This window comes from Sciurus vulgaris, assembly GCF_902686455.1.
Source record: "Sciurus vulgaris genome assembly, chromosome: 3".
NCBI classification, from domain to species: domain Eukaryota; kingdom Metazoa; phylum Chordata; class Mammalia; order Rodentia; family Sciuridae; genus Sciurus; species Sciurus vulgaris.
Genome location: NC_136463.1, coordinates 24,637,916 through 24,921,188, shown reverse-complemented (window position 1 = coordinate 24,921,188; position 283,273 = coordinate 24,637,916). Strand labels below are relative to the sequence as shown.

The 283,273-nt window shown below is 49.2% G+C and overlaps 5 protein-coding genes and 1 long non-coding RNA gene across 37 annotated transcripts; 4 read left to right on the top strand and 2 right to left on the bottom strand.

Moving 5' to 3' along the window:
* Positions 1–26,591: 26,591 nt before the first annotated feature.
* MRPL45 (mitochondrial ribosomal protein L45) lies at positions 26,592–48,234 on the top strand. The gene is made up of 8 exons (XM_079134751.1): positions 26,592–26,724; positions 27,826–28,003; positions 28,421–28,538; positions 32,301–32,399; positions 45,077–45,125; positions 46,502–46,651; positions 47,333–47,506; positions 47,802–48,234. Exons 1-8 carry the CDS (start codon positions 26,659–26,661, stop codon positions 47,886–47,888), a joined length of 921 nt encoding a protein of 306 aa, XP_078990877.1. The 5' UTR covers positions 26,592–26,658; the 3' UTR covers positions 47,889–48,234.
* Positions 48,235–49,881: 1,647 nt separating this feature from the next.
* Positions 49,882–67,608, bottom strand: GPR179 (G protein-coupled receptor 179; the record flags this gene model as incomplete). The annotated part of the gene is made up of 11 exons (XM_079130342.1): positions 49,882–57,280; positions 58,868–59,014; positions 59,565–59,670; positions 60,295–60,433; positions 60,574–60,812; positions 61,123–61,232; positions 61,592–61,660; positions 62,480–62,715; positions 63,091–63,178; positions 65,275–65,383; positions 66,836–67,608. The coding sequence occupies 11 exons, from the start codon at positions 67,606–67,608 to the stop codon at positions 52,256–52,258; spliced, it is 7,041 nt and encodes a 2,346-aa protein (XP_078986468.1). The 3' UTR covers positions 49,882–52,255.
* A 6,631-nt stretch (positions 67,609–74,239) lies between these two features.
* SOCS7 (suppressor of cytokine signaling 7) lies at positions 74,240–117,194 on the top strand. Of its 3 annotated transcripts, XM_079134737.1 has the most exons (10): positions 74,240–75,650; positions 83,697–83,761; positions 86,545–86,649; positions 87,105–87,206; positions 88,050–88,180; positions 88,729–88,897; positions 91,459–91,587; positions 106,725–106,860; positions 107,214–107,364; positions 111,490–117,194. In XM_079134737.1, the coding sequence occupies exons 1-9, from the start codon at positions 74,680–74,682 to the stop codon at positions 107,332–107,334; spliced, it is 1,929 nt and encodes a 642-aa protein (XP_078990863.1). In that variant the 5' UTR covers positions 74,240–74,679; the 3' UTR covers positions 107,335–107,364; positions 111,490–117,194. The 3 variants fall into 3 exon arrangements, with proteins under 3 accessions (XP_078990863.1, XP_078990862.1, XP_078990864.1); XM_079134736.1 differs by lacking the exon at positions 87,105–87,206 and having other exon boundaries at positions 74,514–75,650; XM_079134738.1 differs by lacking the exons at positions 86,545–86,649; positions 87,105–87,206 and having other exon boundaries at positions 74,514–75,650.
* An 18,497-nt stretch (positions 117,195–135,691) lies between these two features.
* Positions 135,692–210,229, top strand: ARHGAP23 (Rho GTPase activating protein 23). 7 transcript variants are annotated; one of them, XM_079134717.1, is made up of 24 exons: positions 135,692–135,842; positions 160,356–160,517; positions 163,303–163,336; positions 164,577–164,672; positions 164,846–164,924; positions 165,050–165,104; positions 168,052–169,216; positions 170,981–171,136; positions 171,330–171,441; positions 171,577–171,634; positions 173,114–173,257; positions 178,962–179,030; positions 180,276–180,337; positions 180,571–180,701; positions 181,188–181,309; positions 181,647–181,802; positions 186,150–186,228; positions 189,516–189,589; positions 189,864–189,953; positions 190,582–190,707; positions 197,541–197,582; positions 198,049–198,145; positions 200,115–200,149; positions 207,815–210,229. In XM_079134717.1, the coding sequence occupies exons 1-24, from the start codon at positions 135,780–135,782 to the stop codon at positions 208,835–208,837; spliced, it is 4,230 nt and encodes a 1,409-aa protein (XP_078990843.1). In that variant the 5' UTR covers positions 135,692–135,779; the 3' UTR covers positions 208,838–210,229. The 7 variants fall into 7 exon arrangements, with proteins under 7 accessions (XP_078990843.1, XP_078990841.1, XP_078990840.1 ...); XM_079134715.1 differs by having other exon boundaries at positions 178,710–179,030; positions 200,118–200,149; XM_079134714.1 differs by having other exon boundaries at positions 178,710–179,030.
* Positions 210,230–215,401: 5,172 nt separating this feature from the next.
* On the bottom strand, positions 215,402–281,665 carry SRCIN1 (SRC kinase signaling inhibitor 1). 24 transcript variants are annotated; one of them, XM_079133388.1, is made up of 23 exons: positions 278,780–279,047; positions 270,324–270,386; positions 255,805–256,106; positions 252,732–252,830; positions 246,271–246,294; positions 242,564–242,759; positions 241,744–241,942; positions 241,239–241,332; positions 239,843–240,708; positions 238,816–238,908; positions 238,529–238,572; positions 238,043–238,230; positions 236,834–237,009; positions 232,206–232,336; positions 231,952–232,099; positions 231,408–231,654; positions 230,667–230,901; positions 229,016–229,170; positions 228,525–228,677; positions 227,806–227,928; positions 224,717–225,289; positions 223,717–223,863; positions 215,402–218,842 (listed from the first exon to the last, which is right to left on the bottom strand). In XM_079133388.1, exons 1-23 carry the CDS (start codon positions 278,901–278,903, stop codon positions 218,708–218,710), a joined length of 4,515 nt encoding a protein of 1,504 aa, XP_078989514.1. In that variant the 5' UTR covers positions 278,904–279,047; the 3' UTR covers positions 215,402–218,707. The 24 variants fall into 24 exon arrangements, with proteins under 24 accessions (XP_078989514.1, XP_078989499.1, XP_078989504.1 ...); XM_079133372.1 differs by lacking the exon at positions 215,402–218,842 and adding an exon at positions 218,851–219,116; XM_079133373.1 differs by lacking the exon at positions 224,717–225,289 and having other exon boundaries at positions 278,780–279,046.
* LOC306657411 lies at positions 273,856–278,765 on the top strand. Its single transcript, XR_013762787.1, has 3 exons — positions 273,856–275,532; positions 277,547–277,694; positions 277,795–278,765. It is a non-coding gene; the product is annotated as an uncharacterized lncRNA (long non-coding RNA).
* Positions 281,666–283,273: the final 1,608 nt, after the last annotated feature.

Here is a 283,273-nt window from a genome sequence, read left to right as displayed (position 1 = left end):
AAGCTCCACCCCATTTTATTTTTTCCATTAATTAGAACAGTGGGTTCTATCCACGTTGGTTTCAGATTTGAATTTTACAAATTGTAGTCCTGAAAACAGACATTTCATCATTCTCCTAAACAAGGAATTCAAGTAACAAAATCTTCAAGGTCTTTGTTTTCCATAGTTTCTCTCCCCCTTCATGGTAAAGGGGCAGAGAAAAATAGTATGCTATGTTACAAACCCTAGGATTCATCCTGTACACTCTGAGGATAGTCCAAGTAAGTTGGAAATGAGTTCCTTTTTCTTTTTTCTTTTTTTTTTTTTTTTTAATTTTTTATTTTTTTATTTTGGGTGCTTCAAATAAAAGGGAAGAGGAAACTGACACAGGACAGCTACAGTTGCAGCAGTTTTCCCAAAGTTAACTGCAAAGCAAAGACTAAAGCCACAATGAGAAGGATTTCTGACTCCCAACCTTATCCCCTTTCCAAATATCCTTGCTGTCCTAGGTAACTGACAGAGGACAAGTTTTGAAATATTAGGGGACCATCCTGGATTTTACAGAATGATCCTGATTGTTAATGTTCTCCATTGATATTATAAGCCATGTTAATATCTTAGAAATTCCAATATTCTGGCATTTGACTTGAAGGAAAATGGAAGAAAAAAAAAAAAAGGATTGTATATCTGAGAATCAAGGCAAAGAGGGCACATGATAGCTGGTGTCAAGGCTAGGTAACAGGAAGGAGACAGAAAGATCTGATTGCTACAATAACCAGGCAGCTCACATGAGGGTAACAGAATCCTGTCCTTCAGAGCATCAGCTGATGCTGAAAAGAGTGCTCTCTCCATGAGTGCTTAAACCAGCCTCACAGCCATGTTGCTGTTTTCAAACCACCTCTGAATGATACTCCTGTCTCCATCAGGCAGGCTTCACCCTGGAAATCTGCCATAATATGACGAGCCCTATACAGCCAAATAATGGGGCAATCCTTTAGTGAAAGAGGTGAGGGTAACTTCATTAGAACAAAATATTTTCATTCAGCATTTTTGAAGACCTCGAACTGTTTCACAAAATTGAGTCTGCTCTTTCCTCACCAGTTATAGCAAACTTAGCAAGAGAATGTCTCTGGGTTCATAAATTCATCTGGTTAAGCCTAAACTCTTAGCCCCTGCACAAATAAACCCTAGAGATCCAAATGAAGTGTATTCTTTTTTTGGTTCCATCATTCCATTACTACTCTGAATAAATAAAAATACATTTACATGTTTTTTCACAGTGTAAAGGAGAAAGAAAGGAAATTCACGGAACAATAACAACAAAAAGATTCAATTCTCCTTTCACCATGATCAATGGTAACCTCATAATATAATTCCTTATAGTAAGCCTAAAGGCACATTCTCATCACTCAGGTTAGGGCCCCTATTGTACAGAGTAATGAGAGCGTTAGGTCAAGTTACTCTCCTGAGTACTAGGGTTGGCAGATAAAATAGAGGATTCCTACTTAAACTTGAATTTCACACAAACAGCGAATAACTTTAAGCCGGGCATGGTAGTGCATGCCCGTAATCCCAGCAGCTCAGGAAGCAGAGGCAGAAGGACCTCGATTCAAAGCTGGCCTCAGTGCAGACAATATAGCCCATCCTGTAGGGCGCTTGCTTTGCAAATGGAAAGATTGCGATTCAAATCCCCAGCACAGCACGATTGGGGGTGAGGGGACAAGACAAAGCAAGTCTCAGCAATTTTATCAAGACCCAAAGCAATTCAGCAAAACTCTGTCTCTAAATAAAATATTAAAAAGGGCTGGGGATGTGGCTCAGTAGTTAAGCGCCCCTGACTCCAACCCCTGGTACCAAAAAACACTGAGTAGTTTTTAGTATGTCTCAAATATTTTGTAAGATATGATGATACTAAAAATATACCATAAGCTAGGGGCATTAAATAAATATTTATTGTTAATCAGAAATTCAAATTTAATTGGGAATCCTGTATTTTTACTTGCTAAATCTGTCAAGCCTGCTAGTATGCTACTTTCAGATTTTAAAGATTGCAGCCAATGGTTTTGAATTGTTTGATTTTATAAAAGGGAATTTTAAAATAGCCTTGTGCATTTGCAGAACTCTTTTTCTTGAGAGTTGATTGGCATTCTGTCATGTTCAATTTTTCAGGCTGTGAAACCCATAAAAGGATTCTCTGAATCTCTTCTGATTATCTTATAACACAGGGTATTCACTTTTGTGGAAAACAACATAGGTTAATGTCACTAGCTCCATAAAAATCAATTTGTCTCTTCAAATATTTCAAATACTTAAATGCTATTTCTGAGACTAAATACCCATGTTCAGAATAGGGAGGTGATTGTGCCATATTTTATAAGAAATTACTTTGAGAGTGATATTGGCAAGATTATGTCAGGTAGCAGCCAAGGGCTGATATACCACACTGGCAAACCAATGATGATTTTTTTATCTGAAAATGATGCAGGCAGAAATTCTAAACCTGATTCTACTGCTCCTGTAAATATCAAAGCTTAAGAATTTTAATGGGGAAGGGGGGGAAACACTGTGCATAGAGAATATTCATTGAATTTTAATCAAAAAGTATCCCAATAGAATGTCACATTTTACCATAACCCAGATGAATGAAATCTTTTTCATTATCATTAATAATTTGGTTATTCTGAAAATATCATCTCCTTTTCACTTGTTCATTAAACATTTATTGAGCACCTATCATATGCCATATACATGTATGCATATACATGTTGCATGCATGTATACATATACACATATGCATGGTATGTGTACTTTCAATGTTTTTCATAGTACATAATATCATATTCATCATAATATGAATGTTCCCCCCCACACAAACACTCCTTCATTTGTCTATTCATTTTTAGTGTTCTGTTGTTGTTGTTGAAAATAATTTTTCAACTTTAAGAAAATCCAAATTTTGTATATTTTCTTTTATAATCAGTGCTTTTCGTGTCCTGCCAAAAACCTGTGCCTCCCCCAAAATTAAAAAGATATTCTGTATTTTGCTCTAGAAACTGTATGGTTCTTTACTACTCACTTTTAAAAATAAAGGTTATTGCGAGGGGTTTCTGCTTAAAAATATTACTTAATCAACATATAGAATTCAGAAAATTTAACTGAGTGTTCAGAAAAAAAATAATCAGTAATTCCAGAAATATCATAATTAACATTTGTTATATAGCCTTCCCTATATTTTCTTTTTTTGTTTTTTTTTTGCGGTGCTGGGGATCAAACCCAGGGCCTTAGTGCTTGCAAGGCAAGCACTCTACCAACTGAGCTATCTACCCAGCACCCTTATATTTTCTTTATGCACATGTATATCACACACATGCAGGCACAGAGAGGGGAGGGGAATATGCTGGAAAAATAATCTATTTCACTAAATATATTATTAAATTATTCATGTTATTAAATGTTTTTCAAAATGATTTAATGGCTACCTACATGTGACTCTTTTAACTAAATTCCTGGGTAGGAGTGGTGGTGCACGTCTGTAATCCCAGCTGCTCAGGAAGCTGAGGTAAGACAATCACAAGTTCAAGGCCAGGATGGGCAATTTAGCAAAATAAAATTAAAAGGACTGGGATGCAGCTCAGTAGTAGAGAACTTGCTTAGCATGTGTGAGCCCTGGGTTCAATCCCCAGTACCTAATAATGATAATGATGATGAGAATAATACTTTCCTATTCTTGGCTAGTTAGAGGGCTTATAAAATGTTTTTTTTGTTATAAATATTACTCATATACAACCAAGCTGAAGGGTAGCACAGGCTAAGATTTTAAAGAAGCATCATTCCAGCATTGAGAAAGAGGTTTAAAAAAATACAAAGGAAAAGCCCAGCATGTGGCACTAGCCTGTAATCCCAGTGACTCCCAAGATTTGGCAGGAGGGAGTAACACAAGTTCAAGGCCAGCCTGGGCAACTTAACCAGATCCTGTCTCAAAATAATAAAATTTTAAAAATTAAGATTAAAAAGATGAAAAGGGAAAAGAGAAGGTGTATAAGAGGTAAGAAGAGAAAGTAAGAGGAGAAAAGATGGAGGAGGGACAGGGAAAGGAAAGGAGAAAAGAGAAGAGGAAGGGAAAAAAGGAAAGATAATTTTTTTTTTTTTACAAATTCTTATTTTATTTTATTTTTATTGTAAACAAATGGGATACATGTTGTTTCTTTTGTACATGGAGTAACAGAATACCATTTGCATAATCATACATTTACATAGGGTAATGATGTTTGATTCATTCTTTTATTTTTTCCTTCCCCCCACCCCTCCCACCCCTCTTTTCCCTCTATACAGTCCCTCTTTCCTCCATTCTTACCCCCCACACCCTCCATTATGTGTCATCATCTGTTTATCAGCGAGATCATTCGTCCTTTCGTTTTTTGAGATTGGCTTATCTCACTTAGCATGATATTCTCCAATTTCATCCATTTGCCTGCAAATACCATAATTTTATTATTCTTTATAGCTGAGTAATATTCCATTGTATATATATACTAAAGTTTCTTTATCCATTCATCAATTGAAGGACATATAGGTTGGTTCCACAATCTGCCTATTGTGAATTGAGCAGCTATGAACATTGATGTGGCTGTATCTCTGTAGTGTGCCTTAAGTCCTTTGGGTATAGACCAAGGAGTGGGATAGCTGGGTCAAATGGTGGGTCCATTCCAAGTTTTCTAAGGAATCTCCACACTGCTTTCCAGAGTGGCTGCACTAATTTGCAGCCCCACCAGCAATGTATGAGTGTACCTTTTTCCCCACAGCCTTTCCAAAACCTGTTGTTGCTTATATTCTTGATAATCGCCATTCTAATTGGGGTGAGATGAAATCTTAGGGTAGTTCTGATTTGCATTTCTCTTATTACTAAAGATGTTGAACATTTTTTCATATGTTTGTTGATTGCTTGTAGATCTTCTGTGAAGCGTCTGTTCATATCCTTGGCCCATTTGTTGATTGGGTTATTTTTATTCTTTGTGTAGAGTTTTTTGAGTTCTTTATATATTCTGGAAATTAGTGCTCTATCTGAAGTATGAGTGGCAAAGATATTCTCCCACTCTGTAGGCTCTCTTCGCATTGCTGATAGTTTCCTTTGCTGAGGGAAAGCTATGTAGTTTGAATCTGTCCCAGTTATTGATTCTTGCTTTTATTTCTTGTGCTATGGGAGTCCTGTTATGGAAGTCTGATCCTAAGCCAACAAGTTGAAGATTTGGACCTACTTTTTCTGCAGGGTCTGATTTCAAGGTCTTTGATCCATTTTGAGTTGATTTTTGTGCAGGGTGAGAGATAGGGATTTAGTTTCATTCTCTTGCATATGGATTTCCAGTTTTCCCAGCATCATTTGTTGAAGAGGCTATCTTTTCTCCATTGCATATTTTTGGCACCTTTGTCTAGTATGAGAAAATTGTATTTATTTGAGTTTGTGTCCGTATCCTCTATTCTGTACCATTGATCTACCTGTCTATTTTAGTGCCAATACCATGCCATTTTTGTTACTATTGCTTTGTAGTATAGTTGAAGTTCTGGTATTGCAATACCCCCTGTTTCATTCTTCCTGCTAAGGATTGCTTTAGCTATTCTGGGTTTCTTATTCTTCCAGATGAATTTCATGATTGCTTGCTCTATTTCTGTAAGGTATGTCATTGGGATTTTAATTGGAATTGCATTGAATCTGTATAGCACTTTTGACAATATTAATTCTGCCTATTCAAGAACATGGGAGATCGAAAAGATAAATCTTTACTCCTGTAGAATAAAAACCAACAAATTACATTCATAATGAATAGCTAAACTGTGAGTCCTCTTTTCCCTTCTCCCTCTTTCCTTTGTTTATAATTTAATTTAATTTATTTTATTTTCTTGGTACTGGGGATTGAACAGAAGTACTTTACCACTGAACTACATTCCAGCCCTTTTTATTTTTTGTAAATACCTTTTTCAATATAAATTAAAATAAAGGACTGGGGATATAGCTCAGTTTGTAGAGTGCTTGCCTGTCAAGCACAAGGCCCTAGGTTCAATCCCCAGCACTGCAAAAGAAAAAGAAAGTTGCATTACATTTTATTTAGTACACAACCCCCTCAATTTTACTACTCTAGCAGTAAAACATTCTTCTTGCCTTGTGTGATGAAAAGTTGTGAAAACCTCTATTTACTACATTTTTTTCCTATCATAAAGAACTTATATGAACAAACTTGTATCTGTTCCCCCCACATATGATTGTTGTCTTATACTAAATACCTAGAAGAAAAAACCTAGTAACAGTGTAACTTTTTATTTATTTATTTATTTATTTATTTATTTTTGGTACTGGGGATTGAACCCAGGGGTGCTCTACCACTGAGCTGCGACCCCAGTCTTTCCTTTATTTTTATTTTGAGACAGCATCTCCCTAAGTTGCTGAGGCTCTCACTAAATTGCTCAGGTTGGCCCTCAAACTTTCTATTCTCCTGCCTTAGCCTCCTGAGTCCCTGGAATTACCAAAGTGTATCACTGAGCCTGGTTTAAGTTTCCTTTTTTTTTTTTTGGTACTGGTACCAGGAATTTGAACCCAGAGGCACTCAACCACTGAGCCACATCCCCAACTGTTTTTCATATTTATTTAGAGATAGGGTCTCAATGAATTGCTTAGTGCCTGGCTAAGTTGCTGAGCCTGGCTTTGAACTTGTGATCCTCCTGTCTCAGTCTCCTGAGCAGCGGAAGGTTCTTAATACACATTACCAAACTGACTTCCAGCAATGTACCGATTTACATTCCTCTCAGCAGTATACTTTTCCTTGATACACTGTGTTGTTTCCCTGAGGATCTCTGTGTGAGTATTCCTTGGATTTGGACAGCACTTCTGCTTCTACCGTCATATTCTGTGCATCGTCTTTTCCCACCCTGTCTTTCTCTACGTCCCTCACTTTCTCTTTGTATTTACTCTCTATGTTCATCTTCGGAGAAACTACAAGATAGTCATAAAGCCTAAAAACATAGACTAGAGTTTATTTTTTACAGATTGGACTTCTGTAATTATTTCTTCCAGGATATGTAGGTTTATTCAAAGATAAAACTGAGACAAGGTATCACAAAGATATTTGTAGGGATTAATAGAAATTCCACAATTCCATTTGCATGCACACAAGATTGATACAGCACATTGAACTAAGCATTCCTAACAATATATTGACCACATCTTGAAATATTATTGAACATTCATGCTATAATGCCAATAAGATTTTTATTGTTTATGATCAGCTATGTTTCTAGATTTCATGGGTACTTGTAGTTCATCAGCAGATTTTTTTCTTACCTTTTCCTTCTCTATGGTCCATATTTCTTCATTGATATTCTCTTCCTTAGAACTAACTCATGTTTGGGGGTTGGGGTTGTAAATCAGTGGTAGAGAACTTGCCTAGCATGTATGAGGCACTGGGTTGGGTCCTCAGCACTACATAAAAATAAATTAAAGTATTGTGTTCATATACAACTAAAAAAGAAATTTAAAAACAAAACAAAACAAAAATACGAGCTGGCTCATGTATTTTTGTTTTGTTTTGTTTTGTTTCTGGCTCATGTTTTAAGACTGAGCTTTAAGACAAAACCATAGGCTTCACTGGAGTCTAGTAAGAATCCAAAGTTGTAAAACAGTTAAGTTCTATTTTGGCCCTTTCACATTTGTGTCAACAGCCAGAGTTTCTGTCCCAGTTAAGAGGAGGAAGTTATTCAAGGGAGGCCCCTTAGCAACACCCAGCATCCATTTAAAAATGACATATCAGCCATGGTCTTTTCACTTTTCCAAAGCAGTTTCAGAATTTATTAAAAACAATAAAATAAATCTTTACAGAGGATTTTTTTCCTAAGGACACTAAATATTTCTTTTTCCTTTCTTTCGTTTTCCACAATAGCATCAAGAGACTAACTTCTTATTCTCACTGCAGAAATAAGAAACTGGACATAGATAGGCTGTGAATACCTAAAGCTCACAGAAGTTGCCACAGATCTAAAACCAGAAACTGCATCTCTCTGTGGATTAGGTCTCTTTCCAGGGCTTCCTATCCTGCAAGAAGCTGTCTGGTTAATGTTGAGGATGTGGCTTGCTTATTCATTACTCTTGGAAAATGAACCTCTCTTTTTCTTCCTCCCTAACAAAAAACAAAAACAAAGCAAAACAAAACCAAACCCTCATTTTATTAAATGAGCAAGAAAAAAATTTTAATTCATAGCAGTCTGCCATTTGGAATGGCTCAGGTGTTGGTCAGCCACCTAGAGGCAGGGAAATTACTGTGGTCACTAGTGATTTCAGTGATTTTTTTTCCCCCACCAGCTGTCATCACAATTTCCAGAAAAGCTGCCAAGAAATGTCAGAAATTAGCCACACACACACACACACACACACACACACACACACAATCATGGGTCTTGGAGCTTTTCCCAACTGCTCTTTGCCCTCAGACCTTCCTTCCCTTACCATTCCAGATAAACAGGCAAGGTATTTGACTCATCTACAATTGAAGAACAGGATGATTTTTTTTTTTTTTTTTTTTTTTTTTTTAATTACTGGGGATCAAACCCAGTGCCTCACACAGGCTAGGCAAGCACTCTACTGAGTTACAGGGCCTCAATAACTTGCCACACTGATTCTAACTTGCAATCCTCCTGCCTCATTCTCCCCAGTTGCTGGAATCACAGGTATTCACCACGGCACCCGACTGAATCTGATGCTCTTGAAATTGCCTCCCTCAGCCAGCAATCCTTATTGAGTTCTTTCTTTCCCTGATGGGGGTCCTTTCCTTAAAATTAAAACCCCAGGGATAAACACCTTATCCTGCTTTCTCTTTTCCCTTTCTCTTCCACCTGGCTCTCACTCCAAACAGTACACTCAAGTCTCAAGTTATTCAGACACTTATCACACTTAGGTAACTGGTAATTCAGGTGCTTATCTTCATTTCTAAAACATGTGATCGTTTAGGTTGTACCCCAACACAGCACAGTGTCTGGTCTATTGTTGGGACTCAATAAATGTTTATTGAATAGCCCTTGTCTAACTTAGCCTCCAGCCTCTCCTGAATTTCAGTGCTGCTTAGTTCCAAGGAAAAGGAGATTGAGGAGGCCAACTGCTCCCTTTCTGTCTGGGAAAACACACCCAGAGAGGTTGTACCTCTGCAGAGGTGCCTACTGACTGATGCCCCCCCCCCCCCCAAACAGTGATCACACCTTCTACTTTCTCCTTCACCACAGGCTAAGACAGTCCCAGAATTAATTAATTATTTATTGATTTGCGGTACTGGGGATCAAACCCAGGACCTTGTGCGTGTAAAGAAAGCACTCTACCAACTGAGCTATGTCCCCAGCTCCCAGAACTTTTTTTCTAGCCTGATCCAAACCATTTTACAGGGCAGAGCTAATAATATAACAGGTTGTGGGTGGCTATGGATCAGGGTAGAGACCAGAACCTAAATTGTACTGCGGGGATTACAGTGAAAGTATAGGATTTAATCAGGACCTAAAGACTAATCCAATAAAAGCTTCTGTAGAGATTAAGAGTGCAGTCTCTAAAGATTTGCTGTCACAGAGCTGGTGGTGCAAGTCTGTAATCCCAACAACTCTGGAGGCTGAAGCAAGAGGATTGCAAGTTCGAGGCCAGCCTCAGCAATTTAGCAAAACTCTCTCAAAAATTAAAAATACAAAGAGCTGGGGATATGTACCTCAGTGGTATGGTGCCCCTGATTTCAATCCCCAGTACCACAAACAATAACAATAACAATAACAAATAAAGAACTGCTATCTAGTGGCACACACCTGTAATCCCAGACAGGAGGATCCCAAGTTCAAAGCCCAGCTATGGTGAGGTGCTAAATGACTCAGTGAGACCCTGTCTCTAAATAAAATATAAAATAGGGCTGGCAATCTCAAAAATCCAAAAGACGAATGATCTCACTGATAAGCGGATGATGACACATAATAGGGGGTGAGAGGGGGGCAAGAATGGAGGAAAGAGGGACTGTATGGAGGGAAAAGAGGGGTGGGAGGGGTGGGGGGAAGGAAAAAATAACAGAATGAATCAAACCTCATTACCCTATGTGAATGTATGATTATGCAAATGGTATGCTGTTACTCCATGTACAAAAGAAACAACATGTATCCCATTTGTTTACAATAAAAATAAATTAAAAAAAAAAATAGGGCTGGGATGTGACTCAGTGGTCTAGTGTCCCTGAGTTCAATCCCTAGTACCAAAAAAAAGAAGAAGAAGAAGAAGAAGAAGGAGAAGAAGAAAAGGAACTGCTGTCTAGATTCAAATAGTATTGGTAGAACTTCAACGTTGTGTGAATTTACACAAGCTACTTCTCTATACCTCAGTTTCTTCACTGATCAAACAAGGATGATACTATTTCTAGCCTGATAAGATTGCTGAAAGCATTAAATGGTTAAGATTAATGTGACTAAGGAGGATGGCAGCAAGTTCTATGCGGAGGTATAGATTGTAGGACTGGAGCAGAGTTAGGCCGAAGAGTTTGGAGGCAGCAGAATCTCTTTGTATAATGAAAATTTGGGGTTGAGGGTGGGGGAGAAAGTGAGAGGAGGAGAAATGAGAGAGGGAATAATTAGAAGCAATTTTAATTCTCCACTGTCCCTTTAAAGAACAGACCTATTTAATTTAAATTACTTATTTTGCTAAGATCTAAACCATGACACAAGTAAAATGGTGCAATTCTTTGAGGAGCAATTTTAGGAAGATCTATCAAAATAAAAATGTGCACATCTTTGGACCCTTCAATTCTATTTCCAGGAATTTATTCTACATTATCTACATTAGTATCTGCAATAAATTTATGATTTCTTTGTAATATCAAAAGTATAGAAAGTACCTATGTGTCCATCAGCATAGTATATTTATGTAATGTAATATCATTGAGCCATTAGAAGGGTTGAGGCAGATATGAGAGAGCTATCAGGTCAGGGTAGAGACCCTGAAATTTTATATATATATATATATATATGTAAATTATATTTATACATATAAATGTTATATATGTATATATACATATATGTAAAATAAGTTAAATGCATACTTATTATATATATTTTATATACATATTATATATAGAAATACCAGTTAAGAAAAATACATACAGGACTGGGTTCGTAGCTCAGTGGCAGAGTGCTTGCCTAGCACATGTGAGGCACTGGGTTCAATCCTCAGCACTGCATAAAAATAAACAAATAAAATAAAGGCCTTCTGTCCATCTATAACTATGGGGGGGGGGAGCCAAAAGGGAGCCTGGCACTGTGGTACACACCTGTAATCCCAGTGACTGGAGACTGAGGCAGAAGGATCAAAAGTTCAAGGTCAACCTCAGCAACTTAGTGAGGCCCTAAGCAACTTATCAAGATCCTGTCTCAAAATAAAAAAATAAAAGGGCTGGGGATGTAACTCAGTGATAAGGCAGTCCTGGGTTCAATCCCCCGTACCAAAATGAAATAAAATAAATTAAATAAACAATTGAGAGATTCATTATCTAGGTTCAATCACTAGTACAAAAATTATAATTTTCATTGACAAATAAATAATTGCATATCTTTGTGGGGTACAATGTGGTGTTTTGATGTATGTTTTTAATGTGGTCAAATCATCCTGACAGATGAAATTTAACACAGATAAAGTGAAGACCTACAGTTAAGTTAAAAAAAAAAAAAAACAAACCTCAACTGGGCTCAATGGTGCAAACCTGTAATCTCAGTGACTCAGGAGGCTGAGGCAGGAGGATTGCAAGTGCAAAACCAGCCTCGGCAACTTAGTGAGGCCTGTCTCAAAATAAAAAATAAAAAAAGCTCATTGGTAAAGCACCCCTGGATTCAATCCCAAGCACCCCATGGGGGAAAGAAAAAGGTTGCACAGGAAGGGGCAAGACTGGCTTGATAACATTTTAGTTGAAAAAAGTTTAGGTCACAGTAAACACAGTTTAGTCAGTTTCATGAGAAGACACAATGTTAGATGCAGAGAGATAATCTCGCTGTATTTTGAACTGACTAGTTCTGGTTGTATCAGTTAAGAAAGATATTGAAGTAGGGCTTGGTGGCACATGCCTGTAATCCCAGTGGCTCAGGAGGCAGAGGCAGGAGGATCAAGAGTTCAAAGCCAGCCTCAGCAAAAGCAACTCAGTGAGTCCCTGTCTTTAAATAAAATGTGGGATGTGGCTCAGTGGTTGAGTGTCCCTGACTTCAATCCCTGGTACCAAAAAAAGAAAAAGAAAGAAATTGCTCATATTCAACTGTTTGGATCTAAGAAAAATGGTGATTTCACTTGGTTTGACTTATTAGAAAAGGATGTAGACTCATTTTGTAATGCTGTGGAGGGCAAACAAGAATCATTAGGTGAAAGAGGGAAGCGAATATTATGTCACTATAGAAAGGAATTTGTCACAATTGGATGCTCAAAAGCAGAATGAGCACCAAAACAAAGACCCAGGTTCCCTGTCACTGAGAGAACCCAGACAGAGCTGGGTGATAGTCTGCTGGTGATAGTTTAAAATTTCCCCATTCTTTGGGAGACTCTCCATGGTCCAGCCTGCATCTGCAACCTGTGCAGCTGGATCCCACAGTTTCTCAATTAGTCATCCTGTAAATTCCAATTCATCTCTCCAAACTTGAGTGTGGCTCCACTTGAATTCCCCAAATGATCTGTCATGCTCTCCTTTGCACCACCTTGCACTTTGTGCTCACTTCTGTAGTGGCTCTTACATTCTTTTGCTATCTTTTCTGTACTTATCTCTTTCTTAACAAAAGTGAGCTGGGCGTGGTGGTGCGTGCCTGTAATCCCAGTGGCTCTGGAGGCTGAGGCAGGAGGATGGAAAGTTTAAGGTCAGCCTCAGCAACTTAGCAAGGCCCTAAGAAACTTAGTGAGACCCTGTCTCTAAATAAAATTTAAAGAAGAAAAAAAAAAAAAACAAAAAGCTGGGGATGTGGCTCAGTGGTTAAGTACCCCTGGGTTCAATTCCTGGCACCAAAATAAATAAATGAATAAATAAATATGAGTCACTCGTGGGCCAAAAACATCTCTTGATCTTCATATCCCTGAAGAAGTAATATCTGTCACATGGTAAATGCTCAATAAATATTCATTAAATAAATAAGGTTGGATATTTTTAGTTCACATACGTGCAACATCAAAATGTTATTATGTATAGAGTTTGACTCAAATATTATTGTCCTTACTATGTGTAATGCACATTGATTTTTTTTTTTTTTTTTGGGGGGGAGTGGGGATTGAACCCAGGGCCTCGTGCTTACAAGGCAAGCACTCTACCGACTGAGCTATCTCCCCAGCCCCTGATTTTTTAATTCTATTTTATTTCTAAATATGGAAGTCATGACCTAGGTTCCAAAATTAATTTGGATTCCCATTCTCATTCTGAAAAACACTGAACTGCATGATCCAGAGAGGCATTTGATAATCTTTCTTCCTTCCTTTCTCTCTCTCGCTCTCGCTCTCTCTCTCTCTCTCTCTCTTTTCTTTCTTTCTCTGTGCTGGGGATTTAATATTCTACATATTAAGTATGTGCTCTACCACTGAGCTATATTCCTAACACAGAGTAGGCATTCAAATTAAAGTCATGATCATGGAACCCTTTGAGAAACTAATGGAAACTATGGGCCTTCTTGCCCAAAAGATGCATATATGTACTAAACTGACCTTCAATTTGAGAAGCTCCCTGGATTCACCTGAGTCCTTCTGTGAATCACAGGTTATAAGAAAGTTCCTTCTAATACTGTGATCCTATTTTTTTTCCTGAGAAGTATTAAGAAGTAGTCTAAGAACCCCTAAGAGTCATTCATAGAGATAGCACAGGATTGAAAGGGAGATACACAAAGAATAAAGGTTGGGAAGAAAATTCTGAAGTGGGAGAGGTAGAGTAGATAAATACATGTGAATGATAAAAGAATAGGGGAAGAAGAAAAAGAAAAGAAATCCTGGCAAATGGGTAAGGAGGGAGAGGTGCATCAATGCCAGGCCAGATTCTTAGCCTGGAATCTGATTTTCTTTTCATCCTATGGAGCTTGGGTTCTAGCTCTGAAGTTTTCTTCCTTCTCAATGGCTCACTCTCCTTTCCTCCCCTTTAGGCAGCCCTTATGGAAATTCTGAAACTCTTTTTCTTTCTTCCAGATGGGAAGCTCTGGCAGAAAGAATGTTCTGGCCCATGTGCAATGACTCCATTCTCTCTGCCAAGGGATAAAGCGAAAATCTTGCTTCTTGGAAACCAGCTAATATCTTTTAAGAAAGCATGACCCTAGTGTGGGAGAGGTTGGGACTTTTGAATAAAGGAAAGGTGAGAATATAATTTTCAGCATCCGCTGATACAGGTATTCACAAAGCTATTAGGACCTTCAACACCAACAAATGATTTAAAAATGCACTCTCCTGTCTCCAAGATCTAACTTTAGGATCATAGGCTACTACTTAAGTCTTCTTCAAATTTTAAGTGACTCTAAAGTGGTTTTGACAACCTATCTAGGAAGTAACAGACAAATATCTCACATTTTCCACAGGATGAATGATTAAAGGGTCACATACAAAGCCCAGGAGTACAGTACAATTGATTTCCTATTGAAGTCTCAGGATAAGAACTTTCATAAAGTCCAGAAAACCCAGAATAATTTGGTAGTCTGTAAGTAATAAGGGAAAGAATGGAATTCAGGGTGGTGTTGAGAAACCTGAGTTATGTCCCTAGATAGGCCCCTGACTCACTGTGTGATAATGGCCAGTCACTTCCTGGCTGGATGTTTCAGTCCTTACCTCCCCTCCCCCCTTCCCCTTTCACTATGCAAGTAAAATAAAATCATTAAAAAGAAAATTAAGCATGACTGTTTTTATAAAGTAATCTGGAAAATAGTAAGTCCCTTAATGTGGCAATGTAAGATGATTTTGTTCACTTTATAACCAATGGAAGCTTCTGAGTGGTAAGTGAAATCATGAGGACTATAAACTCTGTTGCTGGGGGTCCTCAAATGGGGATGAAATAAATAGGTGGTCTGCTGCTTTTCTTGTGTCTTCTCTCTGGGGTGACACCATCATATGGCTAAGACAGGGACTTGGAGAGATATTTGGGAGATAACTAAGTAACACCCAAGTAGGCCAGAAAATGAGTCAGGGCTCAAGGACTCGATACCAACCTCTCCCACTCCTGCCAGGAAACCTCTGGGGTGAGACAGGGATGAGAGAAGCCAAGGGGCGGGTCTCCGGGTTGCCTGCCCCAGGGCCGCTGGCTTGTGGTTTCACCCGGGTTTGCCCTGCAGCTGTAACGTGTCTGCTGACACGCAAGCCCTGACACTCTGGCCCTCCCTCTTTCCCAAACCTCTGCTGTGTCTCGAAACCCCAAAAGTGACTGTAGAAGAGATGAGAAGAAAAGGGAAGTGAGTACAGAGCTAGGTGGGGATGTGGCACTTCAGGAAAACACAGGGCAAAAGACGAGAGAGTTTTTTGTGGAGGAGGTGAAGAGGAAGTAGAAACTAAACTCACCTCCACGGAAACCAAGATAAAGAAAGGGCAGAGGAATGACATGGCCAGTTTGCTGTGGATGCTATAACACAACTGAGGGATGACCCCCAATGACCAGCCTGCGTACCTGCAAGACTAGAGAGCAAAAGGGCAAAAGGCCACACTTCTCAATTAAAGGAACTTGACTCCTGGAAATCCATCTGTCATTCTCCACACGGAGATTCTGCCTTTGTGGCAGGCCTTGGAGCTGTCTGTCAGACCGGAAACTGTTTTGGGCAACTATGCTCTGCCAGTCACCTGTTTCGACATATTATTTCACTTAGTGCTTTCAACAGTCCTATGAGGAAAGTTCTGTGATCCCTGTTTCACAGATGGGTACGCTGAGCTGCAGTGGATTTCAGTAATTTGCTCACGGAGTTTGGAAATCATGAAGCAAAGTCTCTGTCAGTTTCCAGAACCACTATGGACTCTATTATAACAAGCTGCCTTTGATTTAAAGTGAAATCAAATCAAAGTGATACAAAAATAGCAGAGACCTCTTATGTCTACCAAGGCATGCTTAGAAGTCTCTCAATCTCAACATAAATACTTTAAAATCCTCGAACTATTGAGTCTGTACAGCCCTTCCTGCAATCTGAGATCCCAGTGCAGCCTTGGTACCCTCTAGTGGAAGTGTCCTGCATTCACATGCCCTCACCCAGTCGCTGGAGAATATCCCAAAAGAATGTCAGGGGGAAGACATGGTTGCATGTCAGGGTCCACGGGGTACAGGAAAGAACCCAGACTAGAGAGAATGTGTGCTTATCACCAGGTTCACAAGGGCCCCCTAAGAGTCATTGTCAGTACATTCATGAGCTCAGGCCTTTGTGCACTATTAATGGAGCTCAATACACAGCCCATGAAACTGTGGGCTTTTAGGGCTCTAGAGAGAGACTTTCTTTTTTCTAATGAGAGGAAATCAGGGATCAGAAATGCAAAGTGACTTGCCCAAAGCCATAGGACAAATCAATGCAAGCAACAGTGGGACTAGATCCCCTGTCTCTGAACTCCCAATCCAAACTCTTTCTACCACATTACACTTCCTTATTTGTTGGTTGACTGAATTTAGTCACAAGTTAAGTGCTTATACTATAAGGACGCGAGACGTGTTGATACAACCAGGGTTTGTTTTTGCATTCATCTGCCCATAATTTGCACACTTTTTATTCTTTCATTCAGCACATTTATTGAGTGCCTATTATTGCTTTTTAAATCCATGGACCCTTTTGCAGGGTACTCCAGCATGTGAGAAGGAGGTTCCTAGATTCCTGGGACCCTATACCCAAAGCCCTCCAGGGCACTCCTGGAGCTTCCTCCCCAAATTCCCAAATGAGGTGTTAGATTTGTCTCCCTCCCCCTGCAGAGGTAATCCCTGAGAATGGAAGTGGGTTAGAAACAGATTACTTTGATCCAAGGGCTTTACTTTCTCCTTCCTAAACATCATGTTGTGTGTGTGGGGGGGGGGGGGGGGGGAAGCAGGGAGTCACAAATAGCCTGAAATTCCCTTTTAGGATTATTGCTTGATTTCGTCAGCTGGGGTGAAAGTGGAGCAAGAAGAGGCAAGGGATTAATTCTAGACCTGGCTTGAGCAGCAGGATGCATGGGCTTCTTTCCCCACTGTGAAGGATGAGCAATATCTCTTCCTAAACATACCTTTACAATAAGGAATCTAGGGCAGGCAGAAAGAGGCAAAGAAAGGCAGAGGCTTTGTCGCCCACAGCAGGGGTGAGTGGAAGAATGGATGAGAAAGAAGGCCAGGTGACATAAGAAAGTTATACAACACAGGAATGAGGATTCACTTCGGGCTTGGAAACTACCAGCATTTTGGTGGTCTGAACTACAACAGCGATAACAACTGCTCATTAGGGGAAGAGAACTAACACACAGGAAATTTCTAGTTCATGTCCCCTTTGGAGCTCTCCTGCTTTAGGGACATGCACTGGGACAGACTCTGGAGGCAGGGATATTCTCTGTGTCCAGCACAATGAGCAGATACACTTATCAGGATTCTGCTAAGCCCCACATATCCCCTCCAAGGCTATCATGATGCTTGGAAGTATTTGGTCATAACTAACCAGAGAGGGACATGTATTAATTCATCTTGCTTTAATGAGTTAATAACAATTATGTGCTGGGCTGGGGAGATAGCTCAGTTGGTAGAGTGCTTGCCTTGCAAGCATAAGGCCCTGGGTTCTGATCCCCAGCACCACAATTTAAAAAAAAAAAAAAAAAAAAAAAAAAATTATGTGAGTTAGGTACTGAATTACCCCCTTTCTACAAACGAGGAAAACAGAGTTAAGATGTAAACTCAAACACTGTATCATTCTTTGTTTTGTTTTGGTACCTGGGTTAGCCACTAAGCCACATCCCCAGCTCCTTTCATTTTTTTATTTTGAGACAGGGTCTTGCTAAGTTGCTTAGAGCCTCACTAAGTTGTTGAGAATGGCTTTGAACTGCCTTAGCCTCAGCTCTAGGCCATTCTTAACCATCATGTGAAAATCACAGATAATTAACTTGGAGTGACAAAGAAGCTCTGCTAACATTGTTAGCTAAAGAGCAGTTGGGAATATTTCTTTTAAGTCCGAATTCTTGTTTCACTTGTGGCACCTAGTCTTGGATAATTGACTTTTTTTTTTTTTTTAATACCAGGGATTGAACCCAGGGGCACTTACCACTGAGCCACATCCCCAGCCCTTTTTATATTTTATTTGGAGACAGGGTCTCCCTTAGTTGTTTAGGATTTCACTAAGTTGCTGATGCTGGCTTTGAATTTATGATCCTCCTGCCTCAGCCTCCTGACTTGCTGGGATTACAGGCTTTCACCACTGCTACCATGATAGGGCACAATTTATTTCTTTTGCTCTTGGTGCTCTCACTTTAGGGAAGAGAAATACAATGTAAACACATAGCATTGAAACAACCTATTGCTTGTTTCAATGTTAGTATAATGCTACTTAGAATCAGATTCTTCCAATTCACAGGAAGAACTTTGCTATTCAAATCAGCTGTGCTTCTCCTAAACTTAAACTTTCTCAGCAAAATTTCAGAAGTTCCAAACTTTGATGTTATCTGCTACTGGGAGGGCAAAAAATTACAAGTATGTGTCACACTGCTTAAGGGAAGTCCTACCCTCTTTGCGCCCCCTTAGAAGTTTCAAAAGAATAAGTGATTCTAGGGACTCCCATGTTGGGAGAAACAGGAAATCAGTTTTGCCTTCTGCTACATCAGAGTTCATCTGGGATTTTCCTTACCCATCTTTTGAATAAATATTTGAGTGTAAACTACGTGCAAGACTGTTCTTTTCCAGGTTGAGCCCCCACCATTTATTTCTTCCTCTAATTGCAGATTTCCCTTCTCTTGCTCTCATCATCAATGCAAGATCTTTTGATTTTGCTTTTTCATAAATGTGAACTACTACGGTGGTTGTAGGATGAAGAAATATTCATTTGGTGTTACTTCCTGAGCAAAGAGCTTCCAGTTATCCTTGTAGTTAATGAGGTAGGAAGATGGTATGAATTTTCCAAAACAGGAGCTAATCAAAAAATGCTCACTAGCCAGCACAGTGGAGCCTGTAATCCCAGTGGCTCAGGAGGCTTAGACAGGAGGATCCAGAGTTCAAAGCCAGCCTCAGTAAAAGTGAGGCGCTAAGCAACTCGGTGAGACCCTGTCTCTAAATAGGACTGGGAATGTGGCTCAGCAGTTGAGGGCCCCTGAGTTAAATCCCTGGTACCCGCCCCCACCCACCCACAAAAACAACAAAAAAAACCACTCGCTTATAATTCATCTTTAGAATAGACTAAATGAGATCTTTCCTCATCTTTCTCTCTTTCCTACTCACTTTCTCTATCCTCCTGGCCTTCACACTTTCTTGCGCGTACCCTTTCTCGTTCCCTTTCTTTTCCTCTCATTTTCTCTCTTACCCTGCAGGAAGATACTCTGTATGCTTAATAAACTCTCTTATGTGATTTCCCGTATCCGGGGTGGTTTTCGTGGGATTTCCTTACATTGGTGCCGGGACTCGGGATGGGTTTTTCCACTGTCTCTTAAGCAAGTGGAACCCCATATGAGCCCCAGTGCCCCCGGACACAGCCCCACCTTCCATTCTGCCCGACACTCTGCTCTGCATCCATCACCAGACTTCAGATTGGTGAGTCTTCTAGGCGGGTTCCCCTAGGCCAGTCTATCTGGGACCCTCGAGGCGGCTGAGGGGTGGGGGTACCCCTGATACCGCTGTTTACCGGTGACGAGTTCTGCTCCTTCTAATGTTGAAGATTGAACACTAGAGAAGCACGCCAAGGCAAGCATATTAAGCAGGTTTTATTTAAAGGTAATAATACAGACTTCTCCCGGCAGGAAGAAGGGGGCCATGGCTGATGTTCTAAGAGTTCCAAGAAGTGAGCGCACCCTACATCTTTTATAGGTTAAAGTCTCTTTTGTTCTCCAGTTCTCTCCCCCCCTTATTTCTCCTTCCTGCCTAGTGACTAGGCCTGGTTTTGCATTAAGTGAGAAGCCATGGGCAGGGGGAGGGCCAGGGTGATTCAGGCAGATAAGGGCCCAGGAGGCACCAATTAGCAGCCCCTTGTTTGCAGTTCTTGATAAAGGCAGGTAAATTTGGTAATCAATGGCCTCCAGATCCTTGACATTCCATTCTTCCAGGGGCAGTCTCTAACTTCCAGAGGCAGATGACTTTATGGCCTCCATTTCCTCGATTTGACCCGATCCCCTATTTCTACACTAACTACCTGTTCCCAATTCTGGCTTCACCCCCAGCCACAACTTTTATAGTTACGGCTGGCCCCTTGGTCTTATCTGCTGGGTGGATTCCTGATTTTATGGTGGAGATCTCTCTCAGGGTTGAGGCTCATCTCGTACTCGCATTCGCACTCGAAAACCCTGATATCAGGTCCTCAACTCTTCTCGGCTTTTGCCTGGCCCCACATTGATGTTTGTATGACGACACCATCTATGTGCCGCCTTCTTGTCTCCAGTCGACTACTCTGTGGCCTCGGGACGCTGGGGCACAGACTCGGCTGTATCAGTCCCCACCATGGAATCTGGGTCCTATAATCTGGCAGATTCAACCCTGGGAACCCTTTGCCTGACCCCCGACTTAAAGCCATCAAAATCCATTTGTGTAATGGCACACAGCTTCCGTGAGCGAGCCGGCAGATGGAAAGGGATCCTTATCTTCCAGTCTCTTCTTTCTTGCTTCTTAGCTCTTCCTGCAGGCTCAGGCGCCTCCAGACCCTGCTTCTCCGTCTTCCCCTGCTCCCCCATGTAATGTAAGCAGCCCCATTCACCACAAGTAGTGGGAGACAATTGTTTGACAATTTTTTGCATCCAAACCTAAATTAATTACTAACCAGGAAAAAGGGTTAAAAGGACCTAAGCATCAAGTTTCTGCTAGAACATTTTAGCCCCTTTCAGATTCAGATCTCAGTCAAGGCTTACACTGAAATGTAAATGGAGGAAGGCAGTGGGAGACCAGTCTCAAACCCAAGGAAAAAAAAGTGTCCATTTTAAATTTCTCCTGGGCTACAACTCAGAATACTTTTCTCCCTTTCACCTTTTCACTCCTTCTTATTTTCTCATGCTTTAATTAATGACCATTATCATTTTTCTTCTAGGACTTTTGTTTTTCTTAAATGCTATATTTTTGAACTCACAATTTTGATCCTACATACCTAGGTTAATGATTTTTTGATCAGTTCTTTTTATCCAACTCTAGAGTTATTTTTGTACATCTGTTACATTGCAATGGAGGTAAATATTACAAGGCCTTTACTTTTGTGTTAAATATAAGCACGCATAAAATTAAAATTTTAAAAATGGATCCAAATATTTTTAATTCACGTGATTTAAAGAGGTTCAATTTAAATTGGGTAAACTAATAGAAGTAAAATGTCTTTAAAATTAACTCACAACTCTCTAGGTGGTCACACTAATAAAATGTTGATGTTTATAAAATGTCTAACATCAATTTTTCTAGGACTTTTCTTCAACAAGAAAGAGACGGCAAATACTTGTCTGACATCTTGTTTTTTTACACTTGTCTGATATCTTTTTTTTTTTTTTTTAACAATAAGATGAGTGAATTAGAGTTGACATGTATGGGATTACTCAAACACAAGCCTTTAAAGCAGAAAATTTATCAAGCTGCTATTCTCCAAATTAAACTTGTCTGTAATGGTAAACCTATCATTTAATGTTTTATTATAGGACCTGTCATCAATAGGGTATATGTAAAATTTGTTTTTTTTTTTAAATTTTTAATTATTTATTTATTTATTTTTTAAAATATGTTAAATGTATTTCTAAAAGTTATTGAAAAAATCTGGTTTATTTAAAGGTTAAACATGAAAGCATTTTGCCACTTTGCCACACAAAAGGAAACTTAAAAGCTCTCTCAGCCTTTCTTTAATTCATGTTTTAGATATAATGTTAAATTGTGTTAACTAATGTTCATATAGACTCAGGAGTCAATATATGTAAACTTCTTAAAATAACATTTAAGAAAGAGTGTAATGAGCAGTAGCAAAAATGGGACAACAGTGACTGAGCCTGGGGTCTCTGATGACCTCATGGCTGTGGCATGCCTGGTGCCTGGGAGTGCTCCTATGCAGGGGTACAAGATGCCTAACTGCTGTGGCAGTACATTGATCTCAGGCACACAGCTCTTGGGCAGGAAGGAATTCTTTTGCTAGATAACCAGTGTTTCATCAGCTCCCTTCTCTGGTTCCTGCCTACCTTACAGTAACTTTGAACAGAGGACTTCCTTAAGAGTTACACAGAGCTCCTAACATTGCACTTTGCAGCTCTGAAAAAAAGTTACGTTAATGTCCTAGTCTCTGTAACTTTCTTGAAAACAAAGAATAATGCTTACATACATATATAAAGATTGCTGACATAATTTTTTTTTCTTTTTTTTTTTTTTTTTTCATCTCAGATCATTTATTCATGCCGCGTAGTAAGTGGTGCTTATGTGAGGGCATGGTGATGCTCTGTGTTCCCATCTAACAAAGTCTGCTTATATTTACAGGCAGACTGATGATTCTCTACTCAAGCAAGCTGGCTAATGATGACCATGAGCAGGTGCAGGACTTGAACCTTTCAAAGCTTTACTTCTTTTATCAGCACTCCTGATTTTATAAACAATGAAGCTCATCAATCCCATTCCTATCCAAATCTCTTGGTAAACCTGGGAATAGTAGGGCTATAGTAGGGCTATAGTAGGGGATCCAGTATTTTCTAATAATGGTTTGAAGCATCTCGGCAGACCCAAGGGCTTGGACCACAGCAGCCCGTGAAGCCACCCTCAAAGGTCCCTGACATAACTCTTTAGATCTGCATTTCCATCAGAGAACAGAGTTCCATCTGATCTCGGCTTAATCTTTAAAATCTGTGTTCATAAACCTTTATTTTCTAATATTCCTTTGTCCCTCACTGAACTTGAGAATTTGGTCATGTTGGTCATAGCAAGAGGAAGCCGCGCCTTACCTGAGATAAGGCTCTGCCTCACAACCCTGCTGCACGTTAGAATGGCTCCAAATCTTTGCTAGGCCTTGTTATAGGAACAACTTCTCAGTTCTTCCACCCCCTGGTGAGGAATTATTGACTTCTGTCATCTTTATGAAGCACCCATCCCCAGATGCCTTTACAACCTGCTCTTCCCAACCGGACTTCTACCATGAACCTCTCAATTGACCAAATTTCTAAAAAGGAAACTCCAAACTGCTTGCCCCACGCTGCCCCCTTCCAGCTCAAAGAAGCTAGATGGGTCATCACCCCCTTTCCCTACAGCAGTGAAGGAGTTCCTAAAATTAGAGGGGTGAATGAAGTCAGAATTGGCAGTTAGTGTAGAAATAGGGGATCAGTCAAATTGAGGAAATGAAGTCCATGAAAACCATCTGCCTTTGGAAGTCTGGAAGGAGAATGGACGTTTTACGTCTCACCTGCAAAACCAGCCCCAGTCACTTAGGCAGGAAGGGGAGAGAAGGCTTCAGAAAGAACTGGAGAGCAAAAGATTTTCTTATAAAAACAGAAATGGGGGAATGTAATGTACAAAGCTGCTCCCCCTGACCTTTCCGGTGCAGCCATTTCCCCGCCTCCCAACCACTTGTCAATCTGTGAACATCCTAGCTAGTTATTGGTTCATCAGTCAGCTTGCAAGTATCCTTCTCCAATATTGGTCCCCTGTTAGCCCGGTGGAATTCAATTGCTTTATTGTAGCTACCCCATCTTTCCTCATCTTTCTCTCTTTCCTACTCACTCTCTCTATCCTCCTGGCTTTCCACTCTCTCTAGTGCACACCCTTTCTCATTCTCTTTCTTTTCCTCTCATTTTCTCTCTTACCCTGCAGGGAGACACTCTGTTTGCTTAATAAACTCCCTTATGTGATAAAAAAAAAAAAAAGAATAGACTAAATGATATTGACTCCCTTTATTATTTCATCCACGCTGATATGGACCAAGTCCACAGTACCTGAGAAAGTGAGCAGAGGGCAGGTAGAAATGATCTGGGATATGCTGGCTACTATATGAGGCCTATGAAGAATTCAACAGTATAGAAGATAACCCCAGGTAGAATATGTGTGTTCTGAATAGTCAATAATCACTCATCCACGGAGGGAGTTTCCTAACTTTGGTGGGTATCCAGTAAAAAATAAATAAATAAATAAAAATACACACACATGTGCACGTGTGTTTTATTTTCTAGGGACTTCAGTGGACAGATAGGAGTCTGTTAAGAAATAATACTTCTCACTGAAATAATATATATTTCACAACATATACAGTACCTAATTTCATGTCACTATTAATATGTCATCTTATAGGCTCGGTGCTATGGCTAGAATTTGTGGAGAAATTCTTACCCTTGAAGATTCTCAGTAGAGTTAAAAAGTTAAGATTTAAAACAATACACAATATATGTATATTGGGCAAGGTGACACATCCCTGTAATCCCATGGACTCGAGGTTAAGGCAAGAGGATCTCAAATTCAAGACCAGCCTGGGCAAAATAAAAATAAAAAAGGTCTGGGGTTGTAGCTCAGTGCTGGAACACCCCTGGGTTCGATCCCTAGCCCCTCTCTCTCTCTCTCTCTCTCTCTCTCTCTCTCTCTCTCTCTCTTTCTCTCTCTCTCACACACACACACACACACACACAATAAAAAACAATGTATGTGATCTCCTTACCCATAAGAATCTCAGTTCCTCTGATAGTTCGTACCACTTTATTTCAACTTTTGTAGCAATTCTCCTCCAGCCTGAAAGCACTTGAATGCACAGACCATAGTTCCCAATTAATTGCAAAATATTATAGATAGGTTCTCAAACATTAATCAACAGAATAAGAACTAATGGGTAAACTGGGCCTGGTGGTACACCCCAGTAATACCAGAAACTCTGGAGGCTGAGGCAGGAGGATCACAAGTTGGAAGTCAGCTTCAGTAATTCTTCTAGATCCTGTCTCAAAATAAAAAATAATAAGGACTGGGGATGTAGCTCTGTGGTAAAGTGCCCCTAGGTTCAATACCCAGTATTAGATATGGAAAATGACAAACCCCCAAAATAGCTAGACATGGGGAAAGGGGAGTGAGAAAAAAGGCATACATTGAGAGAACTGACCCTTTTCCAATACATTCTTTTCAGTGATAAAACAAACCCTGGAGAGGAGGTGTCCATCAAACCTAGAAAGGCTGTCTCTGGGAAGAGGCCAAAGCATTAATCTGTCCCTAAACAAATCCTTTCCAGATACCAACCACTGATTCCAGGCTCTTCATCCTGTCCAGTAAGATAAATCCCAGAGACTGATTGCTGACCCCACACTCCCTTCCATTTTGCCCAGTAAAATAGACTCTAAATTCCTGACTGCCCAAGCTGACGCTCTCATTAATTGACCTCTCAGTATAACCTACATAAGCCCAGTCTCCTCTGTTCAGTGGCTCATTTTTCACCAGGAAAGTGGATCCAGCAGGGTCACCCGATTCCTGCCCACCCTGTTCCTGCATAAAACTTCTTTCCTGAATAAACAGCTGATCTGTGAAGTTTGGTCCAGCCCAGTCTTTTTGTGCTAACACCCAGAACCAAACCAAACCAAACCAAAACTAAAACAAACCAAAACTACAAACAACAACAAACCTAAAGGGTAAGCGTTGAATGTGTTTGCCATTCGGCAACTGGATTTTCTAGGACAATCCCAACACCGTGACTCCTTTAAGAACTGAATGTGAAAAAGTATAACATAGTGGTTAAGAACAGGGATTCTGGAGTTAGACTGCTTGGATTTGAATTTCAGTTCTGCCAGTTTTTAGCTGTCTAACCTTAAATAATTTACTTAAGTCCTCTCTGATTCAACCACATAATGCAAAACAGGAATATTGTTCTTGTTTTGGTGAAGATTTAATTAAAAGATGTAAAACGCTTGCCAGGCAGCTGGTAAGCGTTTTCTAAGTATTAACTATTAATAAATTTGTTAATATTAAGCCTGTGACTCTCCTGAAATGACAAATCAGAAATGTCTTGGGTCAATCCACCTGCCTTTTGCCTTAGTAAACACAAAGGACAATTCTAATTCAACAGTAAGAATTTTCTTCACAGGTAGATAGGGAAAACTCGAGGCTCAGGTTTTAGCATATTGAGGTCAGATCCAGATCCAGAAATTATTCATTTTCGCCCTTTCTGGGATCCAGGCACCTTTAATGTACTCCCAGCTTTGAAGGTAAATACTTGTCTCCTCAGAGCTCTCTGACTTCAGAGGGAACACCTTTTTTATTTTTTTTACCCAACGTAAGTAAGGTGCAGCAATGTGTCAAACACATTAGAATGCAGAAACCCCAAGCTGCTGGACATCTTCGTGCGCAGGCGCAGCTGGCGCTCAAGCGGTCTTCGGTCGGCGCGTGACAGTCGTGCGTTTCGCACTACCCGCAACTGCGCACGCGCGCGGCCGTACGCGACCCTCCCCACCCCCCGCGAGCACGTGCGCGTCCGCGCGGCTCACATTTCGTCAGAGGGCGCGCGCCCTGGAAAATTCCACTCCCGAGCTAGCTCCGCCCTCTGCGCCTTCTCTCCTACCTCACACTTTTCTCGCTGAGCCCCCATCCCGGCTGCCTTTGCGTGAACAAAATGGCAGCTCCCGTGCCTCGGGGGTTGTCTTGCTTATCCAAAGCTTTGGGATGGTGGTCTCGGCAGGTGGGTAGGGACAGGACGGATAGGACGCTAGGGATTGAAGGAGGATAGGATAGAGGGGGATACTTTTTGTGCAGTTGTTCTTGGTGCCGCTGGGCGTTGCGAGCCAGATCAAGGTTGGGGAAAAGTTTGAGGTGGACGAGATCTCTTTAGGTGACTCGGTAACCTGCTAGGGAGATCCTGCACGGGTCCGTAAGGTCAAGTGAATTGCGGGAATTAGGTCCCTTTAGTTTGGATTGGGTCTGTCTGGCGGGACGTGTTAAAGGGAAAAGAAGTGGCGCCCTGGCTGTGTGGGCCCGCTTTTTTTAGATTCTTATGCATAGCCTAGATTGAATAGTTGCTGGAAAGGTGACCTGTATTCCCGGCGACTCCGGAGGCTGAGCCTGGAGGATCCCAAGTTTCGAGACGAGCTCCAGAAATTTAGGGAAGCCCAAAGGAACTTACGGAGACCCTGTCTCAAAGTAAAAAAGGCCTGGAGATGTGATTTGGTAAAGCGACCCTGGGTTCAATCCAATACAAAAAAAAAAAAAAAAAGTAGCTGGAAAGGAGGGAGTCCTTTATTGTCACTGCACCTTCCTGAGCAAATCTCATAATCAGAGTGAGCAGGTCATCTGGCCTTTAAAAGAGTTTATAGTTCATTTGGGAGCTAGAATGACAGAATAAAGTTTCTGGTGAGATTCCTGGTAGAGTGAGCAAATGTAATCTGTGTAAATGTGGAGAAGGTGTCAAGAAGAGAACTTTGCTTATATTTCAATTATAGCGTTCCACTCATGTGGGTATTGGGTTGATATTAAAGTTCCTCATCAGACTGAAAGTTCTTTGAAAGTGGATACTTTGCTTTAATCAACTTTGCATCTGATAGTATTATGGAATGTACTAGAGGAAAGCCTTCAGTAAACAAATGTTGAGTAATGTTAATAAAAGTTGCTAACTGGAGTCTGATAAGAGATGTCCCTAGGTATTAAGGCACTAATGCATTTTCTCCATTATAATTGTTTTATAATTGTTCTGAAACAGTCTTTGGATATAACTTTTCTTTAAGGATTTTTCAGTATAGATTTTTCTCCAGGTTACCTATATTCTAATCTGTCCCTTACATTTCAGTCAGTCCTGGTGACTCAGTCTACAGCTGTAGTTCCAGTAAGAACTAAAAAACGTTTCACACCCCCTACTTATGAACCCAAATTCAAAACAGAAAAGGAGTTTCTAGAACATGCCCGGAAAGCAGGATTGGTTATTCCCCCAGAACGTTTGGAACGTCCCATACATCTGGCCTGTACAGGTGAGGTGCAATATTTCTGGGACCCTGACCCAATCCCCTACTATCAGAGATCTTCTGGAACTTGGAATGACTTGAACTAACATTGATACATTAAATTAACCAGTAAATCAATTCATTCTCAATAATGATTTATTTTATACACATTATATTTCACAAAATGATTTTTGATCTTGTTTTCACGGTATTTCTAGAAAGCAAATGTGAAATTTCTACATTTGGTAGAAATAGAAACAGGCTCTAACAGAAAACTAGTTATTATTTTTTTTTTTTTTTCTGGTATAACATGGTTCCTTGTATGTGGAAGTCTATTTTGATTGGTTTACTTTGTATCCACACTCCTTGCCAATTTTATATGACCAGAAGATGACTTTTTATGATTCTTTTAACACTTTCTTAGTTTTCTTGTCTCCTTTACAGCTGGTATCTTTGATGCTTATGTTCCTCCTGAGGGTGATGCTCGAATGTCATCTCTTTCAAAGGAAGGACTGAAGCAGAGAACTGAGCGATTGAAGAAAAATGCAGCCTCACAATTGTCGTAGGTGTCGGAGACAATTATGGGTCAATATTCAAATAGAAATTTCTTTCTTTCTTTCTTTCTTTCTTTCTTTTTTTTTTGTGGTGCTGGGGATTTGAACCCAGGGACTTGTGCTTAGCAAGGCAAGCACTCTACCAACTGAGCTATATCCCCAACCCAGAAATTTCTTACTTTACTTTATCCCAGAGATGCCTTTTGGGTTAATTGGGTTGAGTAAAACTCTTTTAATAATTTGGCAGGATTGTCTTCCTCTGTTATAGAGTTTGTATTTAATGCAGAATAATGTGGCATTCTGAGTCTTAAGATCTCAGCCTTTCATCACATCATGTAAGGCGTTGATTTCGGAATATGTGAACCCTTTTGTGATCACATATTTAACATTTTTAAATAGAAATAAAGGCAGCGTATTTATTTAAGAAGTACCTTAAAGAGTAAAAACTTCAAAGAGTAAGAAAAGTCAAAGAAGGGTCAAAAACATCTGTTGCAGGGAACTAATTGGGACTTAAGGAGCAGGATCTTGAATTTCTTTCTTAGTTGAAAGGACAAAATCACTTAGTATTTGTCACTCTGAATCTAAATTATAGGTGCTTTGGGATTATGTATAGGTTTATGAGTACAAGTACATTAAGTCAGTGTTAGATTTTCACGTGGCGGTGATAAACACAGATCTTATCATGTCACCTTCTCTGCTTCAAACTCTTGTGGTTCCCCATTAAAAAATCCAGATTTCTTCAGTGATTGGCAAGACTTTTATAATCTGACCCTCGCCTCCTCACTCTCTTTTGTGTATGTGTGTGTTGCTGGGGATTGAACCCAGGGCCTTGTGCATGCGAGGCAAGCACTCTACCAACTGAGCAAAACCCCAGCCCTCCTTGCTTTCTTTTCTATCATCTTTTGCCCCTTGTTCCATTTTTCTCATCCTAAATTTCAGCATTTCTGAACTTATTGCCAATTCCTTAGAGTTCTATGTTGTGCCTCTATCTTTGCACATTTTCTTTCTTTTACCTGAACACCACCCCCTGGAAACAATTCATTCCTTAAGACCCATTTCAAGCGTAGTATCTGCTGTTAGGCCTTCCCTAACTCTTTTTAGTGCTGCCTTTGCTTTAATTGTAACTGCACACACACTTACACTAAATTCTTCTAATAACTGTACTGCTAATATTTGTCTCTTGAACTATGGAGTCCCTGATTATGATAATGAACAAAACACACGTGATTTTTCCATTAAGTTACTATGCTAGGAAGGCAAACAGTCACTAGAAATACTGGTTACATACAATTAAATAATTATAGATAAGCTGAATTATGAGTGCTGTGGGAGCATATGACAGGGAAAGATGACAATCTGGCAGATCAGGGAAGGCTTCCCTGAGGAAATGACATTTTAAAGTTGGGACCTAAAGGATTCTTTGGAGTTAACTGGATGGAGGAGGGTAGCTGGGAATGGCATTCTAGGGAGACAGAACAGTACAAGCAAGGCTCTGTAGTGGAAAAAAAAGTATTTAAAGGGTATTGGTTTTTGCCAAATGCCACTCCATCCCCACCCCATAATGTGGATTGAACCCAGGGATACTACCACTGAGCTTCATCCCTAACCTTTTATTTTATTTTTTTACATTTTTAAATTTTGAGGCAGGTTCTCCCTAGTTGTCCAGTCTAGCTTCAAACTTGATACTCTGCCTCAGCCTCCCAAGTAGCAGGGATTATAGACATGTACCACCAACTGTCAAATGCTTTTTCTGTGTCTATTGAGGTGATAGTATGATACTTGTTTTTATTCTGTCCATATAGTATATTACATTAATTAATGTTCAAATGTCAAGCCAACCTTGCTTCCTGGAATATATTCCACTGGATGATTTTCCTTATTCTTTGAATATAGTAACACATTGGGTTCCCTATTTATATTATTGTCCCTGAAAATGCTGTTGACTTATGAATCATATATTACTTTATGACTTTTTTGTTTCCTACATAATTTTTTTTCCTGAAAAAGTTGTTTTTATTTTGCTCATTTGCTGAACTTATGTAAATCTCCTCTCATTGCATTTTCAACATTAAGTGTTTTATTAATTTCATCCTCTTCAAGAAATCCCTCCTGGAGCCTATCTATTTCAGTCTGGGTTGGTTGCTCTTTAGGCCCCACTGTACATCTTGGGATCTACTTAAGTCATCAGCCTAATATTCCTTTTATTTCTCCTGTGTTGTAGTCCTGTTTCTTGAATCCTTGTCTTTCCCTTTCATGTTTTGTTTTTTTTTTTTTTTTTTGGTTTTGGTTTGGTTTTTTTCACTTTTTTGAGATGGGATCTCTGTTTCCCAGACTGGCCTTGAATTCACCATTCCTTTGCCTCAGCTTCCTGAGTTGCTGGGATTATAGACACATACTACTGCTCCTGGCTAGTGGTTCATTTTTTACTTTGTTGACATATTCTCCAGCAGCTTCCTAAGAAACAGTATATTGGGTGCTGGGATTGTTGCTTAGTGGTGCACTGCTTGCCTAGCACATGTGAGATACTGGGTTCGATCCTCAGCACCACATAAAAATAAATAAAGATACTGTGTCAATCTACAATTAGAATATTTTTTAAAAAGAGAAACAATGCATAGTTAATAAATGAGGTCTTGCAACTATAAAAAATAAATCTTTCTGGACGTGGTGGTGTATGCCTATAATCCCAGCAACTCAGGAGGCTGAGACAGGAGGATTGCAAATTCAAAGCCAGCCTCACCAACTTAGCAAGGCTCTAAGCAACTTACTGAGACCCTGTCTCAATAAAAAGGACTGTAAGGGATGTGGCTTATTGATTAAGTGCCCCTCTGTTCAATCCCCAGTACTCAAAGAAAAAATAAATCATTCTTTTACTCTCCCACTTTATTTATAATTTTCTCAGATATAAAATTCTGGGCTAGATATATATTTTTTCTCAATTAAAAGTACTGTTCTGGAGCTGGGGGTGTAGCTCAGTGTATAGCACTTGCCTAACGTGTGAAGCCCTGGGTTCTCCCAACTACTGGGGGAATTAAAAATACTGCTTCACTTCGCATGCTAGTGCACACCTATAAACCTAGTGACTCAGGAGGCTGAGGCAGGAGGATTGCAAGTTTGAGGCCAGCAACTTAGCAAGATCCTATCTTAAAAAATAAAAGGGCTGTGTAGCTCTGTGGTAGAGCATCCCTGGGTTCAATCGCCAGTACAAAAAGTACCGCTCCATTCTGACTCTTGAAGCTTTGTATGAACCTATTTGATCATCTGTCCTTTCTTCTTTCATTCTTTCTTCCTTTCTTCCTTTCCCTCCCTCCCTCCCTCCCACTTTCTTCCTTCCTTCTTACCTTCTTACCATTCTACCTTCCTTTCCTTGGGATTGAACCAGGGACTCATCTTCTAGTTTCTGGCTTGTTCTTTTTTTTTTTTTTTTTTTTTTTTTAATATATTTATTTATTTTATTTTTTCATGTGGTGCTGAGGATTGAATCCAGTGCCTCACATGTGCAAGGCAAGCACTCTACCACTGAGCTCTGGCTTGTTCTTTATTTCTTAATGCTCATAGGATAATTTTTTTTCAATCCCAGAATTCTAAAATCTCACATTGAGAAGCCTTGAATGATTGATTTGAGAATTTGAGGGTTGAATTTACAGGAATTGACACATTCAAAAATTAATTATTGAATGAGCAGACACTAATGGAGGTTAATGTAAGCTAGGAGTTATGGGAATTGTGTGAAGCCTTCTTTATAATGATTCTCATGCTTAATTTTACAGAATCCGGAAGATAAAAGAATTTGATGCTAATTTTAAAACAAAGGACTTCCCTGAAAAAGCTAAGGATATTTTCATTGAAGCTCACCTTTGTCTAAACAAGTAAGTGAACTCCCTATCTTGTACATGTTTGTTCTCAGTAGCTATTATTCTAGGCAGTTTTTTAGTACATATTTTTTTCCTTTTCCTCCAGATGAAAGTTCTAGAGTGAGGGGCTGGGGTTGTGGCTCATTTGGTAGAGTGCTTGCCTAGCATGTGTGAGGCACTGGGTTTGATTCTTGGCACAATAAATAAATAAGTAAATAAATAGATAATAAAGATCCATTGACAACTAAAAATAAAATGAGTTCTAGAGTAAGACAACTTGCAATGTGGAAAGTAATTAGTGACTCGAGCAATGTTTTGCTTCTCTTCCTGTTTCTACAAGTTTTTACCACTTGGTCTGTCTCAGTTTCACCTGCAAGTGTTGGGACTTCTGAAATGACTTCTGTTTTCACCCCATCTGATTCCTTAAATCATCTTGATCCTTTTTGTTCATTTGTCTTATGTATGTACATTTTCTTTCCTTAGTTATTTTGAATTAGTTTCTTTCGAAAATTTAAAACTTTTTAAATTTTATTCAACCAAGGATATTTTAACTCCTTCCTTCCTTCCTTCCTTCCTTCCTTCCTTCCTTCCTTCCCTCCCTCCCTCCCTCTCTCCCTCCCTCCCTCCTTCCCTCCTTCCCTCCTTCCCTCCTTCTCTCCTTCTCACAGAGTCTTGCTAAGTTGCCCAGGCAGACCTCAAACTTGTAGTCCCTCTTACCATACCATAGCCTTCCAAGTAGCTGGAATTACAGGTATAGACCATCATGCCTGCCAGAACACTTTTTTATTTTATTTTATCTTTGGTACCAGGGATTGAACTCAAAGGCAATCACTTAATCAGTGAGCCACATCCCCAACATTGTTTTGTATTTTATTTAGAGACAGGGTCTCACTGAGTTGCTTAGGGCTTCACTAAGTTGCTGAGGCTGGCTTTGAACTCAGAATCCTCCTGAGCCACTGGGATTATAGGTGTCTGCCACCGTACCCAGGAAGCACTTTAATTTTAATCACTTTCTTATCCCCCTTCCATGTTATTGTGGTCTAATTTTTTAGTTCTGTTTCCTTTTTATTTACTTTCATTTTTTTGTTTACTTCCCCTGCCCAAACCTGAAAGAATGCCTTCCTTCCTTCTTTCATAATTTCTATGAGCATTTTGAAGATGTAATCTTTTGGATATTGCTGTTTCTATTGGAAAATTAGCTATTTTTTCTAGTTGTTTCTCTGAAGCTAGTTTCTTTTTATCTGCTTTTAAGATTGTTTTCTCTCCCTTGGGTATTAAGCAGTTTACTGTGATGTACTTACAGTTGTGTATGTGTGTAATTTTTTTTTTTTTAAGACACATTTTGATTCATTGTACACAAATGGGGTACAACTTTTAATTTCTATGGTTGTACACAATGTAGATTCACACCATTTATGTAATCATACATATATATAGGGTAATACTGTTTCATTCTACTGTTTTTCCCTCCCCACCCCCTCCCACCCCTTTTTCCTCTACACCATTCAAAGTTAGTTCTTTCATTCTTCTCTTCCCCCCATAATCCCCCCTCGTTATATATTGTCATGCACTTATCAGAGAAAACATTCGGCCTTTGGTTTTTTGGGCTTGTCCTATTTCACTTAGTATGATATTTTCCAACTTCATCCATTTACCAGCAAATGCCATAATTTTATTCTTCTTTATGGCTGAGTAATATTCCATTGTGTATATATACCACAGTTTCTTTATCCATTCTTCAGTTGAAGGACATCTAGGTTGGTTCCACAATCTAGCTATTGTGAATTGAGCTGCTATGAACATTGATGTGGCTGCATCACTGTAGTATGCTGATTTTAAGTCCTTTGGGTATAAACCGAGGAGTGGGTTAGCTGGGTCATATGGTGGGTCCATTCCAGGTTTTCTGAGGGATCTCCATACTGCTTTCCAGAGTGACTGCACCAATTTGCAACTCCACCAGCAATGTACGAGTGTGCCTTTTTCCCCACATCCACGCCAACATTTATTATTGCTTGCGTTCTTGATAATAGCCATTGTAATTGGAATTAGATGAAATCTTAGAGTGGTTTTAATTTGCATTTCTCTAGTTACTAGGGATGATGAGCACTTTTTCATATATTTGTTGATCACACCTGTATGTCTTCTTCTGTGAAATGTCTCCCTGTTTCCTTAGCCCATTTATTGATTGGGTTCTTTGTATTTTGGGTGTAAAGTTTTTTAAGTTCTTTATAAACTTTGGAGATGAGTGCTCTGTCTGAAGTGTGTGTGGAAAAGATTTTCTCCCACTCTATAGGCTCTCTTTTCACATTATTGTTCCCTGTGCTGAGAAAAAACTTTTTAGTTTGAATCTGCCCCATTTATTGATTCTTGCTTTTATTTCTTACGCTCTGGGGCTCTTGTTAAGGAAGTCTTGTCCTAAGCCAATGTGATGAAGATTTGGACCTACATTTTCCTCTATTTGGTGAAGAAGGGTCTCAGGTCTAATTCCTAGATCCTTGATCCATTTGGAGTTGAGTTTTGTACAGGGTGAGAGATAGGGGTTTAATTTCATTTTACTGCATGTGGATTTCCAGTTTTCCCAGCACCATTTGTTGAAGAGGCTATCTTTTCTCCATTGTAAGTTTTTGGCACCTTTATTTAGTATGAGGTTACTGTACTTATGTGGGTATGTCTTTATGTCTTCTACCCTGTACCATTGATCTACCTGTCTATTTTGGTGTCAGTACCATGCTGTTTTTGTTACTCTTGCTCTATAGTGGAGTTTAAAGTCTGGTATAGTGATACCTCCTGCATCATTCTTCCTGCCCAGGATTGCTTTGGCTCTTCTGGGTCCTTTGTTCTTCCGGACGAATTCCATGATTGCTTTTTCTGTTTCTATGAGAAATGTCATAGGGATTTTAATTGGAATTGTGTTAAATCTGTATAGCGCCTTTGGAAGTATGGCCATTTTGATAATATTAATTCTGCCTATCCAAGAACATGGGAGATCTTTTCATCTTCTAAGGTCTTCCTCAGTTTCTTTCTTCAGTGTTTTGTAGTTTTCATTGTAGAGATCTTTCACCTCTTTGGTTAGATTGATTCCCATATATTTTATTTTTTTTTGAGGCTATTGCAAATGGAGTTGTTTTCCTCATTTCCCTTTCAGATGTTTCATCACTTACGTATAAAAATGCTTTAGATTTATGCGTGTTGATTTTATATCCTGCTATTTTGCTGAATTCATTTATAAGGTCTAGAAATTTTCTGGAGGAGTTTTTGAATCCTCTAAATAGAGAATCATGTTATTAGTAAATAATGATGGCTTGAGTTCCTCTTTTCCTATTCATATCCCTTTAGTTTCTTTAGTCTGTCTAATTGCTCTGGCTAGTATTTCAAGTACAATGTTGAATAGAAGTGGTGAAAGAGTGCTCCCTGTCTTATTCCCGTTTTTAAAGGGAATGCTTTCAGTTTTTCTCCATTAAGAATGATGTTGGCCATGGGCTTAGCATAAATAGCCTTTACAATGTTCAGGTGTGTTCCTAGTATCCCTATTTTTTTCTAGTGTTTTAAGCATGAAGGAGTGTTGTATTTTGTTGAATGCTTTTTCTGTGTCAGTTGAAATAACCATATGATTCTTATCCTTAAGTCTATTGACATGATGGATTACGTTTATTGATTTACGGATTTTGAACCAACCTTGCATTCCCGGGATGAACCCCACTTGATTGTGGCGCACTATCTTGTTAATGTGTTTTTGGATATGATTTGCCAGTATTTTGTTAAGGATCTTTGAGTCTATATTCATCAAGGATATTGGTCTAAAATTTTCTTTCCTTGATGTGTCTTTGCCTGGTTTGGGTATGAGGGTGGTATTAGCTTCATAGAATGAGTTTGGTAGGGTTCCCTCCTTTTCTATTTCCTGGAATACTTTTAGAAGTTTTGGAATGAGTTCTTTGAAGGTTTTGTAGAACTCAGTGAGAATCCGTCTGGTCCTGGGCTTTTCTTGGTTGGTAGGCTTTTGATGGCTTCTTCTATTTCATTGCTTGATATTGATCTGTTTAAATTGCCTATGTCCTCCTGGTTCAGTTTGGGAGGATCATATGTCTCTAGAAATTTGTTGACATCTTCGGTATTTTCTATTTTGTTGGAATATAGATTTTCAGAGTTATGTATTTGGTGTCTGTTGTGATGTTTCCTTTTTCATCATGAATTTTAGTAATTTGAGTTTTCACTCTTTTTCTCTTTGTTAGTGTGGCTGAGGGTTTGTCTATTTTGTTTTTCAAAGAACCAACTTTTTTTGTCATTTTTTTGAATTATTTCTTTTGTTTCAGTTTCATTGATTTCAGCTCTGATTGTAATTATTTCCCGTCTTCTACTACTTTTGGTGTTGTTCTGTTCTTTTACTAGGGCTTTGAGCTGTAATGTTAGGTCATTTAGTTGTTGACTTTTTATTCTTTTCCTGAATGCGCTCCATACGATGAATTTTCCTCTTAGTACTGCTTTCATGGTGTCCCAAAGATTTTGATATGTTGTGCCATTCTTCTCATTTACCTATAAGGATTTTCTTTATCTACTCCCTGATGTTTTCTGTTATCCATGCTTCATTCATTAACATATTATTTAGTCTCCAGGTGTTGGAGTAATTTCTGTTTTTTATTTTGTCATTGATTTCTAATTTCATTCCATTATTATCTGATAGAACACAAGGCAGTATCTCTATTTTTTTGCATTTACTAAGGGCTGCTTTGTGGCATAACATATGGTCTGTTTTCGAGAAGGTTCCATGTGCTGCTGAGAAGAAAGTGAATTCGCTTGTTGATGGATGTATATGTTCTGTATATGTCTGTTAAGTCTAAGTTATTGATTGTGTTATTGAGTTCTATAGTTTCTTTGTTTAGTTTTTGTTTGGAAGATCTATCCAGTGGTGACAGCGGTGTGTTAAAGTCACTCAGAATTATTGCATTGTGGTCTATTTGATTCCTGGAATTGAGAAGGATTTGTTTGATGTACATGGATGCACTGTTGTTTGAGGCATAAATATTTACGATCATCATGTCTTCCTGATATATGGTTCCCTTAAGCAGTATGAAATGTCCTTTATCCCTTCTGACTAACTTTGGCTTGAAGTCTCCTTTATCTGAAATAGGGATGGAAACCCCCACTTTTTTACTGAGTCCGTATGTGTGGTAGGTTTTTTCCCATCCTTTCACCTTTAGTCTGTGGATGTCTTTTTCTATGAAATGAGTCTCTCTTTTTTTTTTTTTGTGGTACTGGGGATCGAACTCAGGGCCTTGTGCTTGCAAGGCAAGCACTCTACCAGCTGAGCTGTCTCCCTAGCCACTGAGATGAGTCTCTTGAAGGCAGCATATTGTTGGGTCTTTCTTTTTAATCTATTCTGCCAGTCTGTGTCTTCTGATTGATGAGTTTAGGCCTTTAACATTCAGGGTTATTATTGAGATATGATTTGTATTACCAGTCATTTGGGCTTATTTTTGGTTTTTAACTTGACTTGGTTTCTCCTTTTTTTTTTTTTTTTTTTTTTTTTTTTCGGTACTAGGGATTGAACTCAGGGCCTTGTGCTTGCAAGGCAAGCACTCTACCAGCTGAGCTATCTCCCCAGCCCCTGGTTTCTCCTTTAAATGGATTTTCCTTTAAGGTAGTTCCTCCCTTTGCTGACCTACATTGTTGTTTTTCATTTCCTCCTCATGGAATATTTTGTTCAGAATATTCTGTGGCCCAGGCTTTCTATTTGTAAATTCTTTTAACTTTTGTTTATCATGGAAGGATTTTATTTTGTCTTCAAATCTGAAGGTTAGTTTTGCTGGGTATAGAATTCTTGTTTGGCAACCATGTATTTTCAGAGCTTGAAATATGTTGGTCCAGGCCCTTCTAGCTTTTAGAGTCTGGGTTGAGAAATCTGCTGATATCTGTATTGGTTTCCCCCTATATATAATCTGATGCTTTTCTCTCACAGCCTTCAAAATCCTATCTTTATTTTGTATGTTAGGCATTTTCATTATAATGTGCCTTGGTGTGGATCTGTTGTGATTTTGTGCATTTGGTTTTCTGTAAGCCTCTTGTAAATTGATTTTCCATTTTATTCTTCAGGCTTAAGAAATTTTCTGATATTATTTCATTGAATAGGTTGTTCATTCCTTTGGTTTGTATCTTTGTGCCTTCCTCAATCCCAATAGTTCTTAAATTTGGTCTTTTCATGATGTCCCATAGTTCTTGGAGATTCTGTTCATGATTTCTTACCATCTTCTCTGTTTGGGCAACTTTATTTTCAAGATTAAATATTTTGTCTTCATTGTCTGAGGTTCTGTCTTCCGAGTAGTCTAGTCTGTTGGTGATGCTTTCCATTGAGTCTTTTATTTGGTTTATTTCCTTCATTTCAAGGATTTCCATTTGGTTTTTTTTGGAGAATCTCTATCTTTTTGTTGAAATGATCTTTTGCTTTCTGCAGTTGCTCTTTCAGCTGCTTATGGTGTGATCATTCATTGCCTGCATTTGCTCTCTTATCTCATCCTTTGCTTCACAAATCATTTTAATCATGTATAATCTGAAGTCCTTTTCTGACATTTCTTCTATCATACTGTCACTGGATTCTATTAATATAGAATCTACATTTGTTTGGATCATTTTCTTCCCTTGTTTTTTCATGTTGTTCATGTATCTTCCCCTCTAGCAGTACAGATCTGGGGTATTGCAGTTCCCTCCCATAGGCTTATAGCAACCCTATAGGTTTCCAAAATCTTTTCTTTAAGGGGGGAGATCAATATTAGCAGTGCCCTGTTCAGACAGTGTGCAACCTGAAACCAAATAGCTCCTATGAGGACATTAACAATATTGTCATAATAAACAGAATGAGTTCAATTATTATTTTCAGTATAACAAATAGATTTGCGATAAGGTCTACAGTTTCTTTCTTTCTTTCTTTCTTTTTTTTTTTTTTTTTTTCCCCCGTGGTGCTGGGGATTAAACTCAGGGCCTTGTGCTTGCAAGGCAAGCACTCTACTGACTGAGCTATCTCCCCAGCCCAGGTCTACAGTTTCTAATGGAGGACAGAGAGGATGCAGAGGGGTGTAGGATGTAACTGTTAATGGAATAAGAAAAGAATATATAGAAGTTCTAGATCATAGTCAAAAGAAGTTGGTTGTTAGCATGGGCAAAGGGAGAAAGAGACTCTGAGGGAAGAGGTAAACTAAAGGAAAAGAGAGCAAGAAAAGTAAAGAAATAAAAACTTAAAATTTTTGAATAAGGAGAAAAAAGAAAATCTACACTATAACAGACAGTCATGTAGTATTCAAACCTCCCAGTCTTCAGTAGCCTGATGCATGAGAGGTACCTGACAATGAGCTTCCAGTCTCTAGCAGGAGTCTCAGGATGGAATTTGCCCCACCTAAAGATGGGAGATACAACTTCCAGGATTATTTAAGATGGCTGCTCTGGCTTCCAAATGTGTTGGCAAATAGGGGTTGCAGCATGTGGTGTGGGCAGAATTGACTGGAGGTCCTGGAGGTGGGGTGTGGTCAGGCTGGTTGCGGGATCCTAGAGGCAGGGTGCAATCAGTCAGTCTGGGGGTCCTGGTGGTAGGGCGCAGTCAGTTGATGTGAGGGTGCAGAAGCAGGGAGTGATCGGTCGGGGCTGAGGGATCTGGAGATGGGGCTCAGTCAGTCCGGCCAGGGGTCCTACAAGTCCTGGCTGTTGTCTCAAAATGGCGGCAGCCACGTGTAGCCAAACCTGCAGGTACTGCAGTGGTGGACTTCCAGGCAACAGCACCCAGCTGGTACTCCACTGGCGGTCTGTGGTCAGTCTGTGTATCTTTATTCTGGTGTATATTCCTATTGGTTTTTAAATATTGGGGTGCTTTGTCAGTGTTGGAAGATTCTCAGATTATCCCTGCAAAGTTGCTTTTGCTCTACTTTTCATCTCCTTGTGTGATTTTGAATAGACATATGTTTGAGCTTTTTGCTATATGCTAAATGTGTTTTACAAGGCTCTTTTTCATATTTTTCCAGTCACTTTTTCTACTTTTACATCTTAAGCCAGATTATTTCCTGGTCTATCTTTCTGTCCTCTTTTTACTTGTATTTAATTTGCTGTTAAACTTAGCTTGATTTTTCTTTTCCACTTGATTTTCTTTTAAAATCAATGCCCAGTTTCTTTGCTAAAATTTTCCATCCTATCATCTAACTTATTTTATTTTGTTTGATTTTTTTTTTTTTTTTTTTTTTTAAGAGGCAGGGTCTTGATGTGTTGCCCAAGCTAGCCTTGAATTCCTGGATTCAAATGATCCTTCTGCTTCAGCCACTCCCTGTGCTCCCTGCCCCAGGTAGCTAGGATTATAGATGCACACCTCTCTTGTTACCTAACATCTTTTCTTTCTCTCACTCTTTTTTGTTACTGGGGATTGAACCCAGGGGTGCTCTGCCACTAATCTACATTCCCAGCCCTTTTTTTATTTTTAATTTTGAGACAGAGTTTTGCTAAGTTGTTTAGGGCCTCAACCTCCAAAACTTCTGGAATTATAGGCATGTGCCACTGTGCCTGACCCTAATTTCTTTTCTTCTCTTTTCTTTCTTTTTTTTTTTCAAGAATGAAAGGAGTAGGTTTTTTTTCAAGTGAGAAGAGAAGACACAAAAAGAGACAAAACTCCCACAGAGCAAGAGGGGACCTAATAGCAGGTTGCTCCTAAATTCTTAAACATATTAATTACATTTATTTATACATCTCTGGTAATTACACAATCTGTATCTGCTATAGATTAAACAAGTGTTTTCAGTTGTGTGATTTTGATTTGTTTTTGTCTTTTGTATGCCTGCATTTTTCTAAAAAATAGTTTTTTGTATTTTGGTACTGGGGAGTGAGTCCAGGGCCTTGTGCATGCTAAGTACATGCTCTAAACCTGATCTGTATACCCAGCCCTTTTAAATTTTTAAATTTTGAGTTAGGGTTTTGCTCTGTTTCCCATGTTGACCTTGAACTTGGGACCCTCCAGCGTTAACCTCCTCAGTAGCTGGACTTATAGACCTGTACCACCTTACTCAGCCTTTTTTTTGTTGTTGTTGGATGAACCTTTATTTATTTTTATGTTGTGCTGAGAATTGAACCCAGTGCCTCACACATGCTAGGCAAATACTCTATCACTGAGCCACAATCCCAGCCCACTCAGCCCTATTTTTTAGAATCAGAAGATATGCCGGGTACTGTGGTGCACACCTATAATCCCAGCTACTTGGGAGACTGAGGCAGGAGGATCACTGGGGCTCAGGAGTTCTAGACCAGCTTGGACAACATGTATAGCAAAACCCTGTCTCCTAAAAGAAGATGAATAAAAATCAAAGCTATAATTTAAAAAACTATACCTTTAGCTGGGTGTGGTGGCACATACTTATAATTCCATGACTCAGGAGGCTGAGGCAGTAGATCACAAGTTTGAGGGCAGTTTCAGCAACTTAGCAAGGCCCAAAGCAACTTAATGAGACCCTGTATCAAAATAAAAAACAAAAAGGGCTATGGATGTGGCTCAGTAGTTATAAACGCCCCTGGGTTCAATCTATTTGTCTATCTTTGTATTTGTAGTAAAATATACATAATATAAAATTTACCATTTTAACCATGTCAGTGTATATAGTTCAGTGATTGTTGCACCACCATTATCATTATTCATTTCTAGAATTTGCTCATCATCCCAAACAGAAACCTTATGGTCATTAGGCAAAAATTACCCATTTTCCCTTCTCTCCAGCCCTTGTTAACCTCCATTCTGTTTTTTCTCTATGAATTTGCCTATTCAAAGGCTGTTCTGTGAATAATTGTGTCCCTCCTAAAGTTTATATGTTGAATTCTTAACCCCCAAGGTAATGGTATTAGCTTTGGATCCTTAGGGAAGTGATCAAATTATGAAAACAGAGCACTTATGAATGGAATTAAGGCCTTTATAAAAGAGACCTGAGAGGACTTATTTGACCTTTTTGCCCTTTGAGGAGGATTTAGCAAGGAGGCACTATGTATGTGGAATGGGTCTGCACCAGACATTGAATTTGCCAGTACCCTGAACTTGGACTTTCCAGTTTCCAAACTTGAGGAATAAATGTTGTTTATAAGCCCCCCAGTTTCTGGTCTTTTTGTTATAGCATCTCAGATGTGCTAAGACATTTAGGTACCTGACATTGGTAAAATCTTATGGTATTTGTTCTTTTGTAACTGGCTTATTTCACTTAGCATGTCTTCAGAGTTCATCCATATTATAGCATGCGTCAGGCTCTCTAGTCACTGAGACTACAGGTACGCACCCATGCTACAGGTGTTAAACCCAGAGCCTTACCCTGCTAAACACATACTTGACCACTCCTTTTTAATGTGGGCATTTGCAACTCTGAGTTTTCTTCTTAGTATTACTTTTGCTGCATCCCATAGATTTTGGTATGTTGTATTTTTTATTTGTCTCAGGGTATTTTATGATATCCCTTGTCTTCTTTGACCCATCAGTTGTTTAAGAGTGGGCTATTTATTTCTGGATTACTTAATCATCCTTTGTGCTATTATAGTATCAGGTTACATTCTTTCCATTTTGATTTTTGGATCCCTCTTTCTTGCATCTGGGGATTTTCCTTTTTTTCCTATAAATTAGACTTGCCTGTTTAATAATACGTGTGTAGGTGATCCCTGACTTACAATGACTCAACTTAGGATTTTTTTTTTTTTAACTTCATGATGGTGTGAAGATAATTCACATTATTCAAAGCCTTACTTTGAATTTTGAGTTTTGATCTTTCCTGGGTCATCAGTATGCAGTATGATTCTATCTTGTGATGATGGGCAGCTGCGGGGGAAGCATCCATTCAATACTCTGTAGTATACTGTGTTTCCAAGCTACAAGATTTGTTAGGTGTATTAAGTGTGCCTTTGGCTTTAAGTATTTTCAGTTTATGATGGGTTTATCAGGACATGATCTAATCCTAAGTGAAGAATTAGCCCCTCTGCACGCACACGCATGTGTGTGTGTATCATATTTTATCTAACGTTTCTAGATGTTTGTAGTGGGAGTGGTTTCATATTAGCTCAGTCTATTATGTTGCAGAAATGGATATCTTTTATTTTTCAGTGTAAGGTCTGTTCTAAAATTAAGTGACCTCAAGCCAGGCATGATGGTGTGTCTACAGTCTTAACTACTTGGGAGTCTGAGCAGGAAAATCCCAATTTCAAGGCTAGCTCGTGCAACAGAGGCAAGATACAAGACCTTTCCTCAAAATAAATTAAAAAATAAAATAAAATAAAATAAAATGAGACTAAGAGAGCTCAGAGAAAATGAAATTTATTCCTCCTGAAAACTTCTAAGGTAGAATAGTAAATAGGAAGAGTTCATCAGAGGTGCCAGTCATGGTAGTTGTCACGGCAGTTGTCACCACGACTCAATTTAGTTGAGTCCTATGGTGGGAGAAAGGACCTCTGGAATAGAGGTGGAAGAGAAGCAGATAGATGTGTTAGAACTAATCTCTTACCCAGTCTGGGATTAGGAAACAAGATTTTTCAAAGGGGATAAAGAGTTGAACTTCTTACAAATATTAAAGTTTGGCAGAAATGTCTTATGTGTACCTGAAAGAACCTAGCTTGTGGTCATAGGTTTATTTGAGATTCCTCAGTTAGGAATCTATCTGCAGAAGGTGGGGCTTGCTGTTTGTTTTCTTTATTTTTTTATTTTTGTGGTATTTAGGATTGAACCCAGGGACTCTCTACCACTGAGTTACATCCCTAGCCCTTTTGTTATCTTGAGACAGGGTCTTGCTAAGTTTCTGAGGATCTTGTTGAGTTTCTCAGACTGACCTTGAACTTGTGATCCTTCTGCCCTAGCCTTCCAAGTCTCTGGGATTACTAATGTGCACCACCACACCTGGAGGGGATGGTTATTTTTTGAGTAGGTTCAAAAATGAGAGTGTAAGATACAAGGCCAATCCCTTTGGTATTGATGTTGTGTGCGAGGTAAAAAGAGAAAAATTTCTTTTTTTCTGTTTGTGGTACTGGGACTTGATCCCAGGGGTGCTCTACCACTGTGCTACATCCTCACTCCTTTTTTTTTTTTTTTTTTTTTTTTTTAAATATTTTCTTAGTTGTAGATGGACACGATACCTTTATTTTATTTATATATTTTTATGTGGTACTGAAGATTGAACCCAGTACCTCACACATTCTAGGCGAGTGCTCTACCTCTGAGCCACAGCTCCAGCCTCCTCACCCCTTCTTAAACTTTTTCTTTTTTTGAGAAAGGGTATTGCTAAGTTGCTATCCTCCTGCCTCAGCCTCCTGAATCACTGGGATAACAGGTATGCACCACTGTGTCCAGCTTAAGATGAGCTGTTGTTTATTATGTAGCTTGGACTTTGTTGTTCTTACCAGCTTAGAGCAAAAATCAGTTCCCATGTCCCAGGATGGGACCTTACCCATCTAAAGTATGTAAAGTATTTCAGGGAAATTTCTTTCTGCTCTAGAGATTCAAACATAATTTTACTGTGCTATTAGATCTCAAAATTTTCTGGCAAATTACATTATTGTTCATCTTTGTATTCCTAGAATTTAGCATATCATCTGGCTTACAATAGATGTCCAGAAAAATGTAAAAATGAATTGTTTTTCACTTTCAGGTCCGTATTCAACTATAACACAAGGCATCGTAAGAGCAGGTGTCAGTGATATATCTCTTTCTTTCCTAGCTCAGACCATGACCGGCTTCATACCTTGGTAACTGAACACTGTTTTCCGGTAGGTTTTCATCCTTCTTAGAACTGCAGAGTACCTGAAGGGCAGAGCATGGATATCACCTCTGGGTTTTCTTATAAAGGATCAGTTTTTTGTTTTTCTTTTCAATTTATTCATTGTTTTGGTACCAGGAATTGAACCCAGGGGTGCTTAACCACTTCATTGGCACATCCCCACCCCTTTTTTATTGAGACAGAGCCTCGGTGAGTTGCTGAGGCTGGCTTTGAATTTGCAGTCCTCCTGCGACAGCCTCCTAAGCTGCTGAGATTACAGGCATGCTCCGCCTCACCTGGCATGAGGATCAGATTTGAAAGTGTAGAAAAGTTTAAGGCACAAGCTTAAATTCTTTTATTTTTAGCTAAATGATAATGACTTGGTACAGAGTCTGGGAAGGTCCACAGCAAATGAGGAAAGGCAGAGTTCCTCAGCAGATAACACTGAAACCACAGGGTATAGATCCTTAGGTCACAGTAGGCTGTGTGAAGCCACACTTTCACATGTCTTCACTGCAGCAAAGCATTTAAGAAGGGTTCACAGGGCTTATTTGGTAATGGGTCTTAGGTGCTCTTGGGGGCTTTCAAGAATAGGAGCTTTGAGATTCAGTTAGAGGTTCAAGAATAAGAACTTCATTTTCGTCAGGCCCAGTAGTGTACATCTGTAATTCCAGCAGCTTGGGAGGTTCAAGTAGGAGGATCCAAAGTTCTAGGTCAACCTCAGCAACTTAGTGAGGTTCTAAGCAACTCAGTGAGACCCTGTCTCTAAATTAAAAAATAGGGCTGGGGGTATGGCTCAGTGGCCGAGTGCCCCTGAGTTCAATACCTGGTACCAGGAAAAAAAAAAAAAAAAGAATTTCAATTTCTACAAATTCAAATGCAGTTTCTATCTGTAGAACTTCAGTTTCTATCAGTCTCCCCAAGGACAAATAGAGCTAATCTTAGTTTTAGTCTTAAGCTAGTCTTAGTCTTAAGCTAGTCTTAGTCTTAAGCTAGTCTTAGTTGAGCCCATAGGTCCTGGTGCAGTTCCCTGGTGAGCGCTGAGGAGAAACATGCAGGCCACAGAAGTACATGCAGTAATTAATAGATTATGCAAGTGAATGAGAGGAAATATGGCTCATTGGGTATGCTGGCATGGTGCAGAATGCAGTTTTCACTGAAAGGGTCCTTAAGGTAGGTAGGTCTCAGGGTAGGTGATTTAGATGAAAAGAAAGTCATGGTGAGTTTGAGCAGGAGCTTAATCATGACTTGGGGTAAAAAAGGCACAAGAGAGCACTTGGTGGGAAACATTGCCTGTGGGCTGTAGTATTGCAGGAAGTGAGAGCAAGTGTGGCATCCTTGTAGGGAGGGGAAAAACCAGTTGAACTTGTTCTTCTCTGTCCTTAGGACATGGTCTGGGACACCAAGTATAAGACTATCCGCTGGTGCTTCGTGGAATCTTTGGAGCCAGCCCAGGTGGTGCAAGTTCGCTGCTCAAGTATGGTGAACCAGAGCAACGTGTATGGTCAGGTCACTGTACGCATGCACACGCGACAGGTAGAGTCACCAGTGTGCTTTCCTCCCAGTTTCTCTTCACTCTCAGGTTGGGAACCTGCCTCCGAAGTACTTAGCTCAGTACCAAGTACTTAGTTCAGGACTTAAGGTTTTTGGTTTTGTTTTGTTTTTTTTTCTGTAATGCTGGGGGTGGAACCCAGGGTCTCATGTATGCTAAGCAGGGGCTCTACCACTGAGCTGCATGCCCAGCTGAAGTACTGTAAGTTCTAGGGAAAGGTTCGCCATGGTCTTCTTATTGTTGTTGCCCCTTCCAACTGCTAAATGTTAGCCCTACTAAGACATGGTATAAGGACATTCTCTCCCACCCTTCCCAGTGTTAACTCCATTCTGTCCTTCCCCATCAAAGAATCTTTAAGAATAAAGTGTCAGCAGTTGATTTGTCAGTCTTAGATTCAGAATTCTGAGATTTAAAAAAATTTTTTGAATATGTAAAAATTCTTGTTAAGATTATTTCAAGGGACGGGTATTGTGGCTCAGTGATAGAGAACTTGCATAGCATGTATGAGGCACTGGGTTTGATTCTCAGCACCACATAAAAATAAATAAATAAAATAAAGGTATTGTGTCCATCTACAACTAAAAAAAATTTTTTTAAATAATATTTCAAAAATGATTATATGGCAAAAAAACAAAAATCGGTCAGATTTACTTTCATCCTTACAGACTCTAGCGATTTATGATCGGTTTGGGCGATTGATGTATGGACAAGAAGATGTGCCTAAGGATGTCTTGGAGTATATTGTGTTTGAAAAACACCTGGTGAACCCCTATGGGAGCTGGAGAATGCATGGCAAGATCGTTCCCCCATGGGCGCCCCCTAAGCAGCCCATCCTTAAGGTAAGGAAGCTTGCACAATTTAAGAAACCTGAGACAGGGGCTGGGAGTATAGCTCAGTACTTGCCAACCATGTACAAGGCCCTGGGTTTGATCCTCAGCACCACAAAGAAAAAAGAGAACTCAGTCAATAGTTGGGCATCCTAAGTCCTCTTGGGCTCCACCTTAGGAGAGAGGGAAAGATGCAACAGCAGGGAAGAGGAACTCTTTGTTGTAGGGTGAGTAGAGGTAGGGATGAAGACCTTCTGGGTAAGCCATGGTGTTGGCTGGTAGGTAACTCAGCCTACTATTCTTTCAGACGGTGATGATTCCTGGCCCCCAGGTGGAACCATGGGAAAACTGTGAAGAGGCACAAGAAGAGGCCCATAAGTCTCAGCTAGCCTAATGGCAATTTAGGCTTGGAAGTTGTGAAGTCATCCATCCAACTCCATCAGACCACCTGTTTCCTCTTGTCCGGCTTGGATGTTTTCAGCAGACTCACTCTCACAACCATGTCTGATGGCTGGGCCCAGGGGTTGGCCAGTATGCACAGCCATGGACCCTTTTCTTTTTAAAACCAGATGTCTAGCTTCTGAGGCTAGATGAAAGGCAGTATGTTTCAGTGAACAAACATCTGATACATTTTTTTTTTTCCACAGCAGAGACTGTGGGAGCAAACAGGCAACATTCTTTTGTAATCACTGGGCAGGGATCAGAGTTTGAAATAAAATGCTATCAGAGTGTTGGACAAATTTTGGTGTTGTGCTTTGAGTGGTGACACACACCTGTAAACCCAGCAACTTGGGAGGCAAGAAGATTGCAAGTTTAAAGCCAACCTGGGCAACTTAGCAAGACCCTGTCTCAAAACTAAAAATAATGAAAAGGATTGGGGATGTACCTCAATGGTAAAGTACCCCTGGGTTCAGGTTTTGTTTTTGTTTTTGTTTGGTGGATTCTGTACATTTCCCCCAGTTGAGATGGGGAACAGGCCAACCTTCAAGTGGCAGAAGTGGAAGACAAACCTAGTTGTGAGTGATCCGACTTCTGGGAAATCCAGACTTGGGAGAATAATTAGTATTTATAAAATAGGGTATCAGGGCTGGGGCTGTAGCTCAGAGGCAGAGCACTTGTCTGGCCTGTGTGAGAAACTGGGTTTGATCCTTAGCACCACATAGAAATAAATAAAGTCATACTGTGCATCTATAACTACAAAAAATAAAATTTTAATTAAAAATAAAATATCACTTAAGAAGGTCTTTTTCTCATACAATGACTTACTGAATTAGCATTTGTAGTTCATAGAAGAATATAAATCTAAAGAAATAATTAATCCCTCAGCTTTTGGATTGTGTTCTTAATTAGTAGCTGCTTCCTGGTGTGACCCCAGGAAGTTTGGGAGGTGGCAAGGGCACAGAATTGTTAATAATACATTTGGGGAATTCATCAGCAAGACTTGGTTGCCAGATTTCTAGCACCTCCTGGAGATGGCAGCTATTATTTCCAGCCCAGAATTGGGAAGGTGAATGTACCAGAATATGAACCTGTGTCAAATAAGACAGCCCCCACCCCTCCTTTTTCCTTAGGTCCAGTTGGGCTGTTAGGAGAAAGATGTGGGACTTACATGCTGTGTGTCCTGGGTTGTCTGAGTAATAACAAAGTAAACTCACTTTCCCAGCAGTAAGCTTGGCTCATAGTGCTATTGCTTTCATCAGCTCAGGATGGGCTCCTTCTTTAAAATGGGACCTTTAATTGTCATATTTTCTCTTTTTCAAGCATAGAATTTTCTTTTTGGGGGAAGAGGGTACCAGGGACTGATCTCAGGGTCACTCAACCACTGAGCCAGATCCCCAGTGCTATTTGGTATTTTATTTAGAGGCAGGGTCTCACTGAGTTGCTTAGTGCCTTACTTTTAGGGAGACTGGCTTTGAACTCTCGATCCTCCTGCCTCAGCCTCCCAAGCTGCTGGGATTACAGGTGTGCACCACGGTGCCCAACCTAGAATTTTCTTTTTTAAGGAGTCTGTTACTTTTTTTTTTCCCCAGAAATAGGGATCAAACCTAGAGCCTCACACGTATTAGGCCAGCACTCTACATCCCCAGCCTGTCTGTCACTTAAACTAAAAATTAAGCTGTTCTTATCTTGAAAGTACATTCCATAGAAAGTGAAATCAGGTCAAAAATAAATAACCTGACTTTTCGGTCTCTCTGAAACTACCATTTCAGCAAAGCAGCAAACAGACCAAGTCTTGCTGGGCAAAATTGGTGTTTTTCCAACAGCTTTTGAGTGCTGACGATAGAAATAGTTGTATATGCTTAGGGAGGAAACGGCACTGATGGGCTAATACAAAGCAGCCACTCTCATCACATTACTTAGTCTTGACCCGCTTGGCTTAAAATGTACATCACTCTGCAGCATTACTGCCCAAGTGAGGTTTGGTTGCATCCTATTTGCCTGAGCCCTGGATTAAGGCAAAATGAGAAGTGCTTTGAACAGGATCCACAGCTGGGGTGTATGGAGGAAGGGGAGGTAATCCTGGCAGAGGGAAGCAGAAAAACAAAAAAAGCACATTTAGTGGGTAAAAGTTCCATTGATTTCTCTTGAATGTGTAAAAACAGTTTTTCAGATAAGCTGTTTTATTCATAGATCTGTCTTGGGGTGTCTTTAGATAATCCTAAATAGCAACCAAGCAATAACTGCCACCAGGGAACCAGAGGATAAGTGCAATTTTCATTTCCCCTTGGGATCAAATCCAGCTGAGCAAATGGTCCAGATGTGAAGGGTTGACTAGAAGGACCAGGCAGAGACCATCTGCAGTGTCAGTTACATTTCTGGATACTGGTAGAGAATTAGTCAGATGACCTGAAAGTCCTGTAGGCTGCAGTGTTATTACCCTGGGCTTTGGAGCAGGCCCTGTTATATCCTTATCTATCTTGTGTTGAAAAAGAAAATCACCATTATGAATAAGCTGGAGCCAACTGCAGTGGTTGAAAAACAGCATTCTTTATTTTTCCCATGGTTTATTTCAAAAAGTGAATGTGGGGGCAACTTTGCTTTTCCCAGCTAGACCAGACCCAATGGGATTGTTTTGGGGTGCATAGTTGGCAAAGTCCACATTAGCTCAGAAGCTGTAGAGTTAAGCAGTCAGGGCACAGAGCAACAACATACTTCAGTTACTGCCGTGCAAGCCAGGGTAAGTGGGGGTGGGGGGCTCAGTATGGGAACAAGGGCATTTGGCCCCCAAAGAAGAGGAGATTACTCCACTTCTTTGCTCCTTTTTGGAAGTGGAGCACTTTGCTTCTTTTTCTGAGACACCCTATAACTTCTCAGAATCTTTACATGCAGACTCATTGTTTTCCTCCTGGGTATTTGGTCTTGTTTTGTCTTTTCTCCCAAGAATGACATACATACCTGAACTGTCAGAGATTGGGGCTTACTGCTATCTTGAGTGCCATTGCTAGTTGTGCCATGTTAGCCTGCCAGTTTCTACCCGCACCTCACCTCTGCCAATCCCAGGACTTCTTTGTATATTTTTTCTCCTTTCTCACTTTCCTTTGGTACTATCATCCAATGCCAGCACTCTGCTAGCACTGCTTAAGCAAGGGTAGCCTGAGCTCTGACTGTTGAGAGGAGAGAGCTAAGAAAGCAGCCTTTGTCCTAACGCCAGGCCTTTTCTTAGTCCTCTGGCTTCTCATCTGCCCTGGAGATTGCTCTTTCTGAGGGTAGAAGTCATTGGGAGTGCTGGCTGTAAACGACCTCTTTCCTTTGTAAGGCTCCTCTGGGAAGGAGATTGATGTGGCCTCTTGTTCCTGAGCAAGTGATTTGAACAGTTCTTGCATCAGAACTGCAGTTCTCCTTTGGTTCCAGTTACACTGGCAAAAGAGGCATCCTGTTGTGGTGGTGCTGAAAGGCCAGGAGGAGGAGAATGAACCAATGAGATGAGCTCTGAAGATTGGCAAGAGCTGGGTCAGGAAGAGGAGGAGGTCACCCCAAAGAGCTAGCAAGAGGCATACTAAGGATGTCTGCACCTTGCCCAGTGTGGGGAGGACCTGGAGGAATTGCTTTTCCTTCTCTGTTCTCTCTCTGATGTTGCTTTGGATGCCAGAGGTTTGCATGGAAGGCAGAGTACCTGATTGTCTCTACTTCAGCAGTCAGGAAGGCAGGGATAAGAAACAATAAAGAAGAAATGGGAGATTCAGAGTCAAAAGACAAGGTCTTTAAGGCTTTTTAGGCACCTATTTCAAGTCCTTTTAGTTCTCCCCCAGTTTCTCTCTCAACTTGAATTAAGTGTCTTCTGAAGCTGCATACAGTGACTTTATAACCTTATATGATTCCACAGTCCCTGTGTTGCCAATGCCTTGTGTGGTTTTTGTTTCTTCTCAAAAAAAATCACCCTTTTGTAATCTCCAGAGAAGAATTAAGTTTCCCTATTCTGGGCACTGCTGAATTCCTTTCATCACTAACACAAGTGAGTGTCCAGACTCCAGTGGCTTGTGTCAAGTATGTTAGATGAGTGGTTGGAAGGATTCTTTGGAAGTAGAGGGTCCAGCCTTTGTTTGCTCAATCAGGAAGAAAAGTGAAATGCAAAGAATGGCTGGGATTTTCCCTGGGGTCTGAGCTGTACCCTTCTTGTATAGTTGTCTTTTGAATGAGTTGACCTTTGGCCTTCTTAGAAGTAGCCAAGTGTCTTTGATTCAGCTCTTTGGAAACACTAAGATTTAGAAAGGACTTTAGTTTCCGAAGGTTAGATCTGTTTGACCTCACTTGACAGAGCTGTTACTCCCAGTCCCAAGGATAGTCAGAAGGGGTGAGTTCTTCTTGAGCTTCAGAAGCCACTTGTCCTTTGTCTTCAGTTAAGGAAAAAGACCTCTGACCCTCAGGTTCTTGGAGATTTGACTCTGCACCTAAGTAGGTCCTTGGCTCAAGTGCCGAAGGTCCCTGTAGTTCTCTGATACCTCCCAGAGTAAAAGTACTAGCTGGCTTGCTCACCTTGGGGTGGGAGCTCTTGCTTTCTGAAAGGAAGCTGCCCAGAGGTCTGTGAACTAAAAGGCATGATGATTTTTCAGGGGCTATGGGGAAATTTTCTGTCTGAGTTGCTGTTAAAGCCAGGAGACCAGATTCCTCAACTGGGGCTCCAGTTTCCTCCCAAGGGCAGATGTCTGCCATGATGCCCCTTATTTTGTTTCCTTCCGGATCTGTTACTTCCCATTGACATAGTTCTGCTATCCTACTGCCCTTGCTGTTTGCTCTGTGGGGACTGACTTTGGGTTGGTTGATGTCCAGAGCATCTTGCTGTGGGAAGAACTCTCCTGATCCTGTACCTTTCCCAGGGTAGATTGTCTCCTGCTCTCTGTTGGGTGTTGCTGCTGCTTTTGGAAAGTGTCTTTCAGTCCCTCCAGATTCTGCATTCTGAAGGAACACCTCTCCTTGCCCTTGTGGTCCTCTTCTTCCCCCCTGTTCCTGTCCCCCTTCCCCTGCTGCTTTTTCACCTACCTCCCAAGGGCAGATCTCTGCTTTTTTGGCAGAAGGAGCCTCTTCAACTTCCCACGGACATACTTCTGCTACCCTGGCTCCCATGCTGCCTGCTGTCTCAGAATTGCCTTTACTTTTGTCAGAAGCATGTGGAACTGCTTGTGAAGACAGACTCCCCAAATCTTGGATCTCCCCACCCTTCTGCTTCCCAAAGTCAGCTGTCTCTGATGTTTTCTGGACAGTCTCACCTTTGGGCGCTAGTTTTTCTGGGGCTCTTCCCCTTTCTTGAGATTCCCCCTTTCTATCCTGTCTTGATGACCCTTTCTCAGGGATATCCTTAGTTACCTCCCAGGGACAGATCTCAGCCTTGGAGCTGCTGTCAGGTTTATTCACATCTGGGTCAGGAGCATCCCATGGACACACCTCAGCGAGCGTGCTTCCAGCACTGACCAGACTCTGGGAGCTGGCTCTAGGTTGGTCAGGGTGTTGACTGTCTTGCTGGAAGAAAGAACCTGCTAGCACCATGTTCTCCCATGGGCAGATAGATTGTAGTTCATTGCTTGTTCTTCCATCTTCAGTAATGAATTCTGCTTTCAAAGCTTGAGTGTTTTCATGAGTCATGTGTTCTGGCAGGGAGTCTGTCCTCAGGTCCCGCTTCTGTGTTGCTTCATCATTCATTTTCAGGGAATGTCCCTCTGCCATCTGGCTACTAGTGCTGCTGGACAAATCCAAGATCTTGGGGGTCTGAGCAGATGGTTCCCTCAAGTCCTTGTCTTCCCAAGGACAAATAACTTCCTGTTCTTGATGATGTTTTGCCTCCCATTTTGATATGCCTTCTTTAGGGAAAATGAGTGTCTCCTTTTGTAGAGTTTTCTCCTGACCTGCTGGTTTATTCCCCATCTCCTGTTCCAGTCCCTTCCCAGTAGCTTCTTTGTCCACCTCCCAGGGACAGATGTTAGCTTTTGCACTGGTGGAGGCTTCTTCTACTTCCCAGGGACATACCTCAGCTGGCCTGCAGCCCACACGGTCCAGTTCCTGCAGTCGAACTTTTGGTCTGTCACTGTCCAGAGAGTCTGAATGCTGAGAGGAGCCTCCTGGACCCAAGCTCTCCCAGGGACAGACAACTTCCTGCTCCAGTCTTGGACTCTCTGGCTTCTTTGAATCAGTAACAGCTCTCCCCTTGGGTCCAGAATCTGCAGATGTCTTTCCTGTATCATTTGGTGATTTCATAATGGCCTCAGCTTCCAAAGCCCTTTCCTTTCTTGCTCCAGCACCTACTTCCCAGGGACAGATCTTTGTCTTCTCAGCTGTCAGAGTCTCTTCCATGTCCCATGGGCAGATCTCAGCAGCTTTGCTTCTCACACTACCTGGCCTCTGAAAAATGGTTTGGGGTCTCTCTGTGTCTTGAGGACCTGGTTGTAGGGGGAAGCTACTAGGGTCCATACTCTCCCAGGGGCAGACTGCCTCCAGTTTTTCCCATGTTGTAACATCTTGGAGTTCTGCTTTTCCATTCAGTTTCCCCTTGTCCTTTTGAGATTCTCCTTCTTTTGGTGCCTGTCCCAATGTCCAGTCTTCTGTAGTTTCATTTATCTCCGGGGGACAGATTTCTGCTATGGCAGGAGTTGTTCCCTTTTCCTCTGGCTTAAGAACTTCCCATGGACACAAATGCATTGTTTTGTTGTTCCCATTGCTTGGGAGTTGGCCACCAACTTTGGATGAAGAGTTTTCTGGACATGGGCTAGACTGTACAGGGGCTGTGCCCTCCCAGGGGCATACAGACTCCTGCCATTGACTTACTGTCAGCACAGCCTTCACAGTATGCTCCCCCATCTCTCCTGAGCTCCCCTTTCTGAGGACTTTTTTCTGTTCCTGGAGAGATTCTCCTCCTGCCCCCTGACTTGGTGCTTCCTTCCCTGGTAGCTCATCACCTAGCTCCCAGGGACAGATATCTACCTTCCTGTTAGCAGGTGAATCTCCTGCCTCCTGTGGACACACTTCTGTAATACCACTGTCCAGACTTCCTGGGACCTGAAGTGAGACTGCCAAGGGGCCCCGGAAGTCTGTACTCTCCCATGGACAAAGAGACTCCAGATCGCCACCCAGTTTCTGTTCTCTCCAGTAGGCTGCTTTCTTGGGGGCTTTTTGCCTTTCCTGGGGGAGCGCCATCACTTCCTGGGCCCTTTCCCTCTCCCTTTCCCTCTCCTTCTGGGGGTGCATCTCTTCCTTGGCAGTGTCAGGTAAACCAACCTCTGGGTCCATGGCTTCCCCAGGGTCCTTCTCTGCCTTCCTTGTCTCCACATTGCCCACTGCCTCAGACCTGCCCCTGGTTCTGTCAGAGTCCTGAGGGACTGACTGAGGGGACAAACCTCCAGGTTCAGCACTCTCCCAAGGACACACTGCCTCCTGGCCCCTCACCAGCCTCTCTGGCTTTTTCCAAACTACGACTGTCACACTTTTGGACTCTGATTTTTCTGGGGCTTTTTCCCTTTCTTCCTGGGAGTCCTTAAGCTCTTGTATTGCTGCCTTCCTCTCAGGGGCTCCTTCACTAACTTCCCAGGGGCAGATTTCAACCTTGTTGTTACTGTCTAGCTGACATGTTTGTGACTCAGTGACTTCCCAGGGGCATACCTCTGCCACCCTGAGGTCAGCACTGCCTGGGGGCTGGAGGCCAGCTTTCGGCAGTTCTGGCCACTCCATGGGGGCTTCCTTTGCTTGTTCAGCATTTTTGTCCTCAGAAACTTGCCTCAGTGTGGCAAGCCCTGTTTTACCTGTTCTCTCAACTTTCTGCTCCCCTAAACCCTGGGATGTCCTACCTCTGACCTCCTGTTCTGTGCTGCCCTCCTGGTGACAGACTTGGAGAATTCTGCTGGTGTGGGCATTCTGTTGGTTTTGGAGGGACTCTTCATCATCACAGGGGGCAAGGGCAGCCTGCTTACTCACTGCCTTGGGCCGCCCTAGCCTGGGAGATCGGGGGGAAGTCCCCACACCCTCCACTGGAGCCCTGTCCTTCTCCCTTTCTGGACTTTCCTCCCCGTTCTCCTTCTCCCTATAAGTGCTCCGAGAACGGGTCAGAGCTTTGATAACCAGTCCTAGGCTGCGCATGGAGCCCTGCTGCACAGGGGTCTTGAGGCTGTGGGCTTTAGAGATCTTGGGCCTGTCCCCATCCCCATCATCAGCTTCCCCCTGGAGATGCCCTTCCTCTGTGTTCATCTCATGCTCCCCAGCTCCCCTTTTTTCTATTGCAACAGAGAGGGCCCTCCAGAGCCTGGCTGTAGCTAGGACAGGGGAGGGACTTACTCGCTCTGGTCCTGAGGGAACTTCCTGGGCCACATTTTCTTTCTTGACTGGTAATTCTGCATTCTCCCAGGGGCAGATGTAGGTGAGTAAGCTGGGGCTTTGGGGAGATACTGGGACTGGTGCCAGGGCAGGGGCAGGGGCAGGGGTTGGGGCCAGAGCTGGCATCAGAGCTGGAGTCAGAGTGGAGGTGGGAGACAGCATCCTTGGCTCTCCCAGGCAGGCTCCAGACAAGGCCAAGATGGGTGTGGAGACCTGATGCCTGATGGGTGGGTGAGGCAGCCTTCTACCAGCCTCCTCACGAAGCCTCCCAGAGGTGTGAGAGCTGTCCATGCTGCTGCTTTTGGCAGGGGAGGGTGGAGCTGACAGGGGAGCCCCTCGAGGTGGCTCCAGCCTCCTGGCTGATGGTCTTCTAACTGGGCTCATCATGGCTGCCCCAGCCCTCTTTTGCTCCTCTCTTTCCTTTGCCTGCCGGTAGGTCTCCTCCAAATAGGCTTGGCTGGCCACAAGCAGGGCCTTTTCCCTGGAGCCAGCCACAACGCTGAGGGACTTCTGTAGGGAGGTGGGCCGGGTCCTGGGGATCCTCTCTCCCACTGTCAGGTTATGGGCACTGGCAGACCTGTAGCCCAAGGCAGGGGGCCCCTCCACCAACTCCCTGCTCTCCACTTGCTGGGCCTTCTTGGACAGGTTTCTCCTGAGGGAGGGCAGGGAGTCAAGGAGAGGTGGGTCCTGCTCTCTTTGGTGGTCATAGGTGCTGCAAGACTTGGGCAGGGCTGGTGGCCCTTCTGCTTCCTGGAGGCTAGAACTGAGGAGCCGGTGGCGGGAGGAGCCAGGCAGGCTGCTGTGGCCCAAGGAGCCTGAATCCCGGGAGTGTTGCCGGGCCAGGGCCTCAGGGAACTCAGACAGGTACCTGATGAAGGAGCGGCCCAACCCCTGGCGGGAACTGCCACGCTTCTTAGGCAGGTGGGGGTTATTAGCAGTCATTTCCTTGGTCTTGCGGACCTCTAGCTGGGCATAGAGCTTCTTCAACTCCTCCTGAGGGAAGGAACAAGGAGAGCAGAGCTGCCATTGTGCTCAGTAGCAATTGAGATGAACAGACTGAGCAATCCCTGACTGGTCCTTATTTAGACTTCTCTGGGCATCTCTTTTCCATTAAGCTATGACTCTTCCCTGCTTCTAAAACTCTTAAGGTTCACCTTTCCATTCCTGCAAGACCAGTACCAACCTGCTTTGAGCTGGATCCATTAAACATCCAGGGCTCAGTATACCCTCCATTCTCTGGGGTACTGTGGTCTGGTAGGAAATCACCAATAAGGGTGAGCGGAAACAGATTTGAGACTCCTAGCCCATTTGTGCCTTAAGGCTATTTTCTTGACCTCTCTGAGCCTCTGCATCTTCTATAAAGTGATGCGACCTGACTGACCAGTGTTTGCTTCCTTAAGAGGATTATGAGCTTGATGGAACTAGTGCACTGGAAAATGTTTTGTTTAGGTATAAATGATGGAACTGGGGCATTGCACGTCTGTTATGCTCACGATTTCTCCCCAGAGCCAGCACAGGGGGAGCATACTTATGTTCCCAAGTGGGGGGCCGAGTATAGCCTGGTTGTGGCAAAGCATGTCTACCCTCCCTGATATCCCAGTTGGATTGGAGTCTGAGCTCAGTCTTTGCCTGAGAGGAGTCAGAAGGAGTCAGAAAGGGTTAGGAGGACATGGAGAAACAGGCAGAGGCAGTTGAATGAGGAGGGAGTGAAAGAGGTGGAGAATTCTCCTTCGAAAGGCTGTAAACAAGTAAGGTGTAGGTGGGTCTCAGTGGAGTGGAAGGGATGGACAAGATGGCTTGTACAAGATGGATGACTCCTGTACCTTAGGTTTTATAAAACCAGTGAGTCTCCCTGTTTCCTATTCACCAAGCCTCTCCTTATGGTTCCTGTGCCTATAATGATCTCCTTGAGCAGAAAAATAAGAGTAGAATGCTCTTCCAGTGTAAGCCCAGAAAGAACTTTGTTTCTTCAAGATCTGCCAGGTCCAGGACAGGGATCCTGGTGTGGAAATCCTGGTGGCCAGTCTTTGCCTGAACTGCACAGCCCCACAGCTCACCCCTGGGTCACCAACCAGCCTGCTTTGCTGGGGACCAAGGAGTTTCTTAATCTACCTACCATGATGAGGTCAAGAGGGGTTAGGGCTCCACTCAACTGTGCCTCCAACTTGCTGCATGGCCTAGGCCTGGACCTGGATGTAGACCTGGGCCTGGGCCTCCAGGATCTGAGTTATGGGGTCTTTCCACTTGGGTAGTATATAGCACCATTTGAACAGAGTTAGAGGAATCAGTTTTTAGAGTTGTGGAGAAGGGAGAGAGCAGTCTTGAAGAATGGGGAAATTATTGGGAAGGGGACCTGCAGTGTCACACAGCCCAGGGGCAAGGCAACAATGCTGCCTCTGCCCAATCTCCTCGTCCCTTGCCACTGGAGATTGAACCCAAGAGCACTTTACCACTGAGCCATATCCCCAAATATTTTGTATTTTGAGACAGGTGGGATTATAGGCATGTATCACTGCACCCGACCTCTGCCCAGTCCTTAGAGCTGGTATCAAAGAAGTCAGGGAGGTGGGTGGCACCTACCCTGATGTCTCCAGGGTCCAGGCTGCGCTCGCTCCAGGCTGAGGCAATGCTGCTGTTGAGGTAGGAGCCTGAGCACTGCAGGTCCAGTTCATCTTCATACACCTCGTCCAAGATTTCCTCCCGGGGAGGAGCCCCTGACTTCTGGAACTAGCCAGGGTGGTTGTGCATGGGGAAAGAGATCATGCTTATGTAGCTGCTTGTGGAAGGCCAAGGGCACAGCTCACTGTAGCTCCCTGTTGACTCCTACGCTCACCTGCCTTGTGGGGTGCATCTTTACTTGTGTGATTCTGGGGATCTATAGGATTTTACTCCTCCTCATCCTCCCTGCTCTTCTGTAGCTGAGACCATGGCAATCCCACCCTCCTGTCCTGGTAACCCCTATGTCCTTCAGCTCCCCCACCTGCCTCTCTGTAACTACTTCCAAGCAGGTTTTCGGAGGCCACCAGCTTTCCACCTGTGGTTAAAAGGACCCTCTCCAGTCTTAGCACTTATTTCCTTTGCCTAGGAAGGGAAAGCAAGGAATAGCCTCCTCCCTCCACCCATGTCCTTGCAGAGGCCCCCGTCACTCAGAGCTCACTCACTCCCAGCACCTTCTGTCACCCTCGCTCTGACCTGGAAATGGTGCAGTGGTGGCAGATCTACAATGCCCTTATCAAGGGGCTGGGGTCTGCCTCAGGCAGAAGGGAGAAGACCTCACCTTAGGGATGAAGATCAGAGCCAGTGTGGCAGTGACTGTGCTGTGGGTGTGGAAGAAGAAGAGGAGAAGTGTCCAGTCCGGGTGCAGGGAGGGAACCAGCATGAACCTGGGGGCCAGATGGGAGGGTGATGATCTGTAGTACAGGCGGGAGTGACCACCTAGTCTCACCTGGAGGGCTCCTCTCCCCAGCCCAGAGCTCCATGGTTGAGGAAGGTGGCACTCCCAGATAGTGCCACTTCAAGGCTCATGTTAATCCCCACCTCTGAACAAACCCTCCCAGGTTGCTCCAGCTCGCCTTCTCTGACTGCCTAGCGTGCAGTTCAGAATCATGCTCCATGACTTGTCAGGATCACCTTGTGGGTTGATTCTGCCTCCACTACAGGGCCAGGTCCCCATGGGCACACAGCAGGCCTACTGCTCAAATGGCTAAGGAGTGAGGAAGAAGGCAGGGAGAAGTGAGGGTGTGTGGGAAGGTACATATTGGGGGCTGGAGAGGTGGCTTAGGAAGAGAAGAGGAATTAGGAGTGGGACGTACTTCCTCTACTTGTGGACAGGTGCCTCCTCACCTGGGTGAGACATAGGGTGCAGTAGGGGTATGTGTGGGGCTCTTCCTCATCTTGCTATGGCATAGCAGTGTTGCAAGGACGATCATTGGATAGGCCCCCTCACCTGAGAGGGTAGGAGTGGTGTCAGGGTGGGAGGAGCCCCTGGTGAGTGGGCCTGTCCTCACCTGACCATGTGGAATGCAGTAGATAGCAGCAGCTCATTGTGCAGGGCAATGCCCATGTAGCGTGGCTCGTGGAAGGCCGAAGGCACAGCCCTGGTGGCATAGCAGAGGAAGCTGCCCCAGCACAGCAGCAGCATCTCAGCTGTGGGAGAGTGGAAGGGAGAGGGTGGCACCACCTCAGCAGCCTATCTCTGTAGGGCATGCTGGGGAGCTTGGGCCCAGGGTTTGGGCACAGGGCACAAGAGGACCCCAGAGGTATGGAGCTCAGAAGAAGTGACTCACCCACAACCATGATGTAGTCCCAGCGGTCATGGTGACAGAGGTAGAAGTGGCGGCCAGTGAGAGTGCGACCTCGAGTCACCAGAGGTGTGTGCTGGATGCTTCGCTCCAGGACGCTCACTGTCCACATGGCCAGAAAACCCAGCACAAGCAGCAGGAGCAGCCCCAAGCGCTGCAGTAGGTGTCCACTGCTCAGGTGTGGGCCCCGCTGGGCTGTTCGAGACAGAAACAGCTGGAGCACCCTGCAAGAGTTAGGATGCACATGGAAGCTGGGGAGGATTAAGGAGGGCAACCAGAGCCCTGGCCTCTGTTGTTGCTGCCCCCACCACCACCACGCATTTATGTGTCCTGTTCTTTCCATAGTTCACTGACTTCCCCAAGGTTACATGTGGGGGAAGGCAAAGTGATAGGGGAAGGCAAAGTGATAGGGGCAGGCTTGGGGCACAGGGGAGCAGAGCTGGTAAGGGTTTGATTTTGAAAAACTCCATTGCATGAATAAGCTGGGGTGACTTGGGGTGAGCAGTGTGAGAGCAAGGTCTGCCTGAGCCCTACCTATAGAGCTTGAGTATAATGGTCCCATAGACGATGGCAAAACCCAGCAGCCGAACCCAGCGAAGAGCAATGCAGCGGAACACACTGGGCTTGAAGTATAGGATGAAGACCTGATGGGAAGGGAACAAGAAGAGCTGCTCCCCACTGCACATCTGCTCTACTAGGCTCTGTGTGATGCACATGGCTAATCCTCCCAAGAGCCCTGCAATAGAGGCATTGTCATCTTCCTTCTGCAGAGGAGGTAACTTGTCCTAAATCACACAGGAGGTCATGGAGCCTTTTAAAGCCTGGGGCTGGTTGACTCCAGAGCTCACTAGATCAGCCTGCCACTTGTGGGTATGAGTTGGGGTAACCTGAGGTCTCTGAATCCTCCAAGGGCACAGAGGAGGGTTTCTGGGGTTTGGAGGGTGCCAGGTAGGGGCTGTGGAGGATCCTGGGAGGTGGGGCCAGCTGCTGACCACAGACTCACAGGAAAGTAGAGAAGCAGGGATCCAAAAAGGATGATTTCCAGCAGGACAACTCCAGATGCCCGGATCCTCTGTGAGCCCATGGAAAAAGAGAGGCCTGTGAGCAGGGTAGTGGGGGGATGGCGTTGGAGGATTTCAGGCCTGTTTTAGGGGTCACTCTGGACTTAGGGTAAGGCCTCACCCTATAATATTGGCTACACCCTCTGTCCATAGTCACACTTGCACTCCCACCCTACACTCTCAGCTGCACTGGCACTGCTATCCTAGGGCCGAGGTTTCACCTAGCTCCCCTGTAGCCCTGTGCATCCTGCCCAGACCCACCCTAAGCTCAGATCAGAGGTTGCTGGAACTAGAAAGGATCTCCTGCATTTCTCCAAGCTTTGAGTCCTACTGCCCCCTTGTCTAGAATAGAATATCCCTTCTCTGCCCAATAAATACCGAGTTAACCTTCAAGCTTCACTCAAATGTCACATTCTCCAGAAAGTGCTTCCAATGACAACTTTGGCAGGATACCAATCCCTTCTCTAAACTCCCACAGCAACTGACAGCAGTCTTCATCCTTGCCCCTGTCTCACTGTGCTGTCATTTTAGTGCTTCCTCCATTAAATCCGGAGCTCCAGGAGGGTCCCAGTCACTTCCTGTAGTGCCTAGGCAATGATCTGCTTAGTATATATATTCAACAAGTATTTTGAGTGAAGTTCAGAGCCTTCATTTTGCAGGTGAGAAAACAGGTCTAAGGTAGAGGGGTCACTTGCCTAATGCCATAGAGCAAGTTAGATTTAGAATCAAGACTGGCCCATTCTCCCAAGTTCTAGTCTTAAGGGGACCCAGGTCTGCATTTGGAACAGGTAGGATGCGTGTGCAGAAGAGAGAGTCGGGGCCTTCCTTGCCTTGCTCCAGCGGCAGTGGTAGGAGACCAGCATGCTCAGGAAGACAGCCAGCATGCAGCAGGCCTGACAGGCCAGCACTGCTGCCCGCAGTGCCAGGACCTCCTCTGCCAGGCATGGTGTGGCATCCATGCAGCTGGTACAGCCCTCGGGACATGGCTGACACCTCAGCAGCCTCCCCAAGCTGCCTTGTGGGGACCCAAATTGCCCGGTAGTCTGTGTGGCACTTTCCTCTAACCCTGTAAAGAACAAAATAGGAGCAGGGATAGGGGCTTGGCCAGAACATCCTGAGATCCTCACCTTCTATCGTGATGGTCTTCTGCCCTCCTACGGTGTGTGGTCCCAGGGCTATGAGGGAGTAGATACTCTCTGGGGAGGGGAGGGTAACGAACAGGAAGAGGTGGTACCTCTTCATTGGGAAGCCATGTTCAGGCTCATTCTCAGAAAGTAGCTGCCCCCAAACAAACCACCCTACTGACCTCTCCCTCTTTCTCTTGACCTTCTGCTTTCACCCCACAAGTTTCCTCCCAGCGTCCCCAACCTGCCTTTCTTGCTCACATTTCCTTACAACCAGCCTAGCCTGTAAAAGCCTGACTGACCTTCACCATACTTACCCCCCAAACCACTTGCTCCATAGAATCCAGGTCGGCAGTGACAGAGGTAGCGGCCAAGGACAAAGCCCTGATTCTCCAGGGGAACACACTGTGAGGATGACAAATTTGTATGTATATGGGGTCTTCAGGGAAGAGCTGGAGGGTGTATCCAGCTTCCTGTCCAGCGTTTCTAGATCTACACCTGCAGATCCCACCAGAGGCTCTTCCTGAGGAGAGACTTTCTTCTTTCAAACCCCTGCCCTACCCACTAGTGTTGCCCTTTCTCAAAGAGACCCTAAGCAAAGAGAATGGGGTACTTTTGTTTAGTCTGGCAGTGACAGGAGCTTCATAGGTCCTGGGTTGCTAGAGCAAGGTACTGGGGGAAGTGAAAGAAGAGAGCTTTGAGCCCAGCCACACTTGGTGTGCCTCTGTACTGCTTCAAAGGGTCCCCATAGTCCTCCCTCTTTGATGCTCAGGTGAACTGAAAAGGCCCCCCGTGGAGGAGCAGCTTCCTCCATCAGGGGCCATCTGGTTTGGGCACAGGACTGCTTTCCATGGCCTTAATGCCAGCCTAATGCCAGGCTGGTGGGATGCCAAGGCCAGTCCTTTATTTTATCTCCACCCATTGATGTTTGCCCAGCAGGGAACAGAGTCTGGCAGAGGAGATGAGCATGTGGATGAGGTCAGATCTGCAGGGGAGAGTCACTGGGAACAGATATCAGTGGGGCAAAGGAAGGAGTTAACCTTAGGAGATTCTATATATGTGTAGCCCCTGACCTTACCTAGCTGCTTATGAAATTGAGGCCCAGCTTCCCCTGTTGTCTGATCACTGGAACACGCTCTGTTCCTGTTCCAGTCTGCACAGTCATTTACTTCTTTTTTTCTTTTTTTTTTCAGTACTGGGAATTGAACCCAGAGGGATTTACACTGAGCCACCACATCCCCACTTCTTTTTTTTTTTTTTTTTTAATTTGTTTTTAGTTGTAGATAGACACAATACCTTTATTTTATTTATTTTTATGTGATGCTGAGGATTGAACCCAGTGCCTCACACATGCTAGGCAAGCGTTCTACCACTGAGCTACAAACTCAGTCCGCCAGTCCTTTTTATTTTTTATTTTGATACAGGGCCTCACTAACTTCCTTAGAGTCTTGTTTAGTTGCCGAGGCTGACCTTGAACTTGGGATCCTCCTGCCTTAGCCTCCTGAGTCACTGGGATTACTGGTGAGCGCCACCATGCTGGGCCCAGTCTGCACAGAGAAGTGAATGTGGTTGGGTTAAAAAGTGAACTGAGGGGCTGGGGATGTGACTCAGTGGTAGAACGCTTGCCTAGCATGGGTGAGGCACTGGGTTTGATCCTCAGCACCACATTAAAAAAATAAACAAATAACATAAAATTCTTTTAAAAAAAGTGAACTGAGTGCATGCTTAGCACACGACAGGCCCTGGATTCACTTCCTTTTATTCCTAGAATTCTAGCTCCAAACATATGTCCCTGAAGAGCAGTAGGGCCACCTGTGTGTCCAGAGCAACATATACATCCACTCCAGCAGGCTGCAAAGCTCACCTTGGCTTCAGAACAGCTTAGAAACAAGCATGTACTTGGTGTGATGACTTCACTGGCTTCCTGGCCTCCCAGTATTGGGCCAGCAGGTTTGACAGCCAGTGCTGTCCATCATCTTGATGTACCTGTACCTGTCGCTTTGATTCTGCCTGTGTCTGGCTCAGGGTCCATCACCCGCACCAGTCCCACATCTCTTGTCACCCAACCAGTAATTCCATTTATTTTGACAAACACAGATGGAGTATCCTTGTGGCCACGAGGATTCCAGAGCTGGTTAACATGGAGTATGTGATCCGGGGAAAGGAAAGATGATTAATGGAGGCTCAGAAGTGGCTCCGGGGAAGGAACCTGGAGCAATGAGCACCAGAAAGGAGAGCGGTGAGGGAGGCACACTAAGATTTCAAAGGCATACCGGATAGTTCCCTTGGAGGGAAAGGCTGGGAGGTAAAGGGATAGGATGTGAGAGCTCTCACTTTAAAAAAAAAGACTGGCATCTCACTTCTGCCAGTCACTAGGGACTTCCTTGAAGCCCCTAGTGCTTCAATGCTGGGGTGGCTTTGTCACTGCTTCTGGGGGCGGGTGGTGGCAGTGATTGGCAGAGGGCAGGGAGGCAGGACATAGAGGCCCCCCTTATCCTTACCTGGGTGCTGTTGAGATCACACAGGTGTGTATTAGAGAACCAGCCTGGACCACTTGCACACTGATTGATGTCCACGCCCTGGAGGTCTATGTCCATCTGCACCTGCCCCCTAGGGCAGCGAATTGGCAATTAGGCACAGTTGCTGCTGAGAAGCAGGAGGGCACACATGGATTCCATTTCTCCAGTGCTGTGTCCTCTGTGGCAACCACACCCTTCCACTGGGTCGTCTCCCCATTCCTCCACTTTCAACATCCTATCTTTTTATGATTTCTGTCAATGAGTAAAGGGAGGGGGCATGCCAAGGCACGCGGAAGCTGGGGCTTCAATGATCTAGCTGTCTGAAGGGAATCTGCACACTCCCACATTGCATGCACACATATACACATGCAGTGAGGCTGTTCTCCCACCCCCTCTATTCACGCAGTTCTGAACTGATCACAGTGAAAGGAGTGTGGAATGGAGGAGCCCTAAACTGGATTTGCCTGGCCCAGTCTTTCCCCAACCCCTGCTCTGGGCTGAGTGAGGAGAGAGCTGGCAAGGAGCCAGCTGCCTTCCTGCAGAAGAGGGACTCTGCTGAGAACAACGAATGGGGACACTGAGCTAGAAAAGCTACATTGAGGGCTGGGGTTGTGGCTCAGTAGTAGAGTCCTTGCCTAGCATGTGTGAGGCACTGAGTTCGATTCTCAACACCACATATAAATAAATGAATAATGAAAAAAAGTCTATCAACATCTCAAAAAAAAATTTTTTTTTAAAGAAAAGTAACATTGATTGTTGAATGCATTGCAGTGCTGTGTTCATTTGCTTCTCCTTTTCCCAACATGACTCTCAACCCCTTTACTCTAGTTCAGAGAGGAGTGAGTTATTGGGGGAGTATCACAAGCTCCTGGGTCAGGACAGGCAGGACAGTGGAGCTGGCTCAATGTAAGAAAATGGGCTTTGGGAATGTCTCAAACAGAAAGGGTGTTAGTTCCCACTCAAGCAGCAGATTTAACTTCTGGAGTACCCACCCTGGCTCCTTGGAAAAGTCTTGTGTGTGGGTTATCACTGTCACCTAAGCAAAAGCCCTGTCTTGCCTTCTTTATTTTATCTTATTTTATTTTTTATTTCTTTGTGGCATTGGGGATCTAACACAGGGCCTTACACATGCCAGGCAAGCACTTTATCACTGAGCCACATCCCTTGCCCTGTCTCCTGCCTTTTTAATTCACTCCTTTGACCTGAGGGACATATAGATGTGTGCCTACACGTGTATACCTTCCTGTATATGCACAGACTCATAGGCATTCATTCATATGCTCAAGTACATAAATACAAATACCAAGATAAAGAAGTGTAAATGGACTGATTCATACACAGTATGTACACTCACACCTGCGTGCGTTAGCAGATAGTTACAGATTCACAGAGCTGGCTGCAAATACACAGTTGAATGCAAATACACACATCTGTGCCCCCCAGACATACAGATGTTCTTGCCAAATGGCCCATGCATAGCTAGACTAATGCCCCCACTGCCACATACCCACAAATCTATCAGATCCTGTACAAACCCACTTACCTGACCTCTGGACTGAGATCTGGCTTGAGTCCATAGAAGGTGGCTGAGAGTGTGATCAGCCAGCCAGGACGGAGCTGGCCTTCCTGGCATTCCAGGAAGGGAGAAGACAGTCTCACCTGCTGTATGTCCCCCACATACCCATCCCCCTGTGGCCACTTGGGGCTGTTGAGGCTCTTTAGGTCATTGGTCAACACCCGCTTTTGCAGAGCAAGGCTGTCCAGGTCCCCGACCGGGCTCTCTTCCCGCATCCTGTTCCCAGACAAGTCTTGAAGGATGGTCTCCTCCCCGATCCTAGTGGCCTGGAGGGCCAGCTGTAGGTGGCTGGCTCCTGGTGGAGGGTTAAAGGTCAGCAAAGCCCGATAGGCCCTTGGGTCCCCCTCAGCCACGCTGCGAACCAGTGCCTGGTACCACTCCACATCCTCCTCCACACTGGACTCACGGATGTCGTTGGCTTGCAGCAGCATGTTGAGAAAATTGGCAGCCTGGGCAAGAGTACCTGCTGCCCTCTGTAGAACCTGAGGGAGCCCTGGTCTGGCTTCTGCTCCAAAAGCTTCATAGCGCTCAGTGCAATTAGCCCCCAATAGCTGTTGGGCATCTCCAGAGTAAAGAAAAGCCAGAGCTGCCTCAGCCCCCTGTGAGGTCACCCACATGGGCACAGATCCTGGCTTGGCTTGGGAGGATAGTGGGGGAAGAGAACGGAGGGGCCTCAGATCCCCCAGAGCCCAGTTGAAGAGGAAACAGCAACCCAGCAGTCCCCAAGCAAGAGAGGGCATGATCATTGCCCTGGTGCTCATCCTTAGGGCCACTCTCAGGACCCTGGGGGCCAGGCTACCTGGAAATTTAGTTGCTCAGGAGAGTCCAGGCAAAGGCTGGCTGCTTCCAGTTCTCCTCTCCTTTCCTGTCCCTCCCGCCCTCTCCCTCCTACCCCCCCCCCCTCCCCGGCTCTGTCTCGCCTGTTGTCTTCCTTCTAGTCACTAGCGTCATCAGCTGGCTGGCTCCTGGATGTAGGTATGAGGGCCCTGCCCCTCCTCTCTCAGTGTGGCCCCATCTCAAACCCTTTTAATCCTGGCATATCACTCTTTCCTCTTGCTCTGATCCAGTACCCAGGCTCCCCCAACCCCCACCTCACATCTGCTTCAGAGAGAGGTAGGGGGAGGGGAAGGGACCAGTAGTGCTCTCCCTCCCTCCCTTCTCCCTCTGCTCTTTGCTCCATTAGGAGAGATGGGCAAATCCAGGATGGGGAGCCATAGCAACCACGGATGAGCCAGTGCCCCTCTCTCCACCCCTCTGCTCCACTGGACCTCCTGGCAGCAATTGCAACAGGCATGATAAAGGGTCAGGCTGCATCTCCTGGCAGTCTGCTCTGGCTGTCTGCACCCCCCTGACACCATGCTGCTTAACTGGATTTTGAGATTGGGAGTGGTGAGGATAGAAAAGAGAGCCCAATATAACCATAATCAGCCTTCAAACATGCTGTGGCAGTTTATTACATGCTTTTCCTATATATTATCTCAATGAATTCTGTCCCATAACCATGTATGGTAAATAATCTTATCCTCATCTCATAGGTACAGACACTGAGAATCAGAGACCCCCCCCCCCAAGATTACACAACTCATTTTGAATTGAGACTTGAACATGCAATTCTGATTCCCTGACTCTGCCCAATCAAACCACCACCTTCTCCCCAGTACTCTGTCTCAGGGACCATAATAGCACCTCTGACAGAGGAGTAACTGAAGACCCAGAGAATTGAAGGAACTTCCCTAGGAGCACACTGTTGTCCATGACAAAGTTGAGAATGAACAAAGTTTTGTCTTCTTCCACCTTCATTTTATCATCCTCTTTCCTTTTTTTTTTTTTTTTTTTTTTTAAATATTTTTGTTTTAGTTGTAGGTGGACAAAATACCTTGATTTCATTTTTAGGTGGTGCTAAGGATCGAACTCAGGGCCTCATGCATGCTAAGTGAGTGTGCTACCATTGAGTTACAACCCCAGTCTATGCCTTCTTCCTTTCTTCATGAAAATTGTGCTTAGTGTTTCTTGTTCTTCCCAATTTTCTTACACCTCACATCCTGCCCTCTGTTAGACATAATAACTGGCAACCCAGAATCAGGACCATCTGAGGCAGCCTTCTGGGATTGGAAGGGTGAGAATTCTTGGAGGAAGCCATAGATCAGAGCTCCTGCCTCCTGCCACCTGCTCTCTCTTCCATCACCTTTGCATCCCCGATGTGCTTCCTACCTAACCAGGCAACCCGGCACCACTTGCACATGCCCTCTCTTGGCTGCTTCTCTTCTCAATGCCCCACCTTTGACCTTTGATGTCCAAGACCACTGAGTGTATGTAAGAAATGAGGGGTGATGGTTGCTAAAAACTTTCCTCGCTTTATGAGTGACGCTACAAAAAAGTCTGCTGTGGAAACTAAGTGGAGATGGAAGGGGTGTGGAAGAGAAGGGGGCTAGAAGGCAAGCCCCCAGGAGACTATGCTGTCAGAACTACACCTTTCGGCCCATAATCTAGACCTCCTTTTAACAGAAAAGGCAATGAAAATCCTAAAAGAATAGTGACATTTTCAAGGACACCAAGCCAGTTAGTGGCACATCTAGGAACAGAAAGCTGTACTGCACATCCATAGTTCTTTCCTTGGCCTTTCTGATTCTGTGTACTGACAGAGAAAAGGAAGAAGGGGAGCAAGTGACCCATTCCCCTTTTATCTTTTCAGTACTGGAATGCCCAGGGCCTTGTGTAAGCTAATCAAGTGTTCTACCTCTGAGCTACATCTCCAGATGTTTATTTTATTTATTTATTTATTTATTTATTTATTTATTTATTTATTTATTTATTTATTTATTTACTTTTGCAATGCTGGGGATTGAACACAGGGCTTCAAGCATGCCAGGCAAGTGCTCTACCACTTAACCACATTCCCAGGCCCTCCAGATCTTTTTAAATTTTGTTTTTGAGAAAGGGTCTCACTAAGTTGCTAAGCCTGGTCTCAAACTTGAGATCCTTCTGCCTCAGGCTCCTGAGTAGCTGGGATTACAGGAATGCACCATCAAGCTCAGCAACCCATTTTCTTTTTTGGTATTAACAATAGCATTAGTTGAAGGTCAACAAAATATACCTAATGATAAGTTAACACAATTTTTTCCTAAGAAGATTTTTTTGTTTGTTTGTTTTTGTTTTTTTTTGTTTTTTTTGTTTTTGGTACCAGGGATTAAACCCAGGGGTACTTAATCACTGAACCACATCCCCAGTTCTTTTTGTGTTTCATTTATAGACAGGGTCTCACTGAGTTGCTTAGGGCCTCACTAAATTGCTAAGGCTGGCTTTGAACTCTTGATCCTCCTGCCTCAGTCTCCCGAACAGCTGGGTTAACAGGCATGCACTACCATGCCTGGTCTAGGAAGCTAAAATAACAGTTAACATTTGTATAGTGCTTTAGAATTTATAGAGCACCTTTATATGTAAATTTTCATTTAATCCCAAGAGCCCTGTCAAGGATAGATTATGACTGACTTACTTTTACAAATGAAACACAGATTCAGAACTGTTTAATTATTATTATTTTAAAGATAGGATCTTGTTGTGTTGCCTCAGCTGGTCTTAAAACTCCTGGACTCAAGGGATTCTCCTGCTTCAGCCTCCTGAGTAGCTGAAACTACAGGTGCATACCAGCACACTAGCTGTTTAGAGATGCTTGATTATTTGTACTTGGTCATATATCCAAGCGATGGTGCGATCAGGACTAAAACTAGATCAGTCACAAAGTACAGAAGGGCAGGGTCTGTACCTCATTGATCACAGCCCAAAGCCTTGCCCATTGTTGGAATGACTAAATTAACTTCAGAACTTCTTTAGCCCCTCCAGGGGATGTGGCTCAGTGGTAAAGTGCTTGCCTAGCATGTGTGAGGCCCTGAATTCAATCTGTAGGACTGCAAAAAAAAAAAAAAAAAAAAAAAAAAGCATTTAGTTCCTCTAAGTTGTTCTTCATAAGCCTTTTACCTAAGGCTCTACCACTGTAGGGAACACTTTTTGTTTGTTTGTTTGTTTGTTTGTTTGTTTGGGTACTGAGGAATGAACCCAAGAGGGGCACTTTACTACTGAGCTATATCCCCCATGCCCTTTTGTTTGTTTTGAGACAGGGGCTAAGTTGTTCAGGGCCTTACTAAATTGCTGAGGCTAGCCTCGAACTTGTGTTCCTCCTACCTCAGTCTCACAAACTGCTGGAACTATAGGTATGAGTTACCATGCCCAGTATAGGGGCCACTTTTATAGTCCTCAGTGAAAAAGTTATATGTAGACATAAAACCAGCTCAATAAACAGAAATCTAAATCATACAAAGATACACACCCTTCCCTTACAGCTTGATCTCAATGTATTTTACAGGACCTAGGCTACAGGTGTGGACAATTATGGAAACAGGGAAAGGCAGCATTCCTTTGTCCTGCCTTACAAAGGGCGTGTATGTTCTTTTGGACCTCCGCCTTCCTCATGCCATGTGCAATTACAAGGAATGGCTGAGACCAGGAAAGTGACTGGACAGCAGAGGGCGCTGCAGAGCTACAGATCCTGCCTCTATCAACTAATCTCTGGGGTCAGAATGTCCGAGAGACAGGGATAGTAAGGGTCTTCTTAGGCCTCAGGTATTCTGGGTATTCTAGGTATTCAGGTGTTCCAGCAATTTCTCTAGAAACCTGGGTGGCATCTGAGAAGAAGCTGGGGAAAAGGAGGGTAAAGAATAAAATCTTAGGGGTCAGACAGATTATTTTGAATTCCATTGCATCTTATTTCAGAGTGACCTTAGCTAAATAACTTGTTGAGATTGTTTATTTCTTCACATGCAAGGAAGAGTTTTAATTCTGTGTGCTGAATTAGAAATGAATTTGTATCTTCCAGGCATAGTCCTTGGCACTGGAGAGTCCACAAGAGGCAGGAAGCTAATGTGTCTCTGTCCTCATAGAATTTACAGTTTGGGAGGAAAGACCAAAAAAAAAAAAAAAAAAAAAAAAAAAATTTTTTTTTTTTTTGAGACAGGGTCTCACTAAGTTGCCCAGGTTGGCTTTGAACTGGAAATCCTCCTACTTCACCCTCCCAATCCCAAATTGCTGGGATTACTGGCCTGTGCCACTGGGCCTGGCAGGAAGACAAGATTCAAATCACACATGCACCACGAAGTGAAATAATTGCCTGGTCTTTGGGCTCAGAGAAGAGGAAGGGCCCAAGCAGGGGGATTTCCCTGGTGCAGTGAGGAGAGTTTAATCTGAAAGACTGGCAGAAGTTTAACAAAGCACAAAGAGAGGGAAAACTCTTCCAAGAATGGGGAGTAGCGTATACAATGCCCATACATGTGGGAAACTGCCACAGTGCAAGTGGGACTGCAGGGGACAGACAACAGGTGCAGCTTGGTAGGAGATATGACCAGAGAGTGGCAGGTGTGGAGATCACACAGGGCCCTATAGGTCTCCTTAAGGACTTTTGTCTTTAGCCTAAGAACAATGGAAAAACAATTATAACAGAGTAAGAACACACTGCCATTTTGAAAAAGTCTCTGTAGCAGCAGGACTCATCATCAACCTTCCCCCCAACGTGCCTTCCACCTTCTAAAAGTTCTAAAGTTGCTAAAATCTGCTGGTTGATCTTTCCTCTTTGTCCCTTATAAATTTCAATGTCTCCCACAGGGATAATTGCAATGGGTTCCTAACTGCCTCCAAGTCTGACCTCACACAACGAACTTCATCTTGTTTGATCCTCATAACATCCTTACCAAGTAATAAAGCTACAGTCCTTATCTTCATTTTACAGGTGAGAAAACTGAGGTCTAGTGGTGCTATGGAACAGGCCCCTATCAGTTCATGAAAGTCAATTATTAAAAGGCTTGGAAGGGGTTAGGGTTGGGGTTGTGGCTCAATGGTAGAGCACTTGCCTGGTATGTGTGAGGTCTTGGGTTTGATCCTCAGCACCACATAAAAATAAAATAAAGGTATTGTGTCCACCTACAACTAAAACAAAATTAAAAAGTTTGGAATTTTGTAAACATAGCTCTATTAAACATAGCCACTGCTAAAAATTAAGTTATAAATTGGGCATGGTGGTACACACCTGGAATCCCAGTGACTTGGGAGGATGAGGCAGGAGGTTTGCAGGTTTGAGGACAGTCTGGGTGACTTAGCCTCAAATAAAAAGTAAAAAAGGCTGGGGAAATAGTTCAGTGGTAGAGTACCACTGGTTTCAATCGCCAGTGACACACACAAACATACATACAATGGCTGAGGATATAGCTCAGTGGTAGAATGCTTGCCTAGGTTTGATTCAGAAGAAGAACGAAGGAAGAGAGAAATTATACAAACTTGGAAGATTAGGGATGTAACTTAGTAGTAGAGTATTGCCTACTATGTGCAAGGACCTGGCTTTGATCCCCGGCACAACAAAACATAAATACATACATACATACATGATTAAATTATATTAAAAATAAAGGTAATAAATTTTCAAACTCATGACTTCCTAATAATTTTACCTACATTCTTGGTATTATGTTCCTTGTATCTGTATGATTAAACTACCACATAATAAAGATATGTTACATGTCATGTCTTCCTCACTCTGTATCTAGTAAGGTCAGCTGATAGATTGAAACCAACCATGGGCAAGTGCTCCATTTATTGTTTTGTTTATTTACCTAGACTTCAGAAAGTGATGCAGAACATGTTAATAATTCAGATTTAAACTTTATGTGTTAACTCTTTCAGTATTTGAAACTGTTTTCTGATTCAGCAAAGAAGTTACTCTCATCATTGACAATTCAGTCGATTTTCTCTGCTTTTTCACATCCTCTTGTATTAACAGAGGACAATGGCAACCAAGATTCTTGTTGCAGTAAAACAGCTTCGTGACTTGTAACAATTCGGCTACCAAGGTAATAGTGTGGCAAGTGCTTGGGGAATGTTGCCAGTGGCTGAGCTCAAGCCTAACACGGCCTAGAGTTCTATCCCCAGTGGCATGTATGTACGCATACACATGCACACACAAACACAAAGAATTTGGCAAAAATTAGTGGACGCATTCTGTGAAAATCAATTATATAGTTTGTTATTTTATATTGCTATTATTTGTAAATTGTGCGCTACGCATCCTTTATAACAGCAAATTTTGATAAATTTATGCATATATATATATATATATATATATATGTACATACATTATCCTTCTTCTCCCCGAGAACCCGGTTCTTAAAATACTCATCAGTCCACCACTGGATCTAGACACATTATTCATGTAGTCGTTCCATATTTAAATGGATGCCACGAGGGGATACAAAATGCATGAAATGACTCGGCCAAGGTCACACACTGCAAGGGACATAAGCGGAACAAGAATTACAGATACTCTCAAAGCCAGCAACTCTCTCCCAGTACTAGACCCGGGACTCACTCTACGGGGAGGGATGGCCAAGGCCTGGGTGCCCAGGAAGTGAAAAGCGGGGGTCTTAGGTGCAAAAGACAAACGCCGGCAGAAAACCAGCTCACCGCCAATAGCAACTCAGGGCGCGCTCTACGTCACGCGCAGCGGAGGCCGGCCCGAGCACGCCCTGGGGAAAGGGGAGTGGTCCAGCCTTCCGGAAGTGACGCACCTGGGGGCGGTCCTCGGTGGCGGTGGCGCGCGGCCTGGGCTCGCGCTGGGCTCCGCGCGCCCCCCGCCCCCCTCTATGAGGCAGAGGCCGCGGCGGCCGTTAGCACTGTAGCTTCGGGGGCCGCGGCGGGCGGGGCTCCGGTGGGGCCCGACCTAGTCCCCACCCCAGCCCGGCTCCCAGCCGCCCTCCCTCCCCTCCCTCTCCTCAATGCAGGGGGCCGAGCTCCGGGATGGCGAGGCGGCGGCGGCGGCCGCTTCCTACCGTGTCCTGAGCCGCCTCCTGGGCTATGGAGAGGCGGTCCCCGAGCCAGGCCCACCGCCGCCGCCCCCGGGCCATGGTCCCCCGCCGCCACCCTTCCTCGCGCGGCCGGGCCCGCGGGGCTCCCGGCCGCCGCAGCTGATGGTGTTCCGCAACGTGGGTCGGCCGCCTGAGGAGGAGGACGCGGAGGCGGCTTCGGAGCCAGGACCCTCGGAACTGCTGTGTCCCCGGCACCGCTGTGCCCTGGACCCCAAGGCCTTGCCACCGGGCTTGGCGCTTGAGCGGACCTGGGGCCCGGTGGCTGGACTAGAGGCTCAGTTGGCGGCTCTGGGGCTCGGGCAGCCGGCGGGGCCGGGGGTCAAGACAGTCGGTGGTGGTTGCTGCCCATGCCCATGCCCGCCTCAGCTGCCCCCTCCTCAGCCCCAGGCTCCTGCTGCCACCCCGCAGGCCGGGGAGGACCCCACAGAAACGAGCGACGCACTGTTGGTCCTGGAGGGCTTGGAATCGGAGGCCGAGAGCCTGGAGACTAACAGCTGCTCGGAAGAGGAGCTCAGCAGCCCGGGCCGTGGAGGAGGAGGGGGCGGTCGGCTTCTGCTGCAGCCCTCAGGCCCCGAATTACCCCCAGTGCCCTTCCCGCTGCAGGACTTGGTCCCTCCAGGGCGCCTGAGTCGAGGGGAGCAGCAGCTGCAACAACCTCCCCCGCCGCCGCCACCTCCTGGGCCCCTCCGACCGCTCGCCGCCCCTTCTCGGAAGGGCTCCTTCAAAATCCGCCTCAGTCGTCTCTTTCGCACGAAGAGCTGCAACGGTGGCTCCAGCAGTGGGGATGGAACCATCAAGAGGCCTTCTGGAGAGCTGGCTGCTTCAGCTGCGAGTCTGACGGACATGGGAGGCTCAGCGGGCCGGGAGCTGGACCCGGGGAGGTGAGACCAGTTCGGGGACTGACGACAAACTTCCATTTCTTGTCTCGTTTCTCCTTTTTTATACTGCTAACACGATCCTGCCAATTCTTCAGATATGATCTTCATGAGGAGGCAGAGTCTTGGGGCTAAAGGTGGTGACATCTTGTATTAGATCAGAGCTAATTGTGGAAACAGCTGGAAACAGCTTTCACTCAACAGAGTTCACACTGGGTGACACTTCTCAGTTGGTTAGCATCTCTCTGGAGATGATTTGAAACCCACTGCCCACCCCCACCCTGGCCCTGCTATTTTTCATTTCTTCCAAAGTGTCTTTCCACCTTACCCCAGCAGGGAGATTGCTGGAAATATTTGGGCCTTTGGGGCAAAGAAATGGATGGAAATGTTTGGTATTTCGGGCAAAAAGTGTGACCCCTTTACCTTGTTTATTGTCTTGACCATCCTGTTATTCTGTTTACCTGCACCCTACTCTCCTTCACCCTCAAGTATACAAATGACCTAAGGAACTTGTGTAGTTATAGGCCAGCTATCTGTTGGGCATCTGTATTCAATTGTAATGTTTTCCTGATTGTTCTTTTAGATGTACTTGTTATCTAATTCCTACGTACTGACTACTGCCTGTGAAAACAGAAAATAGCTTTGCTCTATCTCTCAAGCCCATCTGAGAGTTTGAATAAGATATAGACATTAGTGTATGAGTTCTAGACTGATTAATGAAAATTCCAGAATTAGGCATTGAGCTTTTTTCTTGCATCTCTAAAAGGTGGACTGATCTTTGACATCTAGCATTAGATCTGTATTACCAATTTAGAAAGCTGTCAACTTTTGTGTCAATGAAATGAGATTTCCCTTGTGATAACTGCTGTTGTGGATTCTTGAAACACATTGGCAGTCACAAATAGGCAGACTAGCTAGGAGTTGTGGCACATGCCTGTGATTTCAGCTACTTGGGAGGCTGAGGCAGGAGGATCACAGGTTCAAAGCCAGCCTCAGCAACTTATTGAGACCCTACCTCAAAATAAAAAATAAAAAGGGTTAGAGGTGTAGTTCAGTGGTAGAGGTCCCCTGGGTTCCATCTCTGATACATGCCCCCCCCCAAAGGAAAAAAAAAGGTATAAAGGTCAGCAGATTGTATAAGTTGATAAGTTGACAACCTTGCTGTGTACCAGAATTACTGGTGGTCTTTTTGAAAAGATCTGTATATATGAAACCCCCAAGATTTTGAATTTTTGTTTTTGTTTTTGCAGTATTGGGGATTGAACCCAGAGGCACTTCACCACTGAACCACTTCTCTGTCCCTTTTTTTGAGACAGGGTCTCACTGAGTTGCCAAAGCTGGCCTTGAAATTGTAGTCCTCTTGCTTCAGCCTAACAGGTAGCTGTTACCACAAGTGTATGCGCCATGCCCAGCAAAAATTTGAATTTTTATTAAACCCCCAGTTGATTCTGGACTGGGAAATATCCCTTGACTTCTCAAAGAAACTAGAATACTCCAGGAGGAAAATGTGAGCTGGATTTGGCTTTCTTGCCCTTTCTGAACAGGTCTGCCATGGGTTTTATTATCTTGGGGATCAGGCCAGACCCAAACTCCTTAAAGAAATCAATGTGGTGCCCCTTTAGGTAGGCCCATATTTCTACATTTGCTTCCCGATGAATTCATTTGCTGGGAGTTTAGGTCTTGAAAAGTGTGTGTCTGCTGAAACAGCTTTTTTGTGTGTGTGTGTGTGGTCACCTCTGCATTTGATGCTCCACTTACCAATAGAGATGAAATTTTCATCAGATGAGGGTGGAGAGTAGGATTGAAGCTATGTGTAAAGACATAGGATAGATTGCTAATTTTCTTGTGGTTTGTCTTGCCTTTGTTCCATATTGACCAGGATTTGGTCTAAGATTTCAGAAACACCAAATATGAGGTGTGGCGTGAAATTAGCTGTTACATCTAATAGATTAGGAAGAGGAAAAGGCATATAACATTATACGGTTTTTTGCCTTTGGAAGCAGAATTTAATGGTCATTGGCTGCTCTGTCACCAACCTTCACACTAAGCACAATACAGATTTCTGCTGCAGAGCAAATTGGGCTGTACATCTGCAAAGAAGCTTAGTTCAGGGCACTGGAGAATTACATTTTTTGGTCCAAAGGCTTTTTCTGATGAATTAGAGAAGAGCTAGGTATTTGTGTCTAAATGTTTGGATGACTGCTGTTTGTAAGGCAGCATGTTGTATAGAGAATGCAAAGGTCTATATTCCCTTTCGACCCCCAACATCATCTGTGAGATGGAGGTTGAATTTGTCTTTTTTTTTAATCTATAAAATGGGAGAGCTATAGCTGTCTTATTCTTGTTCTTACAGGGGTAGAATAAAGACAAGAAAAATCTAGATGGAATATTTTGTGCTTTTTGGAAAAGAAGTAATAAGATTGAATTGGTAAATTTTTTCTGTGCATTGGATTTGCTGCTGCTTGTTAGCTTTTCCACAGCTTACTATGTGCCAGTCTTGTTGGCAGCCTCACAGCTGTGAGAAAATTGGTGAGTCTGGCCAGGGTAGTTGTGATTTCTGTGGATCTGCACCTCCTAAGCAAGTCCGCTATGTTGGGAGGAAGGATGAGTTTGAATTTTTAGCTTATTCTCTTATTTTGATTGGTAGGACATGGAAGCAGTGAGAAATTTCAGTCTTTTGCCAAAGGGTATATGCCTTCTTCCTCATTGTTGATTGAAGTTAATTATGGGCCTCTGCTGTCATTGCTGTATAATTTGGGGCATTTACGGTAACCTCTAGGCATAATTCTCTTCACTCTTAACATCTACCTTTCCCACAGCTATCTATTAGAAAGCACTTCCAATCATCATTTTATAAGGCTTAGCAGTTCTATATTTTAAAACTAACTAAAACTTGACTTCCTTTCAGATGCTTTGGAATCTGCTAAGAGGACCTGACTGGATAATTCTGAGCCTTAAGAGTAGTATGAGTTAGCCTAGAGATTTCCCCTCCCTGCCTATGGTACTAGGGGCATTCTACCATTGAGTTACACCACCATCCTTTTTTTTTTTTTTATTTTTTTTTTTTGAGACAGTCTCACTAAGTTGCAGTTTCAGAGCCTCTCCTTGACCTTATGATGATCCTGCCTCAGTCTCCCAAGTAGCTAGGATTACAGGCATGCACCACTGTACTCTCAGTGAGAACTCTTTTTAAGTGAAGTAAGAAATGGGTCTGCCAACTACTCAGGTTTCTGTTCTTGGGAACTGGGCTAGGCCTTATATACCACACATATGTTGGAATTCAGAGAACTGGGCTTGATGCCTGTGGGCCTCATAATATAGAACTTTGTCCTATTTCAGGAAAACCAGTGGAGTTCCCTTGTCCTGTTCACATATGTTGAGCTGATTGTGTTCTTTTGGATTTGGTGAAAAATAGCATTTGATCTGCCCTTTTTGAATCATCACATAATACACGCTTGGTTGTAATGGATACCTTGTTCACTTTTCAAGATTTTTTTTTTTTTTTTTTTTGGGAGGTGCTGGGAATCGAACCCAGGGCCTTGTGCTTACAAGGCAAGCACTCTACCGACTGAGCAATCTCCCCAGCCCCCTGTCTTTTTTTTTTTTTTTTTAATCATTCAAGGTCTGTCCTTGTAGGCCACTTCTTTTTTTTTTTTTTTTTTAAATATATATATTTTTTAGTTGTAGATGGACACAATACCATTTATTTATTTATTTGTTTGTTTGTTTTATGTGGTGCTGAGGATCGAACCCAGTGCCTCAAAAGTGCTAGGCCAGCATTCTACCACTGAGCCATAACCCTAGCCCTCAAGATTTGTCTTTACCAAGATAACAGTTGGGGCGATTATGGGTAGTCTTCATAGCTGTGAGGTGGAGAAATGGACAACAGGTCTGTGGTAGTTTTCATTTGTCTATTTGTTGGAGAGAAAAATATAGTTCTTTTTTTTTTTTTTTTTTTTTTGTGGTACTGGGGATCGAACCCAGGGCCTCGTGCTTGCAAGGCAAGCACTCTGCTGACTGAGCTATCTCCCCAGCCTGAAAAATATATTTCTGAATAGTGAGGCAAGCTGCCTTGGCCTCTGAGGCCCTGCTGTCATGGACAGACCTATCAATTCAGGAGAAAACTTTCTTATTGTTTCCTTGGGTCTTCAGGTCTAAGGGTGCCTTTTTGAGTCATAGTATGAGAGTTGAAAGATTTTATGTTGTGGTGAGGAAGTTCTGTCTTTATATTTGGGTTTTGGGTCTATTGATCTTTTTAACTATTTTTCCACAAAGTGGTTGTGGTTGGCAACTCTTTTAGAATTGAGCTCCCTGGCTTTAAGAAATATCTGTGTGTTTGAATCTTGTGCCTTTTCACTTAACATTCTCCTGGCCAACATCATTCTTAAGATTTTAGGTGTTGGACTATGCCTCTTGGGATTTTCCTGGAAGTTTCATCTGTAGGTTCTTTAGTTGGTTTATGATGTAGTTTTGGATCTGACCTTGCTGCACAGATGTCTGTGTATTGGAACTAAAAATGAACACATGGTTTTGTGCCTGTAGCACATGAACAGACACTGGCTTATGATGTGTTGGAAATGGCACGGGCTGCCTGACTTGGCGCTGTGTGCTTTAGCAGGGGCAGAGGTACATTGGGACTTCTAAGCTTGGTATTTGGGCATCCAACTTGGAAGTTACTTTAGAAAAGGATATTTGTAAGTCTTAGGGCATCAATAGAGGAACTATGGACAAGAGGGGGTGGGCTTATTATTTCATTGTTTTTATTTTAGGTTTCAAGGAATTCGAAAACTGGCCAATGGTTATATCTGTGTGTTGTCATCCTGTACAGTTTAGTGCTTATAACTCCTTTTATCTCATAAATCTGTTGCAGTACAAATAGTAATTCGCAGGTTGGAAATGGACGGAAGCCTTGTCTCTTTTGCCATCTACAGCACTGGTGGTGACATAGCTCAGACAAAAGACTGCTAGCCTCTAAGAAGACCTTTGCTTTATGCTATCTGCCCCTGTCCTGTCACCAGAGGAATAACCCACCAAATTTTACCCCCAGCCCATGCTACCACTCAAATGTCTCTGCTGCTAAGATTCAAATGGCTCACTGGCAAAGTTACAGTGGCTTAACTTTGTACTCTAATGTTTGTCAAGGTGATCTGGGGAGGAATAAATAACACAGGGATGTAGTATAGAGAATTCGTTTAAAATGTTTATCTAGAGCCACATTATTCATGTTGCTCTGGAAAAAAAACAGGACATCCACTTAGAATGAACTTTCATCTTTCCATGTTTTCTATATACAAAAGAAGGTATAGAAAATATATGTACTTGAGAAGCTTAGCAAATGTGTAGAATGTTATCAGTACCTTTGAAGACCTGAGTGTTGCTTCCTGTTTACATTTTGTTCCTCCCCCAAGTAATTGCCATTCTCAATTTTATGTTAATCATTCCCTTGTTCCCTTGTTTGTTTCTTTTTTTCTTTTTTTTTTAGTAGTCATCTAGATTGGCCTTTTCCTGAGTGACTGCTATTAGAATGCTCTCAGGATCCCTGAGGTAGAAACCACTTTGGATTTTTAGTTAGGCAGCATCTCCCAAAGAATGAAAGAAGCACACATATTTATTATTAGTCTTATTCAGCCTTAGGGACCTTTTACCTCTTAGTTCCAGCTTCAGGGCACCCTTATTTGCCAGGAAAAGAACTATCCTGGTGCTCTCAAATAGCTCTGCCTGGTTTTAGATTCAGATGTTTTTCTAGGTTCTAGAAACTATGATTCTCTTCTTCAGAATGTCGGGGGTGGAAGAGAAGATGATGAGCTGAAGTGAGAAGGCCTCCACAAGATATGTGCATTTGGGTACTGCCGTTCTTCAGTGCTTGGCACTGAAGACTCATCCCCAGCATGGGCAGATGGCAGAGTAATGCAGCTTCCTTTGAAAGGAGGCATACAGCCAAATGGCTGAGGTGTGAACCTTTTGAAAGGCTAGTGCTTTGGGTTTCTACTTGCCTAGTTTAATGTTGTAACCACAAGTTAGGGAAGAAAAGTCAGTTAGGAACCTCTTCAGAAGTTCATGTCCAGTAGAATTAACTTTCCATTGTAGCCCTTGGATTGTTGGCACTAAGCTGCAGTCATTAAAAACTTTTTTAAACAGAGGAGCTATGTGTGGTTGTATAGTTTTTATGTAGCCAGTATCTCCTGTGTGTGTTGTGGGTGAGGTATTCACAATGTGTGTCATTAGACCCTTCACCTCTCAGCAGGAGGTTGCAGAGGGAGTGTGATGACAGGTTCAGGAGAAGGAAACTACCTGTGCTTCAGCTCTTTCTGAGTAAAATCTTCATGATATGATTTTGGAATTCTGAGATGAATAGACATCCATCTTAAATTATAATTGCATAAACATCTCTGAAGTCAGATAATTTTTAAATAGGATTTCATTTTGGATTTTCTTTGCTTTTGCAATTGATTGTTAAAAAGAAATAAGTTCGGGGATATAGCTCAGTTGGTAGAGTGCTTGCCTTGCATGCACAAGGCCCTAAGTTCAATCCCTAGCACCAAAAAAAAAAGAAAAGAAAAGTAAAAGAATTAAGTCTATTTATCCTTTGGGTGAGAATATTTTTGAAAAGTGAGCCTGCAATCAGGCCTGGAGTCAGGCCCTGTAATACCATAATTATAGCTATAACACATGTAGTCATTCAGTCAATCCTGGGTTGGGACTTTTTTCAAGTCTAGTTTATTGAGATATAGTTGTGTGTTGTGGTATCCGCACCCCTCCCCATAGGAATTGTTGAATGTAGGGAGGGCACTCAATCACCGAACCACATCACCAGTCCTTTTTGACTTTTTGAGTCAGGGTCTCAAGAAGTTGCTTAGGGCCTCTTGAAGTTGCTGAGGCTAGCCTTTATTTTGTAATCCTCTTGCCTTAGCCTCTGATCTGCGGATTACAGGTGTGCACCAGTTCTGTTAATTTTGAGAAACTTGTGTCAGTATGTAGCCTGTTTTCCTCACCTCAACAAGATCTTTTCTTGTAGTCAATTCAATCATCCTGAGTTGAGTTTTTTAAATATAGTACATTTCTGACTAGAAAGTCTAGTTGGAGTCTTTGAATTTCTTTCATTTCTTGCTGAAAAGCCAGTTGAAATTAGTAGAAACCAAAGTCACCTTTGGGGTGTAAACTAAAGGAGATTTAGAACCTGGAGTGATGATGCGGGCTTGCAATTTGGTGATTCCAGAGGCTGAGATAGGAGGATTGAAAATTCAAAACCAGCCAGGGCAACTTAGAAAGACCCTGTCTCAAAATAAAATACAAAAAGTGGATGCATCTTAGTGGTAGAGTACTTGCCTGGCATATATGAGACTCTGGATTCAATCCTCTTTACTGCCAAAAAAAAAAAAAAAAAAGGGCAGGGGTGTGATCTGAGTTTTCAGGTGGTCCCTGAAAAAGAAAGAGGAGCTCAGAGAGAAGGGGCTGCCATTGGGTGCTAGGCAGGGAACTGCCCCTGAAGTGACGATCTTGTGAACCTTGGTATTGGCCCACGCCTCAGGGCAATTGTGTAGAATTCAGAGGTCTCTGTGGTTGAAGATTGCAGTGCTTCTGTAGTGTTCTTCTCAGGTCAGAATATGTTCCCTGGCTCCCTTTGGGACCTCCTACTCTTAAATGCAAGCCCAGAGGGAAAGCTGTTGCTGTAAGCTGGCACCTACTCAGGTCTAGAGCTTTGTCTTGGTTCCCAAATGAAAATCAACGCTGTGTCCAACTTACTTCCTCTTGAAATGGACTTGCTAATTACCATTCAAGGTGCTTTACTCTTTGAATGTGCTGGGTTTGGAGTGATCCAGAGGGATTTCTCATTGCTTTGTAGGCTGGTGAATTTGGTAGCCAAATCTACTTATGGAATTGCCTTAATTATTTTACTCTCCTTTACATTTAAGGCTTTTTTAGAAAAGTGTTGCTGACAATGACTAGGTGTGCTTTGTTTTTCACTGCATCTGAAATTGAGTGTAGTAATGATTTAAATGCACTCATGTTCATTTCTCCTCTTTATTCTCTGTGTGCTTTCTTGCCCCTTAGGAAACCCAGGTTGACAAGAACTCAAAGTGCCTTTTCTCCGGTCTCCTTCAGCCCCCTGTTCACAGGTAAGGATGATACCTTTTTCTTCTAATATCTGAAAGCAGGAGTGTTCTGAGACCTGTCAGGAAATACACTTGCAGATGCATCACAGGGGGAGCTTCAGGCATGTCTGCAGTAATTTCCTTCATTCCATGCCCACTGGGTTTGGGATAAGGCTATTTTTATGGTGTGGAATGTATTCTTGACTTTGGATGCTTTAAACTTGGAGGTAAAGTCTGCTTTTTGGTGATTGGGTGGCCTTAGCAGTTAGGCAGTGCTTAATTCAGGGTCATCACAAATAAATTAAATGTAGAAATTATAAATTGATAAGCATAAAAGACTCTCTAGTCATATAATTCCTGTCCCTGCTTCTAAGGGAGTTCATAGATTTTCTAATAAAAATGATCCATAGTATCTGATCTATTTTTAAAGACTTTGGGCAAAGAGGATTACATGAGCTCTTGTCTTACTCATTTTAGGGGTGAGCAATTTTTGCAGCTGTTAAGAGTTCTTCATGTTGTCTAATTTAAGTCTCTCCTCTTGCAGCAGGAGCACAGCTGCTAAAATAGAAAGGCTGTTTGAATGTCCTGCGGGTAATGGGTAGCTGCTGCCTTGTTTTATGGGGAATTTTTTTAGATAGGGAGACCCTCTGTTCCGCTAGTTGGGTGTGAAGCTCCTGATTGAATAAGCTATTATAGCAAAGGTCTTTAACATACCTCAACTCTTAGAAACTGAATATTCTCATTTTAAAAAAGTTTCTTAATTATAATCACTGGTTGTGAATGAGAAGCCTTTTAAAAAAATCCCAACTTCAAATTCTTTTGGATATTATGTCCCTTAAAAAGGTGTTTGGAAGAATTATGATTTGGGATGGATATTTCTGAAAGATGGTAAGCAGACCAGTAGGACCCCCCCATTTGGGTAAACTGTGAGCTGTCAGAACAAGTGAGTTAGTATCTGTGTAGACATCTATTATAGTGGAGAAGGAGGTCTCTGTTCTTACTCCAAGCCTAGAATTGAACAATTGTATACTAAAGCCAGGTGCAGTGCCACACACTTGTAATCCCCGCTACTAGAGAGGCTGAGGCAGGAGGATTGTGAGTTTGGGCCCAGCCTAGGCAACATAGCAAGATCCTGTCTTAAAAAAAAAAAAAAAAAGAAAGAAAGAAAGAAAGAAAAATTTTGTGTATTGTTGGCAATGTGTCTTTCTAGCTACCAATTATTTTCTCCTTAAAGTAAGAAATACACACATTTGTAATTTTAGGTTCAAACACCTAAAATTATGGAATTACATCTTTTATATAAGTGCTACACCTATAACATAGATCTCTCTGACCTGCCAGGAAAGACACTTCTCTGGGCCTGTTACACTGCTCAGGGCAATGAGGCTTTCAGTTACCAAGCTGTGTGATGAGGCTCTACCAGCTTCCTAGAACTTTTCTTCCCCAACCCCTTTAGTACTGGGCATGCAACTCAGGGCCTTGGGCATGCTAGACAATCGCACTAAGCTACACCTCTAGCTCTCTGCTTATCCTTTTGTGTGTGCGTGTGTCTGTGTGTGTGGTATTGGGGATTGAACCCAGGGCCTTGGGCATGAGAGGCAAGCACTCTACCAACTGAGCTATATCCCCAGCCCCTTTTTTTTTTTTTTAATATTTTTAGTTGCAAGATAGACACAAATACCTTTATTTTTTAAATTTATTTTTATGTGGTGCTGAGGATTGAACCCATTGCCTCATACATGCTAGGCAAGTGCTCTACCACTGAGTTACAACCCCAGCCCCCCTCTGCTTATCTTAATGTTCAAGAACTTTGTTAAGCTGAGCACAATGGTGCATACCTATAATCCCATCGGCTGAGGAGCTGAGGCAGGAGGATCGCGAGTTTAAAACCAGCCTTAGCAACTTAGCGAGGCCCTAAGCAACTGGATGAGACCCTCTCTCTAATAAAATATAAAAAAGGGTTGGGAATGTGGCTCAGTGGTTAATCACTGCTGTGTTCAATCCCAAGTACCCCCCCCCCCCCAAAAAAAAAAAAAAAAACACCTTTGTAAAAAAAATTTAGATTCTGAAAACCTGCCTCTTGGCCTTTTAAAGATATCGACCACCTCATTTTTCTCAACCTGAAACATTTAAATACTAACTTAAGGGGCTAATTCAGGCCTGAATGAGAAGAATGTGTTGGAAGTAACATCTCAAGGGTTAAATTAGGAACATTCTGAGTTCTGCTCTGTAGAGAAGACTTCAGAACCTATCCCTGACCATTAACCTGCCTTAGAATATACGCTTCATTTTCTGGTGACTTAGTGGAGAGTGGTTAGGTGGAGTTGGGTGGCAAGGAGTACAGGATATAACATAGAACAAAACTGCATGACATACTGGCAAGTAAGGGAAATCATGAATCACCCTAACCAAGTTCCTACTGGGAAGCTTCCTCTAAGCTTATCTCCGACTTAGTAACTGAGGAAGTAGTTTTAGTGTCATAAATCCACTTTCAAACTCTGTAACCTCAACTATTAGGAAGGAACTGATAAATGCTAGGTTCTCGAATAGGTGAATACTCTGGAAAATCTAGTTATGGAAAGCCATCCAGGCGAATGCTGGAACCTTTATCTGCATGCAGCTAACCCTGCAGTTAAATTGACTAGTTAAATTGACTAGTGTTCTAATGCTTATGAGCATTAGATTTTGAACTTTTTAAGAGCCACGAACCTCTAGTCACCCTTGCTTGCCCTTTTACTTTCATCTGCTTCTGGCCTCAGCTTTGGGCAAGGTGCTTCTGTAACACACTTGCTCCATGAATTCCTCAGGTGAAACAGTGTCGCTTGTGGACGTGGACATTTCTCAGCGGGGCCTGACTTCTCCACACCCTCCAACTCCCCCTCCTCCTCCAAGAAGAAGCCTCAGCCTCCTAGGTATAGTTTCCTCCCCTCTGTGCTATCTTTCCCTAGTGGGAGGGTGAGATTTAGGGCCTTGTTCTTTGTCAGGAGCCAGACGAACTTTTGGGTTTCTGATGATGACCCAATTATTTCATGTCCCTTTTTCAGCACCCCTGTCATCTCCCTAGGCAGTTAAACGGGTGTCTTACCTGCATGCTGCAATATTTACTGTCCATTAATTAGCTTTTCATTTATCTTGCCCTGAATCTACTGCTATTGAACTGCTTTAGAAATATCCTTACTCTCCTGCTTTCTAAGCAGAGCAAACCAAATTAAGGTGATTGTTATCCTCTGTGCAAAAAGATGGGGTAAAGGTCAGGCCAACTTGCCCCAGAGGGCAGCCCAATAATCCTTCTCCCTCTGTTCTGCCTTCACCTCACTCATTCTGTGCTCATTTTTCTGAACCTCTTTGCTTTTGTTCTCTCTTCTAGATGATATCAGTGGGACGCTGCCTACATCCGTCCTTGTGGCTCCGATGGGGTCTTCCCTGCAGTCTTTCCCCCTACCTCCGCCTCCTCCACCCCATGCCCCAGGTTAGCTTAGCTTAGAGACAAGACTTATAAGAATTGAAGGATGGGAGAAATCTATTTATGGAAATAACTATGAGAAAACTTAAATCTTTTCCCCTTTGGCTGGACCAGAACTCCTTGGAAATGAGGCGGAGATCAGTTTTTTCTAACTCGTTTCTGTGTGGAGGTGAATCTGATTTTTCTTAGGAATGAAAGACTGTTGTATTTTTCATCTCTTTGCTACTAAGACTGTTTTGTGATCCTTAGGTAGATATCACATAAGAAATTATATTAATTTCAGGATAGTGAGGAGGTTTAGTATGTTGCTGGTTTTCAAAGTTCTGTGGTTTTTCTAAGCTTTTAGTATTTACTGCAGCCTTGTAAATAAGTACCAAGCATTTAGTAGCCCATACCTGCTTTGCCAACCTCCAGTACCCAAGGAATAAAATGAATGAAATCAGCATTGTTTTCTACTTGCCTGGCAAAATCGTTACTCTTCCTGGGCAAGTAAGCCAGTCACTATTTCCAAGGCTGCTTTACCGGCACTTCACTTCGAGGTGGGAGAAGTTGGAATCGCTCTAGGCTGGTGAAGCCCCTGAAGTAGTCACCTTAGTCAGGTTAGTGAGCAGCTCCCTTACCCCTTTCCTGGGGTTAAATGCCCCCACCCATCCTTCACAGCTTACACAAGCCCACACAGCTTTTTGTTCCAGCCCATCCAGCTCTTTCCCACTGCTTTGGCTTCCACCTTTCCAGCTTAGCTTCTAATGCCTTGCCCCTCTTCAGTTAGCATCTCTTTTTGGGGGGAGGGTCTGTCTATGGGTGGAGCAATGATGGTAAACAAGTGACCCCCACTTTCTTACCCTGCAGATGCATTTCCCCGGGTTGCCCCCATCCGAGCAGCTGAATCCCTACACAGCCAGCCCCCCCAGCACCTCCAGTGTCCTCTCTACCGGCCTGACTCCAGCAGCTTTGCAGCCAGCCTTCGAGAGCTGGAGAAGGTAGGTGGTGCCTGAGGAATGGCAGCCCACCTTTCCTTTCATGTACATGTTCTATGCCAAGACCCTCCTTGATTTTAGAGGAAGAGTAGTTTGCTTGCCTCTGTATTTACAGTGAGAAAATACTGTGCTATTTTTGTTAATTCTACAAGAGATGTAATAAAATTGAATTTGAGGGGGAAAATGTGAACATGATGAAGGAAGGTTGTAGGGAAATGTTCAGTTGTTCAATTTAAAATCCCTTCTCCCGTCCCTTCCCTTCCTACTCTCCCTCCCCTCCCCTCTCCTCCTTCTCCTCCTTTCCCCTTTGCTCCCCACCCCCTTTCCTTTCCTTTCCTTTTGCCTTGGTAAAGGACTTACAGAATTAGTTTTCCATTACTTTGAAGGACTAAAGGTAAAATGAGTCTCATCGCCATTGCTGACACTTGTAGTGATTTTTGCCTACTCAAACGTTTTGGAGACTGGGGGTGTCCTTTAGTAAGTGGATTGTGCTGAAAACATTGACATTTCTCTGTTCTTTAAATCACATGTCTGTTTCTTACCTTTGATAGTGTGGTTGGTATTGGGGACCAATGAATTGGGAAGATGCAGAGATGAAGCTGAAAGGGAAGCCAGATGGTTCTTTCCTGGTACGGGACAGTTCTGATCCTCGTTATATCCTGAGCCTCAGTTTCCGATCACAGGGTATCACCCACCACACTAGAATGGAGCACTACAGAGGTAAGAGGTGCTGATGTTATGAGAGTCTTTTTCCCCCTTTGCCTGTTTCTACCTTTACTACCTGACCTTTTCATAGGAAGGATTTATAGGAATGGAACTAGGAATAGGAGCAGAATTCTTATGGACTTATTCAAAGTTGATATGGGCTCTGGTTTTAGTTACTAGAAGAAATGTTGGAGAGGCGGTAGGAAAGGGAGAAGAAAGGTTCTTCCTTCCATTTATTTATTTATGGCAGTACTGGTACTTGAACCCAGGGCCTTGTACATGCTAGGCAAGCGCTTTACCACTGAACTACATCTCCAGCCCTAAGGTTCCATTTAAAAGTCTCCTCAGCATCTTGTCTCCTAAATAGGAACAAAATTACTGAAGATACTTCTGATTACAGAGCCAGTAAAACTCTTGGTAGAAGTAAGAAATAACCTAGGACCATTATACAAATTCTCCTAAGTTTTATTTATAACTACACTTACCATCCAGAGATCCTGCGATTGTCCTGTTCTGAATTTCTTTGTCTAATAGTGACCTTTGTCTGATAGTCACTTCCTGCCAGACAGCATGGCGATGACAATTTTCTCTTTAGGTCAGGTTTGTAGTTTCTTAGAAAGCATTCATTGGAATGCTTGAAGTTTGTGGGATCCATGTGCTTTAGACTATCTGCTGTCCTCCTAGTGATATGTCTTCCTTTGTGGTCATGTGGTGTTTTGGGTACACAGATTATCTGTGAGCTGACTTGTTAACACAGCTCTCTGGATTGATTTTTGTATTGAGGCAGTCTGTATTTGACTTGGGTCTGAAACTTGTATTTGTCATTGGTGGCATATCTTTTATCAAAATCCTTGCATATGCTACAAATAAAAAAGGAAGTGGCTGTTTAGGTCAGTGTAGCTTTGGCCTTCGTTTCCTCTACCTTAAAGGTATAGGAAGAGAAAAGACCTTCAATCCAAAGACCTGAGAATGAATTGAATAATAGGGAGACTACTGCCTATTTCCTGCTGTTCCTAAAAACCAAAATCAAACAGACAATACCAAAATGCAGGACAAATCATTTCAGAGTGTTTTGTTAAACCTGTTAAAATGAAAATGAATATGTTAAGGGAATGATGAATAAATGCTTAACCTTTAAGTTTCTGGTGAGACACCAGGAATGAGAACTCATGCAAATATTTCTCCCAACTACTTTTTGTTCAAAGAGACTATTTCTTCCTTGAATAAATGGAGTTTTTAATAGTAGTCTTGTAGGCCTTTCAGTTGTCAGTTTGCAGTGGCATATTTGTCTTCATCTTTTAAAGTGATGTAGTAAGAGTAACTAGAGAGACTCAAATCACAGTTCCCTAGTATGAGTAGTATCCTTTATTTGTATGCTTTTTTTGGGTGATTCTTTTGAAATCTAGTGCTTTAGTTTTTGGAGTTTTTCTTTTTGGTGTTATTGAAGTCATGGAAGTTCAGATTCCCTTTGGCCTTTAGAATTCTGACATTCTGACATTTGAGGTGGAAACCTTGTCAGAAGTTGGGGCATAGTTGAGGTTTTGTGTGTGTGTGTGTGTGTGTGTGTGTGTGTGTGTGTGTGTTGCTGGGGTTTGAACCCAGGGCCTTGTGCTTGTGAGGTAAGCACTCTACCAATTGAGCTATATCCCCAGCCCCTAGGGTTTTTTTTTTTTTTAATAATTTTTCAATTATTGATGGACCTTTATTTTTTATTTCATTTATTTACTTATATGCAGTGCTAAGAATTGAACCCAGTGCTTTACACATGTAAGGCAAGTGCTCTACCACTGATCTACAATCCCAGCGCTGGCGCATGGATTTTAAAGAAGGAAAAAACTGTAATCCCAGCAGTTTGGGAGGTTGAGGCAGGAGGATTGTGGTTTCAAAACCTGTCTCAGCAACATAGGGAGGCCTTAAGCAACTTAACAAGACCCTGTCTCAAAATAAAATATAAAAAGGCCTGGGGATGTGGCTCAGTGGTGTTCAATTCCTGGTACCAAAAAAAAGAAGGAAAAAACTTAGATTTTGATTTTCTGTGCTTAACACACACATGAATGAGTGAGACCCGTGAAACAGCTATGCCTGTCTTAGCTAATCTGTGAATGCTTGAAGACTTAGATCCTTTTACAGGGATATCATTTAAACTTGATTGTGCTATTGGTAGTCTTTTCTTATGGTCTTTATAGGACATAAGTGTATTTTATAGACGTGTTCGTGTATATATGTTTATATATGTACACACACTAGCATATAAGTATATATATGTACATATGAATATAGGAAGTCTATGACTTAAGGATTTATGTTCATATTTGACAAGATATTTTTATTATAATATTTTTCTGATTTGAATTTATTATTAATAAAAACCTCGTAAGACCTAATTTATGTCTTATTAACATCTTTCTTCCCATTGATTGTGAGATAAGCAGGAACAGGTGACTTCAGGGACCTTGGACCCAGCTTGCCCACAAACTGTGCCCTCCCAAAAGTGCGAATCAGTGTAAAAATGTTCAAACCTTCCTCTTAGATCTTTTTAAACTAAATTTTGAGGTTTTTACTTTTTAATTTTTCAGGAACCTTCAGCCTGTGGTGTCATCCCAAATTTGAGGATCGCTGTCAATCTGTAGTAGAATTCATTAAGAGAGCCATCATGCATTCCAAGAATGGAAAGTTTCTTTATTTCTTGAGATCCAGGGTTCCAGGTAAGGATATAGTATTGATTATTTAATTTAACATGAGTATAATCCGATATAGTATCAAAATGCCCCGCCTCCCCGCAAGTGTCCCCCCCCCCCCCCAAAACAAAGGCCACACTTACTTGAAGTTTTTTTTTTTCCTGGCTATTATGGCACTTTTCTACACAGTCCAGTGGCTTTGTACTTTAGTGCTGCAATATAACTGAGGAGGAATCTTTGCTTTTTCAACCACCTGAATGAGAAAACTGCTCCAACCTTTGATGCCCAGGCATCATATGAACATTTGACATTCTGAGATGTCTTTTTGTTTCTAATGCAAACATCTTGACACTTACCTGTGAAACAGAGGGTGAGAGCTCTCAGGTCATTTCCACAGGAATGGGGAAGGTAGGATTGAGTGTTCAACAGAAAGGCAGTGGGAGTGTCCAGGAAGCTAGATTCAGTTGCAATCTGTTAGAAGGTATATGCTGTGGTCCTACCTCATTGTGCTAAACTTGCTGTCAAAGAGTAGACATTCTTTGTTATATCTTGTTGTCTCTACCGTTGTTGAAAACGAAGACTTCTCTCCATTTGGTACCATGCTGGTGTGGTTATGTACGCTTTCTGCCCACTTCATTTGTATAATCTCTTTTGGAAGGGAACAGGGGTGATATGGAGGAGTCTGCTTTTATATTATTGGGTAAAGCAAAGTGACAAGCACATTAATGTGAGAAAATTATAGGATACAAACAGAACTTAAAATGAGAACTTCATGTTTTCCCATTGAATCAAATTAAGATTCTTAAACAGGGTGCTAAGAAATTGCTCTAAAAAATAGGAGTTGCCAGGGAGCTTTAGGCAGAACATCAGGAATAGGATGGAGCCAGGTGACAGGAATGTTTTGTATAATCTTGGTGATTTAAATAAGACATGACAAGGTGTGAACTGTTTTAATTCCCACTTCATTTAGTATTTGCCTCAGTGCTGTCAACACAGTCAGGTCTCATGCAGTTGACTTGGTTAAAAGGAAATTTTAGGATGGGTGCAATGGCATGTGCCTGTTGTCCGAATTTAGGAGACTGAGGCAGGAGGGTCACAAATTCAAGGCCATTCTGGGCAACTTAGTGAGACCCTGTCTTAAAAAAATGGACATTGTTTTTTGAAAGACTGGGGATGTAGCTTAGTGTGCCCCTGGGTTCAATCCCCAGTAACACCGCCCCGCCTGCCTGCGCTTGTGCACACACAAAAAGAAGTTAGAATCCTTCTTCACAGGAATTGACTCTGCTAAGCAGTTTTTAAAGTTTGTGGCTTTTGGGGGGGTATTTTTTTAACAAACATTTATTTTGTCATTTAGTGTAAAAAAATAAGTCACATCGCTACCCTCAGAGAGCTCATAGCCTCAAAGGGGGTAAGCAAGAAGACAAAGGCAAGAACACATGTTCAACTCAGAACCAAGCATAACAATGATTGACAAGGTCAGAATAATAAGGTCTGCTTGTGGGAGAACCAGGCAACTCTCAAAAAGAGATATCTCTAATTTCTTACAACAACCTCAAAGTTAGTTAATAGGTCAGTCCATTAAAAAAAAAAAAAAAAAAAAGGCTATTTTTATTTTGCCAATGAGGAAACTGAGGCTGAGGCTCAGAAGTCAAGATACTTATTTTAATAGTGACTTAACTGACCTGGGCCAAAGTACAAAGCCTATGCTTTATTTACCACCACTCTTGTTACCTGAAATGTAGCACTGATTAAATTGAAATTTGAGCTTGCTGATATTTTGGAAACTAATGAAGGTAGGTAGAGTCATGTTTATTAGTACTGATTGCAGTCTGGACCCATTCATTTCACGGTTATGAACTGAACCCCCAACTCTACACAGGAGTCTCAATAAAGAGGGTGTTTGGCACAAAATCTCTGCTGTTGTTAGAGCAAACTCAAAGTACACATGACCTTTGTAGTTGGGAAATCTTCATATATGAAGTGCATGAGGAAAAAAATACCTTCTAAAATATTCACATTTAAGGAAATCAGTTATATCTTCTTTTGTAACCATCATTAAGCTTATAATTACTTGTTCAATGACATGCCTTCCCTATATATCAGGGTTGACATTTTAGGATGGACAATTCTTTGTTGTGTGGAGCTGTCCTGTGCATTGGAGAAAGTTTAGTAGGATAGAATTCCTGGCTTCTACTCATTATGTGCCACTACCATTCCCCCCTCAGTTGTAATAATCAAAAGTATGTCATCATATGTCTCCAGAGGCCAAAATCATCCCCAATTGGGAACCATTGCTATATGCCATAGGGTTAAAAAGGATGAGGTCTGGAGCTAGAACACCTGAGTGACACTCCCCAGCCCTGCTAGTTACTAACTGTGTGATCTTAGGCATGTAACTGAATCTGTCCACCTCAATTTCCTCAGCAGTAAAATGGGGGTAATAATAATACCTGTCTTACAGGATTGCTTTAAGAAATACAAGAGATAATTCATGAAAAATATTTGAGACAATGCCTGATACACAGTAAACACTCCTTTTCTTCATGACTTCTAAGACAGTGGTATCTAGGCCTCTTAGTCCTATAAAGGAGGCACTATTCAGGATGTTTGTGAATGACACTCTAGGTGGCTCCTGGGTTACCTTTGTTGTTGTCTTTTCTCTATTTGATTACCAGGTTCTCCAGGGCAAGAACTATCTTTCCTTTTCTTTGTTATATTTTTGCATACTAGTAAACTCAAATATTTGCTGATGAGATATTAAACATATTCAGAAGAGATTATTTCATGGATTCTTGTCAAAGAAACCAGGACTTCTTTCCTTGGGATTTGTGATCAAGAGTTTTCAGGCTTCTCCTGAGAAGTGATTTATCCTTGTCTTAGAGGCATACAGTATGCCACTGAAAGGCTTCCCTTGCTTGCTCTGGCTACACAACCCCCACTAGCAACTCTCATGAATGTTTGCAAATCAGTCTTACTCTGGGTTTTCCTTCCTTATGCTCATTTGTTTAGTTTGAGAATAGTGTAATAAACCCTGTATGCTTATTATCCAACCTCAACAGCCTTCATTCAGCCCATGACCACTACCCTGTCCACATTATGTGTCTACTCCTCATTGCCTACTAGTATTTTTTGTTAGTTTGCTTTGTTGAAATATAATGTTGAAATGCATAAATCAGTTTTTGGTTTGTTCTTATTATCTTAGAGCAAATCCCAGATATCATCTGCAAATATTTTAGTATGTTTCTCTTAGAGATTATTATTTTTTCAAAATCGTATTTTAGAATATGTGTATATTTATAGAAAAATTACAAAGATTATAAAGGAAAATTATAGAGTTCCCATATACCTCCTTACCCAATTTCTTCTACTAGTAACATTTTACATTACTCACAATTATGTTTGTCACAATTCATGAACTCCTATTAATAAATTATTACTAGTTATATTCAAACTTCCTGTTTACCTAAAGTCCTCCTTTTGTTTCAGAATACAATCCAGGCTACCACTTTATACTCAGTTATCTCTCTTTAGATTTCTTTTGGCTATGACAAGTAGATAATATCTATTTTAAAAGTGTATTCATGGGGACTGGGGTTGTGGCTCAGTGGTAGCGCACTCACCTAGCATGTGTGACGTCCTGAGTTTAATCCTCAGCACCACATAAAAATAAAATAAAGGTATTGTGTCCACCTACAACTTAAAAAAAAAATTATATTCATGAGCTAGGATGAGCTAGGGTTGTGGCTCAGTGGTAGAATGCTTGCCTCCCACGTGTGAGATACTGGTTTGATCCTCAGTACCACATTAAAAAAAATATAAGTAAATAAACAAAACAAGTTCTTGTGTCTATCTACAACTAAAAACTATTTTTAAAAAAAGTATATTCATACTCTGGTTTCTCTTCAGATCATATAAATCTTTTGCCTTTTGCTGAAGATTTCCATGGAGAGGAACAATTCTTGGGGTGGGGGGGCGGGGGGAATAAACAACTGTTCAGCCATGACTGGTGACACATGCCTATAATCCCAGTGACTCAGGAGACTGAGGCAGGAGGATTATAAGTTCAGGTCAACCTTGGCAACTCAGCAAGAATGAGAACCTGTCTTAAAATCAAATGAAAAGGACAGGCTGTAACTCAGTAGTGAAGTACTCCTGGGTTCAATCCCTAGTATTGCCAAAAAGAAAAAGGAAAAAAATATATCCATGATATCATTAGGTGTAAAACCTAATTTTTTTTAAGTTAAAAAGAAAACAATGGTTCTTATTATCCAATATCTGATCTCCCAAGTAGCTGAAACTGTAGCATGTATCACCACAGCCTGCTCTATTATTCATTTATTTATTTTAATTTTTAAAGCTTTTTAAATTAAGTTTTTAATTCATTTTTTAAAAATTTACATTGTTACATTTGGGGAAACAAAAAAGCAAATGAGTATTTTGTGACACATGAAAATTACTTAACATTCAAAACTTCATTTTTGCTGGGCATAGGGGTGCATGCCTATGATCCTAGTGACTTGGGAGGCTTAAGCAGGAAATTGCAAGCTCAAAGCCAGCTTCAGCAACTTTGTGAGACCCTGAGCACATTAGCAAGACACTGTCTCTAAAAAAGGAGTGGGAGGAGTGGGGGGCTGGGGTTGGGGCTCTTGTTAAGCGCTTTGGGCTCGATCCCTGTACCAAAATAATAATTAATTAATTAGTAAAAAGGACGGGTTGTAGCTCAGTGGTAAAGTGTCCCTGGGTTTAATTTCCAGTATCCCCCCCCCCAAAAAATATATACGCTGCTCTTATATTGCATAATTTTACAGAGATGATTTCTCTCATCTGTCATTTGTTTACTGAATTCACATAAAAAAATCAGATAAATGCTTTATTCTTTTTCTTTATTACCAGTTTTCAAGATAATGAACTGATTCTGCATCATCCTTGAAGGTGACCATTTAAAAAAATCGTATGAACATATGAAATTTATATATACTTGATTGGTACAATAGTTTGGATCTGGAGTGTCCTTCAAAGGTCCATGTCTTAAAGGCATGGTCACCAGCCTGTGGCACTATTGGGAGATGGAGAGAGCTTTGGGAAGGAGGTGGGGCCCAGTAGAAGTACTTTAGGTCATTGGAGGCATGCCCTTGAAAAGGGGCATTTGAACCCCAGTCCCTTTCTTTCCTTCTTTGCTCCCTGGATGTCATGAGGTGAGCACCTTCCTGCCATGTGCTTCCACCATGATATACTGCCTCACCACAGGCCCAAGGCACACGCCTAGCAACCGTAGATTGAAATTTGAGCCAAATGACCTTTTTCCCCCTAAAAGTCTTGGCTGAGGCTATGGCTCCAGTGGTAGCATGCTCACCTAGCACACATGAGGCCCTGGGTTCGATCCTCAGCATCACATAAAAAAATAAATTAAAGGTATTGTGTCCACTAAAAAAAAATATATATATATATATATAATTTTTATATATTTATACATTTTTATACATTTTATATATTTTTATACATTTTTATATATATAAGTTGATTATCATTTTTGGGGGGGGGGCAGGTATACTAGGGATTGAACCCAGAGGTATTCTACCACTGAGCTATACCCCTAACCTTTTTTCATTTTTATTTTGAGACAAGGTCTTGCTAAATTGCTGAGGCTGGCCTTGAACTTGTGATCCTTTTGCCTCAGCCTTCTGAGTCACCAGGATTACAGGTGTGTGCCACTGTGCCCAGCTTCAAGTTGATTATCTTACATGTTTTTCCATAGTGACAGATGACTAACACTGTGCGTTTCAACTCTTTTCAATTATGATTATTGAAGCTCAGATTTTCCTCTTTGACCAGTAGAAGCCTTTTCATGTTAGTGTATTTCCTTCCTTTCTTTATTGAGATATAAGTCATAGAATGTAAAATTCATGCATTTTTAATTTTTTCTATTTTATGACAGGGTCTTGTTTTGGGCCTCCTTGCTAAGTTGCTGGTGCTTGCCTCTATCTTATGATCCTCCTGCCTCAACCTTTTGAGTTGCTGGGATTACAGGCATGTATCAGTGCCCAGCTAATTCACCTATTTGAAGTATTTGATTCAGCAGTTTTTTATTATATTCACAGAGTGATGTGATTACCACAATCAATTTTGGAACATTTTTATCATATCGAAATGAAAAACTCATACCATTAGCAGTTATTCCCTATTCTCCCTATCTCCTAGCCTCTGGCAAATATAAATCTGTTTTCTTTCCCTATTATAATTTGACTCTTTGGTACACTTCACATAAATTGAATCATACAATATTTGACCTTTTGTGTTTAGTTTCTTTCACTTAACAATGTTTTCAAGGTTCATCAGTGTTGTAGCATGTGTCAGAACTTAATTCCTTTTAATAATTGAATTATTATGTGATTATAACCATCATGTGTTTATACTGTATGCTGTTTATCTGCCATTAGTTGAAGATATTTGGGTTGAATCTACTTTTTGGCTATTATAAAATAAGGCTTCTGTGAACATTCATGTTTTTGCATGAACATATATCTAGGAGGAAAATTCTGGGTTGTAAGGTAATAACCCCATCATTAATTTTTTAAGAACCTGCCATACTTTTCCAAAACAACTGTACCATTTTGCATTTCCACCAGTTGTGCCTGAGGTTTCCAGTTTCTCCACCTTCTTGCCAGCACTTTTACCATTTTTTAAAAAAATATAGCCATCTTAGTGCATATGAAGTAATACCTCATTATACTTTTGGTTTTCATTTTCCTAATGATACTGATATATTTTCATAAATTTATTGTCTATTTGTATAGCTATTCAAAATATTTGTTCATTTGTATTTTTGAAATTTATGTACTTATTTACTTAAAGAAGAATGCTGAGGATCAAACCCAGGACCTTGAGCATGCTACTAAGCAGACATTCTATCACTGAGGTATATTCCTAGCCACTCACTCTGCTCATTTTAAAATTAAGTTATTTATCTTTATATTATTGAGTTATTAGAGTATTTTATATATTCTCAGTGTAAGTCCCGGTCAAATAAATGATTTGCAAGTATTTCTTCCCATTCTGTCTTTTTATTTTCTATCCTTTAAAAAACAATTTTTTAAAGTGCATTCTTTTTCTAAAAATTCTTTTTTTTTTTTTTTTTTTTTTTTTTTTTTGCGGTGTTAGGGATTGAACCCAGGGCCTGTGCTTACAAGGCAAGCACTCTACCGACTGGGCTATCTCCCCAGCCCTAAAAATTCTTTTTTTAGATGTTGATAGACCTTTATTTTATTCATTTATATATATGTGGTGCTGAGATTTGAACCCAGTGCCTCACACATGCTAAGCAAGCACTGTAGCACTGAGCCATAATCCCAGCCCCAAAAAACAATTTTTTGATTCAGTGAGTTCCTACTTATTATTCTTTTCATGTTGTTATTTGTTATACATTCATCTCTCTGTATCCACAGGTTCTTCATCAGTGAGTGGATTCAGATCAAATATACTTAAAAAAAACTTGATGGGCATGGCAGCACATACCTGTATTCTTAACTACTTAGGAGACTGAGGCAGGAGGATTACAAGTTTGAGGCCAGCCTGGGCAACTTTGCAAGACCCTGTCTTAAAATTTAAAATAAATAAATAAATAAAAAGGACTTAGAATTTAGTCTAGTGGTAGAGAAGAACTGGTTTTAATCACTAGTACCACAAAAAGAAAAAAAAATTTATCTGTTATGAACATGTATAGACATTTTTTCATGTCATTATTCCCTAATCAATTCAGTATAGCAACTATTTAAATGACATTTACATTGTATTAGGTATTCTAAGTAATCTAGTGATGATTACAAGTATGTATGTGTGTGTGTGTGTGTGTGTGTGTGTGTGTATTATATATGTGATTAAAAGTATACAGCAGAAGGATGTGATAGGTTTATGCAAATAGGCCATTTTATGTAAGGAACTTGAGCATTTGCAGATTTGTTGTCCATTAGTGGTCTGACAACCAATTTCCTCTGCATACCAAGGGATGACTATATTTTAAGAGTTTTACCTAAACCCACAGTAATGGGGATTAATGTCCAGATTTTCTTTTAAGATGCCTATAGTTTTAGCTGTTACAGTAAGTCTGTGATCCATCCTGAGTTAATTTTTGTGTATGGTGTGAGGAGGAGATCCACCCTCATTCTTTTTCACGTGAATATAAAGTTGTCCTAGTACCATTTCACCATTTATTGAAAAGACAGTTCTTTCCCCATTGAATTATCTTGGCATTCTTGTTGAAATCAGTTATTGTAAATGCACAGGTTTATTTACAGACTTTCAGTTCTATTCTGTTGAACTGTTTGTCCATCTTTGTGCCACATTGTCTTGATTACAATGGTTTTGTAGTTTTGTTTTTTTTTTTTTTTTTCCTTTTTGGTGCCAGGGATTGAACCCAGAGGGACTTTACCACTGAGCCATATCCCCAACCCTTTTTTTTTTTTTTTTTGTGGTGCTGGGAATTGAACCCAGGGCCTTGTGCTTGCAAGGCAAGCACTTTATCAACTGAGCTATAGCCCCTGCCCTCCCCAACCCTTTTTTATTTTTTATTTTGAGATGAGGTCTTCCTAAGTTGCTTAGAGTCTTGCTAAATTGCTGATTGAACCTATGATCTTCTCCCTTAGCCTCCCGAGTTGCTGGGATTACAGGCATGTACTTTTTTACGTGCGCACTTACTACATGCCCAGCTCTAGCAAGTTTTGAAATTAAGAAGTGTGAGTCCTCCAACATTTTTGGAGATTGTTTTGGCTGTTTTGGGTCCCTTGCATTTCTATATGATATTTAGGATCAGCTTGTTAATTTCTTCAACGCAGCCACCTGAGATTTTGATGGGTTTTGAGCTGAGTCTGTTCATCAATTTGCAGAGTATTGCCATGTTAACAATACCAAATAAATCTTCTGATTTGTGGACATGGGATGTTTTTCTGTTTATTTAAATCTTCTGTAAACTTTTTGAACAATATTTTGTAGTTTTTCATAGGAAAAGTTTTGTACTTCTTCTGTTAAATTTTTCCTAAAATTGCTTCTTGGTCTTTTGGCTAAGATCAAGTGGAAATTTATTCCTAAGTATTGGATCATTTTTATGTTACTATAAGTAGAATTTTCTTAATTTTAATTATTTTTTACTTGTTTATTGCTAGTATATAGACATTTAGTTGCTTTTGTATATTTATCTTATATCCTGCAACCTTGCTAAATTCACTTATTCAGCAATAATTCAGAAATGTCTGAATTATTATATTCAGATATTGGATTTGAAATACTATGTATTTTTCTCTTTTTCTTTCTTTCTTCCAGGGATGCTTTACCATTATGCTACATTCCCGGTCCTTTTTATATTTTGAGACAGTGTCTCAATGAATTGCTCAGGTTGGCTTTGAACTTGTGATTCTCCTACCTCAGCCTCCTAAGTTTCTGGGATTACATGTGTGCACATGTGCCAACACTTGGCTTCTATGGATTTCCTTTTTTTTTTTTTTTTTTTTTTTCCTTTTTTTAAATTGGTTCTTTTATACATGACAATTCATTTTGATATAATTGTACAAACATGGACTATATCTTATTCTAATTAGGACCCCATTGCTATGGATGTACATAATAGTGAGATTCACTATGGTGTATTCATATATGTACACAGGAAAATTATTTTGGATTCATTCCACTGTCTTTCCTTTTCCTGTCCCCTCCTCCTTTCCCTTCATTTCCATTTGTTTAATCTACTGAATATCTCTTCTTCCCCTCTCCTCCCTTATTGTGGATTAGCTTCCACATATCAGCCAAAACATTCAACCTTTGGCTTTTTTTTTTTTTTTTTTTTTTTTTTTTTTTGCGGTGCTGGGGAATTGAACCCAGGGCCTTGTGCTTGCAAGGCAAGCACTCTACCAACTGAGCTATTTCCCCAGCCTCCAACCTTTGGTTTTTTGAGAATGGCTTATTTAATTTACCATGATAGTCTCCAGATCCATCCATTTACTTGCAAATGTCATAGTCATTCTTCTTTATGACTGAATAATACTCCATTATGTATTTCTTTTTAAGATATGAAAATACATGTAGATGTAAAAAGGCCAAAGAGCCCATGAGATTATAGAAGAAAAGTGAGGACTGGGGATACTGCTCAGTTGGTAGAGTGCTCGCCTTGCAAGCGCAAGGCCCCAGGTTCAATCCCCAGTAGCAAAAAAAGAGAATCTTCTACCCTCCCACTGCTGCTCTCATATCCCAGAAATTTGCATTGTCAATAATTCATTACATGTAGGTGTTTGGTTTGATTGGTACTGTGAATTGAATCCTCTGGAAATTTATTACCAAGTTACACTCCCAGACCTTTTTATTTTTCATTTCAAGGTAGGGCCTCACTAAGTTGCTGAAGCTGGCTTCAAACTTGGCATCCTCCTGCCTCAACCTCTCAAATTGCTGAGAATAGAGGCATGTGCCATACTTGGCACATTGCAGTTTTTCTTAAGTTGAAGAATGGAGGGGGGGATATTAATAGTACTTTATTGTTAGTTGAAAACTTATTTGACCCTTGACCTTTTATTTATTTATTTTTTCTTGAAAGATTATATTTATGGTCACCTAGCCTCCCTAATTTATTCTCTTTATGCTTACATTTCTTTTTCTTTTTTTTTTTTTTTTGCAGTACTCGGGATCGAACTCAGGGCCTTGTGCTTGTGAGGCAAGCACTCTACCAGCTGAGCTATCTCCCCAGCCCTTATACTTACATTTCTAAGAAAATTTATTTTCTGTGTTTATAAGAAAAAGAGGACCTAGCCAAGTACAGTGGTGCACACCTGTGATCCCAGATGCTAGGGAGGCTGAGGCAGGAGAATTGCAAATTCAAGACCAGCATCAGCAATTTAGTGAAACCCTACCTCAAAATTAAAAGTAAAAAGAATTGGGAATGTAGCTCAGTGATAGAGTACCCTTGGATTCAATCCCCAGTAATGGGGGCGGGGGAAGGCCCTGATTGTGAAGCAGATGTATTTCCTGATCTGATTCTAGTCTTTAGGGAACAGAAAGATCCTGGGTGTTTGGGGTGCTCACACCTAGAAGACATTTTTTGCCCTTAACCTGGCATTTGTTGGGGAGAAGAGTAAAATATTGACATGACTGGAAAATGGATTTGTGCCAGGACCTCCTGGCAAAGGATCAGAGGAAAGTTTCTCATGACCAGTATTCTACCTCACTCTTATCCTTCAACTACGCTGGTGTCTTATCTTGGATTTCTTTCCAATTCTTTTGATTGTTTGTTTTCTTTTATCATTCCTGCAATTGAAACCAGGGGTACTTTATCACTGAGCTACACCCCAGTCCTTATTTTTTTATTTTGAGATAGGGTCCTCCTAACTTGCCCAGGCTGACCTGGAACCGCAATCCTCCTGCCTTAACCTCCTGAGTCAAGCTGAGATTACAGATGTTTGTTACCATACTTATTTGACCTCTTGGGGAACTTTTAAATACTATGCTTTATAGCTCCTTTATTTGATACATGTCTGGTAGATTTCTTAGCATTTCTAACCTCTTCTTTTAACATGTTCTGAATTTGCTATATTTGGGGGGAAACAGTAAAATGGTCAGATTGACACCAATGAATATCAGCATGTTAACAGGTTTCCAATTGCTATTTGTGAACCTCAAGGTTAAAAATAATACAATTAAATAAGCAAGTATATGTGGTCATTAAAATTCAAGTAGACAGATAATTCTGTTGCTTATTATTCTGATCTCTTTAAACATAAGTCATATAACACTATATTTTTGGGAATAAATTATTAGATATATAAATTAATTTTATCTCTGAAACATCATGCTGAATTTAGCAAAATTATAACCAATCCCCAAAAGCTTTCTGTTTGTCATAGTTTTACTAAAGAATATGTAGCTACCAGTAAGGAAAGAAAAGGATAAATTCAAAGAGGCATTTGAACCCAAGATAATTTTTTTTTTTCTGGTGCTGGGGATTGAACCCAGGGCCTTGTGCTTGCAAGGCAATCACTCCACCAATTGAGCTATATCCCCAGCCCCCCAAGATAATTTTTTAAAACAACTTGAATAATATATTCAAGATAAATTCATGTATGAATATATTTGGAGGGAGGAATACTAGAGATTGGGCACTTTACCACTGAGCTATATTCTCAGCCCTTTTTATTTATTTTTATTTTGAAACAGGGGACCTTGCTAAGTTGCTGAGTCTGGCCTTGAACTTGTGATCCTTCTGCATCAGCCTCGCAGATTGCGGGGATTATAGACATATGCCACCTTACCCGGTCTCTGGTTTTTTTCTTTTAATGGAAAGGACCAACCATGTTGGTATGGGAGGGCTGAAGTGTTTCAAAATAGACTGTAAAGGGTGAGAGTGATCGGGAAGAGACTAGAAGGGGCTGGTCATTCATGAATCAGGGTGCTGTGAGTGTCTTGGACTACTCAACTGTCAGTGGGGTAGGTTCTCTGAGGACACTCCTAGAGAACCCCCTAAAAAGTTTCCCTTGACTGTGGCAGAACCACTGCTAGCTCTTCCTTAGTCAAAACAGGTGTTCAAGGCAGGTCATTTTCATTGGTTCTGTGCCATGAGCAGAGTCTCTAAGCTCAGTGGGCCTCAGTTTCTTCAAAGGTAGAATGGAGTGGTGTTAGCTGTCTTTTTTTTTTTTTTTTTTTGCGGTGCTGGGGATCGAACCCAGGGCGTTGTGCACTCTACCGACTCAGCTATCTCCCCATCTACCCAGCCCCCAAGCTGTCTCTTAAGTATAGATTTGGTTTCTTTTTTTCAGTACTAAGGATTGAATTTAGTGGTGTTCTACCACAGCTACATCCCTAGCCTTTTTTTAATTTTTATTTTTGAAATAAAAAATAAAGGATCTCACTAAGTTCCTGAGGTTGACCTGGAACTCATGACCCTTCTGCCTTAGCCTTCTGAGTCTCTAGGATTACAGGCATGTGCCATCAATCACTCCTATCTTTTAAGTATAGTTTTAAAGATAAGTCTACTTGCTTAGTAACAGTACAGTATGGTTGTTTTTGTTTGTTGAAAATGTCAGTTGTCAGTAACCATGGAAAGGCTTTTGGGAGGCAGTCTGCAAGCTTTTCTTCTTATGCCTATAAATAAAATATATAAATGGTATGAAACTAAGCCCCAGTAATAATGGATATTTTCTTTTCCAAACAGTTGTGTCTACAGAATTTCTTTTGATATAATAATGACTGAGAAAATATTTTTCATTTCTGATTCTTTCTCACAGTAGTTTGCTCGTTTGCCTAGTATCGTCTCTTTGTTTATTAAAACCAAGATATTCTTAGTTACTTTGAACCTGTTTCAGTGACCCTTCCATTCTGGGTGTGTGTGGGTGTGTATCTGTTGTATGGTATGACCCACGGGGGTCTGGGATTCCCCAACACAGTGCCTGCTGGTTAGGGTGTGGTGCCCCCATTGGGCCTGGCTGGTGTCAGTCAGCGGGCACATTTGCACTGAGTAGCACCAACTTGCCCACATTACTGTAGTTGCTGTTCTTTTAAAAGCATCATCCTCCTTTTTTCTCTTTCTGTAACCCATCCTGTTTAGAAGCAGAAAGGGGAGTGCTGATGGGGAATTAAAGGTGGCTAAAACCAATTGTCCTGGCATAAAGTAAATGGTAGAAGTAATAGGCCTGTGAAATTTGATGTCAGTTGTTGCCTTCTACTTCCCAGTCTGTCCACTACCCACAGGAATTAAGTGGGGACCTCTCTTGTCTTAGTCCATTTTCTGTGGCTGTAAAAAAATACCTGAGGCTGTGTATTTCATAAATAAAAGTCTATTTGACTCATTGTTCTGGAGGTTTAAGATCATGGTGTGCATCTCTTTGGCTCTGGTGAAAGCCTCGTGGTAGATGGCATCACAGTAACGTGCCATTACAATGGCAGGAGTGTGTGCAGGAGAGAGATTCAGGGGAGGTGCCTATTCTTTTGTTTTGTTTTTTTTTTTTTTTGGTACCAGTGATAGAACTGAGAGGTACTTAACCACTGAGCCACATCCCTAGCCTCCACCCATCCCCTTTTTTAAAAAAAAAATTTTAACTTTGAGACAGGGTATCTCTAAGTTACCTAGGGCCTCACTAAGTTGCTAAGGCTGACTTTGAACTTGCAATCTTCCTACCTCTGCTTCCTGAGTGGTGGGATCACAGGCATGTGCCACCACACCTGGCAAGGTACCCGTTCTTTTTTTTAATTTTTTTTATACATTGATAGACCTTTATTTTATTCATTTATTTATATGTGGTGCTGAGACTCAAACACAGTGTCTCACACATACTAGGCAAGCGCTCTATCACTGAACCACAACTCCAGCCCCAAGGTACCCGTCCTTAAAGGAACTAATCAAGCCCCAAAGACCTGACCCACTCCTGGGAGACCAATTCCTTCTAAGAGTAGAGTCCCATGATGTAATCATTTTCTATTAGGTCCCTCCTCTTAAAGGCTGTACCACCCTAACATTACCACGGAGGGGCCAAGCTTCTAACACATGACTGTTTGGTGTGGAACAAACCATATTCAAACCATAGCATTTCTGAACAGTCTGAGTCCTCACCAGGGTTCTGTGAGGTAATGCTGAATAAGTATCTGCAATTCTTAGTTGGGAGGATGTTGTTCCTTGCTATTCCCAAGATCATTAGGATTGACACTAGGCCCCAAGAAAAATCTCTAGCTTTACATTATTCACTGGACTATTCTGTGGACCAAGACAGTCAGCTGTTATAACGCAGGGAAGCTGGGTGTGTGCATGTAATCCCAGAGACTTGGGAAGCTGAGGCAGGAAGATGGTAAGTTCTAGGCCAGCTTGGGCAACTTAGGAAGACCATGTCTCAAAATAAAAGATAGAAAGGGCTGGGGATGTAGCTCAGGGTACAGTACCCCTGGGTTCAATCCCCAGTACTTGGGGGATGGGGAATGATACTGGGGAGATCGTGGGCAAGGAGAATAAATCCCTTGAATGTGAAACATGGAAGTGCTGCTTCTGCAAATGGAAATCCATGGCCCTTTTGGAACTGAACTACTTTTGCACAATGCATATATGAACTATAAAGTACCATTTTCCTTCCCTGGATTCTCTTCATAAGGAAGTTGTGGTTAGCTGCATTGTTCCTTCTGAATGTTTGCTTTTGTTTTCATTCTTGAAGGACTGCCACCAACTCCAGTCCAGCTGCTCTATCCAGTGTCCCGATTCAGCAATGTCAAATCCCTCCAGCACCTTTGCAGATTCCGGATCCGACAGCTCGTCCGGATAGATCATATCCCGGATCTCCCACTGCCTAAGTACAATGGGGACATTAGGGTTGGGGCAGGAAGGGGTTGGGGGGGTAAGTTACAAATGTCAGTGACGCCTGCAAGCTGCTTACACCGGCAGATAGTGGCATAAAATATTTGTAGGCATCATCCTTTCACCTTTCCAGTGTCTTAACACCTAATTCTAGAACTATCACACTGTAGCCAAAAGGGAAGAAGGTGTGTATATCAGCCTTCCCTCTGCAGGCCCTATGAAGAGTGCAGTGGGAATGGTAGAGTGAGGGTGTCAGGATGGCCCAGAGGTAGAGTGCTAGCCTAGCATGCATAAGGACATTATGTACCATTAACACTTTGTGGTGTCCCCCACTTGTTTTTTTTAACAGACCTCTGATCTCTTATATCCGAAAGTTCTACTACTATGATCCTCAGGAAGAGGTATACCTGTCTCTAAAGGAAGCGCAGCTCATTTCCAAACAGAAGCAAGAAGTGGAACCCTCCACGTAGCGAGGGGCCCCCTGCTGGTCACCACCAAGGGTAGGGGCTCTCAATGTTCAGCCTATGTGCAGTTACCATGGGCAGTTAACACCTGCCCCTCTCTGGCAGCTCCTCAGGTTATACCCCTGATCTAGGTATCTGCCCATAGAGTTACCAAATCTGATAAATGGCCTCTCCAAGGGGCACATGCCCCATTTGGGGGAAAGGCACACAAACATGAAAGGCTTAAAGAATATTTGCTAAGCAACATGCAAATGAATTACAGAATATAAGTGAGGAGGACACACAGTTGAAGCTAAGCGTGCAGCCTTTTCATACTTGGCCTTACCCGATCTCCTTGCTGTTGCACAAATGATATAAGGTGGGAAACAAAGCAGAAAAACAAAGGGGAAGAAGACTTCATCAAAGGAAATATAAACATGCCTTTTATTGCAGTAGGCATGCACTTCAGCAAGAACTCCACCAAGTCGCACAGCTTAGTATGGGGATGAGGAAAAACATCCTGCTCTTCTATTTGGAGTCTTCTTTGGGCCACTGCAAAGTAAATTGTTGAAGAGAATAAATTAAATTAATTAACTGAGAAATTCAGTTTTCTAAGAGGCTATTCTATCATTGCTACACTGAGTTCTACTCATTTATTTTCTCAAAATGTCTTGAAATACTGGTTTGTGCATGTGAATTTTAATTCATCTTTTAAATTACATTAACATAGACTTTGAAAAGTTAAGGCAAGTAGGGAACAGATTTGCAGGGAGCTGATTCTGGTGGTACTGGCTGAGAGCAAGAGTTCATGTTCTGTTATCTACTTTCAGTTTACAATGTCTTTCCTATTAGTGTGGGGTGTTGTTTCTTTGTGTGTTTGGTACTGGGAATTGAACCCAGAGACATTTTACCACTGAGCTACATCCCCAGCTCTTTTTTATTTTGGTCTTGCTCAGTTGCCAAAGGTCTCACTAAATTGTTAAGATTGGTCTCAGACTCATGATCTTCATGCCTCAGTCTCCCAAGTCACTGACATTACAGGCATGAGCCACCACACTTAGCTTAGGGTATCTTTCTAGCATTTCTAATCTGTGTTTTTCAGTCTCATCCCCCACACAAAACAAACAAAGGGGGAAATCCCACAAGAATAGCTGCCTTAGAGTGAGGAGGGGGTTTTACTTGCTACGCTGTCTCCCAATAGGAGAGTGACAACTGATAGATGTCCCATGGGTTTTCTTTAGCCATGACTGAGCTGAGCCTAGCTGTGTCTCCTCTTGGCTCCAGAAATCCCAGATTTCTTTGTGAGAAAGCATGTGAGCCAGGCTAACAATGATTAACAGGGAGAAAGGATGTCAAGGAGAGACCAAGAAATGGAGACTCATGTGTATCATACATGTACATAGGGTAACGATGTTTGTCTCATTCCACTATCTTTTCTTTCCTCACCCCCTCCCCTCCCCTCCCCTCATTTCCCTCTACACAATCCAGAGTTCCTCCATCTTTCTCTTACCCCCCTTAAGTCCCCCCATTATGTATCATCATACACTTATCAGAGAAAACATTTGGCATTTGGTATGATATTCTCCAGCTCCATCCATTTACCTGCAAATGCCGTAATTGTATACTTCTTTATGGCTGAATAATATTCCAATATATATATATCACAGTTTCTTTATCCATTCATCAACTGAAAGGCTTCTAGGTTGATTCCACAATCTAGCTATTGTGAATTGAAGTGCTATAAACATTGATGTGAGCCTGCAGAGTTTTAAGGAATCCTGGACTCTGCGTACATTCTTTTATCATATTGTGTTAGCTTTCCATCACTGTGACAACATACTTGAGATGAACAACTTAAAAAGTTGGCTCATAGTTTCAGAGGTTTCAGTTCAAGGTCAGCTGACTCCATTGCTTGTGTATGGTAGAGCAAATCTGCTTACCTCATGGTGGCAAGGAAGCAAAAAGAGAAAGGGGTTAGAGTCCCACTATTCCTTTCAAAGCCACACACTCAGTGGCCTAACTTCCTTCGAGGTCCCACCCACCTCCAGTAGTGCCACAGGCTGGTAACCAAAGCTTTTAATACATGACCTGTGGTGTGGGTATCTATTATATACATTTTGTGCCTTGGAAGTAACTCCTGAAACATATCTAGAACAATCTCCCTGTGGCAGATGGCTTTGCAGTCAAGAATGGGATGGGAAAGTAGGGGAGAACTTGGGAATCCACCTGCGTGGCTGCACTACTGAAGGGTAGTAGCACCCTTCAGCAAAATGAACCAATTCTGTTTGTGCTATGCCCTGGGAAGAACCCACATAAATAGGAGCTCATTCAGAGAAAGGCCTCACGGTGATGGAGGACCTAAATTTCATCCTATGGATAGTAAGTAAGGGGACCAGAAATATGACTAACCTAAAGCAAAGAAACCTATGATTAATTAACCTAGAGAAAGAACCTAGTAGGCTGGAATGTAGCCTCGTGGTAGAGATCTTTCCTAGTAGCATGTTCAAAGCTCTGTGTGATCCCCAGCAATGTTTAAAGAAAGAAAGAAAGAACCTATGGTGGGATAGCTAAAAAAAAAAAAAAAAACTTGATGGGTTTTCCTAATGAAGACATAAGTGTATTCTGCATGGCTCTAGGGGTAGGACTAGGACCAAAATGAATATAAGTTGCAAGGAGTCAGAGAAGTCCAAAAATGGAATGGTGTTCTTTTCCTCTAGTTGTCATTCAGGGCTGGGGTTGTAACTCAGTGGTAGAGCACTTGCCTAGCATGTGTGAGGCATTGGATTTGATTCTTAGCACCATATATAAATAAATGAATAAAATAAAGGTCTATCAACGTCTAAATGGATCAGCAGACATCCGTGTTTTTTGTTGGGTACCCAGAGGAACTGGGAATAGAGTGCCAGGTAGGACAGTCAGGGGCCATGTTTTCACTCACTAACATTATAGGGAAAGCCAAGCAGCATACTTGTAAGTAAATTAATAGGTGTGGTGACTATATATGTTCTGAGGAAACTAAAGCTGGTGAAGTTTAGTGGTTAATGTTAGGGTTCTATTTAAGTCTCGTGAGGAGATGACATGTCAGCTGAGGTCTAAATGTCAATAAGGCAGCCATTGTAGGATCTGAGAACAGATCATTCTGGGTAAGAGGACCTATAAGTATAATGGGAATATACTTAATTATAATGCCTGAATTGGGCAAGAATATGGTATGATCAGGTACCAGGTAGAGGATAGCTGTGTCATAAGTGTTGGGGGCAGTCATGTATGGCAAAGATTTAAACTGAACCTACAGGGTCCATTTTTCTGTGCTAAAGAATAAGCATAATGCTATACTTGCTCCAGATTTAGATCCTAGAATCCTTGAAAAAGGGGAAGTAATACTTCCAAAGAGAAGGTATTTAAGGGGTGAAATTTTGCCCTTAGTACTTCTTGTTGGTCAGGCTGATTATAATTTGGGAGTGCTGTTATCTTCAAATTTCATTCCAAGGTGCTTGGAATCAGGATACAGAATAAATAGCAAGAATATCCTTTCTCAAATCACAAGGTAGAAGCTTCAATGGCCTTTGTGATTCTGTCAACTCTCTTTGATAGCCAGAAGCTGCGGAGACATAGAGCTATTTCTAGCCAGGCTTACAAGGGGTTACTTCAGGGCTTAGATTCCTTTTAGCCCCTAGCACAGGTGGGCCTTGGGAAAAGGAGGGGGAAGTGAGCAGGAAAATAAAGGGAAAGAGAATTTAGACAGTGTGGTAGAATATATTTATCAGTTGCTTCAAGATCTGTTTTGGCAACCAAGTCATGGGCTTCTCAGACCCTTTTAATAGCAGCATTGCCACATCTTCAGCCAGATATAATATATAGAGAGAAGCATTTGGCTATCCAGGCTTCATTTTCCTTTTTTTGTTGTTTTTTTATTTTTATTTTTTTGAGACAGTGTCTTGCTATGTTGCCCAGGCTGGTCTTGAACTTCTGGGCTCAAGTGATCTCCCACCTTAGGCCTCCTGAGTAGCTAGGACTACATGCGCAACCATAGGCACTTCCACTCTCCTTTTGAAATGTGCTTTTCCACCTTTAGCAGCTAGTCTAGTCTTTTGTTCCATTTGGATTCTACTATGTTGAACTGGTCTAATTTTTCTTTTTTCTTTCTTTCTTTTTTTTTTTTTTTAACTTTTTTCACCTTAGGCATTTGGTTGCCAAGCTCCAGTTTGAAGAATCAAATGAAGCTACCATGAAAAGAAGAACAAGAAAAAAGGAATAGGAAGGTTTGGGATTCTATGTTCAAAGACTATGGTTTCTCCTGAAGCCCTGGGGCTTGGAAGAAGCACACAACCCCAGAGTCTGAGTAGGGGGCTCCACCGTTCATATACACCCATGGTATCCCAGAACTAGATGAGCTCCTTGGAAAACTGGAAGAAGTCTCAACACTGTTTCTTTTCAGAAGTTTTGTTTTCAATATGTGCATTTCTCAGTATGGAAAACTCACCTTGAAGGCAGCTGGGCTTTGGAAGTGGTGTGAAGGGTGAGCAGGTCCAAAGAAGGGGCAGGGAGGAGAGGAGCACCATTCACATTCACTTGGTGCCAGAGATAGAGTTAGGGTCTTCACCATGGACCTTGCAGAATGGAGGAGAAGCCAGAGAAGTGCAAACAGGATTAGAAGTTTGAAGGAAGGAGAATTTGCTTCTCATTGCCAGCTTCAGTAGGAGCAGAAGAGAAAGAGGGCAGGTAGTCTGGAAAAGAAAATTGTTGGATAAAAACTGGCAAATGGCCTTTGCTGGAGGAAGTAGTGACTCCCCACATCCTTTTCCTTTTTAGGGTTTAGGAACCTAATTTCAGAATTGCCTCTCTTGGAAGTTATGTTTATTTTATTTTACTTAATTCCTTAAGCTCTATGACCTGAAATTAATTAACCCTGTTCTCCTTTCAACCTCCTCAGTCCCTTCCCCTGAGGTATCTGTACATTTCACTCCAGTCATGGGAACATCATTCCTATTGCTTTCACCAGCTGTCAAGGCAGTAGTGTTTCTTATCACCTGAGCAGTTCAGAGCTGCGGTCATGGACTGCTGAGTTTAATGAAGCATGCTTCCTCATGCTTCATGGCAAACTGTATCCTCAGTTTAGGAGTCAGCATTACCTCCATATGTCTGTCAGTGAATGAGAGGGAATGTGGAGGAAGGTGAGAAGCAAAGCTCTTGTGCTCTTCTTAGAAGAAATCTTGAATGTACCAGCCTTAATGGGATTTCCTTAGTTCAGAGGAAGAGAGCATCATATCTTGTGTTTTTAGGTTTATCATTGTGGTGTCACTTCTGGGACGGGAGGTAGCAAGGGCTTCTTCATTTTCCTGCATTCATTCTAGCAACCCAGACATTTTATGAGTCAGTTTCCATTGCCCTCCATTCTTTAGGAAGTCTTGTCAGATGCTAATTCAAGAGTTGCCTGTTTTCTAGGTGGATATGGAAGAGGGAGAAGAAAAACTCAGTACTTTTCAGTGGTCTTTAATTTTTTTGCACCTGACCATTGACAAATTATAAAACATTGTGTGTTTTCCTCAGTTACTCTGGGGAGAGGTTTGCTACTGAGATGTGACTGTTGGGCTATTGGGTCTTTATTACTCTTCTGCAGGAAGTATTCCATGAAACTTGGGTCCCTTGTGTTTATATCTGCCTCAGCTCACAAGATAAATCACATTGTTTGTGGTTTACTGATAGTTTGGGGTGAGGCTCCAGTGTCTTAGTAATTTGTAGGACTGCCTCATCTGGAAGCACTGGCCTTTGACTTTATACCCTGCATAGACTGTCCAGTCTTCCTTCTTGTAGCTGAATGGAGGGGAAACTTGGATCATTACCTGGCTATAAAGAAATGAGCCCACAAAATGAGCTTTGCAGCACAAACCTAGCCCACTTCTGGTATGTCCTGTGGTACGCCTTTTTTCGTTGGCCTCCAGGGAAGTATTACCAACTAAATAAGATTGTGATTCCAGAGGTTGACTAAATTCTAGAGTCTTGCCTCTGGAGGGCAAAGGTCACTCTCCATCTTATAGCAAGGGCCACTCCATTCATTGTAGAACCTGAAGTCTGGGATCCATTGATGTTCTTGAGTGGCTAATATGCAACTACCTGGGATTGTTTTCCCTCATTTCAGCTACTCATTATTTTTAAATTATTAAAATTTTATATTATTAATATTTTTTAAAAATTATAGTGTGTGTGGCTCTGGGCTAGATACTGTGGAAAACATATAAAGTAGAAGACATGATCCTTAGCTTAAGGAAGCTTTCAGGTGACTGCCACATGTGAAAAAATTGGAGAGCAACTCATTGTGGCAGAGAATCAAGGATTGTCTTTAAAGACACTTGGAGTGAGTGAGATCAGGGTAGACCAGATGGTCTGGGAAAGCTCTCTGACAGTGAGACTTTGGGTTGTAGGCGGGGGCAGCACCATGAGAAGAGAAACACATGAACAAAAGCAAGGAAACAGCAATCTGTGTGGCATGTACTGAACAGTGCATAGCTATCCCTCAGAGCAACAGCATTAAAAAAAATCCTATTTTAGTGTAGTGGTCGAGACTGAAACTTCCTAGTTATCAGGTAGGTCTGGAAGCTGAGGGGTTATAATGACGAGGTAGAAGCCAAAGCCAGAAGTCAGCAGGGCACCTACCTGTCCATTACCCAGGACCTCACTATTTACTCTTTGTCAGCTCAGGCCCTGTGAGGGAGGCAGAGCCCCTGTACTCACTATGGTGCTGGGGTTCCCACCAGATAATTCATATACTCAGGTAAAAAATACCAAACCAGCTATGAATGACCCAACCTCACCACCCAACTTCTCTGTCCTCTTGGGGAAAAAGTATTGAACTCTGTCCATGGTCCATCTGTGCTTAGTACAACTCAGACTATAGCCTGATCCTTCTTCAATAGATTGGGCTGCAAAACAAAAGTGCACAAGACAGTCTGCACCATGGGTGGGTATTTGACACCTGTGAGGGTGACCTTGTATAGAGCAAGTTAAGGAAGGTATGAAGGTGGCAGCTGGGGCAAGACAAGCACATGCTGGCTAGAGAATCAGCAGAGCAGAGGAAGCAGGAGCAGGGCTAGTGGCCAGTCCTTGGCCTTCACCCTTTGCCAGTGCTGTACAGTACTAATGGAAATGCACTCTACAGAGGGAACTCATTCCTTTCTGGTCATTGTAAATTAAAGTCACAAACTGGGAAAGACTGTCTTCTAGTGACCCACTGTTAATTTCTAAGTTGTGTGAGGTCAGTATCATCAGGCCCTGCATGTGTGACTTTCACTTATGTGATTGATGTAATCTTCCTCAGGACGGGTATGAGCCAATGTGAGCTAGTGATGACTACTGCTACAATCTGTCGTTACTTGAAATGCATATGCTGTGTTGGGAGCACAGGTGCAAGAGGGTGGGCGCTTTGGTGTTGGGGGCTAGATAGGTGACTGACCCTTACAGAGCTTAGGACCATTGACAATAACCTTGGCCTGGTCTCCCACCTGTGAAGATGAAGTGAATGTAACACCTGCAGTGGGAGCTGTGTATGAGTGTGCCAGCCCAAGGAGAGAAGTTTGGCAGGGAACTGCCTCTGTGGTTCCTTCTGCCTTCTTTCCTAATTTTCACTTGGGCTGATTGTGTAAGGCCATTATTGAGGTTGAGAGCCACATAGAGATGGCTGCACAAACCCTCCAATATATACTCCATAAGGATTGGAGAGTGGTCAGTTCCCAGATCCAGGTGCAAGAGACTGGAACAGAGCTGGGAGTGTCCTGATGAGCCAACCTTTTCAGCCCTCATCCCTGAGCCCCCAGAGGATTATGGCCTGCTAAGCCCCCAAACCCAGAAGGAAATGTGGATAGGAGGAACTTTTTCCCCAGGGTGAGATCTTTCCCTTCCCTGCTTCTCCTCCCTTAGCTTTTAAGCCTGGAGTTTAGAGGACCAGGCTCCAGGATGTAACTCTGTGGCTGTTGGAAGGAGGTCTGCAAGTCTGTGAGTGTGAGTGTGTCTTCATTTGCCCAAGTTTTGTCACCAGTTGAGGTGTTGTGAGCATCTCCACTGGGGGAGCCTGGGATGTTTTCCACTTCTAAGAGAATGACATGCCCCCTGTACATAGGGGAGGAGCTTTTGAATTAGACATTTTCCCTATGGGAATCCTCTTGGTTTGGTTTGTGGGGAGGTGGGGTGGATAAGTAGTTTTTATCTCTGATCGTCAACACAGCTGTTCTTACACTGAATTTGTGCTATTGCATACATGTAGCCATCTTTCTTTTCACTGCAGCAGTGTTTATCAGTAGTTCAAAATGATTTATTTGCTCCTGGGGAGTAAAACCTTTTTTATTAAAAAAGAAAAAAAGAAAAAAAAAAAAAAGAAAAATTTGCCCCACTATGATAGCTTTAGGATTATTGGACCTCAAAGGTCAAGTCTGCACGTCCCTGTGACATTCTGTTTTGGCACTGGAGGCTTCATGCTCAGCACAAAATGACAGGAGGGCTTGAGCAAATGGAAAACAAAGTTTTGAGGGAGTGAAATGGGGTTGAACTACAGAGACAGGCACTGGGGACTCAGGTACTGCAGTTGAACAGAAATAAGTTGCTTTTAAAAATATTGATTCTCTAATCTGTCAGAGAAGGACCTTTTTTTACATGCAAATTTCATGTCATCTTTTTCTCATTGCTTCTTGGCCTTCCTGATAGGTGTCACCTAATTTCTTCCTGTGTCCTTTCTGTCCTTTCTACACCTTCTCCCTTCCCTTCCCACTCTCATCTACCTCCTGGGAAGCCAGTCCTGCATGCTGTGTGTGACATGCCTTCACTCCCATCTCATCTTCAGAGGGTACCTGGAACTGCTCCCTTCCCCTGTCCTACGCCCTCCTCCAGAATGCCAAGGAGCATCAAGGGGCAGGCAAGGCAGCCAGCCATGATGGGAAGACATGAATGTCTGGTTGCAGCTGGACTGTGATCGATCCTAGTTACTCCTGGAGATAGAGTGTAAGGAAAACAGGACACTCTTCATCAGAACCCAGGGTGATCAGGTACTGCCACACAGCTGTGCTCAGAGCTGTGTCCTCAGCTCCCTAACCAGCTCAGGTGGAGCAGGCAGGCTGGTCTGATGACTCCATCCCTGGTGCTCCGTTGAGGGAGAGGCAGGACCAATGCACCGCTCTGGGTAGGCCAGTTGTTGGGGTGCCCAAACTGGTGCTGCCCATGGCACGACCACTGCTGTACATTTTTGGTTGTTTTTAAGAAGCTCAAGACGGGTGTCGTTCTGGGCTCTGGGTTGCCAGTTTTTCACCAGACACCCACTATAACCTCTCTGTCCTCTTAAGCCACCCCTACCCTCCTCCAAGCCAAAGCGTGGCCTGGCTTTTGTCTTCCCATTTGGGTTTCCTCCTTTACTACTCTCCCTTTTTGTGCTTAATTTATTAAAATAGTTGCTGTATAATTTATTTTCATAAACTATAAAAAAATAACTAAATGGTTAAAATAGACTTGCAGGCCAATCTTAAATTGGGTGGGAGGGTTTGAGGGTGGGATGGGGAGAGGGAAAGCTGTTTTGATATAAACAAAACAAATGCACTTTGGGTGTGTTTTGGTATTTTTCTGGGGATAGAGGGGGTGGGTGTTGGGAAGTCCCTGTAGATTAGTTCCAGAATGGGATGTCTGTATATATTGTATTAATAGGCATGTTTGACTCTTGTAAAGGGACATTAGTAGCTGCTGCAGGTCCTGTTTGGAAACCCTATGTACAATTCCCGGTTTTTTGTAAGTGTCAGTGCGGGAGACATTTGACTCTTGTGTTTGTATCTCCTTTTTATGATTGCTGTACCGACCCATGTCTTTTTGGGGAGGGGTGAAAAGAGATTTGAAATAAAAATGTTTAGAAATTATCTCGTTATTTGGGTCTGTGTTTTTCAGTCCCTCACCCACCCCAGGAAATGGCAAGGGTGGGGGCTTCCTATGATGTTAGCTGAGCAGTGTGGAGCTTGTCTGAACTAGAGATGTCAAAAAATTCCTGAGGCTCTTGGTCATTGCTCAAAGCTGACTTCTCTCCTAAGAAGTGCAAGAGAATTCCAGAGAGCTCTTTGGGACCAAGTACCTGTGGCCACCTTGCCTTGGAAGCAGTGACCTGAGCTCTACCCAGGGCAATGTCACATTTATCCACGGAAGTTATCCCTGGCATTCATTGAAGCCGGCAGTCAAAGTTTTTCATAAGTTTAAACTGCATCCCTCCTGCTGTCTTTGTAGCCCACTCCCTCATGGATCTGGCATGTTCCTTGTTTATACCAAAGTGTACTTGGAACCACTCAGATTGCCCATCTTCATTTTCCCACCCAGCCTCCCTTCAAGTTCCCTGCCTACAGGGCCAGTATACCTTGACATATTTTTGGAAATTGCAAGTTCCCTGATGCATTCAAAGCATGCTGAGCAAGATGAAATCCTGTGTGAGAAGTTGTATTTTCATAGAACTTATCAGAAGCCCCAATCACCTCATTCCCAAATCACAGCCCCATGTTAGGATGAAATAGCATCCCGTCAGTTCTGATAGCCCTTACATGATGACAACACTAACTTCTGTTAAAGTTTTCTTCCCTCTCAAAAAAAAAAAAAAAAAAAAAAAAAAGGTGCTTCAGTGAAGTTCAAACAACATTACAAGGGACAATGTTTCATTTGGCATCAGTTCTAGAAATAGCAGCCATTTGGGGCACGTAGTTGATCACAAGGGATCCTTGAAAGCAGCACCTAGACCTAGCAGATGCCATTGGTCAAGAGTACATTAGTGTGCACATTCTTGAAAAAATAAAGATGCTAGTTTACATCATTTCCACTTGGCCTCACTCAAATTAGTACTATTAGGTTTGTTAGGAAAGCTAGGTACTAGTCGGAACTTGGGACATAAAACCCATAGAATGATCATTCTTTTGGAAACGGTGCCCAAAATAAACCTACCCTCTTCTGCCCTCTTCACCTGCCCAACCTGAAACCACCTCCTTTATTTCCTGTGATCCCCATCTATGCCTTCCAACTACCATTTTTCTCTTCCAAATGCACTTCTATCTCATCTCTATAGTTGAGGCTTACGAACATACATAACTTAAAAGCACATGGCAAACAATGTAGATTACCCCCCTCCATCCTATGTTCTCGTGATTGAAGATGAGATGTTCTTAATTGCTTTACCCAGGGGTTCTTAACCACTGAGCCACATCCCCAGCCCTTTTTATATTTCATTTTGAGTCAGAGTCTCACTAAGTTGCTTAGGGCCTCAAAGTTGCTGAGGCTGGCTTTGAACTCAAAATCCTGCCTCCATCTCCTGAGCCGCTGAGATTACATGTGTGCACCACCTAGCCGGGCTAGTGTGAGCATCTTATGTGTACTGATTCTGATGCATATTTGTGCCACATGGTTTTTGAAGACTGACTGCTGTCCCATGATGCTTAGCCAAAGGCACAAGAGTTCATTCCGTCTCAGGAGAGGCTCTAACTGGGTTATCATTGATCCCTAATGGGGCCCTTTCCTGAGGGATTTTCAAGAGGATTTGAGCAGTGTTACTTTACACATGGATCCTTATTGAAGCTGTTCCATTGCCATATCCTTATTTGGGCTTTTTTTTTTTTTTTCTTTCATGGTACAGGGGATTGAACCTGGGGTGCTTAACCTCTGAGCCACATCCTCAGGCCTTTTTATTTTTTATTTAGGAACAGGGTCTCGTTAAGTTGCTTAGGCCTTCGCTAAATTGCTAAGGCCAGCTTTGAACTCATGATCCTCCTTCCTCAGCCTCCCTAGTTGCTAGGATTACAGGCATGCGCCACCATGCTTGCTTACCCAGATAATCTGAGCAATTTCCCAACTGGTCTCTTTACTTCCTGTTTCCCTTTCCAGTCCTTTTAAAAGAACTTGCAAAGTGAAGATGTGCTGTGTCACATCCTCAGGTTAAATCTTCAATATCTTACCTAGAGAAGACCTAAAGAAGAACATGTTACCTCAGTCTACCTTTCAAGGTATTGTTCCTTTCCCTGCCACACATGCTCCAACGTGTGACCTGAAGCCCTCTAGATCATGGCACCCCTTCTAATACTTCCTTCAGATTGTTCTTTCTGTCTGGAGGACCCTTACCTGTCCTCTGCCTGCTTAATTCCTGCTCATCTTTCAAGGCCTTGCACTAGGGTCACTGGAATTTTCACAAGTCATTTCTAGCCAAACGAATGGCTCCTTTCACTTTAAAGCCATATGTACACTACCTGCTTGCTCCGCTGTGACCTCTGGAGGGACAGAGTCTGTGTCCTGTTCATCTCTCTCCTATCTCCAGAGCACAGTTTGAACAGATGTGCCCCACGGGTGGTGAGTTGAGGAAATAGGATCAGCCCTCTTTTCCAGAAATCTTGCTTATTTTCCTTGGTCTCTAGTCAGCCAGTCCTTGAACTTAAGACACAGGACCTAGTTCACACAGGACACTTTATTATAAAGGCGGGATTATTTTAGTTGCAAAATGTCAGTCTTCTGCAGGACTTTCTCAAAAGGTTGAACTCCCTGTGGTTAGAGTAGGAGTGCAAATGATATGAGACAGCCATAACACAAGATGTTCTAGAGGTGGGAGTGGATCACTTCCTCCTGGTGTCACAGATGATAACAGAGCTGTCACTGCCCTTTGGATGGAAGATACTGCTGATCTAGGGTCAGCAGGCTTTGTCCCGTGACCAGAGGTTGTGCCAAACCCCCACTGCTCCCTCCTGAGCTCTCATGTATCAGAAGCCTGGTATATAAAGAGAACTCAGCCCAGGCACCCTTCCTCTTCACATTTTGGGGTCCTTAGCACATCCCATGGGTGTCAAGACCTGGCTAGTCCCTTACGCCTTCTGAGAAATTTGGTTTTATTTTTTGAAAAATATTTTTAGCTGTTGATGGACACAATATCTTTATTTTTTTATGTGGTGCTGAGAATCGAACCCAGTGCCCAACACATGCTAGATGAGTGCTCTACCACTGAGACACAATGCCAGCCCAGAATTTGGTTTTTATCTCTGGGCATTTACTCTGCAGATTGAGAGGTGACAGCACAACTAGAGAACGAGAGAGAAGTTGGTTTACGCTGGGTTCCAGCTGGTGGTGTCGATTTTTGCCACAGAGATAGACATTGCTTTCTTCTGGATGTTGGGGTCGATACGTCTTTGGGATGCTGTATGTAGAAGTCACATGAGCCTGACTTTAGACTTGAACTCCTATTGGAGGGGAAAATGGGCTCTGTGTCTTGCTCACCTCTGTGATGTCCCCTGCCACGTGTCCAGCACTAGGAAGATACCCCATGAGTTTTTGTGCCAGACCAGGAGAGGGGGAGGCAGTGGGGAAAGATCCTCTGAGCTGGAATCACCTTTGGGCCTGAACAGCAGGGTGGGAGTGGGGGGGGGGCAGAGGTCGAATATATTGGATGGAGAACGTACATAGAAATATTTTTCAGCGATGCTGGTGAGGGGAGAACCCCACATTTTAATGCATCGTGAACCCAGAGAAGAAGCAACTGAGTACAGTGTAGTGGTGCCCCATCAGGGTAGGAGCTTTGTGAGCTTGAATCATTTGGCCAACCTTTGCACACCTGCGACACCTTGGCTCTCAGGGGTGGGTGGGAAGAGGAAGGGGTAAGGACAGCAGACAAACGTCTCAGATGCACTCATGGGTCCTCTGCCTCCTCCCGTACCTATGCCTACCTATCAATACTCCTGAGAGGGCCCAGTCCAGGACTGGCCAACTTGACTGGGGGTTCCAGTTCCACTACCAGTTGGTTATGTGATCTTGAGCAGTTCATTGATGCTTTTTTGATTTGTTTCCTCCTCTTTAAAAGGGGGAGAATAATATTAGCACTCCATGTGTAAGCAAGTGAGATAATGCCTGTAAAATGCTCGGTACGTCTTGAGCACTCAATAAACAGCCACAAGCAATAATCCTGCGCGTTGTTATTAGCTGTCTTCTGAAGAGAACGACAGAGAGCTTTCTGCCTTCCCAAAGGCGGGAGGGAGGACACCAAACTTCAGGAGCCGCTCCCCGGAGGCTGCAGAGGGGCGGGCTCCACGAGGAGAGGAGGAGCCCGGGGAGGTCCGGCCAGGTAGGGCGGGCTCTTGGGCGGCGGCGAGTGGGTGGAGCCAATGAGTCCTTGGGCCTCTCCTGCCACCTAGCGGTCCTCTGGGCTAGGCCACCCAGAGGATTTTCAGGTCTGGGTGGTGGGCGAGGCTTGGCTTAAATATTCTTAAACAGCATCCCCGGTCCTCTTCTGCTGTCCCATTACCTGTGCTGCCCCCTGGGGATCCCTGGCTCATCACACATCCTCCACCTGGTCCTGTTATGTGGGACAAGACCCCTCTTTCCAGGTGGAGGAAGAGAGGGAAGCCTTTGTTCTCTGGGTTCCCTGGCAAAGTAGAGAGCTGAGGCAGACCCCCTGCTCCCCCCGCCCCCCCCCCTCCCAGGGATGGTGGGTGCCACCTTCTCTCCACCTGGCTGGCTTGACGACTGATAATGGGATATGTGGGGACCCAGGCTGGCTCGGGTCGGCCTTGGGTTCTATTTAATTCTATCAGTATATACTGTTTTGTGCATGCAATTTCTCTGGAGGACTTTGCCCTTTTGTCTCCAGGACAGAGGAGCAGGGACAGAGACCTGCAACCCAAGGCCTACTGGTGAAGGACCCAGCAGGGGCCTGGGAGACAGCTGTAGTCTGGGTTTCTCATCTGTCCTTCTCCCTGCAGGGAGATGTCACCCCCTGAGGAGGCCGCCTGCAGTGATGTCCTCATTGCATCATGTCACTCCTGCTTCTGAGGTGGCTGTGCCTGTTTGGGGAGGGGTCTGGTCCCTGTGAGAGGCTTTGGAAGGAGGCCAGAAGTCATGAGAAGGAGCCACATGTTGGGCTGTGAATCCAGGGTCAGGCATCCACGCACCTTGGGTCCACCCTGCCACCCGCCAACCTCCCCACCCCAGCACCCACTCTTCCTCTCTCAGCCTGGCAGCCTCAGCTGCACCCGGCCAGGATTGCATCATTGTTGGCTTTGTTCTCAGAGCAGCAGGTGCAGGAGTGGGGCCCGCCGCCTGCTGCCCCCCTTCCCTCTCATTGCCTTCCACTCCCTCCTGGATAATCCTCCTCCTTCCTCCCCTCCCAGACCCATGGCACCCCGGGATTTGTCAGTCTTACCCAGGGCACTCTCTCACCTCCCCAAACAGAGGGAAGGAGGCTGGGAGGCAGGGATGAGAACCAGGCTGGAGACTGCCCTCCATCACTCTCTTCCCCCCAAAGAAACACCTGGTTCAAGCCACGGTATGGCCTCCCAGAACTGGGTGAGAAGGTCAGAAATTGTCACCTGCTGAGCTGAAGCTAATAATAATCAACAGAAGATGAATTAATTCAGCCCTTATGGAAGGCATTTAACTCTGTCGATCATTTATGTGGACCAAGGACTTTCTATCCACATTATTATCATTCCTGCTTCACAGAGAGGAAGCTGGAGCATTGAATACTTGCCTAAGACCTTGCGGCTACCAAGAGGCAGACCTTGGATTTGAATCTTGTGTGACTTAAAGCTTCAGCAAGAAAGTGTTGGAAATTTCAATGGTAACCAGACTTAGACATTTTCTTTTAAAAGGGGGTTTTCCCCAGGCATTCATTAAGAGATAAAAGTATGTTCTTTTTACTTTATCAAGGAGTTAAAATAAGATACACATCAAGTGACATGGGCTGGGCACTGATGCCACTCCTTGTTCCCCACTTCCCTGCCTCTGAGACAGTGCCATTGGGGCAAGTCCTGGCCTATGCCAGTAATAGACAAGCAGTATCTCATTGGGGGTCCAGCCTTTCATAGAGAAGAAGCAATGGGGGTTGCATACATGGACACCAAAGGCAGGTTCAGAGATGATGAATGGTTCCATCTCTTATCTTCATTTTTTTCAAATATTTGAGAAATATTGCTTTAATCCATTAGTACAGTTATTCTTCACATGAAGAGAAAATATATTTGGTCTGTTTTAAGAACTCAAACCCATCCCTTGCCTTTAAAAGAATTCTGCTTGTGAAGTTTCCTGTGGTGGTTCCTAGGGTATGTTGATAAAATGATATTGGGGCTTAGCAGTCTAGCCACCATGGCTTTGGCTAGTAGGAGTCTCGTCCTCAGAACCAGCCAGCATCCATGGGGACAGACTGTCCCTGACCTTGCAAAGCCCATTTCCAGAACTTAGACCTTGCTGAGGCTCAGCATAGGTGGCTACTGTTGCCACCTCCTCTTTGCTTTCACTTCCTAGGCATGGAAAGAGAACCAGAGGGAAGTCAATGGGAAAGAATGGAGCCTGGCTTCCTTAACCAGGGCCCAGCTCTGCCGGGGTCTGGGAGAGGCCAGTTAGGGGAGGAGGGGAGCGACAGACATGCTTGCTGGCTAGCACTCTTCTGTCTGCTGTTTCTTTAGTCCAGAACAGATTTTGTCTGAAGGGACAAAGGGCCCCATTGACCCCATAGCCTTGTGACCCCACCCAAGTCTGCCCTCCCCTCCTCAGGAAGCCAGCAGAGCCCTTGGGGAGCAGACAGGAGGCATAAGGCTGCTTAGAGGGCATGGCAGGGAAGCTCAGAGAGGGCACAGCCAGGAGGGTGGGGAAAATAGGGAGTGCATGGACAGTGCCCCCTGGGTCCCCATCAGGGGTGGCCAAGTGTGAGGGCCTTCGAAGACTCTTGGCTATAGTCCCAGGAGCAAAGCTGCCAATACCTCATGGGGCCACAACATGGGAGGACCTGGGGAGTCCAACTTCAGCCCCAAGATGAGCTTCCGGGAGCTGGGAGCCTCAAGCCCACATTCCTGTCTCCCTGCCTCCAGCATGCCCCCCACACCCAACCTATAAAGCCCCCTTTGTCTGGCCCATTGAGGATCTTAACTCTCCCTGTCTCAGCTTTCCATCCACTTGTCCCTCACCCTCTGGTGGCTGAAGAAGAGGCCAGGGCTTGGTGAGAAGTGAGGCCACCTCCATGCCAGTCTTAACACTGGCCTGGGAGCTCAGTGGTCATCAGGGCTGAAGACTCCACCTCTGCCCTGGGCAGCATGCCTGCCTCTCACATGCTGTTCATGTGATGCCCCTTTCAGTTTGGCCCTGCCCTATCAGGGTCGGGACACAGCAGCAGTGGGCAGTCAGGAACTACACTGTCGGGGGCTGTCAGTGGGACAGGGATGGAGTTTTTTTGGCCACTTCTTTGGGCTTCATCAGAGAGGTGACCCCCACAATCCCAAAGTCAGGTTCCTCTGGGGTGAATCTGGGGGTTTAAATACCCCTTCTCCAGTAGTGGATAAACAGGTCTATGTCCTCTTTCTGCTTGGCACATGACTCCAGCGTGGCACACTGGGTGGGCGACAGGAATCTCTGTCCTTGTTTCCCACCCCCAGTCAAGGGCCTCAGGACACAGTTGAATGTAAGCTGGACCCTGGCAACAAGGAGCAGCCCTCCCCTCCCATCAGCCAGGCAGCTCACAGTGTTTCCCTGTGTTTCAGGCTCTGTGGGTGTGCCTTGCTTCTCCCAGACAACCTCAGAAGTGGCCTATCAGCCTAAGAGACAGTGGGGTCAGCTCTGCCACTAAGCTACTTGGTGACCTTGGGCAAGCCCCTTTCTGGCGCCTATAAAATGAAGGGCGTGGTCCTTCTGGCTCCGATGACTCTCAGGAATGAGGAGAGGGGCTCCCCTTGAAGAGGGTCGTCTCTCCCCTGCCCCCAGGACAGGCACAAGTGTGCAGGCAGCAGGAGCTCTGGATGTATGAGGTCATGTGTGCACTGTGTGTGAGACTGAGCTTGTGTGACCCCAAATGTGTGACTGAGTGACTGTGTGTGAGCGGGCCAGTGTGCTCGCGCGAGCGGGCCAGGCCCCGGGGTGGGGGAGGGGGCGGGCGCAGGGGCGGGGCCTGCGAATGGGGCGGGGCCGGGAGGGGGCTCTGGCTGCTGACACCAGGCGCTCCTCGCGCTTGGTCGCTGGTGCAGCTGCCCCTCCAGGGCGCATGGAGGGGACGCTGCCCCCTGCGCCCCCAGGGGCCAGCGCGGCGACGACGGCATAGTCGGGCGCAGGATGGAGCAGGTCAGCGCGCGTGGGGTGTGGGTGTCTGTCTGAGAGCAGAGGGCTGCGGGTGTCGTGACCGGGTGAGGGTGGGCGCGCGGACAGCAAGGGGACCCTGCCACACGGGAGGGGTTAGGGCGCGGGAGCTCTGGGTGGGGCCGGTGTGACACAGAGCTAGTGAACACACGCGCGCGCGCGCGAGCACACACACACACACACACACACACACACACACACAGGTGTGTATTCCCCCATCGTTGACACGCAGGATGGCACGCGCGAAGGGCGCACTCTCTACCCCCTTTCCAGAAAGAGAGCATCCACATTTAGAAGCCCCCATTCCCGTTCGGGAAGGTCCCAGCCTCTGCGCTCTGAACCTAGGCTTGTGGCGGGTGGAGGTTCTGCAGAATGAAGGGTGACACCGGGTGGGGGATGGCTCCCTGCCATACAACTGTGCTGCCCTCCAGGCCCCCAGTGAGACCTCAAGATACAACTGCCCCTCCCCCTGCACGTCAAGGGGCTTCTCCCAGCCAGGCTCCCTCCTTCCCAGTTACGGCAGCTGCAGCAGCTGCTGCCACCATTTCACGGCAGTGAGAAGATGGGGTGGGCTAGCTCTTCACATGCGCCCCAAATACAGAACTGCAGTCCCAGCCAGGAGGGGGCTGCCTTTCTTTCACTCAGGAACTAACAGTGCAGAGCTGGGTGTAGTGGCCCCCCAGTCAGAGTTCTCATCTCCGAAGACAAGCCCAGACAGCCCCCATGTTGGGGGGGACTCTATCTTGGCCTACAACCCCCTGCTCTAGAAGGGGCAGCAGCTGACAGGGGGCGGAGTGACCAGGCTGCTCCTGGGGCCTTGCTCTCTTCCCAGTCTGGACTTGGGTTAGGTCTTGGGGTGGAGTCTGGAGTGATGAAATGGGTTTTTCTGTTACTAGGTGTGCCTTTAAGTGCTGAGCAAACCCACGACCCCCTCCTTTCCTCGCCCCAAGCTTTTTGAGGGCTGCTCAGCCTAAACTAGTGGCCTGGGTCCCTGGGCTCTGAGACCCCCTCCCCGCCAGAGCTCAGGCCTCCTACACTGTGGCAGAGGGGTTTGTGCATAGGTTCATGGTAAGGAGTCAGGGAATGGGGTGATCCTAAACTCTGGGGTCTTGGAGAGAGGCACCAGGGAGGCACAAATGTTCTGGGCATCTTCCTTGAGTTGAGTGAGATGGTTGGGGTGGGGTTGTGGGCTGCTCTAGTCTCCAAGTCTGTTTGGCATCTTGGTCATTAATTTAAATGGTCAGTGGCAGCTCCTTGGAATACTAGACCTGGCAGGGGGAGGGGGACTCAGTTGCTCATTTTCTGTTGTTGCCATTACTGAGTGGAGCACACAAAAGCAAGGAGGTGGAGAGTGCCAAATGCCTTAGTAAATAAAATTATTTATTATAAAATAATTAATTTTATGTTATGTGACTTTCACCTAAATTAAGGGTGGGGGGGAGGCCTAGGGGCCACCACTACTTCCTGTCTCCTATAGGTCAAGTGGCCCATGTGCCCCATCATTAGCCTTTACCAGCCTTCCCTACCTGTCCTGGCAGTCAATCTCTTCTCTTTCCCAGAGGACTGACCAGCCGGAGAGGAGAGTCAGGACATCCAGCTCCTGTCTTGGCTCTATCAAGAGTCTCTGGAAGATCACGCAAAGTGGTGCAGGCCTATAATCCCAGGGATCCAGGGGGCTGAGGAAGGAAGATGGCAAGTGTGAGGCCAGCCTGGGCAATTTAACAAGACCCTGTCTCAATTAAAATTAAATTAAATTAAGTTAAGTTAAATTTAATTTAAAAAACACAAGGCTGGGGATGTAGCTCAGTGGTAGAGCATCCCTGGATTTAATCCCTAGTACTGCCAAAAAAAAAAAAAAAAAAAAAAAGAGTCACCAAGAGGCCTTGGATATGCATCCACTTTCCAGACTGCTGTGAAATCCCTGCCATCTGTGAAACCCTGCCAACTATGCCTAGGTTCTTTTTTTCCCCTAGTACTAGGGATTTAACCTGGGAGTACTTTACCACTAAGCTATATCCCCAGCCCTTCTTATTTGTTTATTTTGCAACAGGGTCTAAGTTGCTGAGGGCCTCACTAAATTGCTGAGACTGATCTTGAACTTGTGATCTTCCTGCCTCAGCCTCCGTAGTGGCTGGGATTATAGGTGTGTGCCACTATACCTGACTTCCTGTATATAAATTTTACTTTGACTTAAAAATAGCAAGAATTTTGATCATCTACACTCATGGGCATGTATAGATGAGCTAAGGTGATGGGAGATGACTAAAATGACAGACACGATTCCAGAGCAAATCACACACAGCGGGCCTCCATTTAGTCTGTGTCCAGGGATTCAATCAACTGCAGATTGAAAATATTAGAAAAAAATTGTGTCTGTACTGAACATTAGACTTTTTTTCTCATATTTTTAATATTTTAAAACTTTTTTTAGTTGTAGATGGACATAATACCTTTATTTTATTTATATGAAATGCTGAGAATTGAACCCAGCGCCTCACACTTGCTAGGCAAGTGCTCTACCACTGATCTATAACCCCAGCCCTCATTATATCTTTTTTTAAAAATATTTTTTAGTTGCAGATGGACACAATACCTTTATTTTATTTATTTTTATGTGGTGCTGAGGATTGAACTCAGTGCCTCATGCATGTTAAGCAAGCGTTCTACCACTGAGCCACAACCACAGCCTTTATTATATCTTAAACAATACAATATAATAGTTATTCACACAGTATTTACATTTATTAGGTTTTATTTATTTATTTAGGTATTGGGGATTGAACCCAGGGATGTTTTATCACTGAGCTACATCTCCAGACTTTTTTACTTTTTATTTTGAGACAGGATCTCAAGTTGCTTAAGGCCTCGCTAAATATCTGAGGCTGGCCTTAGATTTGTGATTCTCTTTGCAGCTTCCTAAATTGATGAGATTATGGGTATGTGACACCCCACCCTGTATTAGGTTTTGTAAATACTCTAGAGATGATTTAAAGTACATGGGAGAAAGCTGGGTATGGTGGAGCACATCTATGATCACTAGAGGCTCAAGAGGCTGAGGCAAGAGGATTGTGAGTTCAAAGCCAGCCTCAGCAACTTAGTGAGGCCCTAAGCAACTCTGTGAGACCCTGTCTCTAAATAAAATATTTTAAAAAGGGGTGGGGATGTGACTCAGTGGTTAAGCGCCCCTGAGTTCAATCCCTGGAACAAATAAAAATATGCAGAAGGATGTGCAGATTATTTGCAATACTACATATGCCTTTTTTTTTTTTTTTTTTTTTCCATGGATTGAACCCAAGGGCACTTAACCACTGAGTCACATTCCCAGGCCTTTTTATTTTTTCTTTTGAAACAGGGTCTATCTAGCTAAGTTGCTTAGGGCCTTGCTAAATTGCTGTGACTGGCTTTGAACTTTTGATTCTCCTGCCTCAGGCTCCTGAGGAGCCACTGGAATTACAGGCATGCACCACCACACCAGGCTTTCTCTGGATTCTTTCTAGATGTCCTCGGACAACTCTGAGCACAGTAACCCAACCTGCCCCCAGCCTGTCCCCTGAACTATGAGGCCTTGCAGGTGCCAACTCTGATGACCTGCAGTTTAGAGGTGCCAGGCCCCTTTGCTTAAGGCCTTAGAGAACGCCAGCCCTGCTAGCTGCTGGTGCTTTCTGATTGCGGGAAACATGGCATGTAAGGGGTGCTTTGGAAATCAGAACTGCTTTTCACTGCACTGAGGAAGCTCCTATTTTAAGTTTCCCATGTGCTGGGTCTTCTTGTAAAGCAAAGAATCCTTTTATAGTGCAAGAGCCCTCCCTGGTGTGTCTGTATGGTATGTGTGGCTTTTGGCATGTAGGGTTTCCTGAAAGGGGGGCATGCCTGGAATCTCTCATGGGGGCTGGAGTTGCCGGTGGAGTGGGCACTGGGGTGGAGGGGCTCCCCCATGGTTGGCCCTACCCCTCTTTTCTCCCTATCCAACTCCCATCACTCTGCCCAGGGCTGGCTCAGGGCCAGAGAGAGGAGAGGGGAGCAGCTGCTGGGGATTTCCAGAGCTTCCAGGGGGAGGTGGGGGCCTCTCCTGTCCTGCTTCCTCCCCTCCCCTTCTCTTCCTCTCTTTCCTTCCTCCATGTCCCCCTCTCCTCTCCTGTCCTATATTCTCCCCTCTCTTCCCCCATCCAGAGGGGCAAAATGGATAATGAAACAAACCCGTCCTGTGTGCAGTGATGTTTGGGGACTAGGCAGAGTCTGGGGGGCCAGTAGCAGAAGCAGGAAGAATGAGAGTCCTCACTTAGAGCTATAAAATCCAGCATCCTGGAACTGGAAGGGACTATCTAGCCTTACGTCTCCTAGAGGTAGAAAGAGTGAAGACAACATCAGACTTCGCTTGAGTCCTGAATCCTACCTGGGAGATCCTAGATAAGTTACTTAACCTCTCTGAACTTGTTTCCTCATTTACACAGTGGGGCCAATGATACCCACCTTCCAGTGCTATCATGGGGACTAAATGAAATATGTTTGGAAAGATGGTGACATGAAGTAGGTGGCAGTAGGTGCTCCACATGTTTCAATTCCTTTCCTCTCCATCTTGGTGTTTCTCAGCTTCTGCCAGGGGATGTCATGGTCCTTATAGGTCATCATTTAGCTTTGCATATACATGTTTGTCCAAGCAGTCCTTACCACTGGGGCTTCAGTGACCAGTGGCACATAGGAGCCTGCAGAGATGCAGTCCAAGGCCTCCTCCTCTCCCCACACCATGACATAATTTCCCAAAGATGAGTCTCCTGAGGGACAGCCATTCCCAAGTGGCAGGGGTGGGGCATCTCTCATTTGCCTTCTGCCCTGACACAGGACCTGGCTGGGTGTGGCTCCCTTCCCCAGCTGCCAGCCCAACGAAGTGGCAACCTCTTGCTCCCACCCCAACTCAACTATCCAGAGGTGGCTGGGCTGGGGGATCCCAGAAATTTGGCAGGTTCCAGTGCCCTTTTGCCCCAACCTTCCAGGAGTCTCTAGCATCCTTCCCTAAGGGGTGTTCAGGTAGGATTCCTCTCATGGGACTCTTCAGGGATAAGAGTGGCAGCAGGGATAAGAGTGGGTACTAGCATTATCCTGAGTGGACCATTGCCCCACCCAGCACCATTAAGGGTGCTCAATGAAGACCAGTTGATGGGAGGCTTGGGGCTGTGCCAATTGGAGGCCTTCATCAAGATCTAGGTCTAACACTGTCTGTCTTCCAAGGTCCTTGCCTTCTCCCCTGGTTACTGGAGGCTCGCTCCCTCTTGTTTTGCTTAAGCCTATACATGCGCCACCATTAAAGCATCATCCCTACTATTCCCAGAGTAGTGGCTTATTGAGGGCAGGCATATCGCCTGATTCATCAAACTGTCTCCACCACCCCACACAGGAATTTGCATATAGCAGATGCTCAATAAGTGCCTTTTGACTTGATTGAACTGCATCCCACCTGCTTTGGAGATGCAAATTGGAGAAGGGGTAGTGTTGCCTTTGGCAGACAGCAGAGGATCCAGAACAGCTCTTCCCTCTAGTCTTGTCCTCCTCTTTTTCTCCACCAGGGGATGCTCTCTGTCCTTTGGTGGAAGGACCTGTGCTGTGGCCAGATTCATGGCCCTGTAACACACATTTCACACATTATAGACAGTTCCTGACTTATGGTGGCTTTACTTTATCACTTTTGGACTTTACAATGGTGAGAAGGCAATACAAATTCAGCGAGAGCCATACTTTGAATTTTGAATTTTGACATTCCAGGGCTGGTGGTATGTGATCCCAAGCACCTCCGCCGTTGCAATGGCAAACCGTCCGTACTGTGCTGGGTTGCATCGGTTAGGGATATTAAATGCATTTGTGACTTATGATATTTTCAACTCATGATGGGTTTATGGGGAGGCTGCAAAACTCCATTCGGAAGTGGAGGAGCACGTGTCTTGTTCTTCCCTTCAGCTCCCAGAGCAAATCGAGTCCAAATGTGAGCTTCAAATCAGAGGCAGGCTGAGAAGGCCCAGTTATTTCCATCTCACAGGGGGTAAAACTAAAGATTCAGAGAATGTACTTGTCCTCAAACCCAGATAGCTACCTGGTGGGCAGCATGGGGACTTTGGACTCTCGTTCCAGAGCTCTTTTGATGATACAGTAGACCCTTTACCAGTTCCTAGGACAGGTGTCATCCTGACAATGGCTTTGGCCGGGGGACCCCCTAACCTCTACCATGCTGTCCTTTGGGCCTCTGTCTTGCCCACTCCTCCTCCTGTGTTCTCAGGCTGTTACCTAGGCACCTGCTTCTCAATGTGCCTTGCTTGTGACTGATCTGTGCTCTGAGCTGCCCCTTCCTGCTTTTTTAGTCAGCTTGTTCCCTGCTGTGACTGAAAGATCTGACCAGAACAATTTTAAAGGAAGAAAAGTTTACTCGAGGGCTCAGTTTCAGAGGTCTTAGTCCACAGAGGCTGGCTCCATTCCTCGGGGCTCGAGGCGAGGCAGAACATCACAGTGAAGAGTGTGGCAGAGGGAAGCAGCTCGCATCATCAGAAAGCAGAGAGAGAGAGAGAGAGAGAGAGAGAGAGAGAGAGAGAGAGAGAGAGAGAGAGAGAGAGAGAGATTCCACTCTCCAGATAGAAAATATATACCCCAAAGCCATGCCTAATCCCAATCTCCTCCAACCACACCCTAACATCAGGGATTAATTCACTAATTGGATTAAGACTCTGACAACCCAATCATTTCTCCTCTGAACCTTCTTACATTGTCTCACACGTGAGCTTTTAGGGGACACCTCACATCCAAACCATAACATTGCTCCCTCTCTCACTGGGCCTGTTCTCCTTCTTCAACCCAGTGGCTCTTCCTTGTCTCAGTCTGACCTCCACCCCCACCGACCCACTGAAGGTGCCCTCTCTGCCCAGCACTTGACTGGCTGCCTGCTTTCCCTGGGTCTTTTTCAGTGCCTCCTCCTTTTCTTTGTGTCCCTACAGGGCTGGTGCTCCTCTGGGCACTGTCCCATAGCTGGTCTACTCACTCTTTGCTCCCTCTGGAACTGAGCCACAGCCCTGGTCTCAGAGACCCCCAGACATCCACAGCTAAGCCTCTAGCTCAAGCCTGTCTTCCCTTCAGCGTTTTAAATTGCCAGTCCCTACTCCACTGGCAACTTAGCCTGCAGGTTAAGGGTGTGGACTTGGAGTCGAAATGCCTGGGTCCAAATCCTGTGTGGACCTGCATTCTCTGGACATCAGTTTCCTTACCCATAAAACAATATCTATTTCATAGGCGTTTGAAAGGTTTAATTGCAATAATGCATATAAGGATTCATCCCAGCACCTGGCCAGTTCCCTCTCCCTGGGAACAGCCTAGACAACTGGTGTACCTGGTATTATAAACCTTGAAGTTTTTCTAGACGCTTCCCTCTCCTTCTTCCTACCCAATGGTTCACCAAGTCCCAGAAGCATTTGATATTTGTTGCTCCTTGCTCTGGTAAATCCCCTGCGCCCTCCCCAATCTCCTTGCTGGCTGCTCTCTGTTCTTGTCCCTGTTACATGCCAGAGGGGACCTGGCACATCTCTGCTTAAAGTCTCTGCCCAAACCAGGCTAGACTCTAAGTGCCTAGGCCTAGTCACTCCTTCCTCACATCCCGCCTATTTCCTTCCTCATCTCTCTACACTTCCTGCCCACGGACCCCACTGGAGCCTCCCTGCTTTTGTCTGTGATAACATACCTGCTCCCTGGAGCGCCTTTCTGCCTGTTCCCCACCCCACCCCTGACCCATCCATGAAGCTCCAAGGAGCTCAAAGCACTTCCCTGGGGCAGTGCTCTGCTTTTCCAGCCTTCCACCACTCCTCAGGATCTCACTATAGAGTGGCGATTTGGGAATACCAGGCTTCAGCTAGGGAAAGAGCCTAGCCTTGCCCCCACGTCCCCAGGGGCAGCTGCCCTGCCCTCCTCACTCCCCACTCCCTCCCAAAAGCACTGGTGAATGAAGGAGGGTTATCAGGCTGGGGTAGGAATTTGGAAAGAGGGGGAGTATAAGGAGGGTTGTTGGCGAGGACATGTTCCACCTTATGTTGGGCTTTATTGTCCCAAACCCCAGAGAAAGTGTACAAGAGGAAAAAAGTGGGTTTGGGAGTGGATGGTAGGATACAAGGAGTGTGACACAGAGTCAGGAGGATGGGGAGCCACCATAGACAGGAAGAGCAGGACAAGAGGGCCAGGAGAAGGTGGATGGGAAGGGCCTGGGCAGGATGGGGGTGCAGGTCAAGGTGCAGGAAGAGGTGGGAAGGGCAGCAGGGTGGGGGAGAGTCAGTTTCTGGGAAGTGGGAGGGGGTGGGGGGCATGTGTAGTGCATTGTGAGGGAGGAACTGGACTGCCGGTCAGCGTGAGCTCATTTCCTCTCATCGACTCCTGCAGGGTCTGAGGCATCAGGCTCTGGAAAAAGTGAGCCAGGGGCCCTCCGGGGCTCCCCTCCCTGGCCCCACAACTCACAACATCAGCTGAGTCTGGCTTTCTGATGCCAACGCTCCCCCTTACAGGGACAACCCTTTGTTCCCACTGGAAAGGGCCCCTGCATCCAGGTGGTAGCACACCTTGGTCTATTGGAGCTACAGGACAGAAAAAGGCAGGAACAGGGACTGGGCTGGAGATGAAGCAAGAAGATTCAAGCAGTATGACAGATTGCAGTTAGCTAGCAGGAAGAACTTTCTAGAAGTAGGAGATACTTCTGGCTGCACATGACCTTGATGAAAAGGGGTGGAGAAGGAAGAAGAGTCATTAATTGCTCCTCCATCATTAGAAAAGAAAATTCTTTTCTGCTGACTGCAGAAGACTTAAATAAAACATCTGATTTAAAAACCAGTCAGTATCTCCTTCTTCAAGCTCAAGAGAGGAGGATGGCCTAACTGGCGTCTGTCCAACACCCACCCACCCCTGAGTTCCAGACCCTGATGGAGGGGGAAAGGATGGGGCTTGGGGCTGATCAGACTTTAAAACTGCAAGAAAGTGGGGGCTGGGGTTGAGGCTCAGTGGTAGAGCACTTGCCTAACATACGCGAGGCACTGGGTTCAATCCTTAGCACCACATAAAAATAAATAAAATAAAGGTATTGTGTCCAGCTACAACTAAAAAATATATTTAAAAAAAAACTGCAATAAAGCATGAGGTCAGTGTAGGCTGTAGGAGGCAAGAATGGGGGAAAGTGGGAGTTAGATAGCAGAAAGAACTTTCCAGCATAATGAAGGATGAGGGGCTGTCCCTCCCTGGACTGTCTGGGAATGAGCTGAAGGGGTCCTGTTGGGGGGAGGGGAGAGCTGACTCAGACCCCCAGGGGATCTCTCTCTCTCTCTCTCTCTCCCTCTCTTTTGGTACCAGGGATTGAACTCAGGGGCACTCGACCACTAAGCCACATCCCCAGCCCTTTTAATTTTTTTTATTTAGAGACAGGGTCTAGCGAAGTTGCTTAGGACCTCGCTGAGTTGTTAGGCTGGCTTTGAACTGATGATCCTCCTTCCTCAGTCTCCCGAGCTGCTGGGATTACAGGCGTGGGCCACCGCTCCTGAGCGTCTTTGCTCAGCTCAGAGCGAAGCCAGAAAGCATGAGTTTGCTCTCAGGATCGCCAGCAGAGCAAGTCTATGGGCAGTCCAGAGCCCAGAGCCACAGGACTTGAGACGGGCCACTTAGAAGGGTTGCTGCACCTGCCACACCCTCTCTTTCAGCTTCCCGTCCCCAACCACTGTGGGGTCCTAGTTGGGACTCTGCCTGGGAAAGGGACCTTCCCTAGATCGAGGGGCATAACCCCCAAATGCACCATAACAGCTCTTGTGCCTCAACTTCGAGTTCCTAGAGTGAATGTTCCCTAAACTCTTTCCCTCTCTCAGAGCCAGCGTCGCCTCATCTTTGTCTCTGACTTTTGAGGCCTCTCTCAACTGTCTTACCATTCGTGCTTTCTGGGTCTCGGGATCTCTCGCTGGCCATCTTCTGACGCCGATTTCTCTCTGCTTCCCCCTCCCTCCCTCCCTCTGCCTGTACTAGTTCTAGGTTCAGTGCCCTTGTCCTCTTTCCTGGGTCCGGATCGCCATCTATCTAGGCCGGTCCCCTGGAGGCCGCACTAGCTGCCTCCCTGGGACCACCTCTCTGGGCCAGGCCGCGTCCGGCCTCTGGCTCCGCCGCCCGCGCAGACCTCGGCTCAACCCGCTTTACCCTTTTGAGGCCGGCGGGGGGGGCCGGGGGGAGGCCGCGGGTGCGCCCCGTCGAGAGCGCGGGTGGTGGAGGGGAGGAGCGAGAGGGAGGGCTGGGGGGGGGGGGACCCCACTCGGCCCCGCCCCGGCCCCGCCCCTCCCGGGTCCCTGCCCGCGCCCCCAGCAGTGCCCCGGCCGCAGAGCCGCCGCTGCCACCCGATGAATGGAGTCGCCTTCTGCCTGGTCGGGATCCCGCCGCGCCCGGAGCCCCGGCCCCCCCAGGTGAGGGCGCTGGGCCACGGGAGGGGGCGCGGCCGGGCGCGGCCAGGGAGCAGTGGCTGGGCCGGGGTCGCTGCGCCCCCGCTGAGCGGGCACCGCCTGGAGCGCACAGTGCGGGCACCACGGGCACCGCTGCGGGAACTCCGGCTGGTGCGGGCTGGGGAGGGGGCTGGAGGGAGAGTTGCCCAGGGCAGAGGGGCACGGACGAGGAAGCTAGGCAGCAGGCTGGACGGGCCCCGGGCTGCCAGGGCAGGGGCCACCGACCCGGGTGGTGGTGCCAGGCCTCCTGTGGCCGGGCAGCGGGGGCGGGAGGCCCGCGCCTTTTGTCCAGGTTTTTCAGGCGGGGCGCCTGCCGCCGTTTCCTCTGCCCGAGTTTTCGTTTTCCGTTGGCGAGGCCCCGGCACAGCTGGAGGGAGAGGGAGTGGGGGAGGGGGTTCCCGGAGCGGGACGTCCTTGGCCGCGGAGGCGGGACACCCCCTCTCTGCGCCACTCTCGCTCCCTGCGGAGTCGAACCGCACGACGGGCTGCCAGGCTGGGGTTTGTGGAAAGAGACATAGGCCCGGGACTCCCAGTCCCGGAGGCCGGCTGCCCTCTTCTCTGCTCCCACCAGCTGGCTGTGGGTGGGTCTGGGCGCGGGGTGCCAGGGGCATTACTCAGCGCTGGGTTGCTTTGCTTGGGTTCTTTCATCTGCCAGCTGCTGAGGCTAGGGAAGGGCCAGCAGGGGCCTCCGGCCCCCATCCCCCGTGTCAGGGCCAGTCCCCGACCTCTGAGCCTGGCTGCCAGTCCTACTGAAGCATCCCAGCACACACCACCGCATCCCAAGTTGAAGGGCTGAACGTTGTAGGACAGCAGTTTTTCTGAGCTTGGAAAAGAAGTTTCTTGGGGTCCAGGTTGGGTCCAGTCAGGGCTGAGACCTTTTCCTCTTTTGACAGGGCTGAAGGGCTTTAGGGACCCTCTTCTCCAGTCCTCCCCAGGTGTTGGCCCTGGAAAATGGTGCTTTGTGAACTCTGTGTCTCCCCTGTGTTCTAGAGCTGTATGTGTTCAAGTTCTCACTCCATCTGCATCTCTCTTTCCCGTCACTCCAGCCAAAGTGTATTTCCTAATTATAAACTTGAAATTCAGGATGGACAGGGGGCGGGGGTGGAGGTCATTAAGCATGAGTCCCTCAGATTCTCCCCCCACCAACAACACATACTTCATCTCTATCTCCTTATGTCTCCACCCCCACTGAGCCCAACTGGGGGTGGATGGCTTTTGATCCCACATGGTTCTCCCTTCTGCCAGGCAACAGCCCCTTTCTCAAAAGTGACCAGCTCTCACAGAGATGTGTTCATCAGTGTGTGATTTGAATCTTGATTATATAACTAGTCATTTCACCTCTAAACATGGCCTAAAGGCCCCGGGCCCTGGCTGCTTCTCCGGCTTGCCCACAGTGTGGTTGAGTTCACCCCAAGGTGGCTGGGAATGCCACAGTCCATGTCCAAGGCTCTGCCCTCTCCTTGTGAATAATGGGTGCAGTAGATCCCTTATGTTGAATGTTGAATTCAAGGGCCCTGTGACTGGGCAGAGTAGGTGTTAGTGTCCCATTTTACAGAGAGGGCCTGAGCCGACACCGACACTGCTTGGGCTAGAACCCAAGTTTCCTGATGCAGTCAGGGCACAAGATGACACCTGAGAGGAGAAATATTAGGACTGTGGCTTTGGGATTTCATCTGAGATGGGGCAGGCTTTTGTGAGTCCAGCTCAAGCAGAGGGGCACTGGACCTGGAAAACAGGCCTTATATGTGACCTGTGTGTACACAGACTGGTGTGGGCCTTCTGTGTCCCCTTACTCAGGCCAACTCTGAACTTCGGGGGAAGAGGTACAGCATTGTTGATATAGGTGGGAGTGGGGATGAGGGCAGGTGCTGGTTACAGAGTAGGGCAGTGCAGGAGAGGACAGGGGATGGTTCCATTCCTCATTGCAGGGATGCTTAGGACTTAACTGGGCGCGGTGGCACACACCTGTAATCCCAGTGGCTTGGGAGGCTGAGGCAGGAGGATCAAAAATTCGATGCCAACCTCAACTACTTAGTGAGACCCTAAGCATCTCAGTGAGACCCTGTCTCTAAATAAAATACAAAATAGGGCTGTGGATATGGTTCAGTGGTCTAGTGCCTCTGAGTTCAATACCCAGTACCCCCTCCCCTCCCAAAAAAGGACTTCTTGTGTAAAGTTAAAAGAGAGACTACACAGCAGGAGACTAACTTACAGTGCGATGGATTGCAGTTAGATAGTTGGGAGAACTTCCAGGGAGAGCTTTGTGAGCCACGCTTCAGGGAAGTTTCCTCTCATGTAGTGGGCCAGATGAATTTGTGTGATGTTGGATCCCAATGTAGAAATCCAGATATATTCTGCATGCAGATATATTCAAATGAGCATGTCCATTAGTACCTGGAAAAATGTGTTTTAAAAAAGGGGAGTTGCTTTAATCATATAGCTGATAGCTAAGACAGAGAGAGCAATTACTGTGGAACAGGATTTGTACAGATTGGCTCATTTAATCCTCACAATCACACCACCAGGTAGATCCCGTTATACCCATCTTACAGGCGAGCACTCGGAAGCACAGAGAGCTAACAGCATGGCTAGTAAGTGGCCAAGCCAGGGTAGGAACCTGGGGATCTGGCTTCAGAGTTTTGCTCTCTCCCTCACTTCCTGACTTCCTGGAACCCTTCTTGTCCTGCTGTCACTCCCACCTGAATCTGGGTTCATCTTGGACACAGCTCAAAATCAAGTCAGCCTCTTGCTGAATTGGACCTTTGTTACTTGTCTTTCTACCTGTCCTCAGGGTCAGCGAAGCCCCAGGTGTCTCTCCGTGGTCGCTGGGTAGGGAATCAGCTCATTTAGCCTGCAGCATCCCCCGTTCCACCCATCTAGCCTGCAGCACTTGGGCCTGGCTCTGTCCATTGGCACTTTCCCTCCAAAGGCTCATCAGCCCTGCTCTGTTGGCTGCAGAGGTTCAAAGGTGAGGTATTGGCTTGGTCAGGGATTTGGACAAAGCCCGGTTTTAATTATCCTGCTCTCTCACCCTCCCAGAGAACACCATGAATAGGGCCTGTGGGAGCTGGCGCTGCCTTTCCCTGGGCACCCCCACTCTCTTCAAACAACCCGCCCTTAGATCCAGGCCCCCTGTTTCTTGGGAAATTGTGCCAGCTTGTCAGCAGGACAGTGCCAGTCTGTACCAGGCAGGCATCTCCTCTCCCACAGCCTCAGTGGGATGTCGGGCTGAGATGGTCTTGGGACTGGACTTTGGGACAAGTGTAAAGCCCTTTGCAGGTGGGGGTATATTCATCCCCTGTGGTCAGGACAAGAGTGCCATCTGGTCCAACTTTCCCAAGCTGCAGTGAGGAAACTGAGGCCAGAGAACACCCTTGTCCCCTAGCCTGTGGGTGGTGGATAAGAATCCAGGACTTCTGATCACCAGGCTCTGAGGCCAGGCAGGCCTCTCCCTTCATGGTTCTGTCCTTGGTGGCCTCTCCAGTGCCAGGTGCTGGAACTGGGCACTGAGAGGGAGAGGGGAGGGTAGGAAGAGGGATGAGTGGACAATGTGTCCTGTTCATCTCTGTGTCCCCAGTGACCAGCATAGTGCCTGGCACAGAGCAGTTCTCCATAAATGTTTGTGAAGTGCGAGTCAGGAGCAGCCCCTCCCCTGGCTTCCTGGGGTGCCCAGAGCTGGGCTCTCTTCCTAGCATTGTGAACGGTTCACCTACAAGTCAGTGTCCCCCATCAGCCTGGAGCTGAATGTAAGAAAAATAATAGTAGTGACTACATACATAGTGCTTACCACTAGATAGGTGCGTTACCATCATCCTGTTTGACCGATGGAAAAACCGGCACAAAGAAGTTACATGGCTTCCTAAGCTGCACAACAAATAAGTGGCAGAGTAAGGATTTGACTGTGCCTCATACCAAGTGGCTTCCAGGGGTCATGTTTGTCTTGTTATCCACAGAGGCCTGGCATCCTCCCAGTACTCAGAATGTTTGTTGACAGACTGACTGACTTAATTCATGAAGGATGGGTCAGCATATGACAAAGCCACAGAATCCTGTAACCTATTTATCCCTTAGGAAGTCAGTGGGCCTGGGATTCTTTTTTTTTTTTTGGTGTAGGGATTGAACCCAGGGGTGCTCTACCATTGAGCTACATGCCCAGCCATTTTTATTTTTTCTTTTGAGATAGAGTCTAACAAAGTTGCTCAGGTTGGCCTTGAACTTGTGATCCTCCTACCTCAGCTCCTGAGTCTCTGGGATCACAGGTGTGAGCCACTGTGCCTGGGCTGGGGTCTTGGAAGGCTGCCTGGGGTGCTTCACTGTGTTTTCTGCACCAAGAGCACCTGAGCAAGGAGGGAGGGTGGGCTTTCCCATGCCCCTGCCACCACTGCTCTCCAAGGCTTACGAAGGCCACCAGGGCTCTCCCGGTCTCTTGGTTTCTCTCTTGTTCTTCCCTCCCCTCCTCTCCTGGAGTTTTTGGAGATGGTGCTGAGGAATGGGCACATGGAAAAAGACGACAGGTTGAGTCAAAGAGGCCTTTTCCTTTTTCAGATCTTTGGTCCTGAAATGTTCAGTTTCAACGCATCACCTTGTGGTGGAAGGTCTGTCAAGGTGGAGTGGCCTGAGTGGTTTAGGGCAGGGCCCATCATAGCTGCTAATTCTTCTGTCTTATTTCTGTGGTGCTCCAGATGGAGCCCAGGCCTTTCGAGTACTGGGCAGGTGCACTGCCACTGAGCCTCACCCCTGGCTCATGCTATCAATTCTGTCTTACACCGGGAGCACTGGATTTCCAGCCCAGTCCTACACTTTAGGCCCAGGACATGCCCTTCCACCTCCTCCAAGCCTTAATGCACCTGGGCAGGTGCCCTGTTCCTTTTTGCTCCCTGTTCGCTGGTTTGAATTAACATTAGTCAGTCACTGTCTCCAAGCTACAGTTCATCTGCTGATAAAGTCTGGTGGGGATCTGGCCAGGACAAAATGGGCTGTGTGGGAGATCCAGTCACCTTCTGTCACAGACAGGCCAGCCATGAGAGATGAGTGGCCTCAGCCTGGCACGGGAGGCAGGAGCACCCTGTGGGCGAGTCTTGGGGCCCTGCTTCGGCCTGTGGAGGTTTAGATTCCACTCTACCCCTTTTCACTGTGTGGCTTTGGACCACTTACTTCATTGTTGTAGCCTGTTTTCTTTCTTACATTTTTTTCCCCCTTCAGTACTAGGAATTGGACTCACAGGTGTTCTGCCACTGACCTACCTTCTCAGTCCTTTCAATTTTTATTTTGAGATAGGGTCTTGCTAAGTTGCCCAAGCTGACCTCAAGTTTTTGATCCTCCTGCCTCAGCCTTCTGAGTTGCTAAGGTCACAGGCATACACCACCACACCTGGCTTAGGCTCAGTTTTCTTATCCCTGGAAAGTATTGAGAGGAGCCAGGTGCAATGGCATATGCCAGTAATCCCAGCAACTCTGAAGGTTGAGGCAGGAGGATCACAAGTTTGAGCCTCAGCAACTTAGCGAAGCCCTAAGCAATTCAGACCCTGTTTTAAAATAAAGAAATATGGGGCTGGAGTTGTGGCTCAGTGGTAGAGTACTTGCCTGGGTTTCATCCTCAGCACCACATATAAATAAATAAAATATCCATTGACAACTTAAAAAAAATTAAATTAAAAAAAAATGAAAAGGGCCAGGGATGGGATGTAACTCAGTGTTAAAGTGCCTTTGGTTTCAATTCCTAGTACCCCCTCCCCCCAAAAAATAAAATTATTGAGAGGATTAAGTGAAGTAGTACAGGTAAAGTGACTGACATTTGGTAATCTCAAATATTGGGAGTGACTGTATTAAACAATAAAATCAAAGGATGGAAATAAGAACACACTTTTGGCTTAATATAAAGGACCCTTTATGGTCAGAGTAATCTGAAGAAGAAATGAGTAGCTCCTGGGCGTAGTGGGGCCTCTGTCATTGGAAATGGGCAAGCTCAGCCTGGACAGTGACAAGGACTAGAGAGAATTCAGGCATTGGGTGAGGGTTGGGCACAGAAAACCCTGAAGCTGGTCCCTGCTTCTGGACCAGCACTGTGTGACCGCTCTCCTGGTTTCTGCCACTGGGGACTGGGTGGCGAGGGTGACAGACACCCAGCCTCTTGGGACCCTCCAAGGGTAGCTGCTTTGGTTTGAGCTGGGTGACTCTTCAGAGGAGAGAGTTGAGAGGAGCCTGGAAATATGGGTATGGATCTGATGAGTGGGAGAAGGTGGGGGACTATTTCAGGCCTAGAAGGGCTTGGTGGCTGCGGGGCCAAGAGGAGCCTCGGGCCCTGGTCCCGAAGGTGGCCCCAAGGCTGCTTCTTTATCCTGTGTGCCCCAGGAGGTTGGGTGCATGGTGGTGGGCATGGGGAAATTAGGAGTTCCCTCTTCCCCACCCCCAGTCTCTCCTGAAGGAGGGACCAGGGCTACTCCCTGTGGCAAGGAGCCCGGGCCTGTTAGGAACGGAACTGGGGAAAGAAAGCCTTCTTATGCCCAGTGCATTTGGGGGCGTCCGAGGGTCGAGGGAACAGTGGGGCCTTTGTCCCCAGCTGCCAGGAATCTGGCCGAGGAGCCAGTCCTAGGTCTGGCTGGGCCTTCGGCAGGCAGGTCCTCTTTGAAGTGACCCTTTCAAAGCTCACCCTGAATCTCTGGGAGGAGAGACAAGCTCGGGCAAGGCAAAGGGATGACAGAGTCCCAGTGCTGGCCTCTGTGGGGAGGGCAGGCCAGCAGGAGGCATGTGGGTCAGAGGAATGTGGCGGCTGGGGGAACATGTGGGAGCCATGTGGGAGGACAACCAGCGGGGGTCTTGGTGCCAAGTGGGGGTCACTGTGGGGAAGAGCAGAGTTCATCTTGGCTCTAAGCCTGGTTTTCATCAGTGTCCAGTGTGATTCTGTTTGATGCTGGGCTCCTAAACCTGCAGCTGCTGCTTCTTGGTTCATGTCCTCAAGCAGTGCAAGAGCTCTGGAGGAGTCAGGGGACATGCAGGAGCCCTGGGAGGAGGAGGGTGGGGATCTGGGCCATCTGGACTTTTTCTGCTCCTCAGAGCCTGTGAAAGGCTGGAAAGGGGGATTGAATGGAGACCCCCACCCTCTATCACAGTTTCCTCATTTTCAATGTGGAGAAACTGGATTATTTTGCAAAAGAGAGGGAGGGAAGATGGAGGCCAACCAGAGAGGACACATCTTTGTATGTTTCAGCTGGAGGAATATGGAGACCACCCTGTTCCTGTCTTCTCATTTGCTTCACAGGGAAACTGGGGCCTATAGAAAGGATGGGCCCAGGGAATCGAGGCACAGGAGAGGGGACGGACAATAGTTGAGGGAAGAGACAATGGCAGGGAGGCAAAAGTCCCTCACACTGACCAGCTGAGAGGCCAGAAAGTGAGAGAGGAAGCAGCAGGTTTCTGTTGGTAGGTTCCCAGGGCTTGAGGGGGAAATGGGGTTTTGGACTGAGCAGGGATCAGGGGAGTCTTGGGCAGCCCGGGTGAGAACCCTGCTTCATCCTAATGCTTTTTCTAGTTCATGCCCCCTACACTCCCATCTCCCCTTGGCATCATGACACTGTACAGTCACGCGCCACGTCACCTTTCCGTCAGCGAGGTACCATGTGTATGTTAGTAGTCCCATGAGATTATATCGCCTGGTGACATTCTAGCTGCCTTATTTTGTGTAAGTACAGTCTGCTGTTCACAGGGCGATGATATCACCCGGTGGTACTTTTCCCAGAACATATCCCCGTCATTAAGGATGCGTGACTGTCCTTGCTGTACTTGGGAAGAGTCTTCTAATCTCCCTTTGTCTTCCAGAGGCATGCCCCCCCTTGTTCCTCGCTATGAGCGGGGGAGGAGCTGAGGGTGTGAGGGTGGAGGCTTGAGGGGCTGGGGGCCACTCCGGTGCTCCCTTCTATCTTGCGCTGGCATCCGGAGAGCTGCACCCTCATTAGTCTAATGAAGCCTGGCCCCGAGCCCCTCCAACCTGCTGCATGTGGGGAGTGTGCAGGGGCAGCTGAGCCTGGGCCCAGCGCCCACGGGAGCGGGGAACACAGGAAACATTCTATGAGGCCGGGGCTACTGGTGAGAGGGAGAAAGATTCTCTTCCTTCCCCACCTGGCCTTTTCCTCCTTCAGCGGCTTCCAGAGACTCAGGTCCCCAGTGCTAAGGGAAGATTCATTTGAGAGACTAAGTGTGGCCCGGGGGTGCTGAGGACATTCCTAGGCAAGGCTGGCATAAGGTATCCCTCCTGCTCTCTCCCTAATTTCATCCAGGGGCCATATGGGAGGCTCAGTGCTTGGGTAAATCAGTCACTGAGCCAGGTCTTAAAGCAAAAGAGCCTTTAGTGGGTGGGTGGCCATGACTCTCATGCCCTTCTGTTCCAGGTGCTCTCTGGCTCCTGTGACCTGGATGAATAAGACCCAGCCCTGCCCGCACAGTGGGCCTTTTCTGCTTTTCCTACTGTCCAAAAGTCGGACAAAAAGTCTACACTAAGGTTTCATAAACATAACTTGTGAGATTTGCATTTCCACTACCTGCCAATTCAGAGTGTTCCCCGTGGCTCCCCTTCCCCAAACATTAGTGTTAAAAAGGTCCCATGGCGGGGGCTATAGCTCAGTTGATAGAGTGCTTGCCATGTCCTGGGTTCAATCCCCAGCACCACAGTCTTCCTGTGATGTTGTGTGAGCCAGAATGTGGTCACAATGTGTTGACCAAAATTTAAAGATGGAAGTGGAGTTGCTGGGTAGAATTGCCACACAGGTTGGTTAAAAAACATTGGTGATATGATTAATCTCCTTTCTCTCATCTCCTCTTTCCAAGGCTACTGTTAATTTGAAGATTTTCCCTCCTGCGTTGGAGATGTAACCCAGCGCATTGCACATGCTAGGCAAGTGCTGTACTGCTGAACTACACCCCCAACTCTCAAGTTGAGAATTTTTTAGTGAAATACTTTCTGATCAATGTTCAAGGACCATCATGAGGTGATTGCATACTTACAGGTGCAAGAAAGAAGATCTTAAGAGGGTAAATAGCTTCACTTAAGGTTATCTAAATTTAAAACTGGGTCCCAACTGGGTGTGGTGGCACATACCTGTAATCCCAGCTATTTGGGAGGCTGAGGCAGGAGGATTGTAAGTTTGAGGCCAGCCTCAACAATTTAGTGAGACTTTTTCTCAAAAGGAAAAAATAAAAAGGAATGAGGATATAGCTTAATGATAGCATGCCCCTGGGTTCAATTCCCAGTACCACAAAAATAAACAAATAAATCAATAATAATAGAATAAAATAAAATAAGGCTGGGGTTGTGGCTCAGTGGCAGAGCACTTGTCTAGCATGTGGGAGGCACTGGGTTTGATTCTCAGCACTGCATATAAATAAATAAAATAAAGGCCTATTGCCAACTAAAAAAAAAATCTAAAACGAAATGAAACTGGGCTTTTCTGAATTCTAATCCTGTCCTTGTGGTCTCTACTCTATTCCTTGACAAGAAGGAACCTGGGTAGGTCCACCATTTTGGGGACCTGCCTTCCCTGAACTGAGCCCTGAAATTCAAGTAGGGGTGGGCATAATGAAGGAGAGGGGAAGATGTAATCAATGGTGAATGTAGAGTATGATTACGTTCTGCTTCTCTGAGACTGTGTGCAGTCTGGGTTTGCTCTTGAGTAGTATGGAGGACCCCAGGGCTCTATCAGTAATCATGGACTGAGCCCTTCCTACTCTGAGATGCGCCAGCTCTGGGGGCAAGAGTCTTCACTGAGATGAGACTTGCCAATGCTTGAGAGATATTTGCTGGGATGTCCGAGTAGACATTAGTAACTTGCCCAAGGACACAGGTGGAAATTGGAACTGAGTTGGGACTCAAACCCTGGTTCCTTCTAATTCTCTTTAGGAATCTCCCCACTGCCCCCACAATGGGGATTGAACTCAGGATGTCATGCATGCTAGGCAAGTGCTCTACCCCTGAATTACACCCACGGCCCATGTTTAGTAACTTTTTTTTTAGTTCTGGGGATTGAATCCAGGGACACTACCACTGAGCAATATTCCCCAACCCTTTCTATTATTTATTTTGAGACAAGGTCTCTCTAAATTGCTTTGGACCTCACTGACTTGCTGAGACTGGTCTTGAGCTTGTGATCCTCCTGCCTCAATCTCCCAAATGGCTGGGATTACAGGTGTGCCCACTGTATCTGTGTTTAGGAACTTTTAAATACTATACTCTACAGCTCCTTTATGTCGTGCGTGTCTTATCTCTTGTTCTTTATGAAGTCAGGAATTGCCTTTATTAATTTTTAAAAATCCTTTGTGGACTGCTGTAGTAAGATCTGTTGAGCAACTCCTATGTGCCAAGCATTCAACACTGAGTCCTTTCAAAGATTCCTTTTACAGCTGAGGAGCCTGGCTTGGAGATGGAAAGAACTTGACCAGGGTCACCCAGTTGAGACCTGAACTCTGCCTGGACTCTTTGACTTCTTTCCCTGGTGTCCTGCCATGCCACCCCCTGCCTACTGCCAAGCTCTTGGTAACACCCAGTCAGTAGACCCAGAATGAGAGGAAGGGGAGCCGGGCTCTGACATTAACTGATTTGTTTGGGGGCACCCAAGGGCAGGACAGGGCCGTGGACTGCGTCTCCTGCATCTGAGCTCAATGCGTGTCCCACTTGTGGTTACTGATGAGGAAAAGGGACCGGGGCAGCTGTGATTTCTCAAGCGCCCAGCTGTGTGTCAGACCTGGGAGCTTCCGGAGGTGAATCTGACTCATAATGCTGGGGTGGTCAGGGATGGTACCCTAAGGAGGCAGAGCCTACTAGGGCATTGACCGAAGAGGCTGAGAGGATTCCAGAATGCGTACTGCGTGGTTGGGATTTCAGCCATGGATGACCAGAAGAGATCTCCAGCCTTGGGAAATGCAGCCACAGCGAGGTGGCAGGGGCCTGCCTGGTGGCTGAGGGCTGGGCACCGCCTTTTGTTGAACGCCAGTTTTGCCCACGTTCCGGGACCGGCAAGGATCCTCCAATCAGAGATGCCCGCAGCGCTTTATTTGTGTCTCATTTGCATGACCGCACCCTTCACCCCAGCTCAGCGCCTGATCCCCAGAAGTGTGCTTCCTCGGCCCCCTGTGGAAGCGCGCCTGGGAAGGGTGGGTGGGGGCTGCTGCGGGAAGGGCGGCCCTGGGCTGCTAGCCTGGCGGCACTATTCATAGCTCAGGGGCTGGCGTACTTCGCATACTTGGCGTTTCTGCCGTCTGGATGGCTCGTCCTCCTCTCCCTCCGCTCCCTTCTTCTGTTCCCCTCTCCCCTCCTCCCACCACCCTCTCTCCCACCTTGGCCCTCTCAACCAGTTTTCTTGAAATCTAATGTCCTAGCTGCCACGTCGTGACTGAGGGCGCATAAGGAAACCGAGGTCCCAGAGAGGGGCGTGCCTTCGTGCCCCTCCTAGAGGGAGAAACTGGTAGCAGTGAGGCATAAGGTGGCGAAACGCCTGGGGCCCGCCGGCCGACCGGAAGACACACCTTGAATCCCCGCTCACCCTAGCTATGGCACTGGCGAATTCCTCTGTTTTTGAGTTGGAGAAGCTGTTCAGAAACTGTCAGGCCGAGCCACGGCGGTTAGGAGACCAGTTACGGGCAGAGGGGACTGTGGATGGGGTGGGCAAACGCTGAGTCTCAGGACGCGGGCGTGGCATGTTTGAGATCCAGGGAGGGAGGCCCGGTGGCTGGAGGGGGCCACTGGGGTGAGGCACAGAGCTGCAGAGGAGAAAGCAACCTCCCTTCTCTCCCCTGTCCTTACTCCCTCATTCCAGAACCCCTACTTCTGCACATGCTGCTGAGGAAGGAGTGGGGGCGCATATGCATGGACGGAGAGCGAAGCACCCCTGCTCCAGGTAGAGAGAGCCTCCTGGTGCTGGGGAGCCACCTCCCACTGAGTTCAGAAAGAGTGCGCTGTGCACCCCTGTGCAAAGCAGACATGGTCCTGGCCTTCCGGACTCGCCACCGAGGGGGAGAAATTGGTCAAAATAGCCTCATGAATACATAAACACCAACTTGGACATGGTGACACACACTTGTAATTCCAGCAGCTCAGGAGGCCGAGGCAGGAGGATTGCCAGTTCAAAGCCAGCCTCAGCAGCATAGCAAAGTCCTAAGCAACTCAGTGAGACCCTGTCTCTAAATAAAAGACAAAAAAGGGCTGGGGATTTGACTCGGTGGCCAAGTGCTCCTGGGTTCAATCCTGGGTACCTAATAATAATAATAATACCAAATAAAATAACAAAAACAATAATAATAAAATTAAAAGATGAGGGCTAGGGATAAAACTCAGAGGTAGAGTGCTTATCTAGTAGGTGCTAGGCTCTGGGTTCAATTTTTAATACTGGAAAAAAAAAAGAAAAATATATAAACACTGATAATGAGAGGGTGTGCCAGGACCTAACCTGGTCTGAGGAGTTGTATCTGGGCAAGTGTCATTTTTGCTGAGAGTTCCAGGGTGGGCAACAGATAGAATAAAGTGCCCCTTGGTGAGGTAGGAAAGGAGTGGGAGAAGATAAAACAGCATTCCAGAAACAGCATGTGCAAAGGACCTGAGGCTGGAAGACTGCCCGGTTCTTACAGGAACTGGAGGAAGCCAGGGTGGCCAGAGCATGGAGGAAGAGGGAGTAGTAGGGGTGGAGGTCAGAGGTGTGTCCCTCAGGCCCTGGTAGTCCTAGTATTAAAACAATCAATGGACTGTCAAGGGCCAGAGGGTGACAGAGCAGCTTGGTTGGAGTAGGGTGGTGAAGGTGAAGAAGTGGGGGCTTGGGAGACATTAGGGAGCAGAGCCACCCTGAGGCTGGGACATAGGACTGGGCTGTGAACTTCTCCATTTATTAGTTCTTAGAATGTGTTCCTGGCAATTTTGCCCGGTTGCTCTCCCTGCCTTTATTTTGTAGTTGAACAAATAAGAAAATCCGTGTGACCTTGAGAGATGATCTTGATGTCCCACAGTCAGAAAAGGACCAGAGCTAGTAACACTGGCAAGTGTGGCCCTTTCTCAAGGCTAGCACAGCAGTCCTCAGCTGCCTCCTATCCTCCACCCCTCCATGCCCTGTGGGTGAGCCTGGTATTTTTACTGAGCACTGGACTGGGTGGGGGCCAAGAGGTCCAGGCAGTGGTGGTGGGTGGCACCTCTGTTTCAGGAACCTTCTGCTATTGACAAGGTAGTGTCTGGCACATAGCAAGCACTTAGTTGTCTATTTCTATTGTGCCTGTTATGTCCCCAGATGTGGGACCAGGCAAGCTGATACAGGGGTTTGGATTTGGGCCAGAGATGATGTGCCTGTCCTTTTCTGACCCTGGAGCCTAGCCTAGAGGCCATCCCAGCTCCCACCTTCAAAGCCACCATGCCCTGCTTCTGCTGCATCAGTTTGGACTGGGGGGAGGTTCAGTTCACAGGTAGGGCCATGAGTGAAGAGGAACCTGGGCAGGTTGGGCAGAGCTAGGGTGAGGGGGTGGGTGGTTTCAGGGGTGGGGCTAAGAGCCGGGAGCCCCAGTGCCCTGGGGGAGACTTTCGAAATCTGCTGAAACCCGCCCAGGGAGGGAATGTGGTCTCAGCTTGACTAGGACTGAGCTGAAAGAAACCAGTGGGTGCACCTGTTGCCTCTGCCCAGGTGGTCAAATAATAGGAAGAACTTCCGGAGGGGGACCACAGGATGATTCACATGCCGAGTTCCCAGTTTCCTCTGAAATGAAATGTCCAGGTGGGGAATGGATGTGATGATTTGGGAGAAGAAGCATCACAAGCAATCTCCTTCCTCTGGTAATGACTGCTCCTTGCTCCATCTCGTCTAACAAGGGTCTTTGGCTTCTCCTCGGTTCTCCTGGACCAACGGGAGACCCCAAGGTTCCACAGGTGCTTCCGCAGGGGATATTTCTCTATAGGAAGTGGGGAGGGGTGAGGCTGGGGCTGAGGACCTGAAGAATGCAATGTGAGCGGGGAGCAGGCTCAGGAATGAGGGCACCTTGCTGGAAGGCCAGGAAGGTGTGCCAGAGCTGGGCCAGCAGGGGGCTCTGTGGCCCACAGAGATGCCTGCCCTGCCGGCTGGATGACAAGACTGCATCCTTCAGTGTGTAGGCTGTTTCCTTGGAGCCTGTGAGGACAGGGACAGGTCTCTGCTGGCTCACCCTGTGTGTATAAGGTACAGATGGTAACTGTCAGCTTGTGCGGTTGAAACAGATGTGCGTGCGCTCCATGGGTTAGGTCAGGACGTGGAAGAATTTCTATCACCATCCATCCAGCCTGATGGATGGGAGGCCTCCATCAACACCATGGACCTTCAGTGCAGAAGGTTCAGATTTCCCCACAGCCTGGGAGCTTCCCTGTGCAGGGATCCCTGGGACCCTGAAGATGACAGTAGGGGCAGTGAGAAGGTGCAGACTGGGGTGGGAGGGACAAGTCCTCCAGGCAGGCAGCTTGCAGCTATCCTGAGCACACTCTGTGGGCAGGGCCTGCTCCTGGGTGCCAAGGGGAGACCTGCTGTTCCCCCTCCTCCTCCTTTTATTTTTCCCCCTTCAGTGCTGGGGATTGAACCCAAGGGCACCCTGCCACTTAGCTATGTCCCCAGATCTTTTTATTTTTTATTTTGAGACGAGGTCTCACTAAGTTGTCCAGGCAACTTAAACTTTCAATCCTCCTGCTTCAACTTCCCAAATAGCTGGCATTACAAGCATGCACCACTGTGCCTGGCTCGCTGATTTTTTTCAATAAAAAATATGAAATTTACTATTTTACCTTTTATTTTGTTTTACAGTGCTAGGGATTGAACCCAGAGCCTGCTCATGCTAGGCATGTGCTCTACCACTAAGCTACATCCCCAGCTCATTTTTTAAAAATTCGTTTTTAAAAAATATTTTTTAGCTATAAATGGAAGCATTCTCTTTATTTTATTTATTTATTTTTATGTGGTGCCGAGGATTTTGAACCCAGTGCCTCACATGTGTTAGGAAAGTGCTGTACCACTGAGTTACAACTTCAGCCCCTAAAAAACTCATTTTTAAGTGTATAGTTCTATGGCCTTAAGTATATCACATCATTGTGCAAATGCACCACCTTCCATCTCCAGAACTTTTTTCATCTTTTCAAACTGAAATTCTGTACCCATTAAATAATAAGTCCCATTCTCCCTTCCCCCAGCCCCTGGCAACCAGCATTCTACTTTCTATCTTTGTGGATATAAATATCTCTTAAAAGTGGAATAGTACGATAATTGTCCTCTTGCGCCTGGGTGATTTCATGTAGTATGATGTCTTCAAGGCTCATCCACATTGAAGCATGTCTCAGAATTTCATTCCTTTTTAAGGTTGAATAATATCCCATTGTATGGCTATACCACATTTCTATCATATGCACATACCACATTTTTGTTTATCCCTGTCTCCTTAGAAGTGGAATTGCTGGATCATAAGGTAATTCTATATTTAATTTTTCTCCATCCACAGATAATTTTTGAAAGTCACATACCACCAGAGCATATCAATTTTTTTTCCTTTTGCAGTACTTGAGATGGAATCCAGGGGCGCTCTACCACTGAGCTATATCCCCAGTCCTTTTTATTTTGACCAAGCTGCCCAGATTGGTCTTGAACTTGCCATCCTCCTGCCTCAGCCTCCTGAGTGGCTAGGATTACAGTGTGCCACCGTATCAGCATTCATTTTTGAAAATCAAACAGCTGTTGTCTTTAGGGATCTGTCGGTCCAGTGGGGGAGTCTGAGGCCATGCCCTTGAGCTGTCTCCAATCTGGGGGAAACACATTCTGAGGCCATGCATGCCCTACAGGAGACCCTAGACTGATGTTTGTCAGGGAGGAAGCCCTTCCTCTCAGGGAACTCTGAGTCTGATGGGGGAGGCATAGCCTCTTCCCTTTGGGGAATGCACAGACAGGCCCAGAGACTGGAATGGATGTATAGAGGGCCTAAGACTGCCCAGGGACTGCTGGGTGGAGTGAATTGGCCTGGAGAGGGTCCGTGGCGGGCTCTGTCCCATGGCCGCCTGCGGTCGCCCAGCAATGACCCTGGTGTTTACTTTGTGGCTGGCTCCAGCCTCACCCTCTTCTGCAAGTGCTCATTTCCCACCATGAGAAAAGATGCTCCTCTTTGGTCTCCCCACCCTCGGCGTCCTTCAGGCGGGCACCAGCCCCCCTGCTGGGTGGAGGTCCTGCCAGTGTGGCACTTTTGCCATGCTCCTTGCCTGCTGGGAGCAGACTCATCCTGAGGTCTCATGTCAACCCACTCTTTCCCACTCCCAAAAGGCCTGTAAGTTAGGACTCTGGGTTTGCCAAAGTTGTACTACTGCTCTGAACAGGAAGCTCCTGAGGATCCGGGTACATGGGAGGCAACTGCATGGCAAGAGCCTGTGGGAGCCTGGGATTGGCGGGAGGTATAGTGATGCCTGCGCCAGTGACTTTGCCTGGGTCTGTAAGTGCCTGTGTGTCTGGATACAAATGTGACTGGGTCTGGGACGGTGAGCCTCCAAAAGGCAATCCAAAGAGCTGGCATTTATTAAACCCCTACTATGTGCTCTGAGTCTGTGCTACGGCTTTCTTTGACTTAATCCTCCCAGTGACCTTTGAGGTGGACGGTAGTGCCATCACCATTTTATTGGTGAAGAGCCAAGGCTCAAGGAGGTTGGGTAACACATCAGGGTCTCACAGCTAGAAGGTGGAGACTGGGACACAGACCAGTGGTCCTGGACTCCAGAGCCCGCTGCTAACCACTGTTTGGGATTGTCTCTGCCCCTCCCCAAGGTGGTGGGTTGTCTCACATGATGGGTCCCCCCACCCCCAGCCTTATTTTGGCCCTGGACCAGTTTGAGGGAGAGGGAGTGAAGTGTCACATTCTATACCAACCCAGGGAAGGAGTGGCTCTAGAAGGGGATCTGGGGAGACCAATTAAACCACCCCCTGCCCACTGGCCAGACCCAGAGCAAGGTCCCAAGCTCTCATGGTGCAGGGTTTTGTGCACACTGAGAGTGCTGGGGAGGCAGGCTTGCTTGGCCGGCTCATCAGCTTGGCCTGTTGGGGCATGTCAGGTGGCAGCCTGTAGCCAGCAGTGCTGGGAACCAGGCATCTGAATGGGGCTAAAGGGTGGAGGAGGGCTGAGGAGGCGGCTGCCCTTGAGGGAGGAGACTGGGGCAGGGGTCAGAGGCGTGGGTAGGAGGGCACGCACTGGGTATTGCAGGCCTGCATGCTTGGGATGGCGCTGCCGGTGGGTTTGCCCTGTCTGTGTGTGAGGTTGTGGGGTGGTTAGGGGGTTGGTGTCTGGTGGTGCATGGGACCAGTTGGAGCTTCATAAATTCTGGATGATTCTTTGTGGGTGGGAGCACTGTTGACCTTGTGGTTTGGGGCCTACATTCTAGAAGGCGCTGAGCAAGCCCCAGAGGAAGGAAAAGCAGACTGAATTGACCCTGAACCCCTCTCTCTTGCTTCCTGAATCACGCTCCCTCTCCCTGTGGCAGTATCAGTTTCCCTCTTTGTCATATCCTTGACCCTCGGGCTCCAGGATGCTCTCCTCCCATTCCCCAGTTCCTGGTTGCCTGGCTTCCAATGGCAGTTGCAGGCTTTGGCTTCTCCAAGTCCCCATCTCCTGGGAGGCCTCTGCCCACCCTCAAACTGGCCCCTTCCCAGATAGAAGAGGCCCTGCCCCTGATGTAAGGACTTACTTGGTGGAGGCCAAGGCCACTTGTTGGCTGGGAGGGCCTGAGTCTGGAACTTAGAGACCCCCCCAAAAGGTTTCAGGACCTGGAAGACATTCCCAAAACAACCGTAAAAATCCCTGAACGAGGGCAGGGACTACAACTGTCTTAGTCTCTCAGGCTTCCCAGCTCCTGGCAGTAGCAACACTCCTCAAGATGTGATTGAAAGGATTAACAAGAGAGTAATGGAAAGAGATCTGGGTGAGGGCTTAGAACCCTGGGGCATGATCCCAGCTTCATAAAAGTGAGGCCTTGAACCAGTCACTTGTCCTCTTTGAGCCTCAGTTTCTGTAACTGAAAAATGGGTATTAAAAATAATCCCTGGAAATCCTGGGTTTGGAGTACAGGTCAAATGAGAACAAGTGAAAGTGCCTTGCAGTACTAAAGGATGATGTCTCTTTGGGAGAGAGGGAAGACCTGGATGGGATGCCTTTCCTTCGGGGGTACAGCCTCTAAGCCCCTCCCTAGGGACCCAAGAAGAGGTTGAACGGATTTTGCAAGCTGGTCAAACTAGAGGGGGATGGGAGGGACTGCTCAGCAGGGTAGTTCCTGATGGGGGGAGGAAGCTGGGCAGGGTGTGGGGGGAGGATTCGCTGGGCAGGAAGGCTTGGAATAGAATCTCAGCTACGTCTGGTATTTCCCAGCCTTGGCCCTCTCCTCCATGGCCCTCTGGGGCCCACCCCACATTCCTTTCCCAGAGGAAATGGGGGAGGGAGGTGGCTCCAACTGGCCTAGAGGATCATTTATTCAAACTATGTACCATCTTTGAGGCCCTACTGTGTGCACCCACACCCTCCTGAAGGAAGTCCCTGCTGAAGCAGCTGGGGGAATCTGTTGCTTTCATTGCCAGGCCTTGCTGCCCCTGCCAGGTTAGAGGGCAGGTCGTGGGCATGGTATATGGCTCATCCTTTCAAGCTCCCTGTAGGCACTGATACAGAAACCCCAGACCTCCTCTCCACCTTTGTCCTTCTGCAGCCCCCAGAACCCTCCGCAGTCTTGATAATGTTCTAATCTTGAGGCATAAGCAGCATCTGTTGGTACATGGGTCACATGAAGGGACAGTCTTTCATTTCCTTAGGTCTAGGGAATGGACTTGCAGCAAGAGTAAAGGCAGCCTTTACTGGCTGCTTCCTGGGACAGCAGACCAGACTGGGGGCTGAGGATTCCAGAGGCCTTTGTCCTCACTCCAGAGTGTGATCTGACTGAAGACACCTTGTTGGTCTACGAGGGTCTGGCCCTGGCAGGGAGGGTGTATGTGACAGGAAGGTGCAGGGCAAGTGAGGGCAGAAATTAGCCAGTCCCAGAATCCTTGATTTTCTAGCGATTGAGGGGCAAGGAGAGGGTGCATATGGAGAGCCTGTGTCCTGCTGTCCCTGACTACCCTGGCTGTCCCTGACTCCGGTCCTTTCCTGCTTGCCCCCTAAGTCCTCCTGACTCAGCTGTGGCAGCTGTGCTCTTCCCGTAGGGCTTCCGCCAGGGTGGGGGTGGGGGTCCAGCTCCTGCATGGGGCCCGCAAGCGGCAAACAGGAAACAGGAGAACAAAACCGCTCCCTGGCTGACACAGGGACCGCCCCAGGCCTCACGCTCACCCTTCCTCCTCTCTGCCTTCTCCCTCAGTGATCCTACCCACCCCAGGGTCCTCCCTCTACCCCTACTCTCCTCTCTTCCCACTGCATCATGTTCATCGGCTCCCTTCCCCTCCCTTGGCCCCTCCACCTCCCCTTCCCTTCCTAGACCAAGTACCTCTCATGTGGGCCACCTTCCTGGCAGGTCCTCCCTGGAACAGTGAATGACAGGATGGGGGAGGGAAGAGGGAGTCCGACCTCTTGTGCTTGGGTCTCCCTTCTGGTAGCTCCTCCCAAAAGGCCCAATCCCGTTACTCTTCCTCTCAGATTCCTCCTAGATTTGGGAGCAGGGTTGGAGCTGTCTCCCTTCCTTGGCTGCTGGCTAGGATTCAGGAATAAGATCCAAAGTAGGAATGAGGGGCTTGGGGTTGGTGGCCCTGTACTGTCATAGCAAACTGAGTGCTCTTGGATCTGTTTCCTTCTCTACGAATTGAGCCATAGTAATGGCCATGGGCCACAGTGAATGGCTGTAGTGATAGGCATGCTGTTTATAAACAGTCATGTGAGATAGAAATGGTGGTGATGATTCCACACACACTAGCCAAGGCCTCTGCCAGCCCAGCCCAGGAAGGGGAAGGGGCCCTGAGAAAAGAGAGAGAGCCAGGAAAGGGGAAGAGGCCAGGGCCTGGCATTCATGTGGGGCTTCCTGTCTGACACATTTGGAAGGTGGGCTAGGGACCAGCTTGGAGTCAATTGTTGGCTTAGTGGTGGTCCCTTTACTAGAGCTAATGGGCAAGGTCCTAGGGAAGATGGATAGAACATTTCCCCATGGAAGTGTGTGTGTGGGGTCTAATCACTTTGGCATGGGGTGTAGAGTGGCATAGTGCTCTGTGCTGGGCAGTGTGTGTGAGAGACCTGAGGGGACATTACAGAGATGAAGAGAGTAGTGTGCTCTGCAGGGCGTGCCTGTCATCCATCTGCCTGCATGAGGTGTGTGGGGTTTCTGGGGTCTGTAGGGGTTTGGTGTACTTTCAGGAACATAGTGAGTATGCTTACCAGTGTGTCTCTGTGGGGCGTGTCACTGTATGCCTGAGTGTATGTGAGGGGTGGTGTGTTTCTATAGGGAGTGTGGACAGAGGATGTCAGGTGGATAGGTGTGTGTGTGTGTGTGGTGTGGGTCTGTACAGAGTAGGAGGGGTGTGTTGATGTGTATGCAGCTCTGTGAGGCACCTGTAGTGCATGTGTGAAAGTTCCCCTGGGAGCATGAAGCTGTCCTGTGCGTGTGCGTACCGGGAGGGTTCAAGGCTTGAGGTTCGGGTAGAGTGTGTGAGTTTTTGTGTGAGCGGGAGAGTGTGGTCTGTGCCTACGTGCATGTCAGTGTGGGGACCGTACAGTGCTTTCAGCGTGTGTGGGTGTGTGAGTGTGTGGGTGTGTGGGATCGGGGCGGCCGCGCACGGGAGCCGCCCCGGAGGGGGAGGCGTCTGCCCTGCGCTACTCGCCGGCGTGTCCCGGCTCCGGCTCCGGCGCCTTCAGCCAGGAGGTGCGGGAGGCGCGGCGCCGCTCCAGCCGTCCTGCCGCCGTCCGCGCGGGCCGTCCGTCCCCTCGGGGCTCCCGGGCCCCGGGCCCGTGGCTCCGGGGGGCAGGCGGGAACCCCCGGCGTTCGCCTGCCGCCCGGGGGTCCAAGAACGCCGCCCGCTGGGCGCCGAGCAGCTGCCGCGGGGCCCCGCGCGGCGCGCCCCGCTCCGGAAGCCAGGCCCCGGGCTCGCTGGGGCCGGGGCGGCGGCCGGGCGCGAGGGCCCCCGCTGGCTGCCGCGCTCGTGGGCAGCGCGGTGTGGCGCGTGGAGCGCGCGGGGGCCGGGGGCTGGCGCTGGGAGCGCGCCGTCGGCGTGGACTGCAGCGCCCCGGAACCGCGCTGCCTCTGGCTGCCCTGCCTCGGCCACAGCGACCGCAGAGCGCCCGGGTCGCGCGGGGCCAGGGTAGGTCTTGTCAGGGGCTGGGGGCCAGCGGGTCACCTTCTAGCTGTGCGCACCCAGCTTTCCGGGACTGAGGTCTTTGGACTGGGGAGTGTGTGAGAAATTGAGATGGGGGTGAGAGTGGCAAGGTTAGTGGCGTGGAGCTTTCCCAGAGGTGCTGGATGAGAACCCCAGTGTGCACGGTGGCATCCAGTTATCTCAGTCCTTTAGGTTTACAAGCAGTGGAAGGGTGGTAGGGACCTGCTTGTAGCAGACGCTGGGGCCTCTAGGAATCCGAGAGTGGTTGGGCTGGTGGGGACCCCAGCCAGGCACCACCCCACTCTCCCCCTTGTAGGGAACCTGGACACAGGCACACCAGGGTTTCCTATTGGAAAAAGGAGGCTGAGGTGGCAGAATGGTCCCCAGCAGGTAATGAGTGCTCTCGTGTGAGACTAGTGGGGCTGGGGGCAGTGTTTCTGATGTCCGGGATCTACCGGGCTGGTAGGGTGTGAGTCACAGTGGGCACCATGCCCAGCCTGAATACTGTGCTTTCTGCAATGACCTCTTTATGCTCCTGGGGGGAGGAGCAGGACTCCTGGGTTCTAGTTCCTGGTGTTGCCAACCCACCACTCATGCACTTCAGTCTAATTTGTAGCCTAGGGCCATCTGCCTTCCTACCATTAATTGGTATTTCTAGATGTCTCTTTCCTGACATGAGAGTGAGTGTGTTTGGAAATTGGTCTGGGCCAGGAGAATTTAATCAGTATGTCCCTGTGCCTCCCAAGTGTCTCCCTTTTCTTCCCCTTGTCTCTGTGCCTGTATTAGAGAGGTAGAGTCTGGTGTGTGTATGAGCCAGTTTAGTCGCCTTTCTAGTTCCCATTGCTGGGTCTTTCTGATTCTATGCCTATCACCCACCTTTCCCTCAAGATGAGAGCAAGACCCAGTGTTATCCCAAGTCTAAGGGGAGGAGAGGAAATATGCTTGTATAATAGTATGAAGGATTGTGGTTAAATCTAAGGAAGAACTTTCCATAGGGGAGTCTCCAGCTCTAGCTGGATCTGTGGTGTCTCCTCTTCAAGTAGGGGTGTGGCAGGGGGATTACTGACATTCCCAGGGGCCTAGTTGGAAGAGTTGGGGGAAGGGGGCCTGGAAGGAAAGAACAGAGGAAAGGGAGAGGCAGAGATAAGGGGGGTGGGCAGTAGTGCTCGAGTTAGAAGGGAACTGTGCGAAGAAGGCATGCCCACTGTCCTGGATTACAGGCAGGTTCCCCCCAGGGAGTGGCACCCCCAGGCAGCTGGCAGCTCCAGGCAGGATGTGTACAGGGGAAGAGGCGGGGGGCGTGCGGGGACCTGTCCCAGTCACTTCTCATCACTGGGGCAGCTGGTGGCTTAAACCTTAATCCAGGACACCAGCAAAACAATGGGCCCTGCAAACAGCCTCAGCTCTGAGCCTGGGTGAGGGGTGGGCAGAGGGCCGCCCACACTAGGGAGGAGCAGGGTTTTCTGTAGGAGGGGCAGTTGGGGGTGGGTGGTCCCCAAGGTCCTCTTTTTTTCTCTGATCAGTTCCTTGCCAGGTCAGCAGAGATAGGAAAATCCAGGGGATTTCAGACAGCAGAATTTCCAAAGAATTTTCTCTCTGTTCCCTGGACCCCCAGGGGTGTGGGGCTCAGTGGAAGAGATGAGCTTCCAGTAACAAGGTAGAAGGAGATGATGGAACATCACTGGATTTCCTGTCTGATTCTGGCTTCCTGTACAGGGGTGGTCCAGTTTTCGCTTGGATTCTGCTGGGGATGTGGAGCTCACAACCCCAAACCTGTGTTTCTCCAGACTCTATCACATTTCACATTAGACAGTTACTAAGTTACTCAGCCTCCTGTATCTTCCACCTGACTCTGTCCTCTGGGACAGAGGGCCGGTCACGAGTGCTGGCTCTGCCTTCATGGGATGTGTGAACAGGAAGGTGGGTAGATGCTTGGATGAACTTCTTAGCATCTCTGCACTGGGTTGGCAGGTGTTTTGGGGCTTCCTTCAATTATTGAAAGGGGAGCTTTACAGTGAGTGTGATCTCCTTTCCCCAGAACTGGGGGGCTTATTTCCTCAGGACCCAGCCACCCAGCCTTTCTCTCCTTAGTGCAGTCTCCTCCTGGGACCACGGACCTCTGAGGATGCTGAGAAGTTTGAGGACTGCTGAGGGGGTGGTGGGAGGCTTTTTGCTTCCTAGGGGTTTGGATTAGGGGTGACTGATGTGGGGGTAAAAGGGTCCCTGAGGGAGGCCTCCTGGCTTTTCCTGTGGCAGCTTCTTTCAGCTTTCTTTACCTCCAGTTGGTCACCTTGTGCAGTTTCTCTAATGTCCACCTGCCACCCACTGGCCTCTGTGTCCAAGAAGACTTGAAAGTCTTCTTCTCTCAGATAGTCTTCCTCTTACCTTCTGCCCCAGAAACAGCCCCTTGTGCTCCACTAAAGCCTTGATTTCAGGTCTTGGGGAATCCCACGTACTCTAGCAGTTCGGACAGACCCCCCCCTCCCCCGCCTGCCACCTCCCAGCCACTTTCCTATGAATAAGATAGGCCTTTGGCTGGATTCTGCAGCTTCAGGAAGTTCCTTCAGTTGTCTGATGTCCAGTCTGCTCCCTTGCAACTCTTGGTCCTCATGTGTTCCTGAAGCATATGTCTATGTATTTGTTTGTCTTTCTGTGCAGGTGTGTCTCTGCTTTGTGCACCTGTAAGACTGTGCTTATATGCTACTGAGTGTGCCCATGTCTACAAGTCTGTGTGAGCCTTTGTGGGTTTGTGTGCACATTTGCATGTGTACTTGTCTGTGTGTGGCATGTTCTGTCTGCATAAGTGTGTGTGTCCGTGTGTCTGTGTGTGCCCAGGTCTGTGTTTGTATGTGTGGGTATGTGAGAGTTGCAAGGCCTCTCCTGGGCAGGAAGGCTGTGTGTGCAGCGCCTGGTACGTAGTAGATGCTCATCGAGTGTTTGCTGAACTAAATGAAGGCCTTGCTCACAGCAAGTTATTCCTCTAGAGGCAAAGGTGTCAAGAGGTGGCTGAGGGGAAAACAAGGAAGAAGCTGTTGGGCTGACCAGGGTGGCGGGGAAGAAAGGGGTGAGGAACAGATCAGGCAGAAAGGCTCTGGGGCTTTGGGCCCTGACAGTGCCTCTCAGGTCCCAGGCTGGAGGCAGGGTGCAGAGGTCTGAGGGCTGGGCACGTGGCACTCATCCTGTCTCCCTGTGCTCCACAGCTGCCACTGGGCCCAAGAGATGGGTGCTCTCCTGGGCGCCCCCTCCCCTGGCAGGGGCCAAGGACACTGCTGCTGCACAAAAGTCTCCAGGATGGCTTTGGTTTCACCCTGCGCCACTTCATCGTGTACCCACCCGAGTCTGCCATTCACTGCAGCCTGAAGGTATGCCCAGCTCGTCCCTGCCCTGGCTGTCCCTGGGAAGCTTGATGTGGGAGGGTGATTCCTTTGCCCGCTAGTCTCTCTCAGAGAAGCTGTCCTTCCTGGGACTGCTGACTCCCTTCTGCTGAGGCCTGGGAGATAGTGCCTGCTACGGCTGGGACATTTGCTCCATGGGACAGTGATCAAAGCTCCTACCCACTGTGGCCTGAGTCTTCTCAGGAAAAGGGATGGCGGGAGACAGAATGCCCCCTGCTCTACCCCCAGACCTGGTCTCTGGAAAGTGAGCAAATACCTTGGGAAGATGGAGTTCCTGGGACTCTTGCTTCTAACCTGGGTCTGCTGTCTCTGTTTCCAGTGTGTGCCATTAGGGAACCTATCCCAACACACTTATTTTTGGGGGCGGGTACCAGGGATTGAACCCAGAGGCACTTAACCACTGAGCCACATCCCCAGCCCTTTTTTATATTTTACTTAGAGACAGGGTCTTCCTGAGTGGCTTAGGGCCTCGCTAAATTGCTGAGGCTGGCTTTGAACTTGCAATCCTCCTGCCTCAGACTCCTGAACTGCTGGAGTTACAGGCGTGCGCCACCACACCCACCCAGCCCAACACACTTCTGAGACCCTTTCCACAGTGCCCCAGGCCTGTGCTTGCCACAGCTGTGTGTGCTGGAATGGGAAGGTGGCACAGGGTTTTAGTCCTCGTACAACTCCTGAGTCACTGTGGATTTCAGGCTATCACCCCTCCCTGGCTCTTTCTCCTTAGGGCTTGTATTGCCTTGATCACTAGGAACCCTTCTCACTCTAATATAAATGCCAGGTTCTCTGAGTCTAGGAACCAGGCCCCTCAGTCCAACCCAAGGCTGTGCGTTTTGGGCGGCAGGGAGGGGCCCTGAGAGTGCAGAGGAGTAGAGGAAGAAGGTAGGAGTGGCCCAGACAGCAACCTGGGGTCTGCACGAGGGCCCTGACCCTTCTTCCTCCTCTTCCTGCAGAGGGGGAGACAGATTTATGTCCAAGTCAATGAGCCCCTTTATCCCCTTCCCCCAGGGTTGAGATCAGCCTGCACAGCTGTTGGTCTCCCTTGGGGACCTTGGTCCTACCTGCCAGAGAACCAAGTCATTGGATTTTAATGTCCGTGTGCTTGTGTCTCTGTGTGCACATGAGTGCACGGTATGCTGGCATGGACTTGCACGTGTGTCTCTATGTGTGCATGTAGGATCTATGAATCCATGGCATGTGCACATGTCACCGTGCAGCTCTCATTTGTGTCTGAATCTGGGGCACCTGCAGGGCCATTATTGGCTGCAGCTATGTTTAAGAGGAGAGGCAGGGGCCATGGTGAGTGGCACTGCCCTACTGTTTGATGCCCAAGAACACCAGCCCTGTCATTCCTTAGAACCCCCATCTTTCCTTCCCTCCTTCCTGGTCCCTGCCACCTTCTCTCAGGGGACCCTGCTGAGGGGTGGCAGTAGCAGAAGCACCTGCAGTAGTCCCTGGTGGTGAGCACTGGAAGACCCTGGAGCAGGACCAATCAAGGAGGGCTCCATCCTCTTTCCAGAACCTGCCCAGGGCTGGGAGGGGCCCTTGACCTGGAGGCTAGAGGAGGCTGAGTGCTCCCCACCTTCCTGCTGCCTGCCTGGGAGCCTGCAGGGAGCCCAGCCGTCCAAACACATTCATCTGCCTTTGCCACCGGCGCTCTGTGCTGTCAGCTCACATCAGCGGGCATGCGCCCCACATGGGGAGCAGGGTAGAGGGCCTGCTCTCCAGCAGCACCCAGTGGCCTTCCTGTGGCCCAACCTGTCCTGGCTGGGTGCCAATAAATTCTGGGTTCTGACTGTGTCTCTGCCACTGAGTTTCTGATTGGCTTTGAACAAGTCACAGCCTGTTGTCTGTAAAATGGGTGTATCGGTGGAGAGGGTTGGACAAGATGGTGCTGAAGGCCCGATCCAGTTCTGAAATGCCACATCTTCTTGGTTTGGCCTCTCCGACCTCCTTTCCCTACGTCCTAATTCTTCTGCAAAGTCAATGCCCTGTCACCGCACCAGGATTTGGTTCCCAGGGTCTCCCAGTGGAACCCCTTTACCTGGCTACCAGAATCCCCTGTCCTGCTGGTAATACCCATTCTCTCCCACAAAAGCGCCCTCACCAGTTCCCTCTTCTCTCCTTTCAAACCTGACTAAAAAGCATTCATGCTTTAGTCTGACCTCTGTCACTTGTTGTTATTGACCTTCTCCTTTAACCCAGTGGATCCTGCCCTTACTTGTGCTTGCTGATTCCTGCCACCAAGCATTTGCACACCCCATTCCCCTCCCCCAGAACGTCTTCTTGCTGCCACTCAAACTTGCCTTAAAATTCCCTCCCCCAGAGGAGAGCTAATCAGTCCTTCCTGCCCATTCTGCCCCATTTTCTGAGAGTGATAGCACTGTTTGCACTTGTCACACCCTCTTATCTGTGTCTGCCTGGGTCTTCCGTGAGTGGAACCTCCTCCCTTGACCTTGGATCTTCCCAAGGGAAGGGGGCGTGGCTCCAGCGTGGATTGGGGGTTCCCAGATAGCTGGGATGCTGGGGTGGTGGAACTGGCCAGTGCAAGACAGGGGATATTCCTTGGGGAACTTGGCCTGGAAATTGGCACCCCAGCTGACCGCCCTCCCACCCGCTTGCTGCTGGCTAGTTGGAAGGAGATAAGGTGGAGCTTGGAGGGGCCCACCAAGGTGAAGCTGGCCTTTCCCTGTGCTCCCCATGCTGCTGAGGGCTAAAGCCAGGGCCACACCCATTTCTCTATTACTTGCAGGAGGAAGAGAATGGAGGTCGACGAGGCGGAGGAGGTAAGGAGGCATGGGCAAGGCTGGCTGGACTCAGCCTCCAGCTTCTAGTTCCCTCTCCCCACAGCCCCCGCATCTGCCCCACTTGCACCCTGTTCTCTCTCTCTTCCTGTGCTGCTGGTTTGGCCCACTCTGGGCCTCTCCTCCTCACGCTCTGTCCTCCCTCTTTTCTCATGTTCGTCTCCCTTCAGGCCTGTCCCTTCTGCAGATGTCTGATACTCTGGATAGTAGATGGGTATCTATCACCTAGCCTCTGTCCTCCCTCTAGTTTCTTCCAACACAGACCAAGACCCAGGCTGGAACTACAGGGCCTGGGGACCAGTGGTAGGGTACACCGAGCACCGAGAAAGAGCGCTTCCTTGTGGTCAGAGAGTGAGGTCCTGGTAGGAACGAGTGTGTGTGTGTGTGTGTGTGTAGGGGGGATCTGAAGCCTTCATTAAGATGGGAGCTGAACTCCCTTGCTGTCACCCTGGCTACTCCAAGGGTACGTTGCTGGCTCCCAGGCTCCCCCTGGTATTCTAGGCAAAACTCCCTAAGCAGGTAACATTCTTGCCCTGCCCTAGGCTTCTGCAGGCAGCCATGGGGACACTGTCTTCCTGAGTCCCAGCACCACAGGTTGTGGGAGAGAAGTCAGCTGCTCTAAAACAGGCCTACAAACAGCAGAGAGTATTGCTGCAGTGGAATAGGATCAGCGCTCCCCACACCCCCTGGAGTTCCCAACCCTGGGGAAGGGAGTGGGTGGGAGATGTGTTAGTGTCTTCCCCGGCCTGTGGTGTGGACATTTTCTCTGTGTGTGTGTGTGTGTGTGTGTGTGTGTGTGTGATGTGAGCCTTTTACATGCCACCCTTTCCTTTGTCTTGTGACACGTGTATGTTGCACGCATGTGTGTGTGTGTGTGTGTTTGTGTGAGACTCTGTCTCACTAATTAGATAGTAGGCTGTGTTAGGTCAAGGACTGTGTCTCCATTTCCTGCTTAGCTTGGTTTTTAGAACATGATAGAGATGTGGTAGGCATTTAAGGGGCAGCTCTGTGTCCTTGAAAGTTTTCACTCTCCTTCTGTGGCCTCTTGTCTGGCTCTGCATCTGTGACTCTATTCACAGTGTCCTGTGGATGTGTGAGTCCGTGTATGCTTGTGTCTGTGTGATTGTGATCATTCTCTGAGTGTGTGTCCCCTGTGTGTGTAGCTGTGCATGGGTGTGACCTTCAGCAGTCACCCCCAGTTAACCTGGCTGATGCCCACCAGGACCCTCCTCCCGGCACCGCCTGGAGCCCATGGATACTATCTTTGTCAAGAATGTGAAGGATGATGGCCCTGCCCACAGGGCGGGGCTTCGGACAGGTGAGCTGTCCCAGTTCCTTGGCTCACTGAACCCTCTGGTTAGGGTGGGATCCTTGGATCCAGCTGTTGGGGAGGCCCTGTCCCCCCACTGTCACCGATACCTGGCAGAGGTACCCAGGGGGGCCATTGGTACTCCTTGACTTCTTACATGACGCCCTACTCCTTGTCCACAGGAGATCGACTGGTGAAGGTGAATGGGGAGAGCGTTATCGGGAAGACCTACTCCCAGGTCATAGCTCTGATCCAGAATAGGTGAGCATCCCCCACCTCCCTCCTTCCATAGGAGCTCCCAGCTCACTCTACCCCCTTGGCCTTGGTGGACTAGGAACCCTGTTTTTCTAGACCCCCTTGCCTGACCCTCTGCCCTGTCTCTGTAGCGATGATACCCTGGAGCTCTCCATCATGCCCAAGGATGAGGACATCCTCCAGCTGGTGAGTCCTGTGGCTGTGGTCTGCATGGAGGCATCTGAGGCTGGAGGCAGCATATGGCCCTTATCCTGGGGCTCTCGCTTCTTGATTGGCCCCTGTGAGAGACAGAGAAGGAAACATAGCCTGGTGTTGCCCAACTGGGGCTGCCAGGCCCATCCCTGGGCTGGGGCTGGTTGTTGCTTCATTCAGGGCTGCTCTGAGCTAGGGAGAGGGGAGGTGCTGGCCTTGGCAGGCAGGATTTTTGCCAGGGTATCTAGAAGGAGGGTGGCCTGGCGGGCTTTGCCAGACTGGCATGTTCTTATTAGCTCCTGTGAGAGATGCCTCTTCCCCATCTCCCTCCCTGCCTGGCCCCAGGTGAGAGTGTCTCTGTAAGCATTTACACACGCACATGCCAATTCCTGCCCCCACCTCAGTGCATCCACCCCAGCCACCCCATTGTTGTGGGCACCATTTATACACAGGCAGAGCACATCAGGTACACAGCACAGTGGCACAGTACCACCCTTCCTATAACACACCACGCTCTTCAGTATGTGTGACACCAAGCCAGGCCCAGGTCACAATACAGGCAATCCCCCAGTGCCACCACAGTCCCCCCTCAAGCATCACAGTCTGCCACAGTACCTCTGCCTACCACAGCAAGACCTCATGAGACACTTGCCAGCACCTCTGTTCCCTGCGGCACAAATGCTGCTGATTATCACGATGTGTATATTTGGACTTCTTGCCTCCATGACACAAATGTCCACTGGCGCATTATATCACAACATGCATATCCACGAACACACCCAGCCCACCTCAGGCACCTGCGCTCGGCAATATTGCAGGATCCAGAATTGACAGGACGGAACTGGGAATGAAGCTCAATGGTGGAGCATTTGCCTGGTGTGCTCGAGGCCCTGGGTTCCATTCCTAGCAAAAACACACACACACACACACACACACACACACACACACACACACACACACAAAATAACAAAATAGACAAAAAACTCAAAATTTCTACAATGTGCATTCTGACCCCCTTCCCAAACTCAGCATACCTAGAATGAGTGCAGCATGGAGCTGGCCACTGGGAGTTCCCTGCCCAGAGCCCAGGGCTGTCCTCTCTGCCCAGTGCCCAGTTCCCTGGTCTCATGGGTCCCAGCCAGATGCCAGCTTGCTTGCCCCGGAGGTCACTGCGCCCCAGGGGCGGCTGAGAGCCAAGCCCCAAGGCCTGGGCGCCGCCGGACTGGCTTCTGCCCTGGACGTGCTCTTATAATCACTGTAATCACAGTGTCACATTTGGCACCATGCCTCTCTGGGAGCCTCCGCCCCCGACCTCAATTGTCCCCTTGCTTTTCCTGGGGAAGGGGAGAAAAGAATGGGGACTCAGAGGGATGAGTGGCTCACCCCAAATCTCCAAGGCCCAGTTTCCCCCAAAGCTGAGGCGAGATGAGCTTTGAGAGGGTCATGGGGTGGAACCTTGAGGCCACCCCCACTAGCTGCCAGGGTCAAAGAGTGGGAAGGGCAGCAGTCTTGAGCTCTGCTGTCCAGGCTTCAGTGGGCTGGCAGCCCCAGATGTCAGCATCTGGGGGCCTTCACTAGCCGCCCCCATGTCGGCCAGCCAGAGGGTGGGGCCCAGGCATTCCTGTGGTTGGGAGCCAAGGCCGGAGGCCAATCAGGCAGCGGCAGCTGCTGACGCCACAGCCAACGCGCGGCCCCTCCACACCCATCCTCCCTCCCTCCTCCTCCTGCCAGCCCGCCTAGAGAGCCGGTGGGGGCCAGGGGGAGCCGGCGGCCGGCTGGGAGGGCCGACGGAGGGGACCAGAGCACAGCTGTTGTGGGGGGGGCTAGCCGTGTGGGGGGCGCAGGGCAGGCAGGATGCTGCCGCTGCCGCTGTGATGCAAGGAGCCCCGGGAGCCGGCAGGATGGCAGGAGGGAGAGGTATGTGTGTCCCCTGCGCTGTGTGTGCCGGCTGGAGGGGCTGAGTGTGCGGGGGTGTGGTTAGCTGGTCCTCATCACATGATGTTTGTGTCTGGGACTGGAGGGCCAGTTATGTGTGTGTGTGTCTCATTGTGTTGGCTGTGTGTGAGTGTCTCAGGGTGTGTATCTTCCTGTGTCTCCTTGTGGTGCGGTGTGTGTGTTTGGGTTTGCCCTCCCACCCTTTGATAGTTCACTCTGAGATGGGCCCCCCATAGCTCATCCAGGGCTGGGCTGGGCCAAGGCCACAAGGCTGCTGTCCCTGGGGGCTGCCTCCTTTTTTGGTTGGGCCTAAGCGCCAGCCCTGTCACTCCTCAGCAATGCAGCGTCAGCCTCAGCAACCAGCGCCAAATTCCAGGCCTAGGGGTGGCAGAAGGTGGCCCGAGGCCCCTTAGCCAGTAGGGCTCCTCCGCCAAGCTGCTCTTGAGGGAGCAGGAGGTGGGCAAGTTCCTCTTCACCCTGGTGGCTTAGGAGCCTGCCCTAGCTCCCCATCCAGGGGTTAGAGGGACCTCAGGCTCTCCTAGCCTCCACCCACCCATAGCCCACCCCACCCTGGACACACCCCTCTGCCTGCTTTCTTCCCTGACAGCTGCCACCTTGACTGGTCTCTATTGGGGTTTCTCAGCTCCACCCAAGGGGCTGTGGGCATCACTGAACATAAAAGAAGCAGGGAGGAGGCAGTGGCCAGGCTGGTGGGAGGACCCCAGGAAACAGTCCGTGGTTAAAGGCTGTCCTTGTCATAAGTCTTAGAGAAATCGCAGCTCTCTTTCTGGTGAGAGCATATGTCTTCCTCTCCCTCCAAGGCCTCTTCTTTGTCCTCCCCTGGGTTCTTCGGAGCACGCCTTCCTGCTCTTACCCACTCAGCATGCTCCTGCTTAGTCCTCTCCCTTCGGTGCCCTTTTGAAGACCTGGACCTCCTAGGGTTGCCATAGCCCTGCCCTGTGGGACCTGTCTGGCCATGCTCACCTGCTTCTGTGTCTCTGCCCAGGCCTACTCCCAGGATGCCTACCTGAAGGGGAACGAGCCATATTCTGGAGAGGCCCGCAGCATCCCAGAGCCACCCCCACTCTGCTACCCTCGAAAGACCTACGCCCCGCCGGCCCGGGCGTCTGCCTGGGCCACTATGGTGCCTGAGCCCATCTCAGCACTGCCCACTGACCCTCGGAGTCCTGCTGCCTGGAGCGACCCAGGGCCCCGTGTCCCACCTGCCACCCGTGCCCATCTGGACAACTCTTCCTTGGGGATGAGCCAGCCCCGCCCCAGCCCTGGTGCCTTCCCCCATCGCCCCTCGGAGCCCCGGACATCCCGTGCCTTCCCAGAGCCTGGCAGCCGGGTGCCCCCCAGCAGACTGGAGTGCCAGCAGGCCTTGTCACACTGGCTGTCAAACCAGGTACCCCGCAGGGCGGGGGAGAGACGGTGCCCAGCCATGCCACCCAGGGCCCGCAGTGCCTCCCAGGACCGGTTGGAGGATGTGACTACCCACCGCCCGTGGCCCTGCTCCACCTCCCAGGATGCCTTGAGCCAGCTGGGCCAGGAGGGCTGGCATCGAGCTCGCTCAGATGATTACCTGAGCCGTGCCACCCGCTCTGCTGAGGCACTGGGACCAGGAGCACTGGTGTCACCTCGCCTTGAGCGCTGCGGCTGGGCTTCCCAGCGTCCATCTGCCCGCACCTCTGCCTGCCCGACTCGGGACCTGTCAGGACCCCAGGCTGCACCCCCACCTGGCCTGCAGGGCCTGGATGATATTGGGTACATTGGGTACCGGAGCTACAGCCCGTCATTCCAGCGCCGGACTGGCCTCCTGCATGCACTCTCTTTCCGGGACTCGCCCTTTGGGGGACTGCCCACCTTCAACTTGGCCCAGTCGCCTGCATCGTTCCCACCAGAGGCCTCGGAACCACCCAGGGTTGTCCGGCCAGAATCCAACACCAGGGCCTTGGAGCCTCCTGTTGAGGATCGCCGCGATGAGGTGGTCCTGAGGCAAAAGCCCCCAACGGGCCGCAAGGTCCAGCTGACTCCTGCCAGGCAGATGAACCTTGGATTTGGTGATGAGTCCCCAGAGCCAGAGGCCAGTGTCCGAGGGGAGCGCCTGGGCAGGAAGGTGACCCCTTTGGCCACTACTGAAGACTCTCTGGCTTCCATCCCCTTCATTGGTGAGTAAGGATGCAGGTGGCTGTCCTGGGAGACTTGTTTGGTTTTGTCCTACTGTACCCACCCACCTGTCTACCAGGCATAAGGCTCTGAGCTGGTGCTGATCGGATTGTTTTGTTTTCTTGTCCATCCATCCATCCAACCCTCTGTCCATCCATTCTCTGTCATCCTTTTTTCCATTCTACTTCCCATTCATTTATCCTTCCAGCCATGATTCCATCCACTCGCCCATGTCTCTCCTTCCTTCCATCCATCTGTTCTTCCTTCTTTCATTCCCTCCCTCTCTCCTTCCTTTGTTCATTCATTCATGTGTTTCTTTCTCCTTTCCATCCATTCATTCATCATTCTTCCTTTGCCCTCCTCTCCATCCTCCCATCCTTTCTTGCTTCCATGCTTCCTTTGTATGTTCACTCTTTGTTCCCTCACCTTTACCCTCCATCTCAACAACAAATATTTGTGTAAGGCACTGTGCTAGGCTCCAGGCTCTCCTTGGGGCCAGATGGTCAGACAGAACCAGCCAGTGGTGTGGGTATGGTTCAGGGAGCTCCAGGGGGAGGGAAGGGCTAGGTGGAGTGTGGTAAGCACAGAGAAAATCTTGGAAAAAGGACACTTCTTTTTGTACCAGGGATTGAACCCAGGGGCGCTTAACCACTGAGCCACATTCCTGGCCCTTTTTTATTTTGAGAAGGGTCTCACTAAGTTGCTTAGGGCCTCACAAAATTGCTGAGGCTGGCTTTGAACTTGAGGTTCTTCTGCCTCAGCCTCCCAAGTCACTAGGATTACAGGCTTGCACCACCACGCCCTGTGGAAAACGGGCATTTTGACTAAGATTTGAAGGATGAGGAGTTAGTCTAGGGAAGAATGTTCAGGGAGAGAGACTAGTATATGCAAATACCCTGCAGTGGAAGAGGGAACATGCTCTTCCTGCACCCTGTGGTTCAAGAGGTCTTGTCAATCTCTAGGGCCTGGGACTTCACCCTGAGAGCAGGGGGGACTGTAAAGGCTGCTTGTAGAGTGGATGGTGAATAAAGGAAAACAAGAAGGCAGAGAGGCTGGGGTCATTTCTAGGTTTCCAGCCTGACTGGAGGGTGGTACCCCTATTGGGAATGGTGGGCAGGAAAAGCAAGAAGTTTGGGGCTTGTTGGATACTGCCCAGGCAGCTGAGGGATTAAGGGACCAGAAGCCTGAGGCAGGGTGGAGAGATGCCTTCTGTAGCCTTCAGCCAGGGGAGACCAGCAGACTGAGGGCAGCTCTCACATATTCTCAGTCTGAGGGGAGAGATAACCTCTGCTCTTAAGGAGCTCCCAGTATGTTGGGGTAGACAAACCCCTGACCTCAGGAAGCTCCCAGTCTGTTGGAGGGGGGCACAGTCCCTGCCTTTGGGAGGTTCCCAGTCTGATGGGAGAGGCACAGTTCATGCTTTCAGAGAGCCCTTAGCCTCATGGGGAGATAGTCCCTGAAGCTTCCAGTCTGAGGGGAAATATTGGCTCTACCCTCAGGAACCTGCTCTGAGGAGGTGACTCATTACCATCTCAGGGTGTCCTCCATGTGAGGTGGAGGCTCAGCCCCTGCTGAGAGAGATTCTCTAATCGGACTTGTGGGCAGGTCACCCTGGGTGGTGGTTATGTTGCCATCAGGTCCCAGAATGCTTGCAGTCTGTGAGTATGCTCTCAGCCTGAAGCAAGGGGTGCTGGGGTTGGCACGACTTGGGTGGGGCAGGCAGGACAGTCTCTGCCACCTGCACATCTCCCTTTCTTCATGCACAGATGAGCCCACCAGCCCCAGTATTGACCTCCAGGCCAAGCATGTCCCTGCCTCTGCTGTGGTCTCCAGTGCCATGAACTCGGCCCCCGTCCTGGGCACCAGCCCGTCTTCACCAACTTTCACCTTTGCCCTGGGCCGCCATTACTCCCAGGATTGCAGTGAGTGCTCCCTGCTCTCCACCACCCATCTCCCCAGCTGCTCGGTCCCCGGGGGGTCTCTGCTGGGCCTGTGACCTGATGTCTGCCCTCCTCCAACTGGGGCTGCATGGGGAGAGTCACCTCCTGGCCTGACCCAGAAGGGAGGGCTCCAGGGACACTCCCAACCTGAGGCCTGATGTGGGTGGCTTTGCAGGCAGCATCAAGGCTGGCCGCCGCTCTTCCTACCTGCTGGCCATCACCACGGAGCGCTCCAAGTCTTGCGATGATGGGCTCAACACCTTCCGGGATGAGGGCCGGGCACTGCGGTGAGGCTTTGTCTGGGTGTGGGCGGGGCTGCCACAGCCACCCTGGCCAGCTGCTCCAGAGGGTTTGATGGGTGACAAGAGAGCAAGATCCTGCCTGTGCCTCCCCCACCCTCACCTTCTGTCCTTGCTCCCCAGGCGCCTGCCGAACCGTGTACCCAGCCTGCGGATGCTTCGGAGCTTCTTCACTGATGGGGTGAGCAGCAAGTGCGCGCGTGCGCGAGGGTGTCAGGGAGGGCTGGCGGCCTTGGCATGGGTCCTGGGCCTGTGCCTCCTGTGACCCTAAACGAGCCACTCTGGCTCCTTGCCCTTGCTCCCTGCACCCTCCGCCATCACGACAGCCCTGTGACCTGCCTTCCTCCTGCAGCGTCATCACTTAACAAGACTGTACCTCCCACCCGAGGACTCCGCTCTTGTCATCCTCCCTCTCCGGGAGAAACCCTTTCTCCTCCCCCCATAACTGCATGATTCACTTTTTTGCTCTCCTCGGGAATTTTTAGGCCTGCTCTAAACTTTCAGCCTCGACCCCTGGCATTTCACGTCTCCCTTTGAGTTACTGGGTTTCCTCAGCACTGTGGCATTACCCAGTCACATGTATCTTACCTGCTGGGCTGGGCGCCCAAGCTAGAACACAAGCTCCTGAGGACAGGGCCTCCACTGGGTCCCCCAGTACCTGCCACTGTGCCTGCTCAGGAGGCACTGCTGCTGTTTGCATGGTGTCTTCAGGGGACCAGGTGAGATTGATGGAACTGGAAAGATAAAGGATCTGATCTGTAGTGGCTGCTGTTCTTTTTTTTTTCCCCCCCTCTCTTTACTGGGGCTGGAACCCAAGGGCCAGTACTCTATCTCTGTGCTTCACCACCAGCCCCATAACTCTTTTTTTTTTCTCTCTTTTTTTTTTTTGTATCAAGCATTGAACCCAGGGGTGCTTTACCACTGAGCCACATCCCCAGCCTTTTTTATTTTTTATTTTGAGATAGGGTCTCGCCGAGTTGCTGAGGATGGCCTCCAACTTGTGATCCTCCTGCCTCAGCCTCCTGAGCCACTGACATTATAGGCCTGCACCACTGTGCTTGGCCATAACTTTTTGATTGTTTATGAACAGGAAAAGTCACTGCGAGCTCAACCTCTCCATATCTTTGGTTAGTTTAACACCTTGAAGATATTGCCACCTGGCTTACTCTTTTATCACTTCCTTAGCTTACTTAACTCTCCCTTGACATGTCACTTCTGATGCTGGAGTCCTGTTGACACTGTCGCTTCCTCTGTTTAACTCCTTGTGGACATGGCATCCTGCTCCACTCACCCAGTATTTGTTGATGTTTCCACTTCCCCTGTTTACTTAACTCCTTATTGACACGATCTCTTCCTCTGTTTCCTTAATTCCTTTTAGGCTGTAAAGTTAAAGGAGGTTCCAGATTGGCTTTTCTAGCATGGTGAGGCATGTGGTCTGGTGGCAGGTCGCAGCTTTTCCTCCTTTCTGGCTTCTCCATTACGTCTCATGACCTCAACACAAATGGTCCAGAGGGAGAGGAAGCAAGGCTCCTGAGGTTACAGCATCAGAGTGGAACCTGGACATACACCAGGCCCGTGTGGCTGCAAGTGGTCTATGGGGTTCCTGAGATGTTGGTACTGTGGCAGCCACCCTAAATTGCCCTCTGTTGTGTCCTTGCAGTCTCTGGATAGCTGGGGCACTTCCGAAGATGCTGATGTCCCTTCTAAGCGACACTCAACTTCTGACCTCTCGGATGCAACCTTCAGCGATATCAGGAGAGAAGGCTGGTTGTATTATAAGCAGATCCTCACCAAGAAGGGGAAGGTGAGATGGGTGGAGGAATGAGCTGGGGGTGGATGGATGCTGGCTCCTGTGGAACTCTCCAGCTCCTCCTACACCTACCTACCCTGCACCGCCCTAGGAGCCAGAAAAAAACAGCTTAGATTATAGCATGAAGGATGGAGGTTAGATGCTGGGAAGAACTTCTGGGTGGAGGGTACTTAAAGAAGTCATAAAAAGGAGCTTAACAAGAGAGGAGGTCTTTGTCGTAGGATGGATCTCATCAAATGATGTATTACCCAAACCATCCTGAATGATCCTTGGTTGGCAGATAACCCTGACGGTAGCCACTGGGGCTCATGAAAAATGAGGAGCAGGGCCAGGGTGATCCTTATAGGGAAGTTGAAGTCCAAGAAGAAAACAGAGGCCAGCCTTTTCAGGACTTTATGGGACCCACAGAGGGTTCAGTCTTCATTCTAAAGGCAACTGAAAATCCGTGGGGCTCTTCAGGGAGGGAGTTGCAGCTTTAAAATGGCTGTTTCCTGGGGAAAAATTGTAGAGGGGCCGCCCTGGAGGCAAGAAGACCATTAGAAGCCAGCACAGAGATCAAGGTGAGAGATAAGGGGTGTGTACTGGGGGCCTGGAGGGAGGTGGCGGGAGGGTGCTGGAGGGATGACAAGCAAGACCCTCAAGAAGAGAAGGTGGATCCCTGAGGCATGAGCCGAGGTCAGTGCCCTGGGCTGGGAAAAAGCTAGGAGGGATGGTGGCCTCTGCCACCCTTAGCTGCCCTCCAGTCCACCTGCCCAAAGCCAGCAGAGTGGTTAGGACAAACCTAGTTTTGACTCTTGATGACACTGCATATTGCTCTGAGGGCTTGGGACTCACCCACCTGTGACTCAGTGTCCTCATCTGTAGGTGGAGTTGACAAGAATCTACTCCTAAACCTGTTGCTGGGGATTAAATGACCTAACCGAAGCTAAGGGTTTACCCAGCACCTGCACCTGGGAGCTGGTGTTCTTCTCCCTTCCTGCCATTACAGGCATCCCTCGGTGTCAGGGGAACAGTTCCAGGGCCTCTGGATGCCAAAACACATGGATGTTCAAGTCCCTTATATAAAATGGAGTAGTGTCTACATGCGAGCTACACACACCCTCCCAAACACTTAAATTCTCTCTAGATGACTTATACTGCTTAATATAAGTGCTACGGAAATAGTTGTTATTCTGTAATTGTTTATAGGATGATGATGAGAAAAATGTCAGCATATGAGCATACATGTTCAGTATAGACAGTTTTTCCTCAAATACTGTTTGTTGATCCAAGGTCGGTTGAATATATGGCGTGGAACCTATGGCTATTGAGAGCTGACTGTGTTTGAATTTTCCGCCCTGCCCCTGGGCGTCTTGTGGTACCTTGAAAGAACATGAACTTTGAGGCAGACAGACTTTGAGTTCCTTCCCAACCACATTATCAAGCATATGGCTTTGGGCACCCCTTTAACTACCCTGAGCCTCCCTTTTCTAATCTATGAAAAGGGGACTGATTATTCTACTCCAGGGGAGGTCATGAGGATGGAGTGTGATGTGTGGTCTAGGCAGGCCCGACATTCACTGCTGGTGAGCAGTAAGCACGCTCTGCTTGGGGGTCTCTGCTGAAGTTCTAGAAATTTAGGGTGAGAGAGTCAACCTAACCCTGCCCTCCCAGGGTTCATGACCAGCAGAGAAAACTCATGTTGCCTAATTTAGTGGCAAATGTACAAACTGTCAGAATGGGCGTAGAGGCCTCAGCAGGGTAGGGTGGGAGTGGGGGCAGATTTCTGAAAGGCTGAGACCTGAGGCGTGAATCCACGCTGCAGGGATGGGGAGGAGTGGCCTTGGCTTAGATACCCTCTTGGAGGGGCTGGGGGAAGGTGGGGAGGGACGTGCTGGAGCAGGATGCCAGGAGCACCCAGGGAAGGGGTAGAAGATAAGGTGGGGAGCTGAGTGTTTGCCAACGCACAGGCTTGGACACCCAGGGAATGCCTGTCTAGGGTTTAAGGTGGGGGTGAAGTGGGGAAGTATGTGACACAGGGGACAACTATTGGTCTGTAAGAGGGGACAGTGTCATTACTGCTGTCTAGGTGAGCAAGGGGGCCTGATCAAGGTCCTGGCATAGGGCCAGGAGGAGGCAACCATTTAAAGAGGGATTCTAGGAAAAAGGTGGCCTGGGTTCGCTGCTGGTGGAGGTGCAAAGAGGAGGAGCAGGTGGCGCTTGGCTTCCTGACTTGGGCTGTGGGAGAGGTGGAGGGTGGTAGGACCCTCCCCTCAGCCACTGGGCATTTGAGGAGCAGGTTTAGGGAAAGGGGTTCTGTTGGGACCACATGAAGGCTGAGGGCCCTAGGACATACCCAGGCAGCGGTGTCCTGGGGATAGAGATTCTTAGGGTGTGGCCCTCTGGGGAGGCTCCCCTGGGGAGGGCCTTTGTCTATCATGTGTACACAGGTGCCTGTGGCATTAGGTATGTGGAGAAGAAGGCAGTGGACCCAGTTGAGCCTTGAGAGAAAGTGGGGGGTGGGGCGAGTCAAAAAAAGCCAGTGTGATGGCAGTTAAACCAGGAGGAAGGACCTGGGAGGGGGCAGGGGTGGCTGTGTGAGCTGAGCAGGAGGAGCCATGAGGATAAAGCCTTTCAGAAGCCATTTGGAGAGTCCTCCTGACAGCAGCTGGCTCCTCCTCCCAGGTAGTCTGTCCCCAGCTCTAGGTGGCCCCTGGAAGCCCAGCTTCAGTGTTTCCTGGACAGGGCCGGGAACTGGCCCCTTCTTGCTCCCTGACCAATTCTGGAGGATAGGGGCTTCTAGTCCCTTGCTGGCAAAAACCCAATGTCACTTGTCTGCTGGGTGTCATGACCTGGGAGTAAGAGGAAGAATCCTCGAGTCAGCTTCAGGTCTGTCCAGGGCCTGATGCCCTGTGCTCCAGCAGCTCCAACTCCTCCAGAGACCACTGACTGTCAGTATGAGGGGGGTGTGTGACATCCTTACAGCTGTAGAGCTGGCATTTGAGCTGGTTGTGGCCATGGAGCCCTGTCAACGTAACCCTCATTTACTATCAGGGACACTGATGCCAGTGGCTTGACTTGTCCAAAGCCATCCAGCTGGCTTAGTCTTGGGGGAGTCTCGGTGCTACCTCATTCTTAACACTAATATTCTGTCTGGAGGAGGATTCTGGTAATTTTACTATTAGAACTGCCATCTCTGCTTTGAATGTCCCTGTCCTGGCCCAGCAGTGCTGTGATGTTGACCAGGCTCGCAGCTTGGGATCCACCCAAGGGGAGTTCATCCTGCCTTGGTCTGATAGCTGATGGAGCACCTGCCCTCAGGTGGCACCAAGGATCATTAATCCAGTGATTCGGTAAATATTGATGAGCACTTGCCCTGCACCGGGCCCTGGGCTCTGGGCTCTGAGACGTGGAGGTGAGAAGTCAGACGAGCTCCCTGCTCCCCGGAAATTGCCATTTACGGGAGAAACTGAGGACCAGAATGACCTGAGATCATAGTAGGTGCTCGGGGAAAGTGAACGGGGAGATATGGTGGGGGGGGGGGCTGCCTTTAGGGAAAAAATGGTCAGAGAAGGCCTCATTGTGGAGGTCATGTCTGTTACTGTGGAGCTCAGGTCTGAAGGGCCACAAGGAGGCAGTGACACATGAAAAAATGAGAGGAGGGGCCCTGGGGAGCAGGAGCTGCCAGTGCAAAAAGGCCCTGAGGAAGGCAGGGTGGATCACTGCCAGGGGCCCTGTGTCTTGGTGAGTGATAATGAGGGGGAAGATGGGTTTGGGAGGGGCCGGGGCCACACTTCAGATGACCTTCAGTTTGGTTCGAGGCACTGGGTGGGCTCTCAGGAGAGAGTGCTTTGCAGGGGAGAGATATGCTCTCCTCCGCCTTTGGAAATGACCATGCTGCTAAGGGCTGCAGAGTGGGCTGAGGAGGCCAGTGGGGCCTGGAAGATCTTTGTTATTGTCCAGGTGTGAGTTGTTGATGATGTGGGCACAGTGGTTGTGGCAAAGGTCGAAGCATAAGCCGGGCACGGGGGCGCACACCTGTAGGCTGAGCAACCTGGGAGGCCGAGGCAGGAAGTTTGCTTGAGTCCATGAGTTTGAAACCAGCCTGGGTAACATAGTGAGACCCCATCTAGAAACAAAGCAAAACCAGCGAACAAAAAAATGGCGGAGATGTGTGACACTCTTGGATGCAGGACAATTGTTCTGATGAGTTGGATGTCAAGGGTGAGGGAAGGGGAGGAGTTAAGGGCAACTCCCAGGTTTCTGGGCAACCGGGTGGATTGAACTGGAAAGATGGGGGCGGGGTAGAGAACAGGTTTGAGTGTTTGGGTCATGTGCCCTGTCATAGTGAGCAAGAGTGTGTGGAGCGCCCGTGGGACTTGTAGGTGGAGGCACTGAGTAGGCTGTGGGAGGTTCAGGACAGGGCTGGGGCAGACAGACAGCAGGCCAGGGCTAGACATTTTGGAACCACCAGACAACAGATGGACTGGGTTTAAAGCCAACGCATGGATAGCGTCCCCGTGAGAGGTGTGCAAGGGCAGGAGAGCCCAGGAGAAGCTTGGGAGCTCCTTACCTACAGGGGTGGGTCTCTTACCTTCCATTCTACCCATTATTTGGGTTCGAGATAATGCTTTGTTGTTGGGGGGTGGTGTCCAGTGCATGGCAGGATGTTTAGCAGCATCCTTGGCCTCACCTGCTGAGTGCTAGGCCCCTAGCCCTCACATTTGTTCTCCAGACAAATGTCCCTGGAGGGTGTGTGATTGCCCTGGCTGAGGACTGTAGGTGTAGAGGATGTGAGGAGGGCAGTAGAGGGGCATAAGAAGGGGCCAATTGAACCAGGAAGAACCAGGGGACATGTGGTCCTGGATGCTCAGAGAGTCTTTGAGCGGGAGGAAGGACTGGCTGGTGGGATGCCACTGACAGGTTAAGACAAGGGCTGGAAGTGGCGACTGACTCTGGCCACTTGTTGGTCCTGAGTGACCCTGAGAACAGCTTTTGGTCAGAGGACACTGAGTAAGGTCTTGAGTGAGAGGCAAAGAAGTGGGAAGAGCAGCTCCCCAAGTGTGTGGGTAGCTCTGGGCCAGTTTTGCTTTGAAGGGTGGCGTGTGTGGGTTGGGGTGTGGACCAGGGATAGTTTGACAAGAATTTTATTGGAGGGTGGTGCTGGGTAGGGGCCTGCGTGTCCTTACAGAGTCTGGGTATTGGTGCTCTTGTTTAGAGAGGGAGGAGGTTGGGGTCCTCTGAGGGGCCAAGAGTGCTGAGGGAGGTGTCTGGGCAGGTGGGGCTGATGCAGAGAGTAGGTGGGCTGTGGCAGGCAGCTGCGCAGATGCAGACCGGGTGGAACGGGCCTCCCAGTGGGAGTGAGTCTGCCTCCATTGCAGTCCGCAGCCCCTGCGGCAAGGGGCCGAGGGGCAGGCCTGATTCTCATCACTGCCCCATCTCTCTCCCACCCCGTGTCTCCCTGCAGAAAGCGGGCAGCGGCCTGCGCCAGTGGAAGCGGGTGTACGCCGCGCTGCGGGCGCGCTCGCTCTCGCTGAGCAAGGAGCGGCGGGAGCCCGGGCCGGCGGCGGCGGCGGGGGCTGCGGCGGCCGGCGCAGGTGAGGACGAGGCGGCGCCCGTCTGCATCGGCTCCTGCCTGGTGGACATCTCCTACAGCGAGACCAAGAGGAGGCACGTGTTCCGGCTGACCACCGCTGACTTCTGTGAATATCTCTTTCAGGCTGAGGACCGGGATGACATGCTGGGCTGGATCAGAGCGATCCGGGAGAACAGCAGGGCCGAGGGCGAGGTGAGGCCCGGGCGCCCCAGCCGGGCTGGGAGGGCAGGGCAGGGCTGCTTTTCAGCTGCTGTGACCTGGGGTGACCACTCTGAGTCTCACTCCCTCTCCTGAAAGTGGGGCTAGCAAGAGTCCTCCCTTTGTCCACCTGGGTTTTGGTGTGAAGAGAAGGGCACCAACAGTGGCTCATAGTACCAGGAGTCCTCCTTTTCGGTGACTGGCAGGAGCAAGACTAACAGCAGTAATGATAGTAATTACTATTATTGTGGGGACCCCCCCGGGCAGGCTCTGGCACAAGAGGACAGCTCCGGGCCAATCGCAGCCTGTCTCAGTCGGCCTGGGGTGGAGCCTCCCATTGAGCTTTGCAGAACAGGTGCTCCTGCACCAGGACCCAGTAGAGCTGGCTCAACGTGGGGGATGCAAACAGACTTTCCAGGAGGCCAGGAAGCTCACTCAGCTTTTGCTTGCAGGTGGACAGGGGTTGAGTCTAGCACTTTGGCAGGGATTTTGGGAGAAATCTTGGACAGCTGTCCTGAGTAGCTATCACCTCACTCCAGGTGCCTGAGCTGGGTCTCCATTCCCCTTGACCTCTGGGCCAGATGTCTGGGCGCACCTGCAGAATTAGGTGGGGCCCTGGGCTTTGAGGCAAGGCTAGTCCCTGCCAATATAGCAGTGTGCCTGGGACTTGGTCCAGGTGGGCATCTGTTTGGGTCATGGGACAGGGGCACTAGTGCAGAGCCTCTGGAACACAGCCCTTCTCACCTAGGACATGTCCTCTTGCAGACTGGCCCTACCCTCCTCAGGAGAGCATCTTTCCTCACTGCAGGGAGGGAAGTGCCTGGAATCTGGGCCTCTGCTCTGGAGGTCTGGTTGGGCTGTCCCCAGCAAAGCATGGTCAGGGGTCCCGAGTCATCTTCATTATTGCAAAAGCTCCCCTCGTGAGGCACCACCTCTTTGCCTACTGGGACTGATGAGTGCTGTGTGCACAGTTCTTCACCCAAATCTGATGTTACCTTGTTAGCCCCTCATGTTTACTGCTGAGGTGACTGAGGCTCAGAGAAGCTAAGTGTTATATCCAAGGTCACACAACTGATGAGGGGTAGACAGCAGTCCAGCCCTGGTCTTTTCTCGCTACAGGGTCTGTGCTGTCTATTTGGAGATAGAGGAGTGGGTGGCAAAGCTGGGCCAGGGCCAGGAATAAGCCCTGGCATGGCTGGGCTGAGATCACTGATGTGGCTACTCTCTCCTCTTTCTTAGGACCCCGGCTGTGCCAACCAAGCTCTGATCAGCAAGAAGCTTAATGATTACCGCAAAGTGAGGTGAGGCCCACCCCTCACAGAGTGGTCCCTGCCATGGTTGGGGTGGGGAACTCCAGGCAGAGGTCATTCTCTTGGTCTCCAGGCTGGGGGCAGGGCAATGAGGGTCTCCAGGCCATAGACAGGCATGGAGGAATTGACTCAAATGGAGGGGAGGTCCCAAATGGCCAGAGGCCAGGGTGGGTGACATGCTTTGCCACCCCAGATGAAAACTCCTTTCCCCTTTTCTCTTGCAGCCATAGCTCTGGGCCCAAAGCTGATTCCTCCCCAAAAGGCTCTCGGGGCCTGGGGGGCCTCAAATCTGAGTTTCTCAAGCAGAGTACGGCACGTGGCCTCAGGACTCAGGACCAATCTGCAGGGAGCAAGGGTAGGAAGGTGGCTGCTGAGAGGGGGTGGTGTATGTGTGCACATGTGAGGCCTGTGGGTCTGCATGGAGGGGAGGGTGTCCCACGTGTGTCTGTTCCCTGGAGGCCCTCCGAGTCTCAGGGCTGGATTGGCCTGGGCCTCCGTAACATCTCTGCCTGTATGCCTTTGGGGTGAGAGGCTCACTTTTTCTAGAAGCGGCTTTGGCCATCTTTATACACTTTTGGATGGTAGGAAGTTCTTCCTTTGGTTATAACAGAATCTTTGGTTTGTGGTCGCACCTCACAGTTTGGTCCTGAGGCCCACAGCAGTCCTTACGTGGCCCTGAGCACCTCTTCTTGGAATAGGCCTTCTCATCCCTCTCAGCATCCTGGCTGCTTCTCTGATGGAGTCTCCATAATGTCCCAATGTGTGTGACTGTGGCTATGAGGGCATTTGACCCTCCTGGGCTCCCTTAGCTCACTCTGGCTCTCTCTGCCTCCCCTGCCAGATGACAGTTCTGCTGCTCCCAGAACACCCTGGGGCATCAACATCATCAAGAAGAACAAGAAGGCCACCCCCAGGGCATTTGGGGTCCGGCTGGAGGAGTGCCAGCCAGCAACAGAGAACCAGGTGAGTTCCCATGCTCTAGGGCAGACGGGCCAGGGGAGATCCAGACACAGAGGGCCAGAGCTGCAGGGCAGCTCTGCACATCACATAGACATGGCTGGGGAACAGCCCCGGGAGGGCTCCCTCTCCATCCTTCGGGAGCTCAGGCCCAGCCCTTCTCCTTTTTGGTCCATGTCAAGGCTCTGACATTACTTCTGGTCTCCACACTGGAGGTAGGAAGGGACTTGGTCCTCATGGGGCTCCTGGCAGCAGCTCTGGGTCTTGTGCTGCCTCCTTTTTAGCCTCCCCATCCCCTCTAGCTACATCCACTCTAACACCTCTGCCCTGTCCATGTCCCCAGCGTGTCCCCCTGATTGTCGCTGCCTGTTGTCGCATTGTGGAAGCACGGGGACTGGAGTCCACAGGCATTTATCGGGTGCCTGGCAACAATGCAGTGGTGTCCAGCCTGCAGGAACAGCTCAATCGTGGGCCCAGTGACATCAACCTGCAGGATGAGGTGGGTGCAGATGGAGCTCTGTGCGAGGGGGCCAAGTGGCACATGCGGCGTGCTCTGCTGGAGAGTCTGTGGTCTGCTGGGTTGTGTTCACTATATGCTGCCATGCATCAAGGTGGCAGGAGAGGAGCTCCACACAGCCAGCCCTCGGGGACACCTGCCCAAGGCTGAAGCCTCACAGAATACAGTCCTGACCAGGGCAGGGGGAGGGTGCTCTGAGACAGAGGTTCACAGCTGGCAGTTTTGTCCGAGCTTTTAGGATGAGCCAGCTTCACTAAAAGCCAGTGAAAATCAGGTAAGGGACATTTTGGCGTAGCGTAGACTCAGCATTTGTAAGAAGTGAACAAACTTTCTGGGTAAGGGGGCAGCAAAGTAAACATTGTAGGCTTTGGTTCCCCTCTCACATACCTTACTCCTCCTCTTCTTCCTCTCCTCGTCGATACTTTAACAATGTAAAAACCATACTTCGCTTAAGGGCTACACAAAACAGGCTGCTGACTGGGTTTCACATCTGAATGGTGGTTTGCAGACACCTGGCTTAGAGAAAGGGGAACTTTGATGTTTTCAGGATGGTCATTTCGGCAGATGCACCATGGGAAGACAAGAGACTGATTAGATGAGATGAGACCAGCTCGGGACAGGTATCGACAGCCATGCTCAAGAGTCTGTAGCAGGACCGGTGGTTCTCAAATGGTGTTCCCCAGAGTCCTGTGGTTTGGAGGGGCCATGGGAGGCCAAGGGCACCTCAGCCCCCCCTGTCCTTGCTGGAACTAGAGCCACCATGCTTTGCACTGCCTGTCATCTTGGGTTTTTATGTATGAATTCATTTGACAAAAGGGGCCCTGGAAAAAAAAGATTTTTTGAAAAACTGTGCATCTGGCCAGTGAAGTCCCATGAGTCGTATACCTTGATGCCTCCTGTGATACAAGAGAGTCTTCTCGTCCTTGGCAGATGGGGAGAGAATGCAAGTAGGGGAGAAATTGTAGACAGGAGAAAGGGGTGATCTGCCTTCGAGAATCAAAGTATGTGAGTGGAGGGAGAAGCTGCTGAGGGCTGGAGCAGGGGCTGGCTCTTCCGTGTTTGCAGTGTTCCTGCAGATTGAGCCTAGGGCCTCACATGTGCAAGGCGGGTGCTTTACCACTGAGCTATGCCTCTAGCCATTTTATTTTATTTTTACTGGGGATTGAACCCAGGGGCACTTAATCACTGAGCCAGATTCCCAGCAACCCCCTCCCCCTTTTTTTTGGGGGGGGGGGAGTGCCGGGGATCGAACCCAGGGCCCTGTGCTTGCAAGGCAAGCACTTTACCAACTGAGCTATTTCCCCAGCCCACCCCAGCCCTTTTTATTTTTTATTTAGAGACAGGTCTCCCTAAGCTGCTTAGGGCCTTGCTAAGTTGCTGAGGCTGCTTTGAACTTGCAATCTTCCTGCCTCAGCTTCCCGAGCTGCTGGGATTACAGATGTAAGCTACCTTTTATTCTATTTTGAGACAGGCTGTAAGTTGCCCAGGCTGACCTCAAATTTGGACTCCTCTTGGGTCAGTCTCCTGAGTAGCTGGGTTTGTAGGTGTGTACCACCTTGCAGTGCCAGGGGCTGAAGGATGCTTAGGAGGGGACAGGTGGGCATGAGTGTAGTCCAGGTGGGGGTGATGATTTTTCAACAACCCAGAGAAGGGTTTGAGGATTGAATAGAGAGTGGACGTACCTTCTGGTCTTAGAGGCATCGAGGGGGATGCCCAGGTATACAGGGATTGTTATGATTTCACTGAAACCTTTGACCTTGATCAAGTAAACAATAGGAAGCCTTTGCTGGTTTTGGTTTTGTTACCAGGGATTGAACCCAGGGATGCTTTATCACCAAGCCATATCCCCAGCCCTTTTTTATATTTTCTTTAGAGGCAGGATCTCCTTGAGTTGTTTAGGGCTTCACTAAGTTGCTAAGGGTGGCTTTGAACTTGCCGTCCTCCTGCCTCAGTCTCCTGAGCCACTGGAATTACAGACGTATGCCACCATGCCCGGCCCTTTCCCTGGTTCTTAAGCTGGGAAGGCAAAACTGAGAGTATGATTTGAGTAAGGGCGATGCTTCAGGATATGCCTGATGGCTACAAATGTGGAAGATCTGGAGCAGGTGGACAGGGGAGAAGCTCCTGATGTGAATATGGGCATCACTAAAAGTCAGGAGGCCTTGATGGCTATTTTAGTCAGCTTCTTCACCTCTGTAACCAAAAGACCTGACCAGAACAATTATAGAGAAGAAAAAGTTTATTTGAGGGCTCATGGTTTCAGAGGCCTCAATCCATAGACAGCTGGCTCCATTCCTCAGGGCGCAAGGTGAGGCAGGACATTGGAAGAGGGTGGTGGAGAGAAGCAACTCACATGGTGATTGGGAAGCAGAGAGAGACTCCATTCTCCAGGTACAAAGTATATATACCCCATAGCCACGCCCCCCATGAACCACTTCCTCCAGCCACACCCACCTACCTCCAGTTACCACTCAGTTAATCGCATAGGGGATCAATTCATTGATTAGACTAAAGCTATAACCTAAGCATTTCTCCTCCAAACCATCTTGCATCATCACATATGTGAGTTTTTGGGGAAGCCACTTCTAGACCATAACATGGCTCCAGTGGCCTGGGGATGAGGGAGTAACTCTAGGAGCTGGCTCCGTGAGGGGCAGGAAGGACGACCAGGAAGATCGAAACTGAGCTGCGGGTGGGGTGTCTGTCCCTGGCAGAAATGAGTGATGGGCAACTTTAGGAGATTTTGGAGGGGATGGGTCAGGTATGGCCTCATTGGGTTTGGGATAATGAATGGTAAGTCACCTACATGAAGTGACAACATTGTCAGGTCCTAGGCTGAGATGGACTGGGGAGTAGCCTGAGCTTATGCTGAGACTGAGTGGGGATGACCAAGGGAGCTGCTCTCTGGGGAGAGGGTGGACAGCAGGAAGTCGGGGTCTAGCTAGCTGAGTTGGGGTAGCAGGAGAGGGATGCTCAGGAAGCTGGGGCGGGGGTCCTAAGCCTCAGAGCTAAGGTCTTAGACTTGGTAGCTGGGGGATGGAAAGAGCCTGCACTCTTATCCCTCCTGGAGCCAGGAGGAATAATGGAATAAGGTGGGCAGGAGCCGTCCCCGGTGGGAGGTGGGTACGTAAAAAGCACATCAGCTCTGCCTCAGCTAGGGAGAGCTGGAAGGCTTGCTGTTGTTTGTTCTTAGACGTGGCTGGTTGTGGGATTTCCTGAAAGTGAGTGTTGTGTGTTGAACCTGTGGGGAGTATATTGTTTGCAGGATTGTCTGGCATTAAGCTGTGGGTTCATTGTAGTATATTGTAATATATTACAGTGATTGAGTTGTGTCTGCTGAGGGTGCTTTGAACCAGCCCCAGCAAGGTGTTGCTCCTGACTTTGCAGAGGTACGGGGTGATGGTTCCCCCTTGTGGAGAGAACGGGCAATGACCTGGCTGTTCACTCTTAACCAATGTCCATTTAGACTAGGGTTTCTCCACCTTGACACAGTTGACATTTTGGGTAGAATAATCGTATGTTGGGGAGGTTTCCTTTGCACTGGAGGAAGTTTTTCAATGTTCTGGGCTTTTATACACTTAATGTGAATGGCATCCCCCAAGTTGTAAAAACCAAAATGTCTCCGGACTTTGCAAAATTCTTCAGGGGGCAAAACTGCCCCCTATTTGGATTCCTATGACCTAGCTAACTGCCCCAGCTCAGTCCTAAGATAAGGTAGACAGAATTCCTTCCTCTCACAGGGCACATCGTCCATGGGGAGATAGGCTTGAACAAGGGAACAAAACCAGAATAATGACAGATTGTGGTAAGTGCCACAGAAGAAACAAAGTCAGGGCTGTGGTACAATCAGCAGGGCAGCAGTTGCCCATGGCTACTTTGGCTGCAGCAGGTAGGCAGGATGAGGAGCCATCACATACCTAGCAGAGGTTGCAGTTGAGGGAAGAGGAGGTGCAAAGGACCTGAGACAGAAGGGAGCCAGGCACGTGACTGCTGTGCCAGGGGTGCTTAGACTTGGGGAAAGAGGGAGCGTCTGGGGATGACTCCTCAGTGGATGGGGAGCACTGGGAGGCAGGAGCTGAGCCTGGCACTTATTGGTCCAACAGAGGTGCAGAGGGCAGGCTCCTGCTCACCCCGTTCTTCACGGTCCTTTCCTTGACGGGCAAATGTTGCAACACTGGGCTGGCTGGAGCAGAGAGAAGCGGAGGCCAGCTGTGCACACTGGCATGGCAGCGTGGGCTGCTGGACTGGCCACCAGGCCTGGACCTGGGTGGGGGGTTTGGGTACATGGGGTGGGCCCTCCTGCGGCCTGACGTCCTTGCCCCTCCCCAGCGCTGGCAAGACCTCAACGTGATCAGCAGCCTGCTCAAGTCCTTCTTCCGAAAACTGCCGGAGCCTCTTTTCACCGATGGTGAGTAGGGGGCAGAAGTGGGAGGTGAGGGGGCAGGACGGCAGTCCACCTGGACCCGGGGCACTTCTCCATTTGAGTTGTTGGGTATGGTCTTTCGGTTAAAAAGAAAAAGAAACATGTAAAAAACCTGGCTAGTACAGATGTGAATCACGTCACCCACAGAGGCCCTGTCTGGCTGGCACTGCTTTCCCCAGAGGTCTCAGCTGATGCTTTCTGGGCACCCGCTGTGGGCCAGGCACGCTCCCTACAACAACTCCTGAGCCAGCTCCCGTTCCCTGCTTTACACGAGGAAGCAGAGGCTCGGAGAGCTAAAGTGACTTCCAGGGGCACTCAGGCTGTGAGTGGCAGAGCCAGGATTGTGCCCGACTCAGCTCTTGACCACATGCTGAGCTGCTCAGTAAGTTTGTCATGTTTCCTTCCTGACCCTCTTATTCACATGAGAGAGACACCTAGGCCCCTGCTGGTTTTGGAGTCGGGCCAGTTCAATGATGTGCTGGAAAAGTTTAACATCTGGCTTTCATGGGAAAAAGCTTGAGTTGGTCGTATTTTCCAATTACTGTGGTGTAAATACTCCCACTGCAACTCATTTCAAGACACTAACATGATGTCACCAACAGAATTAAGAAGAGATGCTCACAATTTGCTCTCAGGAGCCAGTATGAACAGCTGCAGCGCACCACTGAAAGAGTTGTCCTTTTTTCTTTTCTTTTTTTTTTTTTTTTTTTTTTTTTTGGCAGAGGGCCAGAGGTGTTTAGCCACTGAACCACATCCCCAGCCCTTTTTATTATTTTAAGATAGGGTCTTGCTCAGTTGCCTAGGACTTCACTAAATTGCTGAGGCTGGCTTTGAACTTACCATCCTCCTGTCTCAGCCTCCCAAGCCACTGGGATTACAGGGGTGTGCCACCACACCCAACTTGAGTTGTTCTTAATAAAAGTAGGGTTGTAATTTTGAGATGCATTGATGTTGCTGCAGAGAGGCCCCTTCTCACTCTTCTTCTAAACCACATGGTATCACATAGTCTGAATAGACTAATTTCTCTACTGATGGGTAGAGAAAGAGAAGACAAATATTGTCTTCAAATATTTGCTATTACAAATATTTGCTGTTCCTGTGACTCCTTGAACATGTCCTTGCACACCTACATTCTTGGATGTAGCATTGCTAGGTCAGTGTCCTGCTAAAGATCATTGAGAGCTGATGTCAAATTGCACACTTAGCAGCCCCTAGTTCATACCACCACTAACAGCACAGGTGAGCGTCTCCCCACATCCCCAGCAACATTGGGTGTTATCAATTTTTTGTTTTTTATTTTATTTTTTGTAGTGCTAGGGATTCAACCTGGGGCTTCGCACATATTATTTATTTTTAAATTGTTTTTTAGTTGTCAGTGGACCTTTATTTTATTTATATGCAGTGCTGAGAATGGAACCCAGTTCATCACACATGCTAGGCAAGTGCTCTACCACTGAGCTATAACCCCAGCCCTGTATTATTATTAATATTTAAAATTTTTGCTAGTCCACAGGAAATAACATCTCATTATTGTTCTCATTTTTTATTTTCCTTATTACTAGGGAAATAAAATAAATCTCTTCTGTTTTCTTTGTCTTGTTTGCCATCTTGAGGATTAAAACCAGGGTCTCACACATGCCAGGCAAGCACTCTACCACTGAATTACATCCCTAGCCTTTTTTATTTTCTTATTTTGAAACAGTGTCTCTCTCAGGTGCCAAGGCTGGACTTGAACTTTCATCCTCCTGCCTCAACCTCCCGAGTACCTGGGAATACAGGAATGTGCTACTGTGCCTGGCTAAATCTCTTTTTATTAATTTATTGACTTTTTCTATTTCTTCTGTAGTCATGTATCCATACTGTGTGCCCATTCTTCTGTTGGGTTATCTTTTTTTGGTATTGACCTGTGGTTGGCAAATTCTTCATATCTTTAACTACTAATCCTTTGTTGGTTTTTGCCAGTATTTGCTCTGGTCTGCCATTTTCCTTTAAATCTTTCAGTTTAGAAACTGAAAACAATTTTTTAAAAAACTGTCAAAACTGTTCATCTTTCTTTAGTAGATTCTGTATCTCATGTACATTTTATTTTTTTTCCTCAGTGATCTCTTATTTTATGTATTTGATTTATCAAACAACGAAATTTATTTGTATATTGTGTGAGATAGAAATGGACCCCCCACACACCAGTGGTGGCCACTTGTCACAGGGACATTTATCAACCTTCCCATCCAAATGCCGTCTTCATCCTGTGAACATCCCCCATTGTTGCCTTTCATCCTCACCGCCCTATGTCTTCTGCTGAGGCCCAAAGCTGGCCACGTACCTGGGATCCGCAGTGTGATGCAGTGTGCATCCACCCTCCCCATTCTTTTTTTTTTTTTTTTGCGGTGCTGGGGATTGAACCCAGGGCCTTGTGCTTGCAAGGCAAGAACTCTACCAACTGAGCTATCTACCCAGCCCGTACCATTCTTTTAAAAATTATTCTTGGCACCAGGCACAATGGCACACACCTCTGGTTCCAGCAACTTGGGAGGCTGAGGCAGGAGGATGGGAAGTTCAAGGCCAACCTCAGCAACTGAGCATAAACGTGTTTTTCTTTTTGTTTCACGAGAAAATAAATAAATAAAAAAATAATAATAAAAAGGACTGGGGACGTGATTCAGTGTGCCCTTGGGATCAATTACTGATACCACACACACAAATCTTGTTCTCACCTGGGTGAATTTTATATTATTTTTTGGAGCTAGGGATGGATCCAGGTCCGTGCACATGCTAAGCATGCACTTGATCACCAAGGCACACCCCTAGCCTCCCGGGGGAATTTTGGAGAAGGTGCATTACATTCCTTTTTTTAAGGGCCCTCAACATGCTAGGCAAATGCTCCGCCTGGAGCTACTTCCCCACCCCTTTTTATTTTTTATTTTGAGACAGGATCTCCTTGAATTGATCAGTCTGGCCTCACACTTTCAATACTCCTGCCTCAGCCTCCCGGATGGCTGGGATCATAGGCACGTGTCACCAAACCCGCAGCTCAGGTCTTATTTCCTCCCACACAACACACCTGAGCCAGTCAGGTCAGGCGCACACCTAAACAGCTGTAGTGGATTTGGCCACATGAACATAAGGTCACGGGCTCCCCCAAACTGGAGCAGGGAGCACGAAGCACTGCCCTCGTGGCAGGGCCTCCTCAGCCGGCCTGAAGCAGCTCCTGCTCCCCCTTGAGTGGGGAAGGGGCCGCCTCCCACCTCTGAGGAGGTGTCACTGTTTTCTAGACAAATACAATGACTTCATTGAGGCCAATCGCATCGAAGACTCGAGGGAACGGATGAAGACGCTGCGGAAGCTGGTGAGGACGGGTTGTGGAGAGCAGGGGTTGCAGACAGGAGAAGGCGAGGTGCAGGGTGGAGCGCCTCCCAGCGGGCGGAGCCAGTGGGAGCCCCCATTGCGGCCTGGGAGAAGCCCTTCTCCATTCAGGGCCTCAGTTTCCCCAGCTCTAACAGGAAACGGGGGCTAGAGGGTGGATTCCAGCCTCCTGAGGCGTGGCAGTGGAGCCCCTTTGGCACGTAGGAGGGTGGGGTGAGGCTGCCACAACTTGACCCCCGCCCTTCTCTCCTCCCCAGATCCGGGATCTCCCAGGGCACTACTACGAGACGCTCAAATTCCTTGTGGGCCACCTCAAGACCATTGCCGACCACTCAGAGAAGAACAAGGTGGGTGGGGCTGCAGCAGGGTGTCTCCGGGGGAAGCACAGGACTTCCTGAGGGGTCTCCTGAGTGTTCTAAGGCCTCCTCCCCAAGACCGTTCTGTCCTCCTCTGCACCCAGTGCTTTCCCCCCAGAGTCTCTGAGAGTCTTCCAGAAGCAGACAGCCACAGTCCCCTGGGAATGGTGGAAATATATCCTCTAATCTAGCTCAAAGCCCTTGCATTGCATTTCCTTAATCGAATTCCATATGTCTTTTGGTTCTGCAGTGGCTAGAATGAGAGGAGTAACAGGATTTTTCCTACTTCTAAAATACCCTTGGAATCTTTCAACATGTCTCCTACTCCAAGATCCCCCACTGCTAGCACTAGCCACTCAGGGTTACCCTGTACAGATGTCCAGGTTGAGCACTGCTCACAGCTGCTAGACCTGGGCATGAGTGGGGCTAAGATCTGTCCTGTGCACTCCCTGCCAGGCACTTCTAAGCCCATGCAAAGAGCTCTCCAGTCTCAAGCTGGGACCGCTCAGGATATGGCTAGAGATGGAGACCTCAGGGGTCTAGAGTGAGAGAGGACTGAGAGGCGCTGGAGGTCAGAGCTCAGTGCACTGATCCTGGTCTGCTTCCCTCCACTGCCCAGATGGAGCCCCGGAACCTGGCCCTGGTCTTTGGGCCAACGTTGGTGAGGACATCTGAGGACAATATGACGGACATGGTGACCCACATGCCTGACCGCTACAAGATCGTCGAAACGCTGATCCAGCACGTAAGCAGCCCATTCTGTGCACGTGCCCTGATGCCTTGGGACTTGGCCATGTCCCAAGCACCTTGCTCCTGCCAGGATTCCTCAGCTGAAGAATATGCTGCTAGGGTGGTGCATGCCTTCCCAGCTACAGGATGCGTTTCAAGGCAAAACAGGAATGAATCCTAGAATCCCTGTCCTTCAAGGATGTCAGGTCCTCAGCAGGAGATCCAGGAGGCCCAAGATGCCAATGAGATTGAGAGGGAAGAGAGGCAGGGAGGGTACTCCTGGCTTGGCGGGTACAAGTGGTGAATGCAGGAGGGCCTCAGAAGGCGCTCCTGGAGAGATGTCTGCATACCAGCACGCAGGTGCAGAGGCCTGACCTGGCCCTCAGAGCCCCGCTGGCCCTGGGGTAAGGAAGAGGCAAATGGGGCAGGGCACATAGGCTTGAGACAGGATCCTGCCCTGGTGCTGTGTGTCTTGGGCTGATTGACCTCCCTTCCTGGCTTCCTGGTGGCACCTTGAGCCCCTTGTCCACGAAGGCCAGAGAACTCAGAGTGGACAGCAGAGGGCGCAGGAGGCCTTGGTCTTCCACCGCCAAACCCAAAGTCGCCACCATCGGCTTCTGGGGGCTCTGGGATGATTTTATGAATCACTGAAACCAATGGAGTCTCTGGTCCCTCCTCTGTGCCTGCCCCTGAAATAAGATTGGCAGCTGGTCATCAGAGGAGGTGCAGCTGGAGCACTCCTGCACTCAGAGACACTTTTTTGGGGGGAGGTGGGGGAATACTGGGGACTGAACCTAGGGGTGCCAAACCACTGAGCCACATCCCCAGGAATTTTTATTCTTTATTTTGAGATAGGGTCTTGTTAAGTTGCTTAGGGCCTCGATAAGTTGCTGAGGCCGGCTTTGAACTTGTGATCCTCCTGTCTCAGCCTCCTGAGCTGCTGGGATTATAGGCATGCGCCACCGTGCCTGGCTCATAGACACTTTAGGGATGAAAAGACCAGGTCCTGTTACCCCCATTTAACAGATGAGGAAATGGATTCAGGCAATGACTTGCTCAAGCTCAGACAGTTAATAAGTGGCAATCCCAAGATTTTAACCCAGATTCATCTGCCCAAAGCCTGTGGTCCCTTCCTCACGCACCTGGAGGGCAGACTCTGGGTCCCTCCTGGAGCTGGTTTTGGGGGCAGCTCTGGGTCAGGGAAGTGAGGCAGTGAGTGGAATAAGCCTTGACTGCTTTTTCCCTCCTTCACCGCATGGCTGGGATCTGGCCTCCAGAGGGAGCTTGATGGCTTGCGCTCAGCCCAGTAAATGGGGCGACGGGGCAGCGCCAGAATCCTGAGGAGGCTTTGGGAGAGTGTAGCTCTGATGCAACAGGAGTCCCTGGAGTCTCCCATGAGGTCATGCTGCCGAACCAGCTGCTTGGGAGAGAGCGGTGTGGAACTGGGACTTATTGAGAGCCCACTGAGCAGAGTGGGGGAGGAGGGTCTCTCTGTCTCTAGCAGAGCCCAGCGCCTGACCCAGAGGGAGCGCTCAGATTGTGAATGAATGTAGGAGTGCACGCATGTGTGAGTTGCTAATTGAGGATGTCAGGCTGAGCTTTAGCACCCAGGGATTCATTCCTGAGAACTGAGCTGGTGACCTTCATTCTCCTCCTCCGATTGTCAAGGGGATGAGCTACCCTTCCACAGGCCCGTAGAGACTGCCCACCCAAGTGGCCCAGTCCGTCACACCTGGGCAGGGACTGGACTGTGGCAGAGACTGAATTGGCCCTTTTTCTGAGCGAGGCCAGTCCTTGACTGCTGGAGTTACGGGGTAACATCACCTCCTGCTGGGAGTCAAAGCTGCAGCCTATAGCTGGCTTGTCCCAGGAGCTTTATCACTAGCTCTGCCTGGTCAGCATGGCTCACACTATGAAAGGGGTGGAAACTGAGGCATGAGGAGCCAGGCTCATGGCAAGGTAGTGGCGGAGCAGAGCTGAGAGCAAACCCAGGTGTGAGCCTCCTGGCAGAAGTTGCCACCAGTCCATCCTACTTACTAAGTCTGCTGTACCCAGGGACCACCTCACTTCGGGTCATTTGTCCGTTTACTCACTCAGTGAACAGTGATGACTGAAGTTTCTCAGTCTCAGTACTAGTGACTGCAAGAGCCGTCCTGGGTATTGTAGCATCCCTGGCCTCTACCTCTAGATGCCAGGACATTTCTCCACTCGTGACCTTCAGAAATATCTCTGGACATTGCTAAAGGCATCCCAGGAGACAAAATTGCCCTGGTGAAGAGGTTGAGGGAGCTGGCTCTGGAGCCAGTCTGTTCCTTCTGTGCTGCATGGCCACTTGGTGCCCATCGTCCCTCATCCGTGAGATGGAGATATTAGCAGCATTTACCACGTAGGGCTGTTGAAAGGGCTGCATGAGTGAACGTCTGTACTTACAAGTGTTGTGTGAGTGGCCATCATCATGGATATTCATGCTGGAGGTAGAGCCAGGTGCTGGGAGCACAGAGTGACCAGGCTGTGGTCCCTGCTCTGAGAGAATACTGCCAGTAAAGGCAGTGTTTCTTCATGCTTTGGGCTTTGTACAGGGAAGCTCCACAGTAGGACACTGCATAGTCCTGGGTATCATCAGCCATTCTTAAAGTGTCTCAGAAGACCACAGGTACTTAACCTGCAGGTAAGCAGAGAGAAAGCATGTCCAGGCAGAGGGACAGCACATGCAAACGCCAAGTGGCATCAATGAGTGTGAATTCCTCTGGAGGGTCATGAGCAACCCAGAAACTTCCAATTAACTTCCTGGTTTTTTTTTTTTTTTTTTTTTAATACTGGGAATTGAACCAAGGGGCACTACCACTGAGCTACATCCCAGCTCTTTTTGTTTTGTTTTGGGACAGGGTCTGAGGTTGCTGAGGCTGACCTTCCTGTCTCAGCCTCCCATGTGTCTGGGATTACAGGCGTGACATAATCACCCAGGGCTGAACTGTGAGCCCAGGAATTCACAGTTGACATCAGGGCTCACTCCTGAGTACTCTGTGGGTTAGGACCAATATGTAATGATCTGTATCCACCATTACAGTATCAGAGCAGGTTACACTGCCCTGAATACCCACTGTGTTCTGCCAGATTACCCCTAGCAACCTCCATAACCACCGGTCCTTCTACCATCTCCAGTCTTTTCCAGAAGGTTATGTAGTTGGAGTCCTACAGATTGGCTTCTTTCAGTTAGTAATATACACTAAAGTCTCCTTCGTGTCTTTTTATGGCTTGATAGCTCATTTCTTTTCGGTACCCCATTGTCTGGATGCACCCCAGGTTGTTTATCCATTCACCTATGAGTCAGCTTTCTGTCACTGTGATAAAGCATCTGAGGTGATTGACTTCCCAAGACAAAAGCTTGAGGTTCTGTAGCTCCAGTTCATGATGGAGTGGCCCCATGGCTCTTGGCCTCTGGCAAGGATGCACGATACGGCTGGAGAGCATGGAAGTGGAAATCTGCTCTCTTCATCCTCCAGGAAGCTGAAGAGGAAGAGGAAGAGGAAGAGAGGGCCTCTTGAGTCTCACAGCCCCCTTCAAGGGCACCCCCTCCAATGACCTTAGGACTTCCCACTAGGCTCCACCACTCCCAATAGTGCCTTCTGGGGACCAAGTGGGGACCTCTGGGGGACAGACTTGTCCAAACCATAGACTTGTGGTTGCTTCCAAGTTTTGGAAACTTCCTAAGTTGCCGGGATTACAGGCATGAGCCACCAGGCCCGGCTTCATTGTTGTTTTAATTTGCATTGCTTTGAAGACACATGATGAAATGCATCTTTTCATACCCTGTTTACCATCTGTCTTTCTTCTTTGATGAGGTATTCAAGGTCTTTGGCTAATTTTTTTGATCAGGTTGTTCGATTTCTTGTTGTTGAGTTTTAAGAGTTCTTGGTTTGGATGACAGTACTTTATCAGATGTGTATGTAGATTTTGCCTATAATTTCTCCCAGTCTGTGACTTGTCTTCTCATCCTCTTAGCTTGTCTTTCACAGAGTAGAAATTTTAATTTTAATTTTAAAGTCCATCTTATCGAGTATTTCTTTCATAGATTGGTGTTCTAGCTAAAAAGTCATTTTATATGCAAAGTCATTGAGGTTTTCCCCTCCACAGATTTTTACCTGTCGTGCTTTCATTGTAATTTAGCTCCAGGTGTTCTGTAATTACATTATGATTTCCTCTTTAATGCAAAGATTACTCCAAGGTATCATTGCTATGTTTCCAGACATGTGAAGTCTTGTGGAGTGTTTAGCACTTTCTAATTGTTGCTCTTTCTCATTTTATTCCATTATGAGCAGAGAACATAGTCTGTACGATGCTGACTCCTGAGGAGCTATTGAGTTCCACCATGGTTGGTTTTGAATGACTCATGTGTGTTCTAGAAGAATATATTTACTCTAATTGTTGAATGCAAGATTCTAGATGTATTCACTAGATTAGACTTGTTCTTTGTGTTGTTCAGAGCATCTTTTTTATATATAAATTTTAGTTGTAGGTGGACCCAATACCTTTATTTTATTTTTATATGGTGCTGAGGATCGAACCCAGGGCCTCACACATGCAAGGTGGGCACACTACCACTGAGCCACAACCCCAGCCCAGAGCATCTTTTTTTTTTTTTTTAACCTACCATATTTAATTTTTCTAGTCCCTATAGTTCTATGAATTGTTCTTTAATACATATTAAGAGATGTTAGCCAGGTGCAGTGGCACACTCTTGAAATCCCAGCGGTTCGGAAGGCTGAGACAGGAAGATTGTGAGTTTAAAGCCAGCCCCAGCAACTTATCCAGACCCTAAGCAACTCAGCGAGACTCTGTCTTTAAATAAAATACATAAATGGGCTGGGGGTGTGACTCAGTCATTAATTGCCCCAGGTTCAATCCCTAGTACCAAGAAAGAGAGAAAAGGATGTTAGATGCATCTCTGATATGATTTGTTATACTCCTTGATCTGTTGTTTCTTTTACCAATATATAACATTTTTCTTTGATTCATGACTTTTTGTGCTTTCTACATTGTCTCATTTAATGTCTCTTGTTGACCATATATATATAGATACACACACACACACACACACACACACACACACACATATACACATATACATACATACATGCATACATATATTTAACCTAAAAATATAACCCTTGGTCTCTGACTTTTTATTTATTTATTTAATTTTTGAAATTTTTTGGTACTAGGGATTGAACCCAGGGGTGCTTAACCACTGAGCCACATCCTCAGCCCTTTTTAAACTTTTTATTTAGAAACAGGGTCTCGCTAAGTTGTTTAGGGCCTTGCTAAATTGCTGAGGCTGGCTTTGAGTTTGTGATCCTCTTGCTTCAGTCTCCAGAGCCACTGGGATTGCAGGCATGTATGGTGGTCTCTTACTTGTGATCAATGAGTTTAATTCACTTATTTTGTTGTAATTTTTAGACCATTAGGACTTATTTCTGCCATCTTAAATTTTGTTTTCTGTTTACTGTATTTTTCACTTCATTTCCTTTCTTGTCCATCCTTCCTTGCTTCAGATAGACTGAACTATTTATTTTCCTGATATGAAATTATATATTCTATTTTTATTCTGGAAATTACCACCTACTTGTAGAAACCTGTACTTAGACTTAATTGTCACTGTCAATTCCCAAACCTTATTAGTGTCTATGGCTTTCAAGTTTAAAAGCCAAGTGCATTAGTTACTCTCACCCATCTCTGGTTTCCCCTCAGAATTTGAATTCCAGTTGTCGTGCATGCATTCTGTGTGTTTGTGTATGTGTGTGAGTTTCATTGCTTATTTTGATTAACAGAACTCTTTTCTATGCTGTTTATTCATCATTCTCAGAGCTTACTTCTTCACCCTGGATTTATTTCATTTCTTCCTCAAGTACTCAGTTAAGAGAATCTTTGTGTAGTAAACTTTCTGATGTCCTAGAATAGCTTTATATTCATGTGAATTTGAATGAAAGTTTGGCAGTTTATAAAAGTTTAGATTCAGAATGATTTTCCTTTAACAGTCTCAAATTTCCCAAGATATATTTAAATGTGAGGACTTTTTGGTTTGTTTTTTGAAACAGGATCTTGCTAAATTGCCAAGGCTGGCCCTGAGTTTGCAATCCTCCTGCCTCCGCCTCCTGAGTTGCTGGGATTACAGGCGGGCGCTAACTGGCCTTTTTGTTTGTTTTGGTTTGATTTGGGTTTTTTGGTTTTGTTTTCGGTGAGGTGCAGACAGAGCCCGGGTCCTCACACAGGCTCTGCAAGCGCTCAGCCACTGAGTCAGTCCTCAGCAGGTGTGAGGTTTTTACTTTATTCTCTATCCTGTTATTTGTAAGAAAGCTTTTGCTTGCCTGCCCCTCAGCGAAGCTCCTAACACCATTCTCCAGGCATTTTCCTTTTCTGGGCAGGGATGTGACATCGCAGTTGTCAGTGTAGCCACGGATGGCACAGATGGTGTTGGGCACCTCAACTCCAGCAGCCATGTCTGGCCTTCTACCCCCAGTACCCTCGGCTGGCACTAGAGGGCTCTCCTGCCCCCCACTCCGACCCCAGGACTGTGAAAAACAGCAAAAGCAGCTCTCTGGGGCCTGTCACCCTCTCCCTCCCCAGTCTGCAATTCCCTCCCACACCAGGGTCCCGCCCTTTCTCTCCCTTAGGGTTTCTCACAGTTTGTAGAGTAGGTTCTGGGATCCACCAACCTCCCTCTGAGCCCTCTCAAAGGGCACCCTCCCACTAGGTGGGTCCTCGGGCCAGCAGGTTGAGGAGCCCTGTCTCACCACCCTCCCTCCACCCCTCCCCTGCTGATTTCATTCCTTCCTTCTCTCTCCTCTGCAGTCAGACTGGTTCTTCAGTGACGATGAGGACAAGGGGGAGCGGGTAAGTGACTCAGAGGGTGGGTGGCATCCACTCTGAGTGGCCCTGGGGGCCGGGTGGGCAGCAAGACTCCTGCAGGAGAAATCCCTGCCCTGGGGTGTCCCCAGTCTGAGGGAGGAGAAACAGTCCTGGCTTCATGAGCCCCAGTCTGAGTGGGGGAGAAATAGGCCTTGCTCTAGGGAAACCCAGTCTCCGCCCTCCCATCCTTTGTGGAAGACACAGGAAGCTCCAGTCTGATGGGGGAGACACAGCTCTTGCCCTCAGCTGAAGGAGCCTTTGGGATTCCACCATGTTGGGGAAAGCACAAGAGTCCTGTGGGGATGGTAAGGCCTGCCCCTCAAGAGTGCCTGCCTGGTGAGCCCAGACTGATGGAGGAGACCTAGGCCCTCGTCAGTCACACCACATTCTGAGGGCTCTGAAGTCTAGCCATCTGGGGACATGCTGGCTGACCCCTCCCTCCTGTTTGCAGACCCCTGTGGATGACAAAGAGCCTCAGTCAGTGCCCAACATCGAATACCTCCTGCCCAACATTGGCAGGACAGTGCCCCCTGGTGACCCAGGTTCAGGTGAGTGTGGGGCCTGAAAGGGCATGGGGAGGGGTGGTCTCTGCCCTCCTGAGGGCCCCAGGTACCTGGCCAGATGCCCAGCTTTCCGGTTCTCACCCCAGAGACTGGGCTGTCGCCAGGCCTTCTCCCTGTCTGGGGAGGCCCAGCCTCCTGTCGCTCAGCTGCCGCTGTGCAGGCTGTGCAGAGGCTGCTCACCTCCTGCTCCGGTCTCTTTCCTGAGCCTCCGAGTCCTCAGGGGCCAGCTGTGTGCTTCTGGGCAGGTTCCTCTTTTTAATTTTTCTTCCTTTTCTCCTTGCACCCTGCCCCTCCTCCTCTTCCCCCACGCTCTCCTCCCACCCCCTCCATCCTGCCCTCTTCTCTTCTCCCTGCCTCCCTCCTCCAGCGGACCTGTTGGAAATTTAAAGGGTACAGTGCGGTTTCGCGGCCTCGGTCACTAACAGTGGCGGGTGATTATAAGAAGGCTGGGCAGGCATTGGGCCAGGCAGAAGTGACCCTGGCAATGAGAACCCCACCCAGACACACCAGTGACCCATGCTTGTTCACAACTGACCCCTCCGCCCTCAACCTGCCCCTCCCATCCTTATGCCCCTTCTCTGGAGCAGGAAGCCTGGCCTCCCCTTGCCTGGAGATCTGGCCATCAAGTGGCTGCCCTTCACAACTCAAAGCTGTGGCCGTCTCTCTGTGCCAAGCCCAGTTCCTTTGGGTTGTCCAACAGGAGGGAGGCTTGACTGAGGACCCAGCTCAGGGACCAATGATGCCCCCGCAGAAGCCTTTCTATGACTGTAGTTTCTGCCTCCATTTAGGGCCTCAGTCACTCAGCCTCTAAGTCCTGTTTCAGGGCCTCTGGACCCCCTAGCAGAGGAAAGATGAATTCTATCACTCAGAAGCAAGTGAATGCCACTAACTGTCCCCCATTCAACACACACAGCATGTCCCCCATTCCTGTCCCTGAGGATGCACGCCACATAACCCTAGTTGGGAGAAGTAGACTGGGGGAGGGGCCAGAGGACCTGGGGGGATGGCAGAGGAGCCCCCCGTCTCTTCTAATCACCTGCTGCCGCTGCCCCGTGTGTGTCGCGTGTAGTCAGCCCATCCTGCTCTTCTCACCGTGTGCAGGGGGAGGGGGCTGGGGGCCTCTAACCTGCCTGCCAGAGAGTGTGGATTAACCGCACCTGCCCACTCCCCACTTGGACCCTGGGAGCCCTTGGGTCAATCCCCTTTCTCTCCAGCCTTGGAGAGGACACTGCCAGGACTTGTTTCTGATTCCTCCTCCACCCCAGTGATATTAAGGGAGTGGTATCCTAGTCACACAAATATGATGTCACCCTCCTTCATGACTCTGGATATAAATGGGGACCTTGCCCCAAGGGCAGGTGAACCTTGCTCTGGAGGTGGAACCTATCAGGACTCTTACCACCAGCCCACTGTACCCCTGTGTCCCACTCACTTCATTTCTACCCCTTTACTCAGTCATTTATATGGTCCCTCTTCCTTCTCATGTCCTGGGGGGTGGGGGCTAAGAGTGGATGTGGCACCCACTTCTCTATGCACTGTGTGGTCTCCATTTCTCCAGAGCATCTGTGACTTGCTGTGTTTCACTGTTGTGGTTTCCATGGACTGCTTCTGGTGTTTGGCATTTTCTCTCCAGCGCTTCAGAGTAACAGGGACAGGTGGGGGAGGGGCAGGAATCGGGCAAAGCACCCCCTTGCCCTTAACCCTGGGCAAATGAGAAGGGTTCAGTGGATGACAGCCTGATGTCACCTCCTGCCTCTGAAGGAAGTGGTGACTGACATCATCCCCATCCCATAGAAAATGCCATCAGACTCCATCATACTCCTGAGGCCTGGGGAGATCTCAGAGTTCTGAACTCCCTGGGTTCTGAAGCCTCTGAGGCCAAAGAATTGTGTTCACATTGCTCGGCCTTCTCTTGCCCCATCTAACTTTCAGTTTTCTTTGTGTCTCTCACCAGCAGATTCCACCACCTGTAGCTCAGCCAAGTCCAAGGTAAGTGCCAAGGCAATTCTGGAGGCTTGACCAGCCCCCCCAAGCAAGCCCACCCACCGTTTTTTGGTTAAGAGAATTAGATGGGCAGTTAGACCATGAGGGAAGTAGAGGGTTCCTGGGAGGGAAGGTGGGGAATGCTGAGTGTCCAAGGTGAGCAGAGAAGCCATACTCCTTGCCATGCTTGGTGAGGCATCTGGTGTAGTAGAAAGATCTAGCCTGGGAGTCCAGTGGCTGACAGGCAGCATGGTTCAGGGGTTGGAAGCATAGGCTCCGGATTCAGACAGTCCTAGGTTTGAATCCCGGCCCTGCCACTTAGTGGTTTAGGGATATTAGATAAGTTGTTTAATCTTTCTGATCTTTGGTTTCCTCATCTTGTAAAATGGGCTTAGCAATAACTATGTTTGCTATGATAAATATTCTTTAAGGTCTCTGGGGAGCTTAAAGCAAGCAAAAGAAAGGAATTAACAAAAATAAGAGTAGAAATCAATGAAATTGAAAACAATTGAGAAAAATCAATGAAACCAAAAGTTGGTTCTTTGGAAATAAACAAATAAATAAATAAATAGGTAAACCTCTAGCAAAACTGACACAATAAAAAGAGGAATGATAGGAATAACCAATACCAGGGATGACATAGGGACATCCCTGCAGACCACACAGACGTTAAAAGGATAATCAGAGAATACTCTGAGCAACTCTATGCTCTTAAAATCAAAAACTTTGAAGAAATAGACCAATTTTTTGAAAAATTCAAACTACCAAAACTCACATCAGAAGAAATAGATAACCTGAATAGTCATATACCTTATTAAAGAAATTGAATTTATAATTAAAAGCCTTCCAACAAAGAACATTCCAAATCTGGACATGGCGGTGTATACCTGTAATCCCAGCAATTCAGGAAGCTAAGACAGGAGAATCATGAGTTCAAGGCCAGCCTGGGCAACTTAATAAGACCCTGTCAAAAAATACATCTTTTGAAAAGAGGGGCTGGGAATGTAGTTGAGTGATAGAGTGCAATAAAATTGGGTTCAATAAAATTGGTAAACCTCTAGCTAAACCAATACCACACACACATACAAAAGTATAATTTAAAAATAAAGCTGGGCAGGGTGGCCTGTAATCCCAGCAACTCAGGAGGCTGAGGCAGGAGGATTGCAAGTTTGAGGCTAGCTTCAGCAACTTAGCAAGGCCCTAAGCAACTTACTGAGACCCTGCCTCAAAATAAAAAGGGCTGAGGATGTGACTGGGTGGTCAAAAAAAAAAAAAAAAAAATAGAATCATTCAGTATATAATGACATTTTGGTTGACAACACTACACATGACAGTGGTCCCACCCTGCCTAATTATGTAGTAAGTTGTACTATCTAGGATTGTGTAAGTACCCACTGTGGTGTTCACAAAGCCATATGATCACCTAATGATACATTTCTCAGAATGTATCAGATACAACTATATTAGCATAATATTTAAATTATCATTATTTAAATGTCATTTAAATACTTATTTTAAAAATAACATTTGCCTGGAAATGTAGCTTAGTATTAGACTACTTGCCCTGGGTTTGATCCCCTGCACCAAAAACAAAAAACAAGAAACCAATTCTCCACAATCTCTTCCAGAGAATGAAAGAGGAAGGAACACTTTCCAACTCATTCTGTGAGGCCAGCGCAGCATTAGCCTGTCAGTAGAACTTGACAGTGTGTCTCAAGATCAGGGTATTCATTTAGTCACACCACAAATACTTATCGAGCATCAACTGTGTCTTCACTGTGCTGCTTACTGAAAAGAGAACAATGAGCCAAGCAGATGGGTTCCAGATCTCACAAAGCTTTTCTTCGAATGAGAGCAGGACAGTAAACCAATGAGCAAATGACTAGCCATCTCGGGGTCTGGGGTACAGTAGAGGCGGAAACCAGGTGGAAAGAGTTCACACGCTGGCTCCCCGGTGAGGGAAGGAAGAGAGCATGTGCAGACAGCTCTTATGAGAAGCCAAATGTGAACTGATGTTCAGAGCAAACAGAGCAAAACCCTGAGGTTGGAGGGAATCTTGGGTTAGAAGAGTTGGAGCCCCATCCCCCAGGCAGGAGCCAACCACTCTGGAGAAGGCACCTCCCCAGGGAAACGGAGAGGAAGGAGAGGGGTGCACAGCTGCGGGCAGTGTGGGTGGAGGGTAGCTGGGCTACCAGCCAAGGGCTCTCTTTTCTCAGTGAAGCAGGTGGGTCCTCAGCTCAGAGCAAAGGAGGTGGGAAAGCTTTGGGCAGAGTAAGGGAAGTCTGACATGGGTCCCAAGAAAGCAGGCCAGTTTCCTAGAGGAACTGGGGAGCATCTGGGCAGGGAGGGGGCCTCTGAAGGCTGTGACCCCTTCTCTTGGAGCCAGCTCATAGCCATCAGCCCTCTCCTGCCCTGCTGGGTATGGCCCTCCACACTCCCAGGAAAGCCCCCTAGCCAGAAGTCACCCTTATTTGCCTGTTGTCACCATACCCTGTCTGCAGTGGATGTGGCACCAACCTCCCTACAGCTCACAGGCCACACTTCACTGAAGCCTCCTGGGGATGAAATTCCTGCCTCCCCAGACACAAGAAGGTTCTGGGCCTGCCTGCCTCCCACATTTGTTTGGGGACTCCTTAGGGGGCCCTCTTCTTAAGTCACCAGGCCTTGAATATAGAACACACCTTTCAGAAAGTGGGTCTTCATTACTATAGATTTACTCAGACTTCACTGTGACCCTGAGTTACTCAGAATCAGCAGTGTGAGACAAGAAGTGAATTCGTGTTTCTTGAGCACCTGCTAGATGCCAGCAGTTATGCAGAGAACTTTATACCAATACCTGTTTCATTTTATCCTCACAAAGGACCCAAGTTTTGTACCATCCCCATTTTATAGATAGGAAAACCAAGGCTCAGCAGGTTCAAGTAACTGGAAGTTTGGGCATGTTCTAAGGCACTGGGGAGTGGGGAGCTGGTTAGATGGTTTCTTTCCTTGAAGAATGCTCTGGGGTGTGAGTTCTGATCGATCCTCTGCTTTGGGGCTTGATTTTCTGGCCCAAGAATTAGATCTGTCCTTGGCCTTAGCCTACATCAGGGAATCAAGCCCCTGAGAAACCAAGGCCCAGACCAGGCTGCCAGGTTATTAAGTAATAGACAGAAATGGCTGTCAAGGTGACAGATATCGAATTGTATGTGTAGCAGGTGGTTTCTGTAGTCTGATGCACGAAATTCTGGGAGTCAGAATCCAGATAGGAGCCACCAAGCATCTAAGAGGAGTCTCAGCTCAGCTATCAGGAAGGGACTGCCGTGGGCCTGGCCCCCACCAGGCTGTGAGCCTCCATAGGTGGGAACAGGCGCAGTACTCATCACTGCAGTCTCTGATTCTGTTGCCTGGTTAAAATCTAGGTAGGCATTGTCAACCACATTCCTGGGAGGCTCCATGGGGTCATTGCCACCAACAGGTACACAAGAGGCCGAGAGGCGTGGGGCAGATCAGACTGCTTCTTGTTTTGTTTCTGACACAGCTGATTCTAGGGAAGATTCTGGTGGAAAAGGGGGCTTCCAGCCTTATCAGAAACCGTTGTTCTAGATGTAACAACTGGGTTGTTACCCAGGTCACCCAGGTGGGTCAATGTCCTAAATTACAGTCACACTCCCATGCTGCCTCCCTTCGAGGATGGTCCTGGGTGTTCCTGATGGGAGAGTAGCCAGCACACATCACAGGCCACTCTTAGCTCCGCATGGCTGGGCACACCAGCTTAACACCAGAAGGCTCCTTTGTCATCTTTTTTTTTTCGGTGGCGGGATAGTACCGAGGATTGAACTCAGGGACACTCGAGCACTGAGCCACATCCCCAGCCCTATTTTGTATTTTATTTAGAGACAGGGTCTCACTGAGTTGCTTAGGGCTTCACTTTTGCTGATGCTGGCTTTTTAAAATTTTTTTAAATACTTCTATTTGTTTATTTTTATGTGGTGCTGAGGAACCCAGTGCTGAGGCTGGCTTTGAACTCTTGATCCCCCTGCCTCACAGGAATGGCCTGGGATTACAGGTGTGCACCACCATGCCTGGCTCCTTTGTCATCTTAATTCCAAGTTCTTGGGGAAGTAGCCCCCTTTGTCTTCTCTGGTGGTTCCTCACTCCTGTTCAGCTCTCTATGCAGCCCACAGTCACCAGCCCAAGGTCCCGGCTGGCCCAGGGGGCTCTGTCTGGCGTTCCCCCCACTGATAAGTTCCTCGTCTCTTCATCCTGTCCTAAGCCCCAGAAGTAACCTCCTCATGACCCGACCCGGAAAGAGAACTATCTGGCCACATGAAAATATTTGCACTAACCACAGACACTGGAAAGCAGGATTCCCCTCCACTTTGGGTCTCAAGGCACCTTCAGAAATCACAGGACAGGGCAGGTAATGTAGCTCAGTGGTAGAGTGCTTGCCTGTCACGCATAAGACCCTAGATTAGACCTCTAGTACCACAAAAAAAAAAAAAAAAAAAAAAAGAAAGAAAGAAATTGTTGTTTAAGCTGGGCACAGTGATGCACACCTATAATCCCAGTTACTCTGGAGGCTGAGGCTGATCTGGGCAACTTAGCAAGACCCAGTCTCAAAATAAAGTTGAAAAAAGTTCAGTGGTAGAGTGCTTTACCTAGCATGTGCGAGGCCCTGGGTTCAAGCCTCAACCCTGCAAACAAAACAGAAGAGGAAAGCTCCGCACCCCCGCTCCAGAAGACCTTCACACAAAAATCCTGTAGCAAATTCGTTCAGAGCCCTTCTCTGGAGGCCTGAGGCTGATAATCAGCTTGCTAGTGAAGGCAGCAGTTCAGCTCTCACCAATGAAGTCTCCTGTTGTCACTGATTGCTGAGTTTAAAATACCCAACAATAGTAACACCTGCCATTTTTTGGGCACTTGCTATATTACTGTGCTCAGAATTATCAACCCTCTCAAGTGCCCTGCGAGCTGGAGACAGCATCAGCCTTATTTTGCAGTTGAGGAAAGAGGCAGGAAGAACTTCTGTAACCTGCCCCAGGTCTCACAGCCAGCTAGCTGTCTGCTCCAGTGCCTGTCCTCTGAGACAGAACCCATTACAACAGTGCCTGCCCCAGAGAGACCCACCCCCACAGCCACACACAACTGTTAGAGCTGACCGCCAGGGTGGGTATCTTAGCTGGGGCTGCTATAACAAAATACTGTGGCTGGGTGGCTTAAACAACAGACATTTCCCCCAGTTCTAGGGGCTAGAAGCCCAAGATCAAGGTGCCAGCATGTTGGTTTGTGGTGAGGACTCCCTTCCTGCTTTGTGGATGACCACCCACCTTCTCAGCATATCCTTATAAGGTAGAGGAAGAAAAAGAGGGAGAGAGAGAGAGAAAAACCACGTGCAAGCTCACTGCTTTCTCTTCTTGTAAGGGCATTAATCCCACCATTAGGGCCCTGCATTCTAACTTCACTGAAGCATAAATTTTTCATGAAGGCTTCGTCTCCAAATACCATCATATTGGCAGTTAGAACTTCAACATAAGGTTTGGGAGAGACACGATTCAGTCCATAGCAGTGGGTAAAAACAGCCAGCTAATCATTAGCTGGTTGAACTGGGCTCATTTCTGCTTAGGTCTCTCAGCCCTGGCTGGGTTCCAGTAAACCCACTCTAAACACATGCATGATACCTAGCAGTTGCTCAGCATGGTGAATACACTGGACCAAAGGAAGGCTGCAGGGGTCTTATCTACCCAATCCATGGAGCCTCTGCTTGTCACCTTGGTGACAAGCATAAGACCACTATGGCAGGGGAAAAGTTCATTACAATGACTTGCATCCAGATCTTATTCACACCCAATTGCTTCTGCTAGCGCCAGTTTCCAGTAGCCTCTCCTGGATTGTCCCCTTGACCTCTCCTCTATGTGAATAATCTGCTGACTCAGCATTCCCTGGAAGAGATCACTCTGACTTCACTGTGCTGGAACCAGGTGGCTTGAAAGGGTAGTTCGATCAGATGATCTACCAAATAGGGCGAGGGGATGTTAATGGTTGCCTAAAATGTAAAAGGGCATGTCACTTCAAAGAGTTGGTAGGGCAGTATCTCCAGAGTAAAGGCTGGGTTGGGATTGGGGTCAGGGCACTATGCTGGGGAGGCTGGGGCTGATTGTGAAGGGCCCTGTGTGCACCCCAGGAATTGCTTGTCCCAGTGGATGTGGGGACATGCAAGTCTGGAGCAAAGCTGAGAGGGGATCAGATTCTTGCTTCAGAGTGATAGCTCTGGAGAAGGGGGTGACCAGGTTGAGCAAGGATGGAGGCAGGAGTCCTATTAGGAGGGAAAATCGCCTGGAAAAGGCAGAGTGAGGATGCACAGGAAGACACCGAGGATGAACTGGCCATGGGAGCCATCTCAGGAGAACTGAGAGGACTTGGCTGTGGACAGCTGGGAAAGGAAGCAGTCACAGGGCCACCTTAAATTCAGGAACAGGAATGGAGGCAGTTCGGGGTGGAGCAGGCAGAACAACGTGGCTCCAAGATGGGTAAGTTTTGAGGTGCCAGGAGACACCCAGGTAGAGGTGAATTTGCAGTTGGAAGAGGAGTTCTGGAGCTCAGAGGAGAGTGGAGGAGTACAGTGAGGCCTCGTATGTTGTTTTCCAGAGAAGTGGAGAACAGAGTCCTGGGGAACTCCCCCAAGGGCACAGGAGAGACCAGATAGGGAGGATGAAAAGCAGAATCCAGGAGGCCATGATGGGTAGCATAGGTTCTGCTGGGAGAGAGTGGGAGGCCCTCACCAAACCCCCAGGATTTAGCAGACGGGCTGGTGGAGGAGAGGCTGGTGCACCCAGCTGGGGTGGAAGGAATGGCTCCCTTGCAAACTGTCGGATTGTACAGAATTCTTCTGGCACTTTCGGCAGCCAGCTTGGTGGTTAGATTGATGTGGGGTTGGGGATTGGCTGGGTGGGAAAAGGAGAGTGTACTTGGCCCTGCTGTGTTAGGTGGAAATGCAGGTTTCCCAAACAGGTGAGTGGAGAGGGAGCTTGGGTGTCTGCTTGGCACTGAGGATTAGTGTGCAGGAAGCTCTGGTGATTCCAACCAGGACTGTGTATGTGAAGTGGGCTCAAACTGTCAAGTGTTAGGCACTGTGGGGAGACAATAACCAGGGCTGTTGTCAAAAAGATTTATCTAGATTTATCTAGGGATAGAGACCCATCCCAGCTCGGGGGGGGGGGGGGGGGGGGGGGGGGGGGGGGAAGCTGTGAGCAGGGATTAAGGCCACAGGGGGTGAACAGGCTTCTCAGCATGGATGGTGACACTCCAGCTAGTACAAGAATGGAGGAGGAACGTCTCTCTTCGCGCCCCCCCCCCTCCCCTGGGCTTGAGCCCAGGGCCACTCAACCACTGAGCCACAACCCCAGCCCTTTTAAAATTTTATTTAGAAACAGGGTCCACTGAGTTGTTTAGGGCCTCGCTAAATTGCTGATGCTGGCTTTGAACTCAGGATCCTCTTTGCCTCAGGCTCTGGTGCTGGGATCACAGGCGTGCCACGTACCTGGGCGTGGAGGAGGAAGGTCTTATATGCTCTTATGGGTTCCAACTTGGTCTGGGCCTGTTGCGGATGGGTGCAGTGGCTCTGGGTGTAGTGTGGAGGGCGCTGAGGCCATCGGGCCCGGACTCCTCATCTTGACCTGTCTCCCGAAACAGGGCTCGTGGGCCCCCAAGAAGGAGCCATATGCCCGGGAGATGCTGGCGATCTCCTTCATCTCGGCGGTCAACCGCAAGCGGAAGAAGCGGCGGGAGGCGCGGGGGCTGGGCAGCAGCACCGACGACGACTCGGAGCAAGAGGCGCACAAGCCCGGGGCGCCGGCGCCAGGACCCCCGGAGCGGCCAGAGGGGCAGCTGCCCAGCGCTGCTACCCCCGAGGCCCCCGGGCGCCTCAGTCCCCCGGCGGCTCCCGAGGAGCGGCCGGCCGCCGACACACGCTCCATCGTCTCGGGCTACTCCACCCTGTCCACCATGGACCGCAGCGTGTGCTCGGGCGCCGGGGGCCGGCGGGCGGGTGCGGGGGACGAGGCGGACGACGAGCGCAGCGAGCTGAGCCACGTGGAGACGGACACGGAGGGTGGCGCCGGCCCGGGGGGTCGCTTGGCGCGCCGGCCCTCCTTCAGCTCGCACCACCTAATCCCCTGCGACACCCTTGCGCGGCGCCGCCTGTCCCGCAGCCGTCCCGACGCCGAAGGCGCGGGCGCGGGCCGAGGGGGCGCTCGCGCGCCGGAGCTGCCGGGCTCGGCCTCGTCCAGCAGCCAGGAGTCGCTGCGCCCCCCGGCGGCCGCTGCGGCGCTGGGCTCGCGGCCCTCGCGCATGGAGGCGCTGCGGCTGCGCCTTCGCGGTACGGCCGACGACATGCTGGCGGTGCGGCTACGGCGGCCGCTGTCGCCTGAGACGCGGCGGCGCCGGAGCAGCTGGCGCCGCCACACCGTGGTGGTGCAGAGCCCTCTGACCGACCTCAACTTCAACGAATGGAAGGAGCTGGGCGGAGGTGGGGGGCCGGAGCCCGCGGGCGTGCGGGCACACAGTGACAACAAGGACTCCGGCCTCAGCAGCCTAGAGTCCACCAAGGCGCGGGCCTCATCGTCCGCCGCTTCGCTGCCACCGGGAGACCTGGGGGCCCTGCAGAACCAGCCCCCACGCCGCCCGGCCGCCTCCCGCCTCCATCAGTGTCTGTGACACCCTCTTCCCTGTCACTCGGACTCCACTCTTCCCCAGCACCCCTCTGGGGTCTCCGCTGGCTTGCACTCACTCTTCCGTAGCCCCCGGGTGCCGCCCCCGGGGCTGCAGGGCGCGCTGATTGGTGTGCTGAACTGGTAAGGGGTGGCGGAGGAGAAGCCCAGGCTGGACTGGAGGGCGCTACTGCCAGCAGAGCCGCATCGAGGTAACGAGAGGGAGGGAGGAGAGAGGGACTGCGGAGGCCGGTGCTCCCTGAAAACGTGACTCGAGTCTGCCCTTCTAGCCTTGCTATGGCTGCACTTAGAGACCCTTGATGACCATGGGGTGTGGATTTAGTCCGAAACCCCCAAGTTTCAGACTAAAGGAAAGATAGTGGGTGATACTGGCTTTTTGCTTCTTTCCTCTGTCCCTCCCCGCGGTTAGCTCATAGCTAAGGGGGGTGTGTATGTATGTCTGAGGAGAGGAGAGGGGCGCCCCTGGGGGAAAGGGGTGTGTGTGTGTGTGTGTGTGTTGTCACTGTCGAAAGGTGTTTCCAGTAGCAACTTCTGCCCTCACCCCCACCTGTCCTCCCACCTGCCCCCCGGGTCCCTGCCTTTGGTGCACACAGGGATCCTACCCCTGCTTCTCACAGCCAGAGAAGGGGTTGGGGCCATTTCACAGAGACGGGACTGAAGCCTTCACCAGGGTCACACCCCACACACCCCCTTTTGTCAACCTCTTAAGTTACCCTCCTAAGCTCTTTGACCATGGGGAACTCCCTGTTGCCCAGTTTGGGCAGGGTCCTGGGTCCCCTGCTGGTACCTCCCTCCTTTTTGTTCTTCCAGCGGAGCCTCTTCCACTGCTCAGGCACGCAGACCCCCACTTTCTCTTAAGGAGGGGAATATTCAAGAACAGCCCTGGTGTCCATTTCTCTCACACACTGATTTTTGTTGGGCTGTTCCTGCAGGATGGGCGGGACCCGGCCCCCACTTGCCCCTTCACATTGTAAATAAACCTGGGATCACCAGGCCCCCTACACCCTCACTCATTCCAGGGAAGCCCAGGTGGGGTCGTGAACCCTTCTGCCACGTCTGTCAGTCCTCTTGTTTTATGCAAAGATTTGCTGTAAAGTAGATTCTCTCTCCTCCTTCTCCCAGCCTTTTATTGTAAATATTGTCTCTAAATGTGTAACATATTATAAAGAATTTATAAGGATTTTTAAAGATGTTTTGCTCATTTAAAAAAGTGTTGTAACAGTGTTGGATAAAGCCCTCCCCCACCTCCGCATGGGTCCTTTCACTGTGTCCTTGACACACTTCTCTAAGCAACAACTAAGATTTCCTGCTTCTGAAAAGTCCTGTCTTAAAAGTACAGTCTATATCTTGGAAATAAATGGCCTTCCTTGAGGCACAAGTCAGCAGTGTCACTTGTTTTGGAGGGAGGAGTGGGACAGAGCAGGGCTGTGGTGGGGGACAAGTGAGGTACTGTGGAGGGAAGGGGTGGACCAGGTGGTGGCAAGGTGGAGGCAAACCTATTTCTCCTGGTGGCTTTTTTTTTAAGTGTCCAGGGAGGCTGGCGTGAGCAGTGACACAGCCGCAGATGCAAGTTGGAGGGGCAGCAGTGGCCCTCAGTGCTGCCTGGACCTTCAAAATGGTCGCAGGTGTCATCATAGGCACTCCAGGCCCAGATAATGCTGTGAAAGGACTATGGGGCTTGCCCGCCTGTTGTCCAAGTCACATGTATAAGCTTATAACATGGGGTGGGCTTCCTTCTGTAATGGCTCTCTAGTTGCCCTGCCATTTCCAGGCTGCCTCTGATGAGCCTGGAAGCATCTATAGGAAGAGCAAGAGAGAGAATCTAGACAGGAGCCCTGGAGCTGGAAGAAGCTCAATTGCTGAATCCCCTGACCCCTGCAGAGCTAAGAGCTAGTGTTTTTGCAGGTATAGCCTCCCAGGGTTTTAATGGTCACGGGCAAATCAATCACCCAACACTCTTTTGAGCTCAGCACTGTTGTTATCTCCATTTTACATGTGAGAAAACTAAGGCGCAGAGCAGCAATGTAACTTGCCCAAGATCACTCTGCAAGTAAGTGGTGGATAAGTCTCAAGTCGAGGCAGAGGACACTGGGATGGTGTTACCTCCCACTGGGTCAGTGTCTACAGACTGGTAGGCTTTGAATGAGAAGAGTTCAAAACCTTGTTCTCTGTCTTTTGAAAATAAAGGAGAGCTGGGCGTGGTGGCACGTGCTGAAATCCCAGCAGTTCAGGAGGCTGAGGCAGGAGAATCATGGCTGAGGCAGGAGAATCACAAGTTCGAACCCAGCCTCAGCAAAAGCAAGGTGCTAAGCAACTCAGTGAGGAGACCCTGTCTCTAAATAAAATACAAAATAGGGCTGGGGATGTAGCTCAGTGGTTCAGTACCCCTGAGTTCAATCCCTGGTACCCCCAAAATAAAAAATAAATAAATAAATAAAGGAAAAATAAAGACATCTCTTGAGTTCAATCTCTAATACCAATAAATAAATAAAAATTTTAAAGTAAAAATAAATGAAAAATGAGCAAAAGATTTAAAAAGACATGTCTTGGGGCTGGGGAGATAGCTCAGTCGGTAGAGGGCTTGCCTTGTAAGCACAAGGCCCTGGGTTCAATCTCCAGCACCACAAAAAAAACAAAACAAAACAAAAAACATGTCTTAAGATACACAAATGACCAGTAAATGCATGAAAAGATGCGCAACATCATTCCTCATCAGGGAAATGAAAATCAAAGTCACAATGAGCTGTAATGTCACACATTAAAGATGCCTGAAGTGGAAAAGACAGACAATAACAAGTTTTGACAAGGATGTAGAGAAATTAGAACTCACAGGCATGCCCTACACAAAGTAGGGCAGCAGCTTTGGAAAACGGTTTGGCGGGTCCTCAAAATGTGAACTAATGGGGGCTGGGGATATAGCACAGTGGGTAGAGTGCTTGCCTCACAAGCACAAGGCCCTGGGTTCAATTCCCAGCACCGAAAAAAAAAAAAAATGTGAACTAAGAGGTACTATAAACCCAATAATTCTACTCCTAGGTACATACCCAAGAGAACTGAAGCATGTCCACACACACACAAAAGATACTTGTACATGAACATATATTAGCAACCTAAATGTCCATCAACTTCTTAACATATAAGAACAACATGGAAATCCATACAATGAAACATTATTTAGCTGTAAAAAGAACGAAGTACAAGCCTAGCAAAGCAGCGCATGCCTGTAGTCCCAGCAACTTAGGAGGCTGCAGCAGGAGGATGGAAAGTTCAAGGGCAGCCTCAACAACTGAGCAAGGCCCTTGCTTAGTGAGACCCTGTCTCAAAATAAAAAATAAAAAAGGACTGGGGATGTGATTCAGCGATTGAGCACCCCTGGGTTCAATCCTTGGTACTAAAAATAAATAAATACATAAGGCATGAAATACTGATGCATGCTATAACATTTGAAAACATGCCAGAAAGAAGCCCGTCTCAGGAGTCAGGCACCGTGGTGCATGTCTGAAATCCCAGCAACCCAGGAGGCTGAAGCAGGATTACAAATTGAAAGCCAGCCTGGGCAACTTAGGGAGACCCTGTCTCAAAATAAAAACTAAAACGGGATGGATGAGGATGTGGCTCAGCGGTACAGCACTGCCCCCCCGGGTTCAATCCCCAGTACCAAAAAAGAAAGAAGTGAGTCACAAAAGACCATATGTTGTATAATTCCATTTGTGGAAGTGTCTGCAGTGCAACTCCATAGAGAGAAAGTAGATGAGCAATTACCTGGGGCTGGGGTTGGGGACCCGGAGGTGGCAGAGAGGAAGGAGTTGGAATGAGAAATAATTGTTAAGGGTCAGAGTTTCTTTCTGGAATGTTGAAACTGTTCTAGAATTAAATTATAATGATGCACATATCTGAGAGCATACTCAAAGCCACTGAACTGCTTTAAATGGGTGAACTTTATGGTATATAAACTATAACTCAATAAAGCCACTAAAGACCAACAGACAAACCACGGACTGTACTCTAAAACCAGTTCTGCCTGTTCATTGACGTTCCATGCTTCAGGAGGACATTTTTGGGGAAAAAATTCCAAATCTACTTGGGTTCAAGTAAAGAAATAGGGCAGAAACCTACAGAGGAACCATAACTATCAACCAGAGCCAAAGCAGGGTCAGGGCATTTTGATCAGATTTCTGGGATGGTGACCAGGATTATGGGATGGGGGCCTCCTGCCAGGTCTATTGTTTTAAGTGACATCAATCTGTCAACATCAGTGAACTTCAAGAACCTGTTACCAGTTAAGGGGCACAGAGGCCGCAGGCCCAAGGTTTCCGCCCTGTGGATAGAGCTCAGTCACTCTGCGAGCTCAGGGATAGCTTACGCCACTCAACTATGAAAGAGGGAGAGAACAGCCTGGGTGTGGTAACCACACCTGTAGTCCCAGCTGCTCAGGAGGCTGAGGAAGGACAATTGCTTGAGCCCAGGAGTTTGAGGCCAGCCTGGGCGACATAGTAAGACTTTGTCTCTTAAAAATAATAATAAAAAACAGGAAGAAGACGCTGGGGGTGGGGGGTCCCAGGGGAGATGTACAGAGGATGAGGGCCTCCCCAGGCTCCTGTTTGGGCCCTGCCCGTTAGAACCTGAGCTCTGAGGCCAAGCTGATCTTGCTCTAGCTCTTGCTTTGCTTGGCCTTCTCCACCAATAAAATGGGGGTAAGGCTATCTCCTGCCTCAGCCATTAGAGTCAACGAGCACTCCTCATTTTGTAGCTACAACTGACCCTCTCTCTTCCCTTTCTCGGCCCCTGGGTTGTTAGCTACACGGTGGCTCTGTGCTCATTCCTGCTCCTCCTCCCCACTGCTGTGGCCAGAGGTAACTTCCGAAGTAATGGACACTTCCTTACTTAAAATCCTCCAACTGCTTCCCGTGACTCCGAGATGAGATCCACCTGCCTTACCCCAGCCGACGCCCAAACCTGATGGGGCTTCTACCCACCGCCGGCCTCCCCCGCCTCCCCTGCTTGGGTTTGTTCATTTCCTTCAACCCTATTACTCCCCACTCTGGGCCTCCAGCCTGGGACAGACCCTCTGCTACCAGCTCCTGCCAAGTCGCTCCTCATTCTTAAGGTCTCCACCCAAGATGTGACCTCAGGGCCTGGTCATCCTGAGGAGGTAGCCATCACTCATGCCACAGTTGTCACAGACCTGTCCCTTACAGGCCACTGCTTACCACCTGCCACAATTTACTCAAATGTGTTGCTGCTTTCTGGCTGGCTCCCCTGAAAGACCCTGCAGTCCCCAGGAGCACAGAGTTCACTGACAAGGAACATCTGAAGGCTGAGTGAAGTATCTGGCCTAATCCTACTGTGCAAATGGTTCCATTTGTTCTGTGATCTTGAACTGTCCGTGAATGGGGTGCTGATGTAGGGAGATAAAGGAGGAGGGTATTGGCGACTCTCCTAGTTTTCTGGGAATAGGATAGAGAAAGAAGGCAGGATCTGCTGGCATGCTGAAGGACACAGAGATGAACTCTGGGTGGTTGGAGGTTGATTGGGCGACTGTCTGTGGAGCCACTGGGGGCCTTGACAGGAGGGGTCTCATGCAGTGGGCATTAGCAGCAGACAGCAGATTCCCAACCTCTGGCTCTAAGGGGGACTTTAGGAAAAGAAAAGGCACTGGGGCTTCAGGGACGGCTGGGAGCTCATGATTGTAGGACATTGTCATTACCTTATGAGACAAGTCACGTCTTTTTTTTGTGGGAAGAGGTAGGTAGAAGACATCCAATAGTGCCAGGCTTCAGCCAAGCCAGACAACATCTGGAAGGGCAGCCTTAAGGACACTTAGAATATACTAGAACATTGGTGCAACCTCCGGAATCCCAGGAACACCTGAAAACCCCAAGCAGGCCAAATAGCCCATGCGTGTGCACTGTTGGTAATCAGCACATTTCGTTTCGTTGGGGGTGTCTGCTTATGCATGTGGAGATGGGGAGGGAAGGTGCATGTGTTCATGTTTCAGGTTCAGAAGACTGAAAGCTGCTGCTTTGGAAAAGATGGGGGACACCAGAAAGGGTCAACCCACCAGAGGGTGGGAGGCTGAAACCCACCCAGGGGTAATTCAATCCTGCTTGGTTTTGGGGGGAAAGCATTAGCTATGGGAACAGGCGGAGCTGGATTTAAATTCCGAATCTACTTCTTCCTAGTTGTGTGACTCTGGCAAGATGCCCAACATCTCTGAGTGACGGCTCTGCCACTGGAACACAGGGAGCACTCAGAGCTACCTCCCTGGTGGTTGAGAGAATTAGGTGGGGCACCTCTTGGATTGCTGAGCGAGGAACTGGCCCCTAAATTCGTGAGGTCCCTCTTCAGCATCTGGGACAGTATTGGTTCTTGTGGCCCTTGGGGCAGTGCCAGCCCCACGGCCCCTCATCCTTCCTGCCCTGCCTGCCACCCTGTGAGGGCTCTGGCCATCCAGGATTCCTACCCTCTTCCCGTCCATCCCACCTCCTTCCAGACCCTAAGGGTGAAGGTGAGAAATAATGAGGCAGCAGTCAATGGGCAGGAGATCCAGGAGAGGAAAAAAATAAGTTTTATTAAAGCCCCAAACACTTGGCTAGAAAAACCAAAAAAGAAGAGCAGGGAGGTGGGGAGAAGAAAAAAGGACATTAAAAAAGAGACAGAAAACACAGCAACCCTTTTCCATTTAGAAATTGTCAAGTTACACCGACAGAGGTCACAGAATATCCACAGAAGCCATCACTGCTACACCAACACGGGCCCTAGGGGGGAATGGGCAGGTGCGGAGCTGGGGCTGGCCCCGGGGGGCCCCGCCTGGGACCCCGCTCAGACCCTCAGCCCTGAGGCTCTTGGGGAAACATCATATTGTGGAAAGGGCAGGAGAGAAACGCCCCCATGCGAGTAACACAGCACAGTGGGCAGGGGCGGGGACCAGGTACAGGGGTCCCCCGGACATCTTGGTTTCTCTTGGTCAAGCACACACTGATGGACAGAGCAGCAAGGCGCATGCAGCTGGGGGGTGTTGGCGTGCTGCGGGTGTTGAGGGGCCAGTGGGGACGGAGGACTCAGGAAGGGAGCCAGGGCGAGTGATGCAGGGATGAGGGGACACACACGTGTCTCTCTTGTACACACACAGGTACTCCCACACTCCTGGGTCTGCACCAGCACACACGTGCACACATACGCACCCACAGACTCAGGTCACATGCACCCCCGCGTACACAACTCTGTCCATATGTGGCCTCTCGCAGCCAGGCATGTGTGCACACACATGACACACACGAGTGCACGCGCAAAGCTCCTCTCACACTAACGTGCAGATAGTCATTACCTGCACCTGCGCGCGCACGCTTCCCCACATACACATGCTAGGCCATGCCTGTGCATGCACGTCCCATGCATCTGCACATATGGGTAAGTGAGCTTGTGCTGGCACGCACGCGGGCACACAAACACGGAGGCTACACATAATCCCAAGGGAGTGCCTCCCAGCCCATAAATATGCAGGAACCAAAGTGAAGAAAGATGAAAATCCCACTGGGCTTTACTGGAACAGGTGGGGTGGGACACAGCTCCCTCCATCTGCCCCTGCATGGATGGACACTTCCCCATCTCCCCCTCCCCCACAAAGGGACATTCAACTCAGGACAATGACGGTGGGGCACACACTCAGGTCACAGGGCTGAGGCGGGTGTGGGGACAAGCGAAGAATAGCAAGCAAAGAGTAATGGAGTGGAGGGAGGAGGGGGCACCACTCCCCCCTCCCCTCCCAAGTCAGGGGGTCTCTGTACAGCCAAATCAAACCGGACCGCGTCACTGGACCACAGAAGCCAGGCCAATGTGCCCACCCCACCCCCCTCCCCCGCCAAAACAGCGGCCAGGGAGAGAGGGCCGTGGTTTTCTTTTCTTTTTTTTTTTTTTAATATTTATATATATTTATATTACGTATATTATATATATATAATATGTAAATATATTTTTAAAACAATATAAAATGTTAAGACACTTCACTTAAATGTAAAGAGTTGCCTGCAATTAAAAGTAATTGCATCATTTATGAGGTCCTTTTTTTCCCCTATTTTTTATGTTTTTTTTTTTTTTTTTTTTTTTTTTTTTTCCCAGGAGGGATATTTTTTTCCTCTTCTTTGTTATTTTTCAAAAAGGCTTACTTGCCTTGGTACAAAAATGATCCAAAGCTAGAAAACAAGGATGAACCAACAAAAACAAACAGAGAAAAAAAAAAAATGAAGAAACACAACCCAGTTTCCCCTCCCGCCCCAAACCCTCAGCAGCTCCCCTGCACCCCCAGCGCTGACCTTCCCCTGCCAGGCCCCAGGTTCTTGGGGTCTGTTCCCTCCAGCGGCTCCTTCTTTCTGTGCTTACTGGGGACGAATCCCGATGCCCCCTCCCTGTGCTTACTCCACTTTGTGCTCCAGATCAGAACCCTGTGCCCGGGAGCCGACTCCATCCTCCTCCCCAGTCTTCTGCCCCACCCTTTCTGTACACCCTGGGGGGCCAGGACTCAGAACCCAAATCATCAGCCTCTCCTTCCTCTCTCCAGGGCCTGGCCAAAAGCCAGTCTTTGCTGCCCAAGGCCTCTGCGGGTCAGGGCTTTCACAGGCCGGGACACTGGCTGGCTGCTCAGGACTCGGGGACCCTCAAACATCTCACCAGTGGTCACCAGATCCCCACGGAGAAACTATAACTCATGCCTTCCCTGAAAACCCTCAAATCACAAAGAGCAGGGTTGAAGGTCAGATCATCCCACTTGTGGGGTCAGAGCTGTCCTCACTGCCCCCCACCAATCCCTTCTCTATTCTCCCCATCTCCCTCACAACCAGACCCTTCCCGCCCTCCGGGCCTTCATTTCTAGGCCCTTCAATCTTGCCCACCCCAACCCCATTAAATAAGTTAATGGCATTTAAAGTGCTAAATTAGGAAACTAAAAGTACCAAATGCCCCTCCCGGGGGCTGCCCTCTCCCAAGGCCGAGCCCCAGTGGCAGGCCTCCCTCCGCCCAGCCTCCACAGCAGCGTCTGAGAGCTTCCCTCCCCCACTAGCACAGGCCAGCCAGCCCTTGCCAAGTGGGGTGCTGCGCCCCAGGAAGACAGCTCCTCCCCGACTGCTGCCTTGGTCTCCTGGCCTCACACCCTGCCTCAGGCCTCTTAGACTTGGGCCTCCTCTCTGGCTGGTCCTGTCCGTCTTGCCTCCAGGCCTACTGGGGGTGAGAGGCAGCGGGCGGAGTAGCAGCAATGTCCAGTCTCCTGGAGGCTGGACAGGGAGTGGGGCCTCTCCAGGGCTAGGGCCTCCCTCGTCCCATCGTCCCATCGTCCCATCGTCCAGCCTGATGCAGGGGTTGGTCCAATGTCCACAGGTTCCTCCAGGCAGGTTCGGAGGAAGGGGAGAGGGACCTCTCGCCGCTCCAAGTCTCCGTGGCTCAGAGTTTGTTTGGAGTGTTCTTGGGAAGTTAGGGGGAAGGAGGGGAGGGAGGCAGGGAGCAGGAACTTCAGGATGGACTTGGGAGGACGAGTGGCGAAAGAGAAAAGGGAGAGAAGATGACAGGAAGTGGGCCCAGGACAGGCCATCTGGGAACAGGAAGTCAAAGGGAGGTGGTGTGTTTGGTTTTTAATTGTACTCTTCTGTTTGCTTAAAAAGAAAAAAGACAATTAAAAGTGGATCATTTAAAAAACCAAAAACACCAGCTGAGGGATGAGGACAGAGATCTGAGGAGGGCCATGCCCATGACAACCCTTCCCAGGGTCTGGAGAACAGGGTGGTGGTGGGGGATGAAGGGAAGAAGAGTAGGGAGACATGGCGGGAGTGAGGGAGGGGACAGGCTGGGGTGGAGGTGTGAGGGGCTTCTAGAAGGAGATGGAAGAATTCCTTGCCCCAAAGGAAGTCAATACAGGGATGGAGGTTCTGGAAGCCGAGGGCTTTTCTGAGACTGGGCTTGAGGTCTCATTCGACCCGCTCATCTCTTTAGATGGTTTAGTGGCCTGGAACAAAAACAGGGGTCAGGGGTCAGAGAGAGCAAAGGAGAGCCTTCATGCTGGCCCCCAGCTGAATTTTTGAAAAAAATGGAAAACCTCCACAAATCCAAGAGAAAATGAACTGTAAAAGCAAGAAACCAGAGGGGCATCTGGAGAGAGCAGTAGCCTGAACTGAGTGGCAGGGGGAGGGCTCTGCAGGGGCAGAAAGGAGGTGGGGTGGGGGAGGGGCAGGGGTTGGAACAAAGGGCCCAGAAACCAGAGTGGGGTCCGTCCATGGTTACTGATAGGAAAGAGAGAAGGCAGAAGAGAGACACCAGAGAAGCACAAGAGAGACCGAGCCCGGGATAGGCAAAGGGGAGAAGTGGGGAGGGGAGGGTTGGGGGAGGGGAGGAAGAAGAAGTGAAACGTTAGCCGTGACAGGGGTGCATGCCCTCCAGATTGGGAGGCAGAGGGGGTCAGCAGCCCAGCCCAGCATTCAGAGACCCCCTTGCACCTCAGCAAGAGGTAGATCCTAAGCAGAAGGACCTTGGAGGAAACAGGAGTGAGCTTGTTCTCCCCGGGCACAAAGAGCCCCTGCCTGGGACTCAGGAAGGGGAACTTGCTGCGCATACCCAGCCTCCCTCCCAGCACTGGAAGCCCCACCCTCCGCTGCAAGTGCAGAGGCAAAGGGCCAGCACCATGGGCAGAGCTGCTGCTGGCCCTCCTCCCACCTCCCAGAGAATCTCCATCTATGCTGGTCCTGGAGGCTTGTCCCCCAAAGCTATGGTCTCCATGGTGTGGTTCAAGAGCCATCTGCATCATCTCGAGGGCATGAGTCACACATGCAGATTCCTGGGTCCCCCTCCAGAATGTCTCTTTTTTTTTTTTTTTTTGGCTGGGGGTACTGGGGATTGAACCCAGGGGCGCTCAACCACTGAGCCACATCCCCAGCCCTATTTTGGATTTTCTTTAGAGACAGGGTCTCACTGAGTTGTTTAGGGTCCGGCTAAGTAGCTGAGGTTGGTTTTTTGAATTCGTGGTCTTCCTGCCTCAGCCTTCTGGGATTACAGGCGGGCACCACTGTGCCCAGCCAGAATATGTTTCTGATGTGGGTTTGGGAATGTGCATGTTAAGCAGATGCCCTGATGTTTAATTCTGGAATCTTGTGGGTTAGACAACACAGACCAGACTTTCTCCCTGTAACTGCAGCCGCTGTCCAGTCTGAACTTGCTTAGCTACTAACAAAATGACTGAACAGATAAGACTGCAAACAAAGTCCTGTGGCTTCTAACCAGAGACCTTCCTGAGTTTACATCTGGGCAGGGTCACTCCATTTCCCAAGGACCTATGTTGTCCCCAGATGCCAGGTAGGCTTTCCCAGGTGCTTTGCAGCCAGCAGGGATACAGGAGGCCTTGTCTTCCCGGCTGCCAGGGAACCACCCTGTTGCTGATGATCACCTTTTGTTCTTCCACAGGCACAGAAATGGCCCCGGCTAACAATTCATCCAGGCTTTTATTACACTGCGGTTCGCAGCTTCCTTTTCCTCTTTATGAAAGTCGAGGCCAAAGTGCGCGTTTTCCTGCCCACTCCTCTTCACTGTGGTTGCTCACCCATTCCTCAAAGGTTCTGCAGCCACAGGATCGCTGGATTCATGCATCCTTTGCCCACTGCCAGAGACAAGCACGGCCCTACAGGGCTCCAGAATCTGGACCCAGACACTCATTTAAAGGCAACCAGAGGCTCTCTTACCATTTGTCACTTACCCCCTCCCCCACCCAGCTCTAGCCTTCCCCATTTAAATTTCTTTCTTGCAAAGCAGGATGTGAGGAGAGCTTGTCTGCTTCCTCCCTGGAGTCTCTTCACATCTCGCCATGTCCCCAAGCAAGGTGCTGGTTCCCTCCTGGCTGTCTTCTTTGTTCTGAACTGGTCTTTCTAGTTAAAAGTCTTTCTGTTCCTCGTCTATTCCAAGCTTTGGTCTTTGGCCTACTGCCTTCCACTGTGTGCTGCCACCCAGGCGACATGTCCTCTTCCCCCCAACAGCCAGTGCGAGGCCTTTAGACATGTTGTGTTCACTGGTAACTGGGCCCCTCTTCATGGCTCTATAAGCATTTGTTCTGTGAAGTCTCTGAAGGCCATTTTCCCTCCCAAGAGATTCTGGCTTCAGCACCAACCAAAATCTGTTGTAGGGAAGAGGATGTAGCAGGTCCACCTGTGCCTGGTGACTCCATCCTGTGTGGCTCAGAGTTCTCCAGTGACACAGCTGCTGCCTTTGAAGGGGCCTCACTTCAGTTTCACCTGCCAGTCCTTCCCTGAGGGTCCCGATTTTGTCCAGAGAAACAGAACTTCGTCACTTTTGTGGCAAAGCAGAAACCTAGAGGTCCGGCTTTCCACTGGAGAGGCTTGGAACTCTCTGGGCGGAGGCCTGCTCCCTGCTCTGGACTGACTCTAGCCCTCCTGCCCTCAGGCGGGATTCTCTGCAGGAGCAGATCATGCTGAGCCTGTGGATTGCCTCTTCTGGGTCATTCCAGGGACTAGCTGCCCCTTGCTCCCCCCAGGCAGGTCCTAGCTCCTGCTCTTGTCGGTCCCTGGAGTCTCAACATCCTGTCATTCCCTCCACCCTCTGGTGTGGGCACGTCCATTAAGGTCTCTCACTTGAGCCACAGAAGAGAGAATCGGTGGTCTTCAGGCTTTTTAGTCCTAACAGAAGAGGGGTTGTCCACGGCTTCAGGTCTCTACCACGCCTTGATCCTTGCACCCCAGGGAATCCGGACTCCATCTCCTCTTGGATCCTGAGCACAGCACTCGAGAGCTGTTTCCCAGTCACTTCCGCGGCTTCTCTGCATTAAAGGCACTGTCCCAAAGCACTGCCCTCTTGGAGCCCCCACCCTATTCCTGGCCTCTGTTCTCAGCACTTCTGCTTCCTCCAGCTCCTCATGGAAGGCAGGTGAGCCCTAGGCTCAGCCGCCCCTGACATGTGCACACTCCAAGCCAGGAGAGCTGCTCTTCTCCACACCTGCTCTGTGCCCCCAGGCCTGTTGTGTACATTCCTCCTGCTGTATAGAGGGGGCTTGGGTCAAGGCCGCCTCCTGAGCTGGTGGGGACCACGTGCCAGCCCTGGTGGTCCAGGCAGCCTGAGCACACCATGGTGTGAAAGGAGGGTAATGGAGCTATCATGAAGAGCCCTGGCTGGGCCACACTGGTGGGGATTCTGGGGGCCAGAGGGCACAGGTTTTCAGCAGGTGTGGGCGAGAGAGATCATCAAGTCTGCATTTTACAAAGTTGCTGCAGGTCTTAGAAAATAAGTCAGAGGTGACAGAAGTGTAGGGCAGGCAGAGAAGAGATGTCCAGAAAACAGCCAGGTGCATTGTGGGAGCTGATGGAGGGGGTGGGTGCCAAGGAAGGGTCTACCCAGCCCCACAGGTGTGAGCATGCAGGTCTACAAGGCCACACCTGAAAAGAGGTGGGGGTAGAGGGAGGAAAGAGCTCGCCTGGTCCCTGGAGACCTTACCAAGCCCTGTGGCGAGGCAGGAAGGCCCACGGGCTGAGGAGCATGGGAGGGTCGGGAATGGTGTGTGCAGCTGGCCCACAGTGCGGAACCCGGAGCAAGGAGCGCAGGGCTGGGCTCGGGGGAGTCAGGAGCAGGGGACAGCGGGTGTAGTGACAGTGGGGACTGCTGCTGAAGAGGCTGAAGCACACGTGTACAGAGGCCTGTCAGGCAATCCAGATCTGCATCCTGTTCCCCAGCCTCAGTCTCTCCACCTGCCCCAGTGGGCATAACAAGGCCCTTCCAAACAGTGGCAGGTGTGAAAGGAGACCATGTACGTGACTGACTCAAGTGAGCGCCCCATCAACATCGGCTGCTCTTCTTGGCCTAAGAGCCATTCTGGACAGAAGGGGCAGCCATCTTTGGTAGTAGCAGGAGAAAGAGCTGGGAGTGGGCCTTGTAAGGTGTGTCTGGGGACCATGAGGAAGAAGGTAAGGGGAGGTTGGGGAGAGCCAGTCTTCCTGGGGCCTTCCAAACCAGGGCCATCTCAATGCCATGTGTGGGAAGGACTTTGGGAAATCTGGCTCCAGTCCTGGCTCTGATGCTGGGGGTCACGCACCTTTGGGAACTCCCTTTCCTGCTCTGAGCTGTCCCCTCTTCTGTAAAGAAGGTGGCTGGATTTGCCCATCTCTAACCTTCCACTGCTGAGCCTAGAACCTTCTAGAACCTTCAGCATCTAGACAGAGCAAAGCCCACTCTGTCACCCAGAATGGGCCTAGCCCACAGGAGCTGTCCAGGAGATACTATACTGACCAGACTCAAATACCCGAGAGTCGGGCTGCTATCTCTATGCGCCACCTCAAGCCTGACAAAGCAATCAAGAGGCTGCAGTCACTGCAACTCCTACCACACCTCACTCTAATGGGGCCAAACTACCACCCCTGGCTCCCCCACTTCCCCACTCACACAGATCAGCAGTGAACAAGGAAACCAGGCCCAAGGTTGAAGGGCAGGTGCAAGACTGGCTTCTCCCTCAGCTGGGGTGGCCTGGGATGAGCAGGTGGGGGAGCTGAGCACAGGAGGAGGAAGCAGAAGAGGAGCAGAGGAGGGCAGGAGGTGCAGTGGCCCCTGGAGGGCTAGGCCTTACAAGGGACAAAGGATAATATGCAGACCCAGACCTGAGCATGTCTTCTCGGTCCCTGAGTAGGGGACTCCTAAAGGGGAGCGGCCCCAGGCGGAGAGCACGGGGACTGGTGCAGGAGGGGGGGATGATTCCAGGGACAGGGGCAGTTCTTGCAGAGGGTCTCCCTAGGCAGCCAGTGAGGGACTGTGGTCATGGGAACAGCGGCACAAGGCAGAAGCTGGGAGCTCAGCACTGAGGGGGTCTGGGTGGGGCGCCCGCCACGCTGCCCTCACCTGCTGCTGGGCCTGGATCCTCATGTACTCAGCCCTCTGCTTGCCGTGCTTTCCTTTGTCAGGGCTGCTTGCTTGGCCCTGGGCCGCCTTCAGCCGAGAGGCTCCCGGAGTCACCACCTTCATGGGTGGCACGCTGCCACCGCCACTCTGCAGGAAGAGAAACAGGGTTGGGGTTGGAGGGTCCTAGTGGGACCCTAGGCACTAGGTGGGGTCTCTGGGCCTCGGATCTCCTCAGAGAGGCGCTTGGGCACCTGGAGACCTCTCCCTGGTTCCATGTCCCAAGCCAGAACTCAGGCCCACTTTCTAAGCCTAGGTCTAAGGCTCCGTGCCAGAGGGACAGGACCCCCGTCTGGATCCCGACAGTTCCTGAATGAGAACTCTTGGTGGCTGGCAGCCCAGGGGCAGTTGTGTCCTCTTGGGGAGGTCACTTCTAAAGTGAGAGTCCCTAGCAACAAGCCCACTCACAAACAAAAGGGGCACACCCTGGGCCTGAAGTTGGGGGGTCACAGGGTAGGGTCCTCTAATGGCAGACAGAGCAGGACTAACAGCCCCACCCCACCCCATCCTACTGCAGTCTCCCCAGAGATGGGCAAGTCTGGCTCCCTCAAGCCTCCTCAGCTACCAGGCTACCCAGAGAGGTTCTGGGGACCCAGAGGTGCGAACAGAGAAATGACAGAGACAGAGAGTCAGAGACAGGAGTGAGGGAAGCATGGAATGGAAAAGGGGGAGAGAATTTTATTTGTTGGTTTACAGATACAGGGCAGAGGGGGAGAGGCCTCTGGTTCTTGCCAAGACTGGGAGGGCCGGGTCCCAGGCAGGCCAGCTTCCCAGCCTCCCCAGGCTCTGCCCGCAAGCCCCAGCCTGGTGGCAGGCTCCCAAGAGAGAGGTGAGATGAGAGGAGAGTGGGAGGAGGGGCTGGCGCCTGCAGGCCCCCACTCGCTGCACTCCAAGGCCCAGAGGTAGTGTGAGGGCAGCAGGGGAGGGTGGGGGTAGCAGCCACCTGGGGGCTGCGGGGCTGGGGTGAAGGGCTGCCAGGGGGCCCTGCTGCAGGGGCTGTGCCCATCTCGCTCAGGGTGGCTTCTAGTTCCCGGAGTGTCTCCTCCAGGCTATCCATTCGCTGTGGCGTGACATCCGGCACTTTGCAGCCGTGGCCAGCTGCAGGCTGCTCCCCATGGCAGGTTTGAGCGTCATGTCCAGAGTCCTTGGAGGTCTCCTTCAAGTGGGTCTCAACAGCCGAGGGCTCCTGGGTCTCATTTGGGTTTGGACCCCAAGGACAGGGGGCTCTGACTCTTCCATCCTCTGGGCTACGATGGCTTCCCATGCTCAGGCTCTTCCAAGCTGTCCCTTCCTTCTGAGGCATGGAGCTGGGCCAGGGAGTCTCCGCCCTGAGCCCAGGCAGGGCCTGTGGGCCATCCCAGGTCCTCCCATTGCCAGCCAGGGTCCGGGGTCTTGGTGTGGGGGCTGTTCTGGGACCTGGTTCCTCAAACCTGGCCTCTGATGGGGAGGGAGGGTTGGGAGCGCACTCTGTCAGGATGATCCTCGGGACGCAGAAGGTCCTGGGACCGGGGGCAGCCTGGTGGGGAGAAGGAACGTGAGGAAGAACGTGATCCTGGCAAAGCAAACCCCGAGCTGGGATGGGGGTCGACATGGTGAGCTCAGCCCCTTCCTCTCACAGGTGGGGAAACTGAGGTAGGGGAGGGTCCCAACTGAGGTTACCCAGTAAGTTAGAGGCAAAACTCTCCACCCCACCTGAAAGTTTGCTACTGTCTGGTAAAGACACCAGTTTACACGGAGGCACAGGTTCACGCTTGCGTCTTACTGCCCATGCTAAACCTGGGAGCAGGCTTCAGGGTTACTCCCGAGAGTTTACACAGCATGCAATGGGAAAGCAGTAATGGTGGGGTGTGAAAGAGTGAGTCCACGTGGACAGAGGCTTGTTAGCACAGAGCCCAGCCCATTGTGAGTGCTCCGCAAATACGAACTTAATGACGGAGACCTCTGGACCCGTGCAGGCAGAGAGCAGATGTCACTTGGCTTCTGAGAATGGGATCATCATCCTCATCTCTAGCCAGATGTTCCTGGTTAACCCCCCACCCTTTGTGAGTGCTCCCCAAGGATTTCCAGAGGGAGGGGCAGGCTAGGCTGGCTGAGTCCTCTGCCGCACGCGCACTCAGGCAAAGCTCCCTCTGGCATCTGCTTCTGTGCGAGTGCCCGCCAGGGACACAGAGAGGCCCCAGCCACCCTCCAACCTGAGCGAATCCTGGTTTAATTCTAAGTACCAGCTGGTGCCAGATGCTGTCATATATGTCCCCATCTTTAATGCTTACTATAACCTATGAAATGATTGTCACTCTCGGTCCCCTCTGTATAGATGAGGAACTGAGGGCAGGGAACAGTGCATGATCCACCCTCTGTCACTGACCCAGCTAGTTAGTGGCAGAGCCAGGATTTGAACCCAGACAGTCTCACTCCAAGTCTAGTGCTCTTTCCACTAAAAAAGCCATAGGGACCCAGATGCTGTGATCCACACCTGTAATCCCAGTGGCTCGAGAGGCTGAGGCAGGAGGATCGTGAGTTCAAAGCCAGCCTCAGCAACTTAGCAAGGTGCTAAGCAACTCAGAGAGACCTTGTCTCTAAACGAAATATAAAAAAGGGCTGGGGATGTGGCTCAGTGGTTAAGTGCCTCTGGGTTCAATTCCTAGTACCAACAAACAAACAAAAAAACAGCTGTGGGGAGACGTGTGGGGGCAGCAGGGACCTTGGCCACCCCCTCCCAAGGCAACCATCCAGCCCTGCCACCTGCTTACCTGGGAGTGGGGTGCAGCCTGGGAAGGCAAACAGGCGACCCCATGCTCGCCCAGCTCCACTGCCCGATGGCACCTCAGGATGCAGAGGGTCAGCCAGGCCTAAAAGGCCAGGGAAGGGGCCCTGCCCGTTGGGCCCCTCAAGACAGGTCTCCAAAGCCAGAAAGGAATAGGAGCTGGTACCAGGGGCACAGCCAGCCCCAGAGGTGCCCCTTCCACGCTGCTCATGCCTAGATGGCTCCTTGGACTGATCCCAGCCATCCCCTGCCCAGCAGACAGCACTGCCCATCACCTGAAGCCTGTCTGCTCCCACTACCGGACCAAAGTGCCATTAGACCCCAGTCAGTCCAGAATTCAGGGGGCACCCATCATGGAGCCCTCTGCAAGCCAGGAAGAACCATGTAAGGAAGGTGAGAGTATGTGCACAGGAGGCTTGACCCTCCCCAGAACAAAGGCCCATTTGCCCCAGTGTGGCCAGGCAGAGGGAGAGATCCCCAGACCTCCCCCACTCGCCTCCCCAGGCACAGTCCAAGGGGTGCAGACAGCAGGTCCACCTCCAAATTCCCAAGAAAGAATAAGGGGAAATAAGTTCAGCAGGACAGCAGCAAGGACTAAAGTTAGAGAGAAGGAAGAACTTCCCAATGCGGAAAGACAGAACCAGCAGCCAAGGAAAGATATGGGTTTCTTATATTCCAAGCTCCTTGACCAGGGGGCAAGATAGGACATGGGTCAGGGGAGGCTGTATGTAGGTAAGCCAACCCCCTGGAGTGTCTTGGTCCCAGTGCAAGGCATAGATTCTACTGGGAAAAGCAGAGCCCCTCCCTGGCACAAGTGGCAGAGCAGGGCTTGGGGGAAGAATCTAAGCAAGGGCTCAGGACAGTCCCATTTTGAGCTGGCCCCTTAAGTCATCTTGAGCAAGATCCAAACTCTAATCTTGGCCTAAGACAACTCTTGGGCTTTGGGTCACACCAAAACTCAGGCTGCAAACTGGAACAAATGACCCAGGCTGCCAGCACCAGCCTCAGGATGCAGCCTGTAAGAGAGTGCAGACTCAGGGGCCACCAGATACCCAGGTTGCTGGAGTCTCCAGGGAAATCCCACCCAGGGGGCCAGAGGAAAGGCTGAGTTATGTGCGTCCTTGCGTGAGGGTGGGGCAGGTCCAGGTGAGAGAAGCTGGGCAGTGGCCGAGGGACGTGCCGGCGTTGTAGCGGGGTTAGCGTGAGAGGTGAGCAGAGGCGCTGTGGAGGCACAGGCAGAGAGTTGTGAGAGTGGGGCGGCCCGTTACCTTCCATGTGGGGCCCAGGGCTGCGCCCCCGGGAGACCCCAGGTCCTGGGGGGACAGCAAGGTGGGGATCGGCTGGCGGCGGGGCGTGGGGGGAAGGGAGGACACTGAGCTTCTCTCAAACACCTGAGGAGCAGAAGGTGGGGGCAGGTTTGGAGGAGGGAGCACCAGGAAGGATAGGGGTGCTGCTAGCCAAGGATGCAGGCACCCGTGGAGAGGGCAGCTGGGGCTGGCATGAGCCCCCAGCCAGCCTCATCCCTTGGCCCCTCACCATGGCCACTGGCCGGCTCTGCCCTCCACTGTGTCTCCTCCTCCGGGGACCCCTGGTGGTCCAGGGTATCTAGGCACTGGGGTGGGAGGGATGGGGTGAAGGGCTGAGGACCCTTGAGTAGGGGGGCTTCCAACACCAGGAAAGTCTCAGTGCACACTGTCCACGGAACACCCAGGATGGGGTCTCGGTACTGAGCGAACTCAGGATATGCAGGCATCGGGGCTTCAGAGTTCGGTGGGTTTGGGGTCATGGAGTGGGTCTCAGAAACTACAATAAAAACTCACACCTGCAAGGAGGGGGTTAGGCTCCCCATTTTACATTGGCAAAGAAATGGGAGGAAAAAGGGTGGGGTGCTGGGGGCTGCCCTGGTCCTGACACCTCACCCTAGGGACAGCCTGGCAGGAAACCAGGCCTGGCTGAGGCCTCAGGGCCAGGCATGCCTCTGACCCACCTCCAGCTCGGCGATGATGCGGTCCTCATCGTCCTCATCCTTGATGGCAGAGGCCATGATGGGCGGCGTGGAGGCCGGGCGGGCCACCTCAGACACAGCCCGGCGCAGCTTCACTTGGGGCTTCTGTACCTCCAGTTCCTCAGACTCAGCCTTCTGAAAAGCCAGGGCGGGTCGAGACCAGATTCTGGCCCCTTCCAGCACCAACTCAGCTCCCAGGCCCCACTGGTTCCAGATCACCTCCCACCTACCCTGGCTCCGAATCTGCAACTTCCTCTGTCCCCTGCCAGGATGCCCCACAAGAGGCAGAGGCCTGGGTGGAATTAGGGCAAATACTTGTATCCGGGATCCCACACCAGAAGTCCAGAGTCCCACTGCCAGCCCCTCTTCCCACCCACTGCCTCTGAGAAAGGGCCCCTCCCACTCCAGAGGGTGCCTGCCGGTCCTCTTGGGCTTCCCCCTAATGCAATCTCCTGCCCGAGGGGAAGTAGTACCTTGATGAAGGCCGAGTCTTTCTTGCTGGTGACCACCACCTCTCCAGTGCGTGTGGTGGTCAGACCATGGGAGGAAGGGAAGCTCCGGCGGGGAGGGGGTGGCGGGGGTGACTTGGAGGGCTTCTCCGTGCGGTAGCGGGGCACTGTCAGCTCATCTGCAGGCAGCCAGCGGGCTGGGGTCAGGGCTGCAGCCCTGCTGCATCTGACCACAAGTGTCTGATAAACCTTGCTTCCTTCTCCTGGGAGGACCAGGAGGAGAGAAGAAAACTAGGGGGTGGGGAGAAAGGACACTGGGCCCCTCCTCTCTTTACTTCCCCCTGCCATCCAGCCCCATGCCTTGTCACTCTTCCTCTAACAGCACTCTGACCCTTTGCTACTTAAAGTATGTCCTGGGCCAGCAGCATTGGCAGCACCTGGGAGCTTGTTGGAACTGCATTCAGGACCCATCCCTGAGCTGCTTAACCAGAATCCTGGGTGATTGACAGGCACATTCAAGTTTAAGAAGCATTACTCTAGCCAGGCACAATGGCGCTTGCCTGTAATCCCAGCAACTCAGGAGGCTGAGGCAGGAGGATCTCAAGTTCAAGGTCAGCCTCAGCAATTTAGCGAGACCTGTCTCAAAACAAAAAATTAAAAGCCCTGGAGATGTAGCTCATTGGTAAAGTGCCCCTGGTTGAAGAAGCACTACTCTAGTCTCCTTCCCCTCAGCCCCTGCCACAGGCTCTGAGCCCCGCAACCCCCAGTCCAGCCCTGCCCACCAGGTTCCACCTTCCCCATTCTTCCTCCACCTGTTACCAGAACGACATGCCCAAAGATCACTCAAACCATGACACTCTCCTGCCTTTGATCTGCCAGTGGCTCCCATCACCCCAAACTAGTCCAAGCTCCCTGGTCCTGCACCAAGGAACCTGCCAATCTTTCAGCCTCTGCTCCGCTTGTTACTCCCCAGCGTGGACCCTGCGCGGACCCTGTCAGGCAACATCAAGAGTGCGCCTGCAGGCACCGGTACATGCTGTTCCCTCCTTCCTGGCATGTCCTCTCACTGGTCAGGAAGTGACTATTATGACGCGTCATACACAGAAAGCAGCTGGAACGGTTCTCACCACATAGTAACCGCTTGGTAGACGTGAATGTCAGTAGTATTCCCCTGCTAACTTCTGAACTTCTAGAAATGAAGCACCCATTTATTTCCATCTCCCCAGCACCCGGCACACAAGAGGTGCTTAATAATATGTGTTGCAGAAATGGAAGAATGAACCGAGGACAGCTGACTGCCATTTTCCCTTCAAATTTCTGCCTCTCCCCCATCTCCCAGACTGGGAGCACAGGACCCTGTGAGTATTGGTCTCGGCACCTCACTCTCAGCCCAGTCAAGAGGGGCAGGAGGATCACTGCCTGCAGTCACGGGTCCTCCCTGCCTCTCGGCAGCCCTCGGGACATGGGAAGTACTGGAGGGGAGTCCAGCTTACCCTGCCCTCTGGGTCTCACTCTCCTTCAGTGGGCTGAGGCCCCGCCGCTGAAGGCCAGTGCCCCCTCCTCTGGCAGCCCAAGCACCACGGTGCTCACTCCCCAGAACCTCCCCTGTCAACGAGAGCCCTGAGGATGGGGTTCCCCAACGCTGGGCTCCTCACCAGCCCTTCCACCCCTATACCTGAGCCTCTCCTCCCACTAGGCTCCGTTCGGGGGGCTGCCTTCTGGCCATGGGGTGCCTTGGGGGGCTTGTGGTCCGGGGTGGGGGCTGGGCCCGGGTGGGCCTTGCTGGCACAGTCCAGGTCAGGAATGGCCTTGAGTAGCTCTGCCTGCGTCTCCTCCAGCAGCCGATTGATGTCCTTGGCGCTGTACTGGGTCAGGGCTGCCCGCTTCTCTTCCCAGTCTCGCTCTGCAGCCTTGGGGTGAAGGTAGGGGCTAGTGTCAGCTCCAGTGTTAGACCCTCCAGAGCGGCTGCCCTGATCCAGGACCTCCAAGGCTCAGCCCCTTCCCCATCTACACATGCAAGGGATGGAAAGGAAGCCCCACATTGATCCAGCCCCCAGGGGACCCTCAACCTTCTCCTTGGGTGTTACATACCATCCCTGTGGATCAGGAATACTACCTTCATTACATAATATTGCATTACTACCTTCATTATATAATACCATGTTTCAGTACGTTCTATTCTATTCCATTGATCACACAGCCTACTCTTATACCAACACCATACCGCTTGGATGATTATAGCTTTATAATATGCTTTCTGTCTACCCTCATTATGCTTCTCAGATTTCCATTAGAGGACTTACCCTCCTCCCCCAAGAAAAAGGACCCACTTGCTTGGCACTTCCTACTCTAGGGTGGTGTGAGTACTTGTGGACGGATGGAGCTTGTGCCCCCACCCCCACCTGGGCCCCCGCACCTCAACAGACACAGCCTTGTCCACACTTCTTTTGCCAGAAGTATCCAGGCCTTTGGTGGGGTTGCTGCCCTTGGGGGTGAGAGGGGCTCCCTCAGCCGGCCCGCTCAGCTCATGGAGGTTCAGTGGAGGACTAGGGGGTGGCATCTCAAAGTCCAACCCCTTGTTGAAGTCGGTCTCAGCTGTCACCTTCTTGGGGGACTGACTGAGGAGGTTGTTGGGAGGTGGCCACACGCCCTCATCCACTTGCCTGGGTTGGGAGAGTTAGGAGCAGCTGTGAGGCCGGGGGTGGGGGTGGCCCCCTCCAGGAAGGGACCCAAGGAAGGCTGGGAGCGAGGAGGGCTCTGGGATTTGCAGGAGAGATGAGAGGATCTAGGGAGTGACTGCACACAGCATAGGGAAAACAGGGGTCACAGGTCAGAGGTGAGGTGCGGATCCAGTCAACACTCTGGTAAACTTTGGGGGAGTCAGGATAGGGCTTGGGCATCACTGTGGATCTAGGCCCAGGGTGTGACCCTGTGGGAAATCGGGTCAGGGAGAGGATGACCTGCGGATCTGGGCCAGTGTGTCTGTGACCCCACGGCAGCGCTTGAGGAGCCCATCCAGACGCTGTGGTTCCTCCTTCAGGAACTTCACTGCCTCCACCTCCACACGCAGCACTACCCGCATCTTGCTCTGCAGGCCTGGGAAGTGAGCTGAGGGGACAGGAAGGAGTGAGCTGGGAGGGAGGGAGCACTGAGGACCAGGAGGACAGCATGGTGGTGGTGGGAGCACAGGCCACACTGCCTGGCACAGGCTTACCCTTGAGCTCGGTCAGCGTCTCCCCAAGCTGCTTCAGCAGCAGCGCCTTCTCCTCCAGCTCAGGGCCGGGCACCAGCCGGTGATTGTGGGACACATCCCTCTGGATCTTCTCCACCGACTTCTCCAGGTCACTGCAGCCACAGAGATACCCTCTCAGCCCCTCTGGCCCCAGCCCAGCCCCCTGAAATTGAGCAGCTAGAAAGAAATTGGGCCACTAGTAAGACCAAATTAAAAGTTATTCACCAGACCACATGTCCAAGCAAAACTAGAAATGCCGTATATCAAAGAGGAGGAGACCTCCAAAGAGCTCCCACAAAGATGACCTAGAACCCCCTTAGAGGCTCTGATCTTTAGCAACATCAGCCCAAATCTCCCTTGCTGTAACTTGCAGTCTCTGGTTTTCATTCTGCCAAGGAAGCAGTAGAGACTCTCAGAGACTTTCTGAGAACTGGAGGCAGCAGCACGTCTGCCTGGGGGTCTCCTGTCTGAGGAGACACAACCACACCCATCTACCTTTAGGTAATTGATCCCAGTCACTCAGTCTCTTTCCTTGAGGCCAAAACTGCTTTAGGCTTTCAGCTGGTTTATACTAAACTCATGTCATTTGAGGCCCCACACTTTTCTAAAATGAAACTCAGAACAAGTCACCACCCCTTGTATTGAACGCTAAATGGATCCATCATCTTGAAGCTAAAATCCAAACTTCCCAATGCAGCCAAGAAGGGCATGTGGGTGGCAGTTGGAAACTTGGCTCTAGAATCAGCAAAATCCCAGATCTAATCCCAGCTCTGCCTTCCCAACAGAGAGATCTTGAGCAAGTTACCTAATATCTCTGGGCCTTGATCTTCTCATCCAAGCAATGGGGGTATCCAGCAAGAGTTCTTCCCTCATGGGCTGTTATGGGGATTAACTAATAATGGACGGGCTGGTCTCTGGGGGTTGCTTTGTTTTCCCTCCTGCTGTACTCCCCACCCCACCTGGCTTGTGTCTGTTTAGGCTGTTCAAAACTTCCCTGAGGTCCCTGTATGTACTGCCCTTTCTGATCCTTTACAATGCCTTGTCTCTGCCTAGACCATTCCATGCACACACACACACACACACACACACACACACACACACACACACACACCATGTGCATACTAACTTCCCCTTGTCTTTTTTTTTTTTTTTTTGTGTGTGTGTGTGTGTGGTGCTGGGGATTGAACCCAGGGCCTTGTGATTGTGAGGCAAGCACTCTACCAACTGAGCTACATCCCCAGCCCACTTCCCCTTGTCTTTAGGATTCAATGGAACCCTCCCCCCCCAGTCCCTCCACTTGGGGCCAGGGTCTTGTTTGCTGCCCCCACAAGCCCTGAAGCTTCTTTTTGCTGGGTTGTATGACCTTCTGGACCACTAGCCCCAGGCAGACTATGTCTTCCAGATTTATCTCCAATTCCCAGCACCTGGCACTGTGCTGGTACAAAGTAGATGTCTGGTAAAAAATGGTGAAATGAATGAACAAGTGAAAGAAAGAATTGCTACAGGTAGGTCACCTCAGTTCTGTACTTGAGTCACTGACATCCCTGACCCACATGTGGCACTTCTCATGCACTCCTGTCAAACCCCACCAGTTGGATTTTGGCTCAACAATCCAGGTGCAAACATCTTTGGAATCCCAGTTCCGTCATCCGACAGATTTGCTCACGCTTAAGGCTCTGCGTCATCAGCAAACCTCGTCTTCATCTAACTAGCAGATGAGGAGATGGTGCGGGCTGGAACCAAGGGCAAAAATCTACAGCTCAGCACTGCTGGTTAAGGAGCTATCCTGTATTAAATGCTTACCATGTGCTGGGGGTCACACTTAGCCCTTGAGTATCTACTCAAGTCTTACTTCAAGCCATTGGTTCTGTTGTCATAGTGGACTAAAGTCACATTGTCCTACCCAGGTCTCACTCTGCCACATGGAAGGCAAGACTTTCCCTGTGTGTGTGTGAGACATCTGACTGGGTTAGGCTGGGACAGTTTTGTAAAATAATCACTTCCAAACATCAATCAGAGAAGACACCCTCATTTAAAGCAGAAACCTTCAGGAGGAAAGGATGCTACAATTCTCAGGCAGAGGGGGAACTAGGCCCTGTAGGCTCAGTCACTGCCTTGATTTTCTAATCAAATCTGCCAAAGTTTTGAAGCCCCTAACTTGGTTAGGTCCTGCAAATGAGTTCCAGTCCAGTTCGCCTAGATAGGGATTCAAAAGTGGCTGGAGGGCCTGGCACGGTGGTGCACACCTGTAATCTCAGTGAGTTGGGAGGCTGAGGCAGGAGGATCACGAATTCAAAGTCAGCCTCAGCGACTTAGCAAGACCCTGTCTCATAATAAAAAATAAAAAGGGTTGGGATGTGGCCCCTGGGTTTGATCCCTGGTATCGAAAAAAAAAAAAAAAAAAAAAAGAAGAAGAAGAAAAAAAAAAAAAACGTGGTTGAGGGCTGGGGGTGTAGCTCAGTGGTAGAGTGCATGCCTTGCATATTGAGGGGCCCTAGGCTCCATCCCCAGTACCACAAGAAGTAAAGAAAAAAAAGCTACTGGGTGTTCAGCATGGCAGGGTCCAGAGGGGAAGGTCAGGACAGGACCAGCTAAATAATTTGCAGGACCCACTGCAAAATGAGAAATCGCTTCCTAGTTCAAAAATTAGAAACTCCAGAATGGTGATGGCAGAGCATTAAACCCAGCGTGGGGCTCGTCTGAGCGAGGGCTCTGCGTAACTGCACAGGATGCGCATCTTCAAAGGTGGGTCAGGCAGAGGCTGCCTCCAGGAGCCAACAGGTCTCAGTCGGCAGAGCAGCGTCCAGACAAAGCTCAAGTACTTGGCTAGACAGACAGGTGAGTGAGCCAAGCTGATGAAACAAACCAGCCTTAACTGCTCGCAAGATGCCAGGAAAGATGAAGGGACAGCGCAGAGTGAGGCAAGACAAGCTCACGTGCAGGGGCTGCAGCAGGGGGGGCGGGGCTAAGGGCCAATGCCTCAGGAAGCTATGGGAGCTGCGCAGGGAGGGCCTGCAAGCCACAACAGGGCTGGTTTAAGGTCCAGCTCCTGTTCCACCCAAAATAGGCAGGAGTCCCATTCCAGAAGGATAGAGAATCCTGACAGAAGCAGTTTTTTCAGGTCACTTGAGAGCAGTCTGAGCAATGGGTCCCATAAGGGGCAGGGGACCAGGAGCTGTGTGTTTCTGGAGAACAGAGGCTCCCAGGAAGACAAGGACCAGACACTCATTAATGACCAGACCTTTCATCTCTTCTACCTCTGTGCTTTTACATTTCCTTTAATGTCTCAGTAAAGTTCTTTTGAAAATTCCAACCCAGCTCTGCTGTGCTGACTGCAAAGGAACAAGGAAAGGACAGGAAAGTCAGGTAAAGAGATTTCCCTGGGAGAGGGGGATGGCAGCTGCTGGTCTAATGGAGATCTGGCTGGAGCTTCCCTAAGTCATCACACCTGAGTGACAGGTGGCTGCTGCTGGCTTATTTCCACATGGGGTGATCCCTTACTTCATCTTGGCCATATAATGTTATGTGAATCTTTGCCTCGTACCCTGTTGAGGCGTGCACCACCAGGCTATGTGAGCCCCAGGTTGACAGAGCAGGAACCTTGCAAGGGCTCCACATATGACTTAGGGAGGAAGCTGAGCGCCTGTGAGCAGCTCTCCTGGCTCTTGGGTGCCCCTGAGTACAACCCAACTCCTCTCCAGAAATAACTGCAAAAATCTCAATACTGGACACAGAAGAGGACACTGAGGCACAGAGCGGGACAGGAACTGCCCTGAGCACACAGCCCCTCAGTGCTGGACCCCAAGTCCCCTAATGCCCTGCGTCACCAAGACAGGGACACAGGAAAAAAACAGAAGAAGCCTTCGCCTCAGACTCAGTAACTGACAAGGGAAAGCTGCGGTGGGGTGGGGGGTGCGCACTCCTGAATGGACAGCGAAAGGCAGCTTCTCCTTTCAAAGGTGCCAGACAATGGAATTGCGGCCAGACAGCCATTTGCTAAATTTGGATCAGAGACTGTCTTACATTAACCGTTCCACGTCCAAGCATTTGGGGTGGGGTGTTCTCTATTCCTTCTTCCTTCCAGAACACTACAGCCCAGTTCCAGTTATACTAAGAAGGGAAGAGGGTTTTTCTGGGCTATACCTGATCTCAGAGATCAGGGGATAGGAGTGGTGGCAATGTTGAGAAGTCAGCACCAAGCTGGAGTGGGGATGAGTCCTGAACTCCACCTGCATGCTCTACCCTAGGGTAAATTTACATGGGTCACCGGCTAGAACAAAAACGGGTCGTGGTCAGAGAGAAATCAGGCACCTGGCCACATGTGAGTGAAGCTGCAGGACACAGGAAGCCGGACTGGATGAGGAGGAAGCAAGACCACAGCAAAAGCAGGCACCAAGCCAGAAAAAAGAAATCAGGAATTATGCCAGATGGTCAAAGGTTTGTGGGTCATAGAGAAATCAGGCCACAGAGGAGGATGAAATTAGGCTTCAGAACAAACCAACGTCACCTGTGATTCCGAAGGAAAGGAGCTGTGCCTCCCAGGGAAAACAGGCTGCGGGTGACCCCGGCCGCGCCCCCCACCCTCCCTCCGCGGCCGGGCCCAGCCTCACTTGAGCTGCTGGGTGATGAGCTCCTCGTCGTTGAGGTAGCGCAGCCTCTCCTCCTCCACCAGGGTGCGCTGCCGCTGCAGCGGGTCCTCCTGTCGCCGCGCCGCCTCTGACACGCGCATGCTCAGCTCCGCCTCTGTGCGCTTAAGCAGCGCGCGCACGGACTCCTGGTTTTGGAGCTGCGGGATGCAAGGAGGGACGCGTGGACCCGGGTGGGAGGGAGAGTAGGCGCGCGGGGCGAAGGTGTGCGAGGCGGGGGTAGGGGCCGAGGGCTAAATTTGGGGGAAACCGGAGACAGGAGATTGGGATGGGGATAGTGGAGGGAGCCGTGCTCTACTGGGCAGTGCTATGCTGGGCAGTGCAGAAGGTGAGGCTCCATGGCTGGGGCCGTGAGCAGTAGCAAAGGGGTGGGGCGGCGAGTGGCTCAGGGGAAGGTTAAGTTCTGGGGAAGCGTAGAGGCAGAAGGAGAACGGGATGAGAATATGTGGCGCGGGGCGGAGGGTCCTATTCAGAACCCTGCCTACAGCGCGGCCCTGTGGCCATGGCTTTGAGCAGCCCTGAATGGGGATGGACCTGGAATGAAGGATTCCAGGGGATTCCCCATGAAGCGCTGGGGTTGATAGTTTCCGAGATTGGGACGAGAAGACTAAGTTAACCGTCGAACCCAGTTTCAAGCCTGACTGGCAGAGGTGGGCGACATCTTATCCTTGGCCCAGATGGCAACTCTGTGCCCCCTCCTCAGCCTGTCTCTGCGCATTATCCTTGCCTGACGGGTCCTGGGGCCCTCTCGAGTAGCCGGCACAGCGATGCCAGGCCCCTGACAGGTGGGACCATCTGCCAGGCAGACTGTCCAGGGCTCAGGAAGGGAGAGCTGAGGATGACGTGGGGAAGAAATGCGGGACCAGAAGGAACTAGAGCTGCCCCCACCCCCAGCGATGTCTACTGGGAGGGATGGGACTGGGACTCTGGGAGAGTGATGGGGAAGAAGGAGGGCTAGTGAGAAGGACATGGACCAGGGGCGGAGGTTCAGTGAGTAACAGGAGCTCAAGAAGGTGGGGGGGGGGGGAGTTCAGATGGCAGGGACCTATGAGCAGCAAGGGATTCCCCAGAGCTCTGTGGGGAAGGGTGATGCACTGGGGGATGGGGCAGTACTAGTGGGAAGGAGTTTTGGCTAGTTTTTAGCTTAGGAGGTAAGTCAGGAGGGAGTGTTACCTGGAGCTTTCGCAGCTGCTGAAGTTGACCACGCAGGTCACTGGTGCTGTTCTGCAGGCCACGCAAGTGGAGCTGCATCTGCAGACGGCTGATAGCGGTGGGCTGCCCTGCAGGGGTGCTGCTGGCTGAGGGAGGGGGAGGGCCCGACACAGGGGTTGCGCCACTGCTTCTGCTGCCTGACCCGAATGCTACAGAGAGGATGGGAGAAAGGGAATAGAAAGTGATTCAGAGAGGGGCTGGTGCAAGATCCTCCCCACTTCTGACCCCATACAGTGGCCAGAGGCACATGACTTTGACTTCATGCTCTAAGTGATGATCACTAACAGTGGGGAACAAAGCACCAGTGCAGTGACATCTTGGATTAAGGTGAATACTCATTTATCCATTGAAAATCCAGTGATGTGGTATTGATCCTTACTTTACAGATTAGGAAACTGACTCAGAGAGAGCAAGGACCTGTGAGAAAAGAGGGGAAGGGTCACTCACGTGCGGATGGGGTGGCTGCTCCATTGGAGCCTTCAATCTTCTCACTGTAACACAGGGAAAAGAAGATGGTCATCAGAGGGTCCAGGCCAGCCCCAGAGCATCAAAGCTGAGTGGGACTTTAGATGTCATCTCTTTCAGCTCCCTGATCTTAGAATGTAATAGCAGAGAAGGGAAGAGACTCACCCAGAGTCACACAGTGAGACATTGGCAAGGTCAAGCTCAGTGCTCCTAATGCCCATTGCCCCTTCTTCCTGCCACTGGCAGTGGTGTTGGGAGAGGGACCTTACCTGGGGGTCTCAGGCTCTGAGCCTCTAAGTAGAGCACTCTGCACCAGGCCTGTGAGGCTGGCAATCTGCTTCTCCATGGCCTCCATGCGCTCCCTGGGGAGGAAGATGGTTCTGAACAACCCCTTCAATTCCCTCCCCAGCTGCAGCTGCAAGCACACAGAAATTTAATGCCTAAAGATCAAGCTCACCCCCTACTACATTTCTCACCTCCCTAAGGGATCCCACCCAGAGCACTCCATGATTTGCATACACCCCCCATGCTTTTCTTCCTACCTCCTCTCTGAGGCCATCCCCAAGTCTCAATGGCCTTAAGGAACCTCTTCCTCCACACCACCCAAGGACAATACCTGGATGTTTTAGTGTGTCTCCCCTCTAGACCAAAGCAGGAACTGGGTTTGCCCAACTTCACATCAGCAAACTGGGTGCAGTGCCTGGCACACAGGCCACAAGATTGCAGTGTGAAGACAATCACACTTCTCACCTCTCAGCAGCACTCTCACCCTGGCTAGCTCCTTCAGCCCCACACTCTTAAGATGGCACCGAGTGGTGGTTCAGAACTCCCCAGCCTGGAGGCTAGGTAAAAGAATGTGTTTCTGTCCCCTCCCTATTTCTTACCAGCACCCCACTGCCCAGTGAACTTCAGCTGACCCTGTGCTGGACAGCTCTTGTGGTTGCAAAGTCTGTGTCCCAGCTGGAAAGGCACTAAAAAGGGCTGGCTCAGCCCTTGGACTTTACAGTTGGGAAAACTGAGGCTCAAGGAGCAAATGCAGACCCAGATCTCTAGAGCCCATATTTGGGGCTTTCTCATCCACTCCTTCAGGATGTGCAAATGAAAGAGAAATGGCATGCCCATGTCTTCAGTGCCCTCCCTGCTACATCCAAAATGCTCTGGTCACCTACTTAAGATCACTACACACCTCAAAGGACTTTGGGTCTCTGAGTTCAGCAAACACACTCGCGGGACCTCTGCGTGTGTCTCCTCTTCTCATCCCACCCCATCCTCACAGTCCTTGCAAGTGTCCCTCACCTGGTCTCCGTGTCCTTGGCCGGCACTGGTGGCCCGAACCCGACGAGTGAGCGCTCCCCAGGCCCAGGGAAGAGCTCGGAAGGGGGCGCTCCGGCTGTGGAGGAGCCCGTGGTGCTGCGGGTTTTGCCTCCAGGACTCTCGGCGAAGACCGACGAAGAGCCGGAGTCTTTGCGGAAGGACTGGCGCACCGGCGAGCCCCGGCTGGGTGGCCCTGAGTATGGGCTGTGCGGCGGCGGAGGCCCTCCGGGGGGAGCCGCCACGTCGGCCAGTTTCTGCGGCGATGAGGGCGGCAGGCGGAAACCATAGCTGTCGCCGTAGATCGCGCCGCCGCCGCCTGCCGCCTTGTACAGCGAGTCCTCCAGGTCCGACTGCAGCGCAGCAGCTGAGTAGGTGCTAAGAGAGCGCACCGAGCCGCGTTTGTACAAGCCGCCTGCGCCCGGGTAGGCGAACGGGTCGCCGGCGGCCGCGGCCAGGCTCAGGCGACCCTCGTGCAGAAGCCCGTAGGGATCCGCATAGAGGCCCTCGCCCTTCACCAGCACCATGCCACCCGTTTTGCCCGCCAGGTCCTCGTCCGGCTTGACGTCGCGACGCTCCAGGATGGCGCTTGGACTGGGACTGACGCCCTGGGCTGCAGGGGCACCTCCCAGCCGCTCGGCCGCGTGATGAACTGGGCTGCCAGCGTAGGAGGGCGGGCGCCCCCCAGCATAGGAAAGACGCGAGCGCGATGGCGAACCCGACGGCAGCCCCGACGGCAGCCCAGATGGTAGCCCAGGCGGCGGTGAGCCAGATGCCAGGTGCGGTGCTGGCGACAGGTTGTTGAGGCGCCGCGTGGGTGATGACTCCCGGGACGCGTACACCATCTCTCTCTGCGCAGAAGACAGAACCCCACAGGGCTGGTCACAAAGGGAACACTTTTGCTATTCCTTGAGAAGCCAGCATCAAGTCTCCTGACGCCCAGGAAGTCCCCCTGTTCTCCGCCTTTCCTCTCTTCTGCTATATCTTGGGTACCTTTTCCATCAGGGCTCCCAGCACAGGTGTGGGGGGTGGTAGCAGAGTCGTAGATGGAGAGGCACCAGGGGAACCCCTCAGCCCACCCCACAGTGCGGGTGGAGAAATCAAGGAGAAGTGGCTCAGGAGAGAGGCCTTAGAATACTTAAGAGGTCAGTGAGAGAAATCCTGACTGGACAGGCCTTAAGCCAGGGGAAAGTGAGGAGGGGGGAGGGTCTTCTCTATAACTCCACAATTAAGGGGTCAGCCCCTTTAATTCTCCAAATATGGTGGTCCCCTCTGACATTTGCTTACACTTTGCCAGCCTGCATCACTTTGTCAGCCTCCCCAATTCCCTGGGCATCCCCATCCATACCCAGAGGTCCCGCAGGGCATTCCCCATTCATACCCGAAGGTCCCCATTGGTGAGGTGTGAGCCAGGAAAAGCAGCATACAGTGGCTCCTTCCTATAGATCTTGATAATACTGCGATCCTGGATATCCCTGGGGGAAGGGTGCAGAGGGTCACCATGCATCTCTCAGTCATGCAGTGAGGAGAGGCAGCTACTCCCGGCACAGAAAAGAGGGACCAGGACCCCCACCCCATCCTAAGTCCTTTGCTCAGTGGATTTTGTTGTCTCGGGCTGTCTGCCACCAACATACACAGCCTCCACCCGGACCACTTCCTCAGTCTCTGCAGCCGTTTCCAGGTTAAGTCAGGTCTGGGTCTCTCAACCCGCAGGACTGGGAAATTTAGAAGGGAGTCGGGTGGGAGGACAGGAGGATAAGACCCTGGCGGAGAGGGGAAGGACAAACGGAGGTTCTGGAAGGATCTGGGAAAGGGCCTTGGGGGTCAAGCACTCTCCTGGGTAGGAATGTAGGGAAGCCCATCCATCCCTCTGGGGCCACGCCCACCGAACGTCCTCCAGCTCGTAGAAGACGTTGCGCGCCTCGTCTTTGATGAGGATGGCGGTGTTTGGCGACTTGAGCATGCCCATGGTGAGCTTCTGCGGGAACATGTGCGCGATGAGTGCGTGCAGCGTGTCCAGGCTGCTGACCTCGTGCGTGATGTGCACGCGCCGCGTCTCCTCCCCGAACTGCAGGAACAGCACCCCTGCGAAGGAGATACCACCTTCCTGGTTATTGCCCCCACTGCCAGACCAACCGCCCTGAGAGCGAGGGGAGCCTTCGGGAGCTGAGCCAGTTCCGCAGAAGCAGGGTCTGAGGCCGGATGCGGCCCCTGAGTGCAGGTGCACCCAGGCACTCCTCATGCTGCCAGGACCAGCCTCTCAGAGCACCACTGACCCCAGGCAGTGGAGCCTGGACCAGGGAAATGGGGCAGGAGGAAGTAGAGCAAAAACTGAAAGGAGTTGGGATGGTAGGGAGGTGCTGAAGGAGAGAGAGAGAAACAGGAAAGAGAGGGAAGAAGGGAGGGGTGACGGATGGAGGGCTGCTGTAGGACAGAGAGAAAAGGCTCAGTAGGAAAGGAGAGGGCTGGGGTGGAGAGGAGGGAGGGAGGGAGAGGAGCGAAGGGAAGGAGTGGGTAGGGCAGGGGATGATAAGGGAGAGGGCGGGATGGAGAAAGAAAGCAGAGGGGCCCTAAAGGGAGTGATTTTTGGGGAGGAGGGAGTGGAGCTCAGGAGGGATGGAGTGGTGCCAGGGACGACTGGGGGAGAAGAGCAGAGGGAGGAGCCTGTGGCCTGGAGGAAGGATGCAAGGCTGGGCTGGCCCCTACCTGGAGATCGCAGTTTGGTCTGACTGGCTGAGCGGGAGAGGGGCAGGCTCTGTCGGAAGCGGTTCATCCTGCTAAAGCCCAGGGGCAGCTCAGCCTCCGACATGGTCTCCAGCGACTCAGCCGAGGCGTAGGACAGCTTGGCTGCCTGGTCTGCCAGCCCCGGCTGGGCTCCCTGAGTATGGCGCGAGCTGCGTGTCTGCAGGGGCCGGGCAGGGCGAGAAGAACCAAGCGTGATCCCCCGTTGCTCAGCCACTGCCTCCGTCCAGGCCCTGGGAACTCCCACCAGCCAGCCAGTGACACACACACATACACGCTCACAGGAGAGTCTCCTGGATTTCAGACTCGCTGTGTGGCTGCAGGAAAGTCCCCCCACCTCTTGGGGCCTTGACCTCCCTGGGACACCCAATAGGTAAGCAGTGGGCAAAGGACTCAGGCACCCTGGGAAGCCAGACAAGAAACCATCTGAGCTGGAGCCATGGGCACGCCTGCTATTTTAAGCTTCCAAAGAACAACAACAACACAAATTTGTCACCGAGGTGAGCAGCAGAATCGTTGAGCAAATTGGGGCATTAGTTCCAGACATTAATTAAGCGGCGGGTTTGTGAGCGGCGAATTTATTCTTCCTGGAGTTCAGAGGGTTGGGTGGATGGCAGGAAGCAGGGCCCAGGGAGAAAGCTAAGAGAACCAGGGACCCCAGAATCCCAGTGTTGGGAGGTGAGGGCCCTCACAGAGCTGGGCATGGAGAATGTCCTTGATTTAAGGTGACAAGAAAACTATCCCAAACCCCACAGAGCCAGATAGATCCCAGTTTCAAACAAACTACATGCTTAGTACCCACCATACATATGAAGTCCAGTGTGATACACATGAGCAAAGGGCATGGGTGTGCCAGGCCTCGGCCCCTCTCTGTGTGGTACAAGCTGCTATGCAGTCAGACAGCCTGGCTGGCCTCCCCCAGTCTCCAGCATGACAGTCCCTTCCCTGAAGCTATAACTCTGGGTAATGACTGACTGGGGGTAGGGAAAGATGTCACAGGACAGCTTGATTGCTCTCTCTTTGGGGGTGGGGTGGCGTCACACTATGATTTCAATTGTACATGAAGAGCTTACTATTGGCTGAAGCCTGGGGTTGTCACCCGGGGCCACTGCCCCTGCCGTTCTACCCCAGTTCCTCCCCTCAAACCAGGTTGCTGTACACAAGCTCATTTATTTAAAGGACTGAGAAAATGAATCAGTTCTAACCATTCCATGTTATGGACATTATATATGTATATAGTATATATGCATTTATTGTATAAAAGTCATGTTGCCTAATTGTATTTTTCTACAAAATAAATTGTTTATATTTACCAGTAGATCACTCAAAATCATTAACACTGGCTATCTCAGGATTGAGAACAAACTTTTTTTTTTTTACTTTATACACTTCTCTATAAAATTAAGTGAATTTTGCACAATCAGAATATTTTTATAATTTTAAAGAGACAATAATAGCATCTCTGAAAAGAAATAATTTATTCCCCACTTCAGCTCCCTCTTTCCCCAAATCCTGATTAACCCCTAATTAATTTCCATCTTCCTATTAACTCAATTTAATGTTCTAATCAGATTAGCGCTCTTGACAAGAGAGAACATCTTCCTCTGATGGGCAGTGTGCCCAGATGTTCCCCAAGGTGGCCTTAAGGGACAGGGCAAGTGGAAGGTCAGATTTGGGGACATTGAGGGGCAAGCACAATGCCTTGAGCACGGTGTCAGCGTGGGTCTTGGAAGTAGGGAGACAGCATAGGAACTGGGCCCACTTGGGGGGATCCTGTGTACAGGCTTTAATCCCTGTGGCTCAGCTGTAGGTTGACAGTCAGTGACAACCTGCTCCTGGTTCTCACCTTCAGCTCCTGGGAAGGATGGGGAGCTCTGGAGTAGGGTGAGGAACCAGGGTTGGATGGGTTGTCTTGGGGTTGCCAGGCTGGTGTAGGTGAGGGGGGTCACAGAATGCAGGCAGAATGAGGCAACTGGTAAGGATAAAAGTGGGGGTTCACAGGGGCATGGTGGGGGGCACAAGTGAGATGTCAGAAAGAGAACCGAACGGGGCCAAATGAAAGTGGCAGGGTCCCTGGGGGTGGCTGAATGCAGAAGCAGGAACGCTGGGAAAATAAGTGGCCACATTCTCTGTTCCACCTGTTCCTGTCTCAGTCATGACCCCATGAACACCTTTCTATTCTCACAGACTTTACAGATAACTTTGCTAAAAAGAGGGAAGGCCCATTACACTTCTCTTCATCCCTGAGCTGAGACAATAGGGCAGAGGAAAGTGAGACCTAGAAGGACTTTCCAACCACTATGGAGATAGAGAACAAAATAGTGATTCCAGCAGAGCTCTCCAAAGACTGGAAAGGGTCGCTGTGGGAGGCAGTGAGCACTGTCCCTGGAGAACCTTGAGAGAAGATCGTGACTCCTGGTCAGAGGCCAGGCAGAGGGAACCATGGGTAGGGTGGTCAGAGCAGGATTGGAGTTTCCCCAAGGCTGTCTACAACCTAGGGCAGGAGCTTTTGGGAGCTTTCACAAACCTCTTTCTACGACCCCACATTCGGATTTTGAAATCAACCAGGATTTTGACACCCTTTGAGGTTAGCCACCATATGTCTGGCTAAGAGCCAGATATCTGCCTCGGCTGGCATTTTCTTATTTCTTAAATCTCTACAATAACTCAGTCATTGTTCTATTTTAAAGGAGAAACCAAGGCCCAAAGGACTGGAACGTACATTGCCCCAGGTCACTAAGCTAGTTAGTGGCAGACTGGAATTCACCATCAAGCAGTCTGGCTCTCAGGCTCATGCATTTAACCACTACACTCTCCTGCCTCCTCCAGAAAGGGTATGCTTAGCATGAGGATACTAAGACCCCTTGACTCTCGGATTCAAGGACTCCTAGCACTGCTCTGGGAGAATGCATGCAAACAAGATGCCTGGGGATCCAGAAGGTGGCCTCCCATCCCATCATGATGCCTGAGAGAGGGCCTGAGACTCCACCAAGCAAACAGCAGTCTAACTAGTTCCACTCAGCTCTGGGCCTGGGCACCAGGGAAGATGGAAGAGGTCCCTGAGGGTGCTCCCACAGGGGTCAGCAGGATGTTCTGGGAGAGGGTAGACAGCTCTCCACCTTTGGATAACTCAGATTCTTCAAAGGGGACCAGAAGGCACCACCCTGGAGCCTAGCCCTCTCCTTGGAACACAGTTTTAGGGGTACAGGGCAGTGTCTTAGTTGACATTCACTAGCTTCTCCACAGTGGGGAGTAAGAAAGGGAGTCACAGGATCTCCCTGGGAGGTGAACTCTGAGTTCAGGGAACCAGGCCTTAACAAGATCATGGGTTTGGGGGCCCTGTCTCAGAGCCAACAGTTTCTCTGGGCTGGGAAGATCTTCTCATTCCAAAATGCCCCTTGTGAACTGGGGAAGTCTAGCGACTGAGCATCTCCAAACCAATCTCCAGCAGGGGTGGCCCAAACTCCCACTCAATCCATAAGCCGTTCACAGGTGAGCCCAGACTCTCCCAAAGCAGCAGCCACAGCCTGCAGCCCCAAAGCCCACACGCCCACACCAGAGGGGGCCCTGCAGACGCACACCCCGGTGCAAAGCATGTGCGAGGGAGGGACAGGAGCAGGGGAGAGACAGCACATGCAGTTGTCATGGGAGTGGAAGCATCACACACTGACCTTGAAACTCCAGTAGTTTGGCTGCTGATGGAAATAAGAGAAGAGATGGTTATGAGGGGGCAGGGAGGCAAAGGACGGCAGGGGCAAGTTAGAGACCCTTGGAGCTCAGCACTCAGCCCTGGGACATGGGCCCTCCACCCCCTCAGGAGCAGGAAGGAAGTAATGCCCATTACATCCCATTCTCTTCTGAGACCTGAACACCTTGGTGCACCCAGAATGGGAAGGCTTCAGGTTTGCTGGTGGAGGCAGAAGAGAACATTCCAGATATTTACTAGCCACACTCTAATGTAACAGCCCTCAGAGAGATATATGTAGGAAAAGGCACAGATGACCATGATACAGGGAACCCAGGAGACAATTAAAAGATAAATCTGGGCCATGGGGTCAGAGAGATGGCACGGGGATGGGTTGTGGCAGGTCAGGGGAATTTTCCTGGAAAAGATGGCATTGGGCTGGGGCTTGAAAAATGAGCAGCTGGAGATTGGGAGGAAAGGTGTGTTCGGTGGAGGAGAACACGGGCGAGCGCCAGGAGCAGGCAGGAGAGAGTGTGGGAGAAGAGTCCACAGTCCCGGCTGCTGGGGTGCAGACTGGGTCGCAAAGGGGCTGAGGCCAGACGCAGAGTGGCCCTTGATGCTGAGTATGTAGACTCAAGTTGCAGGTGGGGGCAAGCAAACAGCACATGAATGGAGCAGAGCAGGATCAGAATTGGACCCCAGCAGGACACAGAGGTAGGAGTGGAAGAGGGCAATCAGGTCCCGGGACAGGGCAGGGGGGCCTGCGTGATAGGATGGGCCTGGACCATGGAGGAGAGTGGACAGATGCCAGTGACTTCCAGCACTGGGCAATGGATAGGGAGCTGTGGGCAGCAAGGGAGCTGGGGAGGCTGGGGACCGGGCAATGCCCTCCAGCTGGGGAAATGATAGAGGGTTCTTCATATCCCTGGAATGGGGGGATTAAAGTTCCCCCTCATTCACAGTAGCTTGGGTCACCCTGCCTTCCCTAGAGACCAGAAGGCCCTTCCAGATGGCTGGTAACAAGGAAAGAGCCACCCTGAGGCCGGGCTGGTTCTTGGCAAAGCTGAGGGCACCCTGCTGACCGGTGCCAGCCTCAGCAGGAAGACAGAGGCAGCAGATGGCCTGGCCCTGGGGTGCCTGGCACAAACAGACAAGATTCACAGGCCTCAGAGCCATGGCAGAGAAAAGGGACATTGGGGGTACCTGATGGAGAAGGACACGAGGCTAGAGTATCCTGTGCCACTGAAGGCTGTCGTGGCCAGGAAGAGTTGGAAAGGGGCTGAGTGGAAGGGTACTCTGCCTGATGGGGCTTTACTGAGATGGCCCTTTACAGTGGGGATGAGGCTGGCGGGGGCTGGGATGAAGAGGTTCATTTGCCAGGACTGCCCCCATCTGAGCCCTGAGCCCCATCTCTCCCTGTAACACTGGCTCCAAAAGACAAAAAACTAGTCACACACCAGGCAGAAGAAGGCAAAGTCTGTGCCCCAGCCAACGCCTGTGATCATCTATGGGCACGCCCCCGCTACCCCCCTGGTGCCAGGGGATGCTCACTGTGAGGAGGGGAGAAGCCCAGTAACAGGCCCTGGCACAGCTGCTGTGGCCTTGAAGGGGAGGGAGGGGCAGAAGAGGGAGTGGACCCATAGGGGGCAGGCAGGGCCAGGCAGAGGGCACCGGAAGGTTTATGAGAGTCAGGTCTGCAGACTGGGCATGATGGACAGCTCTGCAGAGAAGGCCGAGCGTCCCTCACAGGCAGCGTATGCAGGGGCCACCCATGGCTCCCCACAACACACGCTCCTTAGATAAGGACACACACATCCTTAGATAAGGACATTACCAACAGACCCAGAGCAACAAAACACACCCACCAAGGCACACAAGCACTTAGAAGCCATCAGAAACGCCCCAGAAATAAACAGAAACTCAGCCCTGTTCATACGGAGGCCACCCCCACTCATGCACACACGTGCCCCAGGACCCCAACTTGCTCACACACACACACTGTCACTGGCACAGAAGACAGAAGCACTGACACCTTTCACATCACCCTCAGCATACCCACAGTCACTGTCACATGTGACATGTGGGCACCCATTCACATGCACACACCACAGATACACACAAAGCACTGAACACACAGTACACACTCATGGCCTTAAAGAAAGAGTCATTACTCTCTTTTGCCCTACTAGCTGGATCTGTGTGACACTGACAACCTTAGCTACTCTCCCATGCCTATGATGTCCCAGACATCACATGTCAAGGAGGTGATCTCTTGAATTAAGAGAGGCAGAAGATGCCCCCCCACCACCACCAGTGTCAGAACACTGGACTCAGGGTACCTTGTGAAGATGATTGGGACCCACTTTGTGGCCCTGAGGGAGATAGGTCAGGGCCTGGCTATAGCCACACTGGCTATGCCCTCAACATGGGCCTCCCACATTGAGGTCGCAACACTGGTACATCCATGGGGCAGTCATCTGGAGGGAATGGGTCACAGCATGACCCCAAACAGAGGATGGGATGGAAGCATCAGTGCCACAGGAATGGTCAGCCAGGCCCCAGGAAAGGGCACACACAGAAGAAGAGCCAGCCACGTTTGTGCCCGGGGAACTTGGATGTCTGAGGGACACTGTGATCAGAATCCTGGGGCTTCTGGATCTGAGCTGTGGCACATGTTTGAAGTGACTCCTGCTTCTTCATTCTCCCTCTGAAAAGTGGGGAGAATGATCCTCCTCCATCCTGACCCCACCAGGACTGAGGCCTATGGTTTCCTGGTAATTCACTGTCCTCTGAAGGGGAAACTGCAGCAGGAAGAGGCCTGGGGAGACAGCCCATTCTGTCTCTTTTCAGGGTGTTAACCCATGGGACAGCCTTGGGTGAGCAGAGAGTCCTCCCCTTTTCTCCAAGGGGCACACTGCCAGTCAGTCACTCTCCACCCAACCTCCGGCCCCTTTCCCCTGTTGTCTGTTCCCTCCTGCTGTGCCAACAGGTGCCTGGCATGTAGCAGGCCCTCAACAAATAGGTGACAGAGAATAAAAGCCAACAAAATAGGACCAGCCCACCAGAAGGAGTGGTTTTGAATACTCTGGTGGGGCCCCACTCCCTGCATCTCCTGGCACCCAGCTGCTCAGCCTTCTGGGCCTATTCCCTGGGAATTTCCCAGGACTAGAAAGCCCCCTGGAAGGAGGGCAGAGGACAGGAAAGGCCCCAGAGGTCCAACTCCCCAACCCTAGCAAAAACCTTAATACCAAGGCAGAGTGACCTCCCTCCACATTCCCCAGGAGGGGTCTGGACTTCCCAGAAGGCAGTCAGAGGGCAAATGAAGAAAGGGTTGAGCAGGAGAGACCCTGCCAGGGGTCATCACTTGTGGGGAAGGACCTTGCAGGAGCTGGGATAAAATAAGAGGGGTTCCAAGAGGATAAGATGGAAACCAAGCATCTCTTGGAACAAGGCTTTCAGAAATGGGGAAAGGGGCTTCTCCAGAGACCTAAGGGAGCAAACCAACTCCTTGGTGAGCAGAGAAAACAGCTTTTGGAGCTGAGGGTTGAAGCCCCTCCCTCTCTCACTCCTCAGTCTCTGGTGGAGGGAAGCTGGCCATTCCCTCTCTGCAACCCGGCTCTGGGAGGGGCGGGGTCAAGCCTCCGGGGAGGCTTAGCTCAGCCAGCTGAAGTCCCCCTATCTCCTGGGCCTAAGTCCCATGTAGGTTAGATGAGTGCATGAACCCTCCTTGACCTCAAGCCGCTGCGACGCAGCCTCCCCCAGGGAGGCCAGTCAACGGTCCTCGCCCCCAGCTCCTTAACCCCCTGACTCGGCGTGCACCAGCGCACACACCCACCTCTCAACTCCCTTGAACACAAGTGCACGTAAACACCAGCCCCCAGCCTGGGGCTACGCAACGCGCCCCCGCTGGCGCCCCCAGCCACGCGCAGGCACGACCCTGCCCCTAGGTGTGCGGATGGCCGCCCACACGTACCCCGGCCCAGCGCCGAGAGTGTGCGTTGGGAAGGGGTGAGCTGCGGGAGCCTCGCTGAGCCGGGGGCGCGGGCGCACCCCGCGAAGGTCATGACTTTCCAAGATTGGGGGAGGGGGCGCCTGCCGCATTTAGGGGTGGGGGCCGTCCCACGCGGTAGGCACCTAATGCGGTGGGGGAAGGGAGGGGGCGTTTCTCAGAGACTGGCAACCTGCAACGGCTGCGCGCCCCCCAGCCTCCATCGGCCCTGAGTGCCGCAGAGAGGGACCCCCATCTCCGTGTCCCCGCCCCCTGACGAACCCGGCCGAGACCCCGGCCCCCACAGCCGCTCCCCTTACCTGTGGCTACAGGTGTATGCTTGGGGCCCCAGCCCCAGATCCCGCGTGGGGCGGGGGATGGAGGGCCGCCCCCTACTCCCACCCGCCCGGGCTCTCCCCTCCCCCGGCCGCCTCCGCAGCTGCCTCCGCCGCCGGTGCCCTTTGCTGCAATGCGAGAGCCGCCGCCGCCGCGGAGCCGGCCCGGGCCCTGGTCGCCCCGGTAACCGCGACTCCACCTGGCGCGGCGCGGCGCGGCGCGCCTCCGTGCACATCCCCTCTCTCGGCCCCCTCCCCTGGCGCGGCCCCGCCGGCGCAGCCCCGCCGCGGAGCGGCGGAGGCTGGTGGCTGCGTCGCCGCGGTCACCCGATACGCCGGTCCGCCGCCCGGGACTCGGGTTGCAGCAAGAGGAAGGGAGGTTAGACAGCCTAGTGGAAGCGGGGGGAAGGGCTGTGGCTTGGTCTAACCTCTCTAACCCTCACTGTCTCTAACCCCAAAGGTCTGACCTACCGCCACCTTCCCCACCCACAACCTCCCCTCACCCGGGTCTCAGCTGTGCACTTTGCCCTTTTAATTCTCCCATGACTTAATCCCTAGCCAGTCTGGGAGGTCTAGGACGCCTAAATTTCCTTGATGGCCTCTGATCCTGCCCTACTGTGTGACTCTGGCCCTCTGCTGAATGTCTCTGTTCCTACACTTTACAAAAAAGAACCTCAAACTCAGTTCTGGGGGGCAGGGAGTGTGATGAATTCTAAGTATCAAGTGATTACCAAACCTTGTGCACAGCTACTTTCCCAGGTAATTACAAAGCCCTGGGGCAAAGGTCACCTCAAGCTCTCCTTTCTCCATCAGAGCAGATTCCAGATGTGGATAGACTAGAACTCTACCACCTTGGACAACTGAGCTCACCAAGTCCAGTTTCACTCCTGTCTGTCACCCCAACCATATCACAGCCCAAGATGCACCATCCGGGGACCTCTTGGGAGGGGGACAGAAACACAGAACCTGCCTGTGCACACCACACCTGTCTTCTGCCCCATCACCATCTCTTCTAGGCCCCACTTTGGCCTCCACTACACACCTCATCAGTCAGGACAACTCTCTCACTCGCTGTCTAGCATCAGGAGCAGACACATCCCTGTTCCCCAAAGTTCAGCCAAGATGGACAGAAAGCCCGAAAGGGAGTGGGCGGAGTGCCCTGTGAGAGATGCCAAACACGCCAATCTGTTGCTAGACTGAGTAACGCTCAGCTCAAATGTCCTTGCTCTAGAGGCTTGTTTCCTAGGCGGTCACAATTTTCTTTCATTTAATTTTCAAGCCCTGTTGCTCTTCTCCATGAGGCTGGGTGAGGAACTGACACCCCATCCGGTCCATGAGATCTGCAGCCACTACCCCTCCTCAGTCTCCTACAGCTGAACACCCTCAAGCCCAGCACTTCCTGGGATGACCCTCCCCACTGCAACTGACTCCCTGGTCCCTCCTCCCCACTTGGGCCTCAGACACCTACTTATCTCCCATGTCAGTGTCCAGGCTTGAGCTGGAGCCCAGCCCCTAGTGTCCTATCTAAGTGTGTCCCATCAGGGAAACTGAGACTTGATGAGAAACAGGGCACAGGACAGAACCAATGGCCAGATGCCCAAGTGTTCTTAAAAACTTGAGGTCAAGCCTTGAACATAGAGAGAAGTGTGGGAGAGAGACATCCTGTAGAATTTCCTGATGATAAATCATCAGGGGAAGGTTGGTGGTGCTCAGAAATGAAGAGCAAGGTGTGGACAGGAGAATAAGATCTCCTGTGGGGGGTGTAGAATAAGAAACCTCCAGAAACCCCAGGAGCAAGATGGGATATGGGAGTCTCCTGTTTAAAGGAGAAAGAATACAGAAGTGTGTGTGTGTGTGTGTGTGTGTGAGAATCCTGAGTATGGTCCCTCAAAAAGCTCCTTCCTCCAAACCAACCAGTTTGGGGAGGTCATGGTAGGGAATTAGACAATCAGGGGACTTGCAAGTACAGGTCATAGATGTCTCCCCGAAATAGGGGGGGCTCCTACATAAAAGAGAAAGGGATGCAAAATTAAAATTCTGGATATCCCCCCTCCAAAAGAAAAAATCCTCCCCAAAGCCAAGCTCTGCCATGGGTTTGGGTGGTGGTGGAGGTGGGTGACTCACCTGGGCAGGCTGGCCAGCCCCGGAGGGGGCGGAGTCGCCATGGAGGTGGGAGCAGAGGGAGCTGAGGAGGCACACAGGGTCCACGGTCCAGCCGCCAACCTGTGTGTGTGAAGCGAGGGGACACCCCATTAGGGGGAGCGGGCAGGAGCCGCTGGGGCTGTGACAGGGCAGGGAGGGGCATTGCTGGGGCAAGCCTTGGGGCACAGAGCTCACGCTGCAGAGGGATGGAGGGTTCCTTACAAGGGCTGCATCTCTAACTAGTACCCCGAACTATGTCTGGATGTTTATCTCTCCTGTCAGAAGAGGCTTCCCTACTGGATATTCCTGAAATAAACTCTGCTGTCCACTCCTGACTCCCTCACCTGCCTGCCACACACTCCACAGGGAGCTGCTCCTGGCCTTCCCCCTCCTCCTTAAGGACACCACCTCAGACCTTACAGAGAAGGGAACCACTGGGCAGGAATGACTCTACCCCAGTTGTCTCTGCCCCACGGCACATCTTTCTTTCCTGTTAAGCCAGTGGAAGTGACTTCCTCTCCTACCCGGAGGCCACCAGACCTGATTCCTCAGGGACCCGTCCTCACAGTCTTCTGGCACTCAGCATCTTCAGCTTCCTACCTCCCTTGAGCAGTCATCCCTCCCTCCGGGGTCACTGAGCTAGGGCCCCGAGCACCCCGTGAATTGGTCACTTACACTCTGAGGTAAGGAATGGACATAGCAAAATGCACTGGAGGGTAGCTGTGCTTGGATTCACTCCCTAGGTGTCTGCTGAGTATTCACCCACCTCCTCGCACCAGTGAACATGCCAGCCGCCTATGAGGCCCCTAAACACAGCTGCATCCTCTCTCCCAGGCCTGCCACCCCTTGAAGCTACCACCCAGCTAGCTTCATCTTTGTCCTGCTAAACTTTCCCAGAAGGTCTGTGGCCAGGGCTCTGGTTCCTCATCATCTCCAATCTCCCTAAGCTCTGAAATTGTCCATTACATCACTCTGCCAGAGGCAATGAGCCCACAGCCCCATAGGCTGCTCCCCATGGCTGTCTCACTCTGCATTCATTTGAACTTCTGAAGCACAGGTCATCGGCCAGCCAGCTGCTCCCTAGGGCCTTCCTTTTCTTCCTCATGGAGCCAAAAAATTCCTGGTACCCCCTCCCTGACTATCACAGGCTCTCTTCCCTTCTCAAAGTCCATTCTGCCTTGATGGCCCTCTTATGTCCCAGGACTCACTTCTCAAGTCTCCTCCTGAAGCTGTGGTTGCTCTGGAGCTGGAGGCATCCCTATGAGGCCCCTCCCACTCCTCAATTCCTCTTATACTACCCCTCCCCTGACATTTCCCTCTCCCAATCTCTCCAAGGCACCAACATCTCTCTGTCACCCAAGTTGTTTTTCGGTCATTGCCTCCTAGATCCAGGGACCAAGCAACTCCTGCTTAGTCTCCCCTGCTGACCCCGCCCCTTTCTTTCATCCTTCCAGGTATGCACTTTCTCTTCTCCTTCCCCTGCCTCCAGCCCCTAGGTCCCCTCCTGTTCATCATCCAAAAACAACCATGGTCCCCTGGTCACCACCCTCTGGTCCTGATACATCCCTGAGCTCCCCACTCCCCTGAATCTCCTGCACCAGACAAGAGGAAGACTGTGCCACTCCCCAGACCAACTCTGGCATATGCTCATGCTGCCTCCACCGCAGCTCCAAGGCCAGCATTCTCTTCCTCTGCTCAAACCTCCATCCATCCAAGCCTAGTTTAGGCAGCTCTTCCTCCTGGAAGCCTTCCCTAATCAGGCCTGCCCACCTGCCCGCCTCTAAACCCTCTCCCAGTGGACCGTGTCCCTCATACAAAGTTTAACCATCCTTTCTCCCCATTTGTCATCAAAGTCCCTGTCCCCACCAAGCCTGAGCACACAGGGAAACCACTAAGGGCCAGAAACTGTAGCTCTTCCTCATCCCAACCTGGACCCTGCTCCCAGCAGGACTCTGAAGCTGGGGGAAGACAAAAGCCAGAGAAAACTAGAAATGATATCAAAGGGCAAACAGGGTACCAGCAATGTGCCAATATATCCTTGTTCCCTGCAATGGGGGGAGGATAGGGCACTTCTCCTCATCCCCAGGCACATCCAGTACTACCTGGAAAAGGGAGACATAGCAAGACCGAGCAAGGCACCCCAAGTATTGACCGAAAGGATGCTAATTTGATGTGTCACCATCCCTTAGTCTCTTCTCCCAGAGTCCAAGTAGCTAAATGGGCAGCAATCAGTAAGGCACCTCACAAATTCAGAACTAAAAGCAGAATACTAGTCCCCAGAAAGAACTTTCTTACAGATCAGAAGCCCATGCTTGAGTGGAGAGGTGCAGTCAGGAACCTAAGGATTTGGAGAAGGTTGAAAAGCTTCGGGCCTGGGGTGTATGGATCGCTGATCTAATATGCGTGCACCCCACCCCAGATGGAAGGAGACAAGTCCTGGTGCAGAGGCAGAGGCAAAGGCCTCAACTCCCTCTGTAAGCCTTACTGACAGCAGGAAGAAAGCCAAGGCACAGAGAGAGGAGACCTCCAGCTCAAAATTACACAGCTAGTCTGGGGTGAATCAGGGAGAAAGGAGGTAAAAGATCCCAGTTTGGGGCTCTATTCTTGCAGTGAATGTGGACACACCAGATCCATCCTGCTGAGAAGTCATGGACCCCACCTCTTAGGGCCCAATTCACAGGAGTGCCAAGGTCAAACAGTCCAACTCCACCCTCAAGTTCAGAACCTTCAGTCCCCAGGGCTGTCGCTTTCCTTCCTCCCAATCACGGCTCTGGCCTCCAAGGCACACCTTCCTGTCTTCTGCCCAAACAGCCTGACGGTTCTTTCGGCCCAATCCATGCTCCAAATTCCAGAATAGCTGAGCCCCAGGCTCCAAAAAAAAGGCCAGCCAGGGCTACTGTCCTGGACCGACAGTTCCCCAACTCTGCCCTCCCACCTCGAATCTGTCCCAGAGGCCTCTCAGTTGGAATGAGCCTGGGTCATGGGAGCCCGGTCAGCCTCCCTCCCCTGCCGCCGCCGCCGCCGCAGCCCCAGCCCGAGCCGGGCTCCCACTCACCTGCTCGCGCATCCTGTCCTGCTGGCCTCGAAGGGCCAGGGCGTGCTGCGGGTACTTGCTCTTCAGGTGGTCCATGAAGGCATCACGCTTGCGGTCGGCGTCCGCCTTCTGGAGACCGCTGAGCGCCTCCAGGCTCTGGGCGGCGATCACCGTGTGCCGCCGCTCCGACGTGTGCACCAGCCCCACGTTGGAGAAGCGCCGGCCCCCGCCGCCCCCGCCGCCCCCTCCCCCCAGGGTCCGGTACTCCCGCGGGTACTCGGCATCGTCCGCAGACAGCATGGGGGGGCTGCTCCGCTCCGGATCTGCGAGAGGGGAGAGGGGCGCAGCGGGGTCACGGAGTGCCCAGCCTGGGGCTGCCCATTCCCCACCGGGGGTCCAGGGGGCGGGCCGCAGCGCCTAAGCTTAGGGGCGGAAAGGCCTCTGGGGTGTGACAAGAGTTGCGGTCCCCCCCACCCCCGTGGGGCACTAAGGGAAGCAGAAGGGTAGACCCGGTGAAAAGTGCACTTAGAGACCTATGAGAGGGGTGGGGAGCAAGGCCCAGATGCAACCTCTTGTTCCTCCTGCTGAGGTTGGGGCGATGATGACCTTGGGAGGTGCTGTCCTTGAGACCAAGGCGTGGGGAGGGGAGCAAAGGGCCGGACACTCTTCTAGTCACTCACCCCTTCCCCTTCCTAAAATTGGTGTACATGGGAGCAGGAAAAAGGGGCGTTGGCTTTTATATACTTCCTGAAAGGAAGCTTTACTGTGTACCTTTCCAGTGCATCCTCTAAGGAGAGGCAGGAGGTTTTAGCCTCCTCCCTCAGACCTGCATATCCAGGACAGAGTATCCTCAAGACCGGGGACTGCCTGGAAAAGTGGCCAGGACTGGGATATATTGGGGAAGGAGGGCTTCCCAAGGGGCTTGAGGTCCAAGGTGTGGGGCAGAGGGACCCCCATTCCCCTCCCTCCCCAGAGACAAACAGATAGACAGACAGGAGAGGCTGGCACAGAAAGGACAGAGAGAGATGGATTTGGACAAACTTAAAGAAAAAAGAAAGCAGACAGAACAGCTTAAGCCCCCACCCCACGGATTTTTCAGTCTCTCCTCCCAACATACACACACAATCTCAAGAATCATAAGAGACGCACAGGGGACAAAGGACAGCACAGAAGCAAGGAACAAAGAGAAGGCCGGGGGTTGAGGTCCCCACGCGGAACTCTGAATCCCTTCCCAAAAACCCACCAGCCCTGAGCTCCTGGCCTCTCCTGCTCTGCTGTTCCCTATCCCTGAGCTCACATGACCCATGGCCAGGGGTTCCAGAGGTTGCCCTCACCCCCAGAGTGGGAGGCCATGCCAAGGGCCAAACACAGCCATATCCCTGGGCATACAACAGAGTTCTCCCTTTCTCCCAGAAGTCATTCCCACTGGGAAATAAGCAATCTCCTGAGCACACGCCCACCCCCACAACCCTAGAGCAGCACCGCCACCCAAGTGTAGCCTAGGACTAGGGCATTAGGCTCTGCAGGCCAAGGTGTGCACTTGTGTCCCCACACTGCCTGACTGGCACTGGGGACTCCTCTAAGTGCAAACTTGGGCAAAAGGGGCTGAGGCTGGGAATTCTGGGGCTCAACCAGATTTACCATGCCCTTCCTCCCTCCTTGCATTCAGGGTTCATCAGGTCTGCTGCCAGCCCTCGGTTACCCTCTGCCAACCACAGGAGGAAAATGGGGATTTAGCCGTATTTCAAGAAAAGCCACCCCATGCCACCAAGTCAGACACACACACACCCCTCCCCTGGCTAAGGCTAAAGTGTGTGCATCCGGGGCACACAGCCTGAGAAGATCCAGAAACTCCCACCAAAACCAGGGCAAGAGCAACACCTGAGAGTACAGAGATCAGCAGCCTACCAGGGGCTCCCCACCATTATCATGGCCCACGAGCTCCCATCACGCTTGTTAGGTGGCGTTACTGCGGTCATTTCAGAGAGGGCTGTAGAGGCTCAGAAGAACAGCGACAAGCCCAAAGCCACAGTGAGTGGTAGAGGCCCAGTTGGACCCCAGTACCTATTACTTCCCTCTGCAAATGACAGTTGTCATTGAGGGAACGTGGCCCAGCTCAGGATGGGCTCCCTTGCTTATCTGCCACTCTCCCAGATGCTAGGCCTCTGGATCACCCCCTCCCTTCCTCAGGCATCCTTCATCCCTCTCACCACAATCACTGTCCCCCTGCTGTGCTCCCCACAGTGAGGTCCGGGTACAGAGATGATTTTGAGAAGAACATTGTTTTATATTTTAATAATTAGATCTTTATTTTTATAAGGATTAGAAAAAAATCCCAATAAGAAGGTCAAACTACTGGTTTCATGGATACTGTTCCTTTGTGATCTCAGTGAGATAAGGTTTCTTCTAAGTAAATGTATTTAAGTTTAAAGTGAGTCGAGTGAACAGAAATGATATTGAATTAATATAATACAGTGCAAATGGTTCCCTGATATGGAAGAGATCAGGGAAGATGGCAGCTGACTGGGTGAGGCTGGGAACATTGGGGGTACCTTCCTGAGAGCCTAGTCCAGTGATTGACCTCCCTCCTCCTCCATTCACCCTCACTCCCAGCTGGAGGTCTGTAGCCCTGTTGGGTACTGCTCAGCAGGAGACTCTCCACAGCCGAGGGTCCTAGACACTAGACAGTCCAGAGCCCTCTCTTTGCCAGGTCTCAGACATTTTGCCCAGGGCCTTGCCGGAACCAGCTCTGGAACCCAGTCCCAGCCCTGCCTGAGCCGAGACACCTCCCCTTCTGTCAGCCAAGTTCCTCTGCCCTCCTTGGGCTCTGAACACACATAGCCACTGTTGGGACAAGTCTCTAAATTCCATCTTCTAGCTGCTACTCTCCTGGCCCCAGAAGAGACCTTTTATGCTCCTCCCTGTCCTCCTTCACGCCTCCTTCTCTACCTCCTGGGGGGATCTTGACATGTCTGGGGTGGGCAAGCAGAGTATCAGTCTGAGATGGGCAGTGACTGTGGGGGACCCCCTAAGGACTCCCCAGGCCCTTCCAGACAGATAATGGCAGTGAGTGATCCCAGAGCAGGCAGAGGAGAGCTCAGAGTGGGAGCACCAGGCTGTGCTTTATGACCAGTCTCGCCGGTCCAGGGCAGGGATAGGTAATGGGGAGGGATCTGCGGAGCAAGCTTGAACTGAGAAAGGAGCAGGGATGAGCCTCACTGCCTCCAGGAGGTCAGGGCTCATCTCTGGGGTACCCAGGCATTGAGAGGAGGGTGCAGGAGCTAGGCTCTTGGGGATGGGAGATGGGGAGGGAGCTAGAGAGACAACCTGCTAACTCCAGGGGCAGCAGCAAAGAGAGGCTTTGGTTTGAAATGCTTTAGAATCAATTTAAGAACTTTCAAGATTCTTGACTTTATTTAACAAAAAAGAAGCTGGAGCATCTGGATAACCCGGGTGTCCTGGCTCCCCACTCTGTACAGATTCAACTTCTTTCTGCAGGGCCCAGTGGAGCTGGGAGGACCAGCCTGGGCTCCTGGTGGGGGAGCCATCTGGTTGCCCTTAGGAGAGAGGTGCCACTGTTGGCCTCCAGGCAACCCTGAAAACTCAGACAGGACTTCATCTCCCGGGGCCTCCCAAGCACCTGAAGTCAGAGCACTGGGAGAAAAAAGTCCTGCCAGAGAGACACCTGGGTTTAGTCACCTCTGTCCTCCAGAGACCCCAGGCTAGCCACCCATTTAGTAATCCATTCAGTCAGCAAATCTCCCCTATGGAGCCCCAGATCCTAATATGTAAAATGGGGATTTTAACTCCAAACCTTGTCCCACACAGGGAGAGTTCAGTGGAAGAGAATGGAGGAGAAAGGACATTGTTGTCAATGAAAGACATTCCTGACCTGTGGTGTGCTGGGTCCTGGCAGGATGACCTCCCGATTACCCCAGAGCCTGTTCCAGCCACCAGCAAGTTCTCAAGCAGCCCCAAGCCTCCCGAGACTGAGCAGCCCAGGAAAAAGCCAGGGAGATCGATTCCAATATAGCAAGCAGCAGGATGCAGGCTGCTGGCCCACGGCCGATCAATGCTCTCTGTTGAGTGGTGGGACACTGCTGGGGACCAGAGCAAGTTCTACAGGGAGGGATATGGGGACTGAAGGACCCTGAGCCAGGGAATTCTAGGGTAAGGGAAGCAGAGATGGGGTGTGCTGGGGGAGTGGGAGGGGAATGAGGCCCCCTGGAGGGATGCAGATTAGTGCAGATCAGGGGAGCCAGAGAGGTAAGGAGGGGCAGGTCTCCCTTCTCTCCAAGGCCCTCTGCATTCAAGGCCTACTATAATTTTTTTTTTTTTTTTTTTTTTTGTACTAGGGATTGAACCCAGGGGTGCCTAACCACTTAGCCACATCCCCAGCCCTTTTTATTTTTTATTTATAGAAAGGATCTCGTTAAGGCCTCACTAAATTGCTTTGGCTGGCTTTGAACTGAGGCTGAATCCTCCTGCCTCAGTTTCCCAAGCCACAGGGATTGCAGGCGTGCACCACCATGCCTGGCTAATTCTTGGATCTTGAATCAGAGAGTCAGGACACAGGGCCTGGCAAAATTCAACATTACAATGAGGGAAGCAGAAGGTGGGAAAGGGGTGCTCTGACCCCCTCCCCTCAGCCTGGGAAATCAGGGAAGGGGAAAAACGGGGCAGGTGACTGAGAAGTGGTAGGCGCCCCCCAGTGGCCAGCTGAAGATAAAGGCACAGGTGCTGGAGAAGAGAGGACATTGTTATTTGTTCCGCCCATTCCAAATTCCACATTTATTTATGGGCCTGATATATTTTTATCCTCCACGGCTTTCTTTTACATGAGATCACTGTAACTCATTATAAGAATTAAGATCATAACATCTTGGTGACATCATCACATAAGCCATTGGGCCCATTCCCACCTGGTGTCTTCACCCTGGATGTCACCATCTCCTCTGTCCTCTGGCTGCTGCTGGGCAGCATTCACACATGACATCATCATCAGAGGAAGAGAATGGGGAGAGAGGAGTGGGAGGGAGAAGGCGGGAGGGAGACGAAGGGGAGAAAGTAGAGGGAAAGGCAAAACCCCAAGCCTGGAAGCGAGAGCAAAGGACTCTAGGGGCCCCAGGGGCAGGCCTCACCAGGCCCCCAGCTCAGGACCCTGTCTCTCTCTCCCCAGAGATCAAGAGGTCAAACAAGACTGTCATATGTCGGATGACACACGTACCTCTGATCCACTGCCTGGGCAGAGGCAGGCTGCAGGCCTGGCAGGAGGAAGGGCAGAAAACTCTCTGGTGACATCTATTCAGGAGCCCCCAGGGCCCCCAGGGCCTCCAGAACTAGGCAGGGCAAGGGAAAGTTCGCATAGAAATTGAGGGCATAGAGGCCTGCCTCAGACCCCAGAGTGCCTTGCCACGCACACAAGCAAACACCTGCCGCACGAGGTACCCTCAGCCCCCCTCTGCAGCCAAAGCAAGAGGAGCCCAAGTTGCCCTAGAGGAGCCCTGAGGCTCTGCCACCTTCAATTCTGCCTGATGACTCCATCCTGCTGACACCTACTGCAGCTAGGAAATACACTGTGCCGGGAGGTTGGAGGCCAGAGGACAAAGGTCAACCAGGGACAGATCTGTCTCCAGCTTGGCAGAGGCCCTGGGAAGCCTGCCCCTGCCTACCCGGCACAGAACCTGGCCTCTGTCTCTGGGTGCCCAACTGTCTTTCCTCTGTGCCTGTGCCCCACACCCCACTGTCTGTCTGTGGGTCTTTGGAGCAGAAGCCCATCTGTGTCTGTTTTCTAAAACCAGCTTTTCCGCCCCATACCACAGCAACCAAAGTCATTTTCCGGGCAATTGCCTTTCTGTAAACATTCCTGTGTAATATCCCCCCAAATTGCTAATGCCCAGCACCCTGTTGAGTCTCCCTGTCACTCCAACCAGAGCTGCAGAGGCCTGGGCAGGGACAGGGGGAGGACATTTGGAGGGAAGGAGGCCACTGGGCTGGGGATCAGAGACAGGGGCTCAGCTGAGCTCCAGCCTGGGACCCCCACACCTGCACCCAGGACTCCCAGCCCTGTTTTCTGCCGACCCCTAAATGTCAGGCCACCTCAGGAGAGCCTTCCCGGTCTGGAAGGAAGGACAGAGGAACAAGGAAGGGAGAGGGGTGTGGGATGGGGTCCTTGGGGAGGGTCTGTAAGTAAAGGAGTGAAAGCACGGGGGAGGTTAGACGATGAAGGTGACTTGCAGCGGCAGGAGTCAGAGGAAGGGCGAGGCTGGGCAAGCTGTCATCACTGAGTCCCCCCGGAAGGCCAGCTCCCCTCCCACCACGTATGAGAAGGAAGACAGAGAAAATGGAAGAGGCCAGGCAGAGCCTGTCCTCCCAAGATGGACCCTGTCCACTGTGGGTCCTACAGTGAATGGGTAGGGAAGGTAGGCAAGGCAGGAGGGTATAGATGGTCCTTGGCTGGTGACATCTCTGGGCCTCCTCCCCTTCACCATGAGCTGCAGAATTGCCATGGGCAGGCATGGGCAGCAAGGAAACCCGAGGGCCAGAGAGATTGAGTCATTTAACCTGAGTCACCACATGGACTCCCTTGCCCCAGGGCTGAGGAGAGCTGGTAGCACTGTGGCCTGTGCCCCTGTGCTCTCTTCCATCCAGGGCCCAGGGACCTTTGCTGTCCCCAGCTCCAGGGAGCTGGGCGAGGGAGCCAGGAGCAGAGGAGATACAGAGGGAGCTGGGGAGGGCAGGGCGCCGCCAGCCACAGCTTCACGCAGGCAGAAAAACACAAACCAATTTGTGCAGATTTAAAACCCACCAAAGGCCACTTAGTTGGTAAACGAGTTGGAATCTAATTAAAGGACCTCATCAGGGCTGAGGAAGGAGAGCTCACCTGCCTAGAGAGGCTGTTAGGGTGGAGCCTAAGGAGATGCTCCCAGGAGAGCTTCTGGAGCCTTCCACAGGGAGGAGCATTTGAGGACCCCTGGGTGTGGGGCAAGGCCGCAGCAGCTGCTCACCCTGCCAGCTTCCCCACCCCAGGACTGTCCTGCTCTCTCTGGTCACTCTCTCAGACTGACAGCAGTCCCAGGACAGGGACCACAGGTCCCCCAGACTGAGCACACCCTTGGAGCAGACCCATGTCAGTGCCATCAGACTTGGACCTCACGTGGGGCAAAGCCTCCCTCAGACCCAACACTCCCAAGGCCAGCTTAGAGCCCTCGTTTACTTCATTAGATTGGGGGCTCCTCAGGTCAAGGCCTTGTCTCCTCCCTCAGTCTGGGGGCCTCCCTGATGGTAGAGGTGGCATTCCACACAGATTGGGTGGTCCTAAAGAACAGAATGAGAAAGGGAGATGCAGAAACCACCTCTGGAGGGGGGTCAGGGGCTGGGAACAGTCAAAGATGTCAGGTCCTGCTCTGTGGTCAAAAGCCTTTCACAGTAGGGTAATTAAGGCCCAGAAAGCAAAACTGGCCAGGTTACACAGGAGCTGCAGGCAGAGCCAGATAGGGGACCCAGGTGTCCTGGCTCTTGGGAACAAGGATTTTTCCATTCCACTCTGCCCCTTCCCAGAAAGCAACTGCCAGGGGAGCCTCTCTGCAGGTCACAGGCCCCATGAGGACACAGACTAACAACCTCTGAGTCACAAAGCACACTGCAGCACCCGGGCCCCAGAGATACACGCTGGAGGGTCACGGCCAGTGAGGCCCAGGTACCCAGCCCAGCTGGGCAGGATGCTCACCACACAGGAGCCAGGGTCTCCACGTGACAACCCGACCCCACACTCAGACAAGACCCCCTCTTTCTAAAAGGGCCAACAAGTCAGAATTTCAGAGCTACAACCGCCCCCCTTCTTTATGCTCCTCCCTCCCACGCACAGCAGGCAAAGCTGTGGCATCACCAAAAATCACTGAATTTGAGGGCGAGAAAGCTCTGCTCCAACTCGGCTCTGCCACTAACTAGTTATGTGACCTTGAGGAGGTCAGGGACCTCTCTGAACTTCAGTCCTCTCATTTGTTTTTTAAATGCTAATCACAGACAGGCATGTGGGCTGTGCCCTGCACGAGGGCATCTGACCAAGGAGGTGAGGGGGCCAGTTCTTTCCTGATCTACCCCCAGCCTCATTTCCTTTCCTGCTGTCAGAGCTGTATCATTCCAGGACCGTGGCTTTTGCATTTTAGCTTCTGAGGAGGATTTGGCTAATTGGCTTCCCTGGGAAAGGAGCATGTCACCCTCCGTCTGAAGCCGGAGCTGGAAAAGCTGGGAACAGCCCTAGCGGTGCCCACGCGGTGCTGTGTTAACAAGCTAACTTTTGCCTGGTGTCTCCACCGCTCACGCGCCGGGGAAGGTGTCCTGTCAGCTCCACGTCTCCCTGGAGAGGCAGCCAGGAGGGAGGAAGGGAGCCTGTCCTTCCAGCGTGCGCAGGAGGATGCCAGGATACCCTTTCCCCAAGGGGCTCTCTGGCCCCAGGGGCCACACCTGGAAGAGCAGGTGTGAGCCAAAGGGCCTTAACTTACACCTTGAAAGCTGCATGGGCCGAAGGCATGGTGGAGGGAGGCATCCTGTTTCCAGGGGAAGAAGCCCCATCAGTCCCTCCATCTGGGGTGGAGTGGAGGCCACGCTGTCTTCAGCAAGGGCCTCGTAAATACTGGGCAGAAGACCAAGCCTTGGCCCGACCTCTCAAAGTCCACCTCAGAGACCCCACTCTCCATGGGGCTCAGCCCTCCCTAGAAAGCCTTGTCCCAGTCCTGGGACCCCAGTACCCAGAGAGCTCCCTCGGCCACCAGAGTGGCAGGATGCCTGCCGATTCCGAGCCGTGTACAGAGGCCCGGGCCGCACGTGCTTGCTCAGCTCCTGTCATCAGACCTGTGCCCGGGACACACGCCCACCACAAGCCTGCCTGCCCTGCATCCTCCATCATCATGCAGGGGACACACCGGGGCCCAGCCAGGACTGAGGTCTCCACCCTCACTCTCCGCTCTGCCATGGTAGAGGCCACCTGTGCCAACACCTGGTCCAGGCACACACACCAAGAGCACCCAAGTCCCCCAGAAAGGTTGTAGCACATCTTTGTCTCCCTCATGTGCCAGGTCAGCGCATGTCCAGCTTGGGAGCGAAGACAGTGGGGACGCCCCCTGGCCCATCTGGAGTCCAGCCTCACCTCCTCATGGAGGCACTTTCTGGGGGCCTCCTCCTACTTAGCCACATCCAGGGTTTCCATTCTGTCTTGACACACAGGATGGCCCAGCAACTTGAAGGCCATGCCCTCTGACTGGTGCTTAAGCAAAGCCAACTCCAAAATTCTCCTCTGGGTCTGGATTCCCCAGCCTCGTCCCTCCTCTACAGAGAAGTCCTGACCCGGGCACACCGGCACCCCAGCTTCCTGCTGAGGCTGAAGGGTAAGGACAGGGCTGCTGCCCGCCGCCCTGTGCATCACCCCTCTGCCCTGACAGTCAGCTGAGAGCCAGCAGCCAAATCTATAGCCCATTATATCCTCTCCCCAGGGATGCCAAGGTTAGTATTCTGAAAGGCTATGGAGGGTGGGAGAGGAGGAGAGCCCCGAGATCCAAGACGGCAGGGGGAGAAGGCAAGTCTCCTGCCTGGTCACTGAGTCCAGGTAGACCTGGGAATCTGGGCTTGATCAGATACCGGGGGAAGTTCTCTCTGTTATCTAACCTGAACCCTTCCATCATGACAGAATGGAAGGTAGAGTGGAGACTGGAAGGCAGGGACATAAACTGTGTGCCCTGCTCTCTGCTAAAGACTGGAGACTCCCAGCTCTTCTCAGACCCCGCCACCTTGACTGATGGGGTCTAACGGATGCCTGGGAAATACAGGCCAGCTGTGAACTGACTCCTCTCTACAACCCCCACAGTACAGCCAGGAGTCACTTGGCTCTCACCTGTTACAGGCTGCTCTCCCATTGTATAGGTGAGGAAACTGAGGCTCGGGATGGGGTAGCTTGTCTGAGGCTCGAGTGGGTAAGTGGAGGAGGCTGATCTCAGCTGTGGGGCTCAGATCCCCTTCTTTCTCTACACCCTGCTGCCCCGGAGGAAGGTGGCAGTTCTGCCATCAGGTTGCCCCTGAGTCTTTGTCTCAGCCATAAGGACAGAACTTCTCATGTCCCTGTTGGGCCCATGCCCTGGGAAGGGAACAAATGACCTTCCTGTCCCAGTGACACAGAGACTCCACCCAACCTCTCTGGGGAGACAGGGCTCACCGCTGGGGGCGGGCAGGTGCCCAGTGGCCCAGTTCCCTCCTGCGTCCTGCCCTCCAGAGCCCCAACCATCTACATGTCCTTAATTGGCAAGTCCCATGTTGTCACCACCCCTCTCTTTTGGTGGCTTTCAGAGCAGCTCCAGTGGTCCGGACGAGGTCTCAGCAGCCCAGGAGGCGACGCTGCTGCTAACTGCCTCTACCAGCCCCCCTCTGCTCCCACGTAGGAGCCAGGCAAAACATGTCCAGGGCGTGAGTGGTCCTGCTCCGCTGCTCCCAGACCAGCACAGACCTTCCTGGCCCCCTGCTCCTGTGCCTCAGGCCTCCCCTGACCTTGAACTTCAGGGTCCAACTTGACTTCTCCTGCCTGGAACAGATGACTTTCCCAGTCAGGAAAGCAAAAACTGCCTGCTCCTTGCGGGCTCTTCCATCTGCCCCAGGCGCTTGCTCATGTGACTGGAAGGATCTACCCTACCAGCTATGCCCCTTACAGCCCCGGCAAGGCAGACCCAAGATCCAGACACCAAAGGATGTGACTGGGAGTCTGAGTGAGTAGCTGCTCTATCTGTAATTCTCTAGCCAGTGGCCTGAGGCGCTGGATGACCTGTCCAGCAGCCAGTCATCTCAGGGGCAGGTCTGGCCACCTTGAGGATGGAGAAACCACAACCACACAATAAGACCTGATGTATAGTAACCACACAGTACTTCCTCCTTGCTAACCTACTTCCTTCTCCCCAATGCTACCCTGCTGCCAGAAGGCCCCAGGCTTGGAAGGAGAAGCTCCCCTCCCCCAGTTGTTTGCCTGCACTGTGCCCCACGTCCGCACCCCATGCTTGCGCAGTGGCTAATTCTGGCATCTCATCAGACAGTAATTATGGGGGAATCAGCAGCACTGTCATCTCTGCAGCTCGGCACCTGTCACCACGCTGTCCCCGGGCTGTGGGTACGGGACCAGAGGCTGAGGAGGAGGGGTGGACTCAGGCAAGGGGCACCTGCTCCCTTCCGGCCTCGTGGTCCTCACCTCCCAACCTTCCCACCTCGCAGGCAAGTGGTGCACATCAGCTGAGTGGCCGCTGGCCATCCGAGGGCTTCCTGTCGCTCAGGGTAAACACACACCCATGACCAAACAGTAGACAGAAGGACAAAGCAAGCCAAGGCTCAAATCTCACTCTGTCACTTCCCACGTGTGACCTTGAGCAAGTCATTTGATCTGTTTCTCGCTGGCAAATGGGGAAAATAATGCACCTTGGGAAGGTCGGGAGAGAAAGGCGGATATACAGTCACTCCACAATCAGTTCACAGTCACCACGTGCCAGGCCGTGTGGCGGGGACGGAATGGTTCAGTGGGGATCACGCTGTGGCCACCCTGGGGTCCAGACATTTTGCTGGTTTCAGTGGTGTTTCATTTGTTCCTTTGGATTTTAGTGTCTCTAAGAAGCACACATTTGCCTCCCCTTACCACAGTCCTCACTGTTCCCTATTGTCCTTGTCCTGTCCTCATCTCTATTGCTCATGTTCTGTCCCTGAAAGGCAGTAGTTTGCTGCCTCCAACAGTGAAAGTAAACCAGCAGGCAGCTGGGGAGGCCGAAGCAGGATGATTGCAGGTTCAAGTCCAAACTTAGGACTTAGAGGGGCCCTAAGCAACTCAGAGAGACCCTGTCTCAAAATAAAAAATAAAAAGGGCTGGGGATGTGGCTCAGTGATAAAAAGCACCCTGGGTTCAATTCCCAGTACAAAAAAAAAAAAAAAAAAATTTAACTAGTAAGCTGGTTATGTATAGAACTGGCGACTGTTCAAAGCAGATCACAGGAAGAGATTAGACAGTGCTCTAGGGGTTCAGAGAGGGAAGACCAGAGGCGACCAGGGAAGGAGGCTGAGGGTGGGGCAGAAATAGGAGGCGAGGAAGGAGGTGGCACTTAACTGTGCTTCATTGCCTGGCACGCAGTAATTGTTTGTTGAATGACTGTGTGATCATACGTGTGTCAGGCACAGCCCTGGAAGAGGAGCCACAGGGCCAAGGCTCATGAAGCTGGTGAAACCCCTACCTGGTCCCAGTAAAGGCATCTCAAGAGGAGTGGAGGTGGGAGGAGAAGGTGGGGATGAATCTGAGTTGGCTCTCAGTGGCAGGGACCACACAGGTCCCTACTTGCATGAAGGAGCCAGGCAAAGGCATCCTTTGTACGCAGCGTGAGGGACTGGGGCTAGACCTGAGAAAGCAAGGGAGGAAGGCAGGATGAAGGAAGGGCACAGGGCTGAAGCTGCCCCGGTGGAGCCTGGCGTTATCTGTCTGGCTGCGGAATATTCCTGAGCCCCGGGGTGGGTCTCTCTGCCTCCTCCCCAGTGAAAGAGTCAACAGCGTCCAGATCAGTCGGCAGTGGACGGAATGAACTAACGCGAGCGCAGGCCTAATCTAGCGCTCAGCAAGCTGGTCCTCAGTGTTCTCATGAGGATCAGGGATGACTTTTCTCCAAAACTCCAAATGACTCAAGGAGCACCCACACCCACAGGGCAAGCGCCGGTCTCTTCCGAATGCGGTGAGGTCAACAATGAGGGGCTGAGCCCGCCGCATCCAGCGTCCATCACAGTGGTGGCCTCTGCCCCAGGCCATGGCCCCACTCACACCCCCACTGGGCATTCTAACACTCTGCTGCAGCACTTTTCCAGAACCATCCAGCTCTCCTTCCATTCTGGGTGACAAGGCAGGGCTGGCACTGCCCCACCTTTTTACAGATGGAGAAAGCCAGCCTTGAGAGTTCTGGGCGCCGTCCCTGGGGTACTCCGGAAGAGGGTGGGAGAAAGAGAAGGGCGGCGGGCCTCTGCTGGAGGCCCTGCCTCCTCCCCAGATCCCTGCCCGGGACCCTACCTGCACAGGCTGAGCCTCTGTGTACGGAAGGCCAGTGGCCAGGGGACCAGAGACCGTGAGGGGAAGGGCTGTCTCCAGTGGCTCCTGCTCTCTCCTGCGGCAGCCAGGATGGGGGAGGGCGGGCACAGCATCCTTCCTCTTTTAGGAAAACGGTAATTTTAATTAAGAGGCAGACAAACGAGCACTCTGCAGATTGTCTCAGAGCAAAGTTATTAAAAAGCTATCAAGGCGGCAGCAGCCACAGTGCCGAGGAGGGCCGCCTCCTCAGGCTGTCCACCTGGATTGGGTCTGAACATCAACTCAGGGAGATGCAGAGGGCTGGAGGATGGGCGGCTGAGGGCCATCAAGGCAGGAGGGGGCAAGCTCCCAGATAGTGCCCAGGACACACCTGGCCACCTGGGCAGGGGTGGGGGCAGAAAGGGAGCCAGCATCAGGCAGCCCTGCAGCAGGCCAGATGCCCCAGCTCTGCTTTCCTTTATCATCCTGCTGTTCCACAGGCAAGAACAAGGAGGCTCAGAGAGGGAAAGCGGCTGGCCCAAGGGCACACAGCTGGGAGATGACTTCAGTGGGGATGTGAAAATCACTGACTCCCTCTGCTCTGGGCTGCTGGTCCTACACTGAGCAGGGGGGCTCTCTTCCCATAGCCCTCCCTGGCTGAGGTTGCTACATGCCCTCTGAAATGGCCTCAGCAGTAGCCTAACAATGCTGTCCACAGATGCCAGGGTCACCAGGCACTTGAGCTCGAGTCACTGCTTGCTGGGTGGGACTACACAATGAGAGGAACACCATCAGCTTGGGGGATTCTCTACAGGACAGAAACAAAGGCGCTGCCAGCAGGAGGAGCAGGGACAAACTCGCATCAGTGGACATACGGTCACTTCCCTGAGGAGGTGACAGGTGCCCTGCAGTCAGCTGGCCAGGCCACAACAGCTGCTGAGCTGAGCCCTGCATCACCTGTGTTTGCTCACCACTGAGCACGGCATGGGGACTCTCTGTCTTGGTCACCACTGCCACCAAGCCTGGCACAGAAAAGGTGATCCAGGGAGCTTTGCTGAGTGGAGAGGTGAGTGAGGAGCAAGTGATCGGCTGGACGAAGGTTTGCAAAAAGACTAAGCCAGGCTGTGCTGAGGTCAGAGGGGCCCGTCTCCACCCACCCTGAGAGGCCCCTTGCACCTGATCCCTCTCCCCAGCTGGCCGCCCGCTCCACCAGAGGACCAGCCAGTGTCCCTTGCCCGCTCCCAGCCCTGCGTACAAGGAGGCTGTGCCGCCCGCACACGCATGGACATGCCCACGTGCTGGCACGCGCACACACTCACATGCACACATAGACACATTTTCTGCCAGGCAAGGCGCCCTCCCCAGAGCTGGGCATCTGCTGTCCCCCACCAGGGACAGCCCCTCCCCCGGTTCCAGCCCTCCAGGCCAGGGAGGGGGGCCTGACTAAGGACCGGGGCCTCCCTCCTGGCTTACTGACCTGGAGACTTTAAACAGAGGGAACACAGTCCTGGAGACTCCCCTCCCGCCGCACGCTGGAGCCCTGGGTGAGGGACAGGAAAGGAGGAGAGTCGTGAATGACAGGCCCCCAGAGGAACCAGAGCGAGGAGGGGGCTGGGGCAGGGCTCTCAATGTGGTAAGGCAGGGCCAAGGACCCTGGAGGGACAAGGGACAAGGCAAGGCAGAGCCTTAGGAGCTGTCCCTTTTGGGTCTCCAGGGTCTTGGGGGCAGCAGGATAGACTGGGTGTTGGAAGAAGAGCAGGGATATCAGTGGAAGACAGACAGGAGGACAGACAGCAGGACAACATGGAAGACAGGGGGTCCCCGGAATTGGGTTCCCAGGACAGACAGGCAATGAGTCAGGCCTGGTTCTTCTCCCAGAAACAGGGATAGACTTTTCTGGGGTACCCATCTGCTTCCACCATGGAAGGTTACCCCATTCTGAAAAGCCAGTGGAAAAGCCTGTCATGGCGGCCCTACTGCCCACCCTCTCTCCAGCCCCTGAGTTTCCTGTCTGCCTCACTCGCCCCTAACCCTGAGGAAGTCCCCCTCAGCACATAAGGAGGCAGCAGGCGTCACGGGCTAACAGACACTGACTGGGGCTGGGGCTGGGCAGAAAAACACACCTGTGCCCAGACCTGCCTGAAGCTCACCTACCTCCCGCCCCACAATGCCCCTGCCTCCAACCACCATGAGGATCCCCTGCAGTTGTCCATCATGCCTTCCTTTCACCTTGCTGGGAAATCCTCTCTAAATCTGCTCTGTCTCTGGCGGCTGGCAATACCTTTCACCCTAGCACGCAGCATTAAGACCCGCCTGCCTGGGGATCCTATGGCCTGGGCACCCAGTCCTCTCAGCCCTCACTTGGCTGGCTCAGACCTATCCATACACACATCACGTCTGGCTGCGAGCGTTCCCAGAGCCCCCTGCCAATCTCATGGTTCCAATTTTCCCACCGATTACCCAACATGCGGACATCCCAGGGAGAAACAGCTGTCATACCCAGATGTTGGGACATTGACTAGGAAAGAAATCAAGAATGCTCACTGATGGATCCAGCCCCAGAGGGCTTTCTGGATGGGGCAGTAGGGTTAGGGCTGGGAGGGGAGAGGGGCAGACGGACACAGGGGCACAGAGGAGCAGTGAAGACTGGGGAGCCCTAACTTCCTTCTTTCCTATCACCAGCCTGAGTGGCTACCCCAGAGGTCCAGCCCCAGAGAGGCCAAGCTGATGTTGTGGGTCTTAGGAAAGTCTCAAGAGTTTCCTCACACATGCCCCTTCCTCTGTGGAGGGTGGTCCCCCCTTCAGTCATTCACAGTGACAATGAGGAGGAACACAGGGAAATTGCTATTCACTGCATGTTTATAACGTGCCAACAACTCTGCCTAAATTACCTCTTTGAATCCAGGGATGCATCACTGTTAATAGCCTCAAGTTACAGATGAGGAAACTAAGCTTCAGATAGGTGAAGCTACTTGCCCCCAAGCCACAAAGCAAATGAGTATATTTTTTTCCCCCTCGCAGTGCCGGGGAATCGAACCCAGGGCCTTGTACATGCAAGGCAAGCACTCTACCGACTGAGCTATCTCCCCAGCCCAGGCAAATGAGTATTGGTGCTGGGATTCCAGCCTCGATCTGACTCCAGAGCCTGAGCTCTTGGTCTAGAGCTAAACTGCTTCCCATCCATCCTCCTCAGTCTTTGGCTATCTCTCATTCAGTGCCCTTTGGGAAGTCCTACCTAAAGTCTCTCTTTCCATTGCATGCTTCAGCATGAACTATCTCCTAAGGGCAATTAGGTGGAAGAGGAGATTTTCTTCAGTTTCTTTTCACCTCATCCAGTGCTGGCCATATAGCTCTTCTCGTAGACTGCCTGCCTCTCATGCTGGAGGCCCGGGTTCGAGTCCCCAGCCCTCTGGAATTCTGGAAATAACAAACAATCGAACCCAACCCTCCACTGTCTCTCTTTTCACCTCATCCTTGGAGTGGGAGGCAGATGATTCTAACTGGGGCAGCCAGAGGGGCCAAGGGAGAGATGAGTTTTCAGGGTCACAGAGATGGGTCCAGGATTTCCAGAGCTTCATTCCTCTTCAGCTGACTTCGTCTGTCCAGGAACCCTTTCCTGCTCGGCTCCTCCCTCCTCCATCACAGAGGCGGCTGTGGAAAGCCCCCCAAAGGCTTCTTATTCTACCAACCAGAAGTCCTAGAGCACCCAGGCTACAGAAAGCCAGATGACCTGAAAGTCTGCAGAGCAAGGGTCTGTATCTATCCTAAGAGTGCTCACTTTTCCTCTTAGCCCTAGCTTTCAACTTATAAGGCCACTGGAACAACAACTGGGGACTCCTCAGGCCGACATGGCCACATGGTGGGGACAGAGTGAGGAGGGCCCAGGAGAGGCGACGGACAGGCCCAGAATGCATCTGCAGGCATGTGTCTGCGTGGCCACAACCAGCCAGTTGGGAGTGCCATTCTCCCCCAGGCAGATGCCAGTGGATACCAGCTACATCTGCAATGATGAGGCACTCTGGGCAGCGGCGGGCCACAGGCAAATCCCCATCTCCCTGGCCCCTGCCCCCATGCTCAGCAAACACCTCTAGCTGGGGCCTTTCTATGGGGTCTCTTGGTGGACTGAGTCTGAGGGCCCATCTGTGTTCTTGGATCTGGGGTCTTCATCATGTTCTGTGGCTGGGATGGAAAGAAGCCTGGGTAATGCAATGAGAATATTTACAGAGGTGAGGGTGGCGGCATGGGGAAAATTCAACTTCTTTCCAGTCTTTAGGAACTCCATGCCGGGACATGCAGGCAACTGAGCCGGCTGGCTGACTACCAAGAACCAGGATGAGGTTGTTGGGGAGCTGAGCCACCAGCTGGACGCTCCTCGTGGAGGAAAACATGGATTGGATTATAGTCTCTGGATGGAATGGAGTGTGACAAAGCCAGTTTTGCTAGGTTGAGGAAGACTGTGGGGTTATGATTTAGGGGACAGTTGAACCCTCTGGCCACTCCCTTATCCATCCATTAGGCCGAAGGACAGATTTAGGCAAGGTGGTCTTCAGAACAGGAGGGGCTGTTTGTAAGACGCACACACACTCCCCCATATTCTCTTGGCCCAAATCTCCATTTCTCCTGGCTTAGCTGAAGCTGGGGAAAGATTCTTCCCACACTTCATGTGGCAAGTCATGTATTATCTCAGGAGCGAGGAGGTGGATAGACCCTATGACAACTGGAAGGGAGCTTAAAGACCTTCTGGAACTAACCTTTCTACTTATACCAAGGACATTGAAGACCAGAGGCAGGCAATGAAATGGCCAAGGTCACACAGCAGCAGGGTAGACAAGCAGCCCAGACCCCAGGCCAATGCTAGTTCTTCACCTCAGAATCCTCTTCTCCAGCAACTAGATACAATACCAACCTACCTGAGCATATCTATCATTTGAAATGATTTTTTTGGTTGGGGCGGTATACTGGGGATTGAACTCAGGGGCTCTCAACCACTGAGCCACATCCCCAGCCTTATTTTGAATTCTATTTAGGAGCAGGGTCTCACTGAGTTGCTTAGCACCTCACTTTTGCTGAGGCTGGCTTTGAACTCACAATCCTTCTGCCTCAGCCTCCTGAGCCGATGGGACTACAGGCATGCACTACTGAGCCTGGCTCTCTATTATTGATACAAAAGATGCAAAAATGCCACTGAGATCCCCACCTGCAAGTGGCCACCCTTCATGGAAACTAAACGGGAAGTTTTTCTTCCTATCTAACCTTGATTCTTCCTGCTGCAGCAAAGGTCTGTTTCCTCAGAAGCTGTCCTATGCAGAGATAAGGGGAGGGAAAGAAGAGCAGATTTCCAGCCTCCAAACCCTTCTGTTTGCCGACTCCCAGCAGAAAGGATGAGGGCAGGGTGTCCCAGGGGGCTGGCCGTGAGCCTAGTGCATGTGTGGGGCCTAGTGCATGTGAAGGGGAAAAGCGGTGAGCAACAGGCCGAGTATGGGAGAAACAGATCTTCGAGGAATTATTCCTCCACCTCCTCAGCCTCTGCCAAATCCAAAGACTCAGGCTTAAGGAAGAGGCTTCTCTGGGTTCATGAACATCTTCCCCTCTCCCCATGTCATTTATTGATTAATTTTTATGTGTCAGGCACTGCAATGGATGTTTTATTTCATTTACACTTCACAAAATTCCACGATGAGAAACTAATTTGTCTCCTGGAACAGTCCTTCCCTAAGACTAGGTCTAACCTTGATCTTTCTTGCTGCATTTCCACTGGCTGTTCTTGGTGGTGGAGGGCATTTTGTTCCTGTTTTCAGAGTCTCATCATTATCCAAAGGCTCCACATTATCTTTTCCAGGCTGCCAACCTTTACTCCAGCCTTGACCCATGTGACAGGTGATATGTGGGTGAAAAAGACCAAGGTCAGGACTGAAGGCTGGGATCCAGGGCACTGCCCGGTGCCAGATATTGAGCACAAACCAGGCAGCAGGAGAGGAAGCCCTGGGGAAAGTCCCCTTGAGAGCAGGCTGGGCTGTCAGAGGTGGGAGCAAAACTGAAGCAAGCAGGTTGTCCCTCCCTGAAGATGCTATGGCCCTTAGAGGTGGCCTGGAGCCCCACCTTTGGTACGGTAGCTAGGAGGGACCCAGAGAGGCCGCGAGTGACCTGGTCTCTCTTAGTGATCATCCCTAAGGTCTGTGATCCAGCCCACGTACCTAGAGTCCAGGGACCAGGGCAGAGGCACGACCCAGCCAAACTCACCAGGGACTGTGGACAGGAGCTGGAGCAGAGGGGGAGTTCTTGCCTAAGGAAGCTTCTGGCATCTAGAGGGCCACAGGCACATAACTGTGCTTCCCTGCTTGGCCTTTTTAGAGCAGAACAGGGATTCCCCCCACCAAAGCCATGCCTCAGCCTTGCTTCCAGCACAGCTGGGATACAAGGGCCAGACCCCACCTCCCCAGGGAATGCTCAGCCTCAGCTTCCACCCTCTGGGAAACTGGAGCCACAGAAGCCTGGACCAATGGGCAAGGGGAGTCGGAATGGTGGGTGGGACTCTGGGCCGGTGTGGGTGGTGCTCTCCTCCTTCAAGCAGGCACTATTAATATATGCAAAGCATATGCAAATCACCCAGAAGAGAGACACAACATCGCCCGGAATGTCAGAAGAGACCTTGGAGATCATCCAGCCCACGCCCCCTCATTTCACAGGTGAGGAAAGAGTCCCTCAGTGGGAAGGGACTTGCTCAAGGTCACACAGACACTTGGGCACTGAAGAAGGATCAGAATTAGGTTTCTTGACCCAGTCCAGTGCTCTTTCTGGGATTTATCAATTGGTTGAAGGGGACCCAGGGCCTGGAGGGGGCTCCAGGCAGGTTTAGCAGAGACCCCTGAGGGAGACTGAGTGGGGAAGCCTCTTGGACCTCTCCTCCCACCTCTGAGCCTGGAGGCAGACTGGTGGGTGTGTGGGGAACAGTGTACAAGGACGGCGGTGATCCCTGGGGAACCAGAGGGGCAGAAGCCAAGGCTGGGGACTCTGGAAGGGGAAGCATCAGGGTGACTGAAGCATCTGAGGCAGGGGAGGAAGAGCCCAATGTCAGGGCAAGGTGCCTGCTGTGGTGCGGGGAGGGGGACGTGCCCTTGCTGCACAGGCGCGCGCACATGTGCGTGCGCGCGCGCACACACACACACACACGCACTCATCCCTAAGTGCACAGCAGCCCCTTTCTGCCTGGACTCTGATAACAATAGCACCTGACAGACCGTAATCTCCAGCCAGGCCCAACCCTTCCTATGCTGCTGCTGCTGCTGCTTTGCACCCCACCCCTCTTGGCTTCACAACCTTCCAGACAGTCCTAGAAAGCAGGACCAATGCGAGGAAGAGGGAGGGAGGACAGGTAGCCGGGAGGGGGCAGCCACAGGGAGGAAGGAGGGACTGGCACTGGGGACAAGGCGGCGGGGTGGGGGGAGGGCGCCATGAAGGACAGAGCAGGAGAAACGGAGGGACAGGGAGAAGGGGGACCAGGCAGAACACAGGGAGACTGGGTGGCAGGGAGGAGAGATGATGAGGGGTGGGGAAAGCTCCAGGGACAGAGAGGAATGGGGGCATCAGATCAGAGGAGGCCCCAGGGACCTAAAGGACAGGTATGGGCAACAGGAGCCCCGATGGTGGGGGCCTAGGCTATCTGGCAGAATCCGGGGACCTGCCCCTCTGCCCACCTCCCCAGCTACTCCCTAGGCTGCCAGGAAATCAGTCCTCCCTCCCCTCCGCCTCCCTCCCTCCTTCCCTCCCCGGGGGCCTTCTCAGCCAAATCCAAAGCCTTCATCTCCGCTTTTCAGAGCCTGGAATGAAAGAAGGGGAAGCGAGTGCGGCCCTCAAACCCGCTGACGGCCAGATTTTTATTATCTTTGCTCGAATGGGCCCTGGGAAGCCAACTAGGGATTCTTCAAAGAGCGTCTGAGTGCCTCATTGAAGCCAGCACCTGCATCAGCCCACCCACTGCAGGCTGCTGAGGTTTGGGGGGCACAACCTGTCCCCAGCCACCACCAGTGCTAGGATCCCCTCCAGATCCTAGGCTGCCAGCAGCCTCACCCTCCACACCTTATGCCCAGGTCAGGGAGCCAGGCTCAGCAGCCAGACCCTGGCTGGCTGGGCATCTAAGGCAATTTCTGTCCCTCTCTGAGCCTTGTGGACACAAATGAAAGAAGAAAACAGATCTCCTTGCCAGAGCTTGGAGGAGATAAGTGCTTAGGATTCCTCGAAAGAGAAGCTTTTATGGCAAGTCCTGGATCCTTCCCTTGGACTCTGTACCTTCTCCACAGCCACAGGCCTCCTCCACTGCCTCCTGACTCTTCTTGGAAAGTCCTCTTCCCAACCACAGCTGCCTCTTCCTGTGCCCCAGGTCCAGCACTCAGAAGGAAAACACTATGACCTGTCCTTTCTCTAACCCTAAACAGTTCCAGCAGTTCAAATCCTCAACCCTGTCTTCCTTCTTTCTAATCCAGGGTGGGGTGGAGTGGGGGGCTAAGCAGGTACATCAAAGAACCCAGTCCCTTTCCTCCTCAGCACTTCCAGGGCTGGCAGGGGTTTTGGCAAAGAATAGTAAGGTTGGCACTGGGCAGACAGTAGCCATGCCACCCCCGTCCCCATCTCTGACCACACTGTTGAGATCAATGCCTGCAGCCAAAGAAGGAATCAATGGTTCTAATTAAACCCTTTTTCCAGGGTGGGTCCCTGACCAGGGAAAGAGAGAAGAGAGGAGAGCACCAGAGAGGCCCTGCATCCTGGCAAATACCTTAGACATCTTTAAGAAGCCTGAAGCTCTGCAGAAATCAGGCCATGAAGCCCCCAGGCCCCTGCATTAGGCAAGAAGGCAAGTAGAGTTCTGGGGTGGGGATAAACCTCCAAAAGGCTTATTCTAGGGACCCCTCCCCTCTCCACTCCCTGCCTGACACCACAGTTGCTTCTTTCAGAAAGATCTCCAGAGCACAGATAGCAGGAACCAGAAGGGGGACCCACCACATCTCCACTGGAGCCCCAAGGGTCATCGCAGAGAATCAGCCACCACAGAAAAGGCGGAAGGAGCAGGACTTGGGGGGTGCACTGGACAAAGACCCTCTTGTCCCTAAGGCAGGGTGGCAGGAAGCCAGGGCAAAGCCTTTGCACTTGCTGCCAATGGTGCCTGGGTGCCAGGCAGTCTGGGTGGGGAACTGGGGGGATATTATTGTTGAAGCCCCCTCCCCTTATCCCAGAGTCCTCACCCCCATCCCTTGTTTTACACAAGGCTACCAGCTAGGTCTCTGCCCCAGCAACTCTCTGCTTGCCTGAAGCTCTACTTCCTGTGAGGATACCGGTCCCTGACACTTGCTCAGAGTGGTCCCAACATCAACCATAACCAGCCAAACACATACAGCATAACTGTCACCCCACATACAGACACACATGCACAACCATGCCAGAAAACACGGTCATCCCCCCACCCCCATAACCAGTAATGACAGAGCCTTACATTTTCATAGTGACAATCTCTATCAAATGCATCGTCAATTTTTTTAAGACCAGCCAGAGGGACAGCAAAGGGAAGGAGAGAAACTGAGGCACAGAGTTAGACAGAAAAGCAGTTGGCTCAAGGTCACCCAGACCAAGATTCTCAGAGTCCAGAAGGTATTCTAACCCCTCTAAAGTGCTCAACCCCCACCCCAAAACATTCGGACCCACAAATCGGAAGTCAGATCAGCTTCCCCTACTCCCCACCCTCATCTGTTTCCCTTTCCCCCAAACAGACAGAAGCTCCTACAGCTCTTTTTGAAGGGCTTCAGACAGAAATCCCCAGCTCGGGGACCCCACTTCCCTCAAAGTTGGGGGCTGCAGGACCTCCTGGTCCCGCAGAATTTGAGGAGAAAGACTGGAAAAGACGGCCCAGGATCCCCTCCTTGCCCACAGCCCTGATCTTCTCACCTGGCTCCCCTCGGCCCCCAGCGTCCCTCGGTCCAGCCTCCTCCCGGGAAGCGCGGGCGCTGCCCTCCGCGGTCCTCTCCCACCAGGCCAGGGCAAAGCGCCGGAGGCACTGCCAGGGCTGCATGGGGAGGCGTGGGGCTGGGGGCGCGTACCAGCAGCCGCACACGCCCCGCCGGGCCCTGCCAGCCTAGCTGCGGAGGCACCCGGCCGGCCCCCTCTGCTGCCACCAGCATCCTGCTGCCCCCACCGACAGGACTAGGAGCTGGCCCGGGAGCTTCTGACGTAGCAGGGGGGTGCGTGGGAGGGGAGGGGGGGCCACCGCGCGTCCCCTCCCCAGCCCCGCCTTCTGCCCTTCAGCCCACCCCAGTCCCTATCTCTTCATTCACCCTGGATGCCCTCCCCAGCTGGGGGCGCCCTCCCCTGCCCTCTGGCCTCTGCAGGGGGAGGGCTTAAGATCAAATAGCCCCTCCCCCAGCCCCTCCCTCTCGTGGGCCCTCCCAACCCGCCAGTGGAGCAGGGAGCAGGTCCCCAGTTTCTGCAACTGCTGCTGAGGCTCAGAGGTCTCCAGGGCTAGGGCCTCGAGGTGCGAGGGGGTGGGGGGTGGAATACAGGCTGTATCCTGGCAACACAGCCAACCCCAGAACGCACTCAGCCCCTTTCTTCCCTGGGGGGCTGATGCGAAGGGCCCATTACCACCGGCCCCAGCCCGTACCCCATTCTGGGAGCTGGGGCGGGGGAAGGCCTTTGATGCTCCTCACTTCTCCATGCCCATCCCCTCCCCCTGTAGCCTCCTCTGCCTCCACCTCCGATGGACCACTCCCCTCCCCCCAGTCTCCTCGCCATCCATCCCCCTTCCTCTCCCACCCCTCCCCCTCCACACATACTCCTCTACATTTCAACCCCCTCAGGCCCCCTCCCCCGGGTGCCGCGAGGCCCTCCCGCCCCGTCTCCAGTCTCCCCAGTCCCTAACCCCTTCTCTGGTCCCAGCTCTCTTTCGCCCGGGTCCTTCTCCCAAGCCCGGCGTGCAGCGGTCCCCAGCCCCCCAACACACACCTGCGTCCCGAGCATCCCTCGCCCCGCGGGCCGCCGCCTCCCGGGCCCGGCCGCCGCCCCCGCCCCCGGCCGAGGGGAAAACACACAAAGAAAACAGAAATACCTTCCACTTAAGCATGGAGGCACATTAGGGAGGAGAGAGACAGGGACATGCCTTGGGACGGAGCGTTCCCCATCGGGCGGGGGCGCGGGGGGCGGGGGCCCCGGGCCGGCCTGCCTGGCGCTCGCCCTCTCGCCGCCTCGCGGGCTCCTCGCTCGGCCCCAGCCCCGGGGCGCGGTGCCAGGCGGGCGGGCCGGGGGCGCGGGCCCCGCCGGGGTGGACCAGCTGGGAGGGCGCCGGCGGCCGGGCGTGTGGGTGCGCGCGCGCGCGGGCGTGTCACCGAGTGTGCGAGAGCGAGTGTGTGTGTGTGTGTGTGTGTATGTGAGATCGCGCGCGTGCGGCTGGCGCGGGTGTGTCACTGCGGACGGGAGCGCGCGCGGCGCGGGCACGCGCGTGTGGCCGGATGGTACAAAGGGCCGCCGGGGGCGGCGGGGAGCGGGGGAGGGGAGGGGGCATTGCGCTTTCTCGCGCCCTCCGGAAGCGCCGCGGGATCCCGCAGCGCGCGACCCGAGTAGGGTGCGGGGCACGCTCCTGTTCCCCTCCCCACTCCACCTGCTTCCCCCAACCTAAGAAGTCCTCGCGCCACTATAGAGACAAATACATTGATCGGGGACTGGCCTTGGAGGAGGCACCTGGGGAAGGAGGGTCCTCAGGGGTAGGGGACTTCTAGGATAGAAAAGCACTCGGGGCGGGGCGGGGCGGGGCGGGAAGGTGAGGAGAGGCAGCGAGACTGGGGGCCACTCTTCAGCCAAGGTGACCTCAGAAGGCGGCAGCCGCCCAATGCAGGAAGAGTAGGGACCCCGCTCTGCCTCTGCGGGCGCGCCCCCTCCCCAGTGGTCCCTCCCCTCCCCAGTCCTTAGACACAGCTCCTCCGGAGGGACCTGGCTCCCCGGCGCCCCCTGCTGGGCTGCCTCCTAGCCCCCACCCCCCACTAAAGGTTGCGGCCCCTCCTGCAGGTGCATGCGGGAACTGCAGCGGCGCGTGCTGAGAGTAAGGGGAATCTATTTTTTCTTCTTTATGTGGGACCCTAGAGTAGGACGCTCCAACTACTCCCCCTTCTCACGCCTCGTTTAGCGGCGCCATTGCCACCTCCATGCAGCCTGCAGAGTCTCCTGCTCCGCCCCACCCCTCCCTGGCCCACCGTAGTTGGCCTACCTGTTGGCTCAGCGGACTTCAGCTCCAAACCAAACCCGTGCTGACCCTTCCTCATGCTCCGATTGCTCCCTCTCTCACTCCCTCAGGTTCTCTGGTTAGTCCCTTCTCTCCTAAGCCTATCTTGGGGAAGGGACGGTGGGCTGAGACCCCTGCCCCTTTTGTTTATTCCTGGCATTCCTAAAGCCAACTCAGATGATAAAGACAGGGACCCCGGGCATCTCTTCGCTGTAGCGCACTAGGCCGACTGGAAAGCAAGCATAGAATCCAGGAGAGAAGACCCCACCCCAAGTGGCCCAAATGACAAACCGGTTTCCCCACTTCCTGTTCTACCCAGTCACAGCCTTAATCTGGGCTCTCCCACTTTCCTGCCCGCCCCCAGGCCTACCTCTGAGCAAACCACATGCCCAGCTAGGGCAAGGTCCCAAATGCCCCTCAGAGATCAATGTCCAGTTACAGTAACCCAGGTGGCAGGGCCAAGACTGGAGGAGGAGGGAGCCTTTCCCAACTCCTGCCAGACAACTCAGGAGGGCAGCCAAGCGCTGTGACACTGACACACGGTCTGGGCACACGACCCCAGCAGTTGGGCACCCTGACTTCTCCCCTCGTGGGCCAGCTGCCTCTCCCTCTGCCAACTGGATGGTGCCCATCTTTTGGCCTCTGAGAGTGCCGTGGGCACCTGTCCAGCTCCCTCCCTGGCTGCCTGCCCGGGATGGGAGGCAGCAGGCCCTGTGCAGGGGGCGGGGTCAGACTGGTAGAGTAGCTTCCTCTCAGCGCAGGACACCACCTTCCAACCTCCTGGAGCCAGTGTGAGCACACCTGCTGTTCCATTCAGGCCCCCCACTTAGGGACCCTCTGCCTTTTGCCTCCCCAATTCAGATTTCTAATCCCTAGAGACAAAATTTCTTCCTGCTTCCAATTTTTGCCCACCTAAAGAAAAGAGAATCTGCAGGTGCTTTACCTGAGATGTCCAATGTAACACTTTCACCAACCCTATAGAAGTGAGAATTTTCATTCCCATATCACAGTAAAGGAATTGAGGCTCAGAGGAATATAGCCAATCACCCTGCCTCCTATGCCAAAGCCTCCTAGCTCCATGGGTTGCCAAAAGCAGGGACCTGCCCAGGCACACCAAGTCTCATAACCATAGGGTTGTTGTCAGAGAGCTGGGGTCAGGAATGCATCTAAGAGTTAAAACAGGCACTTCATCAATAATGAGGACCACATTCTCCCCCAGATGACAATGGAAAATGAATGACATGGTGATATTTCTACCTTACACTAGATGCCAAGAAGTCAATGAACAGGACTGAGTGGGACAGGTCCATGAATCAGCCCCCAGGGATTGGGAATAGTTCCAAAGGTGTCATCAGGACAAAGCACTCATTTTCCCATTCCCTGAGGAGAGCTCCTTCAGAGGTCCCCCTCCATGTCCCCCTGGAGGGACTTAAATCAGATTCAGTAGTTCTTTGGAGGCTCGGTTGCTCATGATGAATCCTTCACATTTCTGATCATCTCATAGCTATGAGCTCATCTGACCCTCCCCCAGAGTCTCCAGAGATGTCTTATCCATACACACAAACACCAAACACCTAGGAGAGCTGGCCCACAGGTCCTGTGGAGAAGCCAGAGGGAATGTGGCTTCTGAACAGGAGCAAAGACCCCCAGGTCTCAAGTTGAGCCAGAGTGTGAATGATCTGGCAACCTCATCCTTCAGGGACTCCACCTGGTCCTCTGCTCTGTTCCTGGGAAAGATAGGTGCCCCTCTCTCTCCCATGAGACCTCAGAACTCCCAAAGGTTCTTGGTGTAGGGAGGAGGCTGGAGATACCACCTCCCGACCAAAGCAAGAATGAGCTAGGAGTGAATCTTCAACAGAGAAGCAAGGGTTGCTCTTGGAAGCTGGCACGGTGCCCACACCAGTCAGTGTGCCAGCTGCCTCCACCTGAGATGCCTCAGGTGCTACCCCTCCCCCTTTTCATTCCCCAACAGGTAACTTCCCTCTGTCCTCCTTTCCTGTGACGCTGGCAGTTCTCCTCTGGAGGAGGTAACTAGCATGTTTGGGGACCCTAACCACTACCTTGCTCTTCTCAAACACTCCTGTCCCTGGCCCATGCCTAGGAACCTGCAGGAGGGATGTATTGGGGAGCACCCTAGAGGTGAGAATTCTCAGCTTTCTTTTTTTTCCCCA

Bases quoted from the DNA above. Each gene is read 5' to 3' on its own strand.
- MRPL45 (XM_079134751.1), top strand. From the start codon at position 26,659: ATGGCAGCTCCCGTGCCTCGGGGGTTGTCTTGCTTATCCAAAGCTTTG. The intron at 28,004-28,420 runs GTGAGGTGCAAT...TCTCCTTTACAG, and splicing joins CATACATCTGGCCTGTACAG to CTGGTATCTTTGATGCTTAT. The intron at 28,539-32,300 runs GTAGGTGTCGGA...TTAATTTTACAG, and splicing joins AATGCAGCCTCACAATTGTC to AATCCGGAAGATAAAAGAAT.
- SOCS7 (XM_079134737.1), top strand. From the start codon at position 74,680: ATGCAGGGGGCCGAGCTCCGGGATGGCGAGGCGGCGGCGGCGGCCGCT. The intron at 87,207-88,049 runs GTTAGCTTAGCT...CTTACCCTGCAG, and splicing joins TCCTCCACCCCATGCCCCAG to ATGCATTTCCCCGGGTTGCC. The intron at 91,588-106,724 runs GTAAGGATATAG...TCATTCTTGAAG, and splicing joins CTTGAGATCCAGGGTTCCAG to GACTGCCACCAACTCCAGTC.
- ARHGAP23 (XM_079134714.1), top strand. From the start codon at position 135,780: ATGAATGGAGTCGCCTTCTGCCTGGTCGGGATCCCGCCGCGCCCGGAG. The intron at 180,338-180,570 runs GTGAGGCCCACC...TTTCTCTTGCAG, and splicing joins AATGATTACCGCAAAGTGAG to CCATAGCTCTGGGCCCAAAG. The intron at 186,229-189,515 runs GTGAGTAGGGGG...ACTGTTTTCTAG, and splicing joins GGAGCCTCTTTTCACCGATG to ACAAATACAATGACTTCATT.
- SRCIN1 (XM_079133366.1), bottom strand. From the start codon at position 278,903: ATGCAGCCCTGGCAGTGCCTCCGGCGCTTTGCCCTGGCCTGGTGGGAG. The intron at 270,387-278,779 runs GTGAGAAGATCA...TCCCTCACCCAG, and splicing joins TGGGGGCCGAGGGGAGCCAG to GGCTCCAGCGTGCGGCGGGA. The intron at 246,295-252,731 runs GTGAGTCACCCA...TATTTCCATCAG, and splicing joins GGGCTGGCCAGCCTGCCCAG to CAGCCAAACTACTGGAGTTT.